Below are 269559 nucleotides of genomic sequence, written 5' to 3'. Positions count from 1 at the left end.
TATTTAAATAATGTTACTTATTAGTTATTGTGTTATCCTTTATGTTGATTTGTAAGGTGGAAAAATTGTGTTTGAAAACTTTGGCGGGCTGGTTCTCGACAGCTGAATTGGCGAGGTTGTGACCCGTATTCGTGCCAAAAATGAGCCCCTCACCAGATTCTCACCATTACTGGCTCTGTCGCCGCCTGATTCGCCGGACCCCCGCCTCAGCTTCTTGCCGCAAACAAAATGCTGCTGATTTTTTTTTAAAATGTATTTTATTCCAGACATATACAAAAGTACAAATACATACATCAACTTTTCAACCCCCCTCCCCCCTTCCATTCCACGACAAACAATTCCTCAAACATGGTCATGACAAGTCCCCACTGTGTCTCAAAGCCAGCCGCTGATCCCCTCAACTTGAACTTGATCTTTTCCCCTGGAGAAAGTCGTGCAGGCCTCCCAGCCAGGCCGCGACCCCCGGTGGTGATGTCGAGCGCCATTCCAACAAAATCCTTCACCAGGCAATAAGAGAGGCGAAGGTCACAACATCTGCCCTCCTCCCCTTCATAAGCTCCGGCATTTCCGATACCCCCAAAATCGCCACCATTGGGTCTGGCCCAGCTTCTACCCCCACAATCTTCGATAGCATCTTGAGCATTTCACCAACTTCTCACAGCCCCGGAACAAATGCACGTGATTTACTGGTCCACACTTCTTATATTCATCCTCCACCCCCTGGAAGAACCCACTCATCCTCGCCCGAGCCATATGCACCCTATGCACCACCTTAAATTGAATCAAACACATCCCCGCAAACAAGGAGGTCAAATTTACCCTACGCATCACCTCGCTCCACACTCCCCATCCTATCTCCCCCCAACTCCTCCTCCCACTTCTCCTCAATCCTCACCACCCGCGCTCCCCTATGCTTTCCCAGCTACCCGTATAAATCCCAATTCTACCCTCCCCTTCCATGTCCAGGAGTAGCAACCGATCCAACAGGGTATACTCCGGCAGCTTGGGACACCCTCTCCATTCCTTCCGTGCAAGGCCCTTCACTTTTCAGGACACCCTGAACTCGCTTCCCTCTGGTAACTCCACTCTCTCCCGCAGCTCTTCCAGACTGCAAATCTCTCCTCCAGATGTAGATCCCTCGCCCTCACCAGCCCCACCTCGTTCCACTTCCGATACATGATATCCATCTCCCCATGCTTAAACTCATGGTTCCCACACAATGGTGTCAGCACCGATGTCCCCTCCATCTTAAAGTGTCTCCTCAAATGGTTCCACACCCTGATCGTGGTCTACACCACCGGGCTCACCGTGTACCTCCCCGGTGCCAACGGAAGCGATGCTGCTGCAATAGCCCTCAAGTTGGACCCTCTACAGGATTCTTCCTCCATCCTAACCCACTCTAACCCCTCTCCTTCCCACCACCACCTCACCTTCTCCACATTCATCGCCCAGTAGTAATGCAGCAGGTTTGGTAGTGCCAGCTCCCCTTTCTGCCTCTGCCTCTGTAACCGGGCTCTATTCACCTGAGGTACCTTACCCGCCCATATAAACTCCGAACTCACTGCACCCAGTTTCCAGAAAAAGGCCTTCGGGATGAAGACCGGGAGGGTCTGGAATACAAACAGGAACCTTGGCAGAAATTTCAATTTAACCACCAGGACCCTCACCGCCAATATCAGGTGTAACGGAGGGCAACATGGTAGCACAGTGGGTAGCACAGTTGCTTCACAGCTCCAGTGTCCCAGGTTCGATTCCCGGCTTGCATCACTGTCTGTGCGGAGTCTGCACATTCTCCCTGTGTCTGTGTGGGTTTCCTCCGGGTGATCCGGTTTCCTCCCACACGTCCTGAAAGATGCACTGTTCGGTGAATTTGACGTTCTGAATTCTCCCTCAGTTTACCCGAACAGATGCTGAAGTGTGGCGACTAGGGGCTTTTCACAGTAACTTCATTGCAGTGTTAATGTAAGCCTACTCGTGACAATAAAAATTATCATTAACGTATCCCATCTCCTAAAGTACCCCCAACCTCCTCCACCAACTTTGTCAGGTTCCACTTGTGCATCGTCGACCACTCCCCCGTCACCTGAACCCCAGATACCTGAACCTGTCCCTGGCAACCCTAAATGGCAACGTCCCCAGATTGGCTCCCAGACCCGCTGCATTCAACGGAAACACCTCACTCTTTCTGACATTCAACTTATAACGCGAAAGGCCCTGGAGCTCTCTAATATGTCCATGATTCTCCTTATACTCTCCAAAGGGTCTAACATGAACAGCAGCAAGTCATCAGGACGGCATGGTGGCAGTGGTTAGCACTGCTGCCTCACAGCTCCAGAGTCCCAGGTTCAATTCTGACCTCAGGTGACTGTCTGTGCGGGGTTTGTACTTTCTTCCCGTGTCTGTGTGGGTTTCCTCCGGGTGCTCCGGTTTCCTCTCAAATCCAAAGATGTGCAGGTTAGGTGGATTGGCCATGAAGAATTGCCCCTTACTGTCCAAAAGGTTAGGTGGGGTTACTGTGTTACAGGGATAGGGTGGAGGCGTGGGCTTAAGATGGGTGCTCTTTCCAAGGGCTGGTGCACTCGATTGGCCGAATGGCCTCCTTCTGCACTGTAAATCTGTGCACAGCGACACCCGGTGTTCTCTACTCTCCCTCACAATCCCATGCCACTCTACTGACCCCCTAAGGACCATCGCCAAGAGCTCTATCGCCAGCGCGAACAACAACGGCAACAGCGGAAACCCATGCCTCATCTCATTTGTCCGTACACTTGCCACCGGGGCCACATACAACAGACGCATCCGCGCCACAAATTGTGTGTCAAACCGGAACCTTCCCAGAATCTCAAACAGGTACTGCCACTCCAACCGGTCCAAAGCCTTCTCCGTGTCCATAGAGACCACAACCTCCGGTACCCGTCCCTTCGACGGGGTCATGAGCACGTTTAATAGCCTTCTGATGTTTCTGGAAAGCTGCCTGCCCTTTACAAAACCCATTTGGTCCTCTGCGACCACCACCGGAACGCATCCTTCCATCCTCTCCGCTACTAACATAGCCAACACTTTCACATCCTTATTCAGTAGTGAAATGTGGCAAAATGACCCACACTCCAACAGATCCTACCCCTTCTTCGGGATTAGCGTGATTGATGCCTGGGTCAGTGTCTCCGGTAGCTACCCCTTCTCCAGCGCCTTGCTAAACATCTAAACATCTCCAACAAATGTGGTACCAACTCCATCGCAAACGCTTTATAGAATTCTGCCGGGTAGCTGTCATCCAGCTATGGGAATTCCAGCTCATCCAAAAAGTGCCCCATATCCCCTTCGTCACCACCTGGTTTGGCCCTATATAACTTCTCGTAATACTCCCTAAACGCCTCGTTAACCTTCCCCAGTTCTGACACGACCTCCCCCTTCCCTGTCCACACCCTCAGAATTTCCCTGGACGCAGCCTGCCTACGTAGCATGATGGGCTAGCATACAGCTCACCTTCGCTCTGTATTCATATTGCACCCCCTGTCCTCTGTAGCTGCACTGTTGTCAACCTGTCAACCTGCCCCTGTAACCTCTTTCCCTCCGCCAACCGCTTGCTGGGGGCACTCGAGTACTTCCTGTCCACCTCGACTATCTCATCCAACAACCGTCCATACTCTTCCCTCCTCCTGCTGTCCCTGTGCGCCGTGAACGAGATAGCCTCCCCTTGAACCACCGCCTTCAACACCTCCCAAAATGTGGCCGCCGATACCTCCCCATTCTGATTCAACTCCACATAGTCTCTGATCACCAACCGCACCTTCTCACAGAACCCCTTGTCCGCCAAAAGCCCTGAATCCAACCTCCATCCTGGCCTCTGCTCCTGCCTCGAGCTAAGTCTACCTCCAGCCAATGCCGCACATGGTCTGAGAGCACGATTCTCGTGTACCCCGTCCCCACCTCCCACAGCTGCACCGCTCGGCTCACTACGAAAAAGTAAATTCTGGAGTATACCTTGTACATGTGCGAGAAGAAGGGTTCCTCAACCTCCACGGAAACACAATTCCCACCCTTTCCATAAACCCTGCCAACTCCTTCGCCACCCTCAACCTTCCCATTGACTTAGGGCTCGGCCTGCACACCCTCGGTTCCAGAACTAAGTTAAAATCACCCCCTTATAATTAAGTGATGCGTGTCTAGGTCCAAAATCATTCCCAGCAACCCCTTCACAAACCCCACGTCGGCCCAATTTCACGCATGAACATTCACTAGCACCACCGGCGTCCCCTCCAACACCCTGCTCACTATCACAAACCTTCCACCATGGTCTCGCACTTCCTTGGCACAAAACCCGTCCTTTTATTCAGCAAGATGGCCACCCACCCTCGACTTTGAATCAAACCTCGAGTGGAATACCTGACCCACTCATCCCTTTCTCAACCTAACCTGATCCTTCACCTGCAGATGTGTCTCCTGCAGAAAGATCACCTTGCCTTCAAGCTCCTCAAATTTGCGAAGACCTGAAACCTCTTCACCAGCCCAATCAGTCCCCGTATTGTTATATTACTGGGTTCAGTAATATGTATCATTGCTGTATATTTGTATCGTTGCTGTATATCCAGAAGGTCCGATGGTGTGATCCTGAAGAAACCACGAGTCTTCAACTTAAAGTAAACTAATTTATTAAGTAACGATTAATTATAATTGAGTTTGACACTTTACAGAACTATCACTATTAATCAAGTAATTAAATATTGATGTGTTAACTGATTCACAACTATAAATACTAACTATGCTGTGATCTATCTATCATACACTACTGCTTACTCAACACTCCTGGGTTGAAAGAGACCAAGATCCTCTAGGAGCTGATACTTATACTGCGATCTAGTGTTGCCCTCTAGTGGTAATGTTACAGCTAGGTGTTATAATTAACCCTTTAGTTATATACACATATAAATATCATTACAGGTATGTTCCATGTTACGAACCTTACCGGAGGCTTACACCTCCACTCCCCTCTACCGTCCGCCATCCTTCCCTTCCAATTCTGCCTCCTTTGATTTTGCCCTGAACTGGACCCATCCAAGATGGCCCCCTTCTCTGCCCATGACCAAGCTCATTCTCCAACACAGCCACGTCTCATCTCCCCCTCCCTGCTCCCCTCCCCCCTGACCGCACTCCACCTCTCCCACCCCCACTTGGCCATCCCCCGCGGCCACCTCCCCCACAACACTTCCATTCACCAGCATTATGAAAAAAAAAGAAATGAAAATTGCTCCTTGTCACAAGTAGGCAACAAACGAAGTTACTGTGAAAAGCCCCTAGTCCCCACATTCCGGCGTCTGTTCGGGGAGGCTGGTACGGGAATTGAACCCGCGCTGCTGGCCTGCCTTGGTCTGCTTTAAAAGCCAGTTATTTAGCCCACTGTGCTAAACCTGCCCCGACCTGCTAACGTGGCAGCTCCTGCCCGAAGGCCCGAAGGAGGTACCTACGCGCCCACCCCTCTCCGCCCTTGCCTCTTGGGTCAGTGGAAGCGGCTCCCCATGGACCCCACCCTCCTCTACACAAACAAAGACAATTCCAAACCCACAGGTCGCCCCCTCCAAAACTAAAAACACCACAGTCTGCAGGGGGGGGAGGAGTGCTGCTGCCTCCTTACAAACATATTGCCCCTTAACAAACAATCACGATGACAAAATCACCCCACCCGAAAAAGCCCCCCACCCTCCGGCCTCACAATACCTGTATCTTCGGATCTCTGTTGTTCCAGCTCCTCCATCTCCCGTCAACATTTGGTTCTCCCCCAATTTATGGTCTCTGAAAAGCCATTGGCAGTTTCTGGGGTTTCAAAATAGTACTCCCGGCCATCAAAAGTCATCCACAGTTTTGGTAGTTACAATACCCCAAACCGAATCTGCCTTCAGTACAAAACTGCCTTGGCCTTGTTAAACCAGGCGCGCCACTTCACCAGCTCCGTTCTCATATCTTGATAGATTCGGACCCTGTTCCCCTCCCATTCGCAGTTCCGCTTCTTCCTGGCCCATTGCAGGATCTTTTCCTTCTCCACAAACTTATGGAGCCTAACAATCACTGCCCGCAGTGGCTCCCCCACTCTCGGCTTCTGCCTTAGGAACCTGTGCGCCCTGTCCACCTCTGGGGCCTTGACTAGCACCCCTTCCACCACCAGCCCTGCCAGCATCCTTGAGATGTATCTCGCGGCACTTGTACCTTCACACCCTCAGGCAGGCCAACGATACGCAGGTTCTGCCTTCTGGACCTGTTCTCCGGCTTTAATCATAGATATCATAGAATTTACAGTGCAGAAGGAGGCCATTTGGCCCATCGAGTCTGCACCGGCTCTTGGAAAGAGCACCCTACCTAAGCCCACACCCCCACCCTATCCCCATAACCCAGCAACCCCACCCAACACTAAGGGCAATTTTGGACACTAAGGGCAATTTATCATGGCCAATCCATCTAACCTGCACATCTTTGGACTGTGGGAGGAAACCGGAGCACCCGGAGGAAACCCACGCACACACGGGGAGATCGTGCAGACTCCGCACAGACAGTGACCCAAACCGGGAATCGAACCTAGGACCCTGGAGCTGTGAAGCAATTGTGCTAACCACTGTGCTGCCGTGCTGCTCTTCTACCTTTGCCCTTAGTGCCTTGCAAAGGTCCCCCAGGAGCCCACCTCTGCCTCCAAAGCCACCACACGCTCGTTGTGATCAGACATCACCTTCTCCGTCTCCCAGATCTGTGACCCGTGCCTCCAGGCACTTCTCAACTCTCTCCACCGATCCTTTCAGGGGTGGTTCATCTTCTTCGATGGCTTGCGACCGATCCTTGTGCATCTCCTTTCGCTGCTGATGGAACTCTTCTCTGATAAACTCCATCAACTGGTCCATCTGGGGTTTTCCAACTTGCGACAACCCATCCCCCTCTGTCAACTTTACAATTACTACTGCGCCACAGATCTCCTCCAATTCCTTGGGCAGGACTTTAACTTTTTCTTCTGGGTCTGGTAACCAGTAGACATGCTACTCATGGAGGGAACTTCTCCTCCACATCTTCAGTTACACTTTCCCGTCGAAATTACCCCGCTTTCGGGTAAAATGAGCTCAAACCAATGCCTTCGATCTGGAGCTGCCCTACGTGAGACCACTCACTCCGTGGCTGCTACCGAAAGTCCAGATGGAGCTTACTTTAAACATTCCCTCACCATTCATTCCCAGTTAATGCACAAACATGGTAGCGCATAGACCTGCTCCTCGCTTTGGGGATACCGACCTCATAAGGCTTCTCAATGCTGTGAACCCTGTTCCCCCTGGGAGTTGGAGGACCAGCAGCAGGGTCAGCAATACCGCCTGGGAGGCAGTGGCAGTGGCTTTCAGTGTGGGCAGTATGACCAGGAGGGCCAGTGTCCAATGTTAGGAGGAGACCAACGATCTCCACCAAGCTGCAAAGGTAAGTTGCCACCTCCCTCCTGGCATGAGTTCCGCCTGACACCCCTCAAATTCCCAACCCTCTCCACAAATCATCTCGCACCCTCTCCATACCTGATCTTCGTGCTTGAACCCTCTGGTACACCCACCAGCATAATCCCTTCATGTCCAGTTGTGGTGTCCACACATGCCACCTGCTATACCCATCAAGCGTGCAGTTCACAATGTCCTCTCTTTGTCCCCACAGGAGAAGATAGCCCATAATAAGCGAAACGGGGGGGAGCGGGGGGGAGGGGGGGATGCCAGACATCTGAGTCCTCACATCCTATGAGGAATGGGCCCTAGAGATCGCAGGGTTGACCAAGGAGAGAGTAGTCACCGACCGCGAGGTTGGCCTTGACTTCCGGTGGCGGTATGTAGGGGGAGAACATACACAAGGTAGCTTCTGCTAGGGTACTCGACTTTTAGTCCTTTTCACCCAATTTGTGGGGGTATATTTGTTTAAAAACCCACTTGATCAATGGAATAAGGTGACCACATTGGGGAAATGCCAGGAAGGACCAGGGGGAAGAAACCTGAAAGCAGAAGTTGGTCGACGGAATCGGAGGTTTCTCGGGGCTCGTTAGTGGAGAGAATGGTGGAGGCAGCTTCTGTGACTCCAGCCACTCCATTAACGGCAGAGTGGCTTACCGGCACCTTTGGTGGCAGAATCTGAGAAGCAAAGGCGGGTTTTTACATACATAGAACATACAGTGCAGAAGGAGGCCATTCGGCCCATTGAGTCTGCACCGACCCACTTAAGCCCTCACTTCCACCCGATCCCCATAACCCAATAACCCCTCCAAACCTTTTTTGGACACTAAGGGCAATTTAGCATGGCCATTCCACCTAACCTACACGTCTTTTGGACTGTGGTAGGAAACCGGAGCACCCGGAGGAAACCCACGCAGACATGGGGAGAACGTGCAGACTCCTCACAGACAGTGACCCAGCGGGGAATCGAACCTGGGACCCTGGCGCTGTGAAGACACAGTGCTATCCACTTGTGCTACCGTGCTGCCCACTACTAGGTTGTGTTGGGGGACCTCCGCTAGTCGATGGAAGAGGCCCTGGCTTCCATGCGGTTGGCGTTGGGGAGACCAACGAGATGGTAAAACCGCATGGCGCTGTAATACAAGGCATGGAGGTGGCACTTTCAGGGCATAGCAACCAGATAGTCTCTCCAGAAGCTGAGATATCTCTGATGGCTGAGGTGAATAAAGCACTGAAAGCCGAAGTGAATGATTTGGAGAGTCATTCCAGGAGGCAAAACATTTGGGTTGTGCGCTTGCCAGAGGGGATGGAAAGCCCAACTCACGCTGAATACTTTACGAAAATGTTTGGGAAGATAGTGGGGGCGGGTAGATTCACATCGCCTCCTGAACTGGTTTGAGCCCATAGGATACTCTGACAGAAGCCTCATCCCACAAACCACTGTGAGCAGTAATTGTGAAGTTTCACAGCTTCCAGTAAAAAAACGGATTCTTAGATAGGCAAAGGAGCATTGCGACTACACATGGGAAGGCCACACCATCAGGCTTTATCAAAATTCCGGGGAGCGGCGTTTAACAAGGCCAAAGCCGACCTGTATAAAAGTGGAGTCCGATTTGGAATGGTGTACCTGACACGGCTCAGAGTGAATTTTACGGGGAAAGAACATTTTTTCGATACGCCGGAGGCGGATTCTTTGGTAAAAAAGCATGTTGGGATGCGGGTTGATTGAGGTTTTTTGGATGTCGGGGGTGGGTATGTGGAAATGGGAAATTGTTGGGGTTCCTTGTTCATGTTTGCATTTCTTTGTTCTTGTGTGAGTTGAGTGTTTTGGAGAGCCCTGGGAGGGGGGTTTAATGTTATGAGAGGTTTTGCTCTACTTGCTGTAACTGTTATGAAAATATATAACTCCCTGTTGGAGTACTATGTTTTGAGGTTTTTTTACACTCCCTGACCCCCCCAAAACCTGTCCACCATCTACAAGGCACAAGTCAGGAATGTGATAAAATACTCACCCCTTGCCTGGATAGTGCTGCTCCAACAACACTTAAGAAGCTCCACACCATCCAGGACAAAGCAGCCCAATTGATTGGCACTCCTTCCACAAACATTCATAGTCTTCACCAGCAACACACAGTAGCAGCAGTGTGTACCAACTACAAGATGCACTGCAGGAGCTCCTGCCAAGGCTCCATGGACAGCACCTTCCAAACCCACCATCACTGCCATCTAGAAGGACAAGGGCGCCAGATACATGGGAACACCAACACTTGGAAGTTCCCCTCCAAGTTACTCACCATCCTGATTTGGAAATGCATCACTGTCACTGTGTCAAAATCCTGGAATTTGCTCCCTAATAGCAGAGTGGGTGTATCTACATCACATGGACTGCAGTGGTTCAAGAAGGCAGCTCACCACTACCTTCTGAAGGGCAATTAGGGATGGTGAACAAATGCTGGCCTAGCCAGTGAAGCCCACATCCCATAAAAATGAATTAAAAAAAACTACTTTCACCCCCTCATGAACTTGAACACTTCCATTAAATCTCCTCTTAGTCTAGGAAGACCAGATCCAACCTCTCCAACCTATCCTCATAACTGTAATTTCTCATCCCTGGAACCATTTTGGCAAATCTCTTCTGCACTCTCTCCAACATGTTCACATCCTCCCTATAGTACCAAGAACTGTACACAATATTCCAGCTGAGGCCTAACTAGTGTCTTGTATAAGTTCAGCATAACCTCCCTGCTCTTGTACTCTCTTCTCCTATAAATAAAGCTCAGAATACCATATGCTTTATGAACTGCTCTCTCCACCTGTCCTGCCACCTTCATGATCAATGCACATATAAAACCAGGTCCCTCTGCTCCTGCACCCCCAAGACTTTTACTCCTTATTTTATATTGTCTCTCCATGTTCTTCCTACCAAAATGCATCACCTCACACTTCTCCATATTGAGCTTCATCTACCATCTACCTGCCCACTTCACCAACTTGACTATGTCCTTTTGAAGGTCTACACTGACCTCTTCACAGTTTACAAAAGTCCCAAGTTTTGTCTAATCTGTAAACTTTGAAATTGCCCCTGCACACAAAGATATTGATCACTAGTATTATCAGGAAAAGCAAAGGCCCCAATACTATCCCTTGAGGAACGCCACTACAAACCTTCTTCCAGCCTGAAACATATCCATTGACCATCAATTACTCCCTGCTTCCTATTATTCAACCAATGTTGTATCCATGTTGCGACTGTCCCTGTTATTCTATGAGTTACAACCTTTCTCACAAATCTGTTGTGTGGCACGTATCAAACGCCTTCTGTAAGTCCATGTATGCCACATCATCAGTTATCCTTATTGTACCTTATGGTTACCGCCGCAAAAAACTCCAGCAAGTTAGTTAAACACGATTTCCTCTTTAGAAATTCATGCTGGCTCTTTCTAATCAACCCACATTTTTCCATCTGATGATTAATTCTATCCCAATAATCTCACCACTGATGTTAAATTGACAGGCCTATAATTTCTCGGGCTATCCTCACAATCTCCTCTGAACAAGGGCATAAATTTGCAATGTTACAGTCCTCTGGCATCTCCTCTGAGTCAAGAGGAGACTGGAAGATTATGGCCAGCGCCCTCACAATTTCCATTCTCACTTCCTTCAATATCCTCGGATGCATCTCATCTGGTCCCAGTGTCTTGTCAACTTTCAGTACCGACGGTCTATTCAACACTCCATCCTCATCAACTTTAAACACTTCTAGGGACAGAATTTCCTCATCTTTCACCATGTCCTAGGTAGTATCTACCCCACTGGTACAGATGGATGTAAAGTATTCATTTAATACCTCAGTCATGTCCTGCCTCCATGGGTAAATTCGCTTTTAGTTCGCAAATCACCCCACTCTTTTTACCACCAGTTTACAGTTTATACACCTACAGAAGACTTTGGGATTCCCCTTTTTGTTGGCTGCCAGGAATTGAACTGGACTAGCCATATCAATACTGTAGCTACAAGAGCAGGTCAAAGGCTAAGAATCCTGCAGCGAGTAACTCGCCTCCTAACTCCCCAAAGCCTGTCCACCATCTACAAGGCACAATTCAGGAGTGTAATAGAATACTCTTCACTTGCATGGATGAGTCGTGGTGCTGGAAACAGGCTGAGAAAACACTGGTTGACTGCAAGAGCATTCAACTGAACACATAAACTTATTATTGCTATCTGGACTTTGTGATTACCCACTCATGTTAACCATGCTATGAATATGGAACGATTTTCCAGATACAAGTGACCAACTTTGCAGCAGGATGAAGGACAGACAAAAGAAGCCATCAGACTCCATTAAGAGCTGTTGGCTGGTCAGACGAGGGTGTTTCAGAGGACAATGGGTCTTGATTGAATCATCCTGGATAACAGGAGTAATCTGTTTTACCCGTTAACGAGTTGGGCTCTGGAAGGGGCAATGGTCAGTTGTGGGCGTATGCCTATGACTCAATATTAGCATACCAGTATAAAGGAAGGAATATTGGAACAGAACGGCAGCAATAACCTGGGAGCCCCCAGGCACAACTATCGCATGAAGAAGGGAACCTGGTTTCAGAGCGCTGAGAAGAGATCCACATCGAGTGATTGTAGCCCGGCCAGTCTCTTTCACTAAGTGCGGGTAATACCTGGAGTTCAGCTGTGAGTCTGAGTTATCCTTCGTTGAGTGAGAGAATTGTGAATAATATTGTGTTAAACCATGGATCTGTTTTGTCCTTTGTTCATCTCACAAATAAGGGCACCTGGGTAAAACACTTGATTAATACACTGGTCGAAGCAACTGAGATTTTACAGATACTTTTTTAAAATTACTTTATCAGAGTTACAAAGCCAGAGCTCAGAGTGTGGAAAGGGGCAGACCCCTAATTCAGCTCCTTGCCTGCTCCAAAAACCAATTCAAATTGAATCCAATTCATGGTCCCCACAAGAAAGACATGCCAGATCGAGGCATGACACCTGACCTCACGCTCTTTACAGATACAACAAAGTCCAGCTCCAACAACACTCAAGAAGCTCAGCACCATCCAGGACAAAGCAGCCCGCTTGATTGGTACCCCTTCTACAAACATTCACTTCCTCGACCAGCGTTGAACAGTGGAATGCACCATCCATGAGACGCACTATGGGAACTAATCAAGATTCTTTCGGCAGAACCTCCCAGAACCATGACCATTAATAATAATATAATAATAATCGCTTATTGGCACAAGTAGGCTTCAGTGAAGTTACTGTGAAAAGCCCCTCGTCGCCACATTCTGGCGCCTGTTCGGGGAGACCGGTACAGGAATTGAACCCGCCCTGCTGGCCTTGTACTGCGAATGATATAGTGTAGATTTATTTGTTCTTAAGGGCAGCACGGTAGCATTGTGGATAACGCAATTGCTTCACAGCTCCCTGGTCCCAGGTTCGATTCCGGCTTGGGTCATTGTCTGTGCGGAGTCTGCACGTCCTCCCCGTGTCTGCGTGGGTTTCCTCCGGGTGCTCCGGTTTCCTTCCACAGTCCAAAGATGTGCGGGTTAGGTGAATTGGCCAATGATAAATTGCCCTTAATGTCCAAATTGCCCTTGGTGTTGGGTGGAGGTGTTGAGTTTGGGTATGGTGCTCTTTCCAAGAGCCGGTGCAGACTCAAAGGGCCGAATGGCCTCCTTCTGCACTGTAAATTCAATGATAATCTATGATTAATCTAGGACAAAGGTTCGGCACAACATCGTGGGCCGAAGGGCCTGTTCTGTGCTGTATTTTCTATGTTCTATGTTCAATGTTCTATGTACTGCATTACAAGTCAGCTGTTTAGCCCACTGTGCTAAACCACCTAGAAAGACAAGGGCAGCAGAGACATGGGAACACCATCACCTGGATATTCACTCACCATCCTGACTTGGAAATATATTGCTGTTCATTCACTGTCGAGGGGTCAAAATCCTGGAATTGCCTTCCCAATAGCACTGTGGGTGCACCTACACCTCAGGAACAACAGCGGTTCAAGAAGACAGCTTACCACCAACCTCTCAAGGGAAATTAGTGATGGGCAATAAATGCTGGCCTAACCAGCGATGCCCACACCCCGTAAATAAATTTTAAAAGTATTTTCTCGTAATCTCTCCTCTCTAATGTGCTTTTTGTATTTCAGCAGTCATGATGGACAACTGGATTAGCCTTCCACCTCAAGATCTGCTTTGACCACTTAAAACATGATTGGGTGCTGCTCTCACTTGCTAAAACTGCTCATGCTTCCAGGATTATAATGGATTATAAATATCACTCCTGACTTCTTTTCTCTATTGCAAAAAACAATCTTCTCCTGTACCCTCTGCAGTCCCCTGCAACAATAAATTTGAGGAGCTCGTGGACAGCTTTGTAACTAAGATTGAAACTATCCAATCCACTGCCTTTGCTGCTTCTCTCCCTTCCCTGAGCCCACTGGGTCAAACTTCCTCCAACTTTTCTCCCTGCCCTATGTCTGAACTCTCATCCTTCTCTAGTTTCTGTCCTATTTCCCCTCATGCCCTCTCTGAGCTCAGCTTGTCCATGACACCCAGTTTCTGCTCCCTTGACCCTATTCCTACTAAGCTTCTGACCATCCAACAACCTTTCTTGGCCCCAGGCCTGTTAGCTGGCATTGTTAAGCTCTCTCTCTTCAGCTACTTTTCCTCACTTCGGCGGCCCTATACCCCCCTCACTGTCTGCGGCCTCGCGATCCTTAAGGTCGACCAGCCTTCCCTGTTTGCGAATCTCACCCCGGATTGCAAACCCGTCGCCACCAGAAGCAGACGGTACAGTGCCCAGGACCGGACCTTTATTAGGTCGGAGGTCCAAAGGCTACTGAGGGAAGGAGTCATTGAAGCGAGCAACAGTCCCTGGAGAGCTCAAGTAGAGGTCGTAAAGACCGGGGAGAAACATCGGATGGTCATCGACTACAGTCAGACCATCAACAGGTTTATGCAGCTGGACGCGTACCCTCTCCCCCGTATAGCCGACCTGCTAAACAGGATCGTGCAATACAAGGTCTTCTCCACGGTGGATCTCAAGTCCGCCTACCACCAGCTACCCCTCTGTAATAGTGACCGCTAGTACACTGCTTTCGAAGCAGATGGGCGGCTCTATCAATTTTTAAGAGTTCCCTTTGGTGTCACTAATGGGGTCTCGGTCTTCCAGCGAGAGATGGACCGAATGGTTGACCGGTACGGCTTACGCGCAACGTTCTCGTATCTGGATAACGTCACCATCTGCGGCCATGACCAGCAGGACCACGACACCAACCTCCGCAAATTTCTCCAGACCGCGAAAATCCTTAACTTAACGTACAATAAGGATAAATGCGTGTTTAGCACTGACCGTCTAGGCATTCTAGGCTACGTAGTGCAAAATGGAGTTATAGGCCCCGACCCTGAGCGCATGCGCCCCCTTATGGAGTTCTCCTTCCCTCACTGCCCCAAGGCCCTGAAGCGCTGCCTCGGGTTTTTCAATTATTACGCACAGTGGGTCCCCAACTACGCAGACAAAGCTCGACCCCTAATCCAGTCCACAACCTTCCTCCTGTCAACGGAGGCCCGACAGGCCTTCAGCTGCATCAAAGCAGACATTGCAAAGGGTATGATGCGTGCCATTGACGAGTCCCTCCCCTTCCAGGTCGAGAGCGATGCGTCCGACGTAGCTCTGGCGGCCACCCTCAACCAAGCGGGCAGGCCTGTGGCCTTCTCCCGTACCCTCCATGCTTCCGAAATTTGCCATTCCTTGGTCGAAAAAGAGGCACAAGCCATAGTTGAAGCTATGTGAGACATTGGAGGCATTACCTGGCCGGCAGGAGATTCACTTTCCTCACGGACCAACGGTCGGTTGCTTTCATGTTCGATAATGCACAGCGGGGCAAGATTAAAAATGACAAGATCTTGCGGTGGAGGATAGAACTCTCCACCTTCAACTACGAGATCTTGTACCGTCCGGGGAAGCTAAACGAGCCTCCTGATGCCCTGTCCTGCGGCACTTGTGCCATTGCACAAGTGGACCGCCTCCGAGCCCTCCACGAGGACCTCTGCCACCCGGGGGTCACTCGTTTCTTCCACTTCATCAAGACCCACAACCTGCCCTACTCCATCGAGGAGGTCAGGACAGTCACCAGGGACTGCCAAATCTGCGCGGAGTGCAAACCGCACTTCTACCGGCCAGAGAGGGTGCACTTGATAAAGGCTTCCCGTCCCTTTGAACGCCTCAGCATGGATTTCAAAGGCCCCCTCCCCTCCACCGACCGCAACACGTATTTCCTGAACGTGATTGACGAGTACTCCCGGTTCCCATTCGCCATCCCCTGCCCAGACATGACCGCAACCACCGTCATCAAGGCCCTCCAGGGTATCTTTACATTGTTCAGTTTCCCCGCGTACATAAACAGTGAGTGACGAACTGCGTCAATTCCTGCTCAGCAGGGGCATTGCCTCAAGCAGGACGACCAGTTACAACCCCCGGGGAAACGGACAGGTGGAGAGGGAGAACGGAACGGTCTGGAAGACTGTTCTACTGGCCCTACGGTCCAGGAATCTCCCAGTCTCCCGCTGGCAAGAAATCCTCCCGGTGGCCCTCCACACCATCCGGTCGCTGCTCTGTACAACTACCAATCAGACACCTCATGAACGTCTCCTTGTTTTCCCCAGGAAGTCCTCCTCCGTGACCTCGCTCCCAACCTGGCTAGCGACACCCGGACCCATCCTGCTTCGGAAGCACATGCGGGCGCACAAGTCGGACCCGTTGGTCGAGAGGGTCCACCTGCTGCACGCTAACCTGCAGTACTCCTACGTGGCGTTCCCTAACGGCCGGCAAGATACGGTCTCCCTACGGGACCTGGTGCCCACCGGAACCCCACGTGCACCCGAACCATTACCCCCACCCCCAACCCCCCACAGCACCTCACTGGAGGATCAGTACTCCTGCCGCTCCTGCCTAGACCCGCCCACCCACCGGCACCCCTACAGGCACCCCCCCTCCCCGTGTCAACCGTTTGCCCCAACAGCGCCGCCTAGGGGTGACAAAGCTGCCAGGGAGGCCGAAACCACGCTCCCAGAGTCGCAACCATCTGGACCCCCACCAGAATCACCACCGAAGCCCAGACGATCCAGAAGGACGACCAGGCCACCCGATCGACTGATTGCTTCGCTGTGAACGAATACTTTGTAAATATTCGTCACCCTGTAAGGAGGTATCACGGTATCTCCATATCTGATCATACCATGTTAAAGGTGACTGTTACCACTGGCCACCACACCCGCCGGACTCTTTTTTAACAGGGGGTGAATGTGGTATTATCAGGTATTGCGGTACCTAAGAGGCTGATGACCATTGGTTAAACCTAGAAGTTTACCATTGGCTGTTGATACGTAGCTCCGCCCTGACAGGCAGAATATAAGAACCGGTGCCATCCCAGCAGCCTTCACTTTCTGTACCGAAGCTGCTGGGGAACAAGTTTTAGTCGATTAAAGCCTTCAGTTATGAAATCACTTCGTTTTGAGTGTAATTGTTTGTGCATCACAGGGAAGGGGGATAGACGAGCTACCGCTGAAGAGGGCGGAATGGAGCTTTTGGTACCTCGGGATCCAAGTAGCTAGTAGTTGGGGGGCCCTGCACAAGCTCAATTTGATGCCATTTGTGGAGATGGAGGAGGATTTTAAAAGATGGGATATGCTGCCTCTCTCACTAGCGGGTAGGGTGCAGTCGGTCAAAATGACGGTCCTCCCGAGGTTTCTCTTTGTGTTCCAGTGCCTTCCCATTATGATCCCCAAGGCCTTTTTTAAATGGGTAAGCAGGAGCATCATGGGATTTGTGTGGGGCAATAAGACCCTGAGGGTGAAGAGAGTGTTTCTGGACCGTAGCAGGGACGGGGGGGGGGGGAGGGGTGCGGGCGCTGCCGAATATGTGTGGCTATTATTGGGCAGCCAATGTGGCGATGATCCGTAAGTGGGTAATGGAGGGAGAGGGGGCGGCGTGGAAGAGGTTAGAGATGGCGTCCTGTGTGGGCACAAGCCTGAGGGCGCTGGTGACGGCACCGCTGCCGCTCTTGCCGACAAGGTACACCACGAGTCCGGTGGTGGTGGCGACGCTGAAGATCTGGGGGCAGTGGAGGCGACACAGAGGCGAGGTGGGAGCCTCGGTTTGGTCCCCGATTCGGGAAAATCATTGGTTTGTCCAGGGAAGGGTGGATGGGGGGTTTCGGAGCTGGCATCGGGCAGGGATTAGAAGAATGGGGGACCTGTTCGTCGATGAGACGTTTGCAAGCCTCGGGGCGCTGGAGGGGAAGATTGGGCTACCCCCGGGAAACGCTTTCAGGTACATGCAAGTGAGGGCGTTTGTGAGGTGGCAGGTGAGGGAATTCCCGCTGCTTCCGGCACGTGGGATTCAGGACAGGGTGTTTCGGGTGAATGGGTTGGAGAAGGCAAAGCTTCGGCGATTTACTAAGAGCTGAAGGAAGAGGAGGAGGCCTCGGTGGAGGAGTTAAAGGGCAAGTGGGAGGAGTAGCTTGGGGAGGAGATAGATGAGGGTCTGTGGGCTGATGCCCTGAGTAGGGTTAATTCTTCCTTCTCTTGCGCCAGGCTCAGCCTAATACAATTCAAAGTTACTCACAGAGCGCATATGACAGGGGCGAGATTGAGTGGGAGGTGCTTGGGGAGCCCGGCAAATCATGTCCATATGTTCTGGTCGTGTCTGGCGCTGGATGGGTTTTGGAGGGGTTTTGCGAGGACTATGTCCAAGGTGGTGAACGCCCGGGTCAAGCCGAGCTGGGGATTGGCATTATTTGGGGTATCGGACTAGCCGGGAGTGCAGGAGGCGAAAGATGCTGGTATTCTGGTCTTTGAGTCCCTGGTAGCCCGGCAGAGGATTTTGCTACTATGGAAAGATGCAAAGCCTCCGAGTGTGGAAGCTTGGATCAATGACATGGCAGGGTTCATCAAGCTGGAGAGGATAAAGTTTGCCTTACGAGGGTCTGTGCAAGGGTTCCTCAGGCGGTGGCAACTGTTCCTAGACTATCTCGCGGAGCGTTAGGAGGAGGTCAGCAGCAGCAGCAGCCCGTGGAGGGGGGTTCTTTTGGGGTAGCGTTTGGGTGAAGGTATTTTTTTTCCCCTATTTGTGCTCTCAAATGTTATATGAGGGGTTATTGTATATGGGGGAAATCCAATGTATAATTTCTGATTGTTGTGTTCTTGTATCTTTCTTTTTGTTGGGGAGGGGGGGGGTTGTTGAAAATGTGTTGAAAAATTTGAATAAATATATATTTTTTAAAAAGAAGGTGCAGAGCCTTCTGCTGGACTCTTCCAGCTGGATTTGCCAAAATCCCTGTGATGGATACAATTTGGTGAAGAAGCGTGCGTGTGCCATCTCACTCGTGAGTTCCTCCCACTTCGGGATGGGGTAGTTTTCCCGCATGATATTCTTATTGAGATCCTTGGGATCAATGCAGATACGCAGGTCCCCCGAAGGCTTCTTTACGCACACCATCGAGCTGACCCAGTCAGTCGGTTCGATATGATGCCTTTTTGCTGAAGATCCTTGAGCTGTGCCTTCAGGCACTCTCTCAGTGGAGCAGGGACACGTCGTGGTGCGCGGACCACTGGCTTGGCATCAGGTCGTAGCAGAATCTTGTATCGATACGGCTGAGTGCCCATCCCGTTGAACACATCTGGATACTGGGCGAGGATGTCGTCGATGCCGACCTGAAGATCCACATGGGAGGATTTGTGGTATAAACCCTTTGAATGAGGTTCAGCTGCTTGCAGGCATGCGCATCTAGTAGGGATGACCTGTCCGGCTTAACAATTTCAAAGCGTAACCGTGCTTGTGTGTGTCGGTTGGATACGTGCAGATGGCAGGATCCCAGTGCCATGATGGCATTACCGTTGTAATCCACGAACTTGCAGGCGGCTGGAAGGACCGTGGGGAGCTTCTTAATGCGTCTGAAGTCTGCCTGTGACAGGAGGTTGACAGAGGCACCTGTGTCCAGCTTGAACTGGATGGGGCAATGGTTGACCTTCATCACTGCTCGCCATTAATCTGGTGTGGCATATTCACACGTTGTAATAATGCCCACACGGTAGGCGTTGTCCAGACATTCATCATCTGGATCCGTTGCACTGCCGGAATCAGAATCCTGTAGGCGTTGTTGCACACTCCGGATGCGCCGTCGTCGGAATTGGGAGCGCTGGCTCCTGACTGGCGGTGCAGATCTGCACAGGGCTGCATAGTGGCCTGGCGTCCCGTAGTTTAAACAGCGTCTGCCTCTTGCAGGGCAGTGTTTCTTTAAATGGGTGGTGCCACAGTTCGAACACGTCATGACGTCGGCATCCTGACGCTCCGTGCGTCGTTGCGCATGCACAGTGTGGTTCTCAGACGTCTGCATCTGCGCAGTGCGGGTTTCGGCTGCTTCGTTATCCCGTTCGCATCGCGCATGCGTCGGGCCCCGGGAACAGCGCGCAAAATGCCGCTTTCATCAATGTTGAGGCACTGCATCCGTGGGCTGGCCTGCACACTCTCCGCCTCGTGGGTGGCTAGTTTATTATTTTCTGCCGTTTTGTACTGGGAATAGCGATTTTCAGCGTGCTGTTGCACTGTGCATGTTTCAATCGCGACTTGCAGGGTCATATGCTTGATCTTCAGTAACTGCTCTCTCAGAGGATCAGAGTGAACTCCAAAAACGATTTGGTCTCTGATCATGGAGTCAGTGATATCACCGAAGTTGCAGGATTGCGCTAGCAGTCTAAGGTTAGTTAAATATGAGTTGAAGGATTCGACTTTACCTTGCAATCGTTGCTGGAATATGTAGCGCTCGAAGATTTTGTTGGCGTCCACTTCACAGTGGCTGTCAAACTTGTCCAGGATGGTCTGAAACTTTGTCTTGTCCTGGTCTTCGGCGAAGTGAAAGGAGTTGAATATTTTCAAGGCGTGATCACCCTCTGTGGTGAGGAGAAGAGCTATCTTCCGTGCATCAGACGTACCATTGAGGTCTGATGCTTCGACGTAAAGCTGAAATTTCTGCTTGAATGTCCGCCACTTGGCACTAAGATTGCCGGAGGTCCTGAGCTGGTGAAGAGCCGGAATCTTTCCATTGTGCCGGTATACATTCGCTGGTCGTCACGGATCTTGCTGAGTTGAACTAACTAGATTGAACAGACTCCTGGTATCATGTTGTGTTATGTAATTTGGAATAACACAAGCTGCCACTTGATGCAGTTTTGAGTAAAAGATGCTCCAGACTTTGAAGTGAGTTCAATGAGTTTTATTGAACGATTAGCACAGTTCTCAATGAGTTCGACTCTCTGCTAATCTAAATGTAGTAACTCAGTCTAACTGAACCAGCCTTGCTCTAAGCCACGTGCTGGGGTGTGATGCTGAAGATACACCCTGTCTCACTCTGTAGATGTTGGTCTGTGGAAAGAGGCGGGGTGTGAGTGCCTCATCCCTTTTATAGTGAGATACCACCCCTGAGTGTCCTGACTGCTCATTGATCGTGTCCTATTCTATGTGTTCATTAGCTGCATGTTTGCATATCATGACAGTGGGGGCGGGGAGGGGGAAGAAGGGCCTTGAACTACATTTTGCCAGCTCTAAGAGTAAGTGTAAAACATGTTCCCCTGCTTTTTTTTGACAAAGCATCTGAAGACCTGGAGTGAAAACATGCCAATTTTCAGACAGAACTTGACACTTTGCCATTTTTAATGAAAATTCCACCCAAAGTGTGTCCTTGTTGTGACCTTAGAGCCTCGCATGCCTGCTGCTGGCCTAGAGGGGGAGAGGGGGAGCCGCTTTGCTCCTGGTGCTGCCCCAGGCTTCCCCACACTGCGTCCTGGTCATGGCCAGCCACCAGGCCTCTCCGCCACCTTGGGTCGGGTCAGACCTCGCCTGCACCTGCTGCCAACTGTCACTGACATCCCCAGCCTTTGGTTCTCATCCAATCAGAGTCTGATTTTGCTTTGTGTTTGCTGGTGATAGGCTCATTAGTTTGAGCCGATCAGCAGCAAATGCAAGGAGTAATTGGCCTCTGCTTTGATGCCCTGCTAACTGTCTGGCTATGTCGAAGTGCACTCCAGCTGAGCTGACTCTGAGTGTTCCAATACTGGGTCCAGCAGTACATCAGGTCAGCAGATGGTGGGACTACCCTGTTGGTTAGAGCCCTGTGCCTGGGCACAATGTGTTTCATTGTAAATCGTCCCCTGCACAGAGGTGGAGAACCTGGGGAGGAATCTCTAGAGAGCAGGATCTTGGTGCTGAAAAGATGCTGTGAATGTAGGACCGAATAGAGGTTTAAGAAAGAAACTTAATTAAACCAGACAGTGGGGTGGTTACAGAGCTAGAGGAGATTAGGAACTATTTTCTGATTCCACATTGCTAGGACTTCCAATTCCATAACATCCATTTGCATACCTACCGTAGTCCACCTGTCACTAATAGTTTGATACGTACTCTCATCATTTCCAAACTTAATGCTCTTCTTGCCAGCATCCCGTTTTCTAACCTCTACAAACCTATGAGGATATCCTATTCCAGTCATTAATCGCCACTACTCATATTGACTTCTGTAGCATAAAGATCTGGCACATAAAGGGTCAATGTCGGACTGAGCATAACACCATTCAAAAAGGCACATGACCCAAAGTTAGTGTGGTGTTGAGCAGTGGCATGTATAGGCCTAAGCAAGGAGACAGCTCCGAGCTTTCACCCTTTACTGTGTAAATTTATTCTAATAGTTATGATGCAGATGGCATAGTTTTGGATCAGCTCAAGTTAATAGGCAACTTCTGCTTTATATGACTAAAAACAGACAAACAGAATCTCTACAGACATAGACTTTGGCTGTCATCATGTAGTATCTCTTTTCCGATTATTCTGTCCCGCTAAGGAGAAGAACGTCATCATTAGTTGGCGCTCCATTTGTTCTTATGTAGAGATGATTGAAGGATGTGGCTATATGGTAAAGACTTAAAGTCACAAGGTTGGTTAAGTTGTTTTCATGGGAATTGCCTGAAGCAGAGCATGCAGTTTTGCTCCAACTTTCCGCATTATTAAATTTAATGGTAGTAAAAGTTGAAGTGATGTTCTTAATGTAACAACTTTTATCAAATGGCAGACAAACAGGGGTGATATTTTTAATGCCTCTGTTCATAAAAACACTCCGCAATATAATTGGAAATCTGTACTCTGGATGACTGATATAAAAGATACCATCTTAAAATAAATATTTTTGTGAGAAGGTCAAAATCTGTTCAATCCTCGCAGTATTGAAAATATTGGATTAATGTGAGAATATTGCATCTTCAATCCTCCAACTGTTGAAAAGATTATGACGGATTTAGAATCAGTTCTCATGATTTTCTGGAGAGCTTGCTCCTTATTTACTGCCAGAGGTTTGATGACAATATACTGTTAGTTTATGTCGCCCGTATCTCTATAGAATTGTAACAAGTTTAGAATCTGTCTTAGATTTCTGTTGGGTGTAGGGGTACTTACTGCTCACCTCTATAAATAATCTGAGCATCTTACATCGAGGCACTTGAGGTTGCCACAAAAGCCGAGTAGGATGATATGTCTTTTACTCATGCCTTCATGTACTATTCGCAAATCTTTTTAAAGGTTGACTGAGAGACGTTTGATAAAAAGAGGCCAGAAACAAATAATTAGCTGCTTTACTTCACAGACAGAAAGTGAACATGCAAAGCAAATTCCACAAATGTAATTCAGTCTCATTCAAATATACAGGAAAAAATAGTAAATTGGCACCTTGTTCCCACCAGGGGCTGATTTTACTTGTTTTTGGCATAACCTTTCATTCAGACTACCAAAGTGCAAAAACAGACTCTATTTTTAGTATATAAATCTTCAGCCAAAGCTCTGTTTCACAAGTTCCTTGATTAAAATTTTCCTGTCCATGCGCCCTATTTTCGTCTGTTAATTCTAGCTTTAAGAAGCAGAAGGCTGATGTGTTGGGTACTCTGCTACACAGACGAACCAACATGGTTGCGAATGGTACAACTCAGTTTTATTTCTAACATTTATTTACAGTGGTAAACTGGTTACTGAGGTTCGATCATAACCCTAGAATCTGTGGACCTATTCCTAATACTATCTTGTAGTGGCACTCAGCACATGGTGGATGTCTGAGTGGCTTGCTATGAGCTCTGTGCCCTGAGCTGTCTCCTGCTGGAATCTTCAGGAAGTGTCGTGTTCCCTGTTTTGTACTGTGCATGCTCTTGCCTGTGATTGGCTGTGGTGTTGTGTGTGTTGATTGGTCCGTTGATCTGTCCATCAGTATGTATGTATGTTTATGCTATGATGTTTACCTGAATATCATGACATCCCCCCCTTTTTTTACAAGAACATGTGCCTATGTGGTTATAAATAGAGATGTGTACTGAGTGCAGCTGAATGTGTGTGTGTGCAATATCTACAGCATGTACATGGGGCTAAACAATATACAAGGGGCGATGTCGGGTGCGACATAACAACGAGGTTGTACCATAAACAAAGAACGGGGAAATGTTGAATGATAAAACGAACTCCTGTAACGACAAGGAAGAACAGAAACATATTAACACAGTGGTATTATGAGTTCAATGTACAAACAGGCTCATAAGTCCAGTCTAGTAGGTGGGCGACAAATTCGGGTTGACTGCCTCAAGGGTGGGTCTGGATCCACAGGCTGAGGAATGGGCCTGGCCACGGGCGATGACGGAAGGGGCATGGTGGCAGGAAGCTCCACCAAGTCAAAATCAGGAACAACAGGAGGGCACAGTGTTGGTGTAAGTTCCCGTAGCGAGCGTGGAAGTAGGGGAAGAGCCCGGCGATTGCGCCTACAAATGGATCCATCAGGCATGCGAACCAGGAACGAACGGGGAGCCACGCGTCGGAGAACTTCGGCAGGTGCTGACCAGCCACCTTCTGGTAGGTGGATGCGGACGTCGTCTCCAGACGCCAGGGCGGGAAGATCAGTTGCCCGTGTGTCATATGCCACCTTCTGGCGAACGCGCTGCTGTTGCATTGTGTGTAGTACCAGAGCATGGTTGGTTGTGGGTACCAGAATGGATGGCACAGTGGTCCTGAGGGCACGGCCCATCAACAGCTGGCCGAGCGATAGGCCAGCAGGGCTAGGCAGAAATCTGATCCGGCAGCAGCAGCCTTGCAGAGGAGCCACTTGACGATGTGAACGCCCTTCTCCGCCTTTCCATTGGACTGGGGATGCAGAGGGCTGAACGTCACGTGTGTGAAGACATACGAAGCAGCAAAGGACGACCATTCCTGGCTGGCAAAACAGGGCCCATTGTCCGACATGACAGTAAGCGGAATGCCATGGCGAGCGAAGGTTTCTTTGCATGCCCTTATGACAGCGGACGATGTCAAATCGTGCAGGCGTATGACCTCTGGATAGTTGGAAAAGTAATCAATGACGATTACATAGTCCCTGCCAAGCGCGTGAAAAAGGTCCACACCCACCTTCGCCCAGGGGGACATCACCAGCTCATGGGGCTGAAGCGTCTCAGGAGGCTGCGCCGGTTGAAACCTTTGGCAGGTGGGGCAGTTGAGCACCATATTGGCAATGTCATCACTGATGCCCGGCCAGTATACCGCCTCTTGGGCCCTCCGTCTGCACTTCTCGACCCCCAGATGGCCTTCGTGTAGTTGGTCGACGACCAGCTTGTGCATGCTGTGCAGAATCACAATCCGGTCCAGTTTTAGAAGGACACCATCAATGATGGCCAAGTCGTCTCGGACATTGTAGAACTGCGGGCACTGCCCTTTGAGCCACCCTCCCGTCATGTGGCGCATCACACGTTGTAGAAGGGGGTCAGCCGCAGTTTCCCGGCGAATACGGGCCAGACTGGAGTCGTCAGCTGGCAGATTTGCCGGTGTGAAGGCGACCTGCGCTTCGACCTGACAATGAACCCCTCCGAATCGGGCGGTGTGCTCACTGCTCTGGATAGGGCATCCGCAATGATAAGGTCCTTTCCCGGGGTGTAGACCAGTTGGAAGTCATATCTCCTGAGTTGAAGTAGGATGCGCTGGAGGCGAGGGGTCATCTCGTTCAGGTCCTTATTAATGATGCTGACCAGGGGGCGATGGTCAGTCTCAATGGTAAACTGGGGGAGACCATACACGTAGTCATGGAACTTGTCTATTCCGGTCAGCAAACCCAGGCTCTCCTTTTCAATCTGCGCGTAGCGCTGCTCTGTGGGGGGTCATGGCCTGTGAGGCATAGGTGACCGGGGCCCATAATGCAGTGTCATCCCGCTGTAGGAGTACCGCCCCAATGCCGGACTGGCTGGCATCAGTCGAAATTTTAGTGTCACGAGATGTGTCGAAAAACGCCAATACCGGGGCGGTGGTGAGCTTAATTTTGAGCTCCTCCCATTCCTTCTGGTCTGTGGGCAGCCACTGGAACTCCGTGAACTCCTTGATGAGGTGGTGCAGAGCCGTTGTGTGGGAGACAAGGTTGGGAATGAACTTCCCCAGGAAGCTGACCATGCCTAGGAAGCGTAGCACTGCTTTCTTGTCTGCCGGCTGCGGCATGGCTGTAATGGCGCTGACCTTGTCTGCATCCGGACGGACCCCTGACCGGGAAATGTGGTCCCCCAGGAACTTCAGCTCGGTTTGGCCGAAAGAACACTTGGCTCGGTTGAGGCACAGGCCGTTTTCCCGTATGCGTGCAAAGACGCGCTGGAGACGATTGATGTGCTCCTATGGTGTGGTGGACCAGATGATGACGTCGTCCACGTAGACGCGCACCCCTTCGATGCCCTCCATCATCTGCTCCATGATCCTGTGAAAGACCTCGGATGCCGAGATGATGCCAAATGACATTCTGTTGCAGCAGAACCTGCCGAAAGAGGTGTTGAAGGTGCAGAGCTTTCGGCTGGACTGATCCAGTTGGATCTGCCAAAAACCCTTCGTGGCATCCAGTTTTGTGAAGATTTTAGCCCGGGCCATTTCGCTCGTGATCTCTTCCCGTTTGGGTATGGGGTAGTGTTCCCTCATTATATTGTTGTTGAGGTCTTTTGGATCAATGCAGATCCGGAGCTCGCCGGAGGGCTTCTTAACACATGGAGCTGACCCATGGCGTGGGCTCCGTGACCCGGGATAGCACCCCTTGGTCCTGGAGATCCTGCAGCTGCTGCTTGAGGCGGTCTTTGAGTGGCGCTGGGACCCTGCGAGGTGCGTGAATGACCGGGGTGGCGTCCGGTTTGAGCCGAATTCTGTAGGTGTAGGGTAGTGTTCCCGTACCCTCGAATGCCTCCTGGTTGTGGGCAAGGAGCGATTGGAGCTATGCCCTAAATTCTGCATCCGGGAAGTCAGATGTGCCTTCTGGAGACAGAGCGTGGACTCGTTGCACGAGGTGGAGAACATTGCATGCCTGTGCGCCTAGCAGGGAGTCCTTCGATGATCCAACTATCTTGAATGAGAGTGTGGCCATGTGTGTGTTGTGTGTCACCTGGAGCTGGCAGGATCCCATAGCCGGGATAACGTTCCCATCTTGCAATGGGATGGCCGAATTGATGGTCTGACCTTCATGGCGTAGAAGGCTGACCATGCTATGAGGTTGGCGGAGGCGCCAGTGTCCAGACGGAATGTTATCGGTGATCGGTTGACCGTTAGGGTGGCACACCATTCATCACCCGGATTGACAGTGTTCACTTGCAACGGCTGGTGGGTCCTGGCTGGAGACATCCGGTTCCCATCAATGACCGCAACACGGAAGGCGTCCCGGTCATCTGTGTCACTGGTCTGGATATCGTCTGGGCACGACTCGTAGTAAGGAGGCTGAATGGTCCGCATGTCCCTGCGAGGTTGTCGGAATTGGGGAACATTGGCAGGTTGAGCTGCTCGACAGCAGGCAGCGTCGTGGCCCATCTTGCCACAGCGGAGGCATTGTCGGTTTCTTGCGGGACATTGCCGCTTTAAATGTGCGGCTCCGCAGTTGCCGCACATCATGATGTCATGGCGTTCGTTGCGCCACCGCGCATGTGCAGTTCGGTCTTGCGTCGAGCGCGTCTGCGCATCACGTCCCTCTGTGTCGACGTCGTTTTTGGCGCGCACAAATGCGGGAGGCCTTGAAAAGCGTGCAAAATGGCCGCCCTCATCCGGGCCGCGGGCCGGGGGGAACTCGATCGCCTGGACGCGTCGGGCCGCGTAGGACCCCTGCCGTGCCGATTCTGAAATTGGGAGTAGCGGCGAGTCGCGTTTTCATGCAGGACACAGGCTTCGATTGCGGAGGCTAGGGTGAGGCCTTTTATTTTTAAGAGCTGCTGGCGTAGGGTGCCCGAGGTAACTCCAAAAACGATCTGGTCCCGAATCATGGAATCGGAGGTGGTGTCGTAACCGCGAGGATACGGAGATGCGTAAGGAAGGATTGAAAGGGCTCATCCTTACCCTGCAGGCGCTGCTGGAAGAGATACCTCTCGAAACTCTCGTTGATCTCGACGTTGAAGTGTTGGTCGAGTTTGAGAAGGACCGTCTTGTACTTGGTCTTGTTCTCACCTTCCGCGAACACCAGGGAGTTGTAGACATGGATGGCGTGTTGACCTGCCGTGGAGAGGAGGATGGCGATCTGTCTGGCGTCCGAAGCGCTCTCCTTTTCGTTGGCTTCCAGGAAGAATTGGAAGCGCTGTTTGAACAGCTTCCAATTAACGCCGAGGTTTCCAGCGACTTGTAGCGGCTGCGGTGTGCTGACGGTGTCCATGGCGCAAAATGGCAGATTTCGGAGGATCTGTAGGTAGGTCCCACAGTTACTCCTGGTACTATGATGTGTTGGGTACTCTGCTACACAGACGAACCAACACGGTTGCGAATGGTACAACTCAGTTTTATTTCTAACATTTATTTACAGTGGTAAACTGGTTACTGAGGTTCGATCATAACCCTTGAATCTGTGGACCTATTCCTAATACTATCTTGTAGTGGCACTCAGCACATGGTGGATGTCTGAGTGGCTTGTTGTGAGCTCTGTGCCCTGAGCTGTCTCCTGCTGGAATCTTCAGGAAGTGTCGTATTCTCTGTTTTGTACTGTGTATGCTCTTGCCTGTGATTGGCTGTGATGTTGTGTGTGTTGATTGGTCCGTTGATCTGTCCATCAGTATATATGTATGTTTGTGCTATGATGTTTACCTGAATATCATGACAAAGGCATTGTTTTCGGTACCTTCCAAGATAGGGATTTGGCAATAGGCCAGTCAATCAAACCCTCTTGTTGGAGTATATTTTTCACAGGCAGCATCTACCATGCCTGCTTAAATGGAAAAACTCCAATGTCTGAAGCCTATGGCCTTTCTTTTAAACCTGCACTACTTCATTTTGTTTTAAGTATATCTTGATGTCAAAATATTTTCCATAAACGGGAGGTGAGACTGCCCTTAACATCAAGGCATTTGACTGAGTGTGGAATCAGGGAGTCCTGGCAACATTGAAGTCAATGGGAATTGGGGGAAACTCTCCATGGCTTAGAGTCATACCTAGCACAAAGGAAGATGGTGGTTGTGGTGAACGTATTATAGTAACCATTCACCACTGTACTACATTGTATCATGCTGTTGCCCATGTGGGCTCCACCTATGGACCATTGTACTGTACTACATTGATTATATCATGTTGGTGCCCTTGTGAGCTCTGCCCCTGGCTCCACCCCCTTGAGGGGAGGTATCTAGGTCCTTTAGGAGGCTCTCAGTGCAGAGCAGTCACAGGCAGGCACTGTTCTCGTTGATTAAAGCCACTGTTCACTTCTGTCTCGTGTGAATTGATGGTCGCATCAGTGGTGGCTGTTGGAGGTCAATCATTTCAGTCCCAGGACATCCCTGCAATAATTCCTAGGCCTAACCATCTTCAGCTGTTTCACTAATGACTTCCCTTCCATCATAAATTCACAAGTGCAGATGTTTTCTGATGATTGGGCAATGTTTAATACCATTTGCGACTCCTTAGATACTGAAACAGTCCGTGTCCATATGCAGGAGGACCTGGACAGGGTTGGGATGATAAGTGGCAAATAACATTCATGCTACACAAATGCCAGGCAATGACCATCACCAAAAAGAGAAAATCTAACTATCTCTCCTTCAGATTCAACGACATTACTAATACTGAAACCCCCACTATCAAGAGCTTGGGGGTTACAAAAACTGAACTGGACTAGCCACATAAATACTATAGATACAAGAGCAGGTCAGAAGCTGGGAATTCTGAGGTGACTAACTCACCTCCTGACCCCCCAAAGCCTGTCCACCATCTACAAAGCACAAGTCAGGAGTGTGATGGAATACTCTCCACTTGCCTGGAAGAGTGCAGCTCCAGTAATAGTGAAGAAGTCCAAAATCATCCAACACAAAGCAGACTGCTTGATTAGCACCTCATCCACAAACTCGGACATTCACTCCCTTTACCACTAATGCACAGTGGCAGCAGCGTGCACTGTTGCAAGTACAGGGTAAGTGCAGGCAGTCCTCGACTTTACGATATTTAGGTTACGCTGAATGGCAGTTACAATGTTTATAAATTTCAATATTACAAATCCACGCCAGCACGTTCATATGTGTGCTTTGACACCCATCTGTATGACTGGACAGGTCGAACTGTCTTGTTTAAGTAAAAAATTAGTATTGTATCCTGTTAAATTTCTTTGGCACAACCGTTACGATTTTAATGCATTTATTTGCTTTTGTTGTGTTTAATATGCGTTCCGATTCGAAGACATTCAAAGTTGAATAGACAACTGACTGTAATCGATGGCTTCATTATATCCCCCACACTAACCAAGGAACTTGTGCGAAGACGTGCAGGCATCAACAGTCACCTCAGCGACTTGACAGGGTAAGAATTGAGAGCATTTAAGGCCACCGGGCTCCCGATGAGTGATTTCCAGCCTTGGTTCCCTCATTTAAAACATTTCTCCTATAGGTTCCGACTTAGGGGGCGTGATTCTCCGATCGCGGGACAGAGTGTCCGCGCCGTTGTGAACGTTTCACGACGGCGCTAAAACGGGCGTGGGCACTAGCGATTCTGTCCCCCACAGGGGGCCCGCACGGCGCTGGAGCGGTTCACTCCGCTCCAGTCTCGCTTCCTGGCACGCACTGGGGGTGGCGCCAACCCGCGCATGTGCGGTGGCCTTACGGCCCCGACGCAACACGGCATGTGGATTCTGGGGCTGGATGCACAACAAAGTAGGCCCGGGGGTGGAGAGGCCGGCCCGCCGATTGGCGGGCCCCAATCGCCAGCCAGACCCCATGGGAGGCCCCCACAGGGGACGGAGCCCCCCTTCCCTCCCCATAGGCCGCCCCCTGACCCTTCGCGCAGAGTTCCCGCTGGCAGCGACCAGGTGTGGACGGCGCCGGTGGGACTCTGCTTTTTCCGCGCGGCTGCTTGGTCCATCCGGGCCGGAGAATCAGCGGCTCGGCGTCGTACTTTCTGCCAATGTGGGGCTATCGTTGGGGACAGGGGGTAGTTGTGTGTGTGCTGGTGCTTGAGAGCTGGTGTTTTTTGTATCTTATAAATGCTTTTGGTGCAGACTCGATGGGCCGAATGACCTCCTTCTGCACTGCATGTTCTAAGTTCTATGTTGTTTATGCATGTTGCTGACTCTTTTGTATTGTTGAGTTGTCACTAAACTAAAATATATTATGGGATACCCATTGTTGATTGGTTCTATAATGCATTATGGAACACCCAATAGTCCCCAGCCAATAGTATTCAGGCAGGTTATAACACATGGAAATACCACCACCACCAGGTTCTGCTCTAAGTCATGCACCATCCTGATTTGGATTTCTTCACTGTTGCTAGATCGCAATCCTGGAAATTCCTTCCTGAAGCACCATGCGAGTATCCGCATCAGATGGACTGCAGCAGTTCAAGAAGACGGCTCATCGCCAGCTTCTCAGGGCAGTTTGGGATGGGTGACAAACACCGACCGAGTCAGGGACACCCACATCCTGTGAAAGAATTCTAAAAAATGATCAAACTCCTTAAATGTGAGAAGGCTGTACCTTCTGTGATATGTCCTGAGACCCTTGGCACATTTAAATTGGAGAGTCACTCTCGCCTGACGCCAGATTCCAGATCCCTTCATCATACAAATTGGTCTATTTACAAATGATCAGTTAGATTAAAACAACAACTATTTTGTTTGATGACGGCACATTGCTCAGTGGCTGAATGTGATCACTACAAGCCAGCAGTTGCAGACCATGACTTGCCATATCAACAGGCTCTATCTGCTCAAACAAAACATGTAACTTGTGGATTGGGCTGACAAGTAGCAAGTTACATTCACGTCACACAAGTGCCAGACAATGACCATCTCCTACAAGAGAGGATCAAAGCATTGCCCCTTGAAATTCCCCCGCAACCAACTTCCTGGTGGTTACAATTGATCAAAATCTGAACTGGACTAGCCATATTAATACTGGGGCTACCAGGGGAGGTTAAAGGTTAGGAATCCTACAGCGACTTCCCCAAGGCCTGTCCACCATGCACAAGTCAGGAGTGTAATGGATACTCTCCACTTGCATGGTTGAATGCAGCTACAACAGCACTCAAGAAGCTCGACACCATCCAGGACAAAGCAGCCCGCTTGATAGCTCCCCCTTCCATAAACATTCAAATCCTCCACCACTGATGAACAGTGGCAGCCCTGTGCACCATCTACAAAATGCACTGCAGTAACTCACCGAGGTTCCTTAGACAGCACTTTCCAAACCCACGACCATTACCAACTAGAAGGACAAGAGCAGCAGATACCTGGGAACCCCACCACCTGGAGGTTCCCCTCCAAGTCACTCTCCACCCTGATTTGGAAATATATCACCGCACCTTCACTGTCGCTGGGGCAAAATCCTGGAACTCCCTCCCTACAGCAGTGGACGTACCTATACCTCAGGGATTACAGCGGTTCAAGAAGGCAACTCACCACCACCTTCTGAAGGGCAACTAGGGTTGGGCAATAAATGCTGGTCTAACCAGCGATGCCCATATCCTGTAAATGAATTTTTAAAATTAAAACTATTTTAAAAATAGGGAGGGGTTGAATCGGAACGCTTATTAACTTTTCACTCGGGTGTCGTTCTTTCCAATTGGAATTCTATGTGATTGATGAGAAATGTGGATTACATCGACAAGAAATGAAACAGCTGACTGTTAACCACTGCGCCACCATGCCGCCCTAAAGTTTTGAATTCTATATGCAATTCCTGTGGCAACAGTATATCATAGAAATCATATCATAGAATATTCTGTGATAGAATATCATAGAATAAGAATATCACAGAATAAAACCCACACTTCTAACCTATCCCCGTAATCCAATAACCCCAACTACCCTTTTTGGACTCTAAGGGCAATTTATCATGGCCAATCCACCTAACTTGCACATCTTTGGACTGTGGGAGGAAACTGGAGCACCCGGAGGAAACCCATGCAGACACGGGGAGAATGTGCAGACTCCGCACAGACAGTGACCCAAGCCGGGAATAGAACCTGGGACCCTGGAACTGTGAAGCAACTGTGCTAGTGAGTATGCTACCATGCTGCCCCTAACAAGGAATGAACTTGGAATGATAATTTGTCATACCAAGGGAATGCTGCAATGGACATGTCATTTAGCTGTTGCCTTGTCTGGATCTGGCTTCTCACATCAGCTGTGAGTAAGTGACTCACTCACACAGGGAACCTGGCTGAACTTGAATCTGCATTTAGCAGATCTGAGCCCTAACTATATGGAACTAATTCTATCGTGGACTAAATAAAGACGTGCATCAAGTTCTTACATTGTATGACCCCAAACCAAGATTTCATCGATGATTATTTCACACGGTTGCTCCATGCACTGTTGTATGACCACACTGCCAGTGGACACCCGCATAGAGCACGCAGAGAAAACAGTATCTGCCTGCTGGAAACATGAATGTTGTGAATTTGGAGGATTCCCCATTCAACAGGATTTGCCAGAACCCACATTTTGCATCCAAGAAGCTGAAAACCGTGGCATTGGGCATGTCAGCTATAACCTGTTCAACCGTCTTCATAGGGTGATGAAGGCTTAAAGTGCCTTGTTTAGGTGGACTAGGTTGATGCAAATTCTGACCATAAAATCATTCTTTACCACAGCCATCATTGGTGAAACTCATTCTGTGGCCTCGTCTATGGGAATTATGATACCCAGTGTAGTCATCTGATGCAGCTCATGGACTACTTTCTGCTTCAAGGCTATTGATACTCTTCTCGGAGCACAACTGTTGGTGGTACAGAGTCATCTACCCTCATGGGGCTCATTGGGCTAAATCGCTGGCTCTTAAAGCAGACCAAGGCAGGCCAACAGCACGGTTCAATTCCCGTACCAGCCTCCCCGAACAGGCGCCAGAATGTGGCGACTAGGGGCTTTTCACAGTAACTTCATTGAAGCCGACTCGTGACAATAAGCGATTTTCATTTCATTTCATGTGGCATATTACAGGTAGCTTACCAATTATGTATCGGTTGAAAAGGTCTTTATATTCTCATTTCAGGGGCTTGGTGCTACAGGAGGTAATATCAGAGAGAAATACCCAGGAACACAAAATACTGGAAGAGACAGAATTAAAATTGATGTGGAGGAGGCATTGGATAGGCTGACTGCATTTAAAGTTGAGAAGATACCTAGCCTGGCTGAGGTGCATCCAAGGAAGTGCAAGTGGAAATTGGGAAGGCACTGGTCGTAATTAGCCAATCTGCCTTAGACTCAGTGGTGGTACCAGAGGATTGGTGAATTGCAAATACTACGCCCTCATTCAAAAAAGGGTGTAAGGATAAGCTTGGCAATTCCGTTTCACCTCTTGTGGCAGTGAAGCTTCAAGAAACAATTCAGGACAAAATTAGTCACTTGGGAAAATGTGGATTAATTAAGGACAGCCAACACTTTTCAAGGGCAAATTATGTTTAACTCACTAACTTGAGTATTTTGATGTAATAACAGAATCAGTGAGGGCAATGCTGTCGATGTGGCGTATGTTCCCCTCCGAAGGCTTTTTGATAAGCACCGCACCATGGTCTCTTCTTTAAGAAATTTAGAGTACCCAATTTTTTTCCCCCTAATTAAGCGGCAATTTAGCACGGCCAATCCACCTACCCTGCACATCTTTTTGTGTTATGGGAGCAGACAAGGGGAGAATGTGAAACTCCACACAGACAGTGACTCAGGGCTGGGAGTGAACCTGGGTCCTCGGCTCCATGAGGCAGCAGTGCTAACCACTATGCCACTGTGCTGCCCCACCCCACAGTCTTTTGATAAAAATTAGAAGTCATGGAATAAAAGGGACAATAACAATATAATTACAAAATTGGATGAGTGACAGGTAACAGAGGGCAGGGGTTAATGGTTGTTTCTCAGACTGGAGGAAGGTTTATAGTCGAGTTTCCCAGGGAGTCTTAAAGCCCTTGTTCCTCCTGATATATATTAATGACCTAGACCTTGGTGTACAGAGCACAATTTCATAATTTGTGGATGATGCAAACATTGGAAGTATTGTGAATCATTAAAAGGATAATGCAGAACTTGAAAAGGACATAGATGAATTGGTGGTGGGGCTGGACAAGTGGCAGATGAAACGTAATGCAGGGAAGTGTGAAGTGATTAATTTCAGTACAATGCAAGGGCACAACTTTTAAAGAGGGTGCTGGAGCAGATGGATCTGACTTTACGTACTCAACTCATTGTGGGTGGCAGGAGAAGTTGAAAGTGATTAATGAAGTATACTGTATCCTGGGCTGTATCAATTGGAGCACAGAATATTTAAGTATGGAAGTTATGTTAAACTTGTCTAACATATAACCACATGAATTAGTAACAGTAGGCCACTTGAGCTTGTCCACCATTTAATATGACCATGGCTGATATGATTCTAACCTCCCGCCTATCCCAGATAACCTTTCACCCCTTGTTTACCAAGAACCTATCTATCTACCTCTGCCTTTAAAACTTTCCATCGCCCTTTGAGGAGGTCCAAAGACTCACTGTCCTCAGAGAAAAAATTCTGATCTGTCTTAAATGGGCAACCCTGTATTTTTTATTTTTTAAATTTAGGGTACCCAATTCATTTTTTCCAATTAAGGGGCAATTTTAGCGTGGACAATCCACCTACCCTGCACATCTTTGGGTTGTGGGGGCAAAACCCATGCAAACACGGGGAGAATGTGCAAACTCCACATGGACAGTGACCCACAGATGGGATCTAACCTGGGATACTGAGGTGTAAGGCAGCAGTGCTAACCACTGCGCCACCGTGTTGCCTTGGCAACCCCTTATTTTTAAACAGTGACGCCCTCATTCTAGATTCTCCCCCAAGAGGAAATATCCTCTCCACATTGGCCCTCCAAAACGGCTCAGGATCTTGTACCTTAAAACGCTGGTTCAGCTTCAAATGGAGGACTGTGTCCAGTCCTGGGAACCACAGTTTAGGAAGGATGTGAAGGCATTAGAAAGAGTGCAGAAAACATTCACAAGAATGGTCCAAGGTATAATGAATTCCAGTTACATGGAGAAGTTGCAAACGTTCCTTGGAGAAGGAAGAGGGGAGATTTGATAGCTGTGCTCAAAATTATGAAGCGTTTGGACAGGTTAGATAGGAGAAATTATTCCCATTGGTGGGATAGATAGCCAGAGGGCACAGATTTAAGATAATTAGCAAAAACAGCAACAGCAGCCTGAAGAAAAATGTTTTTACACAGCAAGTGATTAGGATCTGGAATGCACTGCTTCGACCTTTAGTGGAGGCAGGTTCAATCAAAGCATTCAAGAGGGAATTGGATTATTACCTGAAAAGGAAGAATGTGCAGGACCAAGGGAAGACGGTGGGAAAGTGGCACTCTCCTTCAGCGAGCCAGCACAGAGACAGCAGGCCAAATAGCCTCGAGTGCCGTAACCAATCAGTTTCACACCACATTGTGCTTTTGTTCGATGAGCTATCAGAACATTTTAAAGTGTAACTATTTGACTATTGTTTCAACACACTTAAGTTCACCTCCTGGATTTGACTTGGGGAACATTCCTGATCTCTTGGCTACCTGGGCTGCCAGGGCAGGAATGACGAGTGAAAAGGAAAACAAAATGAGGGAATGAGGTGAAAACTCTGTATTTGTCAACTTTAGATACTGACTCTTGCTGGACTACGGGCTTCACAGGTGCCAACACTCTTCACAGACTTCTTACAAATAGTCATTTCACATCTTCAACAATAAATGTTTACACAACCTCAAAGCAGAGCTTGATCATGACACTTGACATCTATAATCATATTTACCATAATGTGGAGATGCCGGCGTTGGACTGGGGTGAGCACAGTACGAAGTCTTACAACACCAGGTTAAAGTCCAACAGGTTTGTTTCGATGTCACTAGCTTTCTGAGCGCTGCTCCTTCCTCAGGTGAATAAAGAGGTATGTTCCAGAAACATATATATAGACAAATTCAAAGATGCCAAACAATGCTTGGAATGCGACCATTAGCAGGTGATTAAATCTTTACAGATCCAGAGATGGGGTAACCCCAGGTTAAAGAGATGTGAATTGTATCAAGCCAGGACAGTTGGTAGGATTTCGCAGGCCAGATGGTGGGGGATGAATGTAATGCAACATGAATCCCAGGTCCCGGTTGAGGCCGCACTCATGTGTGCGGAACTTGGCTATAAGTTTCTGCTCGGCAATTCTGCGTTGTTGCGCAGAAGGCCGCCTTGGAGAACGCTTACCCAGAGATCAGAGGCTGAATGCCCTTGACTGCTGAAGTGTTCCCCGACTGGAAGGGAACATTCCTGCCTGGTGATTGTTGCGCGATGTCCGTTCATTCGTTGTCACAGCGTCTGCATGGTCTCGCCAATGTACCACGCTTCGGGACATCCTTTCCTGCAGCGTATGAGGTAGACAACGTTGGCCGAGTCGCACGAGTATGTACCGCGTACCTGGTGGGTGGTGTTCTCACGTGTAATAGTGGTATCCATGTCGATGATCTGGCACGTCTTGCAGAGATTGCCATGGCAGGGTTGTGTGGTGTCGTGGTCACTGTTCTGAAGACTGGGTAGTTTGCTGCAAACAATGGTTTGTTTGAGGTTGCGCGGTTGTTTGAAGGCAAGTAGTGGGGGTGTGGGGATGACCTTGGCAAGATGTTCATCGTCATCAATGACGTGTTGAAGGCTGTGAAGAGGATGACGTAGTTTCTCCGCTCCGGAGAAGTACTGGACGACGAAGGGTATTCTGTCGGTTGTGTCCCATGTTTGTCTTCTGAGGTCGGTGCGGTTTTTCGCTGTGGCGCGTTGGAACTGTCGATCGATGAGTCGAGTGCCATATCCCGTTCGTACGAGGGCATCTTTCAACGTCTGTAGATGTCTGTTACGCTCCTCCTCGTCTGAGCAGATCCTGTGTATACGGAGAGCTTGTACATAGGGGATGGCTCCTTTAATGTGTTTAGGGTGTTTGGCATCTTTGAATTTGTCTATATATATGTTTCTGGAACATACCTCTTCATTCACCTGAGGAAGGAGCAGCGCTCCGAAAGCTAGTGACATCGAAACAAACGTGTTGGACTTTAACCTGGTGTTGCAAGACTTCGTACTATGTTTACTATAGTCATTACATAGCAATCGGTCATAGAAACCCTGGTTTACTTTGTTATCTGTATCAGTATCATGCCACATTGTGAAATTGCTCAGTGAGCTGTCTTAACATTTGAGAGCACAGTTTATTATTGATTAAGGACTATCATTCTAACACAAGTTCAAATTCTTTAAACCTTCAACCACACTTTCATCTTTTTACAGACACCCTATACACTCATCCCTTTGATTAAATTTATGGTCATCTGTCCTGTGGCTTGGTGTCAAACTTTGCTCAATAATACTCCTGTAAAGTGCCTTGGGATGATACTATGTTAAAGGTGCTATATGAATGTAGTTTGTTGAATAGACAATACAGTATTTGTAGATGACTTTTTCCAAATAGAGTAAATAACTTAGATGCATGGTGAGGAATTTTAAAAGTATAAAGTTATCAAACAATTTCAATGATTCAAGAAATGAGTGTTTCTAATCTGATTTTAAGATACAATTCTGAATAATAAAGTTAGATTAAACCATAGGCAAGCACAAAAGGACGGAGGGGCATCAAGGTCAACTGGTGATATTTGTTGTCTCGTATTAGGCATGATCCCAGTAAAGAGTATGCTCCTTTTTTGGGCATCAGTCCGAGCAACATCATATACTTTCCCTTCTCAACAGCCAAGGTCATTAAGTTATTTTATGCTTGGAATTTCAAAGTGTTTTCATTAAAGAAAGTTCTGATGGGTATGTAAGCCTGTGTCAGTTTGATTCAATAATACCATTCTCACCAAAGTCAGAAGAATGTGGATTTGTACCTCACTGAAGACTGTAAACACCTAATCAAGGCTTGTAGACACGTTGACTACCAAGTAACTGTTATATAGTCGGAGATGCTATAATTTTGATTTATATTAAAATCTGCCTGTTAGCTAAACATTAAGATCAGGACATTTCTCCAGCATCCTGTTCAACATCCCTTCCCCAACCAATACCACCAAAAACAGATCAACTTGTTGCTCATGGGACTTACATGACTGCAAATTAATTGATTGATGATGAGATGGTTCAGAATGCTCTGAGGACTTGATAAGGTGCAACATAACTACAATTTCTTTTTCATGTGGTGTTGTCGGCGTTGCACTTTCAGCTACAGATTTGCCATGGTTCCCAGCTTTCCCTTAAAGTCCCCAGGTCCGGATGGGATCTATCCCAGGTTACTGAGGGAAGCGAGGGACGAAATAGCTGGGGCCTTAACAGATATCTTTGCAGCATCCTTGAGCACGGGTGAGGTCCCAGAGGACTGGAGAATTGCTAATGTTGTCCCTTTGTTTAAGAAGGGTAGCAGGGTTAATCCAGGGAATTATAGACCAGTGAGCTTGACGTCTGTGGTAGGCAAACTGTTGGAGAAGATACTGAGGGATAGGATCTATTCACATTTGGAAGAAAATAGACTTATCAGTGATAGGCAGCATGGTTTTGTGCAGGGAAGGTCATGTCTTACAAACCTAATAGAATTCTTTGAGGAAGTGACAACGTTAATTGATGAGGGAAGGGCTGTAGATGTCAAATACATGGACTTCAATAAGGCGTTTGATAAAGTTTCCCATGGCAGGTTGATGGAAAAAATGAAGTTGCATGGGGTTCAGGGTGTACTAGCTAGATGGATAAAGAACTGGCTGGGCAACAGGAGACAGAGAGTAGTGGTGGAAGGGAGTGTCTCAAAATGAAGAAGGGTGACTAGTGGTGTTCCACAGGGATCCGTGCTCGGACCACTGTTGTTTGTGATATACATAAATGATCTGGGCAAAGGTATAGGTGGTCTTATTAGCAAGTTTGCAGATGATACTAAGATTGGTGGAGTTGCAGATAGCGAGGACTGTCAGAGAATACACCAAAATAAAGATAGATTGGAGAGTTGGGCAGAGAAATGGCAGATGGAGTTCAATCCAGGCATTTTGGAAGATCCAATTCAAGAGCGGACTATATGGTCAATGGAAGAGTCCTGGGGAAAATTGATGTACAGAGAGATCTGGGAGTTCAGGTCCATTTACCCTGAAGTGGCAATGCAGGTCGATAAGAGTGGTCAAGAAGGCATACAGCATGCGTGCCTTCGTCGGACGGGGTATTGAGTACAAGAGTTGGCAGGTCATGTTACAGTTGTATAGGACTTTGGTTAGGCCACATTTGGAATACTGCATGCAGTTCTGGTCACCACATTGCCAGAAGGATGTGGATGCTTTAGAGAGGGTGCAGAGGAGGTTCACCAGGATGTTGCCTGGTATGGAGGGTGCTAGCTATGAAGAAAGGTTGAGTAGATTAGGATTGTTTTCGTTGGAAAGACAGAGGTTGAGAGGGGACCTGATTAAGGTCGACAAAATTATGAGATGTATGGACAGGGTGGATAGCAACAAGCTTTTTCCAAGAGTGGGGGTGTCAATTACAAGGGGTCACGATTTCAAGATGAGAGGGGGAAAGTTTAAGGGAGATGTGCGTGGAAAGTTTTTTTTACGCAGAGGGTGGTGGGTGCCTGGAATGCTTTGCCAGCGGAGGTGGTAGAGGCGGGCACGATAGCATAATTTAAGATGCATCTAGACAGATATATGAACGGGCATGGAACAGAGGAAAGTAGATCCTTGGAAAATAGGCAACAGGTTTAGAGAAAGGATCTGGATCGGTGCAGGCTGGGAGGGCCGAAGGGCCTGTTCCTGTACTGTAATTTCCTTTGTTCTAGTCCCTGCAAAGCTGAACCTACCAGGTCTTTATTTAAAACTTGTTTTTTGCAATACCTGTTGTGATATCTGCAAGACTGTATTCATTGTGAATTATACTTATATGACAACTTATTACTTATTATTATTAGAAGTGTGAGGCATAAATTACAATGTGTAAACAATTTTAGAGGACACCTTTCTGTAGATAACCCAGTGCTTTGGGTTGAACATACTTTTTATTAACATTGTAACACTCCTATTAACACATTAAACTTAAAATCTACACAATTATATTACAAATATAAATCTGCACACTATAACATTATTTCAAACAAATGGAGAAAATACTTTTCTTTAAAATTCAGCATTCTGTGGCATACTGTAAGATACTTGTCACGATCACATGTAGAGGAGTTTTCTCAGGAGCCGGAATGTATAACTTGGCATACTGAGAGTTGAAGGCACAAATACATGTGCAGTGCAGGTACAGTATTGTGCAAGAATGATTTTGTGATACCTTTATTAAACCAGGCACTGTTATTTCTCATATGGTATTTTTCTTCACAGATGGATTGTCAGGGAAGAGTAAGTCAAAGGCCAGATGCTTCCTTCTGCTCATTTCCTCCTGGCACCCAGCTGTAGATTGAACTTTACAAAGGCTTGCCTGAACTGTTCACCAGATAATCATGCAAAGAAGGCCAGCCTCCAAAACAGAATTAAATTTCAATTGAGGCAAAGAAAAAAAATAGAGAATGATTTATTATGAAGGATAACATGACTATTATCTGAATAAAGAAATATCTCTATAATGAGAAGCTTTCGGTCAGATGAAACCCCTGAAAATTACTGTTTAAAATTTTGTCGTACGGTTAAGTTTTCACAATTATAACTCTTTAGCTGCTTCACTAAACGTAGCAAAAATACTTATTATTGCCCTCAAATTTTTGTCTCTTACAGGGAGTACAAAGCAAAAAATTAAATCTGTCTTATTCCTTCTCTTATTCGGGTTACTTTTACCTTCATTTTACTGTTCCTCGCCTTTTCCCCTCAACCTAGCATGATTTCCATTCTTCTATAGAATTAGGGCCTATATTCCATTCCCATGGATCCGGGAGGACCTGGTATTATCTTAGGGCCTTCCTCACTGTAGCAAAATGGTCAGTTGGGTCACATGTAGTGCAATTAGGCGAAGCACACAGACCTAATTCTGTGCACCTCCAGTGTAGACGTTTACCTCCTTGCCAATATATCTCCCATCTCCCGAAAACATCGACTCTTAATGGGATAATGCTTCCACGGGCTCACTTGCCTGTGGGTACCTGACCCTTACGGCCATTCTTTATCTCTGCACGAAGATAACAGTTGACAGGTTTTTGGAGAGGGAGAGAAATCACAGCCAAACCCCAGTTTGTTCTCATCCAATGCCTTCCACATATGCTTCTAGCTAATTATCAGGAGTTGAAACCGTCTTTTCATTTCTACAACCGAGGGGATCTGATGGCACTGTAGCATTTTTACTGCAGACTAGGCAAGATCATCTGCTTCTGGCCAGGGATGGAATTTGAGGATCCTTTTGGTCTGTATGGATTGGCAGCTTTCAAGGTATACGCTATCGGGGTAAATTCCTGAACTGTACATATGCGTGGACTCAAAATCTATATTTTATTTCGCACAAGTTTTAAAGAACATTCAAAACCAACATTTTTACAGGAACAGTTTATTCCATCCAAAAAAAATCTACCTCACTTAGCTTCATGTTTCTACAACTGTTTCAACAATATGATTTGTAGGTTTAGGAGTTTGGACAACAATGATAATAATAAGAACAAAAACAGATGTAGATTTCTGAAGCATACCTTCCAAATATAGTACCACACAGTGCATAATGAAAAATTCCTAACATCAGGAAACTTTTTTTTAAACACTTTAACCTACAGATGGCCTATACAAAAAAGGTGCAATTTAATTTATTTCAGTCGAGGGCTACCTGGATGTCCATTGGCCAAGAACCCGCGCCCCCCCCTTTCGAAAACACTGACAAATGTGAAGATCATTAAATATACCATCACCAACTACTACAGTGCATCTGCATACAAACACTGTGCCCCAAGTAGCAGAACCATGTATTTGCGCTTGAAACATCAGGGGTGACATTCTCCGACCCCCCGCTGGGTCGGAGAATCGCCGGGGCTGGCGTGAATCCTGCCCCCGCCGGCTGCCGAAGTCTCCGGCACCGGAGATTCGGCGGGGGCGGGAATCGCACCGCGCCGGTTGGCGGGCCCCCCCGCGCGATTCTCCGGCCCGGATGGGCCGAAGTCCTGCCGCTAAAATGCCTGTCCCGCCGGCGTAGATTAAACTACCTACCTTACCGGCGGGACAAGGCGGCGCCGGCGGGCTCCGGGGTCCTGGGGGGGGGGGGGGGGGGAGGGGGGGGGGGGCGCGGGGCGATCTGGCCCCGGGGGGGTGCCCCCACGGTGGCCTGGCCCGCGATCGGGGTCCACCGATCCGCGGGCGGGCCTGTGCCGTGGGGGCACTCTTTCCCTTCCGCCTCCGCCACGGTCTCCACCATGGTGGAGGCAGAAGAGACTCCCCTCCACTGCGCATGCGTGGGAATGCCGTCAGCGGCCGCTGACGCTCCTGCGCATGCGCGGCCCGGAGATGTCATTTCCGCGCCAGCTGGCGGGGCACCAAAGGCCTTTTCCGCCAGCTGGTGGGGTGGAAATTTGTCCGGCGCCGACCTAGCCCCTTAAGGTTGGGGTTCGGCCCCCAAAGATGCAGAGCATTCCGCACCTTTGGGGTGGCGTGATGCCCGTCTGATTTGCGCCGTTTTGGGCGCCAGTTGGCGGACATCGCGCCGTTTCCGGAGAATCTCGCCCCAGGTGTTAGGGGAGGGGAGGGTGTGTGTGTCTGTGTGTTGGTGCGGGGTGGGGGGGGGGGCACGAGGGCTAGATATTCCTCACATGGTTGAAGAATAATGCAAGAATCAAACTAAATGTACCCCTTTTTGCCTTTTGCATTTGCAAGTGGAAAAGTAGCATGAGCAAAGACCCGGGAAGATTTTTACACCTACCCCTCCCAAACAGAAAATGGTGCTTTGGAATAGGTGAAGAAACTATGGTAAAAAACATTGTAAAAATGGAAGGATTCACATATAATCTGAAATATATTTAGAAACTGCTGCCAATTCCCCCAATGCTTCTTACCTTACTCTTTTCTCCCTACCCAACAGTCTGGTTAGTATTAATTCTCTACATAGAGAACAAGTTGAAATCAGTTTATGCATCAAACTGAATTTTTGGTAAGACATTTAAATCTATTAAACACATAATTCTGTTTTTTTGAGAGAAGGGGCGAAAGTTCCCAAAAGCATAAATGAAAAAAAGAAACATTACTCAGATAACTGACCATTGAAGAGGTGCCATATTAAATACTGTAAATATTTTTGCATAAGCTCTATAGGTTAAAGAGTTAAAACCAACCCTTTTCTATTTATTTCTTCCCAACACTGCAAAATATTTGTTTTTTTTGTGGCCCTGATCAGCTTACACATCAGAAGAACCACATAATTACAATAATTATTAATACAGGAAATGGAAGATATTTAAGGTAAATAAATCAAATCTTTCAAAATAGATGTTGATGCGGAGGACAATGAGTTAAATTTTGATAAACTGAGGGCAAAAGTGTCTATTAAATATTGTATGTTTACATTAAAGCAAGTTTCCTGTGCTTTTCAAAATCAAAATTTACAGAATGCCACAATTGGAAACTGCACTTTAAACAAATCCTTAATGTTTATTACAAAGCATGCGCATTAACACTGAACTGAAACTGAGATTTTGTTCCACTAGTTAGAGCCAGTTGCTAGATAAATAATCACTGAACTGCAATATAGATAATCTTGAAATTGATGTGCTAAACTCGTGGTGAATATTTTGGATTTCTTGGCATTTCTGTAAATGACTTTAACTCATAAGGTATCCCAGAATCCACTTCACTTGATTTTCGGGAAAACAGCAGCCTTATATCACTGTGCAAGTAGATTTTTCCAGACTTTGAACTTTGAAACCTGAACAATTAGATATAAAAGTAGAATGTGGTGAATATTTGGCTGCTAATATAACTGAACATTCAATTTAAAATCACACGACCTTCCAGAGGAAAATTCTCAAAATACAGTTTTAGTCAACACAAATCTGGTCAGGTTGACAATTGATGATAATCCCCTCATACCAAAGGGGAGGAATTATTTTCCAGCCCAACAGAATTTAACTCACTTCCATCATATACAGATGAACAAATCTAGCTTCCCTTTCTGTACTCATGCGGGGCAAGATTCTATAGGCATTAATAGATTGCTAGTACCTGATCCAAGTGAATATTTATCACACACAAGAACGAACAAGGAAAGTCATGGTGTCATTGCATCATGGAGCTATCACAGACGGGCCCAACTTGCCAGCACAACAAATTTGCAGCAGGGGTCAGTGATTAGTAGCAGGAATCTTGGGCAATATTTTGTTCCTTTCCAAGCCCAGGATGCCAGAACCAATTGTACTTCCTTCCAGGATGAAGCTGGCTAACTCACAGCAGTTAATGGTTTGAACCCAGGGCCCTGATTTACTACATTTCTTCTTAGGCAATCTATCTGGATCTAGGAAGACTTGCTTTCCACTCTGGTTTGTTCAATTCTGAAATGGCTGATGGTCCAATGCTTGATCTGCAGACTCGACTACACACACAAGGCGGGTGATGTGTTTGGAAGTTTGGTGCATTCCTGCCGTGACTGAGCTCCAAGTGGAGCAGCTTGCTTCGGGATTTAACCATTGGGGAGTTCTCAATTGTCAGGAACTCCTCTGATGACAAGACTGGGAATGGACGCTCATCTTGTACTATTTTGCAGATTGTTGGAAAAAAATGCTGCACATATATTTACTTTTCAGTTAATTTACTAAGTTGTGTGAGGATGGTTTTATATTCTAGACAAATACACATCATGTTTGTGCATAATACCCATTTTGGAGGAAGTGGGAGTGAGTCCCTTTGCAGGATGAATGCTACGTCGTTCGATACTTGAGCTTGATCCAGCTCAAGGTGGTGTTTAGAGCTCACCTCATCAAGGCCGGAAAGAGTCAATTTTTTTAGGAGGTTAAAGATAGGTGCAAGCGGTGCTCGAGAGGGCCCGCAAACCACACACAGATGTTCTGGTCCTGTCCTAAATCGGCGGGTTTTCTTCAGCACCATATGGGTTATCCTAAATGTTGATTTAGAGCCCTGTCCGTTAGTAGCCAGCTTTGGGGTGTCAGACCATCTGGAGTCGAGGACAGGTGTGGGGTCAGATGCCCTGGCATTCACCTCATTGATTGCTCGGCAGAGGATTCTGCTGAGTTGGAGACAGGCGATGCCACCTAGTGCCTTAGTGTGGCTAGGTGACTTGATGGAATTTCTGTACCTCGATAAGATCAAGTTCATGGTGAGGGGACCGATCGATTGGCTGTACTGCAGATGGCGGCCTTTCATATCGTACTTTAAGGAATTAGTCACGGTCAGCTGTTTGGGGAGGAGGAAGTGGGGTGTGGTTTTCTGTTGTATTTCAGTTAAGTGGGGGTATTGTTACTGTTGTCGGTTGGCATTTTATCTTTTGTTGATACATGTGTTGGTTTTGTTTTGTTCTGGTCCCTGGTTCAAAGACACTCCTTGTCTGACCAAGGGACCCGACATCAGGAAGAGGCACATTGGAAACGGCCCCATTGTCCTTGCTGTAAATCCCTCCCTCACCCAACCAACACCCTCTTCCTGGGGACCCCTGCCTGCCCACACTTAGCAGTCTCCTGAGGATCCATCTGTGTTTCTCTGGGTAGGTCCTAATAAAGTAACAACAGTGGCCACTGCACCCTAGGGCGCTGCAGCTCCAGGGGACTGGGTTTCCACACTGTTGGGTCCTTAATTCAATGGGAGGTCCTACACTGTCCAGGTAAATGCCTGGTTACCTGGTTATATCTCCTGTGCAATGGCAACGTGTTGACTTCCACTAGTAGGTGGATCTCATGCTGTCACCATATAGTCTGCCCACTGATTCTATGAAATTCAAAGAAAGCTTCAAATATATTAATGCTGGGGCGGCACGGTGGCGCAGTGGTTAGCACTGTTGCCTCACGGCGCTGAGGTCCCAGGTTCGATCCTGACTCCGGGTTACTGTCCGTGTGGAGTTTGCACATTCTCCCCATGTTTGCGTGGGTCTCACACCGACAACCAAAAGATGTGCAGGCTAGGTGGATTGGCCACGCTAAATTGCCTCTTAATTGGAAAAATAAAATAATTGGGTATTCTAAATGTATTTTAAAATATATATATTAATGCTTAGAAATTAAACAATGCAACATTACTGGTCTTAGAGAGAGGTGCACGTTATTTTCAGAATTTACATACCTCAAATGAATCAGATAACATAGTACTTTCTTCTTCACTTCTGAATTTTCCATATTTTCATGTGTCCCTTTATTTTCTTCCACTGGCACTAGAAATATTCTGTGTCTCAAAAGTGTAATGTGGTTTGGTGGCATGTCGCTAAAGTCATAAGTCACTAAAAACATCTTGACCACAGTTTTATTTGGGTTGAATAAGGTCTGCAAATAGACAGCAATTGTCACGGTATTAATTTAAAATCATCAAGTGAAGTGAAGAAATATAGCCTTTACGCAAGTCAGATTATTGTTTACAAAAGATCTCATTAACAGTAAAAATTCAGCACCACCTCTTCACTATCATATATACACGTGACGAGAGTATGTCTAGCTATCTCAACTTTTACCTCGGAGGCTGGGAGGGAATGTGCGAAAAGAAAAGCAGCATTTAGCATTTCAGAATCACATGGCAATTCATGACTGAGGTGTACAAAAAAAAAAGTCACAAGTTAAAATATAATCTAACAAACAATGAACATTACTTATGGTGTGGTCTGATAGAAAATTTACTTTTGTAATGAACGAATATTGTTAATAATCCCCTTTTCAGGTATTGTTCCCCACTTCCTTTTCAAATCTCCCAGTGACCTACTCCTCAAAAAAAAACCTTGACCCTTGTGTCCTTGCAAAATACTGTCCCATCTCCAAAATCTGTTTCCTCTCCAAAGTCCTTGAATGTATGTCGCCTCCCAAGTCCATGCCTATTCTGCCTACAATTCTATTTTTTAACCTTTTCAATCAGGTTTCTCCTCCTGCTACAGCACTGAAACATAGGGACAGTAGATTACATTTTAGCCCCTCGAGCCTCTTCCATCATTCAACGAAATCATGGCTGATTTGCCACCTAACTCTCATTTAAATGGTCCTTTTCAAATTACATCTGATGCAACTACGATCATGATAAATCATCATTTCTCCACCTGTTGGGAGCCTTCAAAATGACTGACATCATCCTCGTCCAATGCTTTTCCTGCATCATCCAGCTGGATCAAGCTACCCCCACCCGATTCTACTCCTGCTGTCCATGTCGTAGCTCACTTCACCTACACTAGCCCCCGGTCTGGCAAGAAAGTTTTAATATTTTCATCCTTGTTCTCAATTCTTTCCACGGCCTTGCCATGCCCCATTTCTATATCCTCTCCAGCCCTGCCATCTTCAAAAATCCCTGTCCTTCTCCAATTCTGACTTCTTGTGCTTTCCTGATTTTAGCGCTTCACTGTTAACCACTGTGACTCAGGTGCCTCAGCCCCAAAGTCTGGAATTCTTTCCCTAAATCTCTCCTCCTTGAAGATCAAGCTTTTGATCACCTCTTCTAATATGTCCTTAAGTAACTTGGTGTCAAGGTTTGGGATGGTTTTCTATGTTAAAGGTGCTACAAAGATGCAAGTTGTAGGTGTAGCACCAGCTAGTATAATGGAGATGTCGCTACCCATATGAAGCCCATGTACATCAGTTAAAAAAAATAAAAGCAATATGCGCCACAGTGAATTTTGGGAAATATATCATTACTGATCCACTTCATTAGAAGCATGAAATGGGTGGCGCAGTGGTTAGTACTGCTGCCTCACAGCACCGAGGACCCGGCTTCGATCCCGGTCCCATGTGGAGTTTGCACATTCTCCCCGTGTCTGCGTGGGTCTCACCCCTGTGGCCACCCGAGTTGGTCACTACCCGACTTAAAATGGCGAACCGCAAAGGCTGAAGGGAAATTCAGCCAACACAGGCAAAAACTAGCAGGTGCAAGTTTACTGTGTATTAAGACTCTGCAGAAACCCAGACAGCATAGATACAAGCAGCCATCTGCATAGTAATGTAGCAGCCATCTACATAGTAATGAGCGATCCCCGGGAACAATCGAAACATTTTAAGGTAAACAAGGCCAAGCCAGACTCCTTGGCGCCAGCAGGTGCCAACACAAAAGAGTTTTTAAAATTTTTAAAAAATATATTTATTAAAGTTTTTTAACACAATTTTTCTCCCTTACAAACAATAACCCCCTCCCCCCCCCCCCCCCCCGTAACAAAAAAAAACGAGAAATCACACAGAGCAAGATATATACATGGCAAAATGATATATTTACACAGCTTTGTACACTGGCCCTCACCTGTACGTGCCAGTTTCCCCAACCCTTCATGTTATCTCTTGCTCATCCGCCCTCCCAGGCAGTCCCCCCTCTCCCCCCCCCTCCCAGGACATCCCCAGCCACCCCCCCCCCAAGGTTGCTGCTGTTGCTGACCGACATCCTCTAACGCTCCGCGAGATAGTCGAGGAACGGTTGCCACCGCCTGTAAAACCCCTGCGCAGACCCTCTCAAGGCAAACTTAATCCTCTCCAACTTTATGAACCCAGCCATATCATTTATCCAGGCCTCCAGGCTGGAGGGCTTTGCCTCCTTCCACATTAGCAAGATCCTTCGCCGGGCTACTAGGGACGCAAAGGCCAGAATGCCGGCCTCTTTCGCCTCCTGCACTCCCGGTTCGTCCACTACTCCAAATATTGCTAGCCCCCAGCTTGGCTTGACCCGGACTTTCACCGCCTGAGATATTGCTCCCGCCACTCCTCTCCAGAACCCCTCCAGTGCCGGGCATGACCAAAACATATGGACATGGTTCGCCGGGCTCCCTGAGCACCTTCTACATCTGTCCTCTACCCCAACGAACCTACTCAACCTCACCTCCGTCAAGTGCGCTCTGTGGACCACCTTAAATTGTATCAGGCTGAGCCTGGCACACGAGGAGGAGGAATTAACCCTACCTAGGACATCAGCCCACAGACCTTCCTCGATCTCCTCCCCCAGCTCCTCCTCCCATTTACCCTTCAACTCTTCTACCAGCGCTTCCCCCTCTTCTTTCAACTCCTGGTGTATTTCCGACACCTTGCCCTCCCCGACCCATACACCCGAGATCACCCTATCATGAACTTCTTGTGCCGGGAGCAACGGGAATTCCCTCACCTGTCGCCTCACAAAAGCCCTCACCTGCATATATCTAAAGGCATTTCCCGGGGGTAACTCGAACGTCTCCTCCAGTGTCCCTAGGCTCGCAAACGTCCCGTCGATGAACAGGTCCCCCATTCTTCCAATCCCCGCCCGATGCCAGCTCTGGAACCCCCCGTCCATCTTCCCCGGGACAAACCGGTTGTTACCCCTGATCGGGGACCACACCGATGCTCCCATTGCACCCCGGTGCCGTCTCCACTGGCCCCAGATCCTTAGCGTTGCGGCCACCACCGGGCTCGTGGTATACTTTGTCGGCGAGAGCGGCAGCGGTGCCGTCACCAACCGCCCCCAGGCTCGTTCCTTTACAGGACGCCATCTCCATCCTCTTCCATGCCGCCCCCTCTCCCTCCATAACCCACTTGCGGATCATCATCACATTTGCTGCCCAGTAGTAGCTCCCCAGGTTTGGCAGCGCCAACCCTCCTCGGTCCCTACTGCGTTCCAGGAACCCTCTCCTTACTCTCGGGGTCTTATTCGCCCACACAAACCCCATAATACTCCTGCCTACTCTCTTAAAAAAGGCCTTAGTGATCACGATGGGAAGGCACTGAAACACAAACAGAAACCTCGGAAGGACCACCATTTTGACCGACTGCACTCTACCCGCCAGCGAGAGCGGTAACATGTCCCATATTTTGAAATCCTCCTCCATTTGCTCCACCAACCTCGTCAGATTCAGTTTATGTAGGGTCCCCAACTCCTGGCTATCTGGATCCCCAGATACCGAAAGCTCCCCTCCGCCCTCCTCAGCGGTAGGTACCCTATCCCTCTTTCTTGGTCCCCCACCTGTAATACAAAGAGCTCACTCTTCCCTACATTGAGCTTATAGCCCGAAAACTCCCCAAACCCCCTTAGAGTCTGCATGACCTCCACCATCCCCTCCATTGGATCCGCCACGTACAGCAACAGGTCATCCGCATATAGCGACACCCGATGCTCTTCTCCCCCTCGGACCACCCCCTTCCATTTATTAGACTCCCTCAATGACATGGCCAATGGTTCAATCGCCAATGCGAACAACAGGGGGCACCCCAGCCTCGTCCCTCGGTACAGTCGAAAGTACTCCGACCTCCGCCGGTTCGTCACTACACTTGCCATCGGGGCTCTGTAAAGGAGCTTAACCCAATTGATAAACCCTACCCCAAACCCAAACCTGCGCAGCACCTCCTAGAGGTACTCCCACTCTACTCGGTCAAAGGCCTTCTCCGCGTCCATAGCTGCCACTATCTCCGCCTCTCCCTCCTCCGATGGCATCATTATCACGTTTAAGAGCCTCCGCACATTGTGTTTAGTTGCCTGCCCTTTACAAATCCCGTCTGGTCCTCGTGGATTACCCCCAGGACACAGTCCTCGATCCTCGTGGCCAGCACTTTTGCCAGCAACTTTGCATCCACATTGAGGAGCGAGATCGGCCTGTACGATCCACATTGCAGTGGGTCCTTGTCCCGCTTTAGGATCAAAGAAATTGTCGCTTCCGACATTGTTGGGGGCAGGGTCCCCTCCTCTCTTGCCTCATTAAAGGTCCTCACCAGTAGCGGGGCCAACAGGTCTGCGTACTTCCTGTAGAACGCCACCGGGAATCCATCCGGTCCCGGGGCCTTCCCCGCCTGCATGCTCCCCAAACCCTTGCTCAGCTCCTCCAACCCAATTTGTGCCCCCAAACCAGCCACCTCTTGCTCCTCCACCCGCGGGAATCTCAGCTGATCTAGGAATCGTCTCATCCCCTCTTCCCCCGCTGGGGGCTGGGATCTGTACAGCTCTTCATAAAAGGCCTTGAATACCTCGTTTATTTTCGTCGCACTCCAAACCGTGGCTCCCCTTCCATCTTTGACTCCCCCTATTTCCCTCGCTGCCATCCTCTTACGGAGCTGGTGTGCCAGCATCCGACTAGCCTTTTCCCCATACCCGTAGGTTGCCCCCTGCGCTTTCCTCCACTGTGCCTCCGCCTTCCCTGTGGTCAACAGGTCAAACTCCGTCTGGAGCCGTCGTCTTTCCCCAAGTAATCTTTCCTCCGGGGCCTCTGCGTATCTCCTGTCTACTCTCAAAATCTCCCCCACTAACCTCTCCCTTTCCATACCCTCTGTCAACACAAAAGAGGTTAACAGACACTTAAAGACCGCCCAACGATCAGGGAACAGCTCCAGTATTGGAGAAATCGAACCAAGCGATTGGAACAAAGCCCAATCACTTGAAACCAGGTACGGGGTCTGCCCCGAAGGGCAGGAAGCCCCTGGGGACTATAAAGTAAAGCCCCAAAATTGCAGCACCACCTTAATACCCCTTGTTCCAAATTTCAAGAGAAGCATTCAGATAAGAAAGATGGCAATGCAACGCCTCATGAACCCTGAAGAATTTGTGGTCGCAGCGACCAGCAGTAGAGTAGGACAGTGTCCCGTTTGGGAAGAGGAAATCAGAAAGTACCTCAAAGGGAAAGGATGGCACCTTTGGAACCCAAAGATGTGCAAGGTAGGTGGATTGGCCATATTAAATTGCCCCTCAATTGGAAGGAAAAAGAATTGTGTACACCTAAAGAACAAAAATATGAACTAAATTTGGAAAAAAATATCAGTGGATTTTCTGCATGATTACTGAGAAGACAAAGAAAATAGGGACAGGAATAAGTCATTTTGCCCATCGAGCCTGGTCGGTGTACTAGGCTAGCAGGAAAACACTGGTCCAAACTGTACATGTGGTTAACTTGAGGTGTGCGAAGAAAGAAGAGAGACGGCGAGGCAAGGAGGAGAGAGGCAAAGGCTGCTCAGCTTTTGCAAAAAGTGAGGTTTGCGTCTCGACAGCAACAGCGAAGTGCCGAAAGCCACCATGAGGTGAGGTTAGTCGCCGAGGGGAGTAGAGGTTAGGTGAGCAGCTGACTCAGACCAGGGCCGAGGGCAGGCCAGCACGAGGTGAGGTTAGCCACCGAGCTGAGCAGGCGAGGCGAGCAGGTTTATGACTCGACCAAGGGAAGGCCAGCAGCGGTATAGCACACTGCCCCAAATCAAGCCTTAGCCACGAGGAGATGATGAGTAAGGCAAGAGGCTGCCTTGAAGATCCCAGGCAAGTGAGGTGAGTGAGAATGGGAGAGCGTGGAGGGATGGGGGAGCAGAGTGTGTGAGGAGGTTAGCCAGGATTGCAGACTTGCAGGGAGGGAGTGTGTGTGAGGGCCAGGTTGCATTTTGGAGGGAGGGCAAGTTTGTGATGGGGTTTGGGGTCCACGAGGGGGGAGAATTTGTGAGAGGAAAATGGGCAGAAGAGTAGAATGAGTGTCGTCAGAAATCCAGAATGCAGCTTCATAGTTAAAAGATGAATACAATTTTTGCAGAGCTTGAAATGAAGCTGATCATAATGTGGGATTGACTGTGCACATGCCTGCTCTTTCAGACACTTCATTAAAATCAAGATCTTTAGCGATGTGAAGCGACACCTTCAATTTGGCTGTCAAAAACATAGAAAATTGAAGGCGAGGCAAAAGGTCGAAGCTAGGCAAAATACAGTTTGTCATTTTACTTTAAAAAGTTTGAAGTTTTGAACAGTGCACAAACTGTGCATTCATCCTCATTCACCAAAAGCAGGGTGAATTATCGGATGACTCAGATTTGCTGATTTCTGGAGAAACATATCACCTAAAAAAGTTGAACACGAAGTGGAATCTGAAACAATGATGGAACTATAAGATATTGCTGATTCTTTTGTTGAAGTGAGGGAAGAAACCTACCCTGGAGACATTGCCTTATGGCCAAAATCTGTTCCACTGGGTATGGTAGAATATTTTGGGCGAAATAAACCAGACAAATTTGAGAAAGAGTTTGAGGTTGGAGGCTGAAAGCAGGGTTAGAAGTATTCATAAGTCCCATTTTCCAAGGGTGAAGAGAAATGGGATGACGGAAATTAGAAATAGTTTGATTTTTTTCGGTAACCTCTAAAACGGTCTACTGTTACGTTTGCAAATTATTCCCTGACCGTGAATGGCATGGTATGCATTGTGTCAATTGGAGTAGTTGCTCCTGCACAGGACTGGCTCATTCTATGCTGCACTGGCCTGTGCTGAAGCGATGCCATCGTTGATTTTTCCATCTCGTTGCTCATCAGCAAGTTCCATGCTTGCTCACCTCAAGACTCTCACATCACAATATTGACCATCTTTACTGTCATTCTGACAAGAGATAAGCTTGGATTTCAATTCAGCAATTATTCATATAGGCGTGTTTTCACAAGTTAAAAAGTAGTGATCAATTTGTGTATTTTTGTGGCTTCTCTTTGCGTCTGTGGGGCGAGGGTGGGTAGGGTTGGGAGGGCCTGAAATGAAGGTGAGCGTGGGACCCATTGACTGTAAATCCACCTCTGTCTGCATGCCTCCTTTCTGTGACTGGTGTAGAAGGATGCCCAAGTCCCTTTGTACATTAATATTTCCCAATTTATCACCATTTAAATAACACTCGGTCATTCACATTAATCCACGTTGCACTGCATCTGCCACGTATTTGCCCACTTACTCAACTTGTCTAAGCCTTGAAGCCACTTAACATCCTCTTCACCACTTACATTCCAACCTAGTTTCAGCAAACCTGGAAGTATCATTTTTGTTCCCTCATCCAAATCATTGCTATATATTTTAAATAGCTGGGGCCCCAAGTACTGTTCCCTCTGGGATCCCACTAATCACTACCTGCCACTGGAAAAAAAAACATTTATTCCTATGCTGTTTCCTGTCTTCTAATCTATTCTCAATCCATGCCAATATATTAGCCCCAATCCCATGCACTTTAATTTTATACACTAACCTCTTATGTGGGACTTTATCGAAAGCTTTCTGAAAATCCATATACGCTACATCCACTAGCTCTTCCTTAATTATTCTGCGAGTTACATCCTCAAAAAACTACAGCAGATTCGTGAAATATGATTTCCTTTTCATAAATGCTGTTTCCCAAAAAGGAAATGAATATATGTATTGAGAAAAATGATTTAAATAGTTTAGGAAATTCCAGCTCAATCCATTGAGGTAGTTCACACCTCTGAAAATATTAGACCAAATCTCCCGGTCTCCAGATAATCCAAAGGCTGGATGTATGACTGCAGATGTGCATCAGGACCCGAAGCCCTGACATACGAACAAACTTCCGATGGGCAATTCCCCTGCTCCCCGGGACCCGCCGAAAATTTCTCTGAGACTTTGGATAGATCCCCAGTAATTACCTGAATAGCTATCCAGAAAATGTTAGATTAAAATCTAGTTTAACATCTGGGTAATTCCACAATCAAACCCCCAATGATTCTCCAAATCCAACCATTAAACCTCCCGACCACCTGACTATTATTCCACCCCCGATTTGAGCAGACCTGCCTCCCGACCCAACTACCCCACCAGCCCGACCTGACTATCTTCCCACCCCCCCACAACTCAACTACCTCCTGGGGCGGCACAATGGTTTTAACACTGCTGCCTTACGGCACCAAGAACTCGGGTTCGATCCCAGCCCCGGGCCACTCTCCATGTGAGGTTTGCACATTCTCCCAGTGTCTGAGTGGCTTTCGCCCCAACAACCCAAAAATGTACAGGGTAGGTGGATTGGCCACACTAAATTGCCCTTAATTGGAAAAAATAATTGGGTACTCTAAATTTAAAAAAAACTCAACTACTTCCTCACTCATTGGCTCTGCCCCCTCACCTTCCATATTCATTCACCCATCGTACCCATTGACTTATCCATTAATATTCAGACTGGACCTTTAAACTTACCATACGCCAACTAGTGCTGAAAAATGGGGCATGTCTGGTCTTCCTCCAGCTCTACGCCGATGCAGCGGAGTTCCCTGACGGACTCTGTGCATTTCTGTGAAAGCCGGGCTCAGAAGGTTCCGGTAGAAATGTGCAGCAGCGTCGAGATGGGGGAATCTCCGATTACAGCACCAATCCAATGACTATTGCCACTGCTCAGAAGATCTGGGCCATTGCTATTTTAATGTACAACATCTGTCTGACAGGATGTCTATAGTTAAAGTAGCTTGAGGAAGTTTTCCCACATTGAGCCAGTCATCACAAAAAGGATAATAAACAACATTCCAGGGAAATTAACTGTAACAGAGTTAAAGTAAGAAAACAATATTACAAACAAAATGACACTGAAGAATGAAAAATCCCCAGGATATGATATGTTTCTCCCAGATTTTAAAGGAAGCTACTGAAAAAAATACTGATTCTTTAGCCATAATCGTCCAATGCGCTCTTGAATCAGCAAGCATCCCTTTGGAAAGGTAAATTTCAAAAATAACTCCATTATTAAAGAAAGGGGAGAGAGAAACCATGAAATGATAGGCCTGATTAGTCTAACAGCTGTTGTGGGGACGTTATTTAATTATACAGTTCAGGACAGTATGACTCAGCATTTTGAGAAATTTCAGACTAGAGAGAGCCAATGTGGGTTTATAAGGGATAGGATTTGTTTGATGAACCTAATTACATTATTTGAGGAAGTAATCAAAATAGTACAATGGAATGTCTATGAATGTATTGAAATTGATTTCCAGAAGGCATGAGACGCCGTTCCACACAAAAAACTGTAAGGGAAAAAGGGGAATGTACTCAAAATGGATTAAGTGACTATAGATGTCCCACAGGATCTGTGCTGGGCCTCAACTATTCATTGGAATAAAAGCCCCCCAAAAATGCGGATTCTGGAAATCTGAAATAAAATCAGAAAATTCTGGAAGAGTTAACGTTTTGAGTCTGTAATACTCTTCTTCTGAGCTAAACTGTTATTTCCTGTATTTGTTAATTATTTAAATAACGTGATAGAGAGCCATATGCTTGCCAATGACACAAAGATTACACAGCGAGCAAATTGGGATTCATCTAGGTCTCGTATGAAGGTTTAAACACTCAAACCCAACTATCAAGCTCATCAGCAGTCATGGCTTCAGCAAAGTAAAAAACATGTGGAAGATCAGTACAGTTTTTTGGCAGATTTGTTTCCTTACATAATGATTTCTGTGAACTTTACATCCAGTTTTAAAAGCACTTACTTAGATGTCTCAATTTTGAGGTTAAACTGATCACCTCACTGACCAAATTGAAATCAGTGTACATTTGTGAACACTGTAAAAAAAAAAAAATCAAAAACACAGATCTATCAGTTATTATGGTTTGATTTTTAGTAATTTTGTTTTATGTTTAAACCTCCCCTTAGAAGCAAAAACCTGTGCGTGGGGTTGCACTAGAATTAATGGCTGTTAACCCAGATATGGGCAGCACGGTAGCATAATCGTTAGCACAATTGCTTCACAGCTTGAGGGTCCCAGGTTCGATTCCCGGCTTGGGTCACTGTCTGTGCGGAGTCTGCACGTTCTCCCCGTGTGTGCGTGGGTTTCCTCCGGGTGCTCCGGTTTCCTCCCACATTCCAAAGATGTGCAGATTAGGTGGATTGGCCATGTTAAATTGCCCTTAGTGTCCAAAATTGCCCTTAGTGTTGGGTGGGGTTATCAGGTTACGGGGATAGGGTGGAGGTGTGGGCTTGGGTAGAGCCGGTGCAGACTCGATGGGCCGAATGGCCTCCTTCTGCACTGTAAATTCTATGATATGTTTGGATTGAAGAGCTAATCTATTGAGGTGAGTGAAGAAAATATCTGTTCCAATTATGTCAGAAACTACAGGGAAAATAGCACAACAGAAAAAGGTAGCCAAAGAAACACTGCAGTCAGCGTCAATAAGCACAGAATGAGACAGCACAAATTGGTATAATGTGATATTTAAACAGGAGAGTAGTTTAAGTACTTAAAGTTCCAAGACATAGACCGATATTCTACAATGCACTCATTGCCCTCACCAAAGAACAAGATGGAATTTCCCTTCCCCCATGAGCAAGGATTTGTTAAGTAAGAACATATGTATAGAACAAGGAATAATAAAACTATGTGGCAGAAGTGAGAATTCAAGAACGCAGTACTATTCCATAAGCACATCAAACTTTTAATCCAATAGGAATTTTGTAACTCACTATCAAGTAATGTGTGATTTTGTAAATAAATGATTTATCATTGAAACAATGTAAAATATCAAACAGAGGCTGGGGCTTTGTGCCAAAATCAGAGAACTGTCCCACAGATCAGTCAAGCAATAGAATCATATCTTTCAGCCCATCACCACTGCTGGATACACCCCCTTGGACAGAACCATCTGAGGTGGTGGTACAGCTGGGAGGGATGATCCCTTCAAGTTGCGAAGATACCCAAAAGTGCCCTCGCATGTTGTGCACAAGGGGGACTCCTTTAAAGTGCGTGTCCGGCTGTGCAAAGACATGTAAAAGTTTGGCACACTTAAGTAAGTTAGCCACACCCATTAGAGGGAATGTTGCATCGAATCCCTACAATGCAGAAGGCCATTTGGGGCAGCACGGTGGCACAGTGGTTAGCACTGCTACCTCATGGCACCGAGGACCTGGGTTCGATCCCGGCTCCGGGTCACTGTCCGTGTGGAGTTTGTACATTCTCCTTTGTCTGCGTGGATCTCACCCCCACAACCCAAAGATATGCAGGATGGTGGAAGGCTTGCTAAATTGCCCCTCAATTGGGAAAAAAATGAATCAGGTACTTTAAATTTGAAAAAAAGGAATCCATTCAGCCTATCGAATATGTACCAACCCTCTGAAAGAATACCCGACATAGGCCCACTCCCCTGCCCTATCCACATAACCTCGCACTTTGATCATGTCCAATACACCTAACTTACACATCTATGGACTGTGGGAAAAAGCTGGATCAGCTGGTGGAAACCCACTCTGACGAGAGAACAGGCAAACTCCAGTCACCCAAGACCAGAACTGAACCCGAGTTCTGGTGCTGTGAGGCAGCAATGCTAACCACAGTACCACCTTTGGTCCTAGGAGTCCCCCCCCGCGATTCTCCGGCCCGGATGGGCCGAAGTCCCGCCGCTAAAATGCCTGTCCCGCCGGCGTAGATTAAACCACCTACCTTATTGGCGGGACAAGGCGGCGCGGGCGGGCTCCGGGGTCCTGGGGGGGGCGCGGGGCGATCTGCCCCCGGGGGGTGCCCCCACTGGCCCATGATCGGGGCCCACCGATCCGCGGGCGGGCCTGTGCCGTGGGGGCACTCTTTCCCTTCCGCCTTCGCCACGGTCTCCACCATGGCGGAGACGGAAGAGACTCCATCCACTGCGCATGCGCGGGAATGCCGTCAGCGGTTGCTGACGCTCCCGCGCGTGCGCCGCCCGGAGATGTCATTTCCGCGCCAGCTGGCGGGGCACCAAAGGCCTTTTCCGCCGGCTGGCGGGGCGGAAATTCGTCCGGCGCGGGCCTAGTCCCTCAAGGTTGGGGCTCGGCCCCCAAAGATGTGGAGCATTCCGCACCTTTGGGGCGGCGCGATGCCCGACTGATTTGCGCCATTTTGGGCACCAGTCGGCGGCCATCACGTCGTTTCCGGAGAATTTTGCCCCAGGTGTCCCGTCCCTCAAATCCTGCTGCCCCCAAGTGCTCCCCAAACCCCTTGCCTCTCCATCAAAAACCTCATCTGCCCAGTCTCTCTGGGCCTCCTCACTTGTCCTCTCCACCATATGAACCCCAAACTTACCTGGTCCCGGACTCTAGGACTTAGAATCTGGAGACTGCTTGGAATTTCAGTCCTGGCTACAGCCGCCATTGGTGCTGCGGGGACTACAAGAACTGTTGGCAATCAGATTGGCAGACAACTCCAAGGCAGGACTTGGGCCTGAACAAGGGACGGAGGTTTCGTCTCCAGCCAATTAATTCTTCTCGGAACATGAACCAGCTACAGGGCAGTGAGTGTCAATGGGGATGCATTCCCTGCCAACTCTTTGGGGGCAGGGCAGGAAAACCCACCGTCTGAAAAATCCTGCCCCAAGTCTCTTTGGGTCTCCACTGTTTCTAACTTTACATCATTTAGAACATACTTTGTCGTATCTTTTTGTTGACCAAAGTCGATGACCTCCCATTTGCCTACATTGAAATCTATTTGCCTCAGTATTGCTTTGATTTGTAATTTTATGCTTCTACCTACAATTCTTAGAATGCCAACTGTCACCATCATCAGCAAACTTTGATATGTGGCTTTCTATCCCACCATTTATGTAGTTAATGAATACAATGCATATTTGAGGCCCCAATGTAGACTGTTGTTAGTCACCATGAGGCACATCCTGACAGTTAGAGTACCTGCCCATTATTCTTCCCCTTTCTCAGCCAATTTCCTAGCTAGGTTTGTAATTTGCCTTTAATTCGGGAGGTTTTACATACAACATAGAACATACAGTGCAGCAGGAGGCCATTTGGCCCATCGAGTTCTGTTTTAGTTAACCATCTCTTCTAAAGGACTTTATCAAATGCCTTGTGGAAGTCCATTTAAATAATATTCTGAGACATTCCCTTGTCCAATATGCAAGTCACTTTTTAAAAATTCAATCTGATTCATCAGGTACAAATCCACATTGTCCAGTTCCGATCAGCTTTAAATTTTCAAGATGTTCCAGTACATTATCCTTAATTATAGACTATAGTAATTTCCCGACAACAGATGATTTAAGCAAACTGGTGTAGAATTCCCTGGCTTCCCTCACACATCTTTACTAAAATGGTGGAATGATACACAGAGTTTTCCAATCCAAAGGATAGAGAGAACAGTGGAAGATTACAACTAGGGCATCTGCAATGTTCTCACCTACTTCCTTTAAAACCCTGGGATGGAAACCATTTGGTCCCGTGGATTAATAACTCTTTATTGCCATTCTCTTATCCATTAATGTTATTTTTTTGGTTAGTCTATGGTTGGAATTCTCCTGGAAAATTTCAAAGTGTTGTCCCCTGCAGGAAAAGCAGTGGCATTCCTGCCAGGTGGGTTGGTGTGATCCAGATTACAATCCACCCACACTTAGTCTTTTTTTTGGAGCTTGGAGAGATTTCAGCCACGAAAGAGAAGTGCAGGACCTAAAGGCACCAGCCAGGCTAGCTCTCCTGAGATTGGGGTGCTGTTTTTAAAGGCGCTCCGATCTCCAGACAAGCCGACAACCCCACCTCCTCTCTACTCGCCGGCAGAGATCTCCTTCCCCAACTCGCAGGCATCTGTGATCAAAGATCATTATTGCTGAGGACATTGCACTCTTCTTTTTTGGGGAATTTCTTTCTTCAATTCAGTTTCACCACAGCACACGCCAAGTTGACTGACAATGGAATTATTTTTTGTTTCAGTCAGTGGCCATGCAGTGAATGTCCAATGCAAGTTACCAGGACATTCAAACAACGAGAATTTGTCTCTCTAATATGGAATCTACACTCTCCCAAGTGGGGAGGGCAGAGATGCAGGTTGCCAAGAGCCAAGGCTGAGGGATTCCTCCCCAACTCTTTTCTTTAAGAGTATGCAGGGTTACTGTTGGAGTTTTTAAACTATTAAAATCACACTACTTACCAGTATAGAAAACTGATTGTGTGACTTGGAGGGGAATTTGAAGGTGAAGGTGCTCCCACGACACTGTTGCCCTTTTCTTTTCAGTCAGAGAGATCACGGGGTAAAGAGGTACTATCAAAGTAACCTTGATGAGTTGCTGCAGTGTATCCTGTAAATATTTTATACTCTAGTCAGTGTGAGCTGCTTGATTGCAGAGTGGATGGCTAGAACTCTATTTCACTGAACTGCTGTCACGGATGACGTCAAGTCTGTTCAGTTTTGTCCTAATTGCACCAATTCAGCCAATACTTCCTTTTTCCCTACAGTAAATCTAGTGGTGGAGATTTCAGTCCATGAAATTTTGCCAGATCATAGGAATGGTATAATTTTAATTAGGTCTTATTTCCCACAGGAATTGTAGCAACATAGCTCTATTATAAAGGGCGCTCTTATAGCGATAGTGGAAGGGGGTGGTTTTGCAGAGCATAGCAGCAAGAATTCTGCGCATTCCCCTCTTCGAGATATGCTTGGGTTTTATTGACATTGTAATCTCGATTATGACTTTTTTCCAGTCAATGTGTCGACAAACAATTCCCCAATAATGCAAATTAAGCATCCTGGGTCAGCAAATTGTCCAGAGGAACATAGGAGCAGGAATAGGCCATTCAGCCATTGAGCCTGCTCCACCATTCAGTACAATCATGACTGGTCATCCACTTCAAAGTCTTTTTCTCCACACTATCCCCATGTCACTTTGTGTCGTTTGCTTTTATAAACTTGCCAATCTCTGCTTTAAACATTCTCAATGACTGAGCTTTCACAGCCCTCTGGGGTAGCAAATTCCAAAGATGTGAGTAAAAAAGAACTCTCCTCACCTCGGTCCCAAGTGGCTTCCCCCCTCATTTTGAAATTGTGTTTCCTGGTTCTAGACTCCCCAACCAGGCAAAATATATTACTTGTATCTATCCTGCCTAGCCCTTTCAGTACTTTCCCAACAATACTGTTTGCCAGAATACTGCCCGCCAGTACTCTCAGAACATTTCCCCAGACTTTTGATAGGTTATTACTTCGTTATAACAATGACATAGAACAAGTAGAACTGTACTGTCTGGTTTTTTTTTTTAATGGAAAAGAGCTGTGTGTAGATAGGTAGATCAAAACTTTTATAACTATTACTGAATATAGATAGGTTAGTGGTGGTGGTGGTGGTGGGGATAGTGGGGGTGGGGGAAGAGAGAAAAGGGCAAAAGCAGCATGTGGATCCCATTTCACCCTGTTGGAGTGTGTGAAAAACAGAATTAAGTGTTACTATGAAGCCGCTGAAGAGATAGAAATAAGTGATTGATCATAGTTTAAAATGTAGTGTATAAAAAGCTGCTAGGTTTCTTTCTAAGGGGCTGGTTTAAGAGTGGGCTTAAGAGATGGCTTGTAATGCAGAATAATGCCAGCAGCACGGGTTCAATTCCCATACCAGCCTCCCCGAACAGGCGCCCGAATGTGGCGACTAGGGGCTTTTTCACAGTAACTTCATTGAAGCCTACTTGTGACAATAAGTGATTATTATTCTTATTCATTCCCCCCTGAAAGCTTAAAAGCTTGCTGGCATGTGATTTTAGACATTGGTAGCCCTCCAATACACCATCTAGGCAGCTTGATGTGGGAATCTGAACAGCATCTGTTCGTAAACTCATCAGCAATGGAATCTAAGGACTAATCCCATGTCCAGTTAATCAATGTCCAGTTTTCATCAGTATTTATTCAAAAGCAATCTGAATGTTTTTTCGGTTCCTGAGCAAAGAGAGGTGGGAACCAGCTGGGATAGCTCATATGCTCTGCTGGTTATCTCAATGCATTGTCTAATGGTGTTATCACTTTTGCAAGATTGGACAAACAAGGTGCTTTAGATTAGAAATTGAAGAGGGGCTTGTATACATGTGTATAGTCATTACTCTTAAGGGACAAAAAAAAGTTACAGAATTGCCAAACTCACCACTTGAATGGTTCCTGCTTTGGGGACATTGTAACCCTTCTTTCCCAAAGAATCCAGATTTATCACACCCTAAATTGAAAGGAAAACAGGTAAATAAATTAGTGAGGTGGAAACAGTCCACTTTCCCAGAGTGAATGTTCCTCTCTCTTGAGATGCCTCAGTTATTATTTATTTTGCGCTTTATCAACAGTCTGACTAATTGCATGGTGTTGACAGAGCAACAGTGGAGGCCCTTAATGAGGGCCGAGGTTGTGTGGGCAGGAATCTGTGCATTGATCAAATGCATATGGAATTATTCTGTGTCCAGAGTTAACAGGTTCAAAATAAAATATTTTACATTTTGAAACAACTTTTTTGTTTATTGTATATAAATGTATGATATTAAATGCATGGCACACAGCCAAGTGAAGTTGGTGGATCCAGCTAGGGAGAGGTTATCTGGCCGGTGTACAATATTATAGAAAGAAACTTCGGGCAAGATTTGAGCTCCTCCTGGCTTCATTACTTTTAACACATTTAGCATTTATGGTGGCAATCTGCAGCAGCCCCTTTAAAGACAGCTTATTAGGCTAAATGCAGACTTGGTTCTCCTGAATGCAGCTAGCACTGGCAGCTTCAAAGTAATTCAATATTGCAGGGGGGCCCTCAAACAAGCAATATTAATATACGCAAACGACCCAAAGCTTGGTTTATAATCAGGCCCTGAACATTTTGATTGTCTATACCAATGTTGAGGGCTAGATATTATCAGCTCATTATGAGCATACATTTCTAATATAATAATGTTAACAGTGGATAATTGCATATTAACCTAAAAATTAACAAAATAAGTCCAAAAAGTCAAAGTTTTTTTGAAAAAGCAATTACAAAAGAAGTGACAGAATTTTTCTGATTGTGACACTGTCGGTGATGTCATAGGTGACATCAAGATGCTACACTTTTAATAAAGAATGTATTTAATAGTGCGGAGCTGGTCAGAGGGGTTGATACCCAGTGGGTCAGAATGGAGGAGTGTTTGTGTAGGTGGTCAGAATTGAAGGGGCTAGCAACAGCGCCGCTCCAGATGGCCCGGGGAAATACTCAGGGAGTCCGGTAATAATAGCTTCATTGAGAATTTGGAGGCAATTTCGCCAATACTTCGGGTTGGGGGCAGGGTCAAGGGAAATGTCGATTCGGGGGAACCGCAGATTTGAGCCAGGGAAGTGGGACGGAATTTTTTGGTAATGGGAGGAGAAGGGGATTAAGACATTAAAAGATTTGTATCTTGGGGGTTGGTTTGCAGGATTGAAGGAGCTGGGAGCGAAGTATGGGCTGGAGCAGGGGAAAATGCTTAGATACATGCAGGTTCGAGATTTTGCCAGGAAGGAGATACAGAGCTTCCCAGTGGAGCCGGCCTCCACATTGCTGGAGGTGGTGCTGACAACAGGGAGACTGGAGAAGGGGGTAGTGTCGGTGGTTTACGGGGCTATTTTGGAAGAGGAGAAGGCACCAGTGGAACGGATCAAAGCAAAGTTGGAGGAAGAGTTGGGAGAGGGTATGGAGGAGGAGGGGTTCTGGTGTGAGATGCTCTGGAGAGTGATACAGCTCTGGGGCTGATACAGCTGAAGGTGGTATATAGAGCACACCTCACAAGGGCGAGGATGAGCCGGCTCTTTGAGGGGTTAGAAGATGGGTGTGAATGTTGCTGGGGGCTCCCGCAAATCACGTTCATATGTTTTGGTCCTGTCCAAAGCTGAAGGATTACTGGAAGGAGGTTTTTAGGGTAATCTCTAAAGTGGTGCACGTGACTATCGGGAAGTCATATTCGGGGTGTTGGACCGGTCGGGGTTGGAAACGGGTGCGGAGGCAGTTGTTGTAGCCTTCGCCTCGTTGATTGCCCAAAGGCGGATCCTGTTGGGATGGAGAGCAACCTCTCCACCCTGTGCCCTGGCGTGGCGAAGGGGCTGTTGGAATTATTGACTCTTGAGAAGGTTACGTTTGAACGGAGGGGAAGGATGGAGGGGTTCTACAATTCATGGGCATTATTCATTATGCACTTTCAAGAATTGGATATCATCGAACATTAGTTGGGGGGGGGGGGGCGGGTGAAGAGACTGTATGTGTTAATGGTGACAATGGGTCACCCCCTGATTCCCTTTTGTTATTTGTTTACGTTAACATGTGGGCAGTTGTTTTGGGGGTTGGTGGGAGGATGGGATTGTTGTTGTTGATATGGGGATTGACGGTGGGCACGATTCTCCACTCCCGCGTCAGTTGGGAGAATTGCCTGGGTCGCCAGATTTTCCCGCGACGCCGGTCCGACGCCCACCCGCGATTCACGGAAGCGGCCAGACCGGCACAATCACGTTTTGCGCGGCGCGGTACAGTGAATCATCCGAGACAGCCAAAATGGCGATTCACCGGTACCCCCGCGATTCTGCGGCCCGGATGGGCCGAGCGTCCTGCCCAAAACGGCGGGTTTCCTCCGGCGGCGTCCACACCTGGTCGCTGCTGGCGGGAACAGCGCGGGACCGCTTGTGGGGGGGGGGGGGGGGGCCTGCGGGGGGGATTCAAATGGGGCCTGGCCCGCGATCGATGCCCACCGATCGTCTGGCTGGCCTCTCTGAAGTAGGACCTCCTTTCTTCCGCAGCCCCGCAAGATCCGTCAGACATCTTCTTGCGGGGTGGACTCGGAGAGGATGGCAACCACGCATGCGCGAGTTGGCGCCGGCCAACCCGCGCATGCGCGGGTGACGCCAGTTATGCGGTGCCTGCCGCATCATGTATGCGGCGGCGCTTTTACGTGGCGCCAAGGCCTGGCCTGTGTAAATGACGCAGCGCCACTCCTAGCCCATTATCGGGCCCTGAATCGGTCGGGATAGGGGCCGTTTTGCGCTGTCGTGAACCTCGACGGCGTTCACGACGGCGCGAACACTCTGCCTCCATATATTTGTTACTGCTCATTGTTTATTGTTGGTGGGTGCAAATTTGGGAGAAAATGTGAAAAAGGAAGAGAAAAAAAAATTTTTTTTAAAAAAGAATGTATTTAGTAAAGCATGCAAGTTCATATCTGGGTAAGGGGATATAATTCATATAATTTGTTTAAAAGAATTAAAATGTTTGAAATCGGATAAAACCAGTACTTGTCCTCAATTTATTAGCTGGTATCAGAAAGAAAGATAGATTTTCATTTTATATAATATCTTTCCTAAGTGCTTTACAATGAAGTGTCTTTGAAGTGTAGTTACTGTTTAATTTAATTACCACAGCCAATGCGGACATAGCAGGATTCCACACACAGCAATTGAAGATCATGATCAGACAATTCGATTCAGTGAGGTTGATTGAGGATACGAAGGACACTTCTTTGAAATAATACCAAGGAATCTTTAACATCTACAGATTGGGGGGGGGGGGGGGGGGGCTTGGTTTAACATCTCCGATGAAAGACAGCCATTGGGATTTTCCAGCCGCATTGTTCCCGGTTCCGATCCTGTTGTTCTTAGTGAATAGCGGGAGGCACCAAAGGCTGGATTCTCCGCCGGCAGGATGCTTCGTTTTGGCGTGGGGCAGCCCCACAACGGGAAATCCCATTGACCGGCTGGCGTAACGGAGCATCCCGCCAGCGGGCTGAAACGGAAATGTAATGTGGCGGGGCGGAGAATCCAGCCCGGGTTTTGTGCTGGTCACTGTGCCTAGCATGATGCACTGGATCCTCTGCGCCCAACGCAATCTGGATCACGCGCAAGATCAGCATATTTAAATGAGCCATTAAACTCATTTAACTATGTGCAGCCCATTCGAGGCTGGCGTCTTCTGGTTCCTGGGATTCATCAGCCCCACTGGCGCAGCCCGAGGCCGGCACAAATCAGTACAGGTCTCCTAAAACGGAAACCAGGCATGATGGCCACTCCGCGGGAGCTCTGAGGCCATTGAAGCCCACAAGTGATCAGGGACAAAGCAGGGCACTGCAAACCAGGTACCAGACAGCGCCAACCAGGCACCCTGACAGCATCCACTGGCCCAGGTGCCAGAGGAAGTTCCCAGCACCAAGGGATGGGGTCTAAGGGGGAGAAATGCCCATGAAAGTGAGGCCTGAAGAGTGGTGGGTGCAAGATGTTTGGGGGGGGGGGGGTGTAAAGGATATATGAAGGGGGATGGGGACGAGATATGAAGGGGGGAGGAAGAGATATGTCTTTATAGCCCCCTCCAACCTCCTTTCAAGGGCATGGGTCCCCTCAGGCCCTGACCCTTGGCAGTGCCAACCTGGCAGTGCTCCTGCTGGCTTTGCAGTGCCAAGGTGCCATCCCAGCAGTGCCAAGCTGCTCACATTCCAGGGGAGGGCTAAGGAACCACCCTGCACTTTCCCTGACCACTCAGGGGCCTCTTTGGCCTGGTAGACTCCCCCGGGTGCCGTTCCACCTGGCCACGTTTCTGTGGACCAGTATTAAATGGTGCTTGGCTGGGGCCTCCTTGGGGAGGCCGGTAGATGCCGGGTGAGCTCACCTAAGTAGGTTTAAAAACCTACTTAAGTGTGCGCGGCTTGGTCATGCCCATTGTGGGATCTTGAGGCCTCGCGAGATCTGGATAGTTCTCGCGAGGCGTACTTGCTGCAGGGCATACTGGCTGCTGGGAAGTCTGCGGAAGGCTTCACCTCGCATCTACTGGGGGCTTGTAAGGGGCTGTGGGGGAGCACATGAAGAGGAGTCCCGAGGACGTCGAGTGTGACGCGGCCAGTAGATCGCACCCTTGGTCATTTTGTGGTAGAATCGCACCCACCACTTCTGACAGTGCAGAACTCCTTCAGTACAGTACTTCACTGGAATGCCAGTCTAGATCTTGATGCTCAATTCTCTAGAGTAGTGGTTCCAACCTTTGGTCCGCAGACCACCGGTGATCTGCAAGAGTAATGTAGCTAGTCGATGAAAAAAGCGTACCTTGTATGAATTATAATCGATATTACATTATCATTCTGAATGTAATTTGCTTCACAAATGTCTTGTGTAATATAATCTGCAATGTATTCGTGACAGCTGCGTTTTTAATATCTGTTGATGTACAATGTTTAAACGGCTGCCGTACATGGTCTGCAAAACCTTTGATGATGATCTGTGGCCAGCATAAAGGAAAAGATTGGGATCCGCTGCTCGAGAGTCGAACTTGAATGCACAACCTTCTAATTCAAAGTTAAGCGTGCTACCAACGGAGGCAAAGTGGACACCTAGGTCGCGTCCTCTGGCCACGCTGTGCTGGAAAAGCAGCTCCTCCCGGTGGAGCGAGGCCACTGAAAGCCGGGAGACCCTGCTCGCAACGCGTCGTGAAATTCAATGCAATCTTGCACGACGTTGCAAGGTGAATCCGCCCACAATGTGAATGCAGAATCACATTTTGGCAAATCTGTATATTAGAGTGAGGCAGGAAGCCTTACTCTTATGTGCAGATTTTGAGTATCTGAGGCTTTGGGATTCAACCCCTTTGCCTCGGGGACCTCAGACGAACGCCATTTGGTACTGGTTCATACAAATGGGGACCAGACTGAACGGCACTCCTGGGGGTCTCCAAAGGGACCGGAGGCCCCCAGCTGCATGCTCATTGGGCAGGGTGGTGCCCTTGCACTTGTGGTGCCACCTGGGTACCCTGGCACTGCCAGCTGGCAGGGGCACAGCCAGGGTGGCAGGATGACATTGCTAAGGTGCAAAGCTGACATTTTTGTGTGCTTGCGATCGGGCCACGGTTGCCCGGCATGGATATTGGGGGCCTTGGAGATGGCGTCCCGATCTCTCGCTACAATGGGGAGTTTCAGTGAGCGGAGCTCCCAATTGTAAAAAACGGCCGCAGCCGCGTGTTTCCGTACAGGCCTTTATTCAAAGTGAGTCGCGTTGAATAGACATGTATTTCTTGGTACTGCTCGTGCCGAGAAACACGCGGCTAAATGCACTCGCTCAGGGACTTTGTTCCCTTTTGGGAAGATCGCGTCTCTAATTTCAATCCGAACAGACACAAGGCATTCTCTTACCAGGAATGGTGACGGGGCACTGTGTTCAGAAATGTTATAGTAAGACACATCCACAGGTAGTGTTACATGCTGTGGGCAGTATGATCCACTTGCTCCAAGTTCAGCTGTAAAACCTTCAATTCTTCCTGATGGTGCAAATCTGCCTTTTAACAGGGATTCCTGAAATTAGATCAAAGGCATTAACACAAAAATGTAGTGTTATAATTCTTATATTATAAAGAACAAATGAGTTTCATTGCATCAAAATGCGTACATCTTTGCTTACTCCTGCAATGTAACGCAAGACACTGGAACAACTTGTAGTATTATAGCAATGGTAGGATTCATTGAGTGGAAGTAATAGCAATTATTCAACCTGTTAACTATACCACTTTTTACACTATATGCAGAAAAATTGAATGAATTGGACATTGCCTTCCTTTGGCAATTGCAAACGGACTCTGACCTCATTTTATACTGGGTCCATTTGAAGTAGTAAAATAACAGCAGGTAATCTTCACAGAGTATAAAACAACAGCAGTCAACTACTGAATCCAGTAGTTTTCACAGTGCTTCCCTGGGGGCTGGGCACCGGAAGGCTGCATAAAAATGAGAACTGCTTGGATATCGTGACCTTTGCACATGCGCTTTTGTACTTCAGTATTTTCAACATGCATCAGACACTTGAGAGATGAGACCAGAAAAAAATAATTGAACTGATTTATTTTACATTCCAGTACATCTTATACTTCGTACTCAGTCTCTGTAGCTACGGGGCTGCGGATTTTCCTTCATGCCACTCTACCTAATTCATTGAACTTGTTGTTCCAATCATGGGAAGGGTTTACTTCACGGTAAGGGTTTACTTCAAGGGAATACTGAACTTTTTAATTGTAGCACACCAACCGTTGGCCACCAGTTCAAAGGTTAGGTGGACTGGTCATGCTAAACTGCCCCTTCATGTTCAAAACGATAGATGGGGTAATGGGGATAGGGAAGGACTGTGGGCCTGGTAGCATACTCTTTCCGAGGGTCGGTGCAGACTCGATGGGCCGAATGGCCTCCTTGTGCACTGTAGGGATTCTACGACCACATCGTTCACTGGTGGTTATGCACATGTACCACCCACTGGTAGTCTGGATTGCCAGTATGCACTGAGGGCTTATTCACTGCATAGAGTGTTGCACAGGTAGGGGTATTTCTGTCCCATTCTGCTCTCTGGCTTTTCAGACACAAGCTGAAGTGTCAGGCTCTCATTGTGCTAAATGAATGGAGTGGGAGCAAACTAGAACCAAGAAAAGCGCTCATTTTCCCCATCCCAGCAGATGGATAAACCACATTTCTAGTTATGCCCTTGGTTAGTGATTACCAATTACGAAGGAGTTAACAAAACACGGAATAAATAAATCACTTTTTTTATGCCCAGCCTTGGATTGGCAGGGAAGTCATCTGATGGAACTCCGAGAACACATTCGCCAGAGTTGGAAACATTATGTAATTGTACCTCAAAATTTCCAAGCAAAGAACGGCTAATAGAAGGACTTGTGCTGCGTCTCGATGAAAACTTGCTGGATTCTCCTGTAAACGCACTCCGTAGATGTCTCCTGAAGAGTAAAATATAGGCATCGTTTGAAGGTGTTCTTACTACTTTGTCAAGTAACCAGGTTTTGTTTAGAAAGGTTTCTGCAATTAGTGTCGGAACAAATTCCTGTTAAATTAATAGAAATGGAAAAGGATATTTTTAAATTTTGATAGCTTTCCCATAGGAGTCACTGCTCTCATGCACTCTACAGGGATGGACTAGGTTTAGCTGGCTTCTGATCTGGCAGTGACTAACAAATATGGATAGACAGTTTTTGAAACTGAAAACCAAAAGGTCAAGCTTTAGCTATGTTCAGAAGGTGAAGCATTCAGGAAGAGGACTTTGTGATTTTGTTTAAGCGAAGCAAGATGACCCATTGATGTAGTGAAGCTTGATTCATATTATTAGTCAAGTTGTATTGATTGATGCAAATCAATCTGCCCATCATCATTACACTGTAATGTCAGTGAAATAAAGCAACTTAACAATGGATATCTGGCCATGTTTCACCAAGTGTTTGTTTGGTTCACCTTTGAAAAGTTGCAAAGGCAATCAGAGGGTGGGTGTTGTTGGTATGTCTGAAAAGCAAACATTCAGTTCAGATCACAGAGATACAATTGCCTCATGCCTGGTTTATGCTATTGCATAATTTGATATTGTGCAGGCACATCCTAAGCACCAACATATTTGAAGTATCTAAAACTACTATTGCTGCCAGAAATGTAAAGTAAGATCCTAAATTTGGAACAATTATGGATTACTTGCTCATTTTTTCAATTAGACTAGATACTGTTTCTTTGTGATTTTTTGTCAAGTTACTTTTATTCATGAGAAAAGGGAGACAACAGTGACATCTTGCACCATCCTGCACAATGGTAAGCACTGCTACCCAACAGCACCAAGGACCTGGGTTCAATTCCAGCCTCAGGTGACAGTGTGTGTGGAGTTTGCACTTTCTCCCTGTGTCTGCGTAGGTTTCCTCCGGGTGCTCCGGTTTCCTCCCACAGTCCAAAGATGTGCAGATTAGGTGGATTGGCCATGCTAAATTGTCCCCTAGTGTCCAAAAGGTTAGGTGGGTTACGGTAAAAGGGTCGGGACTTGGGCCTAGGTAGGGTACTTTTTCCAAGGGTCGGTGCAGACTCGATGGGCCGAATGGCCTCCTTCCGCACTATAGAGATTCTATGATTTTTGTCCTCAAAGCACTGTAGGATTTTTGGAATCCTTGACTGAATACGTTCTTCGAGCCTCTTTCTTTTTAAAGATAAACGCTGATGGAATTTGCACTGTGTGAAGATTTTTAGGCCTCAGGGGTTCTTGTCGTGACCCATTGTGGGAAAGGAACTCTTGCAGTTGACATATTTCAAAGCCTGGATTTTGACAGAAAGAAATCTCAGATCCAACATATCAGTACTTCATACTATTGTGCCTGAGGAAAGGGGTGGAGGGAAATGCTTACTCAATTGTACTAACACCGTGAAGTTACCAGAGAAATAATCTTGCATTTTTTAGATGGCGTGAGCAGCGTAGAAAAGAATCAGTCACTCTGGGAAAAGATGTCATCAGATGGCTATTGCTTAAGTTTTGAAGAATAGGAACTGCTCCGGCCTTTCCATACATGGTATGTTAGTGATAAAATAAAGACTTGGATTGGTGTAGCACCTTTCACGACCTCAGGATATTCCAGAGTGTGTTACAGTCAATAAAGCACTTCTAAAATGTAGTCACTCTTATAATATATGATACACAGCAGCCAATGTACACACAGACAGCTCCCACAAACAACAATATTTTAGTTGTCTGAAGGATAAATATTGGCTTGGACAGAGAAAGTACAGCCTTGCTTTTCTTTGAATAGTGCCATGGACCATCCACTTGAGAGAGAAGGAAACTTGGTTTAATACCTCCCCAAATGTAAACACCTTGGATAGCGCAGCACATCTTCAGTTGTCCAGAGCATTTGCTCAAATCCCTGGAGTGGGATTTGAATTCACAACCTTCTGACTCAGGAGCGAGGGTCAAGGCTGACGTAAATATACTTATACAACAAATTAATATGGTCAAAATAAAAATTATTAGCTCTTAATATAGCACAGGTACAATCGCTTCTGTAAAGGGGTAATTAAACTGTTTCCAGTTTAATCACTATTAGCAGATACAGACAAAGATAATATGCAGTCTACTTACGATTTCAGCCGTAATCCATTCTTTAACCTTCTGCCAGCATTGATGCAATCAGAAGAATTCTAGTGTAAAGAGAATGCAGACATTACGCCACAGCACTACGGGATACTTTGAAGTTGGATATCTTTTGTCCCTGGTTAGTCGTGCAGCAGATATTGCAAACTGTTGCTGAGTCGTTCCCTTCCAGGATTTTTATTTTGCCTACTCATACTTCCTGAACTGAATACCCTCTCCTCCAAATCACAACTGATTGTCAGAACTAAACGAATTGCTGTTCAACGATGAACTTGAAAAAATGCAATTGATGTTTCATGAACAATTCTCATCTAATAAAAGCTGTTCTTACTTTTGGAGTGATATGCTCCGGTTTTGATTCCAGAAAGGGGATTCCTAGTTAATTATATGTGCTGCCGTTAAAATTTTAAATATATCAATGAATATCATAGAAATGCTAAATGATTACTCCACAAATGCCCCAGATGTTCAACAACGTATTAAAAAATCCACTCTGCACATGATCATGGGCTAACACAGAAGATTTGTTTCAATATGCATTTCTGATTAAAGTATCATTCCGCCAGTGGTTTCAGCAGTATGCATGGGATAACTGAGCATTTATATAGGACTGCAGATCACATTATATGGTCTGAAATTTGTTTGCAAAATCTAGGACCAATGAGGAGCCTATCTGGAACACAGGAAGCAAAACACTCACTTTCCTTTTAGTGTTTCATTTTAAAATATATATACTTGGGTTTTATTATTTTCTAATCTTGGGTGGCACAGTGGTTCGCACTGCTGCCTCACAGCGCCAGGGACCCGGTTTAAATTCCGGCCTCGGGTGACTGTCTGCATGGAGTTTTCACATTCTCTCCGTGTCTGTGAGAGTTTCCTCCAGGTGCTTTGGGTTCTTCCCACAGTCCAAAGTTAGGTAGATTGGTCATGCTAAATTTCCCCTTTAGTCCAAAGATCTGCCGGTTAGGTGGGGTTTCGGAGTTACAGAGATCGGGCAGGAGAGTGGGCTGAGGTAGGGTGCTCTTTTGGAGGGCAGTGAAAACTTGACGGGGTAAATGGCCTCCTTCTGCACTGTAGGATTCTATGAATGCAATACTAATTTCTGAAAATTGGATAAAATACCTATTGGTGAGTTTGGAATATCGGAGAAGTTTCTCAATTACCTGATAAATTGTTGCATTTTGATCAAATCATTGTTAATTCTGAAATGAGTACTATACTTCTGGATACTGAAGGACGGGGCTTAAATGTACTAAAAACTTCTTGTTAATCAATTTAAAATCCTTATAGTTTAGATAACTGCCTTATTATAAAAATAGAATCACACAGTAGAGGTCCTTTCGCCCATCACGTCTGTACCAATAAAAAAACTACTCTAATTTACACTAACGCCAACTTCCCAGCACTTGGCCCATAGCCTTGAATATTATGACATTCTTTGCAAAACATCATCCAGATAAAGGGTCATCTAGACTCAAAACGGTAGCCCCTTCTTTCTCCAGTGAGTTCCAGATTCACACCACTCTCTGGGTGAAAATAAAATTCCCCCCAAATCTCCTGCCTTTCACCTTAAAATTATGCCCCCTCTTAATTGACCCTTCAACTAAGGAGTTCAGCTGGTAGGAGGAGAGATTGAATAAACTGGGATTGTTCTACCTAGAGAGGCTGAGGCTGAGGGGCGACCTGATAGAAGTTTATAAAATTATTAGGGATATAGATAGGGTGAACAGTTGGAGGCATTTTCCCAAGGCAGAAATGACAATTACAAGGGGGCACAAGTTCAAGGTGAGAGTGGATAGGTTCAGTGGAGATGTGCGGGGAAGTTTTTTTTTCTTTTTACACAGAGGGTGGTGGTGGTCTGGAATGCACTGCCAAATGAGGTGGTTGCGGCAGATACGTTAGCGACCTTCAAGACTTATCTGGATAGACACATGAACAGACAGGGTATAGAAGTATACAGGCAGTTGGTCTAGATAGGACACGTGATCAGCACAGGCTTGGAGGGCCGAAGGGCCTGTTCCTGTGCTGTTCTTGGTTCTATCCACCCTGTCCCTGCTCCTCAATCTTATACACTTCAATCAGGTCCCCTCTCAGTCTTCTCTGCTCCAAAGAAAACAATCTGAGATTATCCAGCCTCTCCATAGCAAAAATGCTCCATCCCAGGCATCATCCTGATGAACCTCCTCTGCGCCCTATCCAGTGCAATCACATCTTTCCCACAGTGCAGTTATCAGAACTGAACACAGTACTCTCGCTGTGGCCTAACCAAAGACTGTACAGCTCCAACATAATCTCCTTGCTCTAAAATTAATGCTCTCTGGTTAAAGTGGAAGGTTTTGAAAAGATGTTCTAAGGTAGGAATAAAGGAAATGAGGTTCTGTGGCTAAAGTTTCTACTACCCATGGGTACAGCCAATACAGGCAAAGGTTCTGCTACATTTCTGTGGAATGTGTGACCTGTTACATATGGGAAGTCATGGACCATACCAGCATCCCAGATGACCACATGTGCAGAAAGTGCTTCCAACTGCAGCAGTTGAGCTCCAGGTTTTGGAATTCGAGCGGTGGCTGGAGACTCTGTGACACTTCTGCAAGGCTGAGAGTTACGTGGGATAGCTTATTTAGAGAGGTGGTCACACCACAGCTCAAGGGACTAGAGGAAAGAGGGTGTAAAGGAAAAGGTGGTGTCGCATTATTAATTAAGGCGAGACTTTACCTTGGAAGGGTCTTCAAATGAGGCCTTGTGAGTCAAGCTTAGAAATAGAAATGGGGCAGTCACATTGCTGGGCGTTTACTACAAGCCCAAAACAATCAGCAGGCAATAGAGGAGCAGATATGTAGACAATTCATTGATGTGTGCAAAAATAATAATGGGGTAATTATATATCAGGGAATTTCAACTTCCCCAACATTAATTTGGATTGTCATAGTGTAAAGGGTGCAGAGGGAGGCGGATTTATTGAAATATATCCAGGAGAGCTTTCTATGTCAATGCGTAGAAGATCCAAAAAGGGAGTGCTAGATCTAATTCTGAGGAATGAAGCCAGACAGCTGTTCGTGGTGGCAGTGGAGGAGCAATATAATGAAAGCAATCACAACATAGTACAATTTAAGTTTATTATGGAAAAGTAAAAAGATGATCTGCAAAAATATTTTTGGATTGGGGGTGGGTAGTGGGGCAGATTTTATTAGAATAAGGCAGGATCTGATCAAAATAGACTGGGAACAACTTCTTGTGGGGAAATCTACATCAGAGATGTTTGAAAAGCAAATGGGAAGAGTACAGGGCCAACATGTTCCCTTTAGGATGGAATGTAGGAGCAACAAGCCCAGAGAACCCTTCATATCTGGGAATATTCAGGACTAGATAAAAAAAAAGAGACGCTTTTAGCAGGTACAAAGGGAGCAAATCTACAGAGGCCTTAGTGGAGTATAGAAAATGCAGGGGGGAGCTTAAGAAAGCAATTAGGAGAGCAAAGAGGGGGCATCAAAAAGTACTGTAAGTATATTAAGGGGAAGAGGATAACCAAGGGAAGAGTAGGGCGCATTAGGGACCAAGGGGGCAATCCGTGTGTGGAACCAGAGGACATTTGTTAGGATGTTAAACAAGTATTTCACATCTGTCTTCACCCAGGAGGAGGAGGAGGATGCAGGTGCAGAATTCTGAGAGAAAGACTGTGAGGTTCTTGAACAGTTTGACATTGGGTATGAGGTGGTATTGGAGGCTTTGGCAGGCTTGAAAGTGGACAAATCCCCAGGTCTGGATAAGTTGTATCCCAAGCTGCTGTGGGAGGCAAGGGAGGAAATTAGAGGAGCTCTGACCCCAATTTTTAATTACACTCTGGCCACAAGGGAGGTTGTTGCGGCAAGGTTATTGAGTTTTTGGCAAAGGGTGAATACAATGAATGGCTTTAGTCGTCCTAATTCAATTGTAGAAAATTATGGCTCATCTAGAACTTAACATTGGGCAGGCAGTAGGACAGCATAGAGATATTTATTAAGCCAAGGGAAACATGGATATACTAGAGCCAGGTGCTTCCAGTCATATGGAAAATCGCATCATGCCCATGAATAATGCTGCTGAGGAACAATATCCAAGTCAGGAAAAGGACGCAGCCAACTAATGAACTTGGAGTTATGCCAGAGATGACCATGTCAAGAGGTGATATTGCTTGAGATGTGCCAGCTGTATTAGCAAAGATGGGAAAGAACAATGCAAATGTTTCCTCCAGAAGTGGACCCCAGAGGAGACGGATGCCATGATCAACCACAGATCAACAGTATAATAATAATAACAATCGTTTATTGTCACAAGTAGGCTTCAATGAAGTTACTGTGAAAAGCCCCTAGTCGCTACATTCCGGCACCTGTTCTGGGAGGCCGGTACGGGAATTGAACCCGCGCTGCTGCCTTGTTCTGCATTACAAGCCAGCTGTTTAGCCCACTGTGCTAAACCAGCTCTAAGGGGGCCATTCGGCTTAACATGCCCATGTATGAAAAAAATGATCTAATTTAGGCCCAAAGTCCAGCTTTATCCTCACAAGCCTGAGAATACATAATCTCCAATTACCTTTTGAAATTTCTCATAAAATAGAGAAATATGGTTGCACAATCCTTTCAGGTAGTGCAAACAGAATCTGAACAACCCTCTGTATGGAAAGTAAATCTATGACCTGTGGTTATTGATCGACTTACCAGAGGAAACAGCCCTCAAAAGGCCCTCCAAATTTTCAATACGAGGAATACTAGGTATTGGATATTAGGAATCGCTCTAACATTTTTTTGCTCCAAGGAGAACAATTCCAATTTCTCCAGTCTCTCCATTTAACTCAAGTACCCCATCCTTAGTATCATCCTGGTAAACCTCTTTGGTACTCTTTCCAAGTCCTTGACACCCTTCCCAAAGTCTGATGCCAAGGATTGTATACAATACTCCATCTGAGATTAAACCAGGGATTTGTAAACATTTAGCATGATTTTATTATTTTTGTATTCAATGCCCCAGTTAAAAAGCCAAGTATCCCATACAAAACTACCCTTCAACTGGCCCTGTCACTTTCAAACATTTGTGAGTCTGCAAACCCAGAACCCTCATCTTTTACCACCTCTACATGTGAGCCTGAAGTTAACATGCGACGTGTGCGCACGGTAAGTGGGACCGGAAGAGGAAGCATTTCCCAATCCCACCCGAGAACAATTACCACTTAAGTGGCAGCCAGCATGAAATACGTCCTGTAGGGACAGTGGGGTTAGGTCCAATGTTGGCCTGGCACAAATTTAAAAGCGGCTTTCAGAGGCCGTTGAACACAACTGGCAAGGCAGAAGGTGGTCTGCACCATGGCCATGGCAGGGAGACACACCAGTTGGTAGGGACCTTCAGGTGGGCAGCAAGCTTCCCGTTTCTCTGCCGAGTGCCTGCATTCCCTTGTGGAGACAGTGACAACAAAGAGGGACATCCTCATGACAAAGAATGGAAGGAGGAGGCTTCCCCATCTCATCAAGACAACCTGGGCAGAGGTGGCAGCTGAGGTCAGCGGGCATGACATGGTCCAGGGCAAGTGGGTCCAGTGCCAGGAAAGACTCAACAATCTTCTGCACGTGGCAAAGCCGAGTTCTGACTGAGCATTGTTCAGTGTGGGGGGTACTGAGGAAATGTGTCCTCTGCCCATGTGTGTTAAGGCTGGAGGGACGAGCTGACGTCCTGAATCCATCAAAAGGGTTATGTGTGCAAAGGGGTGGGGAATGTCTACATGCCTTGCTGGGACACAGTTTGATATGGTGCTGGAGATGGAGGGTTGGGTATTCAATGGATCTCCGTTCTTACTTACAGGAGAAAGATGGCCATAACAACACAGAGATCTGCCATTGGTGGTGGGGCACCTAACCTGGCAATATTAACCAGCCATGCACTGGGAGCCCTGGAGATAGAATGCGAGGAGGAAGGAGCTCATCAGGTCATGGAGAGGCTGACGTCTCAGAGGAAGGCAAGAGCCCAGAGGGCAGACGCGAGACTGGCTGAAAAGAATGGATGGGTGTCCCATCCCTCATAAGGACTTCAGTAATGCATCAATCGCTGAGCCAGCGATGCTATTGTTATCAACTGCACTGGGCAGCATATCATGGAAATTGACTCTGGCCGATTGTTTTCATCTTTCAGGTGAGTCATCTACCAATGCCAGCAAGGAGACTAATAACCCTTCTTTGACACCAGGGCAGGCAACCATGGAAGATGCACCTTTGGAATATTCTCGCTCTGCACCAAGCACCAGCGCAGATACTGGTACATTGGTGGACAGAGCCCGTTGGCTCAGTTGGCAGTGCACAGTGGTGAGGGCAGATGATGGAGGCAGGATGTGCCCAGAGCGCTGGCAGTCAGAGGAGTGCTGGAGACCAGGAACATTATGAGCTGAGGCAGACGATGAACCTCTGGAGTCGTCAATCAGGTAGAAAATGCTGGATATCCAGTGGGATGTATGGGGTGATCTGGCGGTAATCCGTGAGGGTCTGCATGCCATGGTCTCAGTCTTGGACGAGTCCTTGCGGAGCATGAGCGCTGTGGTTGACCCTTGGATCAGTCTCTTTCATTCAGGGTCTTATAGCAAAGATAAATAATTGGCCATTTTGGTAATGGAATTAAACATGTAAGCTAATGGTGCAACCTGTGCAGTAGTGGGGATAGAGAAACTTCACACTCCTCCCATCTGGTCGTAAGAAACACAAAAGCATTGATTCTAACAAAGACTCATACTTCTCTAAACTGAAAGGCATCCATTCATCACCACAATCTGCTTCCTATTCCTTAGCCAATTATGTACCCAAGTCATCACTGTTCCGATGATACCATATGCTTCTATTCGTTAACCATGTCAAATACTTTGGAAAATATCAAAGGTGACTAGTGAGAATAATATGCTGAAGTCACTTGAATATGGTTGATCATTAAGGTAGTTTCTGCGCTGTGGTTGAGATGGAAGAGTATGGAGATGTGAGGATTCAAGCTCAGAGAATCTAACAATGCCTACAGTGCGGAAGGAGGCCATTTGGCCCATCAAATCTGCACTGACCCTCTGAAAGAGCACCCTACCTAGGCCCGTTCCCCCGCCCCATTCCTGTAACGTCACCTAGGGGCAATTTTACCATGGCCAATCCACCTACCCTTCACACCTTTGGACTGTGGGAGAAAATCGGAGCCCCCAGAGGAAACCCACGTAGACACAGGCAGAATGTGCAAACTCCACACAGACAGTCAGCCAAGGTCGGAATTGAACCCAGGTCTCTGGCGCTGAGGCCGCAGTGCTAAACACTGTGCCACCTCATGAAAACATGAAAAGCAGCACCTTAAATAGAGAAAACCATTAAAAAAAATTTATGGCAAAACATATAGAACGAAAACTTCAAGATGTTAGAAACATACATATGCATAGGAAATAGGAGACGACCATTTGGCCCTTCAAGCTTGTTCTGCCTTTCATTATGACCATCAAATTCAATATCCTGATTCCCCCCCCTTCCCTCCCATATCCCTTTAGCACCAGGAGCGATGTCGAATTCCTTCCTGAAATCTCACAACATTTTGGCTTCAACTACTTTCTGTAACAGTGGATTCCCCAAATTCACCTCTCTCTGGGTGAAGAAATTCCTCCTCACCTCACTCAGTCTTTATCTACAAATTACGACCCCTAGTTCTGGACTCCCTCACCATCGGGAACATTCTTTCTGGTGTTATGGTGTATTTATATAAAACATTAGTGAGATTACATTAGTGAGGGAGGAGATAGAAGTCTATCGATCTGGTCGATGTGGGTTGTGGGTTGGATTCTATGATGGCTTATGCGAGGAAACAATTTTAGATAAACTTAATGCAGTATAGTCAAAACAAATTCGTAATATTAAAAAGGGCTTTTGCAGACAGATGATCTGTCATAATACCGTCACAGATCTTTGACATTTTTGCCAATAAATTAGCTATGGGGGGGGAGGGGGTGGGGGAAAGAGGTTGGAAGCTGTTCAGATTCTATATTCTTCCCCAACATTACCGTTTTGCCACAGGATGCAATATGCTCAGTGTTGCAAGAAGAGAAACCTGAACAGTAATCCAGGTATGCTCCAAGTTTGTATTTCTTTAACACGGCAGAAGGAAGTATTCCTATTTGCCTTAACTGCAGCCATATCATTGAGAAGGTATTATTTGATTTGCAACATATTCATCAAAATACCTCCAGAGCTCATTCGAGCCTTCCGGGAATATGGATGCCTGAAGTCAGGACAACCCAGGTTTGCTGCCAAGGAACTTTTGTACCACTATATGGACCTTCACTCTACACTGGAACGCAGCTACGCTTTGGTGACATAAGTAACTCAGGCAACAACTATGGAGTTAATGTCTTGCACCAACCCCGGAGATGATCCACAGGCACCCATGTCATGAAATGTAAGAGGGAGTTGAGGCCTGAATTATCAGCAACGGGACTTTCTGACCCAGCTACGGCACATTTCCACTCGGCGGAGCGAGCCATTCAAATCCTGGTCGACTGGAAGATCCCATCAGCGTGAGGGGCTGGAAAATCCCTCCCCAAATTTTCATAAGGTAAAATTACATACCGTTAAAACAAGTATTGTCAACCAGGTACAAGACTTTGAAAAAACCCAATGCTGAAGGTAGACAACTTTGTACAGAAAGCAGTTTCCTAAACTTTTTCTTTGCATTAATTAATGAATTTGAGAAGCAAGGCTCCATTAGAAAACATAATAACTTGGCAAAGAATATGATCCAAGTGATATCACAGACCTTAGCTGTATCTCTTGAGGATGGAAGTAGATGATTCCAGAAAGGTGCTGCTTTGGCATCAGTACTTCTGCAAGAAATTGGGATGGAATTAACAAGCTGAATCCTACATTTCTTTGCAACAGGAGGGCTCTCATCCCCTGAGCACATCTCTTTCCCTGATGCATTTGTCGGCGATAGCAGCTTTCGTTTTACCGTACATCTGGCAGAGATTGTACTCGATTGTCCACAGGAGAAAGGTGTTTTCTCAGAGGAGAGCAGTCCAGTGCCGATAATAGGTTGGATCTCTTTCTCCGAGGATGGTGTTGTTGGTGTCAATTTATTTCCAGGTGAACCTGTCCCACCATCTTCTATCAAGACACTGTCATGGGAGCCTTTATGTTCAATAACGTGCAAACCACTGTGAGAAAAGTGTTGTGCGGAACCATGCATAACTGGGTCTCCATCATGGAAACTAATATCCCGTTGATCGGTACAGTCACCTGTCTTTTCTGCAGCATTTTCAGAAAGATTGCCATTATCAGTTCCACAATAAGATGCATTTAGACTTTCAGTCAATGCAGCAGAATTTTTGCAGTGCACATGGATTCTTTTCTGAGTGAGTTCAAGGTCTGGATGATGTTCAGTTGGACTTCTTTTAATACCCTGTTTGCAATTCCTCTGATCCAAGCTATTTGAAGAGTTAGATAGGTGAGAAAATATTGAAAGTTGATACACTTTTTGAAACCTAACCTCACTTTCATTGTATCCTGCCAAAACTCCTCTTTCAGAGATGACATCATTAGAGTCCAAGCGATAGTCGTTCGTTGGTGTACCTTGGAAGCTGCCATCTGCATGGCCTGTAGCCTGCCGAGGCACATCTTTAGATTGCTCTTTCTGAGAGGTCTCCAGATGCATGTGCCTCATGGACTGCTGTGTTTCACACCACAGAAATGTAGAAATCCAAGGGCAGAAAAATGTATCTGTGTTTTGCGAAGATGAGGAGTCTCCTTCATGAAGTTAAACCAAAGATGCTTTTCTGGATACTTCTGTGGCATAGCATCTAAAAAAAAAAGAAAGAAAATGACTCTTAATCATTGATAATAGCTCTTAATCAAAAGTTACTTACTTCGAAGTAACTCAATACATTAAATAATCTTGCATTCACAAAAATATAAAGCTCCAGTTTTTAAATAAAGTGTTTTTTTTTTTGCAGCAAAGCCTCCGTTTAAATTGTTTCAGATCTGCCAGTCTTAAGTCAACAAATATGATGACCTTCACATGTCAGTGATTACCAAACTGTAAGGCTTCCAACCCCAATTTTAAAAAAAATGTAGTTTGCCAAATTCTTAATTGAAAAAGAGAGATTTCTGCATTCTTATCTCCACTGCTTGTGTTTCACTTTTTCCTAACGGTTCCTTAATTTTGATACCGACAAAACTTATCACACTTGAAAACGTTAGAATCAAACTTTGAACAGAGTTTACAACTGACTGTCATGAGTACACACTTTCACCATGAAGGGACATACAACAATACCAGGGACCATTGCTGGCTCCACTTTTATTGCTGGTGCATATGCAACAAAAACAACTTATATTTAATAAAAATCTTTATTAGTGTCACAAATAGGCTGACATCAACACTGCAATGGAGTTACTGTGAAAATCTCCTAGTCGCCACACTACGTCGCCTGTTTGGGTACACAGAGGGAGAATTCAGAATGTCCAATTCACATAACAAGCACGTCATTCGGGACTTGTGGGAGGAAACCGGAGCACCGGAGGAAACCCACGCATATACGGGGAGAAGGTGTAGACTCTCCACAGACAGTGACCCATGCCGGGAATCAAACCCTGGTCCCTGGCGCTGACAGGCAACAGTGCTAATCACTGTGCATCTGTGCATCCTTTACATAGCACCTTTAATATAATAAAATATCCCAAGATGTTTCACAGGAGTAGAATCAGACAGAAATTAACAGGGCAATATAAGGAGACTGACAACCAACGGTTTAGTCAAAGGGGGGGCTTTTAAGGAGGATCTTAAAGGAGGAGAGGTGCGGAGGTTTAGGGAGGACTCACTGGAACTTAGGGTCTAGCCAGCTGAAAGCATAGCTGCCAAATAACCAGGTGGAAGAAGTTGGAGAGATAGACAAGCAGCCAGATATGGAGGAGTGTAGAGTTCTTGGAGGATTATATGGCTGGTTGCAGAACACATCCTATACATGCATGCCTAGAGATATAATAGGCACAGGTTGGCAATAGATCCCAAGAACAAGATTAACCACCCTACCAATTGAGGCACAGAATCACAGAATAATACAGTGCAGAAGAGGCACTTGGGTCAATTGAATCTGCACCAACAAATGAAAGATACTTGACCTACCTACCTAATCCCATTTGCCAGCACTTGGCCCATAGCCTTGAATGTTATAATGTGCCAAATGCTCATCCAGGTACTTTTTAAAGTATGTGAGGCAACCCGCCTCTACCACCCCCCCAGGCAGTGCATTCCAGACCATCACCATCCTCTGGGTAAAAATGTTTTCACTCCAGTCCCCCCTAAACCTCCTGCCCCTCACCTTGAACTTGTGTCCCCTCATAACTGACCCTTCAACTAAGGGGAACAGCTGCTCCTATTCCACGCTGCCCATGCCCCTCATAATTTTGTATAGCTCGATCAGGTTGCCCCTCAGTCTTCTCTGCTCCAACAAAAACAACCCAAGCCTATCCAACCTCCCTTAATAACTTAAATGTTCCATCCCGGGCAACATCCTGGTGAATCGCCTCTGCATCCCCTCCAGTGCAATCACATCCTTCCTGTAATGTGGTGACCACAATTGCACACAATACTCCATCTGTCCCCTCACCAAAGTTCTATACAACTCCAAGATGTCCTCCCTGCTTTTGTAATCTATGCCTTGATTGATAAAGGCAAGTGTCCCATATGCCTTTTTCACAACCCTATTAACCTGCCCTTCTACCTTCAGGGATCGATGGACAAACACACCAAGGTCCCTTTGTTCCTTGGAACTTCCCAGTGTCATGCCATTTATTAAATACTTCCTTGTCACATTACTCCTTCCAAAGTGCATCGCCACAGACTTTCAGGGTTAAATTCCATCAGCCGCTTTTCTGCCCATTTGATCATCCGGTCTATATCTTTCTGTAACCCAGGACACTCAACCTCACTGTTAACTACTTGGCCAATCTTTGCATCATCTGCAAACTTACAGATCCTATCCCTCCACATAGTCATCTATGTTGTTTATATAAATGACAAACAATAGGGGACCCAGCACATCCCTATGGTACGCCACTGGATACTGGCTTACAGTCACTAAAACAGCCATCTGTCATCACCTTCTGGCTTGTTGACATTGGCTTGTTGGATGATCTGAACTGGAATGGGAAGGACTCCAGTCTTGATTGAGGCTCCTACACTTCCAGGTTTCAATGACTAAGCAACCAATTCCACTATTCAACAACCATGCCTAAAATACTGCAGGCTGCCTTGACTCCGACTAAGTAACCCCCACCCATCTAAACAAAGGAACTGGTTCCAATTATTCATGCTGCACCACATGTCATTTACAAGTCAAAGAAAGCAGACAGACCCTCAATTTTTCTACCCTTTATTTTTTAAAGAGTAAAAAACAGGTCAATAAAAAGCAGCTTTCATCAGCTATTCCAGCTCACTTCAATTACACGTGGATGTGCATGGCTCACTGTCCTCTGTTCAAGTGCTTATAACAATACTACATTTAATCAATATGCATTGGTTGGGATTTGGTCATGTTCATTTTAAATACTGCTGCCAAATGGCCTTACAGCATGCCAACAGACCATGGCTTAGGGAGTAATTAATTTTATCTACTTGAATCATCCTGGGGAAATATTTAAAAAATAGTGGTACAAGACATACCCGATTGTACCTCTGGTTTTCAACTTCTGAATACATCTTTCCCAATACTGTACATTGCCCCAAATTTTGAGAAGTAGAAACAGAACTATCAACCTTCCCAATTAACACTATTTTTTTCATATTTGTTCAGGGAATATGGGCATCACTGGCTGGGCCATAATTTGTTCCCCTTCCCTAATTGCCCTTGAACTGAGTGGCTTGCTGGGCCATATCAGAGGGCAGTTAAGAGTAAACTACATTGCTGTAGGTCTGGAGTTAACATGCAGACCAAACCAGGTAAGGACCCATCAAATTCCCATCTGTCCTTTATTTCAGTTGTTAACAGCTTTGGGTTTGCGATGGATTGGATTATGTTCTTACTAACCTGAATGAGCAGTTTTTGTAATAATGCAGCATTCCAGAATTTCCCGCAACATACCACTTCAATATTTGGCAAATACTATCAGTGCATCAATTCAAATTAAAATTTAGCAGGCCAAGAGTAGAAATAAGCATTCTGCACCCCACCCCCAGCTGAGCCTGTTCTGCCATTCAATTAAATCATGTTGTTTACTAAGCCTGACAGAGATGGATCAGATATGGTCAGATTGTTCCAAAACAAGTCTAGTTAGGAAACAAGAAGACTCTTCAGTGGTTAAAAAAAAAATTAATATGCAATTTTGAACAAAACAAATCTTAAGTATAGGTCGGAACAATAATGGGGAAAGTGGATTGTGGAAGAAACCCAGTTACATAAACCATCAGTTTTAGGGGCAGGCAGGAAGCTGACACAGGAAGGTGGTGACAGCAGTTGCACTGTACATTTTAAAGTGCCTAAAATGCAGAAAAATGCATCACAAGGAAATAAGGTAAAAACTTAGTCAAGAAGATGGAGTTTTAGTAAGGTCTTGAAAGAGGAAGAAAAGTTGACATGGTGGAGAGATTTAGAACATAGAACATAGAAAAATACAGCACAGAACAGGCCCTTCGGCCCACGATGTTGTGCCGAACCTTTGTCCTAGATTAATCATAGATTATCATTGAATTTACAGTGCAGAAGGAGGCCATTCGGCCCTTTGAGTCTGCACCGGCTCTTGGAAAGAGCACCCTACCCAAACTCAACACTTCCACCCAACACCAAGGGCAATTTGGACATTAAGGGCAATTTATCATTGGCCAATTCACCTAACCCGCACATCTTTGGACTGTGGGAGGAAACCGGAGCACCCGAAGGAAACCCACGCAGACACGGGGAGGACGTGCAGACTCCGCACAGACAGTGACCCAAGCCGGAATCGAACCTGGGACCCTGGAACTGTGAAGCAATTGTGCTATCCACAATGCTACTGTGCTGCCCTTGAGAACAAATAAATCTACGCTATCATTTTACTGTAATCCATGTACCTATCCACTAGCTGCTTGAAGGTCCCTAATGTTTCCGACTCAACTACTTCCACAGGCAGTGCATTCCATGCCCCCACTACTCTCTGGGTAAAGAACTTACCTCTGATATCCCTCCTATATCTTCCACCTTTCACCTTAAATTTATGTCCCCTTGTAATGGTTTGTTCCACCCGGGAAAAAAGTCTCTGACTGTCTACTCTATCTATTCCCCTGATCATCTTATAAGCCTCTATCAAGTCGCCCCTCATCCTTCTCCGTTCTAATGAGAAAAGGCCTAGCACCCTCAACCCTTCCTCGTAAGACCTACTCTCCATTCCAGGCAACATCCTGGTAAATCTTCTTTGCACCTTTTCCAAAGCTTCCACATCCTTCCTAAAATGAGGCGACCAGAACTGTACGCAGTACTCCAAATGTGGCCTTACCAAAGTTTTATACAGCTGCATCATCACCTCACGGCTCTTAAATTCAATCCCTCTGTTAATGAACGCGAGCACACCATAGGCCTTCTTCACAGCTCTATCCACTTGAGTGGCAACTTTCAAAGATGTATGAACATAGACCCCAAGATCTCTCTGCTCCTCCACATTGCCAAGAACTCTACCGTTAACCCTGTATTCCGCATTCATATTTGTCCTTCCAAAATGGACAACCTCACACTTTTCAGGGTTAAACTCCATCTGCCACTTCTCAGCCCAGCTCTGCATCCTATCTATGTCTCTTTGCAGCCGACAACAGCCCTCCTTACTATCCACAACTCCACCAATCTTCGTATCGTCTGCAAATTTACTGACCCACCCTTCAACTCCCTCATCCAAGTCATTAATGAAAATCACAAACAGCAGAGGACCCAGAACTGATCCCTGCGGTACGCCACTGGTAACTGGGATCCAGGCTGAATATTTGCCATCCACCACCACTCTCTGACTTCTATCGGTTAGCCAGTTCGTTATCCAACTGGCCAAATTTCCCACTATCCCATGCCTCCTTACTTTCTGCATAAGCCTACCATGGGGAACTTTATCAAATGCCTTACTAAAATCCATGTACACTACATCCACTGCTTTACCTTCATCCACATGCTTGGTCACCTCCTCAAAGAATTCAATAAGATTTGTAAGGCAAGACCTACCCCTCACAAATCCGTGCTGACTATCCCTAATCAAGCAGTGCCTTTCCAGATGCTCAGAAATCCTATCCTTCAGTACCCTTTCCATTACTTTGCCTACCACCGAAGTAAGACTAACTGGCCTGTAATTCCCAGGGTTATCCCTAGTCCCTTTTTTGAACAGGGGCACGACATTCGCCACTTTCCAATCCCCTGGTACCACCCCTGTTGACAGTGAGGACGAAAAGATCATTGCCAACGGCTCTGCAATTTCATCTCTTGCTTCCCATAGAATCCTTGGATATATCCCGTCAGGCCCGGGGGACTTGTCTATCCTCAAGTTTTTCAAAATGCCCAACACATCTTCCTTCCTAACAAGTATTTCCTCGAGCTTACCAATCTGTTTCACACTGTCCTCTCCAACAATATCGCCCCTCTCATTTGTAAATACAGAAGAAAAGTACTCGTTCAAGACCTCTCCTATCTCTTCAGACTCAATACACAATCTCCCGCTACTGTCCTTGATCGGACCTACCCTCGCTCTAGTCATTCTCATATTTCTCACATATGTGTAAAACGCCTTGGGGTTTTCCTTGATCCTACCCGCCAAAAATTGTTCATGCCCTCTCTTAGCTCTCCTAATCCCTTTCTTCAGTTCCCTCCTGGCTATCTTGTATCCCTCCAATGCCCTGTCTGAACATTGTTTCCTCAGCCTTACATAAGTCACCTTTTTCCTCTTAACAAGACATTCGACCTCTCTTGTCAACCATGGTTCCCTCACTCGACCATCTCTTCCCTCCCTGACAGGGACATACATATCAAGGACACGTAGCACCTGTTCCTTGAACAAGTTCCACATTTCACTTGTGTCCTTCCCTGCCAGCCTATGTTCCCAACTTATGCACTTCAATTCTTGTCTGACAACATCGTATTTACCCTTCCCCCAATTGTAAACCTTGCCCTGTTGCACGTACCTATCCCTCTCCATTACTAAAGTGAAAGTCACAGAATTGTGGTCACTATCTCCAAAATGCTCCCCCACTAACAAATCTATCACTTGCCCTGGCTCATTACCCAGTACTAAATCCAATATTGCCCCTCCTCTGGTCGGACAATCTACATACTGTGTTAGAAAAGCTTCCTGGACACACTGCACAAACACCACCCCATCCAAACTATTTGATCTAAAGAGTTTCCACTCAATATTTGGGAAGTTAAAGTCACCCATGACTACTACCCTGTGAATTCTGCACCTTTCCAAAATCTGTTTCCCAATCTGTTCCTCCACATCTCTGCTACTATTGGGGGGCCTATAGAAAACTCCTAACAAGGTGACTGCTCCTTTCCTATTTCTGACTTCAACCCATACTACCTCAATAGGGTGATACTCCTCGAACTGCCTTTCTGCAGCTGTTATACTATCTCTAATTAATAATGCCACCCCCCCCACCTCTTTTACCACCCTCCCTAATCCTATTGAAACATCTATAACCAGGGACCTCCAACAACCATTTCTGCCCCTCTTCTATCCAAGTTTCCGTGATGGCCACCACATCGTAGTCCCAAGTACCGATCCATGCCTTAAGTTCACCCACCTTATTCCTGATGCTTCTTGCGTTGAAGTATACACACTTCAACCCATCTCCGTGCCTGCAAGTACTCTCCTTTGGCAGTGTTCCCTTCCCCACTGCCTCATTACACGCTTTGGCGTCCTGAATATCGGCTACCTTAGTTGTTGGACTACAAATCCGGTTCCCATTCCCCTGCCAAATTAGTTTAAACCCTCCCGAAGAGTACTAGAAAACCTCCCTCCCAGGATATTGGTGCCCCTCTGGTTCAGATGCAACCCGTCCTGCTTGTACAGGTCCCACCTTCCCCAGAATGCGCTCCAATTATCCAAATACCTGAAGCCCTCCCTCCTACACCATTCCTGCAGCCACGTGTTCAACTGCACTCTCTCCCTATTCCTAGCCTCACTATCACGTGGCACCGGCAACAAACCAGAGATGACAACTCTGTCTGTCCTGGCTTTTAACTTCCAGCCTAACTCCCTAAACTTGTTTATTACCTCCACACCCCTTTTCCTACCTATGTCGTTGGTACCAATGTGCACCACGACTTCTGGCTGCTCCCCCTCCCCCTTAAGGATCCTGAAGACACGATCCGAGACATCCCTGGCCCTGGCACCCGGGAGGCAACATACCTTCCGGGAGTCTCGCTCGCGACCACAGAATCTCCTATCTATTCCCCTAACCATTGAATCTCCTACAACTATTGCTTTTCTATTCTCCCCCCTTCCCTTCTGAGCCCCAGAGCCAGACTCAGTGCCAGAGACCTGGCCGCTAGGGCCTTCCCCCGGTAGGTCATCCCCCCCAACAGCATCCAAAACGGTATACTTGTTTTGAAGGGGAACGGCCACGAGGGATCCCTGCACTTTCTGCCTGTTTGTTTTTTTTCCCCCTGACTGTAACCCAGCTATTCTTGTCCTGTACCTTCGGTGTGGTTACCTCCTTGTAACTCTTCTTGATAAGTATGTACCGGTCAGGCAGGGAGGAAGGCGTCGAGCGAGGGAACCGTGGTTTACCAAGGAAGTGGAATCTCTTGTTAAGAGGAAGAAGGAGGCCTATGTGAAGATGAGGTGTGAAGTTTCAGTTGGGGCGATGGATAGTTACAAGGTAGCGAGGAAGGATCTAAAGAGAGAGCTAAGACGAGCAAGGAGGGGACATGAGAAGTATTTGGCAGGAAGGATCAAGGAAAACCCAAAAGCTTTCTATAGGTATGTCAGGAATAAGCGAATGACTAGGGAAAGAGTAGGGCCAGTCAAGGACAGGGATGGGAAGTTGTGTGTGGAGTCTCAAGAGATAGGCGAGATACTAAATGAATATTTTTCGTCAGTATTCACTCAGGAAAAAGATAATGTTGTGGAGGAGAATGCTGAGCCCCAGGCTAATAGAATAGATGGCATTGAGGTACGTAGGGAAGAGGTGTTGGCAATTCTGGACAGGCTGAAAATAGATAAGTCCCCGGGACCTGATGGGATTTATCCTAAGATTCTCTGGGAGGCCAGGGAAGAGATTGCTGGACCTTTGGCTTTGATTTTTATGTCATCATTGGCTACAGGAATAGTGCCAGAGGACTGGAGGACAGCAAATGTGGTCCCTTTGTTCAAAAAGGGGAGCAGAGACAACCCCGGCAACTATAGACCGGTGAGCCTCACGTCTGTAGTGGGTAAAGTCTTGGAGGGGATTATAAGAGACAAGATTTATAATCATCTAGATAGGAATAATATGATCAGGGATAGTCAGCATGGCTTTGTGAAGGGTAGGTCATGCCTCACAAACCTTATTGAGTTCTTTGAGAAGGTGACTGAACAGGTAGATGAGGGTAGAGCAGTTGATGTGTATATGGATTTCAGCAAAGCGTTTGATAAGGTTCCCCACGGTAGGCTATTGCAGAAAATACGGAGGCTGGGGATTGAGGGTGATTTAGAGATGTGGATCAGAAATTGGCTAGCTGAAAGAAGACAGAGGGTGGTGGTTGATGGGAAATGATCAGAATGGAGTACAGTCACAAGTGGAGTACCACAAGGATCTGTTCTGGGGCCGTTGCTGTTTGTCATTTTTATCAATGACCTAGAGGAAGGCGCAGAAGGGTGGGTGAGTAAATTTGCAGACGATACTAAAGTCGGTGGTGTTGTCGATAGTGTGGAAGGATGTAGCAGGTTACAGAGGGATATAGATAAGCTGCAGAGCTGGGCTGAGAGGTGGCAAATGGAATTTAATGTAGAGAAGTGTGAGGTGATTCACTTTGGAAGGAATAACAGGAATGCGGAATATTTGGCTAATGGTAAAGTTCTTGAAAGTGTGGATGAGCAGAGGGATCTAGGTGTCCATGTACATAGATCCCTGAAAGTTGCCACCCAGGTTGATAGGGTTGTGAAGAAGGCCTATGGAGTGTTGGCCTTTATTGGTAGAGGGATTGAGTTCCGGAGTCGGGAGGTCATGTTGCAGCTGTACAGAACTCTGGTACGGCCGCATTTGGAGTATTGCGTACAGTTCTGGTCACCGCATTATAGGAAGGACGTGGAGGCTTTGGAGCGGGTGCAGAGGAGATTTACCAGGATGTTGCCTGGTATGGAGGGAAAATCTTATGAGGAAAGGCTGATGGACTTGGTTGTTTTCGTTGGAGAGAAGAAGGTTAAGAGGAGACTTAATAGAGGCATACAAAATGATCAGGGGGTTGGATAGGGTGGACAGTGAGAGCCTTCTCCCGCGGATGGAAATGGCTGGCACGAGGGGACATAACTTTAAACTGAGGGGTAATAGATATAGGACAGAGGTCAGAGGTAGGTTCTTTACGCAAAGAGTAGTGAGGCCGTGGAATGCCCTACCTGCGACAGTAGTGAACTCGCCAACATTGAGGGCATTTAAAAGTTTATTGGATAAACATATGGATGATAATGGCATAGTGTAGGTTAGGTGGCTTTTGTTTCGGTGCAACATCGTGGGCCGAAGGGCCTGTACTGCGCTGTATTGTTCTATGTTCTATGTTCAATCACCCCCTCTGCCTCCCGGATGATCCAGAGTTCATCCAGCTTCAGCTCCAGTTCCCTAACACGGTCTTTCAGGAGCTGAAGTTGGGTGCACTTCTCGCAGGTATAGTCAGTGGGGACACCGGTGGTATCCCTCACCACCCACATCCTACAGGAGGAGCATGTAACTGGCCTAGCCTCAATCCCCTCTTACCTGACAGAATATAGCTGCCCTGTGGACTAACTAGATCTCCGCCCTCCGTCCCTGCTCCCAGTCAGCTACACTTTCTGTAAACTCCTGGCTCTCTTCGCACTCTTTGCGGAAATGTCGGAAACAAAATGAAAACCTTACTCCCTCCTCACCTAACTCCCTCGGTCACCAAACTCTTACTATAGCACTCAAAAAGCACCAAATTCAGCACTCCCTCGGTCACCAAACTCTTACTATAGCACTCAAAAAGCACCAAATTCAGCACTCAGTGCAAACAAAGCCTGCACTGTAGGGGATCACTTTTATACTGTGAATCTAGCCTCTGAAAACTGGCCTAATCCAATTAACTAATTAACAAGCTCCAGCTGCAAGTGCCTACAAATAGAAGCCTGTTTAAAGCTTATTGAAAATTCACCTTCTTCTAAACCAAACAGCAACTTTTAAGTTAATTAACTAAATAAAAGAAAGACTAAACTTTAGATAAAAATGAAGCCTTATACTCCCTCGGTCACCAAACTCTCACTATCGCACTCAAATGCACCAAATTCAGCACTCAGTTGGGGTTGGAATTCCACAGCCTGGGGCATGGGTAGAGTGTAGCTGCTAATGGAAGGCTCAAGATGGTTGGGTTAGAGGAACAGAAGTTTGGGGACATGGCAGGGTTGGAAGGGGTAACAGAAATGGGGAGGCCATGGAAGAATTTGAAAACAAAGGTGACATTTTTTAAGTTGAAGGACAGGAAGCGATGGTTAGGTAGGACAGAATTTGGGCAGGGGAGCATTGGACAAGCAGAAATCAAGGTTCCCATTGACCTCGAGCATCTTCTTTTGTGCATTCTCTCAAGCCAGATTATTCCCAATGTGATGCGGTGCCAAAAACATACACAACACTCATCAGATCAGTGTTTTGTACAAGCTATCTATCCTTTTCCAGCACTTGCACCCTATCCCCTGGTTGTCCCTACCAACTCTCCCACCCACACCTGTTTCTTTTGTTCAGCATCTAATGTCTGCATTTCTGTGAAGTGCCGAGGGACATTTTTCTATAGCAGGGTACTATTTAAATGAAAGTTGATGATGTTCTACTAAAACCACAGATCAATCTCCTGTAGATAGCCCCCCTTTATTTTGTACTTTTGGTGTGTAATCCTCGCCCAACTTCATTTAACATTTCTCTGCATTATCAAAATATTATTCAACCTGTCAATGTCCCTGTGCACCTTGTTCACTTGCTCCTTATTTATGATCCCTCTCAATGCGACATCTTGGATAGATTTGTTACCAGTCTATCCACCACAATTATTGATATATTATGGTAACGCTGATAGCAACAACAGAACTGATCCCAATTCATTTGGAATAATACAGAAAATGCTGGAAACGTTCAGTAGATCGGGGAGAAGCAACAAATGTTTCAGGTCGATGACCTTTTGTCAGAACAGTGGAGAGAACAGCGGTTTGCGGAATGCTGAATATTTGCTGAATATACACTTTAGGCTTTGCTCTACTCTGGTCCATCCCATGCATGAGGAAGAAATTACAGCTATCAGTTCAGTCTTGGCCCTGTAAATATTTGAATTCACGCTCCCTTGTCCAATTTCCACAATCGAGTTCAAGTAATTTTCTAGATTTACTGTTTCTAGTTTATTAACTCCCTTAGAATTTCTACAAGGTCACCTATTAATCACATGGAATTTCAAAGCAATTACAACATAAAAACAAGCCATTTGACTCAGTTGGTCTGTACTCCAATTAAGTCCCCTTCCACTCCAATTATCTCTTCCCACACGACACACATCGGATTACTCTCGTCTCCCTCATGTGTGCAAGCCTTCCTTTAATTGTGTCATTACTATCTGGTTCAATCACTCCAGCGGGTTCCACATTTCGATGTTCAAAAGTCCAGGTTTCGCCAGTTTTTCCAATTGACGTGAAGATCAGTCTTGTGGATGATTATTTTTATATTTTAGCCAATTAATTTTTTAAATCCAATTGAGGGGCAATTTCGCCTGTGCTGCACATCTTTGCGTTGTGGGGGTGAGACCCATGTAAACACGGGGAGAATGTGCAAACTCCTCACGGATAATGACCCAGAGCCGGGATTGAACCCGGGTCCTCAGCGCCGTGAGGCAGCAGTGCTAACCACTGTGCCACCGTGCCAATCTTGTGGATGTTAACTGAACTGCTTTCATCCTGGGCACTAAATTGTTTTGGATCCCAGTGCTTCCAACCCCATGTGCTTCCCTAGTTCGATTATATTCCCGTCTGCCATTCTTCTTCATATTTCATTCCATTAATCACCTCTTCTAGCATTTCTTCTCGCATTTCATTCATTTGCTCAATCAGAATATATCCTTTTGCAGTTTTCAGTTCATAATTCGTTGTGCCTCCTAGTTGGCCTTATGACCTAGGTGAATCAAATTCTGGCTCGGATACAATTAAGCGCAACGTGAGAACGTGAGAACATGTATTTTGTAACTCTGCTGAAATATGTAGAGATAGAAGGACATTTATAGTTGACTATCCAGCACTAAAGTTGGACTCAGTCTCCTGACTTCACTAAACTGAAGGACAATACCTTCAAAAACATGTCTCACAACTAATGGAAGTGGAAATGGGCATAAGCAGGCAATACAAATAGTCTTGTCCCGAGAGAGCGCAGAGCGAGGAGTACAGGAGTTACAGGGAATGGAAGTGCATGCCTTGGGGCGCAACTCTTTCCGCCCAAAAACGTCCCCCCGCACTCCTGCGGTACCTTGGGCGAGGCAACGATCGGACCGACGCCAGTGGCCATCGGACATTCCTCCCCGAAGGGAGCCTTCTCAAGAGCCAATGGATGAGGAGCCATGTCCGTGTCAGACTTGTAGGCGCCGACCCCGTCGCGGACGGCGGTCCTGGGGACGCCAGAGGCGCCGTCGTTCCGACCGAAACTGGGACCAGCCCAGAGGCCGTACCTTCCATGTGGATGAACCTGCGGCGACCACTCCTGAGGACGTGGAGACGTAGGACGACTGCCTGCAGCTGCATTGTGTGGCAGCTCCCCGTGTGGCCCCCATTAAGGTGACAGTACGGGTCAATGGCCACCCGCTGGAGATGGAGTTGGATACTGGCGCAGCGGTCTCCGTGATCGCCCAGAGGACATTCGACCGCATCAAGCAGGGTATACAGACCCTTACATTAACTGACTCACAGGCCAGGTTGGCCACCTACACGGGGGAACCACTGGACATTGCAGGAACTACAATGACCCCTGTTGTCTATCGACGTCAGGAGGGATGTTTCCTACTTATCGTAGTGCGTGGCCATGGGCCCAGCCTGTTGGGTCGGGACTGGTTGCGCCATTTGCGGTTGCAATGGCAGCACATCCTCCAAACAGTTTCTGGAGGGTTGACTGAGGTGCTGGGACGATACCCAGGAGGTATTCCAGCCTGGTTTGGGGAAAATAAAAGGGGCCGTAGCCCGTATCCAAGTTGAACCAGGAGCCACGCCGCGCTATTTCCGGGCGCGCCCAGTGCCTTACGCTTTGCTCGAGAAGGTAGAAGGGGAGCTCACTCGTTTGGAGAGTTTGGGTATTATCAGGCCCGTCCGTTTTGCTGACTGGGCAGCACCAATTGTACCAGTAATGAAGCCAGATGCCACAGTTCGCTTGTGTGGCGACTATAAACTTACAGTGAATACAGTTTCCCGACTCGACCGATACCCAATGCCTCGCATAGAGGATCTCTACGCGAAACTTGCAGGTGGACTCTCATTCACAAAATTAGATATGAGTCACGCCTACCTACAGTTGGAGCTAGACCCTGCCTCCCGAGCATATGTAACAATTAACACACACCAGGGCCTGTATGAATATACACGGTTGCCCTTTGGAGTATCCTCTGCCTGCGCAATTTTTCAACGTGTTATGGAGGGCATTTTGAGAGGTTTACCACGTGTGGCTGTCTACCTAGATGACGTGTTGATTACAGGGACGTCAGAGCAAGAGCATTTGGAAAATCTGGAGGCTGTCCTTAGACGCCTTTCGGAGGCTGGAGTCCGTTTACGTCACACAAAGTGCGTATTTCAGGCAAAAGAAGTAGTCTACCTAGGTTATCGGGTGGACAGCGAGGGTCTGCACCCCGTCGCAGAGAAGGTGCGTGCAATTCAACATGCCCCCACCCCGACTGACACTTCGCATCTTTGTTCTTTTCTCGGTCTCGTAAACTATTACGGGAAGTTCCTCCCTAATCTGGCAACTACGCTGGCCCCCTTACACCTGCTGCTAAAGAAAAATCACACCTGGGTTTGGGGTCAGCCGCAAGAAACCGCTTTCCGGCGGGTAAAGCAACAATTGTCGTCGTCTGGGTTACTAACCCACTATGATCCGGGAAAGCCTTTGCTCGTCACATGTGATGCATCCCTGTATGGTATTGGGGCTGTCCTGTCCCACAAGATGGAGAACGGGGCCGAGTGACCGATAGCTTTCGCCTCCCGCACATTGACTGCAGCGGAGAAAAAGTACGCGCAGATCGAGAAGGAGGGCCTGGCAGTGGTTTTCGCGGTGAAACGCTTCCACCAGTATGTGTACGGCTGCCATTTCACTATCGTGACTGATCATAAGCCCCTGCTGGGACTCTTCAGAGAGGATAAGCCAATACCGCCCATTGATTCTGCACGGATCTAGCGCTGGGCTTTGTTGCTTGCTGCATACGAGTATTCTCTGGAGCACAAACCAGGTACACAGATAGCAAATGCCGACGCACTGAGCCGATTGCCTTTATCGACCGGCCCTATGTCGACCCCCACGACCAGTGAGGTGGTTGCAACCCTAAATTTTATGGACACCTTGCCTGTCACGGCATCACAGATCCGTGAGTGGACCCAGACGGAGCCAGTCTTGTCAAAGGTTCGGCACATAGTCCTGTATGGTGGGCAGCATAGACAGCTCCCAGGCGAGTTGCGGGCATTTTCTTCCAAGCTGTCAGAGTTCAGCGTGGAAGACGGCATCCTCTTGTGGGGGACGCGTGTGATTGTCCCGGAAAAAGGCCAGGAGCTGATATTATCAGACTTGCACAATGGGCATCCGGGCGTGACGAAGATGAAAATGTTGGCCCGGAGTTATGTCTGGTGGCCAGGCCTCGACACCGACATTGAGAAGGTGGCCCAAAACTGCTCCATTTGCCAGGAGCATCAGAAGCTTCCGCCGGCCGCGCCCCTACATCACTGGGAATGGCCAGGGCGGCCTTGGGCACGCTTACATGCAGATTTCGCCGGCCATTTTCATGGATCCATGATCCTTCTACTAATTGACGCCCAGTCCAAATGGCTGGAGGTGCATAAGATGCGGGGGACAACATCCTGTGCAACAATTGAAAATATGCGTTTATCATTTAGTACGCATGGCCTCCCCGAGGTGCTGGTCACGGATAATGGCACTCCATTCACGAGTGAGGAGTTTGCTAGGTTTACAAAGATGAATGGCATCCGCCATATCCGCACTGCCCCTTACCACCCGGCTTCAAATGGGTTGGCAGAGCGTGCAGTGCAAACATTCAAAAGAGGCCTAAAGAAGCAGTCTTCCGGATCAATGGACACGAGACTGGCTCGCTTTTTATTTACGTACAGGACCACCCCCCATGCAGTGACTGGGGTAGCTCCCGCAGAGCTCCTAATGCGCCGAATGGTCTTCCCGGACATTGGCGCAAAAGTACGCCGCACACAAGAACGGCAGGGACAGGGATTGTCTCGGCATCGTCCGATTCGGCAGTTTGCGCCCGGTGACCCAGTATTCGTGCGGAATTTTGCTGGTGGTGCCCAATGGGTTCCTGGTGTAATCTTTCGCCAAACGGGCCCTATATCTTACCAAGTGCAAGCCCAGGGTCGTCTCCAGCGAAAACATGTAGACCACGTCCGGTCCAGAAAATCATCCCCTCAAAAGATTCCCCGCCCCCGGAGCTCATTTCAACAGCCGCAAAGACCAGAGACAAGGGAAGGTAGTCCTCAAAATCTTCCACTGGTGCCTCACTCGAAGCCTGCGCAGGTCGTTACGGGACCGAATGGAGATAGAGACGCTGACATGACGGAGGCAGCAGACTCTGACTCCGAGATGGAGACACAGGATACATCAGAGGGGGAATCCTCAGGTCCACAGGCCGTGGATGTACAACCGCGCCGTTCATCACGGAAGCGCCGGTCTCCGTCTCGTTACACGCCGCCTGACCCAGCGCCGCGTGCAAATGGCGTCCGGCCTGCGGCCAAACGAGTTTGACGCCTTCCTTCGCCAGGGTCTTCGGTGGATTCCTTGGACTTTGGGGGGGAGGGATGTTATAACCTGCCTACTTACAATTGGCTGGGGACTAATGACTATCCCACAATCCTATGGGAGTATGAACTTCCCCAATGAGGGGGGCGGAGAAACTCCTAGTATAAATAAGCTGGCCAGTTCAGGAACCAGCAGGAAGGAGAAGGTAGCAAGGGAAGTTACTGCTACTGTTATGTATATATTGTTATAGTAAATAAACGTTATTATTTTGTATCCTTAAAACTCGTGCTGGATTCTTCGTGGCCCTTACAAAAATTTCACAGCAATAAAACGTCTAACAATGGTAGCAGAGGATGGTTGCTGTGCAAATGTGAAGGTTTGAAAGATACAACTTTTCCTGATCAAACCAAGGAGTGAGTGAGAAGGGAAAAAAAAAAAGATACATGGCTGAACCGAGGATAAAGATGGCTGGATATGACTATCCTCCCTTATTTTCTGAAAGGGAATCGTACGACCAATGGAGAAGTGCTGTAGTTATGTGGACTAAAGTAACTGCTTTGGGAAAGAGAAAACAAGGTATGGCATTGGCTCTTTCTCTACCATATGGCAGTAAAATCCGAAACAAAGTGCTTTCTGAGCTGGAATTGGAAGAGTTAGACTCAGAAGAAGGTCTGGAGACTTTATTACTTTATATGGATAAGATTTATAAGAAAGATGACTTAAGTGCGTATGAAGCATGGTCGGATTTTGATAAGTTCCGGAAAATGGAGGATATCTCCATGGAAGACTATATAATGGAATTTGGCAGACTATATAAAAGGCTGCAGAAACACAATCTGGACTTTCCACAGTCTGTGTTGACCTTTAAACTACTTGACTGTGCTAGAGTAAGCAACATGGATAGGCTCCTGGTTTTGACAGGAGTTCAGTTTACTGATAAGGATACCTTATTCGAACAGTTGACAAAAGCTTTACAAAAGTTTCTGGGGAAACATTCGATTCCGATGGCTCTGATGACCCAAATAGGTCAGCCTGCAATAAGGCAGAATATGGAAGATACACTAGTAACAGGATGGCAAAATCGTATGGCTACGAACAGGGCTCAAGGCTATAGACGGAGACCAAGACAAGGAAATTAAGACGACAGAAACCCAGTTAGAACCTACAATAGGACGATGAACCCCAGAAATGCACAGGGCATGATAAATCGATGTTTTCGATGTGACTCTCAATACCATTATGCTTTCAACTGTCCAACTCGTTATGATAGAGTGTTTGAAGCGACACATGACACGGAAGAGTCAGAAGAGGAAAAAAAGTGACCAGAAAGAAGGCATTATCCTATTGACAAGCAGTTTTACAGCGGTAATGAGGGTGTTGGTTGCAGAATCCTTCAACTGTGCTGTATTGGACAGTAGCTGCACTGTGTGTGGAATTGACCGGTTAAAATGTTACCTGGACTCTTTGAATGCTGAAAATCGTAACAAGGTTAAGGAATTTGAAAGTTCCACAAGTTTCAGGTTTGGGGATGATTAAACTACTCTGAAGTCGCTGAAAAGAGTGGTGATCCCTTGCAATATTGCCGGAGTGAATCATTTCATTAGCACAGATCTTGTATCAAGTGAGATACCTTTGCTTCTGAGCAGACCATCGATGAAGAAAGCACGCATAAAACTGGATATGGAACAGGATACGGCAACAGTTTTTGGAAAAACGGTGGACTTACAATTTACACAGTCGGGACACTACTGTGTTCCATTACTGACAAATAATTTTTCAAGTAGAGTGGTTAAGTATGTGTTAATGGCAGTTGAAAATGGGACTTTAGCTGACAAAAATCTTGTGGCATTAAAACTGCATAGGCAATTTGCACATCTGTCTCCTCGGAGGCCAAAAAATGTATTAAAGGATGCAGGGTAAGGGATGACGACTATACTAAACTGATAGAACAGGTTAGTGTCCGCTGTGAAGTTTGTAGGAAGTACAGAAGGACACCAGCACGACCGATAGTAACCCTACCTTTGGCCAGGGATTTTAACGACATTGTGGCCATGGACCTTAAGATCTGGGATAAAGCAGATAATATATTTATTTTGCATTTTGTAGATTTAGCAACCAGATTTAGTCAATCAACGATTGTACGAAGCAAAGAAAAGAGAGTAATTCTGGATCAAATTGTGGAAAAATGGATAGGCACAGGAATGGGTCCACCGGCAAAATTCCTTACGGACAATTGGGGAGAATTTGCTAATGATGAGTTTAGGGATATGTGTGAAAACATGAATATCAGAGTTATGACTACGGCTGCAGAAAGCCCATTTAGTAATGGTGTCTGTGAAAGAAAACATGCTGTCATCGATGACATGCTTCGGAAAATTTTGGCAGATCGACCAAATTGCAGGCTAAATTCAGCTTTAGCATGGGCAGTACATGCAAAGAATTCATTGCAGATGGTTGGGGGCTATAGTCCTTATCAATTAGTGTTTGGTAGAAATCCTAAAATTCCATCCATTTTGGATGACCAGACTCCAGCTTGGGAGGGGACCACAATTAGCTCTGGTTTTGCTGAACATTTAAATGCATTACATAGCAGTAGAAAAGCTTTTTTGGAAGCAGAAGTCTCTGAAAGAATTCACAGTGCTTTAAGATATAACGTACGGCCATCAGATGCCGTTTTTCAGCAAGGAGGCATGGTATACTATAAGAGAGACAATTCTAATGAATGGAAAGGCCCAGGGAAGATCATAGGCATAGATGGCAAAACAATTATTTTGCAACATGGTAATCAAACTGTTTGGGTTCATTCATCAAGGATAATGGGTACAGATTACAAATTTTCAAATATAGACAGACATGATGAGGAACCAGAGTCATCTGGTACGCATGTGTTACAGAACTATGAAGACCAATCAACTGATATAGACAGGGTTTCTGTGGAGGAACACAACACTTCTGGTGAATTAAAACAGGCCATTTTCCCAAAAGGCCAACTGCCAAAAGTTGGTACAAAAGTGACATACTTGCCTGAAGGGTCTAGTCAATGGAAGGATGCAACTGTTATTAGCAGAGCAGGGAAGGCCACTGGAAAGTATAAACATTGGTTGAATGTATAGCATTCAGGGGAAGGAGTCAAGACAACGGATTAGGAAAACGAAGTTCAAAAGTGGAGGGCACAGAAACGCAGTGCCAGTTCAGATAGTACATCGGATAGTGAACAGGTCTGCAGGAAAAGGGCGAGAACTATTGAAAGGACATCCCACAGCAGAAGGGAAAGATCAAGCAGTAGCAGTACAGAACGAGATACCAGGCGGGAGAGGGGACGTAGTTTGTCAAGATCTCGGAACATGAGTAAGACTACGAATACTAATAGGAGTAGAAGCCCACATGCACGTGAGATTTTGGTGGCTTAAAATAAATTGGATGAAAAAGTTATTGAAGAAGCTAAACAGCAAGAATAGTTGGAGTGAATTTGGGGTATACACTGAAGTACCGGATAGGGGACAAAGAGCTCTATCCCACAGATGGATTTGCACGGAAAAGGTTCTTCCGGATGGAACTTATAAGGCAAAGGCCAGGCTTGTGGCAAGGGGATTTGAAGAAAACTTCGAAGATCAGGATTTAAGGGTAGATTCACCTACAGCAGGAAAGGTTATTTTAAAGATCTTCTTGGCTCTATTAGCCACAAAGGCATGGGAATGCAAATCTATAGATATAAAAGCTGCCTTTTTGCAGGGGCTCAGCTCCAGAGAGACATTTTTCACCGTCCTCCTAAAGAAGCAGCCAACACAGAAGGGGTGCTTTGGAAGTTGAACAAATGTGTATATGGATTAAATGATGCATCTAGAGTCTGGTATTTTTCGGTAAGGTCAGTTTTGTTAAAGTTAGGCTGTTGCCAGTTGAAAGCAGATCCTGCAATGCTTTACTGGCACTATAAAGGAAATCTTTCTGGCATTTTTATGATACATGTCGATTATTTTTTGTGGGGTGGGATTAGTGATTTTGAAGCTATTGTAATCTCTGGTTTGAGGAAAGAATTCAGGGTTGGAAGTCAGGCTTCCAGTGCATTTAAATATATTGGACTGGAAATTGGACAGATTAAGTTAGGGGCAACTTTACGTCAGCAATCTTATTTGGAAAGCATCACCCCAATAGCAATTAGTCATGGCCGAGTTTCACAAAAAGACGCAATGGTTTCAAAGATAGAAAAAGAGCAACTGCGAAGTTTAATTGGGCAACTGAGCTGGTTAGGTAGACAGACTAGACCAGACGTGAGCTTTGATGTCTTAGAGTTGAGTACAAAAATGAATGATCAAAATGAATGATCCCAAAGTGGAAGACATAATAAGAGCAAATAAAGCGTTGGCCAAACTAAAAATGCAAGAGTGTGTTTTGAAGTACCCGGTTTTAGGTGACCTTAAGCACTTGAAACTCATTGTTTATAGTGATGTGTCCTACGCAAATTTATGTGATGGGGTTTCAAGCGCAGGAGGTTTTATAATTTTCCTTTTGGGGAACAATGGTAAATGTTGCCCACTTGTGTGGGAAACAAAGAAAATAAGGAGAGTGGTAAAAAACACTTTGGCTGCTGAGACATTAAGCCTTGTAGAGGCGGTGGATAAGGCTTTTTATAGAAGTATGATATTGACAGAAATTTGGGGATTAGGGGATTTGGGTAATATACCTATTGACTGTCACATTGACAATAAATCCCTGTGGGAAAATGTGCACTCTACAAAAAGTGTGAATGGAAAGAGGTTACGGATAGACATCACAAGTTTGAAGCAGATGTTGGACAGAGGGGAAATAACAAAAATTAAATGGGTCGACAGGAGCTATCAACTGTCAGACTGTTTTACGAAAAGAGGGGCGAGTTCACAGAAACTTTTGGATATTGTTAATGAAGGGCGCTTGTTTCTGTGACAGTTTTAAAAAAAATTTCTCATCCAAACAAAAAAAAAAAGGGGGGGGACATGTGTGTGTTTTTGAGTTTCTTAAAATTTTGTTTTCATCGAATTATTTGTTTTCTCCAAGGAAGGGGAGACTGTTAAGTAATGGGTTAAGAGACATTGCAATTAATTGTCTCATTTATGTTAAGTATCCATTAATTGACACTGATATCTAAAGGGGCTTCAGGTGGCCTCTGTCAGGTGGTGTGTTGTTAAGAGTTTTGTGCAGAGGCTGTGGAAGCGGAATAAATGGTGTTTGGTGAAAAGGAAACAAGAACTTTAGACTCTTCATTTCACAGCAACTAAAACGTCTAACAGTGCCGAGGTGGAGATGGTTGACAGCTTCAAATTCCTTGGTGTGCCCATCACCAACAATCTGTCCTGGTTCACCTACGTCGACGCTACAACCAAGAAAGCACAACTTCCTCATTATACTTCCTCAGGAAACTAAGGAAATTCGGCATGTCCGCATTGATTCTTGCCAATTTTTACAGATGCACCATAGAAAGCATCCATCTGGCTGCATCACAGCCTGGAATGGCAACTGCTCGGCCCAGGACTGTAAGAAACTACAGAGAGTTGTGAACACCGCCCAGTCCATCACGCAAAACCGCTTCCCATCCACTGACTCTGCCTACACCTCCCGCTGCCTTGGGAAAGTGGGCAGCATAATCAAAGGCCCCTCCTACCTGGGTTATTCTCTCTTCCAACTTCTTTCCATCGGGCAGGAGATGCAATAGTCTGAGAACATGCACTAACAGGCTCAAAAACATATTCTTCCCCGCTGTTACCAGACTCCTGAATGACGCTCTTATGGACTGAACTGATCTCTTCACACATCCTCTCTACTGAGTGGTACTACACTCCGTATGCTTGTGTCTATGTATTTACATAGAGTATTTATGTATGTCCTATGTTTTTTTCATGTATGGACCGCTCTGTTTAGATAGTACACAGAACAATACTTGTCACTGTACTGCAGCACTTGGGAACAGACAGGGGATGGTGACATGCGTATACAAGGAGGCAAATGCAACTACCCAATTTTCACCCACAAAGTGAAAATCATTCCCACACGATCTTGAAAGTTTGCCCATTTTAAAAGAAGGTTTTAAGTGGTTTCTATGCAAACCTGGATCCATTTGAGTAGATTTATAAAAAAGGAGCGACAGCCACTAAAAGCTTTGATGCCCTCAGTAACTGGCTGAGCTAGATTGGAGGAGCATACAGGAAAAACATTAGACAGATATTAATGAATGTTCCTGAAGAACATTAGACAGATATTAATGAATGTTCCTGAAGAACATTTTCAAAGTCAAAAGCTAGTGAAGACTGCAACACCCAAATTCAATAATAGAATTTCCACAACATAAATACTAGAAAGATAAACACTTTTAAAAATTGTGGCAGATATCCAACATATTGTAGGAATTTGCAAGTTCTATTCTCAGTCTGGGCTGGCATCACAACAGAAGCTATTCTAACAGAAGGCTTCAGAGTCCCTGGATGAGGGAAAAGGCCAAGGTTCAAATTGCTGTTTTTTTTAAAGAGACATTGAGATATTACAGCATACAGGACACCAAAGGCTGAGCACAAGAGCCAAATTCCACCCGACATGAGGAACACCAGTTCACCAGCACTTCAGGACAGAGTGCATGGTATTGCATCAAGATTTGGGTATGTGCTTGAAGGTCTCACCGAGTATCAAGCTGGCAGGCCACAGCAAGGGACAGGGGCTCGAGAGGCCATGGCAGGAGGGCAATCTGATAGAGGTAAAGCAGGAGGTAAAACGTTGGTAGGGTCCTCTCTTGAGCTCAATGTGCCCAGAAGAAGGGGCCCAACACCCCCCTGCCTACCACCAACCCACACAGGGAAACCTGCCAGTTGGCCACTTGGCGTGGGCCTTTCCTGTGATGGGTTAAAACCCAGAGGTGGCAGGATGAGGCCCTTAAGTGGGTATTAAATGGTGGTGGCCCGAAACCACCCCCATACCGCTGGTATAATTATGGTTAGGACAGGAGCAGGCAGCCCAGCAAGCTGGGTTGAACAAGCTACCCACCACATTCCCAGTTCGAGAGTGTCAAATCCACCCCAAAGGTCTGGAAAAGGTCAAGGGATAAAACATCATATATCCAATCAGTAAATAATGGCTAAATGAAGGCATTGTTGGATTTTAAGCGCCTTTAGATTGTAGGGGAAAAGGAATTCTGGAAATAAAAATTAGTTAAAGGAGATTAATCTTCATTTCAACAGCCTGGGATTGAAGGAAGGCGGAGGATCACATAGGATGGTAAAATTGTGGTAAGGATTACCAGAAAAACATTGAGTGTGCCAGCTCAGATTTTATAATGCATTCCATAGCCAAATACTATGCAACATCATTTAAACTGAATGGCCATTTCAGATATCTACAGAAGGGTTGCAAAGAACCCATGGAACTTCCCAAGCATAAACAAGGAAAGAAAAATGAAATAAATGTGGGGTGACAGGAAGACTAGGAAATATATACAATGTGCATGTGTACCTGTACATGTGAATACACACATGAGCATAAATATTCAGAAAATTAGAAGTGCAACAATAAATCTGAAGTGATTTCGAAAACATCTTTTGATAGCCTGGATTATGGTATAACTTTACAACTCTTCACTCAACATATAGTTTGCAAAAGAACCTCGGTTTTCAACTTCTTTATAATCATAATTTCCACCTATTAATGACAAAATTATATTTTATAGAATCAAAAATATGTTTCTAATTCTAGAAGTGTTGCACAAAAATAATCGCTTTCAGAACGGAATTTGCAGCAAAACAAAAAAGAGCGTTACTTTATAGAATACAATTTAAACTATGCCCTCTGTTACATCTGTCCCTAGTTGATGGTGACATTCCATGAATAGATCTACTATGCTGTAATGTGCTGACTCACACCACAGAGATATTTGCTAATAACCATCTTGGTGCCAGATACAATTCCGTTTCTGGGTATTAGTTTCAAAACAAAGTTTTGAAATTTTCCCATAAATCTCACATTTCTCCTCTACACCACATTAGAAAAAAAAATCAAGTAAATGTCACAAAATAATCTGAGGTGAGGCATTTTTCTTTGAAGCAAACTATAGTAACTGTCCAGCTGTTTGGCATTATCAATTTATGGCGGTCTCCAAATAGGAGATTTAGATATACAAAACAAGGAACCAGAAAGAATAATGTGAACATAAGGGAACAAACATGGTGCTCATTTGTTTTTGGTAAAATTGAAACTATTATATATGCTGTCAATTTTTTCCTCATCATCAACATTAATAAGAGGTGAATCAGGGCTCTGCCCATTTTGAGTTTAAATACCTTTCAATTAGAGATTAAATTATTGCTCCACCCATAAATCAGTGAAATTCTCTAACATTGCTAGTCAATTTGTCAGCATCATCCCAGGTAACTGCTAGTCAATTTCTAATAAGATTAAAAGAAACAATTATCAGAGTTCCTCATCTCAGTCTTGTGGCAATGACAGGTCCTGCCTACAGAAAAGGGGAAGAGAAACTCACAGTCAGTTACAATACATCACAAAGTTAGCATATAACCAGGAGTAGTCCTTTCGCTTGTTCTCTCAGCAAAAAAAATAGAAGGGCAAAAGTAAGGAGGTGATTAGTATTCAAGACAGAGACCTTTCACAGTCACTAAAGATAATTAAGTACACCGTAGAATATTCATCCATCTACTATTCAAACTGTATTTGCTACTTTTGACAAAGTATTTATTCTGCTAAATTGTGATAATCAATATTCATTTTTTCCTACAATCTCTGATACCACTAAGGTTCTCCCATTTGTAGATATTTAGCTAATTTGTGAAGCAATTAAATAGAAAAGGGTAAAAGGATAAAAACAATTCAAAAGCTACAAAGGAAAAAAGTGAAGGAGTCAGAGAACGCTCGATGCAGCACAGGAATTTGCTAACAGGTCACTGAGGAATTAGCAAAGCAAGAGACCCAAAATAGCAATAGAACGTCAAAAATGTCCCACATCATGCAATCAGAATTTTGGATGAGCATCACAGATAGATTTTGAACAGCAGTCAATGAGTATTGGTGTAATTACTTAGTCAAAGTACTATTATGTCCTTCTTGTCAGAGCTATTTACTAGAAACTCAAAGAATTGCAAGGAGCAGTGGGGTTTGGCCATCTGATCACCTAAGGTCCAAAAAAGTCTAACCGTTGAAGAGCAAAATACTAAATTATATATTTTACTGTTATGGGTTAAACGGTTAATGTTTTGGGTCCTGATGGACTTCATTCAATGGTCTTAAAGAGGTGGCATATGAGGTAGGCGGTGTTAATTTTCCAAAATTTGCTGGATTCTGGAAAGATTACATCAGACCAGAAAGTAGCAAATATAACCTCTCTATTCAAGAAGAGAGGGAGGAAGAAAACAGGAAATTATAGACCAGGTTGCTTGATGTCGGTCATGTGAAGGTGTTATAATTCAGAATGTTATAGCTGGGTACAAAACCTCAGTAATCAGCTTTTCACTTGCACCTCTTTCAATCTGGTCTATTGCATTCGCTGCTCTCAATGTGGTCTCCTCTATATCGGAGAGACGAAACGCAGACTGGGTGATCACTTTGCTGAGCACCTTCGGTCTGTGCGCATTCACGACCCTGACCTTCCCGTTGCTTGCCATTTTAACACAAGACCCTGCTCCCATGCCCCCATGCCTGTCCTTGGCCTGCTGCAATGTTGCAGTGAAGCTCAACGCAAACTGGAGGAACAACATCTCATTTTCCGGTTAGGCACGCTACAACCTTCCAGTCTCAACATCGAATTCAACAACTTCAGCTGATTAGCTCTACCCACCTCGATCCATTTGATTTCATCCGATTTCATTTTAACTGTCTTTTACCATTTCTTTCTTTCTCGTCTTTCTTTATATATGTTCAATCCCCCCCATCTTATCCACCTTTCCTTACGCTTTCTCCCCTTTGCTTCCCCCTTCCCCTCCCCCCCATATCTCCATCTGTCACAGTTTACCCTCTGATGTTAGATTCTCTGCTGTTTGGCCTTTCACACCTTTTGTTCTCTCTGGGGACTGCCATTAGCACTCTTTCCCCTTGGTTTCTGTGGCTATTGGTGTTATATTACTTGGCTTAAGTAATGTATGTCGTTACTGATTGCAGATGACCTTGAAGAACACTCGAGTCTTTGAAGTAAATTAAATGAATTTATTAAGTAACGCTAAACTAATAAATGAGTTCGACACTCTACTGAACTAACTCTAGAAATAAAGTAATGAGGAATAACTGTACAAATTATATCCGAACTACACGTGGTGTCTAGGCTGTGACCTGACTCTGCTAGATGACTGCTATCTAATTACTCCTGCGTGGAAAGAGACCAAGAGCCTCTAGGAGCTCGGTTATATAGTGTGGTTTAGTGGTGCCCTCTAGTGTTAGTGTCACAGCTAAGTGTTGTGATTAACCCTTTAGTTACATGTCTGTCTACATATCATTACATTTCCCCCCCCCTTTTGTTTTTACATTTCTTGCTTGGTAACATGGAAAAATGGATCACAATATTAAAGGTAAGAACATGATATGTATGACTTATATACGCAGCAAATATAGGCAAACAAAATGTTCATAAGTTCAGTTTGTTAGGTTTCGTTCTCATTCTTGATGACTTTCTCAGGACATGAGGTGGAGAAGTCGATGTCTTGATAGTTGTCCGTGTATCACGACTAGTAGAGTTGTTGGTTATAGTGTCGCAAAATATCTCTTCATTAAACAAAACTTGAGGAAAAATTGGTTGTGGGCGTGTGATATTTTGAACTGCCCTTCGATTTCTGCGAATATTGTTGCCATCAGATGTTTTAAAAATGTAAGGTCTGGGTGCGGCTTTTCGAATGATGACAGGTGGAGCAGACGAACCTCCAACAGGTATTTTGCTTCTGACGGTATCTTCTGGAGATAGCAAGTCCAGAGTGGTTTGCATGTCTGTCATAGTAATGTTTCTGATCATTGCAAAGCTGTTGCATCGTCTTTATTGTCGAAAGGTGATCTGGATCGGATATTTGTAGAGCTGGAAGCGTTGTTCTCAGATCCCCATTCATCATAATCTGAGCTGGTGACATGCCAGTCGATAATGGAGTAGCACGATATGAGAGTGGTGCTAAGTGAATGTCGGATGCTGAATCTGAGGCATGTTGATTAGCTGTTTGACTATGTGTACCCCTCTTTCAAATTTGCCGTTGGACTGCAGATAGTGTGGACGAGAGTTGATGTGCTTAAAGTTGCAGTGTTTTGCAAACTCAATCCGGTCTTGACTGTGAAAGCATGATCCCAGTCAGTCATAACAGTATTAGGTATACCATGACGAGAGAAAAGTTTCCTTGCATGCTCTGATCGGTTTTGGAGGTGAGGTCTGACAGCTTCAATACCTCAGGGTAGTTTGAGTAATAGTCAATGAGGAGTACGTACTCATGACCATGAGAGTGGAATAGGTGAATGTCTACCTTGGACCAAGGAGAGGTTTCCATGTCATGTGGTTGAAGAGTCTCCTTACACTGCGCTGGTTGGAACTTCTGACAGGTCTCACATCCCAAAACCATGTCTGTGATGTCCTGATTGATGCCAGGCTAATAGACGGTTTGCCTAGCACTTAGTTTACATTTTTCTATTCTGATGTGCCCCTCGTGAATTTGACAAAGTACCATGGGCCTGAGGCGCAGTGGAATGACTATTCTATCAAGTCTCAGCAGTATACCATTAATTATTGTCAAGTCTGCTTGTACATTGTGGAATTGCGGACATTGCCCTTTCAGTCACCCATTGTTGAGGTTGTGAATGACTCGTTGCAGCAATGAATCTTTTCTTGTTTCTTCTCTAATGAGAATTAATTTTTCATCTGTTGCAGGAAGGTTGTCAGTGCACATTTGTACTTGAGATTCATGTGTTGAATTGTCTCTAATGGTTCACTTGAAGTGATTGAACAAGACAATGCATCTGCAATAATTAGATCTTTGCCAGGCGTATACAAGATTGAAATCATATCTCCGAAGTTTGAGTAGTATTCTTTGTAATCGAGGAGTCATGTCATTGACATTCTTTTGGATGATATGCACCAGCGGTCTGTGATACGTTTCAACGGTGAATGTTGGTAGGCCACAGACGTAATCATGGAATTTTAAGATACCAGTGAGGAGACCCAAGCATTCCTTTTCAATTTGATGGTACCGAGTTTCTGTCGGTGTCATCACACATGGTGCATAGGCTACTAGAACCCATGACGAGCTGTCGTTTTTCTGTAACAACACTGCTCCAATTCCGTCCCGACTTGCATCAGTCGAAATCTTGGTTTCACGATCTGGATCAAAGAACTCCAAGACGGGTGCAGTTGTGAGTTTCACTTTTAACTCCAACCACTCTTTTTGATGATCCGTCGTCCACTCAAACAAGGTTTATTTTTTGATTAAATTTCTTAGAGATGTTATGTGGTTGGCCAAATTTGGGATACATTTGCCTAAAAAATTCACCACTCCAAGGAAGCAAAGAACTGCTTTCTTGTCCTCAGTGACTCTCACTGCTTCAATGGCTTTTATTTTGTCCGGTCGTACACCATGTTCCGATATCTGGTCACCCAGGAACCTTTTAAAAAAAATTATTTTAAAAAATAAATTTAGAATACCCAAATAATTTTTCCAATTAAGGGGCAATTTTAGCGTGGCCAATCCATCTACCCATCACATCTTTGGGTTGTGGGGGCGAGACCCACGCAAACACGGGGAGAATGTGAAAATTCCACACGGACAGTGACCCAGAGCCGGGATCGAACCTGGGACCTCAGCGCCGTGAGGCTGCAGTGCTACCCACTGCACCACCGTGCTGCCCTTTCACCCAGGAACGTGAGCGTGGACGTCCAAAGCTGCATTTGGATTTGTTCAGCTGGAGGCCATGCTCATGTATGTGTTTGAAGACTTGCTGCAGTCTCGACACATGTTCCTTTGGAGTCGAAGACCAAATGATAATATCATCCACTTAGACACGAATGCTGTCTGTTCCCTCCATCATCTGTTCCATGATGCAGTGGAATATTTCAGATGCCGAGATGATTCCAAATGGCATTCTATTGTAACAAAATCTGTCAAAAGGTGTATTGAAGTTGCAGAGTTTTCTGCTGGATTCTTCTAATTGTATCTGCCAGAATCCTTGGGATGCATCTCGCTTGGTGAAGTTGTGCGCGTGTGCCATCCCGCTTGTGATCTCTTCTCTTTTTGGGATCAGGTAGTGTTCTCGCATGATGTTTCTGTTTAGATCCTTGGGGTCGATACAAATTCTTAAATCACCCAAAGAGTACTTGACGCACACCATCGAACTGACCCAGTCAGTCGATTCAGTGACTTTGGAGATGATGCCTTTCGTCTGCAGACTTGCGAGTTCTAATTTTAACCGTTCCCTCAGTGGAGCAGTAATTCTCCATGGTGGGTGAACTACTGGTTTTGCATCAGCACGCAGCAGAATTTTGTATTCAAATGGAAGTGTGCCCATTCCGCTGAAGACATCGGAGTATTGATCCGGTATTCCTTAAATTCTGCTCTGAAGAGCTTGATGAGACGACGTCAATGTGTAAATCCTTTGAATCAGGTTCAACTCTTTGCAGGCTTTCGCATCCAAGAGCAACGACTTGTCTGATCGGACAATCTCAAATCTCAGGTTCATCTCTATGTTTTTGTTGGACACTACTAAATGGCATGACCCCAACGACGAGATTGCATTGCCATTGTAATCTTGAAGTTTGCGGGCAGCTGAAAGGAGTTTGGGAGGTTGCTTGAGCTTCGAGAAGTCGAGCTTCAAAAGCAGGTTAGCCGAGGTACCTGTATCCAGTTTAAATTTAATAGGGCATCTATTTACACCTAACACTATGAACCGTTCAGCTTCGGAATCAATGGCATGGATTGATTTCATAAGTGATGTATTTTCTGTGGAGTTTTCAAATTTCTCAATTATTCCAACTTGGAATGTCTTGTCCAAGCAATCATATTCTGGATCCGTTGCACTATCTTGATCAGACTCATATGTTTTGAGTTGAACACTTCCAATGTTACTTTGCTTTAAATTTTTTTTTTGAGTTTTAAAGGGAGTGCAGATCTGCACTGTGTAGCATAGTGATCCAGTCTCCCACATTGGAGACATTGTAGGGCATTCTTTCTGGAAGTGGGCGGTTCTACACCTCGTGCATGACGTCCCATGCGCAGAATGGTTCTTGGCTGTCTCGCACTTTTTTGCGAAGTGCGCATGTGCGGGGCCCGAGGGCGCGTGCGCAAGATGGCTGCCGTCAGAAACGTGGATCCTCTTCATTTGCGACATTGCCTGGATACACTCGAGGATTTGGGCGCTACTTTCACAGAATTTATACTGCAAGTATTAATTTTTGGACTGTCGATGCACCAAACACATTTCAATAGCGATTTCATGGGTCAAACCTTTTTGCCGAAGTAATCTCTCTCTAAGGCGTTCATCAATTATTCTAAACACTATCTGGTCTTGAATCACGGAGTCATTTAGTGCAGCAAAATTGTAGGATTGAGCTCGAAGCCCAAGATCAGTGACAAAGCTATTAAAAGATTCCTCTTTCCCTTGCATCCTTTTTTTAAAGATGTAGCGCTCAAATATCTCATTTGTCTGTACTTTACAGTGGCTTTCAAATTTTTCAAGGATTGTGGCGGACTTTGTTTTATCTTGACCTTCTGTGTAGTTAAAAGAGTTGTAGATCTCTATTGCGTGTGGACCAGCCATAGATAGGAAAAGAGCTATTTTTCAAGCATCTGTTGCGTTTGTTAAGTCAGATGCTTCTAAATACAGTTGAAATTTTGCCTAAACAACCGCCAGTTAACATTAAGGTTACCGGTGATCCGGAGGTGACGAGGAGTTTGTGTTCTGTCCATCGTACGGGGAATCAGCGAAGATTTGATCCGAAGGTGATGCTTATGTTGCCGAATAGCTATCTAATTTTCTCTCTAAACTTACTAAATTTTACTAGGTAGATTCAGTAGACACTCTTGGTACAATGTTACATTACTTGGCTTAAGTAACATATGTTGTTACTTATTGCGGATGATCTTGAAGAACACTCGAGTCTTTGAAGTAAATTAAATGAATTTATTAAGTAATGATAAAACTAATAAATGAGTTCAACACTCTACTGAACTAACTCTAGAAATAAAGTAATGAAAAATAACTGTACAAACTGTATCTGAACTACACATGGTGGCTAGGCTGTGATCCGACTCTGCTAGACGGCTGCGATCTAACTACTCCTGCGTGGAAAGAGACCAAGAGCCTCTAGGAGCTCGGTTATATAGTGTGGTTTAGTGGTGCCTTCTAGTGTTAGTGTCACAGCTAAGTGTTGTGATTAACCCTTTAGTTACATGGCTGTCTGCATATCATTACAATTAGTACCCCGTTTCCCTGGGTTTCTGTGGCTATGACTCATCTTTAATTCTCACTCCACAGTATAAATATTTCCCACTTTCTCTGCCTTTTAGCTTTGAAAAAGGGTCACCTGGACTCGAAACGTTAGCTCTTTTCTCTCTCGACAGATGCTGCCAGACCTGCTGAGATTTTCCAGCATTTTCTCTTTGGTTTCAGTAATTGGAAAGGGCCAACATGGTTTTGTAAAAGGGAAATCATGTTTAACTAACTTATTGAAGTCCTTTGGAGGAGTAACATGCACTATGGATAAAGGGGAGACTGTCGACATACTGTATTTGGATTTCCAGGCTTTTGATAGGGTGCCACATCAAAGGTTATTGTGAAAAATAAAAGCTCATGGTGTAGGGGGCAACATATTAGTATGGATAGAAGATTGGCTAGCTGACAGAAAATAGAGTATGCTTAAATGGGTATTTTTCTGAGTGGTAGGATGTGATGAGAAGAGTTCCACGGGGGTCTGAGCTGGGGCCTCAACCTTTTACAATTTATATCAATGACTTAGATGAGGAGAGTGAAGGCAGATGACACAAAGATACGTAGAAAAGTGTGTTGTGAAGAGGGCATAAGGAGGTTAAAGACAAATATAGATAGGTTGAATGAGTGGGGAAAAATATGTCAGATGGAGTATAATGTGGGAAAATATGAAGTTGTTCATTTTGGCAGAAATAATTTTTTTTAAAGCAGAATATTTAAGGGAGAACTGCAGAATTCCAAAGTGCAGAGGAGGGATTCAGGTGTTCTAGTGCATGAGTCACAAAATTTTAGTCTGCAGGTACACAGCAGGTAATTAAGGAGGAGAGTGGAATGCTATTCTTTATTATAAGAGGAATTGAACATAAAAGTGAAGATTTTATGCTTCAGTTATACGGGTCTTTGACAAAACCACATTTCAATGCTGTGTGCAGCTTTGATCTCCTTATTTAAGGAAGGATGCAAATGTATTAGAGGTAGTTCAGATGAGGTTTCTGGGAATGAGCAGATTGTCTTATGAAGAAAGATTGGACAGACTGCACTCGTTTCGACTGGAATCTAGAAGACTAAGGGGTGACTTGATTGACATATGCAAGATCCTGTCTTGACAAGGTGCATGCGGAAAGGTAGTTTCCTCTTGTGGTTGAGTTCAGCATTAGGGGGAATTGTTTTAAAATTAGGGGTTACCCTTTAAAAATAGAGTAAGGAGGGCTGTGTAACTTTGATACTCCCTGCCTCAGGTGGCAGTGGAAGCGGGGTCATTGAAGATTTTTAAGGTGGAGGGAGATCCATTCTTTTTAGGCAAGGGAATCAAAGGTTATCAGGGTAGATGGGGATGTGGAACTTAAAATACAGAAGGGCAGAGGAGGCTTGAGGGCCGAATGCTCTACTTCTACTTCACATGTTCGCATGTCATTTATAAAAAGAGGAAGGCATTCAAAAATTAAACTTGGAAGGAAGGCTTTGATGACTGGATTAATCCAACATTAAAACAAAGCAAAAAATGTTTCCCAAAGACCAGAAATCCGAGATAATTGACGGAACATCAACATTTTGTAGACAAGACTATCCAGCAACTTGAAATTTGAGAGCAAGTGAAGTTGAAAACAATTTTGGTCTATTTTGGCCTCTCACCAACATAGAGAAAGAGGTTGTCCTGATTTTATATTCTCTGCATGGAAACATACTAGTATATTGCAAAGGGGTTTGCAATAAAAAGATAACTACAATACTGCATAACCTGACACATTGTCCAATTAATCAGTGCTGTGAAATTTACATTTAAATTGGAATTGGAATTTGTTTTCAGTAGACTAATTGATAACTTCTATTTCTGGAGCTCCATAGCCAAGATTATGATTGAGTGCCTTTTAACAGTGCTTGTGTAATTTCAGAGACGAACAAAAATGTAAAAGAAATCACAACTGAAACAAAGTTAAATTCCTCACCCTTGTATATGAACTGCAGCACATCTGGTGCCAATGGGCTGAAGCCCTTGAAACGTTTAGAACAAATTATGCTGAGTATAATATATTACAGTAACATTTCCTATAACCCCCACCAAAATGAAATCTAATACATTGAGGTGCAACAGCTTGTATTTACATAGGACATTCAACACAGTAAATGTCCCGATGCATTTTACATCAAGTGAAAAAAAGGCGCAGTGCATCTTTGGGAGAAATGATTGAAAAGATGGTCAAAAAGAAGTTTTGACCATATTTAATGGTTGGGCAGAAATGACAAGGTTGGGGTTTCAGGGAAACGAACTCTGAAGAGTGGCACTGAAGCAGCCAAAAGTTCAGCTGTTAAGTATTAAAGCGGAGAAAAGAGGACAGAGAAAATTGACAGCAGGCCAGAGCTGGAGAATCAAAAGATATGGGCTGACATTCGGGTCAGAGTAGATTGCAAAGGGACAATAAAAACAAACAGATGACAGGCAGGAAATGACCAGCTGGTCCATCAAGCTTGTCTCCATTTTGCCATGGCTCAGCAAAGCATGTTGAGTCCCAAACGCTGTCCACTCACCAATGTAGGGGTGAAAACTTGGATTACGAGTTCAGTGCAGTGCTGGGTAGAAAGTTGGTGAGAAGTTAGTAAGATCCGAGGCAAGAGGCACAACATTGGGGAAATAAAGCCTGAAGTCAAAAGCAGAATAAGGGTTTCAGTGGTGGTGTGATAGAAATGGTGGAGCCATTCCTTCTTTTCTTTCTTGTGATAATGTCAAATCTATTCTCTCATTGATCAACTGGAATTGGTAATCAGTGAAAACAATGGGCTTTAACATCCAGTGGCGTGGCAATGGAGTCGGATTGTCACTTTACACATAGTTACGTAACTGGAAGTCCAGCCATTCCCATCTCATCTGACCTTCCAACTCAGGCCAGGGGAGATGTGTGTAGTGCAGGAGATTCTCAGGGCATTCTGTTCAGGGCTGCAGCGTCGAAGGGAAGGAGGTCACACCCCCTTTATAATCGCACTGGCTGCAAAAAAGCAGGTTGATTTAAAAGGTCCAGTCACTGAGCAGCCAGGGAGATGGTCCATTTATAATGTAAGAGGGCAGGATGAGTCGATTGCTTTCAATTTTTCCAACTTTTTCTGCACATCTATCGATTTAGATCACGTTATTGCATGGTTCCCAGTGATGGTTCCCATCGGAAGTTTGAACTTCCCAAGCAATTGCCATGCAATCCTTTCCAGGGAACGCCTGGCAGCGGGGGTTCCAAAGCACATATTTAGATATATATTCAGATATATCCCCACAGAGTTCTGACGTTATGGGCCAATCAATGGTGTCAAAATGCCACTCAGTAGCCAGCTCATTTCAACAGCAACTTACACTAATATATACATTAACCTGATGAAGGAGCTGTGCTCCGAAAGCTAGTGATTTGAAACAAACCTGTTGGACTTTAACCTGGTGTTGTAGGACTTCTTACTGTACATTGATATAGCAACTGTAATGTAAGAAATGCCACAAGGTGCTTCACTGGAGCATTATGAAACAAAACAACACCAAACAAAAAAAGGAGCTATTAGGGGTGGGATTCTCCAGCCTCCCAGCTACGTGTTTCTCGGTGGCGGGAGGCAGCGCTCCTTTTGCTGGTGACGGGATTCTCTGCTCCCGCTGCTGCCAATGGGAATTCCCATTGAAGCCACCCCACGCTACCAGGATACCCACAGCTAGGGGTGCACTGCCAGCAGGACCAGAGAATGCCACCGCCGGTGAACGGCCAGAGAATTCTGGCCGAGGTCAGAAGACCTACAATTTGGTCAAAGAAGTGTCTTAGAGAAGGAAAGCTAGAGGTGTAGAGAGGCTTTTCTCGACCTTGGGGCCGAGGCAACTGAAGGCACTAACACTAATAGTGCAGCAATTTAAATCGGAGATGCATAAAAGGCCAGAATCAAAGGAGCACAGATTACTTGGAGAGTTGTGGGTCTGGAGGAGATTACAGAGATGGGGAGGGGTGAGGCCATGGGGGGGGGATTTGAAAACAAGGATGAGAATTTTAAAATCAAGACATTGCTTGACTGGGAGACAATGCAGGTCAGGGAGTATGTTGGAACAGTCAAGTCTACTAACAAAGGCAGGAATGAGCTGAGACAGGGAGAAGTCAGGCAATGCTACAGAGGTGGAAATAGGCAGCCTCAGGGATGGCACGAATATGAAATCAGAAGCTCATTTCGAGATCAAATGTGAGATCAAGGTTGCGAGCAGACTGACTTAATCTCAGACTGTTGCAAGGGAGAGGGACAAGAGTTAGTTGCTAGAGAATGAACATTGGAGCAGAAACCAAATACAATAGTTTTGATCTTCCAAATATTTAATTTGAAGAACTTTTTGTCCATCCAGTATTGAATGTCAGATAACAGTCTGATAATTTAGCAGTGGTGCAGAGGTTGAGAGAGGTGATTGAGCATTGGAGCTGGGTGCCACCAACATACATGTGAAAATGAATGTCATGTCTTCGGATGATGTTACTGAGGGGCAGCTTGTAGATGAGAAATAGGAAGGGGCCAATTATAGATTCTTTGGGGGCGGCAAAACTACTGATGCAGGGGCAGAAAGGGAAGCAATAGCAAATCGATTCCCTGGCTTTGAATGTTAGCTAGATAAGAATGATAATTTAGAAGAAGAGATTAGGATGTGACCAGGAAGAGAAGTCGCACACAGCTGGACAACATTGGAGAAATGTTAGAAGAGAATGGTACAGTCAGCAAAGGCTGCAGAAGAATGAGGAATGTATGTCAGACACACAAAATACGTCATTTTAGTATTGATAATTTTTTCATAGGCACATAGTCAACAGCATGCGCAGATATCATTATGGACTCACACAACTCTTGAACGTCAAATTAACACATACCGAAGATTTCATATCACCACATGCTACGCCACCTCCTCCCACAGTCACTGGGCTAGTAATCCAGAGACCCAGGGTAATGCTCTGGCGAATTGGGTTCAAATCGCACCAGGGCAGATGGTGAAATTGGAATTCAATAAAAATCTGGAATTTAAAGTCTAATGATGACCATAAAGCCATTATCAAAACCCATCTGGTTCATGAATGCCCTTTAGGGAAGGATATCGGTTCGCCATACCTGGTCTGGCCTACATGTGACTTCAGACCACAGCAATGTGGTTGACTCTGAAATGCCCTCAGGGATGGGCAAGAAATGCTGGCCCAGCTAGCGACACTCGCATGCCATAATGAATTTTTTTTAAAACTAAAGCTGGTCTTCGGAGCAATTTAGGACAAGGGAATGCTGCCAATAACCTAGCTGATTACGCACATAATATTTCCAGTCATTTTTACTGTAATTTTTTTATCAGTAGAATTATGTTTGGCCATATACTGTATTACTTATTGTGTGCACGATTTGCAAGTAAGCTGCTCAGTTAGCTGGCGAAACTTACCATTCCATTATTCTGATGACCTTCTCGTTCGGGTATAAGCTGCGTCACACGCCTTTCTTGGTATAAGAGATTCCAAATGATTTTCGTGTTTGCGTCAGCTATTCTGGCAAATCTTCCATCTTGACAACTGGAGATACGAACTGGTTGCAGAGTAACTTCCACCATCACTGGAGCATGTAATTTGCTTAAATAAGCACAACGTTTTTGTTCACTTCAGTCCCAGGACCTTGCAGCACTGGAAAAATACATTCATTTTTATTGCAGTGTTATTGTGGTTACAGTTTAATATGCAAAGTTACTGAGACATTTCTACAAAAAGATTAGAACTGGGAATTAAACATTGCAGGTTATAATATTCAGAAAAGGTAAAGGGGGGGGGGGAGAAAGAAAGAGATGGAGTAACTATGCTTATTAGGAATAACATAATGGCAATGGAAAAAGGGATCAGCATATAATCCATATGGATAGACATAAAAGATAATGAAGGATCAATCATACTAACAAATGTAGTCTACAGATAACCTAACAGTGGATCTGAGATGAAAGAAATAGGTAGATAAATTGAAAACATAAGAATGAAAATCATAGGGTATTTCAACTACCCTGATATTAATTGGACAGAAGAGCTAGATAAAAGGGATAAAGGAATGGAGTTCCAACAATGTGTAGAGGACTCGTTTCTAACCCAATATTTAAAAAAACTAACATGGAAAATTCGATCTGCTAACAGGAATGAACCAGAACAGATAAGGGAAGTACAGGAACATCTAGGCACCATGGCAGACTGGTACAGAAGGTGAAGTTGCACCGGATCAGATGGATACATGGCAAGATGGATACAGAACTGGCTCGGTCATAGAAGACAGAGGGTAGCAGTGGAAGGGTGCGTTGCTGAATGGAGGGCTGTGACTAGTGGCATTCCTCAGAGATCAGTGCTGGGAAGGTTGCTGTTTGCAATATATGTATAAATGATTTGGAGGAAAATGTAACTGGTTTGATTAGTAAGTTTGCCAACGACACAAAGGTTGGTGGAATTGCAGATAGCGATGAGGACCGTCAGAGGATACAGCAGGATATAAATCGGTTGAGACTTGGGCAGAGAGATGGCAGATGCAGCTTACTCCAGACAAATGGGAGATAATGCATTTTGGAAGGTTTAATACAGATGGGAAATATACAGTAAATGGCAGAACTTTTAAGAGTATTGATAGGCAGAGGGATCTGGGTGTACAGATACACAGGTCATGACAACGCAGGTGGAGAAGGGATGCTTGCCTTCATCGGCCGGGGCATTGAATCTAAAAATTGGCAAGTCATGTTGCAACTTTATAGAACGTTATTTAGGCCGCATTTGAAATATAGTGTTCAATTCTGGTTGCCACACTACCAGAAGGATGTGGAGGCTTTGGAGAGGGTAGAGAAAAGAGGATGTTGATTGGTATGGAGGGCATTAGCTATGAGGAGAGGTTGGCAAAACTTGGTTTGTTCCCATTGGAATGACAGGGGTTGAGGGGCAACCTGATAGAAGTCTACAAGACTATGAGGGACATGGACAGATGGATAGTCAGAAGCTTTTTCCCGCGGTGGAAGAGTCAATTACTAGTGGGCATAGATTTAAGGTACGAGGGTCAAGGTTTAAAGGAGATGTTTTTTTACACAGAAGGTGGGGGGGGGCCTGGAACGCGCTGCCGAGGGAGGTAGTGGAAGTAGATACCACAGTGTCTTTTAAGGACCGTCTTGACAAATACATGAATAGGATGGGAATAGAGGGATATGGCCCCTGGAAGGGTAGGGGGTTTAGTACAGACGGGCAGCATGGTTGGTGCAGGCCTGGAGGGCCGAAGGGCTATAATTTTCTTTGTTCTAGTGACCATAATATAATACGCATTAAAGTGATTATAGAGAAGGATGCAAGTATGGTGTAATCTAGGTTAATAGAATCGAAAAGCTGATTTCAAGGGGATGAGAATGGAAAATAAAATGGGCAAATATATATGTTGAACAATAATGGGAAACATTAAATAGAGTGTGTAAGAAAAATAAATTCTGCTAAAAAGAAAGAACAAACTAAACATTAGTGAGACGCCATGGTGAATAAAGACTTAATGGAAAAAAATGAAGGTTGGGAAGCAAAAATTAAGTACATAGATAGCAGGGGAGTGGGTCATAAGAGAGAATATGAAGAGAGCAAGAGAAAAGTCAAAAAATAATTAGGAAGGCGTGGAATTATGGACATCTTAATGGTGGTAGAAGAAAATAATGGATTCCCTAATAAAAATGACTAGAAGAACATCTACTTTTCACTGTACCTCAGTACACGTGCCAATAAATAAATTAAATCAAAAAAATCTAGAAATAATAATAATAATCTTTATTAGGGTCACAAGTAGGCTTACATTAACACTGCAATGAAGTTACTGTGAAAATCCCCTAGTCGCCACACTCTGGAGCTTGTTTGGATACACTGAGGGAGAACTCAGAATGTCCAATTCACCTAACAGCATGTCTTTCAGGACATGTGGGAGAAAACCAGTGCACCCGGAGGAAACCCACGCAGACACGGGGAGAATGTGCAGACTCCCCACAGACAGTGACCCAACCCGGAATCGAACCTGGGACCCTGGCTCTGTGATGCAACAGTGCTAACCACTGTGCTAATGTTCCTCCCGGAGAAATGTAATCATGAATAGTTAGCAAGGATTTAGAAGGGAAAATACTACTTCACCAAGATTATTAAACTTTTTGAAGGGCGAGCAGTAGACAATGGCAATGCAGTAGATGTAATTTATCTGGATTTTGAGAAAACAACCTTAATAGGGTGTCCCATAATAGATGAATGAATAAGGTCAGAAAATGCGGAGTCAGAGGACAAATGGTAGAATGGATTGACAGAAGGTAGACGAGATGTAAAGAGTAATTATTCAGAGTGGCAATAAGATTAGTGCTGGGATCACGGTGCTGTTCAAAATTTACAATTTGAACTTTGGAATTAAAAACAATTTCTAAATTTGCAGACAATGCCAAATTTGAGGATAGTAGTCAATACTGAGAAACTGTCAAAAATTATGAGGACATTACTAAACTGGCAAAATTGAAAAATATTTGGAAAATGCAGTTCAATACATAAATGAGAGGTGGTACATTTTGGTCGGAAGAATAGGGAGGTCAATTATTATTTGGACAGTGCAAGTCTAGTGGAACAAAAGGATCTCACAGAACAGTTGAGTGGGAGGGTGAGCTGTGAGGCGGATGCAGAGATGCTTCAGCATGATTTGGACAGGCTGAGTGAGTGGGCATATGCATGTCAGATGCAGTATATTGTGAATAAATGTGAGATTATCCACTTGGGTCGCAAAAATAGGAAGGCAGATTATTTGAATGGGTGTAAATTGAAAGAGATGGATACTCAACGAGACCTTGGTGTCCTCATGCATCAGTCATCCTCATTCATCAGTCGTTGAAACTAATCACATGGGAACAGCAGAAGGCAAATGGTATGTTGGCCATCATAGTGAGATGATTTGAGTATAGGATTAGGGATGTTTGACTGCAATTGTATTGGGCATTGGTGAGGCCTCACCTGTAGTACTGTGCAGTTTTGGTGTCCTTATCTGAGGGGGGCGGGGGGGGGATGTTCTTGCTATGGAGGGAATGCAGCAAAGGTTTACCAGGCTGATTCCAGGAATGGTGGGACTGTCATATGAGGAGCGACTAAATTGGAAAGGATTATTTTCATTGGCGTTTAGAAGAGTGAGAGGAGATCTCATAAAAACTTGCAAAATTCTAACAGGATTAGACAGAGTGGATTCAGAAAGAATGCTCCCGATGGCTGAGGCATCGAGAACTAGGAATCATAGTTTGAGGATAAGGGGTAAACCTTTTAGAACTGAGGTGAGGAAAGATTTCTTCACCCAGAGAGTGATGAATCTGTGGAATTCACTGCCACAGAAAATAGTTGAGGCCAAAACGTTGTGCAAATCAAGAAGGAATTTGATGTAGCTCGTAGGGCTAAAGGGATCAAGGAATATGGGGCGGGGGGGGGGGGAGGAGAGAAACGGTGGGATCAGGGTATTGATCTTGATGATCAGCCGTGATCATAATGAATGGTGGAGCAGGCTCGAAGTGCTGAATGGCCTCCTCCTGCTTCTATTTTCTATGTATGTTTCCATGTACACACACCAATCATGAAAGATGGGCCAAAAAGCAAACCAAGCACTCAAGCTTTATTTCTAGAGAATTGAAAAGTAGAGTCATTATGCTAAATATGTACTGAACCTTAGATCGACCACACTATGGGCCACATCAGAATTGCGTGCAGTTCTGGTCACTATACTATAGGATGGATGGAGAGGGTACAGACAAGATGTATAAGGATGATCCTTGAAATACTTGCGTATCCATATCAAGAAAGAATCGCTGTGATGGATCTCTTTTCTCTTGAAAAGAGGCCGAAGGGGCCTGACTCAATTGCTTCAGCAATTCTTGCTGATGTCAACTTAAAAGTAAAAAGTGTGTTGACAGCAAAACCCCCTTCCCCATTCTCACCAGAACACATGCTTGATGCTGGACTTCAACAGCCTCAGTTAGCAGGAATAAGAGTTACTTATTTTTGCAGAGACTGAGTTCACCATGGTCTCAGAAAATCAGAACTTAACTTTAGAACAGTAAGTAAAAGTGGCATTTCAAATGTTTAATGCCTAAGTGGTGTGGTGAATGAAAATATTATAGGCCAGATTCTCCATCCTGGGACACCTGGATCACTTTCCCCGATGGGACAGAGAATCGGGCATTGGGGCAAAATCAGGATCCGCACAGAGTGCCGACCCGATCGCAATGCTTCGACCTCCCCCTGGCGGCGGAAACGAGGTCCATGCCAGCAGCGCATGCAAATAAATCAAGTGGGTTGCAATGACCCATTTGCATCCATTTAGCAGGCCTGACGCCCTATTCCCCGGCCTCCCATGATTCTCTGGTCCCCACAGCCAGGAATCTCGTGGGCGTGGATCACTTGAGAACACTCGAGGCCCACCCGTCCCTCCAACAATGCACTGTCCAACCAGGCCTCCTCTACCAGAGATCAACACCCCCCCACCACCACCAATAGGGGACTGAACACCACCACCCCCCATCCCAAGCAGGGTCCCATCCCATATGAGGACCAACCACCCACCCCTCCAGGGACTCCTGTAATGGGGTGGGGACCCCCCCCCTCCAACAGTAATAGGGGGACCCCTGTAATAGGGGGACATTCCCCCCCCCTCCCCACTAGGGACCCCACCCCTCCCATAGGGAATAGGGAATTCCTCATACTCCAAGCTATGGATGAATTTGCATGGCAAGGAATATGGAATTGCTTACTGGGTTGTGTTCCCAGGGGGATCGTAAACCGGCTGCAATTCAGCTCGGCGGAGGACCATAGTCTCCCAAATAGGGAATCCCACCTTATCTGTTTTACCTCTTAAACAGCCTCCTCACCCTGGAATCTACAAGTCTTTAAATAAAGTATGATTGGGTAGTCTTAGCTCAAGTTTCTAACCAGCACACTGAAACAGATGGCCAGTTTGCCCTTACAAGCCATTAAGGCGAGTTATATCTTAAAATGGAAAGGTTATACCAGTTTGAGTACAGGAAATATTTAATATTTGAAATAATAGAATTCTGATCACATTATTCAAATGAATCTCAAAGAATCGCTCAATTAATTTCTATGGCATTAAATGACTTATGCAAAGGAAATGACACACCCTCACAATCACACAAACAACACATGAATTTATTTTAGTGGGTTAAATGATGATAGCGAGAGAACTTCATGCACTAGTTCAAATCGAACAAGAAGTTCACATCCATCCAAACAGACAAATAGTATTTCTGGTGACTGACTTATCCCAAGGACAGCATCCTAAAATGCACCACTCTCCCAGTGCTGCAGTGGTGAGCAAACCTGGATGATATGCTTACAAAACATGCAATACTTGTCCTTGGAATGCTTGACACTTGAAAAATTTAGAGCACAGGAAAATTGATTTCCAATTGTTGTGCAAAATATGCCAGCACGTTAGCACAGCACTGTTGTTTCACAGCTCCAGTGTCCCAGGTTCGATTCCCGGCTTGGGTCACTGTCTGTGCGGACTCTGTACGTTCTCCCAGCGTGTGCGTGGGTTTTCTCCGGGTGCTCCGGTTTCCTCCCACAGCCCAAAGATGTGCAGGTTAGATGGATTGGCCATGCTAAATTGTCCTGTCCAAAAAGGTTAGATGGGGTTACTGGGATAGGGTGGAGGTGTGGGCTTAAGTGGGGTGCTCTTTCCAAGGGCCTGTGCAGATTCGATGGGCCAAATGGCCTTTTTCTACACTGTAAATTCTATGAGAATAGAAAATTATTACATTTTATTTTCTCATATTTGCCGTGTTTGAAGAACACATCAATGCAAACTTATGCATAGGTTAATTTTGTTGTATGGCTGCAGCTTGAGTAGATGCTTGAATAAGAATGAAAATAGTTGCAGGCTTCATACCACTGTATTTATCAATTTTTAAAGATAAATATACAATTGCTTATTATGATGGATTGGTTAAAGTCCAACCAACCAAAATAAGTTAGGTGAGTAAAGGCCTCACTTCAATTTAATTTCTTACACCTTCTCTTGCTGTTATCAAAGTATCATTTGTCTGCATTTTGTGGAACATACTTGGTCAATCATGTGCTGGCATATTTGAAAAACAATGAAAATTCCAAAGACTATTCATGTAAAATCCTTGCTCACTTGATTTTCAAACATAATTGCTGCACTTTTTCCTCCAAGTGTCTTTTCAGCGACATTTTAAATTTGTAAAGCTTTACTTTGATACCTGGAGTGCATTCATTGAAGTGATTTGGGAGAGGTATAGGTAACTATCATGAGCATTATGAAGCAAATCTAAAGAAAGCTGTTTGAGATCATCCATTCTGGATTGAGAAAGGCAAATTGGAACACAGTGACAAACTAGGTTCTGTGGATGAGCAAAGGGATTTTTTGGTGTCCATATACACAAATCAACAAAAGCTAGCACATTGGTACAAAAAGTAATCAAGAAAGCTGGTGAAATGTTTGACCCAATCACAAGGGGGTTGGAATTCAAATATGAAAAAGTGATGTTTTTGTTTCACAGAGCCGTCAGATGCCAAGACAGGGAGCATCGAGTACAGTTTTGGCATCAAACGTCAGAAAGGGGACACCGTATATATTCACCAGAACGAAACTGGGGCTTAAGCAGTTAAATGATGAAGGCAGGAGGCATAAACTTGGCTTGTATTCACTGGAATTAGAAAGTTGGGTGATGATTTAAGTGAGGTATTTAACATGATAAAGGAATTCAATACAAGAGAAATTAACAATTTCGAACAAGAGAGCATAATACAGGAAAATGTGGTTGATAATAAGAAAGCTGTGGACTGCAGGAAGATACCAATGGACTGGTCAGGTGGGCAGAAAAGTGGCAATTGGAATTCAACCAACAGAACCAACTGGAGAAGTACAAGATTATGGGTGGGACTTACCAACCACCTTGCTGTGTGTTTTTACACAGGACAGGCAGCCCGCCAGAGGGATTTACCGAACCCCGCCATTGTCAACGGAATTTCCCGTTGACAGCACCCTCGTCGCCGGGAAACCAGTCCGCGGCACAGGACTGGAGTTTCCTGCTGGCAAATCCCACCCGCTATATAAACAAGGCAACGCACAATAAATGATAGGATATTGAGGAGGGAAAAAGAGCAGAGACACCTTGCCGTGCACATTCACAGAATCCTGACAGTGCAGGAGGCCATTCGGCCTATTGTGTCTGCACAGGCTCTCTGAAAGAGCATTCTATCTATAGTCCCATTCCCCTGCTTTATCCCTGTAACCTTGCCCATTCTTTCTTTTCGGATAGCAATCCAATTCCCATCTGGGAAGGGAATAAACTTATTCGCACAACACTTTTACTCCTTTTTCTAATTATTTTGAATCTGTGCCCTCGAGCTCCTGATGCTCTCGAGTGACAACAGTTTCTCACTATTTACACTGTTCACACCCATCAGGATCTCGAATACCTTGTTTCAAGTCTCCTCCCAGCCTTTGTCCCTCCATGGAAAACAGTCCCACCTCTCCAATCCATCCCCAGAGTGACAGTTGTTTATCCCTGGAATCATTCTTGTAAATCTTTTCTGTACTCTCTCTAATATTTTCACATTCTTCCTCAAGTATGGTGGCCAGAACTGGATGCAATACTCCAGATGAGGCCTAAACTGCGTCTTGTACAAGTCCAACATAACCTCCTTATTCTTGTATTCAATGCCCCTATTAATAAAGTCCAAGATATTATGTTTTATTAACTGGTCTCTCAACATGCCCTGCCATTTTCAATGACTTATGTACCTATACACAGGGGTCCTTCTGTTCCTACACTTCCAAAAGGATATTCAAAAGGGAGAAATTCTAAACAAGTTCAAGGCATTTCCAATCTTCATATCTCTACAAATTTTGAAATTATGCCTGAACCAACAGACCGCAATCTTCAGGATAGGCAACAGCATCTCCTCCACAATAGTCCTCAACACTGGGGCACCGCAAGGATGTGAGCTCAGTCCTCTACTGTACTCCCTGTGCACACATGACTGTGTGGCAAGATTTAACTCCAACTCAATATATAAATTTACAGATGATACAACTGTGGTGGGCCGTATCTCAAACAACGACAAATCAGACTACAGAAGGGAGATAGACCACTTGGCTGCATGGTGTACCGAAAACGACCTTTCTCCAAATGTCGGAAAGACCAAGGAACTGATCATCGACTTCAGGAAGCGTTGCACGACACCACCCCCCACTGTCTGCATCAATGGCTCCGAAGTAGAGATGGTCGATAGCTTTAAGTTTCTGGGGGACACCATCACCAACAATCTGTCCTGGTCCACTCACGTTGATGCAACAGTCAAGAAAGCCAAACACTGTCTCTAGTTCTTCCTATGGAAGCAAAAGAAATTCAGCATTATCTGCATCGACTCTCGCAAACTTCTACAGATGTGCCATTGAGAGCATCCTATCCGTCAGCATCACAGTTCGGTATGGCAACTGCTCGGCCCAAGATCGCAAGAAACTGCAGAGTGTGGCGAATTCAGCCGGGTCCCCCCGCCGGGTCGGAGAATCGCTGGCGGGGGGGGGGGGGGGGGGGGGGGGGGGGGGGGGGGGGGGGGGGGGGGGGCGGCGGCGTGAATTCCGCCCCCGCCGGCTTCTCCGGCACCGGAGATTCGACGGGGGCGGGAATCGCGCCGCGCTGGTCGTCGGGCCCCCCCCCGGCGATTCTCTGGCCCGCGATGGGCGGTCTATGCCTGTCCCGCCGGCGTAAATTGAACCAGGTCCCTTACCGGCAGGACCTGGCGGCGCAGGCGGGCTCCGGGGTCCGGGGGGGGGGGGGGGGAACGTGGGGCGATCTGGCCCCGGGGAGTGCCCCCACGGTGGCCTGGCCCGCGATCAGGGCCCACCGATCCACGGGCGGGCCTGTGCCATGGGGACACTCTTTTCCTACGCGCCGACCATCAGCCTCCGCCATGGCCGGCGCGTAGGTGACCCCCCCCCCCCACGCGCAGGGATGACGTCAGCAACTGCTGATGCTCCCGCGCATGCACGGTCTCACGCCGGCTGGCGGAGTCGCTTTGGCCCCGGCTGGCATGGCGCCAAGGGCCTTCCACGCCAGCTGGCAGGGCGCCAACCACTCCGGGGCGGCCCAAGCCCCTAAAGATGCGGAGGATTCCGCACCTTTGGGGCGGCCCGACGCCGGAGTGGTTCACGCCACTCCGTCCAGCCGGGACCCCCCGCCCCACCGGGTAGGGGAGAATCCCGCTCAAGATACCCATGTTTTAATTTGTGGCCTCAATTCATTTGCCATGTTCAGCAGACTCCTCGTATTAAAATAAACACTATCCAAGTTTGCGAAACTCCCTGGTCTAGACATTCTATGCCTTCCTGACTCACTTGATATCTCCTCTAATTTTGGCTGTGCATTTATCTATACCTGTTGAACCTTCCCTCAGGATCCCAGGTCCTTGCCAAGTTAGTTTAAACCCTCTCCAACAGCACTAGCAAACCTCCCTAGAGGGACACCGGTGCCATTTTGGTCTATTGGCTTCTCCGAAGCGTCAACTAATTCTGTGGTGAGGTCTTGGATCATCCTCTGCACTTTGTGGAATTGATGTTGGAGTGAGGCCCCGCTCAGCAGCCCCCGTGGAGGTTGGGCATGGTATAGCTGGCGGACAAGAGATTCTGTGAGCGTATATCCTCTGACATTGGGGAATATGTGGAGCTCAATATGAATGAGGTGGTTTCACCTTCCATGTTGTGCGAAGTTCTGAAGGCAGGGTTAGGGGAGAGATAATATCTTACAAGGCAAATATGTATAAATCTGGTAGGGTGGAGAGGCAGAGGCTGGTGTATTCCATTCTCGAGGTGGACTGCAGTACTCAATTGCTCCAATAATGAAGTTGCTGGCGAGTAGGAAGAAACTGTAGCCGGAGTTTGAGTTGCTCTTGAGGGGCAAGGCAGTGAACCAGCTGTGGCACTAGAGGGGAACCTTCTACGAATATGGGAAGGCGGCTAGTCGTGTTTTGGCACATCAGCTGAGGCAGTGGCTGTCTCCCAAGAGATAGTGCAGATAAGGGATTTGAGTGCCGGGTTGGTTTCTGCCCATAGAGTCATACATGCTTACAGCATAGAAACAGGCCCTTCCGCCCAGCTTGTCCATGCTGCCCAGTTTCTATCACTAAGCTAGTCTCACTTGCCCGCATTTAGCCCATATCCCTCAAAACCCACCCTGCCCATGTAACTGGACAAAATTGTACCCGCCTCTACCACTGCCTGGCAGCCTGTTCCAGATGCTCACCATCCTCTGTGTGAAGAAATTTCCCCTCTGGTCTCTTTTGTATCTCTCCCCTCAGGGAAGGTTAATGCGGCGTTTGAGGTCTTTTATCGAGAGCTATACAAGATACACTGCGAGTGTGTGTACGAACGGCCTGAGTTTGGGTTACTTTCAATTGAACAGGGATACATAGCAGGGTTGTCTATGGTCTCCTCTTTTGTTTGCTGGGCATGGCATTGAGATCATGCAGTGGGTCACTGGGCAGGAGGGGATGGGGGGGGGGGGGGGGGGGGGGGGCTTTCTTCTCGGGGTAGAAGCTGAATTTGGGCAAAAGTGAATACTTTCTGGTGAATCCCCCAGGGAGGGAAGGGAGCTGATCTGGAGAAGTTGCTGTTCCACCTGGCCATGGCTAGCTTCTGTTATCTGGGAATCCGGATGGCCCAAGATTGGGCCTTACTCCACAAACGTGCTAGTCTGGTGAATGGGGTCAAGGCCGACTTGCAAAGGTGGGGTGTCCTCCCTCTGTCCTTGGCGGATGGGGTGCAGACTGTCAGACTCCTATTCATTGACTACAGCTCCGCCTTCAACACCATAATCCCTGCCAAGCTCATATCCAAAACCTGGAACTTGGCTCCTCCCCCTGCAACTGAATATTCGACTTCCTGAACCATAGACCACATATAGTAAGGGTAAACAATAACACCTCCTCCACGATAGTTTCAATGTGTGAGGAAACCGGAGCACCCGGGGGAAACCCACGCAGACTCGGGGAGAAAGTGCAGACTCCACACATACAGTGGCCCAAGGAGGAATCAAACCTGGGACCCTGGAGCTGTGAAGCAACAGTGCTACCCACTGTGCTATTGTGCTGCCCACATCATCTTACGAAGCTGAAATCTAATTAACTCCCCAGGGAATCCCCATAATCAAAAATTCAAAATGAATGCCCTCCCGAGGTTTTTGTTTTTATTTCAGCGTCTCCCAGTTTTTCTCCCCAAATCTTTGTTTTGTTGGGTCACTAAAATGGCATCCTCCTTTATTTGGGCGGGCAAGACCCCACGGATTCATAGGACGTTACTAAAGAGAGAGGGGGATTTGGCATTACCGAATACTCTTATTATTGGGGGGGGGGGGGGGGGTGATTTAGGGATCCTACATAGGTTCTGATGGCCCTGGTCACTGCTCTGCTTCAGGTTTCCCCTGCAAAACTCACAAGGTAATGAAATGAAATGAAATGAAAATCGCTTATTGTCGGTAGCCACTTTAAGGATTTGGAGGTAGTTTAGGCAGCATTTTAGACTGGGCTCCATGTCAGTGTTGGCCTCTATTTGCAGGAACCATTTGTTTGTGCTGTCTGGCTTGGTTTTATTGTTCAGGGTTTGGGGGAGGGAGAGATTTGGGGACATGGGTATTGAAGGGAGGTTCGCCGGTATGGAGGAGTTGTTGGAGAAGTTCCAGCTCCCGAGAACTAATGTATTCAGGAGGTCCTTGCAGGTTCGCAACTTTTGGGTAAGAGGATTCCTTTGTTTCTCGTTGCCCTCGCTCTTTGACAGGGTCCTGTCTCTGGCCGAGTTGGGCAAGGAGAGGACTTCAGATATCTATGGCCAGATTCATAGATTCTCAACAGTGCAGGAAGCCATTCGGCCCATCATGTCTGCACCGACCCTCTGAAAGAGCACCCTATCCAGGCCCACGCCCCCAGTCCATCCCTGTAAACCAGTAACCCTACATAACCTTTTGGGCACATAAGCGGCAATTTAACAAGGCCAATCCACCTAAACTGCATATCTTTTGGACTGTGGGAGGAAACCGGAGCGCCCGGAAAAAACCCACACAGATACGGGGAGAACATACAAACTCCCCACAGACAGTCACCCGAGGCTGGAATTGACCCCGGGTCCTGACTCTGTGAGGCAGCAGTACTAACCACAGTGCCACCGTGCACCTGCCAGATCCTGCCAACGGAGCAGGCTTCATTGGAGGAAGTAAAGAGAAAGTGGGAGGGTAAACTCTGTCCAGTTTTTTATTTGAGGGGGGGGGGGGTGATGAGTGAGGCCCTTCATGGGGTCAACTCCACATCCTCCTGTGCTAGGGTCAGTTTGACCCAGTTCAAAGTGGTGCAGAGGGTGCGGGTGAGTGGTTTCCTCTTGGGGTGGCGGTTAGGTGGGATTTAAAAAAATATATTTTTATTTGCCATATTTTCATCATTTTCACCATGCAAAAGAGAAACAGAACTAAAACAACCCCAAAATAGATGGGATTGCTGTGCTCGGGGACCGGCCAATCATACTTGGTCTTGCCCTAAACCTGCACATTCCTGGGTCTCCTTTTTCAGCACCATGACTGGATTTTTAAAAAATGTGTTCATGAGATGTGGGCATCACTGGCTGGGCCAGCATTTATTGCCCATCCCAGAGGGCATTTAAGAGCCAACCATATTGCTGTGGATCTGGAGTCACATGTAGGCCAGACCAGGTAAGGACGACAGATTTCCTTCCTTAAAAGAACATTAGTGAACCAGATAGGTTTTTACAAAAATTGACAATGGGTTTATGGTCATCATTAGACTTTTAAGTGCAGGTTTGTTTTTATTGAATTCGAATTTCACCATCTGCCATGGTGGGATTTGAACCCGGAACCCCAGAGCACGACTCTGGGTCTCTGGATTACTAATCCAGCAACAATGGGGGGACACCATTAAGGGGTCGGTTGAAGGATTTTAATCGAGGTGGCAGTCTTTTTGGGCAGTGGTTAGCACTGCTAGTCACCAAGTCCAGGGTTCAATTCCAGCCTCAGGTGACTGTGTGGAGTTTGCACTTTCTCCCCGTGTCTGCATGGGTTTCCTCCGGGTGCTCCGGCTTCCTCCCACAGTCCAAAGATGTGCAGGTCAGGTGGATTGGCCATGCTAAATTGCCCCTTAGTGTCCAAAAGTTTAGGTTGGGTTATGGGGATAGGGTGGCGGCGTGGCCTTAAGTAGGGTGCTCTTTCCAAGAGCTGGTGCAGACTCGATGGGCCGAATGGCCTCCTTCTGCACTGTAAATTCTACTCTATTTTATGATTCATCTTTTTCAGGGAATTAGTCACTATCAGTTGGTGGGGGGGGGGGGGGACTGATTTGTAAGTTTTGTTTGTTTATGGGAGTGTGGGGTTGGGGATCGATGTATTTTTCATGGGTGTTTGTTATACATTATTGCTTTGTTTTACCCTGTCATAATTAAAACATTTCTGAATAAAAATAGTTTTAAAAAAATAAGTCCTCCTTCACAACAATCCAATCAGTACCTGGACTGGAACCTTGAATTGAACATTGGAGGCAAGAACATTTGAATCATTGAACAAGCAATTGGACTCTGCTACATCAGAGATTTTCTTGCCTTTCTGGGTGCATGAACAACCTTCCTGATACATAGCTACTGTGATCCAGGAATGGCAAGGAAAGAAGGCGCACATGAAAAAAAACTTGCAGTTTAGAACCCAAGATGATCACAAGAAATAGGAGCAAGAACAGGCCATTCATCCTTCGAGCCTGCTCCATGATTCTATATACTTCATCTCGATATTTGTTAATATCCCCCCCAAAAAAATCAATGATCCGTTTTGAATATACTGAAAGAATGAGGCTTGGTTAGCTTAGTTGGCTGGACGTCTGGTTCACGATGCGGAGTGACACCAACAATTCCCCTAGCAGCCGAGGCCCTGCCTTCTCAACCTTGCCCCTCATCTGAGGTGTGGTGACCCTCGGGTTAAATCACCACCAGTCAGCTCTCCAGACCAGCCTCTGGTCCACTGTGGTGACATTTACATTTACTCAACAAACTAATCACCCACAGCTGTGTGGACAGATAATCCCAAAGCTGCACAATGCTTTGAATGAAGAAAGTTCTCATTCTCAGTACTTAATTGGCAAATCCTTACTGAGGTCCCTAAGTTCTAGACTCCAAAGCTGGCCAAATATTGTCCCAGCATGTACCATATCAAACCTCGCAAGTTGTGTGTGTTTCAATGAGATCACCTTTCATTCTTCTAAATTCTAGAGAATATAGCCAAATAGGTTTCTTCTTCATTAGTTCACAGGGTGTGAAAGTCATTGGAAAGGCCAATGTTTATCCCTGTTCCTCACTCCCTTGGATAAGTGGTGAGATATCTTCCTGAATGCTTAGTGGCTTGCTAATCGATTTCAGAGGGCAGTTAAGAGTCAACCACATTACAGTGGATCTGGAGGCACAAGCCAGATCAGGTAAGGATGGGAGGTTTCCTTTCTGAAATGAAGATTAGAGAACTAGAGGAGTTTTATGACAATTCGCAAGTTTCATGTTCACCATGGTCCCCATATTTATTTAGAAAATTGAATTTAAATGTCCAGGCAGCCATGATAAAATTTGAAATCATGCGAGTGATCTTGCTGGAAGTGGGAAGCTCTGACATTAGAGAATTTTTCAGGAGTAGCAAAACTTCCTCAACAATCTTGGAAGGATGGGGCAATCAGAAGCCAGCAGGTAGAGGAAGAAGCAATTAAGGAAGTTGAACAGCCTTTCCATGCTGCCAGCCCAATCAAAGGACCAACAGCTCTGCAGTGCCAGAGAGAGGTGGCCATTGCTGAGGTAGTAAGGGAAACATGAGCCTCCATTTTGAGGGTTCTTGCAGGGGTGAAGCCAATCCTTCCAATGATGGCGTTGATACCACAGATAGCCTTTTCCACTGCCAGCCCTCTTTTTCATCATGGAGCCTCGAGAGTACCCCAATGCCCTCAGGAAGCCCCTATGAGGTTACCTACATACCGCTAGTGGTCTCTCATGCTAGTGGATCTGGAAAAATGGCCCTTAATTGGGCTTTCATTCAAATTTGGTGCTTGCCTCCAATCAGTTGCTGTTCCCACCACTTCCCCATCAATGTTGCTGTGCCAGGATGCAGCTCCCTGGCATTAGCGGTCCTCCTCCTAGCCCATCGTCCCAGGGTCAGTTAAGTTCAGCTCATGCCTCTGGATCATTTGTCAAATGTTTGGATTACTAGTCCAATCGTGTAACATTATATTACTGTACCCAGGTCCACTGCCTCCCCTTGTGGGTCAAACCCCTCATCCCGGCAAGCAGTCTAGTCAACTTTTATTGCACTCGCTCCAAGGCAAAAAGTTCCTTCCGGAGGTCAGGAGACCAAAACTATATACGGTACTCCAGCTGTGGATTCATCAAGACCCTACACAACTGTCGAATGATTTGTTCTCTAATTCCTTTGTAATAAAAGCTTTCCTAATTGCTTGCTGTGTCTGCTAATGAACTTATTTTGATTTGTGTCGAAGGCACTCCAATCCTTCTGAATACCAACTTTTCTCAGCATGTTACAATTGTGAGGCTTAAAAGATTTTTTTTGATGAATGCTATCTCTTTTATTATAGTTTGGGTTGCATCTTTGAATATAGGGTAGATGAAAGAGATTGCGAGGCGTATGCTGGAGCCTGTGTGACAATACAGCTTGGGTGATTTAATGGTTAGAGATCAGAGAAGAATTCAAGGTTGTTTTGTTGAGAGGAAGGTGCAAGGTATTTACACATGGGGACAAGGACAGCAGTTTTGAAGTCTACACGGAGTAGAACCCTTGTTTCCCAAAGTCAGAAAGGTATGACAGATATTAAGTTGTAAACAGTGTACTGTAAACTGTTTGTTTACTTCCAAGATTAAAAGAAATTAGGACCAATGATAATTAATTAGCTTTCTAGCTATGCAAGTAATGTATGCATTAAATAACATGTGCCCTGGGGATTAGGGTAGAAGAAGCCATTTAGAGGATTGGTCCTCCCTCTAAATCAAGGAATATCAGAGACAGACAGCATTTGCTGTTTTTCAACTAACTTACGAGGCAGAGAGCCAGATATAGAGCAAGCCAGGCTTGCACGCAAAGCAGAGAAAATGCTGCCTCAGTCATTCACTATGCAGAACGCTGGTGGCAGCTTGTGCACAGATTGAAGATCAAGCTCATGGGTGGGGGAGAGGGAGGGGAAGGAGGGAGACTCTGGATCAAAGCACTGAACAAGGCAAACTCCACCTACACATGCGCAGAACTAAGCCGAATGCAACAAAAAGTGGTGCTCGGAGCGCACCTAACCAGAACCTGCATGAACAGGTTCTTCCCGGAGGTGAACGGTGCCAGAGAGACCCAGCCAACCACACCCACATGTTTGAACCTGCCCCAGACTGGTTGGGGTTCTGGACAACCTTCTTTGAGGGAATATCCAGTGTTGTGGGGGTGAGGGTGAAGCCATGCCCAAAAGTGGCGGTCTTCAAGGTCTCAGACCAGCCAGAATTCTGAAGGAGGATGGGGGCCGACGCCCTAGCCTTTGCCTCCCTGATCGCCTGCCGAAGAATCCTGCGCCATCCTAAGCTGCAGACTGGCTGTCCGACCTGTCAGAAATCCTCCAACTGGAGAAAATAAAATTTACCAATCCATGGGTCGGAAGAGGGCTTCCACAAGAAGTGGAGGTCGTTCACCAACTTGTTGCAAGACCGTGCAGCATAGCCAGAAGCCAATAGAGCGGCGTTGGCCACAGGGGATGGGGGTGAAAGAAACAGGTAGACAGCCAGAACGTTCCAGGTCGAAACACGTCCGTATGTATACTCGTCTCACACCGTATGCGGCGGTGGCGGGGGGGGTCTCGTCCCACACCCAGAAGGAACTAGCAAACTTTGGCTTTTTCAATGACAACGGAATTATGTACCATAAAATATGAAAATCAATAAAAACATTTCATCAAATAAAGTTTGTGAGGAGTTAAAGGAGGCTGGAATATTTGCAAGTTTGGAGGTAAAGGAAGAAATCTACAGTGCAACCCTCTAAGTGGCAGGTAGTTCTGGAATTAACATTTACCCAGCTGGGAAATTAAGTAAGTAAACCATTGGAGCTGAGAGTAACTTGAACTGTTCCCTATAAGTACTGTAACAGAGAGTGTGCAAAAGTAGCAAGGAACCATTTATTTCTCAAGAGTATAAATTGCTAACAGAAGAAAGTAATGTTTAACTAATAGCATTTTATAATCATTTGATACAATAAAAGTTTTAAAAAGCAAAATCTCAACGTCATTCATTCAATGAATTTTTTTGTTTAGAAAATATTTTAATGAAGCATTTGTAATTTTCAGTTTGACATACTGACATTTCTAAAACAACCGTGCAGGCTGACGCACACACAACCCCCTAGAAGAACAACAAACAGTAAACCACGTCCCCCACTTCTCCCGCCCTGTCCCCAATCACCCGTATACTAAGTTCCCTGTCCAATTCTAACATCGCCATGCCTCCTGTTTTCTTCCCCGCCCCCCCCTCCCCTCCCCACTTTTACCTTTACCCCCTTACTGCTGATGTTCAATTTTCCTTGAAGAAATCGTGAACGGCTGCCAACTCCGGGCGAATTCCTGTACTGGTCCTCTCAGAGCGAACTTGATTTTCTCCAGACTGAGAAACCATTCGTTCAATTAATAATTGGGTGTTTGAATCTCTCCTTTTAAAAGTTTAAAAGAAAAGATTTAGAGGACCCAATTATTTTTTTCCCCCCGAATTAAGGGACAATTTAGCGTGACCAATTATCTAAGCTGCACATCTTTCGGTTGTGGGGGCGAAGCCCACGCAGACACGGGGATAAAGTGCAAACTCCACACGGACAGTGACCCGGAGGCGGGATCGAACCCGGGTCCTCAGCACTATGAGGCAACAGTGCTAACCGTTCCGCCACTGTGCTGCCCTTCCTTTTAAAAGTTAATGGTCTCCAGAGGTCGAAACAAGCCTTTCAACACTTAAAAAGCAATCCACTTTTATTTTTCCAACCAAAGTGGATAACTTCACACCTTGCCACATTAAATTCCATCTGCCATATTCTTGTCCATTCACGTTTCTTTGCCGCCTCTTTGCATTCTCTTCACATCTTACTTTGTACGGTCATTAAAATTGGAGACATTACACTCCGTTCCTTTATCTAGTCCTTGATGTAGTTTGTAAATAGGTGAGACCCAAGTTCTGATCTGTGCGGCACCCAATTTGATAATCCCTACCAACCCAAAAACAACCTGCATTCCACACTCCTTTTCTGTCTGTTAAGCAATCTTGAATCAATGCTGATATATGTTATCCATAATACCAATGGCCCAAATAACGTAGTTCATAGAAGGAGAGTTAATAGAATCCCTACAGTGCAGGAGGCCATTCAACCCATCGGATCTGCACCAACCCGCCAAAAGAACACCCTACCTCGTCCCACTCCCCGTCCTACCCCGGAGAACCCCAACTAACTTTGGATACAAAGGGGCAATTTAGGATGGCTAATCCACCTAAATTGCACGTCCTTGGGCTTTGTGAGGAAACCGGAGCACCAGGAGGAAACCCACACAGAGAACCTACAAACTCCACAGTGACCCAAGGTGGGAATTGAACCCGGGTACCTGGCACTGTGAGGCAGCAGTGCAAACCACTGTGCCATCTCATCTTGAGTGGCGCCTTATCGACAGCTTTTTGAGAAGCTAAATTCACTATATACAGCCACCAATTCCATTCACCTTCTGAAATCTGTTGCTATCTTCATCGTTTGCCACATTTCGAGGTTTTGTGTTATCTGAAAAGTTTGATGGCAAGGCCATGATTCGAATATTCCATGCATTGCTAGGTGTTCCATTATAAAAAGCATTTTCAAACCAAGATCCAGCAAAAATTTTATTAGGATTATGCTAGGACTGAAAGTTAATAGCATAACAAAAAGTGTGTCTTTTTCAATGGTACGGAAATGTTAAATGGGGAGTTTCTTTTAATATATTCGTTCATGGGATTGCGGGTGTCACTGGCATTTATTGCCCGTACCTAGTTGCCCTTGAGATGGTGGTGGTGAGCTGCCTTCTTGAACTGCTGCAGTCCATGTGTTTTAGGAACACCCACAGTCCTGTTAGGAAGTAGAGTTCCAGGATCTTGATCCAACGATATATTTCCAAATCAGAATAATGTGCTGTTTGGAAGTGATGGTGTTCCCATGCATTTGTTGCCCTTGTCCTTCTAGGTGGCAGACGTTGAAGAAGCTTTGGTGAGTTGCTGCACTGCATGCTGTACACACTGCGACTGTGATCAGTGGTTGAGGGAATGAATGTTGAAGGTCCTGGATAGTGTCAGACTTCCAAAATACTTAAAAGGATAAACAGGATGAATGCAGGTAAGATCTCTTGGTTGGAGTTTAAAACCAGGGCATAATTTCAAAATAAGGGGGATGCCACTTAGAACGGAGATGAAGAGAAATCACTTTACACAAAAGATTGTGAATCTTTAGAGTTCTCTACTCAACAGAGGACTTTGGAAGCTCTGTCATTGTGTATGTTTAAAGCAGAAATTGATAGATTTCATATTAACAATAATGTAAAGGGTTATGGGGATAGTGGGTGCAAAAGATACTGGAGTGCCTGATGCGCCATGATCATATTAAATGGCGGAGCAGGCTGAATGGCCTACTCCTGCCCTTATGTGTCTCGTCATAGAATTCCCAGCCTCTGAACGGTTCTTGAAGCCATGGTACTGATAGGGCGGCATGGTGGCACAGTGGTTAGCGCTGCTCCTTCACAGCGCCAGAGACTCGGGTTGATTCCGACCTCGGGTAACTGTCTGTGTGGAGTTTGTACATTCTTCCCGAGCCTGCGTGGGTTTCCTCCAGGTGCTCTGGTTTCCTCCCACAGTCCAAAGATGTGCAGGTTAGGTGGATTGGCCATGCTAGTATTTCCCCTTCATGTCCAAAGATGTGCGGATTGGGTGGGGTTGCGGGGATAGGGCAGGGGCATGGACCTGGGTGGAGTGCTCTTTCGGAGAGCTGGTGCAGACCCGATGGGTCAAATGGCCCCCTTCTGCAGTGTAGGGATTCTATGATTCTCTATGGCTAGTCCAGTTCAGTTTTTGATCAAAGGTAACCCCCCAGCGCGTTGACAGTGAGGGATTAAGCAATAGTAATGCCATTGAATGCCAAGGGGAGATGGTTAGATTCTCTTGTTGGAGATGGTCATTGCCTAGGGTGAATGTAACTTGTCACTTATCAGCCCAGGTCTCATTGGTTAAGGAGCAAAGTGATAATGATGTTTTAAAAAATAGAACTGACAGGGAATGCAGGAAATAGCTCTTGCCTCTAGTAGATGAACTTGGATCAAATGAACATAATCTTCAAATTCGAACCTCAGGAAAACAGGTCTGTTAAAGGATTGCGAAAATAAAAAAATATTCTGCCAAAGATCAAAGATTAAGGCATGGGGTAAAATTAAAGAAAAGGAAGAATTTTAGGCCAACAAAAAAATAAAATACTTCATGTGGCAAATAAAATGGCAGATTGAAGTTAGTGGCCAGGTGGATTCTGTTCCCATGTTACTTTACTGCTAAAATGGTGGGGGGAAAATCTCATACAGAAAAAGCTTATGGCACATAACTCTGTTAATTACAGAATAGCCTCCATCATCCAACTCCAAGATGACAGGTTGGTGAAGGGAGATTGGGAAAAAAAAATCATATTTCTTTCCATTCGCTCATTTCACTGACAATTTTACAGATTAGAATTGTCTGCCTAGTTTTCCAAAATATGCTATTTCACACTTTTCAAAGAATGCATTGAAATGCAAGTACAATCTGCAAATGTTCTCAATGTGTCGTGCTTTTTTCAAAGCATTAGAAACATAGCAAACACTGCAATACAAAGGAACAGTGTCTCCTTTGACCTAAATTAATATTAACCAGCAAACTCCTCACCCGTTTTCTGCCCCCTATAATCCTCAGGCTTTTTTTTTTTTTACAAGCCAAGTTAGCATCACCTATTTCTCTGCTTCCTATTTCTTTCAACCCTGGTTGTGATGTTCACCTCGATTTTCCAAGGTGAGAAAGTCAAAAATATTTAGGTTGTATATTAACATTGTTCAGTTACAACATTCAGCAGTACTTTATCTGTATTTCTTTTCAGTGTTAAAATTGGATTGTATTAAAATTGGACTGGGCTACTGCTGTTAAACTCAAGTTTAGATACCCACTGACATCATAATGAAGTCATGAAATCATACAGGACATAACTAGAGTGTGGAGATGGGAGACCATTCATGGAAAAGTATTTAGTTAAATACATTTAAATACATATTATTCCATGAATTAACTCATAATCGTACGTTCTAAAATGAAACCACACACAAGTGGATCAGACAAATACGAGGTCATCTACTTTGGACCCAAGAAAGTTAAATCTGAGTATTTTCTGAACGGTAAGCAATTAGTAATTAGATAGAAATGAAGAAACATAAATCCAAGTAAACAAATCCAGAAGGCAGACAGAAAAATAAATCAATGAAGCTAATGGAATTTTGGTCTTAATCTCAAGGAGGTGGGACTCCAAAGAGGGGGTTTTACTCCATGAAGGAGTACTGCATTCAGTTTCAGTCATGCCACATGAGGAAGGATCTATTAGCCCCAGAGGAGTTATAGCACAGGTTCACTGGAGTGATATCGGAGCTTCTAGGGTTAAATTAGGAGGACAGGTTACATAAACTTGGCTTGTATTTCTTTGAGTACAGAAAATGAGGGTTGATCTGGCTGAGTGTTTAAAATGTTAAAATTATCTGAGAGGAGTGAAGAATGGGGGCGAGGGGGGTGCATAATCTTACAATTAGAGTTACGGTATTCAGGAGCGAGATCAGGAACTACTTTTTCCATATAAAAAAAGGTTGTTGAAATCTGCAACTCCATCTTCCAAAATGATTTGGGTGTTAGCTTTCAGAGCTAAGATTGATAAATCGCAAAATCAAAGCAACAGCAACGGAGAGAAGTTCCATGCACACCCCTCAGGTTGCTTTTATCATTATTAAAATCTACTTTCAGAACCTTGAAAGGTTTCAGAGTAGTTCAGTGAGCTCCTCCTCTCATTTAAACATTTTCTTGTCCTAATGTTTTCTGGAAGGTGATGACTCATTCTAATTCACAATTGCTGTCAGCCCGCCAGTAATTTACCAAAAGTAGCCATTTATCAAATGACCAGAGGTAGCAAGCATCAGCTAGTTAATTATTTGCCTATTAGGGAAGATGTGGTGGAGGAAATCCCAGCAAGGCATATATTGCACTTCATTTTATTTTAAAATTCATTTTTACAGGATGTGGGTTTTTCGGACAATGCCACCATTTATTGCCCATCCCCAATTGCCCTGGAGAAGATGGTGGTGAGCTGCCACCTTGAATCACTGCGGTCCATGTGGTTTAGGTACACCTACTGTGCTGTTAGGGAGGGAGTTCCAGGATTTTTACCCAGTGAAAGAATGACGAGATATTTCCAATTCAGGATGGTGAGTGACTTGGAGGGGTACTTCCAGGTGGTGGTGATCCCATAGATCATAGAATCTCTACAATCTCTACAGTGCAGAAGGAGACCATTTGGCCATTAGGTCTGAACCGAACCCCTGAAAGAGCACCCTTTCCAGGCTCACGAACCCTCCCCATCTTCGTAACCCCAACTAACGTTTTGGACACTAAGAGGTAAATTTAGCATGGCCAATCCACCTAACCCGTACATCTTTGGACTGTGGGAAGAAACTGGAGCACCAGGGGAAACCCACGCAGACACAGGGATAACATGTAAACTCCACAGTCACCAGAGGTCAGAATCAAACGCGAGTCTCTGGTGCTGTGGGGCAGCAGTGCTAATCACTGTGTCACCATACCACCACGTGTCTGCTGCCCTTGTCATTGTAGATGGTAGTGGTCATAGGTTTGCAAGGTGCTGCCTAAGGAGCCTTGGTGAGTTCCTGCAGTGCATTTTGTAGATGGTACAAACTGCTGCTACTGTGCATCGGTGGTGAGGGAATGAATATTTGTGGAAGGGGTGCAAATCAAGCGGCTTGCTTTGTCCTGGATAGCATCATGTATCCTGGTAAAAGGAGAATATTCCATCACACCCTGACTTGCCTTTTGTAGATGGTGGACAGACTTTGGGGAGTCAGTTGGTAAGTTATTCGCCACAGAATTCTCAGCTTCTGACCTGCTCTTGTAGCCACAGTATTTACATGGCTAGCCCAGTTCAGTTTCTGGTCAATGGTAACTCCCAGGATGTTGATTGTGGGGAATTCAGTGATGGTAATGTCACGGAATGTCATAGGTGATGGCTTGATTCTCTCCTATTGGAGACCGTCATTGCCTGGCACTTTTGTGACGCCAATGTTATTGGTCACTTGTCAGTCCAAGCCTGGATATTGTCCAGGTCTTGCTGCATTTGTATGTGGACTGAGTCGCAAATGGTGCTTAACATTGCACAATCAGAAAACACCCCTCCATTTGATCTTACGTTGGAAGGAAGGTGCCAAGAAACTACCCGAGGAACTCCTGCAGTGATGTCCTGGAGCGGAGATGACTGACCTCTAAACATCACAACCATCTTCCTTCGTGCCAGGTATGACTCCAACCAGCGGAGAGTTTTCCTCCTGATTCCCATTGACTCCAATTCAACTAGGGCTCCTTGACGTCATACTCGATCAAATGATGCCTTGATATCAAGGGCAATCACTCTCATCTCACCTCTGGCATTCACCTCTTTTGTCCATGTTTGAATTAAGGCTGTAATAAGGTCAGGAGATGAGTGACCCTAGCGAAACCCAAGCTGAGCATCAGTGGGCAGACTATTGGCAAGTGCTGCTTGATAGCACTGTTGATGACTTGATTCGCCACTTTGCTGATGATGGAGTGTAGACTGATAAGGCAGTAATTGGCCCAGGTTGGATTTGTCCTGATTCTTGTGTACATGACACACTGGGGCAATTTTCCACATTGCTGGGTAGATGCCAGTGTTGTAGTTGTACTGGAACAGCTTGACTCAGGGTGTGGCAAGTTCAGGAGCAGAAGTACTATTGCCGGAATATTGGATTTGTTTTATTGTCACATGTGCCGAAGTACAGTGAAAAGTATTTTCTGCGACCGAGGGAACATACACAGTACGTACATAGTAGACAAAAAGAATAATCAACATTGACAAATGGTACATCGACAAACAGTGATTGGTTACAGTGTGGAACAAGGGGCCAAACAAAGCAAATCATGAGGAAAAGCAACACAGGGCGTTGTGAATAGTGTTCTTACAGGGAACAGATCAGTCTGAGGGGGAGTCGTTGAGGAGTTTTGTAACTGTGGGTAAGAAGCTGTTGCTATGTCTGGATGTGCGGGTCTGGAAGAAGGCAATCCCTGTGGGAGGGGTCTCCGATAATGCTGTCTGCCTTCCTGAGGCAGCGGGAGGTGTATACAGAATCAATGTGGGGGTGGCAAGCTTATGTGATGCATTTGGCCGAGTTCACCACACTCTGCAGTTTTTACGATTTTGGACCGAGCAATTGCCATACCAAGCTGTGATGCAGCTGGATAGGATGCTCTCTATCCAAATCTGTAGAAGTAAGCCGATGCAGATAGACCAAATTTCTTTCGCTTCCATAGGAAGTAGAGACGTTGTTGGGCTTTCTTGACTATTGCATCAACATGAGTGGACCAGGACAGACTGTTGGCGATGGTGACCCTCAGGAGCTTAAAGCTATCCCATTATCAGGACCCATAGCCTTCACAGTATCCAGTGCCTTCAGCCATGTCCTGATATCACGTGGAGTGAATCGTATTGGCTAAAGATTGACATATGTGATGTTGGGGACCTCTGGAAAAGACAGATGAATCATCCATTCCGCACTTCTGGCTGAAGATTAATGTGAATATCTCAGCCTCGTCTTTTTCATTGATGTAGTGGGCTCCCCCAAATTTGTGGAGTCTCCTCCTCCAAGGAGGTTTAATTGTCCACCACCATTCATACCTAGATATGGCAGGGCTGCAGAGTTCGATCTGATCCGTTAGATGTGGGATGGCTTAGCTCTATCACATACTGCTTATGTCATTTGGTATGTAGTAGTCCTGAGTTGTAGTTTCACCAGGTTGACACTGTTTCGGTATGCCTGGTGCTGCTCCTGGCATACCCTCCTGCACTCTTCATTGAACCAGGGTAAATGGTAGGGTGGGGAATATTCCAAGACATGAAGTTACAAATTGTGGCCAAGTGCAATTCGGCTGCTGATGGCCCACAGCGCCTCACAGATCCCTACAGTGCCTCTTAGTCGCTAGATCTGTTCTGAATCTATCCAATATAGCATAATTGTAGTACCACATAACACGATGGAGGTTACCCTCAATGTGAAGACAGGACTTCGTCTCCACAAGGATCTTGCAGTGGTCACCCCTGCAGATACTGTCATGGACAGATGCATCTGTGGCAGGCAGGTTGGTGAGGATGAGGTCAGGTATGTTTTTCCCTGTAGTTGGTTGCTTCACTACCTGTCGCAGACCCAGTCAGCAGCTATGTTCTTAGGACTTGGCCGGCTGGGTCAGTAAGATATTAAAGTCTCCCACACAGAGTACATTCTCCAAGGGTGAACATGGAAGAGCACGGATTCATCAGTTGACAGTGGATGGTACATGGCAATCTGCAGATTTCCTTGCCCATGTTTGATCTGAAGCCATGAGACTTCATGGGGTCCGGAGTAAGGAGAACTTTGAAGGATCAACAGGGCTGTGTTTTCCCTTGTTGTTCCCTGTGCCTGGGTTGATGCCAGGGAGTCAATCCGGTTTTTTTTCTATTTATTGGTTTTGATACAACTGAGTGGCTTGCTAGGCCATTTCAGAGGGCATCTGAGAGTCAACTACATCACTGTGGATCTGGAGTTACATGTAGGCCAGACCAGGTGAGGACTGCAGGTTTCCTTCTGTGAAGGATACTAGTGAACCAGCTGTGGTTTTTTTACGACAATCGGCAATTGTCTCATGGTCATCATTAGACTTTTAATTCCAGATATATATTGGATTCAATTTCCACCATCTTCCATGACGCGATTCCAACCTTGGTCCACAGAGTAACACTCTGGGTCTCTGGATCACCAGTCCAGTGGTAATACGACGCCACTACTGCACACTACTGCATATAAACTCTATGTGCATTTTCTAGGTTAAAAGGAATCATATCAAGGGCTATCTAGGAACCCCAGGCAATTTTATAAATGAACTTTTTTGCCTAAAATATGGGTGATGCTAGCAAGGCAGCACATTGCTAATTTCCTGTTGTCCCCAAGGACGTTAAAAGTGCTCAGTGTGAGAGAATAACCTTTAAGCCAGGCTGACTAAGAGAGGCAGGTCTCCATCCTTTGAGGAAATGTGTTTATCCTGATGTGAGTCAACGGTTATATCAATTTTTTCCCTCCCTACTTGGGGGATACGGAGGCAAACTGTACCCTCTCCAGGTATGATCACTTTGCAAACATAGGACTTAACTGAACTGTATCATTAGGAACCAAAATGTGAATAGCTTCCTTCATAAACTGTTTAGAAACATGAAAGATAACTCGGTGCACAATTTAACAAAGAATAAATGGCAGTGAAACGCACTACTCTATAATAACAAGAGTTTGAATGATATTGAACCATTACGGCAAACCTACACCAGTTTAACCTGTAATTTGAACCTGAGAGCTTATCACCGTTGATAATATTTTTTGAAAAAAGATATATTGTTTACCTTTTGAAAGCGCCCTTGCTCATATTTTCCATCAGCAGTCATTATGGCCGCATCATATTTTGTGCAACAGGAATAAGCGAAATTTTATAATAATATTATACTGGCCAAGGATACAATAGGGTCAGTTGGTGAAATACACCATTTTAGAAGCACAGAAACCCTTTTCTCTTTTGAAGGTGTTTAGTCATTTTGCAACTACGCCATAGGTAGTTTGATTGAAGGACAGAAGTGCAGCCTGCTCATCCATTATTTGCTAATGCAGTCAGTCCCTCAGCAGGCCAGTCTCACTATGACATCAGAAGTCAGAAATGATAACTCATTAGACTCCTGGCCTATCTTTTGATTAAATTGTTGTTTTTCCAGTGACTCTGCAGGCAATAGTGAAAACTGTTTAATGTCTCCAACTAGGTTTTAAAATCAAAACCTTTTTTGACTAACAATAAACAATACAAATTAACTTTTCAGAAAACATTTGATATTTATGAACATGTACCTGCCCAAGTGATGTTAATTGAACACATTTGAACATACCTGACAGATAGATCTTTCCTGAATCTTAAGGCAGTCTACTGATAACAAGGTATACTAATTCCAAGTCAAGCTGCTTGGAGTGTTAGATCCTATTTGGTCATTCCAACTACAGGACTGAATCAAGACCAGAGAGGATGGCATTGCAAATCCAATTGGTACAAACAATTACTTTCTTTTAAATGAAACATGCGCCATTTAGATCTAATTTTACTTCTGTTTCCTTAACTCAAAAATAGAGTACAAGCAATGTTAGATGTTGGCAAACTAGAATGTAGACATTGCCCCCTCAAGACATGTTTGGAAAAAATGTAAAAGAACGGTAGAAATAACTTAAGAAAATTACTAAGCCTAACAAAGCAAATCTCAAACATACTGGTGTTACATGGAAGAGGCCATTCCATAGGTCACACTTCGCTTCGCTCAGTCCGCAAGCACATCCCGAAGCTTCCTGTCACTTGCCATTTTGACTCAACATCTTACTCTCATGGCCACATGCCCATCCTTGGCCTGCTGCAATGCTCCAGTCATGCAAGTTGGAGCAGCAGCATCTCATCTTCCTATTCGGCACGATATGGCCTTCATGACTCAACCTTGAGTTCAACAACTTTAGACTGTGATCTTTCTCCTCCATCTTAACCCCCTTTTTGAATATCCCATATTTATTCTCTCAATGCAACTCCCTCTGCCTCATCAGGCCACCTGTCTCTTGTTCTCAATGTTGCTACATATTATTGCAATCTCTTGCTGCTACAGTTTAACATCTAACACATTTTCCTCTCTTCAGTTCTGATGAAGAGTCCAACGGACTTGAGGCTCTGTTTTCTCTTCCTACAGATGTTGACAGGCATGGTGAGTTTTTCCAGCATTCTCTGTTCTTGTTTCAGAATCCAGCATTTTCAATATTTTGCTTATTTCAATATTAAATATTCCATTGTTGCTATTTGTTTTTCTCTTTATTTGGCTGAATATGGCATCCAATATGGTCGCCTTCCTTAATTCTAATTACGTTTTGCTCTAGGGTCGCCAGGTATCTCTCGATACCGCCACAAGGTTCAAACCGAATACTGATCAAAGACTCAATACGCCAGTTAGTTAGTTCAAAGTCAAATGCTTATTTATTTACACACACAGTTAAATATAATCATGCACAAATATTACAGACTAAATTATCATTACTGCTAAAGCCTATACTTAGCTTCGGGCGCCCACTCAGTCAGAGGAACAATGGCCGTTGTTCGGTTCTGAGGCTGCTGGGGTGGAACTGGTACAGGATAACAGCTAAGGCCGTCTGTCTGGTAGCGTGCGTTGACCTTGGACTTACTTGTTCTGATGCAGCTTTGGCAGGTCTCCTTGGTGAGGGTCAGAGCCAAGAGAGGCGATTCTCTCTTGGGGGATCCTTCTTATACCCAAAAGGGGCTTCACGCGCTTTTGGGCGTGCCTTGAACTTGGCCCCAATTAATTGGGCCGTTTCTCAATCGTTCCTATAGATTTCCTCCAATAAAGGGGTGGGTGCCCTGATGGCTGGGCGTGTCCTAGGTGGCCGTTGACCTGCTTTGTTCTGGTCTCCTCTGGCGTCGGGGTGTCTGCCTTAGTATTGTTTACTTAAATATTGCTCTTTTGTCCCCGGAGATGGCCCATTAGTATGCTAATGGGTTTGCAGTTTTGGTCTTGTCTGGGAGCTGCGGCTCCAATCAACAGACAGACCCTGAACCTTCTTGTTTTCTCAGTATTCTCCATTTTCCCTGCAATCTTTGCAAAGTGTCCATTTTGTAATCGGGATGTGGCCATCCCAGATGGCTACACCATGACAAATACAAGATACAATTATGCTTATTACCTAATTATAACTAAAGTAATCAATCTAATATTACAATGATTTGACTAAATAGCACCAAAGACTTACTTAATAATGAAGTAGCAAGATTTAGATAGAGAAGAGAAAAAGGCGAAAAGGAGAGTGAAATAAAGAACACAAAAAATTATTCTACAAGATAGTAAAGCTATACTGGTCACAAGATCCTACTGTGGAACAAAATTCGAATAGTTACCATTTGACTGCATGCGACATTCAGAACAGCAAAACAAACAAAAAAGACTGACAGTATATCAGTTTATCACAAACACCACCATTAAAGAGTTCATAGACAGCTCTGCAGAACTAACCTTTGCATGAACATCATTTCTTCGTCATTTTCCCACTACCATAAATTGGGCAACTCACAATAATCTGTGTAACGTTCAGTTTTGTACAGCAATGTTCTCAAAAACACAGATTTTCAAGGAAAATGGTCTTCATTGCACCATCAGAACCTGTTGGCAAAAGAAATAATGTTTTATTAAGTACTGCGGATGCCAGAAATCTTGGCATACTAAAGAAATAGGTTCAATAAAATTATGTTTAAACTACATCCTCTCTTTGTGGGCCCAAAATAAGCATAATTTAACACAATTGTTACAAAACGCAAGGTATATTACAAACCATCCCACTCTGAGGAGCAAGAGGAAAGAGCAAAAACAGCAAATATTTGTTTGTATATTATGCAAATAAAACCTAATGTTTCTTGCCTGTTTGTTATATAGTATCTCTAGAACTTAATGGTTTTGGCTAACATATTTAGAGGAGGTGAAAATTAGACATTCTGGGAGCTGTTTAACAGCCTCATGCTCACAGCAGGCATGCAAATTGTATAGTGGATTGGAAGCACAAAAAAATTCCAATTTTGTGGCAATACCTTCAAGCTAAAATCTTGCACACTATTTCAGACTACTGTACCCGTAGCTTAGCTCATTTTTGGTTTTCTCCCCGGATCCCTTCACAACCTTCCCACAAGTCAGTTGGGGTGACATGTGGAATTCAGAACATGTTATACCCACAACTGTACCACAAACTGCCAAGGAAATAGCACCCGCCTGCAATTTCTGCCCCGCACATCACTGGTTAAATGCTGGCCCCAGAAAGGTGCAGGTTCCCACCCCCGCCGAATATCCGGTGCTGGAGAATTCGGCAACCGGCAGGGGCGGGATTCACGCCAGCCCCCGGCGATTCTCCGACCCGACGATTCTCCGACCCGGCGGAGGGTCGGAGAATCCCGCCCAGTATCTCACCTGAACATAACATAGAACATAGTGAAGAAGGACGCCATTCAGCCCATCGAGTCTGCACTGACCCACTTAAGCCCTCACTTCCACCCTATCCCCGTAACCCAATAATCCCTTCTAACCTTTTCGGTCACTAAGGGTAATTTACCATGGCCAATCCACCTAACCTGCACGTCTTTGGACTGTGGGAGGAAACCGGAGCACCCGGAGGAAACCCACGCACACACGGGGAGAACGTGCAGACTCCGCACAGACAGTGACCCAGCGGGGAATCGAACCTGGGACCTTGGCGCTGTGAAGCCACAGTGCTATCCACTTGAGCTACCATGCTGCCCTTAACTATCTCCTGACTCCCAAAACACTGTTCACATTCTACAAGTCACAAGTCAGAAGTGTGATGGAGTACTCCCTACTTGCCTGGATGAGCGCAGCTCCAAAACCACTCAAGGAGCTCAACACCATCCAGGACAAAGCAGACCATTTGATTGTCACCCTAAACGCCTTTAAATCTTCACTCCCTCCACCACTGATGCGACAGTGGCAGCACTGTGTATCATCGCCAAGATGCAGTACGGCAACTCACCAAGGCACCTTTGACAGCACATTCCAATCCCATGACCTTTACCACCTACAAGGAAACGGGTTTGGAAATACCAGTGCATTCAACTTCCCCTCCAAACCACACATCATCCTGACTGGGAAAGATATTGGTGCCAATAAAGGATGAGAATACTATGTTAGTGAGAGAGCATTTTAGACTGGAAAATCAAGATGCAGAATCCATTTGGGTGGAGCTAAGAAATAGCAAGGGGCAACAAACATTGGTGGGAGTTATTTATAAGCCACCAAACAATAGTAGTAAGATAAGGCAACGTAGAAAACAGAAAATTAGAGGTGCGTGTAACAAGGATAATACAGTAATCATGGGGGCTTCAATCTACATATAGATTGTGTCGACCTAATTAACTAATGCTGTGCAGGACAAATTCCTGCTCCTGGATTGTATACAAGGTGTTTTCCAGAATAGTTTGTTGAGAAACCAACTAGAGAAGGGGCTATTGTACACTGAGAAAGGGCTAATTAATAAACTCATTGCAAAGGTGCCCTTTGGGAAGAATTATCATACAATGCGTGACAAGATTTTACATTAAGTTGAAACCAATGTAGTTGAACCTGAAACTCGGATCTTGCAGCTAAACAAAAAGTAACTACAAAGGCATGAGGGGCAGGTTGACTGTGGTAGACTGGGAAACTATGTTAATAAATATAAAAATCGACAGGTAATGGCCAGTTATTAAATAAATAATCTATGGTTTGCATGCAAGTATTTGATCATGTTTGGAATAAAATATGATTAAAAAAAAATTGCATTCCTTTGAGGCACAAAGGTTTATCAGAAAAAATGATCCAACCACGGCTAACAAGAATTTGTATTTGATCAAAGGAGAAGGCTCATCAAGTTGCCAAAAAGATAGTAAGCACGAGAATTAGGAGCATTTGAGAATTCAGCAAAAGGGGACCAAGAAACTGATAAATAAAAGGAGAATAGAACAGGAGAGTAATCTAGTGAGCAACATAAAATCAGACTCGGAAAGCTTATTGAAGTATGTAAGATTAATAAAGACAACGGTGTGGCCATTACAGGAGAATTTATAACGGAAATAAGGAAACAACAGAAAACCTAAACAAATACTTTGCATCTGTCACCATGGAGGAAGATACAAAAAAACCTTCCAGATATACTCAAGAAAGAGGAACGGAAAGAAATTAGTGCAGCAAAATAGTATTGGAGAAATGGGACTCAAAGTTTACAAAATCCCCTGAAGCCGATTTTCTACATTCCAGAGTGCTGAAAGAGGTGGCTGAAGACAGTGGATGCATTGGTGGACATCTTTCAAAATTCTATAGATTCTAGAACCCTGGCTGGCGTGTGGCCCCCGATCGGTGCCCACCGATCGTCGGGCCGTCCTCTCTGAAGGCGGACCTCCTTTCTTCCGCAGCCCCGCAAGATCCGTCAGACATCTTCTTGCGGGGCGGACTCGGCGAGGACGGCAACCACGCATCGCCAACCCGCGCATACGTGGGTGACGCCAGTTATGCGGCGCCAGCCGCGTCATGTATGCGGCGCCGCCATGACCCGGCCCGTGTAAATGTCGCGGCGCCGCTCCTAGCCCATTATTGGGCCCTGAATCGGTCGGGATAGGGGCCGTTTCGCGCCATCGTGAACCTCGACGGTGTTCACGACGGCGCGAACACTCTGCCTCCATTTCGGAGAATCCCATCCCCTGTTTCTGCAGATTGGAAGGTAGCAAATGTAATCCCATTATTTAAGAAAGGAGATAGAAAAACAGGACCTACAGACCAGTTAACCTGACATCAGTGGGAGGGAAATACTACAATCTAGTATAAAATATGTGATAACTGGACACTTAGAAAATAATGGTAGGTTGGGTAAAGTTGGGAAACCAGTGGGTACGAGTTTGGTACAGATGGTCCTCGAAGCATGCTGAACCAAATTTTGATGTTTGCTCCCACAAGGGCCAGTTGTCTGCAGTGTTTTCCAAAGCAGGTATTCTGCAAGGCAGAAGTTTGTAATGCACTTAAAAAAAAGTGTGTCTCTGTGTCATTTAGACTGATCACCTTGACATTGTTTGCTCAGTTCCCTGTAGGAGGGTTTGCTTCAGAATTCTTAGTCATCCTTGTGGGGGACATGGCCTGCAATTCGAAGTTGAATTTTTGGCAGAGTGGTCTGGAACCAAGCATGATGCAAGACCTGATTTGTGATTTTGTCCTAACATTGAATTCTTATGACATACCTCAGAAAGATTTTCAGAAGACTTTGAATAAGTTTTTCATAGATTTCATAGAATTTACAGTGCAGAAGGAGGCCATTCGGCCCATCGAGTCTGCACCGGCTCTTGGAAAGAGCACCCAAGGTCAACACCTCCACCCTATCCCCATAACCCAGTAACCCCATCCAACACTAAGGGCAATTTTGGACACTAATGGCAATTTATCATGGCCAATCCACTTACCCTGCACATCTTTGGACTGTGGGAGGAAACCGGAGCACCCGGAGGAAACCCACGCAGACACGGGGAGGATGTGCAGACTCCGCACAGACAGTGACCCAAGCTGGAATCGAACCTGGGACCCTGGAGCTGTGAAGCAATTGTGCTATCCACAATGCTACCGTGCTGCCCAACACAAGTTCCCACACAAGAAGTTAATAAGCAAAATTAGAGCACATGGGATAGGGAGTAATACATTGGCATGGATTGAGAATTGGTTAACGAACAGAAAAGAGTAGGAATAAATGGGTCATTCTCAGGTTGGCAGGGTGGGCTCTGCAAGGATCAGTGCTTGGGTCCCAGCTATTCACAATCTATCAATGATTTGGTCATGGGGACCAAATGTAACATTTCCAAGTTTGCTGATAGTACAAAACTAGGTGGCAATGTGAGCTGTGAATGGAATGCAGAGGCTTTAAAAGGATTTAAACAGACTACATTGTGGGCAAGAACATGGCAGATGGAATATAATGTGAAAAGAGTAGAGCTACCCAATTTGACAGGGAAAAATATTTTATAAGTGGTGAGAGAATGTTCAAAGGGAACTGGGTGCCATTGCTCACGAGTCACTAAAAGTTAACATGTATGTGTAGCAAGCAATTAGGAAGGTAAATGGGATTTTGGCCTTATTACAAGAGGAATAGAGTACAGGAGCAAAGATGTCTTGCTGCAATTGTATAAGGACCTTCGTGAGGCTCCACCTGGAGTAGTGTACAGTTGTGGTCTCCTTGCTTAATGATGTACCTGTCACAGAGGAAGTGGAATGAGTGTGTTCAAGACAGAGTTCAATAGATTTCTGGGGAATAGAAGGGGTATGGGGACATGTGGAAAAATAGCAGTGAGGTAGAAGATCATCCATGGTCTAACTAAATGGCGAAGCAGGCTTGAGGTGTCAAATGTATCTGCACTACATGGACTGGCAGCTCACCGCTACCTTCTCAAGGACAGTTAGGGAAGGATAACAAATGCTGGTCTAGCCAGAAACATCCACATCCTATGAAAGTTTACAAAATAGCCAATTTTATCACCAGCTTTGCTCATTTGCTAACCTGCTCTGGAATGAGAAAGCAATGGGTTCAAGCTTCACTTCAGGAGTGTAACAGGAGTGCTATTTCATTGCAGCTGCTTCCTTTAAACCAAGGTACCACCTGCCTGTTCGGGTTAAGGTAATGGATGGATCCCACAGCACTGTTCCAAAGAGTAAAAGCAGCTTCTCTAATGTCATGCTCACATTGTTCCATCAATCCACAGCCCATAAGCAGATAATTATTCATCTCATTTGCTGCTTGTACAATCTTGCTGGACACAAAGTGACAGCTGCGTTTACCTACATTACAATAATTACTGCAAAACAAAATTAAACCATTGTTTGGGAAATGCTTTAGGATATTCTGAATAGTAAAGAAGCCACACAAATCATTTCTTTTTCTGAATTGTATTATTAGCAACTCCCCAAACGTCAGTTAAGCTTTAATTTTCAGTATTATTTAAACATTTCCAAGACCTGGAAGGTATTCCAAATTTTTTTTAAAAGTATTTAATAAAAAGCCCCCCAAAAATGATTCAAATGCCTTGAAGCACTTTTGGATGATAAGAGTGGTGGTAGATTCCTGTTATTCGAGTGCAGCAGGCTGTAAAGAAGGCTAATGGTATGTTGGCCTTCATTGCAAGAGGTTGAGTATAGAAGCAGGGATGTGTTGCTGCAATTGTACAGGGCCTTGGTGAGGCCACTTGGAGTAGTGTGTGCAGTTTTGGTCTCCTTCTCGGAGGGAGGATGTTCTTGCTCTCGAGGGAGTGCAGCGAAGGTTTACCAGACTGATTCCAGGGATGGCGGGACTGTCAATGAGGAGAGATTGACTAGGTTGGGATTGTTCTCGCTGGAGTTCAGAAGAATGAGGGGGGATCTCGTAGAGACTTATATAAAATTCTAACAGGATTAGACAGGGTAGATGTAGGGAAGATGTTACCAATGATGGGTGTGTCCAGTACCAGGGGTCACAGCCTGAGGGTCAGGCTAAACCATTTCAGACAGAGATAAGGAGACATTTCTTCACCCAAAGAGTGGTGAGCCTGTGGAATTCATTTCCACAGGAAGTAGTTGATGCTAAAACTTTGAATATATTCAAGAGGCGGCTGGATAAAGCACTTGGGGAGAATGGGATCAAAGGCTATTGGGAAAGAGCAGGATTTGGATGATCAGCCATGATCGTGAAAGTGAACATTTTCCCATGCAATTGCTGCCCTTGTCCTTCCATGTAATGGGGGTCACACACTTGGGATGTTGACAAATAGAAATCATGGCAAATTCCTGCAATGCAACTTGGAGAGTGTACCCCTGTACCTACTGTAACCGTGGTACATCGGTTGATAATATTTCAGCTACCAAAAAAAGTGCACAGCTTTATCCTAGATGGAGTTGAATTTTTTGAGGGAAGTTTTGTATTTAGTATCATCTAGGCAAGAGTATTCCAATACACTCCAGACTTTTGATTCAGCTGAGGTTCTGGCCAATAATGAACCCCCAGAATGCTGACAGTAGGGAACAAATACTATTGAATGTCAAATAGAGATGGTTAGATTGGCTTTTGGAGATGGTTAGATTGGCTTTTGGAGATGGTCATTACCTGGCACTTACATAGTAAAATGGGAAAGAAGAGCAGGAGTCAGCCATTCTATTTGGGCCCTTAAGGCAGCTCCACCATTAAATTAGATGGCTGATCTACCACAATGCCATTTCCCTCTCCCACCCCCATGTCCCTTGATGTCTTAAATATCTCGAAATCTATCTCCAATTTTGGTCTTGAATGTACTCAATAACTGAGCCTCCATAGCCCCCTGGGGGTAGAGAATTCCAAAGAATCACCACCTTTGGCGATAAGTAGTTTCTCTTCATCCTAAATGATCGGCTCCTTATCCTGAGACTGTGCCCCCGTGTTTTAGATTCTCCGACCACTGGAAATAATCTCTCAAGAGTCCATTCTATCAAGCCCCTTCGCCAGAGAACATAGGCCTCATCTCAGTCCTTATTCTGAGACTGTGACCCCTGTTTCTAGGTTCCCCAACCGGTGGAACCATTCTTCCTGCATCTACCCCGTGGAGCCCTGGAAGAATTTTGTATGTTTCAATGAGGCCACCTCTCATTCATCTAAATTTCTAGAGAATATAGGCCCACCCTCCTCAGAGGACAATCCCACCATTCCAGAAATCAGTCTGGTGAACATTTTATGGCAGGTAAATCTTTCATTCCATTAGGAGGTCAAAAGTGTGCACAATACACCAGGTGCGCTCTCAACAAGGCTCTATTCAATTGCAGGAAAACTTTTCTTCTGCACTCCAAACCTCTTACAATAAAGGCCAATTTTCCATTTGCCTTCCAAATTGCCTTCTGCACCGACATGTTAGCTTTCGGTGACTTACGAACAAGGACACCCTGGTTCCTTTGGAAATCAACACTTCCCAATCTCTCACCATTTAAGAAATACTTTGCATTTCTGTTCCTCCTACCAAACTTGATTACTTCACACGTTCTTCCATGCTTTATTATATCTACCACGTTTTTGCCCACCCACGTAGTCTGTCTAAATCCCTTTGAAGCCTCTTTGCATCCTCTTCACAACTCACACTGCCACCAAATTATGGATATAAATTGTGAATAGCTGGAACCCAAGTACTGAACTTGGTGAAACCCCACAAGTCAATGCCTGCCAACTTGTGAGGGTTGCTGGCAGAAGTTTTAGCCCATCCCCAATTACCCAAAGAAGGTGATGCCTTCTTGAACTGTGGCCCCATGTGGTGCAGCTACATCCATAGCGCTGACGAGGTGGTCCGGGGGGGGGGGGGGGGGGGTGTTTGTGGCGTGGGGTGCATGTTGGATTTATAGGATTTGGACCCAGCGATAATGAAAGAATAGTGATATTAGTTCCAAGTCGTAAGGGGAACCTACAGTTGGCGATATTCCCAGGCTTCATCTGCCCTTATTCTTTTGTCCTTCTACTTGATAGGGGTAGTGTTTGAAAGTACTGTTGAAGGAGCCTTATTGAGTTGCTGTGGTGCATCTTGTGGATGCACCAATGATGGAGGGGCTGTGTCGATTAGCCTCCGACAACCACAGCCTCTTTCTTTTATGCTCGGTATGATCCAACCAAGCGAGAGTTTCCCCCTGCATCCCATTGACTTCGATTTTGCTTGGACACCCGGTCAAATGCTGGCTTAACATCAAGAGCAGCCACTCTCGACTCACCCCTGGAGGTTAGCTCTTTTGTCCATGTTTGGACCAAGGCTATAATGAGGTCCGGAGCCGAGTGGCCCTGCCAGAACCCAAATTCAGCATCGGCTTGCATGCTACATGCCACTTATCACCCATTGCCTGGATGTTGTCCAGGCCTCACTACATGCAGGCACAGGATGTTTCATTATCTGAAGAAGTGCATCAGCATGCTCCACTACCTCAAGACACAGGAATTAATAATGGCTGGAGTCCATTGAGAATATGACTGAGTGATGCTTGGATTGCGCAGCTGTTAAAAAAAAATCATTGGTTTACCCCAAACCAATGATTCCAGCAGCAGACAGAAATATAACATGATTTACTACAGCGAAAGAATATAATTACAAAGTCAATACTTTACATTGTAATAGTCTCTCCGCCCGGACACCTCGACGCAGATCATAGGAGTTTACCCTAAAACACAATCCAAATTACAAGGGGGCCACAAAAAGGCATGCGTTAACATGGCTTAATACTAGGAAGATGACCAAATAACAAACTGGCCCAGAATTTGAGACTGTAATGATAGCAAAATTTCAGCATTTGTTCCCATGACTGTGTAAAACCGATAGTAACTTCTGGCATCCTCAGATGTGCAGTTAAATGCAGAAATCTGGAAGCTGTTGCGTATGCTATTCGGCTCTTCCACAGAGTGCACTATTGCAGTTATTGCAAGTGGAATCATTGGGAATCACTCATTTGGAATTTTTCTTGAACTTATTACTTACAAACTATTGTCATTGGACAAAATAGAAAATGTTATAGCTGAAAAGATGCTGAATGTCACTTGGGTTCAGGGTTACAGAACACAATCGTGAGGGAACACATTTTATTTCAGCACCATAAAATCAGATATATTTATGTTCCACATTAATATGTAAAATTCATAGTCAACATTCATTACCACAGATCACATTATTCATCATGCCATGAAGTCCCAAACAGCTCAAAATGTTACATCGAGTTCAACACACCTCACTTTACAGTTCTCAGCACTTGCAATCATTGATATCAACTAAAAAGCAATGACCACCATCTATTTGCATTATTAATTTCAATTTGGTTGGTTGCAGTGTCTCAAGTGCTTGAACTGTAACTTAAAGTTTAGCACAGAATCATAGAATTTACAGTGCAGAAGAAGGCCATTCAGCCCATTGTGTCTGCACCGGCTCTTGGAAAGACCACCCTACTTAATGCCACGCCTGCACCCTATCCCAGTAACCCCACCTAAACTTTTTGGACACTAAGGGTAGTTTAGCGTGCCCAAGGCACCTAACCTGCACATCTTTGGACTGTGGGAGGAAACCGGAGCACCCGGAGGAAAGCCACTCAGATACGGGAAGAACGTGCAGACGCCGCACAAACAGTGACCCAAGCCGGGAATCGAACCCAGGTCCCAGGCGTTGTGAAGCAACAGCGCTAACCACTGTGCTACCATGCCGCCATGCAGAACACACATTTTGCAATTTAGCATCATTTTGAATATATACTTATTTGCACCAGATTTCTGAATAATCTATTTTTTACCCAATTATTTTTTTCCAATGAAGGGGCAATTTGGTGTGGCCATTCCACCTATGCTACACATCTTTGGGTTGTGGGAGTGAGACTCAGGCAGACACGGGGAGAACGTGCAAACTCCACATGGACAGTGACCCAGACTGGGACCGAACCCTGGTCCTCGGAGCTGTGCGGCAGCAGTGCTAACCACTGCGCCACCCTGTCGCCCTTGATTTCTATACAATCAACTGGGAATTCTTTAAAAATATGCCGAGAGACCGTTTTTGGTTACTGAAATCGGGCACATGATTTGAAAGTAGTCACTGCAGGACAGTAAAGCTCTTGTCAGTGAACAGCTCTTGTGTCCAGTAAGCACAATAGTCAATTCCAGACTAAAACACACCAAGAATCCAGACTAGAATCTTATTTGCTTACTGTTCAGAAGAATCTAAAAATGAAAGACATCTAAAACATGCACTCCTACTGAAATTAATACTTCAACAATATAAAATTTGTTTAGGAGGGAATCGCCCCAGCTTTTATGCACCTAATTTTGGTTAGGTTCCAGTAACTAGAAGCAGCTCTTCAAAGGGCGTGTGCCTCCTGACATTTTGTAGCCAATTCATTGTGGTCCGTCTGTTGTGTGTTTTGGAAACATACCAGCAGCTGACATAACAAAAAAATTTTTTTTTTTTTTTAAAAATCGGACAATTAAGGCATGGCTGAAATGGGTCTTTTGTGTTCTTCGGACCAATTTGAAAGAAGTTATGCGGCAGTATAAAAAAGGTAAAGGCAATGACATATCCGATTTTAAGAGTTTTTTTGAGAGTGGGGGTAGAAAAAAGGATAGTTTATAAGTCTTGATATTCTAATCACAGGATAATATTATTTTGGATAAGGTTCACCTTGATGGCTTTTTAAAAATTATTTCACGGATTGTGAGCATTTATTGCCCATACTTAATTGCACAGCAGCACAGATTCATTGGCGAGCTCACGGAAAGACATTTTTTGTTTAAAAACTTGTAAAACATTTAATATTCAAAAGGACTAAAACATTTAACCTGAACTAAGGCACCTGTCTTTAAGATTATGCCCCATCTACTCCCACCCCATTCTCCTCCGTTGCAGCTGCAATCAGCTGAATCTTAGCATCATGTGGGACACAGCAGCTCAATGGCACTCGAAGAATAGCCATAAGTAGGTGAACTTTCCACAGAATGTCTGCTAATCAGCTTCTTCCACCGAAAATGGAGCAGCCCCACCTACCTTGCGTTTCACACTCTGATTACCTCCATAAGCATTTATTCCTTCCAAAACACTTTTTAAAAAACCATAGAATCGGCACTGACCCTCCAAAAGAGCTCTCTACCCTCACAAATAAAATATGACCTGCATAAACGAAATACCAGTGGGCTACCCCCGTCAATGGAACTGCAACCCAGCACATCAGCACACTTCTGGGTAAGGGAATTGATGCGACCATCAATTCACGTGGAGAAGTAAACCGTGGTTTTAATCAGCATAGAACTGAGCCTGCCTGTGACCAGTACAACACTGAAGGCAGCCCCGCAGGTCAGCAGCTCTTATACTTCCTGTAAAGGGGGTGGAGCCATGGGCGGAGCCCGTACATGCCCCAACATATCCCCTGTGGGTGAAGCCACACAATGGCCCATAGGTAGAGCCCACAGGGTTAATAACATAACGCAGTGCACTGGTGAATTATCAGTAATTATACATTCATCACATTCACCCCCTGTTTAAAAATGAAGTCCGTCGGGGGTGACGGGCTCATAGATTCAGTCGGTCCGGTGCCCGGATCGTACGTTGCGACCGCCGAAGTACTGGTGTTGCAGCCGCTTCGGGTGGCTGTGGAAGTGGGTCCAGAGTGGGCACAGGCGTGGACTCCGGGAGCGGTTCTTCCGGAGCTTCATTCCGGTGCGGCGGGTGGGAGGGAGCGCGGGAACAATATAGGGGTGGGGGCACTGAACATGGGAGTTTGGACGGGACATAGTGTGGGGGATGCAGTAGTGGGAGTGGTGTTGGAGCCTGCGGGCGCTAGGTCCCGGAGGGAGACGGTATCTTGCCGGCCATCGGGGTGTTCGACGTACGCATAGTGTGGGTTGGAGTGCAGGAGCTGGACCCTCTCTACCAGGGGGTCGGTCTTATGGCTCCGAACATGTTTTCGGAGGAGGATTGCACCCGGTGTCATCAACCAGGGAGGAAGCGAGGCCCCTGAGGTAGCTCCCCTAGGGAAAACAAATAAACGGTCATGAGGAGTCTGGTTTGTGGCCGTGCAAAGGAAGGCCCTAATAGAGTGGAGTGCATCGGGGAGGACCTCCTGCCAGTGAGAAACTGGGAGATTCCTGGACCGCAGGGTCAGTAGGACGGTCTTCCAGACCGTTGAGTTCTCCCTCTCCATCTGCCCGTTTTCCCTGGGGTTATAACTGGTAGTCCTGCTCGAGGCGATGCCCTTACTGAGCAGGTACTGACGCAGTTTGTCGCTTATGAACGACAAGCCCCTGTCGCTGTGGACATAACTGGGGAAACCAAACAGGGTGAAGACACTATGCAGGGCTTTAATGACAGTGGGGGTGGTCATATCAGGGCAGGGGATGGAAAACGGGAAGCGGGAGAACTCACCTATGATGTTAAGGAAGTACGTGTTGCGGTTATTGGAGGGGAGGGGCCCTTTGAAATCGATACAGAGACGTTCAAAGGCAGGTTGGCCTTATCCGGTCGATAGAAGTGCTGTTTACACTCCGCACAGATTTGGCAGTCTCTAGTTATAGCTCTGACCTCCTCGGTGGAGTAGGGCAGGTTGCGGGCCTTGATGTAATGGGCGAGCCGGGTGACCCCCGGGTGACAGAGGTCATCGTGGATAGCACGTAGTCGGTCATGTTGCGCACTGGCGCATGTGCCACGGGATAGGGCATCTGGGGGCTCGTTGAGCTTCCCAGGACGATGCACTATATCGTAGTTATAGGTGGAGAGTTCGATTCTCCACCTCAAGATGTTATCATTCTTGATCTTGCCCCGCTGCGTATTGTCAAACATGAAGACAACCAATCGTTGGTTGGTGACGAGGGTAAACCTCCTACCAGCGAGGTAGTGCCTCCAGTGCCGCACGGCTTCCACAATGGCTTGGGCTTTTTCGACCGAGGTGTGTCGAATTTCGGAGGGTGCGTGAAAAAAACGCTACCGGTCTGCCTGCTTGGTTGAGGGTGGCGGCGAGAGCGACCTCTGAGGCGTCGCTCTCCACCTGGAAGGGGACGGACTCGTCCACCGCGCGCATCGCAGCTTTGGCAATGTCCGCCTTGATGCAGTTGAAGGCCTGGCGGGCCTCGGCTGCCAGTGGAAAGTGGGTGGCCTTAAATAGTGGGCGGGCTTTGTCCGCTTACTGGGGGACCCACTGGGCGTAATAGGAGAAAAATCCAAGGCACCTCTTCAGGGCCTTGGGACAGTGAGGGAGAGGGAGTTGTAGGAGGGGGCGCATACGGTCAGGGTCGGGCCCTAGGGTCCCGTTTTTCACGACGTAGCCGAGGATGGCTAGCCTGGTTGTGCGGAAAACGCCTTGTTGTAGGTGAGGTTGAGGTTTTGGGCGGTTTGGAGAAATCGGTAGAGGTTGGCGTCGTGGTCCTGCTGATCATGGCCGCAGATGGTGACATTGTCCAAGTACGGAAACGTGGCCCGCAGCCCGTACTGGTCCACCATTCGGTCCATCGCTCGTTGGAGCACCGAAACCCCGTTCGTGACGCCAAAGGGGACCTGGAGGAAATGGAAAAGGCGGCAGTCTGCATCAAACGCCGTGTAGTGGCAGTCCTCCGGGCGGATTGGGAGCTGGTGGTATGCAGACTTCAGATCCACCGTGGAAAACACGCGGTAGTGCGCGATCTGATTAACCATGTCTGCAATCCGGGGAAGCGGGTACGCATCGAGTTGGGTAAACCGGTTAATGGTCTGGCTGTAATCAACCACCATCCGGAACTTTTCCCCGGTCTTGACGACCACCACCTGAGCTCTCCAAGGGCTATTGCTGGCCTCTATGACCCCCTCCCGCAAGAGACGCTGGACCTCGGACCTAATGAATGTCCTGTCCTGCATGCTATACCGCCTGCTTCTGGTGGCTACTGGCTTGCAATCGGCGATGAGGTTTGCGAAGGGTGGGGGGGGGGGTCGATTTTTAGGGTCGTGAGGCTGCATATGGTGAGCGGGGGCAAGACCCCCCCGAACCTAAGAGTTAGGCTGCTGACGTTGCACTGGAAGTCGAGTCCCAAAAGGAGAGGAGCGCAGAGGTCTGGGAGCACATATAGTTTGAAAATTAGCGTACTCAGCGCCCTGTATCGCTAGGGTTGCAGTCGTGCATCCTTGGATTTGCACTGAGTGCGACTCAGAGGCGAGGGATAAGGTCCGGGTGAATGAAGCTGTCTGTGCTCCCAGAGTCGAAAAGGCAAGGCGTCTCGTGCCCGTTAACCCGGACGGCCATCATGGAGCTCCGGAGGTGCTTGGGTCGCGACTGGTCCAGGGTGACCACGCTGAGGCGTGGGTAGCTGGCGGCGTGATCGGAGGTGCTGTGTCGGCCCCGCGATGGCTGTCCGTGTAGGTCGTACGCGTCGAGCGGCGTAGCAGATGGCGGCCAAGATGGCGGCCCCCGTTGGTCGAGTGTGGCGGGCGGTGAGGAAGATGGCGTCCAAGATGGCGGCCCCCATGGATCGCATGTGGCCGGCCGCGTGCGGGAGGATGGCCAAGATGGCGGCCCCCATGAGTCGCACATGTTATGCGGAGGCGGCAGACACACTGCCACATAGCGGGGTCTGCGGGCCTGTGAGTCTGTGGATCGGGTCTGTGAGTTCGAGTTCTTAGACCTGGCCAGGCAGACCTTGGCGAAGTGTCCTTTTCGCCCGCAGCTGCTGCAGTTCGCGTTGCGGGCCGGGCAGTGCAGTCGGGGGTGTTGGGACTGGCCGCAAAAGTAGCAGGGTAGCCCCCCATGAGGGCGGGCGGCCGCACGGCACAGGCCTGGGGTAGTCTCAGGTCGGGGGCCCACGAGGGGGTCGCGTGATCGGCCGGGAACGCAGTAAGGCTCTGAAAAGCGGCCTCCAGAGAGATAGCCAGTTTTACCGTGTCGTCCAGGTCCTGGGCCCCTTTTTCGAGCAGGCGCCGTCTCACATAGTTCGATCGGACCCCCGCCATGTAAACGTCTCGGACGGCGAGCTCCATGTGCTGAGTGGCCGTAACGGCCTGGTAGTTACAGTTGCGCGCGAGGGCTTTGAGGTCGCGTAGGTAATCATCTAGCGACTCCCCGGGGTGCTGGCGGCGAGTGGTGAAGACGTGTCGCGCGTATACCTCGTTCACAGGCCGCACATAGAGGCGTTCGAGTAGTGCGAGGGCCTCTGTATAGGAAGCGGCTTCGTCTAGCTGGACAGAAATGCGAATACTCACCCGTGCATGGTGGAGGCTCAGCTTCTGTTCGTCAGTGACGGATGGCGTGGACGACACGGTGAGATTGGCTTCGATGCTTCAAGGCCTATGTGAAAAAATTTATTTAGCCTCCGTGGCCTGTGGATCGAGTTCCAATCTGTCAGGTTTGAGGGCTGATTCCATCGTAGTATTTTAAGCTGATTAACTTGATGCGACCATCAATTCACTCGAAGACACGTGGAGAAGTAAACCGTGGTTTTAATCAGCTTAGAACTGAGCCTGCCTGTGACCGGTACAACACTGAAGGCAGCCCCGCAGGTCAGCAGCTCTTATAATTCCTGTAAAGGGGGTGGAGCCATGGGTGGAGCCCATACATGCCCCAACATATCACCTGTGGGTGAAGCCACACAATGGCCCATAGGTAGAGCCCACAGGGTTAATAACATAACGCAGTGCACTGGTGATTTATAGTAATTATACATTCAACACAGGAATAATACAAAAAAACATTTGAGAAATGGGTGGGAGGTGGAAAAAATGATAACCCTGAAAAGGAAAGAGCATTCTTATAACTCAAATTTAAACCCTTCATCATGAAAGGACTTTTTAAAAATGTGTTACATTTACTTAATGATCTTCCCTAAATCTTGATTTCATTTTCAGGTTTTTCAGCATTTGCAGTAATACAGAATATGAACTGATGAAGTGGAAGAGCCGAGTTTCAAGAGTATTACAAAACTAGAGATTCAGAGGAAGTGAACAAACTATGAGTTTCATTCTCTCAGGCTTTTTTTCTTTATTCGTTCATGTGGGCATCGCTGGCTGGCTAGCATTGATTGGTCATCTGAGAGTCAACCACATTTATGAGCATCTGTAGTCACATATAGGCCAGAACAGGAAAAGATGACAGACATCACTTCCCTAAAGGACATTAGTGAACCAGATGGGGTTTTTATGACAACTGACAAGGGCTTTATGGCTGTCATCTGCCCTGGTGGGGTTCGAACCCAGGGCCCCAGAGTATTCCCCTGGATTATTAATCCACTGAAATGCCACTACACAACTGCCTCTCCTTACTCTCAGTTTAGGATGTCTGCACAACCTGGCATTTTTTGTCTAACTGGAGTGTTTACTGCCCTACATGGATCACACAGGTATCAATTTTTAATACAGGTATCATGTCACAAAGTCTTATAAACACAGAAACGTCAAGGAAATACACTGGACTGGCTCGAGTTAATTGTCTTACTTTCCTTCTAACTTACTTGTGAAAAGTTGATGAATTCAAAATAAGCAGAATGTGCTTTTTATTAAAAGAAAACACTAATTAATGTGTGTCTTCCTCTCTGAAATTTGCACTCACAGTATCCATTTCACAAAGGCAGGCATTGTAAATCGAAGTAATTACCGGAGCCCTCCAATGGACCACAAAAACGTGTACTACCACTTAAACAAACATCCTCAAAGAATTTCCTTTCAAGACTAATGAACAATTGTGCAATTACAATGCATTTCCTGTAGCATCAAAAAAAAAACTAAAGTATCATTGGTCCTGGAAATGGACAGAAATAATCAAAAGGAGGATCTGAAAAACAGTTAACACACTCACAAGCACTCAGACACAGTGTGCATGGGTTAATTTATCCAATATCACAGGATGCCCCTGGAAACGCGTATTACGATATTTGGTCCTGTAGGTAGCACTTTGCTGAATGATCACTTTAATATTTCATGCATTCAAATTGAGAAAGCCCTTAGGTAACATGCAAGTATGAACACCTACCAGCTTTTAAATATCATTCGTGCACATTTATCAATTAGGACAACCATTTGAGATCCTGCAAAATAACTAAAATAGCCCGCAACAAAAAACACAATTGCCAAGTTCAATAATTAAACATTTGTAAATATATTGCATGGAAGCAGCATATTGTAAATTTAGCAGCTCTTGGAATTATCAGTAACGAACTGTCAACATTCCAAACAACTCCAAACACATGACAAATTACCCACTGCTTTGCCTCACATAAATACCATAATCCAACAGCGCTCACCCAGTTAACTTTCCTATAGAATATTCTATTCCACTGACTGCTATCATAACCGCACAGTGCCTGCCAGGAAAGCAACATAAAGCTCTATAACCTTACTTAAATGCAGTTTGTGGCCGTCACAGACAGACTTTGAGCAGTATAATCAGTTATTGGCGACCCTTTGTGATTCTCACCCTTTCCTAGCGACAGTGAAAGAACGTTGACATACACCGCCTTGTTCGTGCTGGAAGCTTTCACTTCATTCCTACCAGCTGACTGAACAAGCTCATTCGTCAGCTCTGGCCTTTCAGCAGAGCACACAGCTGATTGGGGGAATCCTGCCTGCTATGATTGGCAATTTACACAGAAAATTCCTCTTTGTTGCCTTGCAGTGTCATGGTAGGTCACTGACAGAACAGAAAGCTCTAACATTAATCAGGCAAGAAAGAAGACAATACATTCATATGCAACTTTTAGTGTGCCATTTTAAAAACTTATTGCCCACAGTAGACCCATAACAAATTAGAAGCTGAAAGAACAGAGCTCCAACAGAAGCACCGTTAATTTCGATAGATTTTAAAAATCAGCCATTTCTCTTTTTTAGTCTATTTTTAAACAATATCAGAAATGTTCAATTTTTTTCAGTGAAACAAACCCAAGTTGAAGGGTAATTGTAGAACCGGGAGTAAAAATGCATTATCGTGCAAACTTGTATCAAAACCTTCAGTTTTCGTGAAGAAAATTACACTTCTCAATATGCCCCACATTGTACATGGGAATCTTGAGATACTTATCAAGCAACCCTCCTCGTTTTAAAAGCAAAGCGAAAAAAAGGTAGAGCATAAAATAATCAAAGAAATTATTGCAAGTATTTCCAGAATTGCTTTGATGAGCAGAAAGAATGCAAAATATCTATTTTGAAACAAATGACTGTGGCCATTTAACATAGACTTGTAAACAGACAGTAAAATATTCTAAACCAGAGTTATTACTCAAACATTCACGGCATGACAATGCTTCCCAGCAACATTTATTGCTCTTCATTTAATCATTCATTAATGGGACACGGGTGTCACTGCCCAAGGCCAGCATTTGTTGCCCATTCAAATTTCCCTCAAGAAAGTGGTGCCGAGTCATCCTCTTCAAATGATGCAGTCTACGTGGTGAGTGCTGTTAGGACCTATAACATAAGACATAGCTACATGGCCTACTCCTGTTCCAATGAGATTATGTTCAGCCACTTAAAAGATCATTAGCTAATCCTCAGCTATAGCGTCACTTGATCAGCAACAACCCCGAAGCTTCGTTTGGAACCCACCAGGTTCAATCAGCTCCAGAATGCGACACTAACTTGGTCCAAAAATGGACAAAAGAACTGAATTATAGAGGTTAGATAAGAATGACTGCCCTTAACATTAAAGCAACATTTGACCAAATGTGGCAGCAAGGAGCTCCAACAAAACTGAAGTCAGTGGGAATTAGGGAAAGCTCTCCATTGGTTGGAGTCATGCCTAGCACAAAGGAATATGGTTGTGGTTGTTGGAGGCCAACCATTTCAGCCCCAGGACATCACTAAAGGTGTTCCTCAGCATAGTGTCCAAAGCCCAAAAATATTTAGGTACATCATCAATGACCTTCCCTCCAACAGAAGGTCAGAAGAAGGGACATTTACAAATGACTGCACAATGTTCAGTTCCTTTTGCAACTCCTCAGATACTGAAGCAGTCTGTGCCCCATACAGCAAGGCCTGAATAATATTCAGGCTTGGGCTAACAAGTGGCAACTTTATATTGATGCCACATAAGTGGCAGGCAATGATCATCTCGAATCGAACCATCGCCCCTTAACATACAACAGCTCGCCAAGTCTGCCACCATCAACATCCTGGGACAAAAAGTTTAACTGGATCAATCACGTAAATACTGTGGCTACAGTAGCAGAACAGAGGCTGGGAATTCTGTGGCAAGTAACTCAGCTCCTGGCTTTCCAAACCTTGCCCACCATCTAGGAGGCACAAACTAAGTGTGCAATGGAATGCTTTCCACTTGCCTGAGCTGGGAATTCTGTGGCACGTAACTCAGCTCCTGGCTTTCCAAACCTTGCCCACCATCTAGGAGGCACAAACTAAGTGTGCAATGGAATGCTTTCCACTTGCCTGGACTGGAGATGTTTGACACCAAACAAGATAAAGCAGCCCAATTGATCAGCACCCCATCCACCACTAAATATTCACTTCTTCAATCAGTGCTGCACAGTGACAGCAGCGTGTATCATCTATGAGATGCTTGTCACAGGGGAAACATTAGAAGCTCTTATTAAAGACATTGTATCAGGTCACCTCGATAAATTCAAGGTACTCGGGCAAAGCCAACATTGTTTTGTGAAAGGGAAATCATGTTTAACTAATTAATTGAAGTTCTTTGAAGAAGTGGCAGTGCTGTGGATAAAAGGGAACCAGTGGATGTACTGGACTTGGACTTCCTGAAGATATGTGCTGAAGTGTCACATCAAAAATTATTGCAGGAAATAAGGTTCATGGTATGGGGGGGGGGGTAACATATTAAAATGGATAGAATATTTGGGGAGCTAACAGGAAGCAGATTAGGCATAAATGGGTTACTTTCTGGTTGGTAATATGCAACGAGTGGGATCAGTACTCGGGCCTCAACGTTTTACAATTTATTTAAATGACTTGAATGAAGGGATTGAAGGTATGGTTGCTAAACTTGCTGATGACACAAAGATAGGGAGGAAATTAAAGAGAAAATGCTGGAAAATCTCACCAAGTCTGGCAGCATCTGTAGGGAGAGAAAAGAGCTAACGTTTCGAGTCCGATGACTCTTTGTCAAAGCTAACAGACAGAGAAAGTGGGAAATATTTATACTGTGGAGTGAGAATGAAAGAGGAGTCATAGCCACAGAAACCAAGGGAAACCGGGTGCTAATGGCCACAGAAACCAAGGGGAAAGAGTGCTACTGGCAGTCCCCAGAGAGGCCAAGGCTTGAAGTTAAACCACGAGCTGGAAGCAGGGTTTGATGTGGATAAAGTGCCTCAAGAAATAGGCCCGAGTGTGAGCCTCGAATTGAAGGCTCAGTCTGATAAGAATTCAAATGACTCTCCAGAAGGCCTGCTGCCTGTAAGTACTGTACTGAATGAATGACTCTGCAAGAAGAACATCACCAGCTGTAAACCAGCGGCTTTGATCAACCAGTGAACTGTGAGGAATGTCTGCTACAGAACCACCATTGGAAGCAAAGACTATCTTTTGACCTTCGTCCTTATTATTTTCTCCCCCCTTTCCCCTTCTGTGTTTGTCTGTCTTGTACATGTGGGTAGAGGGTGGGACAGTTAAAGGGGGTAGTAGGTTGGCTTGTTATTCACTTGCATTTTCATAGTTATCCTAGTTATAAATAAATAGTAATTGTGTTTCAACTTACAAACCTGGTGACTGTAATTATTGGGGAAACAAGGGCCAAATATTTCAGGAATTTTTATAAGAATATAAGTTAATTCACTTTTTTGTGACTCCGAGGCACATGAGTCTGGAATTGACTGTGCACTTGCCCAGGGTGGTGCAACACAGAGTGGATGTGAAGAGGATCTTTCCTCTTGTGGGAGAATGTGGAACTAAGGGTCACTATATAAAAGTAAGGGGTAGCCCAGTTAAAACACAGAGATCGGGAGAATTATTTGTCCCTCAGAGGGGCGAGAGTCTTTGGAACTCTCTTCTACAAAAGACAGTGGAAGCAGAGTCTTAGAATATTTTAAGGTAGATAGATTATTCATAAGGGGGTGAAAGGCCATCGGAAGTAAACAGGGATGAAGAGTTAAGGTTACGATAAGATCAGCCATGATCTTATTGAATGGCGGAGCAGGCTAAAGTGGTCTACTCCTGCACCTAATTCATATGTTCCTCATATTTGGTGAACTGCAATAACTCATCAAGGCTGCTTCGATAGTATCTTCCAAAATCATGACCTGTGTCATCTGGCAGAACAAGGATAGCATACACATGTGAACACCACCATTTGCAAAATCTCTTCCAACTCACACATCATCTGGATGAGAAGTATAATCGCCACGCCTTCACTGTTGCTGGTAATATTCTGGAAATCCCTCTCCAGCAGAACTGTGGATGTAGCTACATCATGTGAAGTTTCAACAAGACAGCTCGCCATCACCTGCTCAAAGGCTATTTGTGATGAGCAATAAATGCTGGCCTTGCCAGTGATGCTCACATCCCAAGGATGGAAAAAATGATGCTCCTTCTGGCATCCCTTTGCACAGCTGCAATTGTTTCTTTAATCATTACAATCCCTCCTCCCCACTCCCATCTCTAACATTCTTGTTGGATGGCCTGATTTATATTACAAGAAAACATATAGCTAAAACTATAAACGATTAACTGTGAGTCAATTCTTTGAAGAGGTAACCAGTACAGTCGACAAGGGGGGGGCCAGTCGATGTGGTATATTTGGACTTTCAGAAGGCATTTGACAAAGTCCCACATAAGAGATTATTGTGCAAAATTAAAGCGCATGGGATTGGGGGAAATGTATTGAGGTGGATAGAAAACTGGTTGGCAGAGAGGAAACAAAGAGTAGGGATTAATGGGTCCTTTTCAAATTGGCAGTCAGTAACCAGTAGGGTACCACAGGGATTGTTGCTGGGACCTCAGCTGTTCACAATATATATTAATGATTTGGATGAGGGAACAAAATGTAACATCTCAGTTTGCAGATGATGCTAAATTAGGTGGGAGGGTGAATTGTGATGAGGATGCAGGTATCCTACAGCAAGTTCTGGACAGGTTGGGCGAGTGGGCAAACCAATGGCAGATGCAGTATAATTTGGATAAATGTCAGGTTATTCATTTTGGAAGCAAAAAAAGGAAGGCAGATTACTACCTGAAGAGTTGTAAATTGGGAGAGGGGAGTGTGCAGCGGGACCTGGGTGTCCTAGTGCACCATTCGCTGAAGGTAAGCATGCAGGTGCAGTAGGTGGTAAAGAAGGCTAATGGTATGTTGGCCTTCATTGCGAGAGGTTTCGAGTATAGAAGCAGGGATGTGTTGCTGCAATTGTACAGGGCCTTGGTGAGGCCACTTGGAGTATTGTGTGTAGTTTTGGTCTCCTTCTCGGAGGAAGGATGTTCTTGCTCTCGAGGGAGTGCAGCGAATGTTTACCAGACTGATTCCAGGGATGGCGGGACTGTCATATGAGGAGAGATTGACTAGGTTGGGATTGTTCTCGCTGGAGTTCAGAAGAATGAGAGGGGATCTCAGAGACTTATAAAATTCTAACAGGACTAGACAGGGTAGATGTTACCAATGATGGGTGTGTCCAGTACCAGGGGTCACAGCCTGAGGGTCAGGCTAAACCATTTCAGACAGAGATAAGGAGACATTTCTTCACCCAAAGAGTGGTGAGCCTGTGAAATTCATTACCACAGGAAGTAGTTGATGCTAAAACTTTGAATATATTCAAGAGGCGGCTGGATATAGCACTTGGGGAGAATGGGATCAAAGGCTATGGGGAGAAAGTAGGATTACGCTATTGAGTCGGATGGTCAGCCATGATCGTGATGAATGGCGGAGCAGGCTCGAAGGGCCAAAAGGCTCCTCATGCTTCTATCTTCTATGTATCGATGTAAATATATACAAACATCAGTGAATAACAGTATGAACATGCACAAGCCACTATCTCTCTCCCAGCTCCCGAGTCAGTTTGATCTCACCTGACTCTAACATTCACTTATATGCTAATGAGACTCCAGTGGTCAATCAGTGAATCACAACACAACCATGATATCTCTACACCACCCATCAATCCTTCTTATCTCAATGGAAAGCCCGTTAACCTGGAATGTTGAATTCTTGCCTTCTTTATGGTCATTAGAAAAACCATGGCTTAATATTATACTTCCAAGTGTATATCAGAGCTATCAACTCATCGGTCAGAATCAGTAGACCCCTTGCACTGAAGCATATAATGTGCAGCACTGCCAAACTCCTTTGTTGCCTATTTTGTAGCCTTGTTTCCTCTGGCTTCCTCATTTGCTTACAAATTTCTGGTGTTATGAATTTCCAGCCTTCTGAATTTACATCCTCCTGACAAACGAGTTGAAACTCTCCCCAGAAGCAATAGTGAACCTTAATAAACTTTGCAGCAATGATACGGGTCCCTGGCCCCATCAAGGGGCAACCTATCCAATTTGTATAGATCTCAGGTATCCGAGAACAATGCCATTGCTCCAGGAATGTAAAGCCCTCTCGCCTGTACTCTCTCCAGCGCATATTTCATCTACACTACCTTCATCCTTCTGTACTCACCAGCACGTAGCACCACAAGGTCCCCAATATTAATTTACTTCCTTGCTGCAGGGTTTCATTTCTTTCTCTACCTAGGTCACTGGCACCTGTGGACTCTGCCTTTGACTGTTCACCCTCATGTCAGAAAGTTCTACAGCCACACAGTAATCTTGACCGTGGCATCAAGGAAACAACACACCATCACTAAATGCCCTTCAGCAGGTGGCAGTGAGCTCCCTTCTTGAACCACTATAGTCTATGATGAAGGTACACCCAGAATGCCATTAGAAAGGTAGTTTCTGGATTTTGACCTAGCAAAAGTGAAGAAACAGCTATTCCAGGCCATGATGGTATGAGGCTTGGAAGGAACTTGCAGCTAGAAGTGTTCCAATACATTTGCTGCCCTTGTTTTTCTAGGCGGTTGAGTCAGGAGTTTGGAAGGTGCTGTAGATTGAGGCTTAGCCAGATGCTGCAATACATCTTGCAGATTGTACACATGACTGCCACTGAGGAGTAAATGTTTAAGATGATGAATGAGGTGCCAATCGAGACTGTGGCTTCCTGAAGAGTGTTGAGCTTCAAGTATTGTCAGAACTGCGATCATCCAGGCAAGCAAGAGTATTCCACCGCACTCCTGACTTGTGTTTTGTAGATAATGGACAGGTTTTGTGGAATCATGAGGTGCGTTACTCATCACAGAATTGCCAGTCTCTGACCTGCTCTTGTAACCTCAGTATTTATATTGCTGGATTCCAGTTAAATTTCAGGATGTTGATGGTGGGGATTCAGAGCATGCTGTTGGTAATCAAGGTTTAGGATCCTGTTGTTGTAGATGGCCATTGCCTAACATTTATGGCACAAAGATTACTTGCCAGTTGTCAAGCCGAGCCCAAATACTATCCAGGGTCTTGCATGCTTGTAGGCAAGGACCATTTCAATATCGGAGGAGTTGAAAAAGGTACTGAGCATTAATACCCCCCACTTCTGACATCATAATGGTCATTAATGAAGCAGCTGAAGATGTTTGGACTTGGGCCATTACCTTAGCAAACTCAGCCCCAACACATTGTTGCAAGAGTTCATTAAGGTAGAGATGATTGGCTTCCAGCAACAGTAATCATCTTCATTGCTGGGTATGACCCCAACCAGTGGAGAGTATTTCTGCTGATTCCCAATTCCATCAGTTTTGCTTTGGCTCTTTTATGCCACGGCCAATCAAATGCTGCCTTGTTGTCACTCACACCTTTCCCCTGGAATGAAGTTCTGTTGTTCATGTTTAGACCGGGGTTTAAATGAAGTCTGGAGTCAAGTGGCCCTGACAGAAATCAAAGTGAACAGTGAGGTTATTGTAAGCAAGCGCTGCTTCAAGCAGTGCCAATTGCATGTTCAATCTCTTTACAAGATTGAGGGTAACCTGATTTTTGTAGGGAGGAGGGGGAAGAGAAATTGGATGTGGCTGCTTTTTGTGGATAGGACATACATGGGCAATTTTGCAGTGTAGATGCCGGTGTTGTAGCTGTACTGGAACAGCTTGGCCAGGAGCACCAGTAGTTCTGGAGCACAAGTCTACAATATTAATGGTGGGATGTTGTCAGGACCCAGAGCTTTTGCTGTATCCACTGCATTCAACCATTCCTTGATATCATGTTGAGTGATTCAAATTGGCTTAAGACTGGCACCAGTGATAATAAGGGCCTCAGGAAGGGGCCAAGATGAATCATCTACTCAGCATTTCTGGTTGGAAATGCTTTGGCACTGAGATGCTGGGACCCTCCTCCTCCTGTTAGGTGTTTAACTGTCCACAACCACTCACTGTGGGATATCACAGGACAGCACAGCTTTGATCCGATCCCATGACGTGGCATAATTTAGTTCCAAGCATAGCATGTTGCTTCTGATGTTTAGCGTGCATGCATGCAATCCTGTACCTTATTTTCATTGCACCTTGGCATGCTCTCCTGCACTCCTCATTGAATTAGGGTTGATGGTAATGGTAGAGTGCACTATAAATGAGCCCATGGTGTCACAGGTTGTGGCTGAATACAGTTTTACTGCTGCTGATTACCACATCAGTTTTGAATCCGTTCCAATTAGTATGGTGATAGTGCAACACAACACTGTGGAAGTTATTCCTACCAATACTGTCAGGGGTAGATGCAACTGTGACAGATAGATTGGCGAAGGCAAAGTCAAGTAAGGTTTTCCCTTCTGTTGACTCTCTCATCACCTGCTGCAGGCTAAATCTGGAGGCTTGTTCGGTAGTGGGGCCACCAAAGCCACTACGGTGATGGACACCCACAGCACATTCTGTGCCCTTGCTAACTTCACTGCGTCTTCCAAATCTTGTTTAACATGATTCATCAGCTGAGGGAGGACAGTTGAAATTCAGCAGGAGGTTTTTCCTTGCCCCATGGGGTCGTCAATGTTGAGGACTCTCAGAACCACTCCCTCCTGATGGTATACCATTGTGCTGCCCCTCTGGGGGGACTGTCCTGTTAGTGGGACAGGGATGGTGCTGGAGGAGTTGGCTTAAGGTGTGATTCTTTGAGCAGGACTATGTCAGGCTGTTACTTGTTTCATCGGTGTGACTGCCTACCCAATTTTGGCACAAGCTCCAAGATGTTAACGAGGAGGACTTTGCAGTGGCGACTGAGCAAGGTGTGTATTTGTCACTTCCCATTTCGCAAATGATGCCAGGTAGATTGTTGAGTTTTATTCTTCCCCAGGCTTTCCTGGACCAGTTTGATATAACTGAGTGGCTTGCACGGCCATTTCAGAGGCAGTTAAATGTCAAGCACATTACTCTGGATCTGGAGTCACATGTAGGCCGGACTCGGCAAGGACATTTGTGAATCAGCTGAGTTTTTACAACAATCACATTAACTTTGTGTTTCATGTACAAAAACAGTCAAATCCCTCAGAATACCGACCTTTAATAACTTCTTGCCACTGAAAAAATATTCAGGTTTTCTATTCTTTCCATCCTTCTTATCAAAGTGAATAACTTTATATTTCCCCACATTATACTCCATCTACCACTTTCTTGCCCACAGATTTAAATTATCGACATCTGTTTGTAGACTCTGTCCTCATTACAGCTTAATTTCTGGCCTAGCTTTGCATCATTGGCAAACTTGGCTACATGATCTCATCTATGTCATTAATATCGACAGTAAATAGCAGAGGTCCTAGCATTGATCCTTGGGGCACCACATTAGGCATGGCCCAACTACTTCAAAATGCCATTTTTATCCTTGCTCTCTGCTTCCTGTCCTTCAGCTAATCTTCTATCCCTGCTGATACATTACTTCCAAGACCACAAGTTCTTATCTTCTGCATTAACCTTTTGTGTGGCACTTTATCAAATGCATTTTGGTAATCCAGGTATACTATATATCCTCTGGTTCCTTTCACTCTGTTGATTACATCCTCAAACAGCTACTAGATTGTCTGACACGATTTCCAATTCATAATACCATGTAAATATCATGCTTATATGATAGGTGGGCCATGCCAAGGTTATTGAGCAGCACAGTTAGAACGGTCTAGAACTACTGTTTAGTTGTTTTAATTCTGCAGTTAGCGGTCTATATAATGTAAGTGTTTGCTGCAATTCCATTTAAATACACGTGACAATAAGCCTGATGCTATGTGACATCAAAAAGAGTACCAAAGAAAGGTTTCAAATTGACCTCATTATGGTTTTAGTCATATAGGTGATAGGCCTAAATTAGAATGTCAATTAGTAAACATTTTATTTATTTAAAAAATAAATAAATTTAGAGTACCCAATTCTTTTGTTTTCCAATTATGGGGCAATTTAGCATGGCCAATTCACCTACCCCGCACATCTTTTTGGGTTGTGGGGGTGAGACACACGCAGACAGAGAGAAAATGTGCAAACTCCACAAAGACAGTGACCAGTACCGGGATCGAACCTGAGACCTCGGCGCCGTGAGACAGCAGTGCTAACCACTGTGCCACCCCAATTAGTGAACATTTTAGGTACATTACAAAGTACGTCAAAATTACTTTAGAACAACAGCTTTAATTTTATTTAGAGTGTTTTGAACTGGCTGCAAAATCTCAGATGGACAGTTAACACAAATGGTGTTGGGAATAGGAGAATCTGTGCTTTCTCCCCCATAGTTGCAATATACTAAGGTGAAATTATCAGAAACAGCATTCTTTAACACCAAATGTTCCTGTGGTTTTGTTTATGGAGAAAAACAAGCTTTCCTCCAACATTGTGCTGAGAAATTTTGCTTTATAAAAGTAACTAGCCTAGTTTCACAAAGCTTATAACTAAATGAAGTCCTCTTATGATCACTTTCAATACCTTTTCGAAAAAATATAATGAATAGTCAGTGTGGGTTTCAAAAGCAAAAATATTGCTTGAAGAACTGCATTGAATTCTTTGAAGAGGTAACAAGAGTATATAAGACAACACAGGAGGTGCAATTGATCTAGATTTACACTAGGCTTTTGATACAATACCTGGACTAGACTAATAACTAAGGTTAAAGCATGCGGAATCAGGGGACAAATTGCAGAATGGATAGCTAGCTGGCTACAAGACAGAAAGCAGAGAGTGACCGTAAAGGGTAGACTTTCAGAGTGCTGGAAAGTGAGATGCCACAAGGATCAGAGTTGTTGTTCACAATTTATACGGATGATGTAAACGTTGGAATTAAAAAACACAATTTCCTAATCTGCAGATAACACCACATTTTGTGACGGGCGGGGGGGTGGTGGTGGTGGTGGTGGGGAGAAGATAGTCAATATGCGGGAGGACTGCAAGGAATAACAAAATGACATTTTGAAAACACTTGCAAAATTGGTATATACCGGTAATTGGCAAATTAATTTCAGCACACTACATTTTGTAAGATAAAAAGTAGGCCGTATATTAGTTGGAAAATAAGAATCTAAATGGAGTAGAGGAGCTGAAGAGTACAAATATATAAATTAAAGTTGTGCCACAGATGAATAAGGTCAGAAAGAAAGCAAACCAAGCTCTAGGACTATGGGCCAAGTGCTGGCAAATGGGATTAGGATTGGAAGATCAAGTGGCTTTCATGCGGCGGTGCAGACTCGATGGGCCAAAGGGCCTCTTCGGCACTGTATGTTTCTGTAATTCTGTGTGATTTATCTCTGGAGGAATAGAGTTGCAAGGTGGATAACTTTGGTAAAAGCACACTTGGAGTAGCATGTATAGTTCTGGTTGTCGTATTCGGGTGTTCGGGGACAAAAAGGTTAACTTGAGGGACTGCAGAAACGGTACCGCCCGCATGATATTCAAGAGTCACCTGACGAGGAGTCCAGTAAGAGAAAGCTCATGGCCTAGGATTACCTGTACGTTGTGTACATCTGTAAATAATTTGTTTATACAATAAACCAGCTATTGTTCAAAACATACCTATGTCTCCACAGCCATTCCCAAGCCAATCACAACCAACATTCAACACAGTGATGGCAGTGAATGCACCCCAAAATCTCCAAAAATCAACATCAAAAAATATTTGCATGTCTGAGCTCAGACAAAAAGCTCAAAGAAGATGCGTTGGCTGAAAGGCAGAGAAGAAATGAACTTTTCCGCTCACTAAGGGCTACACCATGGTGGTCCATCAAAAAGCAACAGCACAGTTAAAGAACCTGGCAATAATAATAATCTTTATTAGTGTCACAAATAGGTTTACATTAACACTGCAATTAAGTTACCGTGACAATCCCCAAATCGCCACATTCCAGTGCCTGTTCGGGTACACAGAGGGAGAATTCATAATTTCCAATTCACCTAACAAGAATGTCTTTCGGGACTTGTGGGAGGAAACCGGAGCGCCCGGAGGAAACTCACGCAGACACGGGGAGAACGTGCAGACTCCACACAGACAATGAACCAAGCCGGGAATCGAATCTGGGATGCTGGCGCTGTGAAGAAACAAAAAGCGGCTGCTCAAAATTATTCCCCAACAGGAGGAAAGCAGTGAACTGGCCTGAACAATTACTTCCAGTGTTTAGTTTCAAACTCCGGGGAAGATTAGGAACGATTGCCAAAGAGGGTCAGTGACCAGACCACACACCAGTAAAAGCTTGGTCAGTGTGGGGAACTGCAACAATCGTTTAAAAAGTCCAGGCAAACATTCTAAGAAATTAAAATAGCTACGGATTCTAAATTCACCTTGCCAGACCAACCGTGGAAGGGTCAGATCAGACACAGAATTAGACACGATGGAGAAAGAGATTTTTAAGATTCAGAATTGCATCCGGATTAATAATAAATCAGGGGCTGAACAAGTCAATACATTACTATATTCTATTGGAGCAATTGCTGATGATTGCGGTAGCAAGACAAGGTATTAATGAAACCGAGAAATTCGGATCGGTCTTAAAGGCTTTTGATAATTATCTTAACATATGGAGTAACAAGATTGAAAGAGCAAAGTTTAATAAAAGAGTCCAGAAACCCGGTAAATTAGCAGGTGCCTTTATCAACAACCTGTATCAACCAGCTGAAGGTTGTGAATATGCTGGTCTTAAATCTGAGCTGATACGAGACTGCAGTCCCTGTAACAGATGACACCCTTTCTGATCGATTGCAATCAAGATTTAATTTTGGAGGTGGTGGTACAGATGGTCATACAATCAGAGGTTCATCAGCAAAATAGAGCCATACTAAGACGGGAAGGCAAACAATTGTTTAATAAGCTGTACCATCATTGGGAGGTGTTCTGAACCAAAGAATGCCAAAGACACTCCGGAGCACAAAAGACTTATGGAACAAAAGCTCAAGAAGCTGATAAACTGCACTGGCACTGTGACACCAAAAATCCCCACAGATAAAAACAGTGTCATGCAAGCATTGTTGAGGGCTTACAGTGTAAAAAGGCTGGGACACTTTTGAATTACGAGAAAATCTTTGCACACAAGGTCATCAATGAAATAAGAGGAGTCTCGCCAAAAAGAGGAAAAACAATGCTTTCTAGGCAAGATCAAAGATCCAAGATCGAATTTCTGGAACGCAGACATTCATGTCAATGGATACATCAGTAATTTCAAATCAGATACAGGAGCAAATGTAACAGTCCTGTCTGATAAAGAATTTGGGTTAGCAAACCTATGGCAGAGGACAACTAAACACCGTTATATAGTCCAGAAGGGATCTAACTACCAGTAACTTGGCATGTTACAAGCAACGCCCCACTACAAGAGCAAACAGATACCAAAAACATTATATGTTATTTGCAATTAGGAATTTTCTCTTCTGAACTGAAACGCCTGTGTCGATTTCAAATTCGTTAAAACAGCGGAAGACACCAATGAAATGACAGTCATCAATTATGCCAAACTGGAGCCAACAAACCATCCAGCTACTCTTGATGACCTTGACTGGGACATAGTGCTGATTTTTCAACACTCTTCACGGAGGTCAATAATCCCACTTTTTTCCAAGGCGGTACCCAAGAGACGGAAAAGAAGCTTGTTTTTCCTGAGGTGGTACAGAACCAACTGGACCAACGAATACCTGAGTACGGCCATGACCCTTTGTGACTTGATGTGTTGGCAGGGAGGGTGGAAAACAAAACTCAGGTAATGGAGTATGCTGGTACAGTGCCTCATTCATCGGACAGTGGTGACCCCTTGGCAAGTGCATCCACACCTATCCAACCACCAAAAGTGCTAGTCCAGGGTGCAAGCTGTCAAACAAGTCCAGAATTGAACCAGGCAATGTCCAACTCTTTCCCTTCGGAGAACATTGACTTTCTCACCACACCGTGCTTTCTGGAATTTGAGGGACAGCAAAATGTTGCACAAGCAGCTTCCTCACAGCTTCCTGTATTGCCTACACAATTACCTCCAGAGGCAGCAAACTAGGATCCCGCAAAACTTCACAAACCAGAGGCTACAATGAGTCATCGCTCTGGAGGTAAAGAATGGAGGATGAAACCGTCAAAAGGAACCAAGGTCATCTCAACAAACAAGGATAGGTAACACAGTAATGAAAGGGATAAACCCACAAAATCCAGCCATAAAAGAAAAATATTGGATCGAGAGGGTTAAACAGCAAGGAGAGGAAGATTATCATAGAATTTACAGTGCAGAAGGAGGCCATTTGGCCCACCGAGTCTGCACCGGCTCTTGGAAAGAGCACCCTACCCAAGGTCAACACCTCCACCCTATCCCCATAACCCAGTAACCCCACCCAACTCTAAGGGCAATTTTGGACACTAAGGGCAATCCAGGGTAGAGGGGTCAATTACTAGGGGGCATAGGTTTAAGGTGAGAGGGGCAAGGTTTAGAGTAGATCTACGAGGCAAGTTTTTTTACGCAGAGGGTAGTGGGTGCCTGGAACTCGCTACCGGAGGAGGTGGTGGAAGCAGGGACGATAGTGACATTTAAGGGGCATCTTGACAAATACATGAATAGGATGGGAATAGAGGGATATGGACCCAGGAAGTGTAGAAGATTGTAGTTTAGTCGGGCAGCATGGTCGGCACGGGCTTGGAGGGCCGAAGGGCCTGTTCCTGTGCTGTACATTTCTTTGTTGTTTTTTGTGTTTGTTTATCATGGCCAATCCACCTAACTTGCACATCTTTGGACTGTGGGAGGAAACCGGAGCACCCGGAGGAAACCCACGCACACACAGGGAAGGTGTGCAGACTCCGCACAGACAGCGATCCAAGTCGGAATCGAACCTGGGACCCTGGAGCTGTGAAGCAATTGTGTTATCCACAATGCTACCGTGCTGCCCATCAGTTAAGGTAAAACCTTAAACAACTGGCCTTGCACTATGTATTCATCCTTCTCAGAGCTTCCTCCCACAACCCAGCCTCCATCCGCCCCCTCCCCCCCCCCCCCCCCCCAACCCAGCCTCCATTTCCCCCCCCCCCCACACGCACACAGATCCTCCTCCCATTTCCAATTGACTTCTCCTATCGGGGCTCACGCCCAGTCCATTAACTCCTTGTAAATCCCAGACACATTGCCCTCCCCCACTCCCTCTTTCGACACCACCTTATCCTGTAATCCCGGGGGGTCAGATTGGGAAAAGACGGCACCTGCTTCCTCACATATTCGCGTACCTGTGAGTATTGGAACCCATTCCCACTGGACAGCTCGTATTCCTCCTTCAATTCCAATATCTGTCTGATAAAGAAAAGTTTGGGATGGTTTGTGTAGTTCCTCATCCCTTTGGCACAAGACTCTTGATTACAATATTTGGAGTGGCCAGCTCCTGTTTGTGTTCATGGACATAGAATCATAGAGAGTTTACAGCACCGAGAGGCCACTCGGCCGTTAGTGTTTGGGCCGGCCGAAAAACGAGCCACCCAGCCTAGTCCCACTTTCCGGTATTTGGTCCGTAGCCTAAATGAAATGAGAGTTCCTGCTTCTACTACCTGTCCAGACAGTGAGTTCCAGACCGCTACAGCCCTCTGAGTGAAAAGAGTAATCTCACCCTCTAATCTCTCGACCAATCTATGCCCTCCTAGTCACTGACCTCTCTGCTAAATTAAATCGGCCCTTCCCATCCACTCTGTCCAGGCCCTTCACAATTTTTATGTAATGTTTTGCAATTGTGTCATCAACAGCTGCTTTAGCAATATTCTAGGTTGGAGGAGACAGAAATATTACTGAAAACAAGCATAACTCTGAACAGACGGGTGGGAGCTGGTGGTTTATTGGAGTTGGGATTTTTTGGGTGAGCGGAATATAGCAAGACTATTGATCTTGGAACGTCACATTTAGAAAACTTTTTCAGAGTAATAACAACTTGTACACCCCCGTCATTGGCAGGTGAGCTGGAGCACCTTTGAAGTTGAAGTGGGGGGAGGGGCAGAGGAGTTCCTCTTAATGCCATGATTTTTATTGGGAACACAGAGGTCATTGTAGGTAATTATAAACTTTGTTTTTCTTTTTAGCGTACCCAATTTTTTTCCAATTAAGGGGCAATTCAGCATGCCCAATTCACCTACCCTGCACATCTTTGGATTGTGGGGGTGAGACCCACGCAGACACGGAGAGAATGTGCAAACTCCACACGGACAGTGACCCGGGGCTGGAATCAAACCCGATCCTTGATGCCGTGAGGCAGCAGTGCTAACCACTGTGGATAATAATCTTTATTAGTGTCACAAGTAGGCTTACATTAACACTGAGATAAAGTTAGTGCGAAAATCCCCTTGTCTCCACACTCCAGCGCCCGTTAAACTGAGGGAGAATTCAGAATGTCCAAATACACCTAACAAGCACATCTTTCGAGACTTGTGGGAGGAAAACGGTGCACCCGAAGGAAACCCATGCAGCACGAGGAGAACATGCAGACTCCGCACAGACAGCGATCCAAGCTGGGAATCGAACCTGGGACCCTGGCGCTGTGAAGCAACAGTGCGAACCAAGTCTAGATCCAGATAAGAAAACCTACCATTATACATTTGAGAAGACCAGATGTACCGAGTCAAACTGACAATGCACCAGATATTGCAACATTTACCGAAGACCAACCAAGTTAAGACCATAAGACCTAGGAGCAGAATTAGGCCACTCGGCACATAGAGTCTGCTCCGCCATTCAATCATGGCTGATATTTTTCTCATCCCCAATCTCCTGTCTTCTCCCATAACCCCTGATCCCTTTATTGATCAAAAACCTATCAATCTCGGTCTTAAAGACACTCAGTGATTTGGCCTCCATAGCCTTCTATGTCAAAGAGTTCCACAGATTCACCACCCTCTGGCTGAAGAAATACCTCCTCATCTCTGTTTTAAAGGATCGTCCCTTTAGTCTGAGATTGTGCCCCGGCTTCTAGTTTTTCCTACAAGTGGAAACATCCTCTCCACGTCCACTCTATCCAGGCCACGCAGTATCCTGCAAGTTTCAATAAGATCCCTCCTCATACTTCTAAACTCCAACGAGTACAGATCCAGAGTCCTCCACCGTTCCTCATACAACAAGCTCTTCATTCCAGGTATCATTGTTGTGAACCTCCTCTGGACCCTTTCCAAGGCCAGCACACCCTTCCTTCGATATGGGGTCCAAAACTGCTCACAAAATCCAAATGGGGTATGACCAGAGCCTTATATTGCCTCAGAAATACATCCCTGGTCTTGTATTCTAGCTCTCTCGACATGAATGATAACATTGCATTTGCCTTCCTAACTGCCAACTGAACCCGCACGTTAACCTTAAGAGAATCGTGAACAAGGAGTCCCAAGTCTCTTTGTGCTTCTGATTTCCTAAGCATCTTCCCATTTAGAAAATAGTATATGCCTCCATTTCTTTTTCCAAAGTGCATAACCTCACACTTTTCCACATTGTATTCCATCTACCACTTCTTTGCCCACTCTCCCAGCCTGTCGAAGTCCTTCTGAAGCCTGCCTGCTTCCTCAATACTACCTGTCCCTCTACAGATCTTTGTATCATCTGCAAACTGAGCAACCGTGCCTTCAGTTCCTTCCTCCAGATCATTAATGTATATTGTGAAAAGTTGTGGTCCCAGCACCGACCCCTGAGGTACACCACTAGTCATCGGCTGCCATCCTGAAAAAGACCCCCCTTTATCCCCATTCTCTGCCTTCTGCCAGTCAGCCAATCCTCTATCTATGCCAGGATCTTACCCTTAACACCATGGGCTCTTAACTTATTTAACAATCTCTTATGAGGCACCTTGTCAAAGGCTTTCTGGAAATCTAAATAAATCACATCCACTGGTTCTCCTTTGTCTAACTTCCTTGTTACTTCCTCAAAGAACTCTAACAGAGTTAAAGCAAAGTCCAAGGACACAATCAGGGAGTGTCACAAAACCTCCGGGCTGATTGAAACTACAAAGTCAGAGACTTGTGGGGGAGATGGGTAATAGGTAAATATAAATGTAAAATATATTTGGACAAAAACTTTGGGAGAGGTGTAATATTAGGGTGTTCAGGGCTGAAAGGGTTATTGTGTGGGACTGAGGAAACAGAACCACCCACATGACTCATTCGAGAAGCAGAAAGCTCATGCCTTAGACTGAGTAATATTTGTAGTCTTGTTCATCTGTAAATAGTTGTGTTCCTACAAGAAACCAGTTGATGTTCAGCCACAACCAACAGACAACACTGGTCACCATATTATGGAAAGGAGGGGACTACATTTGCAAGGGTTATACTGGAAATGGGAGATTATACTAGTCAGAGAAGGATTAACAGGGCGGATCCTTTTTCTCTTGGAGAAGGCTGAGGTAACCTGGTAGAGATCTTGAAAATTATCAAGGATTTTGAATATAGTAGACACAAAAGCATGGATTTCCACTTGGGGAAAGTAGAAACCATCAATAAAACAATCACTCAGATATCAAGTAGGAAATTCAGAAGAAACCACTTTACACCAGAGTGATGAGAATGTGGAACTCACCACCACAGGGAGTGGTTGAAGGAAACAGGATAAACGCATTTAAGGGAAAGTTAGGTAAGCATATGAGGGTTATGCTGATAGAGTTAATTCAGGAAGGAAGAATGGGAGGAGATTAGAGTGAAGCATAAAAGCCAACATGGACTCTTTGGGTCAAATGGCCCATTTTGTGCAATTCTATGCAGAAATAAATATGGTTTTAAAAGACAGTTGGTCCAGTTTTATGTTCTGTTGATTGAAATGAAAAAGCTCATTCTACTGATTTTTCTTCCAAAAGATATGGCTGGTTGTTTTCCATATGTTATTTTGTACTGAATTGAAAACACATGCTAGAGCTGTTAAATATCAGATAAGGATGTTTCACGAACCCATTGCAATAAAAGCGGTCAACGATTTAATATACAGGTATTAAATTGTCATTTTGGAATAAGACAGCAGACAGACTACATTTTATATGACTGAAATGAAATATTCCTCCAAAAAAGTACAAATGAGTGAATAACTTTTGAGGCCATAAGGAAAATCAGCTGAATAAAATTCATTGGAAATGGTTGGTATTGTTAACTAATTCCACAGTCAATCACAGAACTCAGGAGTGACTTAGAGGACGATATTCTCAGGAGATACTATATGCATAATCAGTTGCACATTCAAGCAAATCCAGAAAGAGACGATGGAGATTGAAAGTAAACGATTTAGAGTGGCAATCACAAGGGCAGTGGAAAATCGTCATTAAGTCATTACAGCACAGGAGGAGGCCATTCGGCCCGTGGAATCCTTGCAGGTTTTCTGTGGTGGAATCCAATCAGTCCCATACCCCTCTCCATCCACATAGCCCCACAAGTTTGTTTCCTTCAAATACCAATCCAATTTCCTTTAGATATCATTCATTGCCAGTGCAGAACCCAAACGGGAGACAACAGGAACACACGGTAAGGTAGAAATGAACGACTGATTTATTACAGAGATAACGGGAGAACGTGAAGTCTCCGCACAGACAGAGACCCAAGCCAGGAACCGAACCTGGTTCCCTGCCACTGTGAAGTATAGACATAGAACATACAGTGCAGAAGAAGGCCATTCGGCCCATCGAGTCTGCACCAATCCACTTAAGCCCTCACTTCCATCCCATCCCCGTAATCCAATAACCTCTCCTAACCTTTTTTGGTCACTAAGGGCAATTTATCATGGCCAATCCACATAACCTGCACGTCTGTGGACTGTGGGAGGAAACCGGAGCACCCGGAGGAAACCCACGCAGACACAGGGAGAACGTGCAGACTCCGCACAGACAGTGACCCAGCAGGGAATCGAACTTGGGACCCTGGCGCTGTGAAGCCACAGTGCTAGCCACTTGTGCTACCGTGTCACCACTCCTTAATTAACTCAAACTTCTCCAGTGCCAACCAATCTTATCTATTATTATTGTTTCTAAAACCTTACTGCTGCTAAACTGAATAGCCAATAGTTACTCGGAATATTCTTACACGGTGGGTCAAAATGTGGCAGATGGAATTTAACGTGGATAAGTGAAGTCATCCATTTTGGTCGGAAAAATGGAAAGACAACGTATTATCTAAATGGGAAAAGACTTTGGGGTGCTCCGGTGCAGAGGGATCTGGGTGTCCTCGTGCATCAGTCACAGAAAACAAGCATGCAGGTACAGCAAATAAAAGAAAGTGAACGCAATTTTGACATTTATAGCTAAAGAAATAGCGTGTAAAAGATAAGATGTTTTTGTAATTGCGTACGGTATTGGGGAGATCGCACTTGAGAGTATTGTGCACAGTTTTGGTCCCCTTATTTGAGGAAAGAAGTAGTGGCATTGGAGGCAGTTCAGGGAAGGTTCACTCAATTGATTCCAGAGATGAGGGGTCTGTCTTATGAATGAAGAGAGATTGAGCAGTTTTAGAGTTTAGAAGAATAAGGGGAGCCTGTTGGCCCCGCTACTAGTGAGGACCTTTAACGAGGCAAGAGAGGAGGGGACCCTGCCCCCGACAATGTCAGAGGCGACAATTTCCTTGATTCTTAAGCAAGACAAGGACCCACTGCAATGTGGATCGTACAGGCCGATTTCGCTCCTCAATGTGGACGCTAACTTATTGGCAAAAGTGCTGGCCACGAGGATTGAGGACTGTGTCCTGGGGGTAATCCACGAGGACCAGACGGGATTTGTAAAGGGCAGGCAACTAAACACAATGTGCGGCGGCTCTTAAACGTGATAATGATGCCATCGGAGGAGGGAGAGGCGGAGATAGTGGCAGCTATGGACGCGGAAAAGACCTTTGACCGAGTAGAGTGGGAGTACCTCTGGGAGGTGTTGCGTAGGTTTGGGTTCGGGGGAGGGTTTATCAGCTGGGTTAAGCTCCTTTACAGAGCCCCGGTGGCGAGTGTGGTGACGAACCGGCGGAGGTCGGAGTACTTTCGACTGTACCGAGGGACGAGGCAGGGGTGCCCCCTGTCTCCCCTGTTGTTTGCATTGGCGATCGAACCCTTGGCCATATCACTGAGGGAGTCCAATAAATGGAGGGGGGGGGGTGGTCCGAGGGGGAGAAGAGTATCGGGTGTCGCGATACGAAGATGACCTGTTGCTGTACGTGGCGGATCCAATGGAGGGGATGGTGGAGGTCATGCAGACTCTGAGGGAGTTTGGGGAGTTCTCGGGCTATAAGCTCAATGTAGGGAAGAGTGAGCTTTTTGTATTACAGGCAGGGGACCAAGAAAGAGAGATAGGAAACCTACCGCTGAGGAGGGCGGTGGGGAGTTTTCGGTATCTGGGGATCCAGATAGCCAGGAGTTGGGGGGCCCTACATCAACTGAATCTGACGAGGTTGGTGGACCAAATGGAGGAGGACTTCAAAAGATGGGACGTGTTGCCGCTCTCGCTGGCGGGTAGAGTGCAGTCGGTCAAAATGGTGGTCCTTCCGAGGTTTTTGTTTGTGTTTCAGTGCCTTCCCATCGTGATCACCAAGGGCTTTTTCAAGAGAGTAGGTAGGAGTATTATGGGGTTTGTGTGGGCGAATAAGACCCCGAGGGTAAGGAGAGGGTTCCTGGAACGCAGTAGGGACCGAGGAGGGTTGGTGCTGCCAAACCTAGGGAGCTACTACTGGGCAGCAAATGTGGCGATGATCTGCAAGTGGGTTATGGAGGGAGAGGGGGCGGCATGGAAGAGGATGGAGATGGCGTCCTGTAAAGGAATGAGCTTGGGGGTGTTGGTGACGGCACCGCTGCCGTTCTCGCCATCAAAGTGTACCACGAGCCCGGTGGTGGCGGCAACGTTAAGGATCTGGGGACAGTGGAGACGGCACAGGGTGCAGTGGGAGCCTCGGTGTGGTCCCCGATCAGGGGTAACCACCGGTTTGTCCCGGGGCAGATGGACGGGGGGTTCCAGGGCTGGCATCGGGCGGGGATTAGAAGAATGGGGGACTGTTCATTGACGGGACATTTGCGAGCCTAGGGGCACTGGAGGAGAAGTTTGAGTTACCCCCGGGAAATGCATTTAGATATATGCAGGTGAGGGCTTTTGTGAGGCAACAGGTCAGGGAATTCCCGTTGCTCCTGGCACAAGAAATTCAAGACAGGGTGATCTCGGGTGTATGGGTCGGGGAGGGCAAGGTTTCGGCAATACACCAAGAGATGAAAGAAGAGGGGGAAGCGCTAGCAGAAGAGTTGAAGGGTAAATGGGAGGAGGAGATAGAGGAAGGTTTGTGGGCTGATGCCCTGGGTAGGGTCAATTCCTCCTCCTCATGTGCCAGGCTCAGCCTGATACAATTTAAGGTGGTTCACAGAGCGCACTTGACGGGGGCGAGGTTGAGTAGGTTCTTTGGGGTAGAGGACAGATGTGGAAAGTGCTCAGGGAGCCCGGCGAACCATGTCCATATGTTTTGGTCATGCCCGGCACTGGAGGGATTCTGGAGAGGAGTGGCGGGAGCAATATCTCAGGTGGTGAAAGTCCGGGTCAAGCCAAGCTGGGGGCTGGCAATATTTGGAGTAGTGGACGAGCCGGGAGTGCAGAAGGCGAAAGAGGTCGGCATTCTGGCCTTTGCGTCCCTAGTAGCCCGGCGAAGGATCTTGCTAATGTGGAAGGAGGCGAAGCCCCCTAGCCTGGAGGCCTGGATAAACAACATGGCTGGGTTCATATAGCTGGAGAGGATTAAGTTTGCCTTGAGAGGGTCTGCGCGGGGGTTCTACAGGTGGTGACAACCGTTCCTAGACTACCTCGCGAAGCGTTAGAGGAAGGTCGGTCAGCAGCAGCAGCAACCCTGGGGGAGTGGGGGGAGGGGGATTGCTTGGGGGGATGGATGAGCAGGAGATAACATGAAGAGTGGGGGAAACTGGCACGTGCGGGTGAGAGCCAGTGTATAAAGCTATGTAAATATAACATTTTGCCATGTATATATCTTGCTCAGTGCGATTTCGTGTTATTTTGTTACGGGGTGGGGGGGGGGGGGTTATTGTTTGTAAGGGGAAAAAATTGTGTTGTTAAAAAACTTTAATAAATAGTTTTTTTTTTTAAAAGAAGGGGAGATCAAATAGAGGTATACAAGTTGATAAACGGTATGGATAAAGTAGAAATGGAGCAGATGCTTTCTCTTTTTAAAAAAAAAAATTTAGAGTACCCAATTATTTTTTTCCCAATTAAGGGGCAATTTAGCATGACCAATCCACCTAACTTGCACATCTTTTGGGTTGTGGGGGTGAAACCAAGAAGACACGGGGAGAATGTGCAAACTCCACATGGACAGTACAGATGCTTCCTCTTGTGGGCATTCTAGAATGAGAGGTCATCGGGTATCAAATTTAAACAGAGATGAGGAGAAACTATTTCTCCAAAAGGGTCTGAATCTGTGGAATTCGCTACCCCAGAGTGCGGTGGCTGCTGGGACAGTGAGTAAATTTTAGCATTTTTAATTAGTTATGGGTTGAAGGGTGACCGAGAACGGGCAGGACGGTGGAGTTGAGGCCACGATGATATCAGCCATGATCATATAGAACGGTGGAGCAGACTAGAGAGGGTAAATTGCCGACTCCTGCTCCTCGCTCTTATGTTCTAAGAAATAACTATTCGGTCTAATTCCACCTTCCAGCTCTTGGTCTGTAGCCCTGTTGGTAACAGCACCTCAAACACAAATCTGGTGTTCTTGATTAATAAGAGGATTTCTTGATTAATAAGGTGCGGGGGGGGGGGGGGGGGGGTGTTATGTGGATAAGGCAGGAGAATGGGGATAAGGAACATATCAACCATGATTGAATGGTGGGGCAGATTCAAATGGGCCAAATGGCCCAGTTCTGCTCCTATATCTTATGGTCTACACTCTTTATTAAACACACAGTGGCGTAGTGGTTAGCACTGTCGCATCACAGCATCAGAGACCCGGGTGCAACTGATCTCGGTGGTTTCCTCCATGTTCTCTGGTTTCCTCCCAGTCGAGATATGCAGGTTAGGCGGACTGCTCATGCTAAATTGCCAGTTTTCAAAGGTTAGGTGGGGTTGCGGGATGAGGTGGGGGATTGGTTGTGGGTGGGGTGCTCTTTTGGAGGGTCAGTGCAAACTCGATGGGCCAAATGGCCTAATTCTGCACTGTAGGGATTCTATGGTTCGTTAAGTATGTCACATTCCCCATTCTCAAATTCCATCAGATCAGTCGTAATCTAATTGAATGGCGGAGCAGATTCGATGGCCTGAATAGTCTACTTCTGCTCCTCCGCCTTTTGATCTTAAAGTTCGCCAATATCAACATTCTATTCTTCTTGCCAAATTCAGGTGATTTCCCTGTAGATTTGCTCCTTTATCTCCAAGAATGTGGTCATACCTTTTATGCTTCTCGACGTTAACCAAATGGATTCTACCCTTGCCCCCTTAATAACATCCTCCTTTCCAACAGTACAATGTCTTCCCTAATCAGTCCTGCAACTCCACCTCCATTTTCTCCTTCACTATCTTTTCTGAACCCTTTATATCAGTGGTTTCCAAATTGTGGGTCATGATCCCAATTGGAGTCACAAAATCATTAAATCTTCCCTTCCAGGCAACATCACAGTAATCTTCCCTTCCAGCAGTGGGAAGTAACTACTCAAGACAAACTACTGTTGTTGCACACTTGACTACGACGGTTCTGATTGGAATGCTGTGACAAAACTGAGTCTACGGAACTATGTAGAACGTTTCTAGGAGCAGCTTCTTTTAATCAGCAGCGACGGAGGCAAATGTGGATTTTGCGACCGATGACAGCCCCCACACCCAAGGCCCGGGATTTTCATATTCATTTTATATGTTTATCTATAGTTAGTGAACTTAAATTGTATACGAGGACTATGTCAGATTATATCAGATCAGCCGCTACGACACGACAGGTTCCCACCGGTGCAGTCCACCCCTGGTCGCTGCCGGCGGGAACCCTGCGTGAACGCAGAGGGGGGCGGCTTGTTGGGGGGGGGGGGGGGGGGGCGCTCCTTCACCGGGGTGGCCTCCAATGGGGTCTGGCCCGCGATCGGGGCCCACCAATCGGCAGGCCAGCCTCTCTCTTTCTCCCCCCCCCCCCCCCCCCCCCCGGGCCTACCTCCTTCCGCGCACGGCCCCAGAACACCGGCTCCATGCTGGTGAGGGGCCGGCGTGCGTAAGAAGTTCCCCGCGCATTCGCAGGATGGCGCGGCCCAACTGCGCATGCGCAGGATTGGGTTGCCCCAACTGCACATGCGCAGGTTGGCGCGGCGCCCATTTGGGGCCGCGTAAGGACGCTGGAGCGGCGTGAACTGCTCCAGCACCGTGCTGGTGCCCCAATATCGGAGAATCGCCCCCATGGTACTTCCTTCTCTGGTAGCATTGAACTCATTTCTTCCTGCACCTTATTCCTCTTTCTGAGTCCTGTTTGCTGGCACCTATTCCCCTGCCAATTTAGTTTAAAACAGCACAAGCAGCATCAAAAATAATTATTTAATCTCATCATATATCAGAAATTCTTCACTGGTACTATGTGATTCTCAAATCTGGTATTGGTTAGTGCAACATTTTCTTTTCAAATTACTGTGAAATCAACTCCTATTGCCTCACTGCTTTTCATCAGTATTCAAGTTGTGTGCAAAACAAGAATCTAGACACTAGAACATTTAAATGTCACTTTGTACTCTGTGAATGCAAGTAAATTGATTTCAAGAGTCTGTCAATTTCCACCAAATGCATCTTCCCATGAATGTGGCAACGTACGAGGGAAATTCATAGCACACCGTGTACTTTCAGACATTAACCCATGAGGCATGTTCAAGTGCCTACAAAAGCGATAGCATTGCGTTATCTGACCCACCAGTACACACTGTGGTATCAGGAAATTAAAGACATTAACATCTGCCAAGTTAACATTTGCTCCGAAAATGTGTACTTGTACTCGATCTTTAAATTTAGAAAGGTATTTCTGCCACTGCAATAAATGCTGGGACTTGTTCACAGCTGTTTGTTTCATTCAACACAAACTAATGGTTTCGCTGCAACAACCAGACCATAGCATCGTCTGCCACAGATAGATGAACCACAGAAACTTTGTTTGAGCAAAGTTATTTATGAAATTACCCAAATTAAAAATCCTCAATTTTCCTGCAGTGTGTTTGTGGTAGAAAATATATTTAGACAATGTTTCCAGGATTGTGTATTTACGTTCTATTTGCATTTATGCACAGGAGGTTGGAATTGCTCGAAATAATTTAGTCAAATTTAACCTCATCATTCCACAAATTTTATTACAAGTATTAAATTATTTTCAAATAGATAACAGACTAGTGGTTTTAGTGCCACTGTAGGACAAAACTACTAGCCCAAGGTTTCCACCCCACCACGGTACCAAAACTGTTCTTATCAAAGTCACAAATGACAACCTGCATAACTTTGATAAAGTTATACTATACCTCCTCATCCTGCTTGCAGCCTTGACCACACCATCATCCTCCATAAATGCGTGTTAGACACAGTTATTAATGCTTAGGAGTCAAGGCAAGTGGGTGGAGTTAAATTATAGATCAGCTATGATCTAACTGAATGGCAGAATAGGCTCAAGGGCCAAACAGACTAATACTGGTCCAATGTAGATCCAACATCTTGACATCAGTGTGGAAAAAGCACAAAGGACGCTACTGCTCTGTTCATCATCTGCATCCCAGAAATGATTATTTCCATTGCGGCATGCTGAATCTGACCTTCTGAATCCCATGTGTAATGCAGGCATCTGTTTCATTATGGCACCACTCCAATTGGAGGTGATGGAGCAAATCCAGATAGTTGATTTCCCCATTCCACTCAGGGCACCGTCTGTCATATGATGCACGAGACAAGTGAGTGGTATGCATATTCATTTGAAAACTGCACCCCTAGGATATCTGAATTGCAAAAATAGGAAGCAGGACCAGTTGTTATATTGGCCTCCCATCCTGCAGTCAATCACTTTAGGCTGTACAGACTTAAGGGCTCCTCGTCTTCAGCGGACATGAAGAAGCGAGCCTCAGGCTGTAAATGAAGTCACCAAGCAGATGCATGTAGTCAATAAATAGGATTATGCCCAATGATGGAACTCTCTCATAACAACAGTAATTAACCAAAGAGAGAAATAATTGCACATATACTGACAGAAAAGAGTGAAGCCAAACTAAGGCAGTACCGTGTAGATACACTGCACAGGAGACACAGCAGAGGAGGATGGGAGTGGTCTGCTTTGTAAAACACCATCAAGGAATGAATCCATGCCAGGGTCAGAGTCACAGGATGTTGCTGATTGCGCTAACTAGGGCAGTAGAGATACTATGGATAGGCCAGAAACCAAAAAGGATTAATGATATGAGCACAAAGTGGAGTTACATCATCCATTCAGGAGCTATGGATGCCATTGGTGGGGCCAGCATTTATTGCCCATCCCTAACTGCCCTTGGAAAGGATGTGGTGAATGGTTTTCTTGGATACGTCGCAGCGGCTTGCCAGGCAATTTCATAAAGACATTACTGGAGTCATTTTTATAGGCCAGACAAGTTTAGGATTTGAATTAGATAGGCGAGGAAGAATAAAGGAACAAATTATGTAAGCATAGAACTAGGTTAAATATCAGGAGATTTTCCTTTTCGCTGCAGATCAACAATTGTTGGCACAAATTGCAAACTCATGCAAGTGTGCATTCGCTGCAAATGTTTAGAAGGGAGCTGAATTATTTCGTGATTAAGGTTGGTAGCCTTGCTTACGAAAGCTACATGGGATGCTGGGTTAAATGCTCGTGGTCACTGTGGTTTCCTGGAACTTGTTTTGATCACCGTCAAGAGCGGATGTTGTTTGCCAGAAAGATTTCCCAGAATTCTTTCCCTCTCCAAATTGGTCCCAGGTTTTAAAAAACTTGTTGGGCCTCGAAGTTACAAGGCGGTCAGGGTGCTTGGGACAGACTCAATAGGGCACATGCATTTCCTCTGTCCATGAGTTTGTAGTAGTATCTGCTATGCCAAACAGTATTAATATTTTACATTTCACCATGAAAGCTATACTGAAAGCGAGCATGTGAACTGATGTATAAAACAAAGGAGAAAGAATCACTCCACAGAAGAGAAGAGAAAACAGAACAATTTTCTTCATAGCCACCTTTTAGCCAGACAATTCTCTAAAAGTCCTCACGTTATTCAATCCATTCGATAAACAAAACATACACATTCATACTCTAAATAGCCACAAGGCACCATGTATATTAATCCTAATAATATACTTGTTTCTAATTCCCCATTCAAACTAACAGTCTTTGCATGTTGATATCATGTTGAACTGAAATCATGACATCAACATATTTCTGCTATTTAACAAAATCTCTTCTCAATTCTTTTAAAAGATAAGTCATCTCAAATTTAGCTTGTTCATCACCAAACTGAGTCAAATATATCTTGTATAACTTCAGTTAATTGGAGTCACAGAAGTCAAATACTCCAATTTGTTGTTCAATCGTGCCTTCAGAAGTGATTACCTTAGCCATGGATACCTGTCCTCAGTAACCTTAAAGATAGCATTGATGCATATGACCTCTGTGGACTTCCTCCCTCTCATTATGATTTCAGTTTGTTGCATTTGCATACAAAACAGGAAGTAATCGCAGAGTACTACAGTGCAGACGAGGCCCTTCGGCCCATCGAGTCTGCACCGACACATGGGAGGCCCTGACCTGGCCACCTAATCCTATTTGCCAGCACTTGTAATGTCATATTCAATCTAATCAAGTTACTAGAATTTATATTTCAACCTGACTTCAACAATTTAGAGAATACTGCAAACTGTGGAGACGACGATAAAACAAATTTTAAGGAGACATGTAATTTAATGTGGATAAGTGCAAGGAGTCAGGGTGTTTAGTTCATTTTGTGAGGGGTAAAAAAAAAAAGGAATGTGACTGTACACTCAGCACAAAAATACCAAAGGATATGGATGCAGACAGACACTATGCACTTGGATCCCTAGAAGTGCAAGTGCAGACAGATAAACATGTCATTAGAAAGTTGGGTTGCATAAACAGGGGCATAAAGGGTATAGAAGTAATGTTAAATTTGTCGAGAGCATTGGTTTGGCCACATCACAGTTGCACGCATGGTGTATTGAAATATCTATGTTCTTTATTTGCACTTCCAGAAGGTGCTCAATTTAGTTAGTCCCTTATAAGAGACTGTTGCCTGAAGTTTAAACTCATGGAATTGAAGGCAAATTATTGTCCTGCTTTGGAGATTGGTGAAATGGCACGACGGAGTAGAATAGTTACAGTGGCAAATTCTTTAATTGTGACTTGTGGAGCCCACAGGATCTATGTTGGGGCCTTAACTACTCACTGCACTTCTAAAGGAGAGGGCAGAGAGCCATATCTCCAAGTTTGCCAATGGAACAAAGATAATTGGCACTGTAAGCAGTGTAGATGGAAGTACAGCATCACAAAGGAATATTGACAGATTTAATGAATGGACAAAACAATGGAAAATGGATTTCAATATAGACAAATATGAAGTCATTCATTTTGGACCTAAAACAGATAGAAAAAAAAAAGGTTACTTCTAAATGGTGAAAAACTAGAAACAGCGGGGGTCCAAAGAGCTCAGTGTACATATGCCATGCACAGGTACAATGGCAATAACTAAAAAGCTAATGGGATACTTGACTTTGTATCAAGAGAACTAGAGCATGAAGGATCAGAGTTCATGCTTCAGCCATGCAAAGCCCAGGTTAGACCACACCAGGAATATTATGTTCAGTTCTGGATATAAAATCTCAAAACTTGACCTTGGAGCCCAAGCACCATTCCAGTAAATCTATGCTGCACTGTCTCCGAGGGTTAAATTATGAGGATATCTTACACAACTCTGATTGTATTTCCTGGAATTTAAAAGATTAAGGAGTGATTTGATTGAAGATTAAGGCATCAAGTGGAATGGAGAGTGTAGATATGGATTCAAGACTCTAGAACGAGGGGGACTAGTCTATAAATTAGAGTCAGGCCTTTTAGGAATGAAGTTAGAAAACGATTCTATGTTCAAAAGGTTAGAGGAGTTTGGAACTATTCTGCAAATGGCAGAAGATGCTCAGTCAATTATTAATTTTATATCTGGGATTGATAATACCAAGGCTTTTTCCAAGGGTGGAAGTGTAAATTGCAAGGGGGCACAGGTTCAAGGCGAGAGGGGGAAAATTTAAAGGGCGATGTGCGGGTTAAGTTTTTCACACAGAGTGGTGAGTGTCTAAAACGCACTGCCAGAAGATGTGGTGGAAGCAGGTACATTGGTAACATTCAGAGGCATCTGGATGGGTAATAATAATAATAGCTTATTGTCACAAGTAGGCTTCAATGAAGTTACTATGAAAAGCCCCCAGTCGCCACATTCCGGCTCCTGTTCGGGGAGGCCAGTACAGGAATTGAACCCGCGCTGCTGGTCTCGTTCTGCATTACAAGCCAGCTGTCTTAGCCCACTGTGCTAAACCAGCCCCTCATGTCCCCAGGGTACACGAATAGAGAGGAAATAGAGGGATACAGACAGAGTAAGGGCAGAAGGTGTTTTTTTAAGTTCAGGCATCATGATCGGCACAAGCTTGGAGGGCTAAAGGGCATCTTCCTGTGCTGTACTTTTCTTTGTACCATTGGTTAACAAAAATTTGAGGCACAGTCTGCTCTATGGAGTAAGGTTACAGCTCAGCCACGATTTAATTAAATGGTAGAGTAGGCTGGGAAGATAAAATGGCTCTCTCCTGCTCCAATGACAATATTTTGTACTAGAGCTATCAAAGTCCAGGATGATGTCAAGATTGATAAATGATGGTTATGATATTAGACTTGAATCGAGGGGTTGCAGTAGGGTGAATACACCAAGGCAATCCACTGATGGATCAGTCAATGACAAGGGATCAAGTGGTCAACAAACAGAGGGATCGCTAAGCCAGAGACACAGCGAGATAGCTGTTCCTCCATCTACTTATTTTGGCTGGGCCTAGCAAAGAACTAAATACGAAAGCAAGTCAATGTAGATTCTGAAAATCTGAAATAAAAACAGAAATTTCGAAAGTACTCAGCAAGCCTTGTAGCAGCTTTGGCAAGAAAAACAGTCAGCATTTCAAGTCGATTATCTTTCCGATGCTGTTAGTATTTCTTGCATTTCTTTTTAAGCAAACAAATATAATGAGCCATAGAAATTTCCGGTGTAGAAGCAGGTCAATTAGTTTAAGTGAACACTGCCTATAACAGGAATAAAAATTCAAACTCGTGTGAGTTGTGAAGTATTTGAAACCATCTGGAAATTATGAAATGCAGCGATCAGAAGTAAGATTACCATGAATAAAGATTTTGAAATATATGAGACGTACAGTAGAGCAAAAAGCATTTCTCTTCACCAATGAAGAACTTACAAATTTTACTCATTGTTAGTTCAAATAACAATAAAGAATAAATAAGCATGCCATTGCTCATTACGAAACTCTTCATTTAAAATCGCAGAACTTGTGGTGTGAAATTTCCAGGTCAGTTATGGCCGTCATTTCCAGCATCTGATTTTGACATCACACAATACAATCTCTTTCCTGGAGATTTCATGTGAAGAGCTGCCCTGTTGTTAGTACATAGTACAAATCAAATGCTGAAATCAGCAAGCTCTGTTGAGCAACAGCTGGGAACTTGTAGGTTAAAACATTTTAAAATAGGTCACAAACATTCAAGTGCTGCACTGCATCCACAGCACTTTTAACATACATTTTTCCTGATCTTTTCAAACTGTCCCATCAATTTTTAAAATTGGAGTACCCAATTCTTTTTTTTCGAATTATGGGGCAATTTAGCATGGCCAATCCACCTAGCCTGCACATCTTTGGGTTGTGGGGGTGAGATGCACGCAAACATGGGGAGAATGTGCAAACTCCACACGGACAGTGACCCAGGGCCAGGATCGAACCCAGCTCCTATCAAACTGTCCTCTCATGGTGATGATGTGACACGAGTGTTATATCCTGATAGCAAAGGCAAATCCACATGGAAGAAAAATTTGAGTCATCAACGGAGGAACTCCTAGCTTTGAGAGAAATTTCATATTGCCTTGCTTAGAAGTAGAATATTTGGTGTATACTGCCAAGAACAATATGAACGCTCATGGTGCTTTGTCTGTCTCTTTAGTGTAATCAATGGGCGCACATAGCCCCGAGAGTGGGAGCTCAGCTCGCTTCTCGGCCTTTTGGCTAAGATGAGCGTGAAGTCCAAGTGTAATGCCTGGATCTGGTATGTCTCTCTTGTGGGGACCATGAATTGGTTCAATTTGAATTGGTTTTTGGAGCAGGCAAGGAGCTGGATTAGGGGTTTGTCCCAGTCCACAGTGGGCAGCACGGTAGCACAGTGGTTAGCACAGTTTCTTCACAGCTCCAGTGTCCCAGGGTCTATTCCCGGCTTGGGTCACTGTCTGTGCGGAGTCTGCACGTTCTCCCAGTGTCTTCGTGGGTTTCCTCCGGGTGCTCCGGTTTCCTCCCACAGTCCAAAGATGTGCCGGTTAGGTGGACTGACCATGCTAAATTGCCCTTAAGTGTCCAAAAAGGTCAGGTGGAGTTACTGGGTACGGGGATGGGGTGGAGGTGTGGGCTAAGTGGGGTGCTCTTTCCAAGGACCAGTACAGACTCGATGGGCCAAATGGCCTCCTTCTGCACTGTAAATTCTATTATCCTATAACTCCTATTGTAGCAAGAGATCAGGCCCATTTTTAAATAGCGACCCGATCGCCGAGGCTCCCAAAACAATCCCCGAGCTCCCCCCAGCTCAAACACAATATGGGACAGTTTCGGCACCCCCCCCCCCCGACCCAAAAGACACCAAGCAACCCCAGCCCAGTCATGCTCACTCAAAAAAATGCCAGTTTGGCACCTTGGAACTACCAGGATACCCAGGTGGCACCAGCAATGCCAGGGCACCACCCTGCCCAAAGGGCATGCAGCTGTGGGCCTCCAATCCCCTTAGGAGACCTCCATGAGTGCAGTTCCATCTGGTCCCTGTTTGTGGAGACCAGTGCTGAACGGCACTCGCCCGAGGTCTCTGAGGCAAAGGGGCTGAATCCCAAAGCCTCAGGTAACTCGGGAATCTGCACCTCAGAGTGAGACTTACTGCCTTGCTCGAATTTGCAGGATTTACATCGCAATGCCTCACGAGATTGCGCTGAATCCCGCGAGGCATTGTTAGCCGGGCAGATCTTGGGAGAGGATGCTCCCAGCTTTTGATGGCCATGCTGCTCTGTGGTGAGTTGCTTTTCTGGCGCAGCGTGGCCATTGGATTGCACTCAATATCCTCAGCTGAAGAAGTGGAGAACCTCAAAATGCTGATGGGCAGAGAAAAATCTGTGAGCTGGTAGATAAAAACCAGAAGAAAAATACAAAAAAAGTCAAACAGTCAATCCATTCTTTTTGTCCCAGGTTTCTCCTATTTGGAGAGCTTAAACAACAGCAACATTACTCGGAGTGATAGATATGATATATTACTTCATGGGGCCGCTTGTTACAATGTTGGATAAATCACAATGTAGTCCATTAAAGTGTAGGACTGTTCAAAAGCATTATCATGGTGTTCCTTTTGCCATGAAACTATAAATTAATGACCTGGATTATTATTAATAGTTTAACTCTGTAGTTAAATTTTCAAACAGAGGATGATGAGAACGATGACGAGGAAGGTCTTCTTTGTTCCCAATAGCCTGTAAGAACTGCATACAATAGGCATGTAGGTGGAAGGGAAGGGGAATTATACAGGAAGATAGAGTTGGGAGTTTGGAAAAAGGGTTATTATAGAAGAGAATGCTGGGATCTGATACAATCAAGAGTCAATGCGTGTTTAAGAGCACACTGTTGGGGGTACCAGTGTCTGCTGGCAGTGGGAGATGGGTGTCATGATATGACAATATGCGAAGAGAAGGAGGAAGAAAGTGGAATGCCATTCTGGGTGTAGGAGGAGTAGAATCCAGCATCTGCAGTATTTTGCTTTTATTTAAGGGGTCCTGATGTCTTCGAACTGGAAAGAAAGTGCGAGCTTTAGTAAGGTCAGATAAAGTATACAGCAACCTCATGGTGTGGGAACCGTGGTGAGAATTTCAGAGGGTTGTTGATGAAAAACAGGTTGGCAATAAGAGGGGAAGGTAGCAGGATGGAGTCAGGAAGGGGGACATGTGGTCAGGGTGGGAATGGCGGGGTGGGACAATTGATCCATTTATGGCTCAGGAAATTTGGAAAAACAGTGACCAGATTGCTTGCCCGCCCCCCTCCCCACCTCAACACACATCTTCCGGACCTAAATTATAAATCTGGTGTTAGTAGTCTCAGCTGCAATCACATCAGGAGGATGAGATTTCTCACAAGTGTGCTACCAACAGTAAGTGGAGAATCCTATATTTTTTAATATAAATGGTGCTGACAATATTAAGGAAATTTAGACAGCAGTGGATTTTAAAAACAGGTTTCCCACCCTGTGGGAACATTTTTTAACAATTTCTCATTCTTGACAATTGAAGCTCTTTCCACCTTTGCAATCCAACTCAACATTGTATTGAGCTCCAAGCCTCGTAATCACTCCAAGCCTCATAATCAGGGTGCTAAAATTTGCTCCTTGGAGACAGCCACAAATTGAAGGGCACCAGAGGCGTTTTTGAAAGATTACCCTCTCAATATTAATTGAAGGGCTAGGCAGGGTGAGGAGAAAAGACTGTAATGCAGGGAGCTTTAGGTCATTTTGTGAATCAATGGATGGAAAGATGTTGTGCAGTGAGAAAGGCATGGTAGCACAGTGGTTAGCACTGTTGCTTCACAGCGCCAGGGTCACAAGTTTGATTCCCGGCTTGGGTCTCTGTCTGTGCAGAGTCTGCACGTTCGCCCCGTGTCTGCGAGGGTTTCCTCCGGGTGCTCCGGTTTCCCCCCACAACTCCCCAAAGACGTGCTGGTAAGTGAATTGGACATCCTGAATTCTCCCTCAGTGTACCCGAACAGGCGGCGGGTTGTGGCAACTAGGGGATTTTCACAGTCACTTCATTGTTAATGTAAGCCTACTTGTGACAATAATAAAGATTATTATTCAGTACCAGCCATGAGAAGTAGCAAGGAGTAAGAAGCAGACAGTGGGAGAGCTCAAAAGGTAAGTGGCCCAGAAGAATACAGTGCCACCAATCTTGGATCCATAGCTGCAAGGTTTCAGGACGCATATAAGCAACAGTGCCAGTCACATTTCTCAGTTTTAAATGTTAGATATCTTTCTCGGGTTCAACTGGTCGCTTCTCTGACTGGATTGCATGTTACCTACACTCTGGAATACACCGATATGCCCAACATTTAAGTAAACAATAGCAAGACCCAGATATCTGAACAGAGACGCCCTCACCTACACTGGGTATTGGAATGCAGCGCATGACTCTCCTCAAAAGGCATAATGAATATGCATATTTAACTTACAGGCAGGGGAATTTTAATTTTCTCCACCCAGCAAACAGACAGACAGAAAATGATTTAAAATCAAAGTAGAACACATTGTTTGTTTACTGCCTCTCGGTCTGCCTGACTTCGACAGGAGCCTCATGAATACATCCACGTTAGGTCCAATGATCGACATAGGACACAAAGCACTTTTAATGGCCTACTTGAAAAAATGTCCACAATGGAGGTTCTACTTGGTAAAACCGAGTAGGCAAGATGTGTAGGCATTTACTGGATAATATAAAAATTATTTGTGGGGTCAAAAAGAGCAAGTGCACTCCTTCATGCCCCACCAAAATCGTTTTGGCAGTTCAAGTCCCAGGCTTGTCCCCATACTTTCTGCAGAAGCCTCCTGAATATCCCCAACCCATCACAACTTATGACAGCTCCAAAATGCCCAGTAGTTGCTGGCCAGAATCAACCTGCTACCACGTGCAGCCTGTTTCTGACAGGCGGTTTATCACAATGCTGTAAATGATTCATGGCCATTAAAATGGTCAGGTCTTCTCACAGCACCTTGCAAGTGGCAGGCATACATGCTCCACCAGCTAACCATCAACAGTGAACAGTGCATAAAACAAGTGAAAAACTGCTCATCTTGTTCAATCAAGAATATTTATTTTTTTAAAAAGTATAAACACATGTCGCAGAATACCACAGTGCAGAAGAGGCCCTTCGGCCCATCGAGTCTGCACCGACACATGAAAGGGCCTGATCTGCCCACCTAATCCCACTTGCCAGCACTTGGCCCATAGCCTTGAATGTTATGACATGCCAAGTACTTATTCAGGTACTTTTTAAACAATGTGAGGCAGCCCACCTCTACCAGGCACTGCATTCCAGACCGTCACCACTCTGGATAAAAACGTTTTTCTACAAATCCCCCCTAATTTTCCTACCCCTCACAAAATCCCCCCTAAATTTCCTAGCCCTCACATTGAACTGGTGTCCCCTCGTAACTGACCCTTCAACTAAGGGAAACAGCTGCTCACTATCCACTCTGTCCATGCCCTTCAATCTTGTACCCCTCATTCTTCTCTGCTCCAGAAAAAACAACCCAAGCCTATCTCACCTCTCTTATAACTTAAATGTTCCATCCCAGGCAACATTCTGATGAATCGCCTCTGCAACCCCTCCAGTGCAATCACATCCTTCCTATAATGTGACAACCAGAATTGCACACAGTGGCCTCACCAAAGTTCTATACTGCTCCATCATGACCTACTGTTTTTGTAATCAATGCCTCGATTGATAAAAGCGAATATCTCTTATGGCTTTTTCGCAACCCTATTAACCTACCCTAAATATCTTTACCCCATGCACCTACATTCCTGGCACTGTAGGTGGTAGAGATCATTGTTTTAGAATGATGTGGAGATGCCGGCGTTGGACTGGGGTGAGCACAGTAAGAAGTCTTACAACAACAGGTTAAAGTCCAACAGGTTTGTTTCGATGTAACTAGCTTTCGGAGCACTGCTCCTTACTCACCTGAGGAAGGAGCAGCGCTCCGAAAGCTAGTGACATCGAAACAAACCTGTTGGACTTTAACCTGGTGTTGTAAGACTTCTTATTGTTTTGGAAGACATGGTTAAAGGAGTCTTTTATGGTACACCTTTTGCCACTGTGGGCCAGTGGTGGAGGGAGTGAATGTTAAAAGGTAGTAGGTGGGTTGCTAATTAAGCAAGTTGCTTTGTCTTTATGGTGCCAAGTTTGCCCAAGGGTTGTTGAAGCTGTATTCGCCCAGGCAAGAGGAGTGTATTGCATCACACTCCTGACTTGTGCCTTGTCGATCGTGGGCAGACTTTGGGGAATGGTCATTGTCTGTCTCTTGAGACAGGAAGGTCACTTGCCACTTCTAAGCCCAAGCCAGAAGGTTGTTCAGGTCTTGCTACATTTGGGCACAGACTGATGACAGACAAGTGAGTCAGCAAGTGCATTAATAGGAAAAGACATGTTACAAAATAAGTATGCAGAACTGTAGAGCTAACAATATTATTTGTATTGAAGTTAATGTATAGTGCAAAAATGGCAGCAAATCAGAATTGGAAAAATAGTAAATGTACAACTCAAAAAAATACAAAACAGCTGGAAAACTACCAAGACACAATATTCTTTTTAAAGCTCCCAATCTTGAATGGCTAATCATGGAAACCTAGAAGTCAAAAATGACAAATTAACTTCATTTGTAGTTACCCCCTCCCACTATAACTGACATTTCCAGGGCAGAATTTTCCTCATCCTATCTGGGGAGGTCAGAAGCAGGATTTGAACAGACTGCCCTGACTACAATTCCTATTTCTGGATAGGGAGTAATTCATTAAACAGATCGAGCTTCAGATGGGATCTCTACCAGCGAGAGAGAACTCGCCAATGTCAACAACAGAAATTCAAGTCGTGTTGAAGCAGGAAACCCAGTGCAACACTGGTTCCAGCAAGGCCACAAAAGAAGAATCAATTACTTTTCAGGTCAAGTGAGACCAGAAACTAGAGAAGAGGGAGAAATGTCCATTACTGCACACGCTCTTCAAATTAAGGACATTATTGTAGTTTCTGTTACTGTCCCTAGAACGATGGTCCCTCTCACTGTTGTCTCTAGGGCCGGCAGTGGCAGGAAAATTATGATGCAGACCTCCAGCATGATCTGCTATATTTTCTGATTTCATTTACTTTTAAAGGTCTCAGACAGTCTCAGATTCCTGGCTTTTAATTGAATATTTGCCCCCAAATCAGTTGATGCGAGTTACCAGCCACATCGCTGCAATCTAAGAATGTGTGGTTTACAGAGTTTTCCCAACATTCATCAGCACGATCTCCCTCGGTTTTCCCAGCAAGTTTCATCTTCTCGTTCTGAGACTGCATTTCTATATTTGCCGTGGGGAGCACTAAACCCAGATACAATTTCACATTCCAATCATTACCAAATGTTTAATTGAGAAATAATTTAAGTCACAAAGAGATGCAGACACAGTGAGCAAGAGCATAATTAAAGAGAAAAAATACATTTAATCAGGTAATTGGGGAATTATGTTTTTCTGAAACTTATCATTCAAACATCATTTGTGAGGTTCTTAAAAAATGAATTTTGAGGAGTTCTTAGTCAAACAAACCAACCCAATGACATCACCAGTATTTTCATCTCAATTTCAGGAGCTAGCCAGTATTATCCAGTTGTAAACATTCTAACAATTCAACAGCTAATATAGCTGTAACTAATGTAGTCCGCAACTGCAAGATTGATGCACGTTTTGAACTTAAAACTATGGCAGTAAAGAATAAAACTTATAGCCCAGAATCAAAATTCATGCTTGCCCCAAAGTCTAGGATGGGCCAGGGTAGATTGACTCAGTTTCTCTTGCAAGTCTATTCCTTGCATGGTCACAGAATCTGTCCCATTACCACCACCTCTTTTCTTTACCTGCCTTCCTGGTCCCTCATAACACCCCCCGGATACTGAAAGACTCCAGACATCAGTGGACCTGATTACCCTCTCCCCTGAATACTGCTGGTTCTCAGCCCAGAATAAATCCTGTGCCCTCATAACCTTCAGTACTTCCGCCAAGTAATGTTCAACGTGGAAGAGCACAGATTCATCAGCAGTATGTTTCTTTGCCCATTTCTGGCTTCAAGATACTTCATGGACTCTAGAGTCAATGTTGAAGACACCAAAAATGTCACTCACCCTTCAATCCAGTGGGTCAGTCCCGCATCTGGGACAAGGGATGCAGAGAGATGTTGGTGGAGGAAGCTGGGACATTGCCTTATGAGCATGATTCGATGTGCATGACTAGTCAGGATCTTGTTTGACTAGTCTGTCACAGAGCTCTCCGAACTTTCACAACAGTCTCCAGTGTCAGCAAGACCGTTGCAAGGTTGACTGCGCTGTGTTCCTTTGTTGTGTCCTCATTCAATGACGAGGCTGCAGTTTTGACTCTTGTTCTTCTTTCGGAGTGGTTTGGTGCAATTGAGTAGATTGCTAGGCCACTTCAGATGACAGTTAATACTCAATTCTGTTGGTGTGGGACGAGAATCAGTTGTAGGCCAGACCAGATCTGGAGTCACATACGGACCAGATCTGGTCAGGATGGCAAATGGTTTTCCTTAAAAAGGATGACAGTGAACTTGATGGATTTTTATAACAATCTTGTAGCTTCATGGGCACCATTACGGATACTACTTTTTGACTCCAAATTTATTGTTAGTTAAATCGATATTAAATTCCCCACAGGATTTGAATGTGTCTCGCTGGGTGACTATTAACATATCTATTCTCCCATGCCAACTGTCTCTACAATCTTCGCTGCCTTCATGTTGCCATTTCTGCCTTTCTTTCCCTCCCCTTCAGTGTTTTGCTTTTCTTTACTGTCCTTAACTCCTTCTCGGAGCTGGAATTCTTCTGCTGTTCGCTGCCTGCTGTACTCTTTGGTCTTTAATTCTTCGGCAGCGCACCCCCACCCGTGGGTTTCCCGGTGATGTGGGGAGACTTCAATGGGAATTCCCAGTGACAGCAGCTGGGTAAGTGATTCCCACCACCAGCAAACAATACACCGTCTCCTGCTGCCGGCAAACATGCGGCTGGAAGGCCATTTCTTTTGGGTGGGAAGAGAAGGGTGGAAAGATGTTTGTGGGGAAAGGACAACTGTATTTCTGGTGGTAATGTCAAGAAAAATATAGTCCTCAAGAACCTCATTTGCAACTGCACATGCTTCCCTCAAACCCCCTTGGCCCACTTTCATCCTTTACCCTTTCATTTTCTATCACCTGCCTACGTTGTTCATAGACTACAGCTCCGCCTTCAACACCATTATCCCGACAAGACTGATAACCAAACTCTGCAACTTTGGACTTGACCCCTCCCTGTGCAGCTGATCCTTGACTTCCTCACCAACAGACCGCAATCTGTCAGGATAGGTAACAACACCTCCCCAACAATAGTCCTCAACACTGGGTTCCCGCAAGGATGTGTGCTCAGTCCTCTACTGTACTCCCTATACATACACTACTGTGTGGCAAGATTCAATTCTAATTTAATCTATAAATTTGCAAATGATACGACTGTGGTGGGTTGGATCTCAAACAACGACGAATCAGACTACAGAAGGGAGATAAATCACTTGGTTGCATGGTGTACCGAAAACAACCTATCACTAAATGTTAGAAAGACCAAGGAACTGACCATCGACTTCAGGAAGCGTAGTACGACCCACCCCCATCTACATCAATGGCTCCGAAGTGGAAATGGTCGATAGCTTTAAGTTCCTGGGGGTCACCATCACCAACAGTTTGTCCTAGTCCACTTACGTTGATGCAACAGTCAAGAAAGCCCAACAACGTCTCTACTTCCTAAGGAAGCTAAAGAAATTTGGCATGTTTGCATCGACTCTCACAAACTTCTACAGATGTGCCATAGAGAACATCCTATCCAGCTGCATTTCAGCTTGGTTTGGCAACTGCTCGGCCCAAGATCTCAAGAAACTGCAGAGTGTGGTGAACTCAGCCCAACGCATCACACATGCTTGCCCCCCTCCCATTGATTCGCTCTACACCTCCTGCTGCCTCAGGAAGGTAGACAGCATTGTCAGAGAACCCTCACACCCAGGCTTTGCCCTTTTCCAAACCCTTCCATCAGGAGATACAGAAGTCTGAAGACCTGCACATCCAGACACAGGAACAGCTTCTTCCTCACAGCTACTAGAGTCCTCAATGACTCTCCCTTGGACTGATCTGTTCCCTGTAAGAACACTATTCACGACGACCTATGCTGTTCTTGTTTGGCCCTTGTTCCTCACTGTAACCATTCACTATTTGTTGATGTACCATTTGTCAATGTCCTCTGTCGATTATTCTTTTGTCTACTATGTACGTACTGTGTACGTTCCCTTTTGGCCGCAGAAAAACACTTTTCACTGTACTTCGGTACAGGTGACAATAAATATCAATCAATCAATCAGGGTTGCTGGGAGAGGTGAGTGCATATTTAAAAGAGCTTGTTTGCAGGTCGAGTGGCAGTTGGAGAATCCAGTTCCTGGAGCAGGCCACAGATTGCAGGGTTGCTGGGAGAGGTGAGTGCATATTTAAAAGAGCTTGTTTGCAGGTCGAGTGGCAGTTGGAGAATCCAGTTCCTGGAGCAGGCCTATTGGCTCATTGGAAATCAGGCAGGGTACAAAAGGTGTGGCAGGAGTGCCTTTAGACACGGAGTGCTGATTGGAACAGAGTGCATCAGAGTTTAGGTGAGTGACTGAGTGCTGATTGGAACAGAGTGCATCAGAGTTTAGGTGAGTGACTGAGTGCTGATTGGAACAGAGTGCATCTGAGTTTAGGTGAGTGACTGAGTGCTGATTGGAACAGAGTGCATCCGAGTTTAGGTGAGTGACTGAGTGCTGATTGGAACAGAGTGCATCTGAGTTTAGGTGAGTGACTGAGTTCGGGTGAGTGGTGAGAGAGGGCTGTGTTTTTGTTGGTGTTTGGGTTTATTCTTGAGGTTCTATAAAAAAAAATGTTTTAATTATTTAAATTAATTAACTAGTTGAATATGGCTGGACAGGTGATGTGCTGTTGCTGTATGATGGTGGAACCTGTGGATCCCATTGAGACCGTCAGTGACCACATCTGCAGCAAGTGTTGGCTGCTCGAGGAACTTCGGCTCAGAATTGATGAGCTGGAGACCGAGCTGCACACACTGCGGCACATCAGGGAGGGGGAAAATTACCTGGATGCTTTGTTTCAGGAGGTAGTCACACCCGGTAGAATAAGTACTGATAATTCGGACAGTGGTCAGGGACAGAGTGGTGTGACTGCAAGGGAGGCAGGTAGGGGGATCCTGAGTTTAGGAGTTGAGGAGCCTCAGTCCTTGACCTTGTCCAACAGGTATGAGGTACTTGCTCCCTGTGTGGATGAGGAAGAGGGCTGTAGGGAGGATGCGTTGACTGACCTCTGCACCGTGGTACAGGAAGCCATTCAAGAGGGGGAGCAAAAAGACAAGTGGTAGTTGTAGGGGATTCAATAAATGGGGGGATTGATGGCATCCTTTGTAAGCCAGATCGTGAGTCCCGCATGGTATGTTGCCTGCCCGGTGCCAGGGTGAGGGACATCTCTGATCGGCTTGAAAGGATTTTGGAGAGGGAGGGGGAGGATCCAGTTGTTGTGGTCCACGTTGGGGCTAACAACATAGGTAAGACTAGCAAAGAGGACCTGTTTGGGGATTATCAAACACTAGGGACTAAATTAAAGAATAGGTCCTCCAGGGTTATAATCTCTGGATTACTACCCGAGCCACGTGCCAATTGGCATAGGGTTGAGAAAATTAGGGAAGTTAACACGTGGCTGAAGGAGTGGTGCGGGAAAGAGGGATTCCATTTCATGGGGCATTGGCATCAGTACAGGGGCAGGAGAGACCTGTACCGTTGAAACGGTCTTCATCTGAACCATTCTGGGACCAGTGTTCTAGCGAATAGGATAAATAGGTTGGTCACAAGGACTTTAAACTAGCAAGTTGGGGGGAAGGGAAGGGTAAAGCTATGGACAGTATAATGGTTAATGGAGAGCAAGGCAGCAGGTTACGTGACAGGTTATTATGTAGAGATACGGGTTCAAAGACAAGGAAAATTAGGAGAAAGGGCAAGAGGAAAAATAATTTGCGAAAAGTTACTGATCAAGGTGTTAGGATTCATAACAAAGACATAAAAAACAGCATAAGTGTACTTTACCTGAATGCTCGTAGTATACGGATTAAGGTGAATGAGTTGATGGCGCAAATCATCGTGAATGACTATGATTTAGTGGCCATTACTGAAACATGGTTAAAGGATGGTCATGACTGGGAGTTAAATATCCAAGGGTATCAAACTATACGAAAGGATAGAATGGACGGTAAGGGCGGTGGTGTAGCTTTGTTGTTTAAGGATGGCATCCGGGCAATAGTAAGGGATGATATTGGTGCTGTGGAGGACAAGGTTGAATCAATTTGGGTGGAAATCAGGAATAGTAAGGCGAAAAGGACACTGATAGGAGTAGTCTATAGGCCACCAAATAGTAACAGGATGGTCGGGCAGGCAATAAGCAAAGAAATAACGGATGCATGTAGAAATGGTACAGCGGTTATCATGGGGGATTTTAATCTACATGTCGACTGGTTTAACCAGGTTGGTAAAGGCAGCCTTGAGGAGTTTATAGAATGTGTCCGGGATAATTTCCTGGAACAGTATGTAATGGAACCTATAAGGGAACAAGCGGTCCCAGATCTGGTCCTGTGTAATGAGGCAGGACTGATTAATGATCTCATAGTTCGGGATCCTCTTGGAAGGAGCAACCACAATATGGTGGAATTTAAAATACAGTTGGAGGATGACAAGGTAAAATCAAACACTAGTGTTTTGTGCTTAAACAAAGGCGATTACAATGGGATGAGAGAAGAAATAGCTAAGGTAGATTGGGACCAAAGACTTCATGGTGAAGCAGTTGAGGAACAGTGGCGAACCTTCCGAGCGATCTTTCACAGTGTTCAGAAAAGGTTCATACCGACAAAAAAGAAAGACGGTAGAAAGGGGAAAAATCGACCGTGGATATCTAAGGAGGCGAGGGAGAGTATCAAATTGAAGGAAAAAACATACAAAGTGGCAAAAATTAGTGGGAGACTAGAGGACTGGGAAGTCTTTAGGGGACAACAGAAAGCAACTAAAAAAGCTATAAAGAGTAAGGTAGACTATGAAAGTAAACTGGCTCAGAACATGAAAGCAGATAGTAAAAGCTTCTACAAATATGTAAGACAAAAAAGGTTTGGCTAAGGTAAATATTGGTCCTTTGGAAGATGAGAAGGGAGATTTAATAATAGGAGACGGGAAAATGGCTGAGGAGCTGAACAGGTTTTTTGCGTCAGTCTTCACAGTGGAAGACACAAATAACATGCCAGTGACTGATGGAAATGAGGCGATGACAGGTGAGGACCTTGAGATGATTGTAATCACTAAGGAGGCAGTATTGGGCAAGCTAATGGGGCTAAAGGTAGATAAGTTTCCTGGCCCTGATGGGATGCATCCCAGAGTGTGAAAAGAGATGGCTAGGGAAATTGTAAATGCACTAATGATAATTTATCAAAATTCACTAAACTCTGGGGTGGTCCCAGAGGATTGGAAAGTAGCAAACGTGACACCACTGTTTAAAAAAGGAGGTCGGCAGAAAGCAGGTAATTACAGGCCGGTAAGCTTCATTTCGGTTGTAGGGAAAATGCTGGAATCTATCATTAAGGAGGAAATAGCGGGGCACCTGGAGGGAAATTGTCCCATTGGGCAGACGCAGCATGGGTTCACAAAGGGTAGGTCGTGTCTGACTAATTTGGTAGAATTTTTTGAGGACGTTACCAGTGCAGTAGATAACAGGGAGCCAATGGATGTGGTATATCTGGATTTCCAGAAAGCTTTTGACAAGATGCCACACAAAAGGTTGCTGCATAAACTAAAGATGCATGGCATTGAGGGTAAAGTGGTAGCATGGGTAGAGGATTGGTTAACTAACAGGAAGCAGAGAGTGGGGATAAATGTGTGTTTCTCTGGTTGGCAACCTGTAACTAGTGGGGTCCCTCAAGGATCAGTGTTGGGCCTGCAGTTGTTCACAATTTACACAGATGATTTGGAGTTGGGGACCAAGTGCAATGTGTCAAAGTTTGCAGACGACACTAAGATGAGTGGTAAAGCAAAACGTGCAGAGGATACCGGAAGTCTGCAGAAGGATTTGGATAGGTTAGGTGAATGGGCTAGGGTCTGGCAGATGGGATTCAATGTTGCCAAGTGTGAGGCTATCCATTTTGGGAGGAATAACAGCAGAATGGATTATTATTTAAACGGTAAGATGTTAAAACATGCTGCTGTGCAGAGGGATCTGGGTGTGCTGGTGCACGAGTCGCAAAAAGTTGGTGTGCAGGTGCAACAGGTGATTAAGGAGGCTAATCGAGTTTTGTCTTTCATTGTTAGAGGGATGGAGTTCAAGACTCGGGAGGTTATGCTGCAATTGTATAGGGTGTTGGTGAGGCCACATCTGGAGTATTGCGTTCAGTTTTGGTCTCCTTACCTGAGAAAGGACGTACTGGCACTGGAGGGAGTGCAGAGGAGATTCACTAGGTTGATCCCAGAGTTGAGGGGATTAGGTTATGACGAGAGGTTGAGTAGACTGGGACTGTACTCATTGGAGTTTAGAAGGATGCGGGGGGATCTTATTGAAACATATAAAATTATGAAGGGAATAGATAGGATAGATGCGGGCAGGTTGTTTCCACTGGTCGGGGAAAGCAGAACTAGGGGGCATAGCCTCAAAATAAGGGGAAGTAGATTTAAGACCGAGTTTAGGAGGAACTTCTTCACCCAAAGGGTTGTGAATCTCTGGAATTCCTTGCCCAGTGAAGCAGTTGAGGCTCCTTCTTTAAACGTTTTTAAGAAAAAGATAGATACCTTTCTAAAGAATAAAGGGATTCGGGGATATGGTGTACGGGCCGGAGAGTGGAGCTGAGTCCACAAAGATCAGCCATGATCTCATTAAATGGCGGAGCAAGCTCGAGGGGCCAGATGGCCTACTCCTGTTCCTAGTTATTATGTTCTTATGTGCAATAATTCTTCCCCTCGGAATTACCTTAGCCTTCTGGTTGTTCTGCAATCACCCGCACAATCCTCCAGTTACTCTCTCTCACTGGGGTGGGTGTCAAAAGGCCCCTCATCTTCAACCTGTAACCGCTCAAAATCACAAAAATATAGTGCAGAAGAGGCCGTTCAGCACATCAAGTCTGCACCAACACATAAAAAACACCTGATCTACCTCTCTAATCCCATACAGAATCACAGAAAAATACAGTGAAGTGTCCACTCCTGCCCCCGTCCCCCAGCATTAATCTCTCTCCGATTCTTTACCCCCCAAAACCTTGAATTTGATTTCAAATGTCAACTTTTGAATAAAAATTAGTAAAAATTATGCTGCCTTCCTTACTCTTTTCTGCTCCCACATTTCAGCTGTTAAGTTAAAACCTGTCTGAATGGTGTAAATGATTGCCAAGTTATATTTATGTAGGATCCTGAACATAATCAAACGACCCAAGACACTTCACAGGGGCATCGCGAAACAAAGTATGGCATTGCAACACATAAAGGGATATTAGGTCAGATGGCCAAAAACGTGGTCAAAGAGGGAGGATATGAGGCGTGCCTTAAAGGAGGAATGATGTGGAGATGCCGGCGTTGGACTGGGGTGAGCACAGTACGAAGTCTTACAACACCAGGTTAAAGTCCAACAGGTTTGTTTCGATGTCACTAGCTTTCGGAGCGCTGCTCCTTCCTCAGGTGAATGAAGAGGTCTGTTCCAGAAACACATATATAGACAAATTCAAAGATGCCAAACAATGCTAGAAATGCGAGCATTAGCAGGTGATTAAATCTTTACAGATCCAGAGATGGGGTAACCCCAGGTTAAAGAGATGTGAATTGTATCAAGCCAGGACAGTTGGTAGGATTTCGCAGGCCAGATGGTGGGGGATGAATGTAATGCAACATGAATCCCAGGTCCCGGTTGAGGCCGCACTCATGTGTGCGGAACTTGGCTATAAGTTTCTGCTCGGCAATTCTGCGTTGTCGCGCAGAAGGCCGCCTTGGAGAACGCTTACCCGGAGATCAGAGGCTGAATGCCCTTGACTGCTGAAGTGTTCCCCGACTGGAAGGGAACATTCCTGCCTGGTGATTGTTGCGCGATGTCCGTTCATTCGTTGTCGCAGCGTCTGCATGGTCTCGCCAATGTACCACGCTTCAGGACATCCTTTCCTGCAGCGTATGAGGTAGACAACGTTGGCCGAGTCGCACGAGTATGTACCGCGTACCTGGTGGGTGGTGTTCTCACGTGTAATAGTGGGATACCTCCTTAAAGGAGGAAAGGGAGGTCAAGAGATAGAGAGGTGTAGAGAAGGCATTCAAGAGCTTGGGCCGAGGCACCTAAAGGCATAACCACCAATGCTGGAACAAGTCAAATTGGGGATGCAAACAAAGTCAGAATTAGAGAAATGCCTGATACCTCAGTGGGTTGTGGGGCTGGAGGAGCTTTGCGGGGTAGGGAGAGATTTGAAAACAAACGAGAATTTTAAAATCAAGATGTTGCTTGACCAGGAGCCAGTGAGCACAGGGAAGATAGGGGAATGAATGGGGCTTTCTTAGAGTTAAAACCAGGTCAGCGGGGTTTCAAAGGACCTCAGGTTTATGGAGGGTAGGTTGTGGGAGACCAGCCAAGAGTATTCTAGAATAAAAACAGAAAGTGCTGGAAAAATGCAGCCAAAACTCCAAAGGATCAGAATGGACTCACCACAGTTGCTGGCTGAGATTTTTCAGCACTTTCCGTTATTATTTCAGATCTCCAGCATTTTGGTTTTATTTTAGTGAATTGGAATAGTCGAATCTGGAGGCACCAAAGGCATGAATTGAGGACTTCAGCAGCAGCAGAGACAGGGACAAGGTCGAGTAGCAGTAGGGAGGTGGAAATAGGCGGTTTTAGTAAATGGTACAAATATGACATCGAAAACGTGTCTCAGGATCAAACATAACACCAAGGTAGACTGGCTTAATTACAGACTGTTTCCAGGGTGAGGGATGGATTTAGCAGTTCAAGGATTGAGTTGGTGGCACTGTAGCACAATGGTTAGCACTGATGCTTCACAGAGCCAAGGTCCCAGGTTCGATTCCTGTCTTGGGTCACTGTCTGTGCGGAGACTGCACATTCTCCCCGTACCTGCGTGGGTTTCCTCCGGGTGCCCCGGTTTCCTCCCACAAGCCCCGAAGACGCGCTTGTTAGGTGAATTGAACATTCTGAATTCTCCCTCTGTGTACCCGAACAGGCGCCGGAATGTGGCGACTAGGGGATTTTCACAGTAAAAGAACATAAGAACATAAGAACTAGGAGCAGGAGTAGGCCATCTGGCCCCTCGAGCCTGCTCCACCATTCAATGAGATCATGGCTGATCTTTTGTGGACTCAACTCCACTTTCCGGCCCGAACACCATAACCCTTAATCCCTTTATTCTTCAAAAAAACTATCTATCTTTATCTTAAAAACATTTAATGAAGGAGCCTCTACTGCTTCACTGGGCAAGGAATTGCAGTGTTAATGTAAGCCGACTTGTGACAATAATAAAGATTATTATTCTTCTGAGTGGGAACTGAAAACAATGGTTTTAGTCATCCCAATGTTTCACTGGAAGAAGCTTTGGCTCCTTCACTTCTGGTTCAAGTAAGCAGTCTGATGATTTAGCAACAGTGGATGACTCAATAGATGTGATGAGGTGGAGTTGGATGTCGTCAGAAAACTAAAATTGTGCCTTCAAATGATGTCACTGAGGGGCACCACACAAATAATAAATTAGAGGGGGCCAAGGATGGATCCTTGGGGACACCATAAGTAATGGTGCAGGAGCAAAAGCCATTGCAAGTGATTATCTGACTACAATTAGACGGATACAAATGAAACCAGGTGACAGCAGTACCACCCAGCTGGGCACGAGTGGAGAAATTTTGATGGTGGATGGTGTGATCCAGTGTCAAAGGCTACATACAGGTAGAGAAGGACAAGTAGGGAAGGTTTAACTTTATTGCAGTCACACAGCATGTCATCTGTGACTTTGGTAAGTGCGGTTTCAGGACTATAGCAGGGGCAGAAACTAGATTGGAGTGATTCAAACATAAGAATCCTGGGAGAGATAGGAACAGATTTGAAAAGTGACAACACTCAAGGGCCTCTGAGGAAAGAGGGGTTGGAAATGGGATTGTAGTTTAAGGACAGTGGGGCCAAGGGTTCAACGCCAGAAGAGAGCGAACTGTTTACCTATCAGCCTACATGGGGTTCAGGACAGGAGAGTTGGCTGCTCACCAATTTAGTGGGAATAAGATTGAGGGAACATAAGATGCACAGATGCACGCCATGGACAAGTTGAGCTCAGGGAAAGCGTTGGGTGGGAGGGGAGGGAGAAACAGTAAAAGAGAGAAAAAGGATAAGAAAAATGTACGTTCATGGCTCGGGCAGCAGGGAGCATCAAAGGAAATTTAGAAAGCAGAACATAGGAGTGCGGCTGTGGCATCTGATAGGATTAGGATTGCCTCTACCTTAACGACAAAGAAGTCCATGATCTCCTTGCACTTGAACTTTTCTATTAGCAAACACAAGAGGAGATTATAGAATCATAGAATTTACAGTGCAGAAGGAGGTCATTCGGCCCTTCGAGTCGGCACCGGCCCTTGTAAAGAGCACTCTACATAAGCCCACACCTCCACCCTATCCCCATAACCCAGCAACCCCACCCAACACTAAGGGCAATTTTGGACACTAAGGGCAATTTAGCATGGCCAATCCATCTAACCTGCACATCTTTGGGCTGTGGGAAGAAAACGGAGAACCCAGAGGAAACCCATGCAAACGCAAGGGGAGCGTGCTTACTCAGCACAGACAGTGACGCAAGCCGGGAATAGAACCTGGGACCTTGGAGCTGTGAAGCGACAGTGCTAACCACCCCAAATTAGCTTCAAATTTACTTTTGTGTGGTTGATAGCCAAAGTAACATTATAGGAAGACGAATGAACTTCCCTTCCCCCAAACAATTTAAGGTTTGTGAAATGCAAAACAAAAAGCTGGAACAGGTGTGTCCTCAGAACTGCCTTGGTTTTCTTTATTCATTCATGGATGTGGGCTTCACTGTGGGATCAGCATTTATTGCTGATGCCCAATTGCCCTTGAGAAGATAATGGTGAGCTGACTTCTTGAACCCCTGCAGTCCGTGATTTAGGTCACCCAGTGTTGTTATAATAATAATTTTTATTGTCACAAGTAGGCTTACATTAACACTGCAATGAAGTTAGTGTGAAAATCCCCTAGTCACCATATTCTAGCACCTGTTCGGGTACACAGAGGGAGAATTCAGAATGACCTCATTACCTAACAGCACATCTTTCCGGACTTGTGGGAGGAAACTGGAGCACCTGGAGTAAACGCATGCAGGTTAGGGAGGTGTTCCAGGATTTTGACCAGCAACAGTGAAGGAACAGTGATATATTTCCAAATCAGAATAGTGAGTGGCTTGGAGTGGAACTTCCAAGTGGCAGTGTTCCCAGCTGCCTGCTGCCATTGTCATACTATATGGTAGCGGTTGTGGCTTTGCAAGGTGCTGCCCAAGCAGCCTTGGTAAACTCCTGCTGTGCAACTTGCAAATGGTACACATTGTTGTCACTGTTCGTTGGTGGTGGAGTGGTGAAGCTGCTTTGTCCTGGAGCTTCTTGAGTATTATTGGAGATGCACTCATCCAGGAAAGTAGAGAGTATTCCATTAAATTCCTGACTTGTAGAGGATGGACAGGCTTGGAGGAGCCAGTGTGAGTTACTCGTTGCAGGATTCCGGGCCTCAGGCCTCCTCTTGCAGCCCCAGCCACAGAATTTATATGGCTTGCCCAGTTCTGTTTCTTGTCAATAGTTAGCCCCAGGATTTTGATAAGTGGGGGATTCAGCAATAGTAATGCCAATGAATGTCATGGGGAGATGGTTAGATCCTCTCTTGTTGGTGATGGTCATTGCCTTGCACTTGTATGGCACAAAAGCCTGCATATTGGCTAGGTCCTGCTGCATTTGGACATGGACTGCTTCAGTGTCTGAGGAGCTGCAATTTGTGCTGAAAATTGTGCAAATATCCCCACTTTTGACCTTATGATGAAAGGAAGGTAATTGGTGAAGCAGCTGCAAATGGTTAGGCCTGGGCCACGATCCTGAGGAACTCCTGCAATGATGTCCTGGAACTGAGGCGATTAACCTCCAACAACCACAACCGTCTTCCATTGTGTAAGGGATGACTCCAATCAGCAGAGAATTCGCATCCCCTTCCTCCCCCGATTCCCTTTGGCTCCAGTTTTGCTCGGGCCACACTCGATCAAATATTGCCTTGATGTCAAGGGTAGTGATCCTCACCTCCCGATGTAACAAAACAAAAATCAGTGTACATTTTACTGCAAAAATGGTCTTGAAATACGGTCTTTGGTGTTTCTAAATTATTGGACAGAAAAGTTGCTCGACAGAATTCTTGGGAATTCTAGAAAATTATTCAATCAATAGAAATGATTGAACAATACTGATGCATCATGGGGAAAATCATGGGAAACCACGCAGGCACACTCAGACTGCCAGGGTCCAGTTTAGTTGGGAGTTAAAGCCACAACAAATATACCAAGTCTAGGCCCAGGATTTTGCAAGTGATCATGGCCTTCAAACAAATTTGATGAAGGAAAGCATTGTGGGTATATTGAAACATGTTGTTGTGAGGTATCAATATTTGATATTTCTAATACTGATTCAATCCTTACTTTGGAGTTAGCAATTTAAATTTTGAGGGGAAAAGTGGTGAATGGCATTTATATTCCAGAAACTTTGAGTAAACTGAGGGAACCCGATGGCTAACTTATGCCATCATAATTATGAGTTTACGTAGCCATTTTCCATTAGAAACATGTAGTAACGTTTAATGGAAAAATTACAAAATATATGTCAACTGAAACTCAAGTGCTGCAAGCAGGAAGTATGCACAAGTACTAGATTGTATTAGAGAGGATAGAAATATTGAATATTGTGGCACAGTAGGGCCCTATCAAAACAGCATTTATGTCACACTGATTTCTGTTCCAGACATCCAGCCTACGCAGCCTAATGGCACAAAAGACCCGAGGTTCAGCCTCCTTCTGATACTTACAGCCAGCAGTTGTATGAAGAATCAGCAAAGTGCTAGAGTGAAATCCCAATTTCAATCTGACTTCAGGAGATAAGCAAAATTACAAACCTAAGAAGTTGTCCTCTCAACAGCAGGGCACACAATAGAAGAAGTCCTTTCATGTTCTACAATTCCTATTGCAATATATTTATATCTTTAAAGTAGGATATAATGTTTACATTTGAGCTGCTGCGGTGGAAGGGAAAAGGGGCAATTGCACTCTTTCTTCCCACACGTCCCAAAATGAACTGCTGGGCGGGAGGAGAAAAAGATTGCATTTCTATTGTTTCCCAACCAGGTCTAATTAATCAGTTGAATTAATTGTAAAATTACTGCTCATAAACATGAACTTGGATTTTCTATTAAAATTATTTCAAATATTTCAAGGAGCAGACAATTCAATGTCAGCTTCAGCAATAACTTATTTAAAATTCTGTACATCATCCCTACCTTTACGACATTTTGGCTATTCTCAATCACTCCACTAATACGTAGAATTCAAATTATTTTTGAACATCCACATCTGTAATCAATCAAATCCATATTTCTATTGTTATATCTTCACCCTCATCACTTTTGAGAATTGAGTGAAGTATTGGAAGGATTTGCAAGTTGATCAACCGCCTGACAAGAGGCAACATGGATGACCTTCTATTGGCACAACCATAATTATACCAACAAATAAGATAAGTAATTAGTCCTATACAGCATAAAGCTTTTGTGGGCTCCTACAACTAATATAATGAGGGACCAACCAGAAACTCTCCACTGTGGGTGTCAAGCCAGATTTCAGATTTGGCCACCTGGTCTTTATTTGCCAGTACATTGCACCTTTTCACTCAAAAGGGAAAGTGCTGCAACTCAGCCAAAGGCTGGTTCCACATTTTCCGGAATTTATTCTCTTCCAGCTTCATTAACTAACTGGAATGTTTCAATAAACCAATTGTTCCACAACTACTTTTGAACACTGTGTTCTAAACAAAAAACATTTCAGTTTTCTCATATAGTATTGGCTTAAGAATATCATAAGATTATTTGCAGAATTATATTCTCTCTCCAGAATTATATTCTTTTTAAAAAAAATGTTTTATTACGGCATTTATAATTTTATCAATTTTAACCACAAGGTATCAAAAAGCAAGATGAACAACACCGCCCCCCCCCAACCAACAACAAAACCCAGCCAGAATGGCTTACATAAACAACTCCCCAATCCCAATTTCCCATTAATCTTCCCCACCTTAGCCAATCCCCCATGCCTCCCTCCCTCCCCCTCCCCGCCTCACACTACCCAGCCCTTCCTCCCACTTTCGCTACACCTCCCATATCGGGACCCCTCCCACTCCATCAGCTCCTTATAAATCTCCGATACCTTCCCCTCCCGTTTTCAACACCACCTTATCCTGTAGCCCCTGGGGCTGCAGGTGCAGGAGAGTCAAAACCTGCCTCCGCACAAATTCTCTCACCTGTGGGTAACAGAACCCATTCTCACCAGGCAGCTCAAACTCCTCCTCCAATTCTTCCAAACACGGAAATCCCCCATCTATAAACAAATCCTCAAACCGCTTGATTCCCGCCCGCTGCCACCCCCGACACCCCCCATCCAACCCCTGCGGAGCAAACTGGTGGTTGCCACATATCGGTGGCCACACCGACGCCCCCTCCAGCCCCAAGTACCGCCGCCACTGTGCCCACATCCTCATGGCTGCCACTACTACTGGGCTTGTGGGGTACCTGGCCGGCGTGAATGGCAACTGACCCCTCCCCCACTACCTGACCATCGCTATGTTTACCGCCCAATAATAATTTCTAAAGTTTGGAAGGGCCAGTGCGCATCCCCCCCCCCCCCCCCCCCCACTTCTCCAAGGGGATAAAAATTGGAAGGCTCTGGAAAACAAATAGGAACCTCAGGAGTCCCGTCATCTTCATCATCTGCACCCTCCCCAATGACAACAGGAGCACATCCAACCTTCTAAAGTCCCCCTTTATCTGCTTCACCAACCGAGCCAGATTCAGTTTGTACAGCTGCTCTCACTCCCGTGCCACCTGGATGCCCAAATACCTAAAGTTCCCCCCCCTCCCCACCACCCTGAACGGCATCACCCCCGATCTCTTCTCCTGCCCCCTCACCTGGATTTGAAAGACTTCGCTTTTACCCATATTCAATTTATAGCCCAAAAACCATCCAAATTCCTCTAAGATCCCTATAATTCCTCCAATACCCCCCCCCCCCAAAACAGGTTCAAAATACAGATCGTCCGCGTATAGCGAGACGCTGTGCTCCATCCCCCCTACTATCTCCTGCCAGTCCTTCGGCACTCTCAGCGCCATCCTCAACTGCTCTATAGCCAAGGCACAAAGCAGTGGGGAGAGTGGACACCCGGCCTTATCCATCAGTGCAGCCGGAAATAATCCGAGCTCACACGGTTCGTCCGCACACTCGCCATCGGTGTCTGATACAGCAACCAGACCCTGTTCACAAAACCCTGCCCCAACCAAAAGTGCCCCAGGACCTCCCACAAATAGTCCCACTCCACCTGATCGAAGGCCGTCTCCACGTCCATGGCGACCACCACCTCCACCTCTCGTCCCTCGGAGGGCATCGTTATGACATTTAATATCCTCCTGATATTTGCCGCCAGATGCCTCCCCTTAACGAACCCCGTCTGGTCCTCCCCATCACCTCTGGGGCACAATCCTCGATTCTAGAGGCCAAGATCTTGGCGAGTAACTTGGCATTCACATTTAACAGGGAGATTGGCCTTTACGACACACGTTGCTCCGGATCCTTTTCAGAATTATATTCTTATACCATCTAAATGATAAATACCAAGTATCTACAAGAACCACGTTACAATTTGTGCACCATACTCTCCTTACATGACTTTTCCTTTCAGTACTTCGAAATTGCAGTACTGTTCATGTGGTATTGTCCTCTATAACATGGATTTAATATCGAAGAGCTTTCAGAGCATCTAAAAAAAAAATCTACTTTTGCAAGATCATATTGAATAGTCTCCCAATTGAGAGAAATTAGGGTTGGATTATACATACAGACAAACCTGGTTGCTATGGCTTGTCAGGGGACTTAAAAAAACAAGTTTGGCTCATCGCTTCTGCACCGATTCTCCGAAAGAGCACCCCACCCATGCACACAACCCCGCCCTAACCCGTAACTCCACCAAAGCTGCACATTTGGGGGCAATTTAGCATGGCATATCTACCTAACCTGCACATCTTTGGACTGTGAAAGGAAACTGGACCATCCGGAGGAAACCCACACAGACACGGGGAGAATGTGCAAACTCACACAGTCATCCAAGGCCGGAATCGAACCAGAGGACTACCCATTGTGGCACCCCTTGAACTCAACTATCAGTCCAGCAAATACCATAAAAGTTAGAAAACTTGGAAAACAATTCAGGAGATAACATTACATACCCCCATATCGATTGAAAGGATAAATTAAATTCGGGGATGTTCCTCAATGGAGCAAATACATACAAGTCCGATTTTTAAAAAAGAAAATAATATTGTGGTGAAATATCACAGAACTGAAACATTAAAAGTTTGTTTCTCTCTCCACGGATACTCAGACCCGAGTATTTCTAGCATTTGATCTTTCAGATTTCCACATCCCCCACCCAGTATTTTGCTTTTGACAATATTTCTGCACTTCGTTGGGCAGTTTTTATGTCACATTATTTCAGTGATTTGGTGCTGAAAAGCAAACGTGCCTTGGAAAGTAGGCCCAATAAACTGAAATCCAGAACTCAGTGGGTTAACCAGCGGATGCCAGTACTTTTCATAAACCCTTTATAAGGACGTCCGTTCCTATGGTCACCCGGGGGATCCAGTCTCTTCCCTGATATTCAGAAGAAAAACAAAACCCGTTAAATGCAGCTCACAGGAACACCCGTGTTTGCAATTGTCTGCTCAAAAACATCATCTGACAAGTTCTCCGGAGTCACTCTCCCCCCCCCCCACCCCCCACCCGCTTATTATTAATGCATCGACTGACACACAAGTTGACAGATTAAAAACTGTCACTGATACGAACCACCCTTCACGTTGCCAACATCACAGGCGTTGTGCACGGATATTTCCCTGTCAATGGTTTATAAATGTCTCTGTTCATTCCTGGAGCCACTTCTCCCCCACCCCCCTCGACCATCACCTCAAAAACCCATTGAATTGCACCGAGAAAGGGGGCCAATCGCCGGAATTTAAACTAGATCCAACCCTGCAAGTTTCCCCATGGCCACAAATCAACACAAAGACCGGTTCCAACATTTCTTCCCCGGCCAATCGCTCCACTGAATACCTCCAGGACAAGAGGCGGCGAGCTGACAGACAAAAAGCCCCACGGTTCATACCTCCAGCGAGCAGCAGCAGCACTCAATGCTCACAGCTGATCTGTTGCGGCAAGTCGGGAGTTTAACTCCTTCCTGAAACTAACCACCAACAGTCGGTTCGAGCAGCTGGAAAAACAAGGCAAAGACGAACACCCGCCCCTGCCCGCCTCTCCTCCCCACCCGGCACTAAACTGAGCTCCCCGACACCAATCCGCACCCCCCTCCCCCCTTACCTCTCACCCAAACACTCTGCTCCTCAAGTGCCTTCCACTTCGATACAACAAACCCAGCTCAGAACGCCGCTTGACCCTCACTGGCTTCCGTACACATTGCATTCCTTCCGGCCTGTTGTCAGGCGACAGCGCTTCGCTCACCCGCCCCGCCCCCTTCCAAGCTGGAAGGTGATTGGACGCCGAGGTCCCTGTTTTGCATTTCCACGCGGGATGAATCGGGACGTCGGTCGAGCGCGGCGTCCGCTCGTGGCGCGTCAATCACCCTACGTCACAGATCGGCCGGACCCGGTGCACGTGCTCGGCCTCGGGGTGTTGCTGCTGAAGCGCGTCGCGGGGAGGCCGGGCCGGGGGGCGGGTGCGGAGCCGCTGACAGCGGGCCCGGGGGAGGAAGGGAGGGGGCAATCAGAACACTTTAACCCCCTGCTGGCCAATGCTGATGTGGTGCTGGCCCGCCCATCGCTTGACACCTTCACCACCCCGTGTCGGGAGGGCGGTTAATTTGATCCCTGTGCGGGAGGTGAAGTGGACCGGGTGCCTTCGAGCACATGCTGTGTGCAGTGTCCGTTCTCAAGGAACATGTAAATAGCACCTTTCACAATCACTGAGCACCCCACAGTACAGCCAATAAAGTACTGTTGAAGCACAGGTAATCCTGTAACGTAGACAAACTGGCAGCCAGTGTGCTCACAGCAATGGCAAGGTAATCTTTTTCAGTAATGTTGCTTGCAGGATAAAGTCAAGGCATTGGTGATAAACCCCAGTACAATTTCAAAATTTGTGGGTGACACAAAACTTGAACTGTGTGGAGGATAGTGGTAGAACTTGAAGGCAACATGGCAGATGAGGTTTGACACGGAGAAATGTAAAGTGATTCATTTTGGTTTGAAGAACATGGGGAGATGGTATAACATAGATGTACAATTCTAAAGGAGCTGATACAATGTTGAGGAAAGATATTCGTGCAGATGATGTGGAATCTGGGTGGAGTTAAGAAATATCAAGGGGCAAAAAACATTCATGGGGTGGTATACAGACTACCAAACTGCAGTGGTAATGTTGGGAGCAGCATTAGACAAAAAATCAGAGATGCATGTGATGAAGGAAAATCTGTGATTATGGGGGACTTTAATCTGAATATAGATTGAGTGACTCGAATTAGTCACAGTACAATAGAAGAGGAATTTCTATAGTGTACACGGTATGGTTTTCTGGCCAGTATGTTGAGGAACCAACAAGGGAACAGGCCATCTTGGACTGGGTGTTGTGCAATGAGAAAGGATTAGTTGGCAATCTAGTTGTAAGAGAACCCTTGGGAATGAGTGACCATAATTTGGTAGAATTCTTTATCAAGGTGAACAGTGAGTTAGTTGATTCTCAAGGTCGTGAACCTCAATAAAGGTAACTGAAGGTATGAGGCATGAGCTGGCAATGACGGACTGGGAAACATTACTGAAAGGAAGGACAGTGGACAGGCAATGTCAGGCATTAAAGGAATGAATAGGTGAACTCCAAAAGTTATTCATTCCTATTTGGCGCAAGAGTAGACAGGGAACTGTGGCCAAACTATGGCTTACAAGGGAAATTAGAGATAGTATTCGATTCAAAGAAGAGACATAGAAATTAGCAAGAAAAAAATAATAGACCTGAGGATTGGGAACAGTTTAAAATGCAGCAAAGGCAAACCAAGGGATTGATTAAGATGGGGAAAATACAATTTGAAAGTAAACTAGCGGGGAACATAAAAACTGACTATAAAGGTTTCTATAGGTGTGTGAAGAGAAAAAGATGAATAAAAACAAATATAAGCTCCTGACAGTCAGAAATGGGGGAATTCAGAACAGGGAACAAAGAAATAACTGAGGAACTAAATTCGTACTTTGCTTCTGATTTCGCAAAAGAAGACATGAATAATGTACCGGAAGTTCTGAGAAGTACAAGTTTTAGTGAGGCGCTGAAGGAAGTTAGCATTAGTAAAGAAATAGTTTTGGGGAAATTAATGGGACTGAAGGTGGACAAATCTCTAGGTCCTGATAATCTGCATCCCAGAGTACTTAAGGAAGTGTCCCTAGAAATAGTCGGTCCATGTTTTATTTTTTAAAAATATTTTTATTCTCCTTTTCCGCATTTTCTCCCAAATTTACACCCATCAACAATGAACAATAATCAGTAACAAATATGTCAATCCTCATATCAATAACAACGATCCCATCCTCCCACCAAACCCCAAACATTAGCCCCCATGTTCACACAAACAAATGACAAACAGGAATTAGTGATAACCCATAGTCACCATTAACACATACAGACCCCCTCCCCCCAACCCTCCCACCCACACGCCCCAACTAATGTTCAATGTTATCCAGTTCTTGAAAGTGCATAATGAATAATGCCCATGAATTGTAGAACCCCTCCATCCTTCCCCTCAGTTCAAACTTAACCTTCTCAAGAGTTAAGAATTCCAACAGGACCCCCCGCCACGCCAGGGCACAGGGTGGAGAGGTTGCTCTCCAACCTATCAGGATCCGCCTTCGGGCGATCAACAGGCGAAGGCTATGATATCTGCCTCCGCACCCTTTTCCAACCCTGGCTGGTCCGACACCCCGAATATGGCCTCCCGGGGGCCCGGGTCCAGTTTCACGTGAACCACTTTAGAAATTACCCTAAAAACCTCCTTCCAGTAATCCTCTAGCTTTGGACAGGACCAAAACATATGAACGTAATTAGCGCGCCCCCCCCCCCCCCCCCCCGGCAACATTGACACACATCTTCAACTCCCCCCCCCCCCCCCCCCCCCCCCCCCCCCCGGCAACATTGACACACATCTTCAACTCCTTCAAAGAATCGGCTCATCCTCGCCCTCGTGAGATGTGCTCTGTATACCACCTTCAGCTGTATCAGCCCCAACCTCGCGCACGAGGTGGAGGCATTCACTCTCCGGAGCACCTCACACCAGAACCCCTCCTCCATATCATCTCCCAACTCTTCCTCCCACTTTGCTTTGATCCCTTCCAGTGGTGCCTTCTACTCTTCCAAAATAGCTTTGTAAACCGCTGACACTACCCCTTCTCCAGTCCCCCTGTCGTCAGCACCTCCTCCAGCAATGTGGATGCCGGCTCCACCGGGAAGCTCTGTATCTCCTTTCTGGCAAAATCTCGAACCTGCATGTATCTAAACATAAATAGTAGGTCCATTTGTGGTCATTTTGGAATGGTACCTACAGATGATTGGAGGGTAGCAAATGGATGCCCACTATTCAAAAAGGGAGGTGGAGAGAATACATAGAATCATAGAATTTACAGGGCAGAAGGAGGCCATTCAGCCCATCGAGGGAGCTATAGACCAGTGAGTCTAACATCGGTAGTAGGGAAGTTGCTGGAGTCCATGATCAAGGATTTCACAATACAGCATTTGGAAAGCAGTGGTGTAATCAGACAAAGTTAGCATTTACAAAAGGAAAATCATGTTTGACAAATCTACTAGAATTCTTTGAAGATGCAACTAGTAGAGTTGACCAGGGAGAACCGGTGGATGTGGTTTATTTAGACTTTCAGAAGACTTTCGACAAGGTATCACAAAGCAGATTAATATCTAAAGTTAAAGCATGTTGGGATTATGGGTAGCGTCTCGAGATGGATAAAAAGCTAGTTAGCAGACAGGAACCAAAAAGTTGAAATAAATGGATCTTTTTCTGATTGACAGGCAATGAGTAGTGGGGTAACACAGGGATCTGTGCTAGGATCCCAACTGTTCACATTATATATTAATGATTTGGATGAGGGAACTAAAATTTGTAGATGATACAAAGTTGGATGGACGGGTGAGCTGTGAGGAAGATACAGAGATGCTTCAGCAGGATTTGGACAGGCTGAGTGAGTGGGCAGGTGCAGTATAATGTGGATAAATGTGAGGGAACCCGCTTCAGTAGCAAAAATAGGAGGGCAGATTATTGTTTGAATGGATGTAAGTTGAGAGGTACAGCAAGCAGTAAAGGAGATAAATGGTATGATGGCCTTCCTAGAGAGAGGATTTGAGTATAGGGATAGGTATGGCTTACTGCAATTGCATAAGGCATTGGTGAGGCGACACCTGGAGTATTGTGTGCAGTTTTCATGTCCTTATCTGAGGAAGGATGTTCTTGCTTTGGAGGGAGTGCAGCAAAGGTTTACCAGGCTGATTCCTGGGATGGCAGGACTGTCAAATGAGGAGAAACTCAAGCACATTCATTGGAGTTTTTTATTCATTTACAGGATCTGGGCATCGCTGATTGGGCCATCATTTATTGCCCATCCTTAGTTAACTTTCAGAAGGTGGTGATGAGTTGCCTTGAACCGCAGCAGTCTTTCATATGTAAGTACACCCACTATGCTGTTTGGGAGGGAGTTCCAGGATTTTGCCCCAGCGACAATGAAGGAACGGCGATATATTTCCAAGTTGGGGTGGGGGTGACATGGAGGGGAACGTCCAGGTGGTGGGCTTCCCAGCTATCTGCTGCTCTTGTCTTTCTAGATGATAGTGGTCGTGGGTTTGGAAGACGCTGTCTTAGGAACTTTGGTGAGTTACTACAGTGCCATCTCATAGATGATACACAAGGCTGCCACTGTTCGTCGGTGGTGGAGGGCTTGAATGTTTGTAGAAGAAGGAGCAATCAAGTGGGCTGCTTTGTCCTGGATGGTGTCAGGCTTCTTGAGTGTTGTTGGAGCTGCACTCAACCAGGCAAGTGGAGAGTATCCAATACACTCCTGACTTGTGCCTTGTAGATGGTAGACAGGCTTTCGGGGGTCAGGAAGTCAGTTACTCGCCATAGGATTCCTAGCCTATGACCTGCCCTGGTAGCCACAGTATTAATGTGGCTAGTCCAGTTCTGTTTCTGATCAATGGTAAACCCAAGGATATTGATTGTGGAGGATTCAGCGATGGTAATGCCATTGAATGTCAAGGTCCGATGGTTATATCCTCTTTCGTAGGCGATGGTTATTACCTGGCACTTGTGTGGCGCGAATGTAACTTGCCACTTGTCAGCCCAAGCCTGGATATTGTTGCTCAAATGCTGTCTTGATGTCAAGGGCAGTCACTCTCACCTCACCTCTGGCATTCAGCTCTCGTCCATGATTGAACCAAGGCTGTAATGCGGTCAGGAGCTGAGTGACCCCAGCGAAACCCAAACTAAGCGTCCATGAGTAGGTTATTGCTGAGTAAGTACCGCTTGAGAGCACTGTTGATGACTCCTTCCATCACTTTGCTGATGATGGAGAGTAGACCGATAGGGTGATAATTAAGTGGGTTGTATTTGTACTCTTTCTTGTGTGCAGGACACACGTGGGCAATTTTTCACCTTGCCGGGTTGATGCCAGTGTTGTAGTTGTACTGGAACAGCTTGGCTACGGGTGCGGCGAGTTCTGAAGCACAAGTCTTCGGTACTATTGCCAGAATATTATCATGATCCATAGCCTTTGCAGTATCCAGTGCCTTCATCCGTTTCTTGATATCACGTGGAGTGAATCGTATTGGCTGAAGACTGACATCTATGATGCTGGAGACCTCTGGAGGAGACTGAGATGGATCATCCACTCGGCACTTCTGGCTGAAGATTGTTACGAGTGCTTCAGCCTTGTCTTTTGCACATATGTGCTGGGCTCTTCCATTATTGAGGATGGGGATATTTGTGGAGTCTCCTCCTCCAGTGAGTTGTTTAATAGTCCCCCATCATTCATGGCTGGATTTGACAGCCATGGACTGCAGAGCTTAGATCTGATGCGTTGGTTGTGGAATCGCTTAGCTCTGTCTATTACTGACTGCTTATGCTGTTTGGCACACAAATCGTCCTGTGCTGTAGCTTCACCAGGGTGACACATAATTTCTTGGTATGCCTGATGTTGCTCCTGCCATGCTCTCCTGCACTCTTCATTGAACCAGGAGCCTATTTAGCACGGCGGTAGTGCCACACAACACGATGTAGAGTGTCTTCAATGTGAAGACGGGACTTTGCTCCACATGGACTGTGCGGTGGTCACTCCTCCCGATACTGTCATGGACAGATGCACCTGCAGCAGGCAGATTGGTGAGGATGAGGTCAAGTGTATTTTTCTCTTTTTTTGGTTCTCTCACCACCTGCTGCAGTTCCAGCATAGCAGCTATATCCTTTAGGGCCCGGCCAGTTTGGTCTGTGGTGATATGACCGAGCCACTCTTGGTGATGGACATTGAAGTCCCCCACCGAGAGCATATTATGCGCCCTTGCCACCCTCAGTGCTTCCTCCAAGTGGTGTTCACCATGGAGGAGAACTGATTCATCAGCTGTTGGTGGCCGGTACGTGGTAGTCAGCAGGAGGTTTCCTTGACCCTGTTTAACCTGAAGCCATGAGACTTCATGGGGTCCAGAGTCGATGTTGAGGACTCCTGGGGCAACTCCCTCCCGACTGTATACCGCTGCTTGGTCTGTCCTGCCGGTGAGACAGGACATACCAGGAATAGTGATAATGATGTCTGGGACATTGTCTGTAAGATGTGATTCAGTGTGTATGACTATGACAGGCTGTTGCTTAACTAGTCTGTGAGACAGCTCTCCCAACTTTGGCACAAGCCCCCAGATGTTAGGAAGGAGGGCTTTGCAGGGTCAACAGGGCTGGGTTTGCCGTTGTCGTTTCCGATGCCTGGTGTTGTGTAGTCCGTCCAGTTTCATTTATTTTTTGTGTTTTTGTAGCGGTTGAATACAACTGAGTGGCTTGCTCGGCCATTTCAGATGATATTTAAGAGTCAACCACATTGCTGAGGGTCTGGAGCCACATGTAGACCAGACCAGGTAAGAATGGCAGATTTCCTTCCCTAAAGGACATTAGTGAACGTTTAGAAGAGTGAGAGGGGATCTCATAGAAACATACAGGATTAGACAGGGTAGATTCAGAAAGAATGTTCCTGATGGTGGGAAAATCAAGAACTAGGAGGTCACAGTTTGAGGATAAGGGGTGAACCTTTTAGGACTGAGGTGAGGAGAAATTTCTTCACCCAGAGAGTGGTAAATCTGCGTAATTCGCTACCACAGAATATAGTGGCCAAAATGTTGTGTAATTTCAAGAAGGAGTTAGATGTAGCTCTTGGGGCGTAAGGGATCAAGAGATATGAAGGTAAGGCAGGATCAGGGTATTGAACTTGATGATCAGCTGTGACCATAATGAATGGCGGGGGAGGCTCAAAGGGCAGAATGGCCGCCTTCTATTTTCTATGTTTCGAGAAGCAGAGGGACCTGGGTATATATGCGCATATGTCACTGAAGGTAACAGGACAGGTTGTGAGCATGGTTAATAAAGCATACAGTGTCCTGGACTTTATTACTGTTGGCATAGAGTACAAGAGCTAGGAGGTTACGTTGAACTTGTAAAGGACAATGGTTTGGCCTCAGCTGAGTATTGCATCCATTTCTGGGAAACACACTTTAGGAAGGATGTGAAGACATTGGCGAGAATGTAGAAAAGATTCATGAGAATGGTTGCAGGGTTGAGGAACTTCAGATATGAAGGAAGATGAAGAAGTTTTTACAAATTCATTCATGGGGTGTGTGCGTTCTGGTTGGACCAGCATTTATTGCTCTTCCCTAAGTGTCCTTGAGAAGGTGATGCTGCCGGATGGCTTTCCGGTGGAATTTTTAAAGACATTTTCAGAGATATTGAGCTCACTGCTGCTGAGGACATTTAATGAGGCTGGAGAGAAGGGAATCCTCTCCCCTACAATGTTGCAGGCCTCGATCTCACTCATTCTTAAACGGGAGAAGGACCCTGAACAGTGTGGGTCTTACAGGCCAATCTCGTTACTGAACGTGGATGCCAAGCTATTGGCTAAGATCTTGGCCACAAGGATAGAGGATTGTGTCCCGGGGGTGATAGGGGAAGACCAGACTGGGTTTGTTAAGGGCAGGCAACTTAATGCCAATGTGCGGAGGCTTTTAAATATTGTGATGATGCCCTTGGAAGGGGAGGAAGCAGAGGTTGTGGCAGCGATGGATGCAGAGAAAGCTTTCGATCGGGTGGAGTGGGAGTACCTGTGGGAGGCGCGCGGTAGGTTTGGGTTTGGTGAGGACTTTATTCGGTGGGTGCGATTGCTGTACCAGGCGCCTGTGGCAAGCGTGCGCATGAACCGTCTTAGGTCGGGGTATTTTAAACTGCACCGGCGTACGAGGCAAGGGTGTCCCCTGTCCCCATTATTATTTGCTCTAGCCATTGAGCCGCTGGCCATGGCGTTGAGAACTTCAAGGAACTGGCAGGGGCTGGTCCGGGGGAGGGGTTGGGGGAGGGGAGGGGGGTGGAGCACCAGGTCTCGCTGTACGTGGATGATCTCCTGTATATTTCGGACCCACTGGTGGGGATGGGGGAGGTCATGCGGCTCTTGAGGGAATTTGGCAGTTTTTCGGGGTATAAACTGAACGTGGGGAAGAGCGAGTTGTTTATGATCCAGGCTAAAGGGCAGGAGAAGAGACTGAGTGAGCTGCCGTTGAAGAGGGTAGAGAAAAGCTTTCGCTACCTGGGAATACAGGTGGCTCGGAAGTGGGATTCTTTGCATAAGCTTAATTTGACCCGGCTGGTGAAACAAATGGAAGGGGACTTTAAAAGATGGGTAATGCTCCCGCTGTCACTGGCGGGGAGGGTACAGATCATGAAAATGACGGTCCTCCCCAGATTTCTATTTGTATTTCAGTGACTTCCCATCTTCATCCCTAAGGCCTTTTTGAAGCGGGTGAATAAGATCATCTCGGTATTTGTGTGGGCGAATAAGACCCCGCGAGTGAAGAGAGTGCTGCTGGAACGCAGTCGGGGGGAGGGGAAATTGATGCTTGATCAATAACTCCAGAAGCGAGATTGGAGACAATTGAAGGCTTTATTACACTAGATGTTTCCCCCAGCAGCGCGGGTACAGAAGGCAGCTGCTGGGGAGACACAGGCTCTTATACTCCGCCTTACTGGGCGGAACCAGCAGGCAGGCTTAACCAATGAAAACAGTACTTCCTACAACAATGGTCTTACATCATTACAGGGTACCGTAATACCTCTAATACAGACTACCACATTCACCCCCTGTTAAAAAAAAGAATCCGGTGGGGGTGGTATCCTTGCATTACACAGTGGTAGAGGTTATGGTTATGGAGGTACCCGGTATACATCAGGACAGTGGTTTTGCCTCGTTACATCGCAACTATTTACAAAATTAATTTGCAGTTCAGAATGAAGCAATTAGTCGATCAGGGGCCCTGGTCATCCTCTGCGATCGTCATATCTTCGGTGGTGATGCAGGCGCCGGCTCGAGCATCTGTGGCTCCGGGAGCATGGCTTCAGCTTCTTCGGCAGCTTCATCACCCCTAGACGGGACCAGTGGGACGACCGATCCACCTGGGAATGGGGTGGCTGTGGGGTGCGTCGGTGGGAGGGAGGGTGGGACTGGTGGTGGGGGTGTGTGTGGGGATCCAGTGGACGCCTGGTCCCGTAGGGAGACCGTATCCTGTCGGCCGTCGGGGTACACCACGTAGGCGTACTGAGGGTTAGCGTGGAGGAGATGGACCCTCTCGACCAATGGGTCCGACTTGTGCGCCCGCACGTGTTTGCGGAGCAGGATGGGTCCAGGAGCTGCCAGCCAGGTTGGGAGTGAGGTCCCGGAGGAGCACTTTCTAGGAAAGATAAGGAGACGTTCGTGAGGTGTTTGGTTGGTCGTGGATGGAGTGGAGGGCATCCGGGAGGACATCCTGCCAGCGGGAGACTGGGAGATTCCTGGAGCGTAGGGCCAGTAGGACGATCTTCGTGGCCTTTGCGATGACCGCTTTGATGTGGCTGAAGACCTGGCGGGCCTCTGTCGACAGGGGAGAAACCGTGGATTGGATTAGTGGACGGGCCTTGTCCGCATAGTTGGGGACCCACTGGGCATAATAAGAGAAAAATCCCAGGCAGCGTTTCAGGGCCTTGGAGCAGTGAGGGAGGGGGAACTCCATGAGGGGGCGCATGCGTTCAGGGTCTGGGCCTATAACTCCATCATGCACTACGTAGCAGAGGAGGGCTAGACAGTTGGTGCTGAACACACATTTATCCTTGTTGTATGTGAGATTAAGGATTTTTGCGGTATGGAGGAATTTTCGGAGGTTGGTGTCGTGGTCCTGCTGGTCCTGGCCGCAGATGGTGACATTATCGAGGTACGGAAACGTGGCCCGCAAACCGTACTGGTCAACCATTCGGTCCATCTCTTGTTGGAAGACCGAGACTCCATTAGTGGCACCGAAGGGAACCCTTAGGAAGTGGTAGAGCCGCCCATCTGCTTCGAAAGCAGTGTATTTGCGGTCGCTAGGGCGGATGGGGAGCTGCTGGTAGGCGGACTTTAGATCCACCGTGGAAAAGACCTTGCATTGTACGATCCTGTTGACCAGATCGGATATGCGGGGGAGAAGGTACGCGTCAAGATGCGTATGCCTGTTGATGGTCTGGCTATAATCGATGACCATCCTATGCTTCTCCCCGGTCTTTACAACCACTACTTGAGCTCTCCAGGGGCTGTTGCTAGCCTCAATGACACCTTCCCTCAGTAATCGCTGGACCTCCGACCTAATAAAGGTCCGGTCCTGGGCACTGTACCGTCTGCTTCTGGTGGCGACGGGTTTGCAGTCCGGGGTGAGGTTCGCAAACAGGGAAGGCGGATCGACCTTGAGGGTTGCGAGGCTGCAGAAAGTGAGGGGGGGTAGAGGGCTGCCGAATTTAAAGGTTAAGCTTTGGAGGTTGCATTGAAAATCTAACCCAAGGAGTGTGGCAGCGCAGAGGTGGGGAAGGACGTAGAGCCGATAATTTTTAAACTCCCTTCCCTGGACCGTGAGGTTCGCTATGCAGAACCCCTTGATCTCCACAGAATGAGACCCGGAGGCCAGGGAGATTTTTTGGTTAACTGGGTGAAAGGGGACAGAACAGCGCCTTACCGTGTTGGGGTGTATGAAGCTATCCGTGCTCCCAGAGTCAATCAGACAGGATGTTTCATGCCCATTGATGAGCACGGTCGTCGTTGCAGTAGAGAGTGTTCAGGGCCAAGACTGGTCCAGGGTCACCGAGGCTAGTCGTGGCAAAGTTGGATGTTCTCCTCGGGCGGTGTGTGGTCACCCGAGTCGGGGTCCAGAGAGTCCAGCCAAGGTGGCGGCGCCCATTGGTCACACATGGCTGGACCACAGGGAGGGGTCGGCATGGGAACGGTTGGAGGTGGCGTCATGTAAAGGCACCAGTTTGAGAGCGCTGGTAATGGCACCTCTGCCGTTCCCGCTGGCCCGTTACTCCACAAGTCCGGTGGTGGTGGTTGCATTGAAGATCTGGGGGCAGTGGAGGAGGCACAAGATGGCGGTGCCCATCCATCACACGTGGTGTCCGAGAGACAAGATGGCGGCGCCCTTAGGCCACACGTGGCCCTGAAGGAGGAAAATGGTGGCGCCCGCTGGCCGCACGTGGCCCGTGGAGAGGGTTGTGGTGGCGGTCCCGATTCGCCTCCGGAGACCCCAGCGACCGCCCGGGCCTGGCATACCGCCACAAAGTGGCCCTTTTTGCTGCATCCTTTGCAAAGGGATGAGCGGGCCGGACAGCGCTGCCGGGGTGCTTGGCTTGCCCGCAAAAATATCAGCACTGCCCCCCCGGGGTTGCCTGGCAGTCTCGCAGCACAAGCTTGTGGGGAATTGGGGGATGCATCGGAGTCGGTCACGGGGAGGTTCCACGCTGCCCAAGGGGCTGCCGCGCGGTCGGGGACATAAGCGCGGGCGTTTTGGGAGGCCACATCCAGGGAGCTAGCAAGGGCCCGTGCCTCCTTGAGGCTGAGTGTCTCTTTCTCCAGCAATTGCTAGCGGATTTGGGAGGACAGCATACCTGCAACAAATGCGTCCTGGATCAAAAGTTCTGTGTGGTCGCTGGCCGAAACTTGCGGGCAGTTACAGTTCCTCCCCAACACCAGGAGCGCACAGGAGAACTCCTCCAGCGATTCCCCAGGGATTTGTTGCCTCGTCGCTAGTAGATGTCAGACGTAGACCTGGTTTACAAGGTGAATATAGTGTCCTTTCAGCAGATTCATTGCGGCCTCGAAATCGTCCTCGATGAGAGTGTAGATCTCTGGGTTCACCCTCGAGTGCAGAACTTGCATTTTCTGGTCCTCCGTGGGTGTAATTGTGGCCATCCTGAGATATCCATTGAAACATGCCAGCCAATGCTTGAAGGTTGCCGCTGAGTTTGCCGCGTGGGGGCTGAGTTGCAGACACTCCTGCTTGATTCGGAGCTCCATTCTTTAAAATCAAGTGTAATAAATCGATGCTTGATCAATAACTCCAGAAGCGAGATTGGAGACAATTGAAGGCTTTATTACACTAGATGTTTCCCCCAGCAGCGTGGGTACAGAAGGCAGCTGCTGGGGAGACACGGGCTCTTATACTCTGCCTTACTGGGTGGAACCAGCAGGCAGGCTTAACCAATGAAAACAGCGCGTCCTAACCAATGGTCTTACAGCATTACAGGGTACCGTAATACCTCTAATACCGACTGCCACACTGGTGTTGCCGAACTTTTGCAACTACGACTGGGCGGCCAACATAGCCAGGATTAGAAAGTGGGTATTGGGGGAGGGGTCGGCATGGGAACGGTTGGAGGTGGCGTCATGTAAAGGCACCAGTTTGAGAGCGCTGGTAATGGCACCTCTGCCGTTCCCGCTGGCCCGTTACTCCACAAGTCCGGTGGTGGTGGTTGCACTGAAGATCTGGGGGCAGTGGAGGAGACACAAGAGGGTGGAAGGCGCGTCGGTCTGGACCCCGATATGTAATAACCACAGGTTTCTACCGGGCAGGATGGACGGCGGGTTACAGAGCTGGCAGAGGCCAGGTATCAAAAAGATGGGTGACCTGTTTATAAATGGGAGCTTTCCCAGCCTGCAGGCGCTGGAGGACAAATTTAAACTGCCGCCAGGGAACGGCTTTAGATATTTACAAGTGCGGGCCTTCCTGAGAAAACAGGTGCTGGCCTTCCCGCTTCTGCTGCCACGGGGGATACAGGATAGAATAGTTTCTGGTACCTGAGTGGGCGAGGGGAAGGTGTCGGACATCTACCAGGAACTGCTGGAAGCGGAAGAAACCCCGGTGGAGGAACTTAAGGGTAAAGGGAGGAGGAGTTAGAAGGGGAGTTAGAGCCGGGTCTGTGGGCAGAGGCCCTCAAGTAGGGTCAATTCCTCCTCATCATGTGCTAGGCTCAGTTTAATCCAGTTTAAGGTGGCCCACCGGGCACACATGACGGTGGTGAGGATCAGTAAGTTTTTCGGGGTAGAAGACAGATGTGCGAGGTGTGCGGGAAGCCCAGCAAACCCTGTCCATATGTTTTGGGCATGCCCGAAGCTTGGAGGGTTCTGGCAGGGGTTTCCCAAAAGGCAATGTCCACGGTGCTAGGTACGCGGGTGGTACCGAGTCCAGAGGTGGCGATCTTTGGAGTGTCAGAAGATGCGGGAGATCAGGGAGTGAAAGAGGCCGACGTTCTAGCCTTTGCCTCCCTGGTAGCCCGGAGACGGATCCTTTTAATGTGGAGGGACTCGAAGCCCCCGAGTGTAGAGACCTGGGTTAGTGACATGGCTGGGTTTCTCAGCCTCGAGAAAATAAAGTTTGCCTTAAGAGGATCAATGCTAGGGTTCTCCCGGAGGTGGCAGTCATTCGTCGACTTGGAGAAATTAAAAATGTTGGCAGTAGCTGCTTTCCGAGGTGGGGGAGGTGGTAAGTGTCGTTTTATGTTATTTCATGTGGTCTGTGAAGATAGAGCCGATTGGGGAAATAGAACATAGAACATTACAGCGCAGTTCAGGCCCTTCGGCCCTCGATGTTGCGCCGACCTGTGAAACCACTCTAAAGCCCATCTACACTATTCCCTTATCGTCCATATGTCTATTCAATGACCATTTGAATGCCCTTAGTGTTTGCGAGTCCACTACTGTTGCAGGCAGGGCATTCCACGCCCTTACTACTCTCTGAGTAAAGAACCTACCTCTGACATCTGTCTTATATCTATCTCCCCTCAATTTAAAGCTATGTCCCCTCGTGCTAGACATCACCATCCGAGGAAAAAGGCTCTCACTGTCCACCCTATCCAATCCTCTCATCATCTTGTATGCCTCAATTAAGACACCTCTTAACCTTCTTCTCTAACAAAAACAGCCTTAAGTCCCTCAGCCTTTCCTCATAAGATCTTCCCTCCATACCAGGCAACATTCTGGTAAATCTCCTCTTCACCCTTTCCAATGCTTCCACATCCTTCCTATAACGCGGCGACCAGAATTGCACGCAATACTCCAAATGCGGCCGCACCAGAATTTTGTACAGCTGCAACATGACCTCATGGCTCCGAAGCTCAATCCCTCTACCAATAAAAGCTAACACACCGTATGCCTTCTTATTATTTTTAAAAAAAAATATATTTTATTGAAATTTTTTTCCCTGAGCAACATTTTTCCTGCTTACAAAACAAGCGAAACGATAACAGTAACAAAACAGAAATTTTTTAACTTTTTAACAATAATAATGATAATAATAATATACAAGTAACAAAACCTCGTACTCTATTGACCTATACTCAACTGAGCCTCCTCCCCCTCCCCCCTGGGTTGCTACTGCTGGTCATCCGTCTTCCCTCTTACGTTCCCCTCGGTAGTCGAGAAATGGCTGCCACCGCCTGGTGAACCCTTGAGCCGATCCTCTCAGGGCAAACTTTATCTGCTCCAGTTTAATAAACCCCGCCATATCGTTTACCCAGGCCTCCAGTCCGGGGGGGTTTCGCCTCCTTCCACATGAGTAGGATCCTGCGCCGGGCTACGAGGGACGCAAAGGCCACGACATCGGCCTCTTTCGCCTCCTGCACTCCCGGCTCTTCCGCAACTCCAAATAGAGCTAACCCCCAGCCTGGTTTGACCCGGGCCTTCACCACCTGCAAAATCTCCCGTCACTCCCTTCCAATACCCTTCCAGTGCCGGGCACGCCCAAAACATATGTGCGTGGTTTGCCGGGCTCCCGCCACACCTCCCACATTTGTCCTCCACTCCAAAGAACCTGCTCAATCTTGCCCCCGTTATGTGTGCTCTATGTAGCACCTTAAATTGAATCAGGCTAAGCCTGGCGCATGAGGAAGAGGAATTTACCCTGCTTAGGGCATCAGCCCACATACCCTCCTCTATCTCCTCCCCTAATTCTTCTTCCCACTTTCTTTTTAGTTCGCCCACCGACTCCTCCCCCTCTTCCCTCATCTCACTATAAATCTCTGACACCTTGCCCTCTCCGACCCACACCCCTGAAAGCACCCTGTCCTGTATCCCCTGTGTCGGGAGCCGTGGAAATTCCCTCACCTGTTGTCTAGTAAACGCCCTCACCTGCATATATCTCAAGAAATTCCCCCGGGGTAACTTATACTTTTCCTCCAGTGCTCCCAAGCTCGCAAAAGTCCCATCTATGAATAAATCTCCCACCTTCCTAATTCCCAACTGGTACCAGCTTTGAAATCCTCCATCCATTCTTCCTGGGGCGAACCTATGGTTGTTCCTGATAGGGGACCCCACCAGGGCTCCCCGCACCCCTCTCTGTCGCCTCCACTGTCCCCATATGTTCAGTGTTGCCGCCACCACCGGGTTCGTGGTGTACTTTTTCGGTGAGAACGGTAGCGGCGCCGCCACCAGCGCCTCTAGACTCGTCCCTTTACAGGACCTTCTCTCCAGCCTTTTCCACGCCGCTCCTTCACCCTCCATCATCCATCTACGTATCATTGCCACATTGGCGGCCCAATAATAATCTCCCAAGTTCGGTAGTGCCAGTCCTCCTCTGTCCCTACTGCGCTGAAGGAACCCCCTCCTTACTCTCGGAACTTTCCCTGCCCACACAAAGCTCGTAATGCTCCTATCTATTTTATTTAAAAAGGTCCTGGTGATTAAAATAGGGAGACATTGAAATACAAATAAGAACCTCGGGAGGACCATCATCTTAATTGCTTGCACCCTGCCCGCCAGCGATAAAGGCTGCATGTCCCACCTCTTAAAGTCCTCCTCCATTTGTTCTACCAGCCGTGTCAGATTAAGTCTGTGCAAGGTTCCCCAGCTCCTAGCGATCTGAATCCCCAAGTATCGGAAGTTTCTTTCCACTTTCCTTAGCGGTAAGTCTTCTATCTCTCTACTCTGGTCCCCTGGATGTATCACATATAATTCACTCTTCCCCATGTTTAACCTATACCCCGAAAATTCCCCGAACCTCCTCAAGATTCGCATAACCTCTATCATCCCCCCCCCCCGCTGGGTCCGACACGTATAGCAATAGGTCATCCGCGTATAACGAGACTCGGTGTTCTTCTCCCCCTCTAGTCACCCCTCTCCATTTCCTGGAGTCTCTCAGCGCCATGGCCAGAGGTTCAATTGCCAGCGCAAACAACAATGGAGACAGCGGGCATCCCTGTCTTGTTCCCCTATATAATCGGAAATACTCCGATCTATGTCGACCTGTAACTACGCTTGCCGTCGGTGCCCCATAAAGTAGTCTAACCCAGCGAATAAATCCGTTCCCAAACCCAAACCTCCTTAACACTTCCCATAAATACTCCCACTCCACCCTATCAAATGCCTTCTCTGCGTCCATTGCTGCCACTATCTCTGCCTCCCCCTCCACTGAGGGCATCATTATCACCCCTAATAGCCGTCGCACGTTAACATTCAATTGTCTCCCTTTTACGAACCCTGTCTGGTCTTGGTGCACCACCCCTGGGACACAGTCCTCTATCCTCGATGCCAGCACCTTTGCTAGCAGTTTGGCGTCCACGTTCAATAGTGAAATAGGTCTATAGGACCCACACTGCATCGGATCTTTGTCCCTCTTCAAAATTAGCGATATCGTCGCCTCCGACATTGTCGGGGGTAGTGTCCCCCCTTCCCTGGCCTCATTGAACGTCCTCGTCAACAACGGGGCCAACAAGTCCACATATTTTCTGTAGAATTCCACCGGGAACCCGTCCGGCCCCGGGGCCTTCCCTGCTTGCATGCTTCCCAGTCCCTTAATAACCTCATCCACCTCAATCGGCGCCCCCAGGCCTGCCACCGCCTGCTCCTCCACTTTCGGGAACCTCAACTGGTCCAGGAACTGCCGCATCCCCTCCTCTCCCTCTGGGGGCTGAGACCTATACAGTTCTTCATAAAAGGTCTTAAACACCTCATTTATCTTTCCTGCCCTTCGCACAGTGTCTCCACTTTCATCCCTAATTCCTACTATCTCCCTCGCTGCTGCCCTCTTTCGCAGTTGGTGCGCCAACAGGCGACTAGCCTTTTCCCCATATTAATACCTCCTCCCCTGTGCCTTCCTCCACAGTACCTCCGCCTTTCTGGTGGTCAGAAGGTCAAACTCGGTCTGGAGTCGTCTCCTCTCCCTGTGGAGCTCCTCCTCCGGGGTCTCTGCAAATTCCCTGTCCACCCTTAAAATCTCCCCCAGTAATCTATCCCTTTCCTTGGCCTCTGTTTTCCTTTTGTGGGCCCCAATAGAAATCAGCTCTCCTCTGACCACCGCTTTTAGTGCTTCCCAGACCACTCCCACAGGGACCTCGCCGTCGTCATTGACCTCCAGGTATCTCTCGATACACCCCCTCACTCTTGCACACACTCCCTCATCCGCCATCAGTCCCACATCTAATCGCCAGAGTGTTCTCTGCTCCCTGTCCTCTCCTACTTCCAGGTCCACCCAATGTGGGGCATGATCCGAAACCGCTATGGCTGAGTATTCAGCTTCTTCCACCCTAGAGAGCAACGACCTTCCTAAAACAAAAAAATCTATCTGGGAGTACACTTTATGGACGTGGGAGAAGAAGGAATACTCCCTAGCCCTGGGTCTAAGAAATCGCCATGGATCCACTCCCCCCATTTGGTCCATAAACCCCTTAAGTACCTTGGCCGCTGCCGGCCTTCTTCCAGTCCTTGAGCTGGATCTATCTAGCCCCGGGTCCAGCACCGTATTGAAGTCCCCTCCTAAAATCAAATTTCCTGCCTCCAGGTCCGGAATACGCCCCAGCATCCGTCTCATGAACCCCGCATCGTCCCAATTTGGGGCATACACATTAACCAACACGACCTCCATTCCCTCCAGCCTACCACTCACCATTACATATTTACCTCCACTATCTGCTACGATGTTCTTTGCTTCAAATGCTACCCATTTCCCCACCAAAATGGCCACCCCTCTGTTCTTTGCGTCCAGTCCTGAGTGGAACACCTGTCCCACCCATCCTTTCCTTAGCCTAACTTGGTCCGCCACCTTTAGGTGCGTCTCTTGGAGCATAACCACGTCTGCCCTTAGTCCTTTCAAATGCGCGAGCGCTCGGGCCCTTTTTATCGGTCCATTCAGGCCTCTCACGTTCCACGTGATCAGCCTCACTGGGGGGCTACCTGCCCCCCTCCCGTGTCGACTAGCCATTACCTTCTCTAGGCCAGTCCCATATCCCGCCTCCGCGCTCCCGCTCGCTCCCCCAGCGTCGCATTCCGCCCCCGACCACCCTCTCTTTAGCCATTTCCTTTTGGATTTCCGCAGCAGCAACCCAGTTGTCCCCGTCCGTCCCCCCTCGCTAGATCCCTATCTAGCTTGATTGCTCCCCCCATATCACTTCCGTAAGTCAGCTGACTTCAACTGACCCCAGCTACTCCTGCTCGCTCCTCGGCCCCCCCGGTGTGAGGGAACTCCCATCCGCCTTGCGCCTGTTTTCCCGCCTTATTTTTTCTGGCGCGGGAACATCCCTTTACCTGACCCGCCTCTTTTGGCGCAGCTCCCTTTCCCCCCCCCCCTCTCCTTCCCCATTCTCTGACTATGTCCCGCCTCTCCCCCCCTCACCGGCGCCCACATTTCCCCACTGTCCCCCCCCTTCCCTGTTTACTTCTCGATTAACTTTCACCATCCCATTAACAAAAACAATAATAACAACAATAACAGTTCCCTGCAGCATCAGTCCCTCAGTTCCGGTCCAGTTTCTCTTCATTGATGAAGGACCATGCTTCCTCCGCCGTCTCGAAATAATAGTGTCTCTCCTGATGCGTGACCCATAGTCTTGCCGGCTGCAGCATCCCAAACTTCACCTTCCTTTTGTGCAAAACCTCTTTGGCTCGGTTGAAGCTCGCCCTCCTTCTCGCCACCTCCGCACTCCAATCCTGGTAGATCCTTACCACCGCATTCTCCCATCTGCTACTCCGCACCTTTTTAGCCCATCTCAGGACCTCTTCTCTGTCCTTAAGGCGGTAGAATCGCACGATTATCGCCCTCGGTGGTTCTCCCGCTTTTGGTCTTCTCGCCGGGATCCGATTTGCCCACTCCACCTCCATGGGGCCCGCAGGGGCCTCAGCACCCATCAGTGAGCTCAGCATCTTACTTGCGTACGCTCCACAGTCCACTCCTTCCACACCCTCCGGGAGACCTAGTATCCTAAGGTTCTTCCTTCGCGCTCCATTTTCAAGGGCCTCAATCCTATCAGCACACTTTTTATGAAGTGCCTCGTGCGTCTGAGTCTTCACCGCCAGGCCCAGGACCTCGTCCTCAATACCTGATACCTTCTGCTCCACCACGCGAAGTTCAGTCTCCTGGGTCTTTAAAGTCTCCTTAAGCCCCTCAATTGCCTGTAACAACGGGGTCATTACCTCCTTCTTCAGCACCGTCTCACCATCTCGTCCTGCTCAGGCCCCCATGTCACCTGTGGTTTCTCCGCCGCCATTTTGTTCCACTCCCTCTGACCTTCTGGCTGCAGATTCTTCGGGCTGCAGCCGCCGCCGCCGGTTTTTCCCTCCGTCGTTCGGGGGGGACTCCCTTCCCTCGCGCCTCGCACCGGGTTTTACGGCCGTTCAAGTCCCCGTTGGGGCTCTTAAAAGAGCCCGAAGTTCCGTCGGAGCTGGAGCCGCCGAAACGTGCGGCTAGCTCATCCCTGCCACAACCGGAAGTCCCGTACGCCTTCTTAACAACCCTCTCAATCTGGGTGGCAACTTTCAGGGATCTATGTACATGGACACCGAGATCTCTCTGCTCGTCCACACTGCCAAGAATCTTACCAATAACCCAGTACTCTGTCTTCCTGTTATTCCTTCCAAAATGAATCACCTCACATTTTTCTGCATTAAACTCCATTTGCCACCTCTCAGCCCAGCGCTGCAGCTTATCTATGTCCCTCTGTAACTTGTAATATCCTTCCGCACTGTCCACAACTCCACTGACTTTAGTGTCATCTGCAAATTTACTCACCCATCCTTCTACGCCCTCCTCCAGGTCATTTATAAAAATGACAAACAGCAGTGGCCCCAAAACAGATCCTTGTGGTACACCACTAGTAACTGGATTCCAGTCTGAACACTTCCCATCAACCACCACCCTTTGTCTTCTTCCAGCTAGCCAATTTCTGATCCAAACTGCTAAATCTCCCTGAATCCCATGCCTCCGTATTTTCTGCAGTAGCCTACCGCGGGGAACCTTATCAAACGCTTTACTGAAATCCATATACACCACATCAACTGCTTTACCCTCATCCACCTGTTTGGTCACCTTCTCAAAGAACTCAATAAGGTTTGTGAGGCACAACCTACCCTTCACAAAACCGTGTTGACTATCTCTAATCAAATTATTCCTTTCCAGATGATTATACACCCTATCTCTTATAAACCTTTCCAAGATTTTTCCCACAACAGCAGTAAGGCTTACTGGTCTATAGTTACCGGGGTTGTCTCTACTCCCCTTCTTGAACAAGGGGACAACATTTGCTATCCTCCAGTCTTCTGGCACTATTCCTGTAGACAAAGATGACTTAAAGATCAAAGCCAAAGGCTCAGCAATCTCCTCCCGAGCTTCCCAGAGAATCCTAGGATAGATCCCATCCGGCCCAGGGGACTTATCTATTTTCACACTTTCCAGAATTGCTAACACCTCCTCCTTATGAACCTCAAGCCCTTCTAGTCTAGTAGCCCGAATCTCAGTATTCTCCTCGACAACATTGTCTTTTTCCTGTGTGAATACTGACGAAAAATATTCATTTAGCACCTCTCCTATCTCCTTGGACTCCAAGCACAACTTCCCACTACTGTCCTTGACTGGCCCTACTCTTACCCTAGTCATTCTTTTATTCCTGACATATCTATAGAAAGCTTTAGGGTTATCCTTGATCCTACCTGCCAAAGAAGTCTCATGTCCCCTCCTGGCTCTTCTTAGCTCTCTCTTTAGGTCCTTCCTAGCTAACTTGTAACTCTCGAGCGCCCTAACTGAACCTTCATTTCTCATCTTTACATAAGCCTCCTTCTTCCTCTTGACAAGTGTTTCGACTGCCTCAGTAAACCACTGATCCCTTGCTCGACCACTTCCTCCCTGCCTGACAGGTACATACTTATTAAGGACACGCAGTAACTGTTCCTTGAACAAGCTCCACATTTCCATTGTGCCCATCCCCTGCAGTTTTCCTCTCCATCCGATGCATCCTAAGTCTTGCCTCATCGCATCATAATTGCCTTTCCCCCAGATATAACTCTTGCTCTGCGGTATATACCTATCCCTTTCCATTACTAAAGTAAACGTATGCCCAGCGCTGGAGGAATTTTGGAAGGGCGTAGCGAGGACGGTGTCGAGGGTGGTAGGATCCAGGGACAAACCGGGCTGGGGGCTCGCAATATTTGGGGTGGAAGAGGAGCCGGGAGTGCAGGAGGCGAAAGAGGCCGGAATTCTGGCCTTTGCGTCCCTGGTAGCCCGGCGAAGGATTCTCCTTCAGTGGAAAGATACGAGGCCCCCAAGCGTGGAATCCTGGATCAGCGATATGGCAGGGTTCATTAAATTGGAGAGGGTGAAAATCACCTTGAGAGGGTCGGTACAAGGGTTCTTTAGGCGGTGGCAACCGTTCTTAGACTTTCTGGCAGAACGCTAGACATTGGTCAATGGCAGCAGCAACTCGGGGGGTGGGTTTACTTTATTTTTGTTTATGTTATTTACACTGGAAGGGTCTGAGGGGGTGTATACACCTGTTGTCTTAAGTCGGGGTGTTAATGTTAATTTATTATTCAGGTACGGGAGGGAGGGGTTTGGAGGGTTGCTTTTTTAGATTGCGTTTTGTACTTAACCCTGTTGGGTTCTTTTTTCTTTCTCATTTTGTTATTGATATTTTATGAAAACCTTTAATAAAAATTATTTTAAAAAAAAAACTAAAGTAAACATAATCGAATTGTGGTCACTATCACCAAAATGCTCACCTACCTCCAAATCTAACACCTGTCCTGGTTCATTACCCAGTACCAAATCCAATATGGCCTCGCCTCTCGTTGGCCTATCTACATACTGTGTCAGGAAATCCTCCTGCACACATTGGACAAAAATGGACCCATCTAAAGTACTCGAGCTATAGCATTTCCAGTCAATATTTGGAAAGTTAAAGTCCCCCATAACAATTACCCTGTTGCTTTCGCTCCTATCCAGAATCATCTTTGCAATCCTTTCCTCGACATCTCTGGAACTTTTCGGAGGCCTATAGAAAACCCCTAACAGGGTGACCTCTCCTTTTCTGTTTCTAACCTCAGCCCATACTACCTCAGTAGACGAGTCCTCATCAAAATTCCTTTCTGCCACGGTAATATTGTCCTTCACTAACAATGCCACCCCTCCCCCTATTTTACCACCTTCCCTGAGCTTACTGAAATATCTAAACCCTGGTACCTGCAACAACCATTCCTGTCCCTGCTCTATCCATGGCTCCGAAATGGCCACAACATCAAAGTCCCAGGTACCAACCCATGCCGCAAATTCACCCACCTTATTCCGGATGCTCCTGGGATTGAAGAAGACACACTTTAAACCACCTTCCTGCCTGCCGGTACACACCTGCAACTTTGAAACCTTACTCATGACCTCACTACTCTCAACCTCCTGTATACTGGAGCTACAATTCAGGTTCCCAAGCCCCTGCTGAACTAGTTCAAACCCACCCGAAGAGCATTAGCAAATTTCCCCTCCAGGGTATTGGTACCCCTCAGGCCCAGGTGTAGACCATCCCGTTTGTAGAGGTCCCACCGACCCCAGAATGAGCCCCAATTATCCAGAAATCTAAAACCCTCCCTCCTGCACCATCCCTGTAGCCACGTGTTCAACTCCTTTCTTTCCCTATTCCTCGTCTCGCCCAACACGTGGCACGGGTAACAACCCAGAGATAATAACTCTGTTTGTCCTAGCTCTAAGTTTCCACCCTAGCTCCCTGAATTCCTGACTTATATCCCTATCCCTTTTCCTACCTATGTCATTGGTACCTATGTGGACCACGACTTGGGGCTGCTCCCCCTCCCCCTTAAGGATCCCGAAAACACGATCTGAGACATCATGCACCCTGGCACCTGGGAGGCAACACACCAACCGCGAGTCTCTCTCGTTCCCACAGAATCTCCTATCTACCCCCCTAACTATGGAGTCTCCAATGACTAATGCTCTACTCCTCTCCCCCTTCCCTTCTGAGCAACAGGGACAGACTCTGTGCCAGAGACCTGTACCCCATGGCTTACCCCTGGTAAGTCCCCCCCCCCCCCGCAACAGTATCCAAAGCGGTATACTACTTACTAAGGGGAACGACCATAGGGGATCCCTGTACTGACTGCTTCCTCCCAGCCCCTCTCACCGTCACCCATCTATCTTTATTCTTTGGAGTAACTACATCCCTTAAGCTTCTATCTATGACCACCTCTGCCTCCCGAATGATCCGAAGTTCATCCAGCTCCAGCTCCAGTTCCCTAATGCGGTTTCTGAAGAGCTGGAGATGGGTGCACTTCCCACAGATGAAATCAGCAGGGACACTGACGGCGTCCCTCACCTCAAACATTCTTCAGGAGGAACATTGCACTGCCTTCCCTGCCATCCACTCTGGATAAAAAAGAGAAAAAGAAAGAAAGAGCTTACCTGTTATTCACTCCCCTTCTCAGCAAGATTTTTATTTTTTCACCATGTTTGCTGTTCTTTTTCTGTTATTGTTATAAAATTTTACAAATACTTCAATAAAAATATATTTTTTAAAAGAGATGCTGAGCTGCCCCCTCGAATCGCTGCAGTCCATGAGGACTGTTTCCCTTGGAGAAGAGAAGACTGAGAGAAGATTTGATAGAGGCATTCAAAATGTGGGCGTTCAAAATGAGGGATCTGGACTGAGTAGATAGGGAGAAACTTTTACCTCCTTATCCGCCCCCCAGCCTCCACTTTGCTGACCCCTCAATCCTCCTTGAAGAAATTAATGAACGGTTTCAACCTCTGGGTGAACCTCTACCGACCCCCGCGGAGCGAACTTGACTTTTTCCAACCTCAGGAATTCTGCCAGGTTGCTCCCCCACGCCCCTGCCTTCAGCTGCACTGGGTTGCACCAACACAGCAAAATCCGTACCCGGGCTAACATGGGGCAAAGGCCAATACATCAGCCTCTCTCCCCCCCTGGACTCTCGCGTCTTTCGACACACCAAATATCACCACCTCTAGACTCGGGGCCACCCCCATACCCAGAACCTCGGACATCACGTCCGAGTAGCCTGCCAGAACCCCCTCAGTCTTGGACACGCCAAGAACACGTGAACATGATATACAGGCTCCCCTGCGCACCGCGCACACCTGTCTCCCACCACCACAAAGAACCCACTCATCCTCACCGCCGTCATGTGGACCTAAGCACCACTTTAAACTGGATGAGGCTTCACCTCGCACACAACGAGGACGCGTTCAACCTTCACAAGGCCTCTGCCCACGTCTCAGCCCGCAGCCCCCCTCCCAGCTCCTCCTCCCACTTGCGCTTGATATCCTCCACTGGAGCACCCCTCCTCTCCATCAATTCCTTGTATACATCCGACACCCTCCCCACCCCTATTTCGTCCTCTGACAACAGCTTATCCTGGAACACCAGAGGCAGCAGTGGAAGGATGGCATCTCTCTCCTCACGGAATCCCTCACCTGCAGGTACCATAAGCCATTTCCTGTGGGCAACTCATACAATTCCTCCAGCCCCATGAATTTGCCCCCTATAAATAAGTTCCTAAAATACTCGATCCCCATCTTCTGCCAGCCCCCGGAACCTCACATCGAGCCCTGCCGGCGCAAATCTATGGTTGTCGCGTAACGGCGCCCACAACGACATACTCTCCAGCCCAAAATGTTGCCTACGCTGACTCCACACCCTTAATGTCAACACCACCACTGTGCTCACAGAGTATCCGACCGGCGAGGACGGAAGAGGTGCCAACAACAGGGCCCCCAAACCCGTCCCCATACACGACGCTGCCTCCATCCGCTCCCAAACTAATCTCTCCTCCATTTCCCATTTTCTCACCATCGTGATATTTGCCGTCCAGCAGTAATTTATAATGCCAGCGCATCGCCCTGTCCCCACTCCAAGAACACTGGGCAGCATGGCAGCATAGTGGTTAGCACAGTTGCTTCACAGCTCCAGGGTCCCAGGTTCAATTCCCTGCTGGGTCACTGTCTGTGCGGAGTCTGCAAATTCTCCCCGTGTCTGCGTGGATTTCCTCCGGGTGCTCTGGTTTCCTCCCACAGTCCAAAAATGTGTGGGTTAGGTGGATTGGCCATGCTAAATTGCCCTTAGTGTCCCAAACAAATGTTAAGTGGGGGTTACTGGGTTACGGGGATAGGGTATATACATGGGTTTCAGTAGGATGCTCTTTGTAAGGGCCGGTGCAGACTCGATGGGCCGAATGGCCTCTTTCTGCACTGTAAATCCTATGATTCTATGATCCACCTCACCCACCCACACAAACCCCTAAACTATCCCATTAACCTTCCTAAAAAAGGACTTGGGGACAAAGATAGAGAGGTTTGGACACATACAAGACCTGGGCAACACCGTCATTTTAACCATCTGCATGCGCCCAGCCAGTGACAGCGGCAACATATCCCACCTCTTAAAATCCACCTTCATTCTCTCTATCAATTGTGCCAAGTTCAATCTATGTAACTGTACTCAGCTCCGTTCCCACTGGATTCCAAAATACCTAAATCCCGATCCACCACTCTGAACAGAAACTCCCCAAACCTCCTCTTTTGCCCTCTGGCATTGATCGGGAACACTTCGCTCTTACCCATGTTCAATTTATACCCCGAAAACCAACCAAATTCCCCCAAAATTTCCATAAATCCTCTGATGCTGCCCAACGGACCCAAGATATATAATCACAAATCATCCGTCTACTACAAAACCCCAAGCTCGGAATTCCCCACGCTCAATCCCTTTCCAATCCCTGAGTGTCCTAAGCGCCATTGCCAATGGCTCTATCACCAAGGCGAAAAGCAACAAGGAGAGCGGCCACCCCTGTCTCATCCGATGATTGCAGCCCATAGTAACCCAAACTCTACCGGTTCGTCCAAACGGTCGCCACTGGCACCCTGTACAGGAATCGGACCCAATCCACAAACTCCTGCCCGAACCCGAACCGCCCCGCACCTCCAACAAGTACGCCCACTCCACCCGATCAAAATCCTTCTCCGCGTCCGTCACCACCACTACCTCTACCTCCTGCCTCTCCGAGGGCATCATAATTACATGAAGTAGCCTCAGCACATTTGGCAATAACTGCCACCCCTTCACAAATCACATCTGGCCCTACCCTACCACCCCAGGCACACAGTCCTCAATCCATGATGCTAGCACCTTTGCCAACAGCTTAGCATTAATGTTCGACAGTGATATCGCGCGGTATGACCCACACTGCTCTGGATCCTTGTCCTTCTTTAAAATCAGGGAGACGGAAGTCTGTGACAGTGTAGGGGAGAGTTCCTCCCTTTCCCTCGCCTGTTGTACGTCTCACCAGCAGCAGCCCCAGTTCCACCCCAAACCTTTTATAAAACTCTACTGGGAACCCATCCGGGCCCGGGGCCTTCCCTGCCTGCATCACACCCATGCCACCCATCACCTCCCTCAGCCCAATCGGGGCCCCCAGCCATTGAACTCTCTCCCCTTCCACCTTGGGGAACTACAACCCATCCAGGAACCAGCGTATCCTCTCCTCCCTCATTGGGGGCCCTGACTCATACAGCCTCCTATAGGAGGCTTCAAATGCCACATGCACCCGTCTGGGTCTGTCACCACCTTACCCCTCTCGTCCCTTATCCTACCAATCTCCCTCACTGCTGCCTGCTTCCTCAACTGGTGGGCCAGCATCCTCCTCGCCTTCTCCCCATACTCGTCGACTGCCCCTCTGGCCCTCCGCAGCTGCCTTCACCGTGGACACTAACCCAAACTCCATCTGGAGCCTCTGTCTCTCCCTTAACAACCCCTTCTCTGATACCAGAGTACCTCCAATCCACCCTCAAAATATCCTCCTGCATCCTCTCCCTCTCCTCACGCTCCACTCTCTCCCTGTGTGCCCAAATCAAAATAAATTCTCCCCGTAACACAGTAACCCCACCCAACCTTTTTGGAGACTAAGGGCAATTTTAGCATTGCCAGTCCACCTAACCTGCACATCTTTGGACGGAGGAAACCGGAGCACCCGGAGGAAACCCACGCAGACACAGGGAGAACGCACAGACCTCTGGCCTCTTGTGCATCTCCAATTTTAATTGCTCCACCATTGATTTCAGTTGCCTAGGCCCTAAGTTCTGGCATGCGCTCCCTACACTTCTTTGTCTCTCTACCTTGCTTTCCTCCTTTTTAAGTCACTCCCTAAAACCTGCTTCTTTGACTAAGCTTTCGGTCATCTGACCTAATATCCCCGTAAGTGTCCTGCTTTGCTTTATAATGCTTCCATGGAGCACCTTGGGACATTTCATTATATTAGAGGTGCTATAAAAAATAGAAGTTTTTAAAAAAATGTATTAAAGTTTTTTAACACAATTTTTCTCCGTTACAAACAATAACCACCCCCCCCCCCCCCCCCCACCCCCCCGTAACAAAAAAAAAGAGAAACCGCGCAGAGCAAGATATATACATGGCAAAATGATGTATTTACACAGCTTTGTACACTGGCCCTCACTCGTACGTGCCAGTGTCCCCAACCCTTCATGTTATCTCTTGCTCATCCCCCCCCTCCCAGGACGTCCCCCCCCCCCCCCAAGGTTGCTGCTGCTGCTGACCGACCTTCCTCTAACGCTCCGCAAGATAGTCTAGGAACGGTTGCCACCGCCTGTAAAACCCCTGCGCAGACCCTCTCAAGGCGAACTTAGTCCTCTCCAACTTTATGAACCCAGCCATATCATTTCTCCAGGCTGGGGGGCTTCGCCTCCTTCCACATTAGCAAGATCCTTCGCCGGGCTACGAGGGCGCAAAGGCCAGAATGCCGGCCTCTTTCGCCTCCTGCACTCCCGGTTCGTCCACTACTCCAAATATTGCTAGCCCCCAGCTTGGCTTGACCCGGACTTTCACCACCTGAGATATTGCTCCCGCCACTCCTCTCCAGAACCCCTCCAGTGCCGGGCATGACCAAACCATATGGACATGGTTCTCCGGGCTCCCTGAGCGCCTTCCACATCTATCCTCTACCCCAAAGAACCTACTCAACCTCGCCCCAGTCAAGTGCGCTCTGTGGACCACCTTAAATTGTATCAGGCTGAGCCTGGCACACGAGGAGGAGGAATTAACCCTACCTAGGGCATCAGCCCACAGACCTTCCTCGATCTCCTCCCCCAGCTCCTCCTCCCATTTACCCTTCAACTCTTCTACCAGCGCTTCCCCCTCTTCTTTCAACTCCTGGTGTATTTCCGACACCTTGCCCTCCCCGACCCATACACCCGAGATCACCCTATCTTGAACTTCTTGTGCTGGGAGCAACGGGAATTCCCTCACCTGTCGCCTCACAAAAGCCCTCACCTGCATATATCTAAAGGCATTTCCCGGGGGTAACTCGAACGTCTCCTCCAGTGCCCCTAGGCTCGCAAACATCCCGTCGATGAACAGGTCCCCCATTCTTCCAATACCCGCCCGATGCCAGCTCTGGAACCCCCCGTCCATCTTCCCCGGGACAAACCGGTGGTTACCCCTGATCGGGGACCACACCGATGCTCCCATTGCACCCCGGTGCCGTCTCCACTGGCCCCAGATCCTTAGCGTTGCGGCCACCACCGGACTCGTGGTATACTTTGTCGGCGAGAGCGGCAGCGGTGCCATCACCAACGCCCCCAGGCTCGTTCCTTTACAGGACACCATCTCCATCCTCTTCCATGCCGCCCGCTCTCCCTCCATAACCCACTTGCAGATCATCGCCACATTTGCTGCCCAGTAGTAGCTCCCCAGGTTTGACAGCACCAACCCTCCTCGGTCCCTACTGCGTTCCAGGAACCCTCTCCTTACTCTCGGGGTCTTATTCGCCCACACAAACCCCATAATACTCCTGCCTACTCTCTTAAAAAAGGCCTTAGTGATCACGATGGGAAGGCACTGAAACACAAACAGAAACCTTGGAAGGACCACCATTTTGACCGACTGCACTCTACCCACCAGCGAGAGCGGTAACATGTCACATCTTTTGAAATCCTCCTCCATTTGCTCCACCAACCTCGTCAGATTCAGTTTATGTAGGGTCCCCCAACTCCTGGCTATCTGGATCCCCAGATACCGAAAGCTCCCCTCCGCCCTCCTCAGCGGTAGGTCCCCTATCCCTCTTTCTTGGTCCCCCGCCTGTAATACAAAGAGCTCACTCTTCCCTACATTGAGCTTATAGCCCGAAAACTCCCCAAACTCCCTTAGAGTCTGCATGACCTCCACCATCCCCTCCATTGGATCCGCCACGTACAGCAACAGGTCATCCGCATATAGCAACACCCGATGCTCTTCTCCCCCTCGGACCACCCCCTTCCATTTATTAGACTCCCTCAATGACATGGCCAATGGTTCGATCGCCAATGCGAACGACAGGGGGCACCCCTGCCTCGTCCCTCGGTACAGTCGAAAGTACTCCGACCTCCGCCGGTTCGTCACTACACTTGCCATCGGGGCTCTGTAAAGGAGCTCAACCCAATTGATAAACCCTACCCCGAACCCAAACCTGCGCAGCACCTCCCAGAGGTACTCCCACTCTACTCGGTCAAAGGCCTTCTCCGCGTCCATAGCTGCCACTATCTCCGCCTCTCCCTCCTCTGATGGCATCATTATCACGTTTAAGAGCCGCCGCACATTGGTGTTTAGTTGCCTGCCCTTTACAAATCCCGTCTGGTCCTCGTGGATTACCCCCGGGACACAGTCCTCGATCCTCGTGGCCAGCACTTTTGCCAGCAACTTTTCATCCACATTGAGGAGTGAGATCGGCCTGTACGATCCACATTGCAGTGGGTCCTTGTCCCGCTTTAGGATCAAATAAATTGTCGCTTCCGACATTGTCGGGGGCAGAGTCCCCTCCTCTCTTGCCTCATTAAAGGTCCTCACCAGTGGCGGGGCCAACAGGTCTGCGTACTTCCTGTAGAACTCCACCGGGAATCCATCCGGTCCCGGGGCCTTCCCCGCCTGCATGCTCCCCAAACCCTTGCTCAGCTCCTCCAACCCAATTGGTGCCCCAAACCAGCCACCTCTTGCTCCTCCACCCTCGGGAATCTTAGCTGATCTAGGAATCGTCTCATCCCCTCTTCCCCCGCTGGGGGCTGGGATCTGTACAGCTCTTCATAAAAGGCCTTGAAAACCTTGTTTATTTTCGTCGCACTCCGAACCGTGGCTCCCCTTCCATCTTTGACTCCCCCTATTTCCCTCGCTGCCATCCTCTTACGGTGCTGGTGTGCCAGCATCCGACTAGCCTTTTCCCCATACTCGTAGGTCGCCCCCTGCGCTTTCCTCCACTGTGTCTCCGCCTTCCCTGTGGTCAACAGGTCAAACTCCGTCTGGAGCCGTCGTCTTTCCCCAAGTAATCTTTCCTCCGGGGCCTCTGCGTATCTCCTGTCCACTCTCAAAATCTCCCCCACTAACCTCTCCCTTTCCATACCCTCTGTCTTCTCCCTATGAGCCCTAATGGAAATTAGCTCTCCCCTGATCACCGCCTTCAACGCCTCCCATACCACCCCCACCCGCACCTCCCCGTTGTTGTTGGCCTCCAAGTACTTTTCGATACACCCCCTCACCTTCCCACACACCACCTCGTCCGCCAGCAGTCCCACATCCAGCCGCCACAACGGGCGTTGGTCCCTCTCCTCTCCCAGCTCCAGTTCCACCCAGTGTGGGGCATGGTCCGAAACGGTTATAGCCGAATACTCCGTCCCCTCCACCCTCGGGATGAGCGCCCTACCCAGAACAAAGAAATCTATCCGGGAGTAGGCTTTGTGTACATGGGAGAAGAAAGAAAATTCCCTGGCCTGCGGCCTTGCAAACCGCCATGGGTCCACTCCCCCCATCTGAACCATGCGAGGTCTTGCACTTTGGAAAAAAGAATAGAGGCATGGACTATTTTCTAAACGGTGACAAAATTCATAATGCTGAAGTGCAAAGGGACTTGGGAGTCCTAGTCCAGGATTCTCTAAAGGTAAACTTGCAGGTTGAGTCCGTAATTAAGAAAGCAAATGCAATGTTGTCATTCATCTCAAGAGGCTTGGAATATAAAAGCAGGGATGTACTTCTGAAGCTTTATAAAGCATTAGTTAGGCCCCATTTAGAATACTGTGAGCAATTTTGGGCCCCACACCTCAGGAAGGACATACTGGCACTGGAGTGGGTCCAGCGGAGATTCACACGGATGATCCCAGGAATGGTAGGCCTAACATACGATGAACGTCTGAGGATCCTGGGATTATATTCATTGGAGTTTAGGAGGTTGAGGGGAGATCTAATAGAAACTTACAAGATAATGAATGGCTTAGATAGGGTGGATGTAGGGAAGTTGTTTCCATTAGCAGGGGAGACTAGGACCCGGGGGCACAGCCTTAGAATAAAAGGGAGTCACTTTAGAACAGAGATGAGGAGAAATTTCTTCAGCCAAAGAGTGGTGGGTCTGTGGAATTCATTGCCACAGAGGGCGGTGGAGGCCGGGACGTTGAGTGTCTTTAAGACAGAAGTTGATAAATTCTTGATTTCTCGAGGAATTAAGGGCTATGGAGAGAGAGCGGGTAAATGGAGTTGAAATCAGCCATGATTGAATGGTGGAGTGGACTCGATGGGCCGAATGGCCTTACTTCCGCTCCTAGGTCTTATGGTCTTATAAACCCCCTAAGTACCTTGGCTGCCGCCGGCCTCTTTACAGTCCTTGATTTGGAGCGGTCTAGTGCTGGATCCAACGCTGTATTGAAGTCCCCTCCCATTATCAGGCCTCCCAGGTCCGGAATGCACCCCAACATGCGCTTCATGAATCCTGCATCATCCCAGTTCGGGGCGTATACGTTTACCAACACCACCCACATCCCTTGCAGCCGACCGCTCACCATTACATATCACCCTCCATTGTCCGCTGCAATAGTCTTGGCCTCAAATGACACCCGCTTTCCCACCAAGATTGCCACCCCTCTATTCTTCGCATCCAGTCCCGAGTGGAACACCTGTCCTACCCATCCCTGACCTGGTCCGCCACCTTCAGGTGTGTCTCTTGGAGCATGGCCACGTCCGCCTTCAGTCCCTTTAAGTGCGCGAACACTCGAGCCCTCTTCACCGGCCCATTCAGGCCCCTCACATTCCACGTTATCAGCCGGATTGGAGGGGCTCTCACTCCCCCACCCCCCCCCCCTACGCCCCGCCGACTAGCCATCTCCTTTGCTGGGCCAGTCCCGTGTCCACGCCTCCCTCACCCTCCAGTCCCCCAGAGGGGGGGTCCCCGTCCCGACCACCTCTTCTGTGTCCCATTCCCTTTCGGCCAGTGCAGCAGCAACCCTTTTTACCCCCCATCCCCCTTCCCCTCCCCCCGCTAGACCCCTGTCTAGCTTTTTTGCTCCCCCATGTCACTCCCGTAAGTCAGCTGACGCCTGCTGACCCCGGCTTCCCCCGCTGTCCCATTGACCTCCCCGCGTGGGAGTCTCCCAATCCACATGCATTCCTTCGTTCCCCTTCCCTCCTTTCCTCCCGCGTGCGGGAAAACACCTAGCGCTTTCCAAAGCCCGCTACGCCCCCTCTGGCGCAGCTCCTGTCGCGGCCTTGTCTCTCTCCCCCAGCCCATGTAACATTTCCTGCGCGTGATTGACCCCCTATATACAACAACCATCACACATCAAACCTCAAACATCCCCCCTACCCTCACAAACCCTCAGTTAGAGTCCAACTTTTCGGCTTGTACCAAGGTCCACGCCTCTTCAGGCGTTTCAAAGTAACAGTGTTGGCCCTTGTATGTGACCCACAGTCGCGCTGGCTGCAGCATTCCGAATTTCACTTCTTTCCGGTACAACGCCGCTTTGGCCCGGTTGAAACCCGCTCTCCGCTTTGCAACCTCCGTGGTCCAGTCCGGGTATATTCGGATCTCTGCATTGTCTCACTTACTGCTCCGCTCCTTCTTGGCCCATTTCAGGACCCACTCTCTGACGGTTAACTGGTGGAACCTCACCACCATCGCCCTTGGCGGCTCATTTGCCTGGGGCTTCTTCGCCAGCACCCGATGTGCCCCGTCCAACTCCAGCGGCCTCGAAGAGGCCTTCGTGCCCATCATCGCCTAGAGCATCGTGCTCACGTATGCCCCGGCATCAGCCCCCTCCACTCCCTCAGGGAGACCCAGGATTTGCAGATTCTTTCTCCTCGACCTGTTCTCCAGGTCTTCGAGTCTTCCCACCCACCTCTTGTGTAGCGCCTCGTTCTGCTCCACTCTCACCGCCAGGCCCACGAGCTCATCCTCGTTCTGACTGACTCTTTTCTGTACCTCCTGGATCTTAGCTTCGTGGATCTTCTGGGTGATCCCGAGTCCTTCAATTGCCGAAAGCATAGGCGCCAACATCTCCTTGCGCATCTCCTCGCGCTGCTCCTCGAAGCAGCGCTTGATGAACTCCTGCAGCTCCCCTTTGTCCCTGGCCGCCGCCATTTTGCTTTCTTTCCCTCGCTTCTCCCGTTGCTCCAGTGCCGCTCCTTTGTCCGTTACACTTCTGGTCCATTTAAAAAGTCTATGGAAACTCCTGAAAAAGGTCTGAGAGTCAGTTCCAGACGGGAGCTGCCGAATGCGCGACCTACTCCTCCATGGCCGCCACCGGAAGCCTCGTCCCTGCTTCTTCAATGGCCTTGGTAGATCTTTTCACAGTTGTTCCCTCTGCTGCTAGAATTCACCTTTGATAGAGTCAAGTCAGATTGCAGCTTTAAGCTTGCCCTTCCCCCGCCTGCATGCTGGAAGAGGCTTTTGTCTAAACATGCAGACAAAGCCAAATCTTTTACTGTTTCTGCCGGGTCTGGTAGCCAAAAGACATAACATTCCTGGGGGACACTGTCAGGGGAATGCCGCAGTCTTCTTGCCACACCGGGAAATGTCAAACAAATGCCGTGGGGGCCCTGTAAAAGAGCCCAAAAGTCCGTTCCAAGCGGGAGCTACCGAATATGCGACCTTGCTCTGCATAGCCGCACCCGGAAGTCTAAAAAATAGAAGTTGAGATTAATTTCCGATTGAAGGTATACAGAGGTCATGATTTAGTCCCTGTTTGTTTGTCTGTCCTCAAACAATATAGCTCAAATTCAAATGGACAGATTTCAATTAAATCTGCTACACAGATATGGAATGATACAAGGAAGAAATGATTCATTTTGGCAAATGATCCAGATCCAGATCCAGACCCAATAATTTTTTTAAAGGATCCATTAACATTTAGTAACATTTTTTGTGGCACCTAATTAAAATCCAAATACACTGGTCTGAATTTCAAAACAATGGAGTGGGATCTGCAGCTTAGACAAATTGCCACTGGAGTCGCAATTCTGGAATTCAAACCCCCCAATCCGGCAGCCACCATTTTCACTGCGGTGGGGAAATGGGGGTGAGTTGTAGATTGCACATCATGGAGGCAGCTAAACATGTAAACCTGCAGCTTGTGGTGATATGCATCACAGTAATACAAGGGGTTAATGTAAATACACTACAACTATGTAAACACTAGAGGGAGCACCGGAGATGTCATGATATGCAAACATGCAGCTAATGAACACTTAGAATAGGACACAACCAATGAGCAGTCAATTCACCCAGAGGTGGCATTACCACAAGGAAGCATTACATGACTCATATAAAAGGACAGGGCACACATGCTCTGTCTCTTTCCACAGACCCACAACTAGAGAGTACATCAGGGTTGATCAGAAGCATCACACCAAGCACGTGGCTTAGAGCAGACTGGTTTAGTTAGACTGAGTTACTACAGTTAGATTAGCAGTAGAATCAAACTCATTTAAGAACTGTGTTAATAGTTCAATAAACATATTGAACTCATTACAAAATCTGGACCTTCATTTGTCAAAGCATACATCAAGGAAGCAGCTTATGCTACACGAAGAAGCATAATACAACACAGCTGACTTTGAACAGATCCAATTTTTGTTTGCAGGATGTCCAAATTATGTCTTTTGGGCTTTACACTTTCCAAGAGAATATCTAAACTTACTGGAGTTCTTTAGAGTGGGAGAGAACCCTTATGAATAGGTTCAGAGACACTTTGAGAGAGGTCACGTGCCCTTTGTGATTGTTAAAACAAGACATGAATGTGCGTGATAAGTGGATAAACTCATTGGGCGCAATTCTCCCCTGCCACTGCCAGTAGGATCAGTGCTGGGTGGGGCAGAGTTCTGTGGGAGGCCCAAAATTCAGTTTCACATTGGCATGAATTTACAGTGGGATCTTCCAATAGTGCCCGTCATGGCAGGTGGGAAATCCTGCTGCATGATGGTGCGAAACAGATTTGCATCCCTTTAATGGTATCCAAATGAAGGCCCAACCAGAATCTTCCCGATTCTCAGTAACACCAGTGGGAAAACATGCCGGTCCAGAACACGTCTGGACCAGCGTGGTGTGCAAAAGTATGGATTCACTTGAAGAAGGCTTGGGGCTGCCCTCGGTGTTTGGGATGGAAGGCGCCAGCTATCCTGGACCTCGGGGCACCACAGCAATGGGTGGGGGAAATGGCTGTCAGGTGGATCTTCCAGCTTCAGTGTCTTCGAGGAGGTCCATCTTTTTTCTTCAGGAGGTCCATATTCTTTCTTCAAAGGTTCATCTGTGATGTCAGTGCCTTTGGAACTGGGTATGCAGGCACGATGCTGTCAAACCCAAATCAACATAGAATATGATGCAAACCCCCTCAGATCTGCAGTGAGAACCCCCCCCCCCCACCACCCCCCCCCACCCCCCCCACCCCCCACCCCACCCCCCCACCAACCCCCCCCACCCCACCCCACCCCACCACCACCGCACCCCACCCCACCACCACCCCACCCCTACCCCACCCCACCACCACCCCACCCACCCCCACCCCACCCCACCCCACCACCACCGCACCCCATCCCACCACCACCCCCACCCCAACCCCTGCCCCAACAGTACTTGCTTGATCCTGCTCCGGAGCTATTGGCAAGTAGGAAAAAGGTTACAGACCCGGTTCAAGTTACTCTCTACTAGCAGGGCGGTGAGTCAGTCACAATGGTCCAGGGGCACTTTTTATGAGTACGGGAAGAAGGCCAGCCGTCTTCTGGCTCACCACCTCAAATGTCAAGTGGCCTCCCACGAGATCATTTAAATGCCCGTTTCCACCCATCCTCAGGTAAATGTGGCTTTTTAAGCCTTTTATTGCGATCTTTATAGATCAGAGCCCCGGCAGATAAATCGGTCATGGCCGACTTTCTGGACAGTCCACCCATCCCAACAGACGAGGTGGATAAGAGCAGTGTGTTAGACTTCCTTTTACGCCCCAACAAGATTTAAAAATGTCTGGGGCTGATGCAGCCTGGCAAGTCCCCTTGCCCGAATAGCTTTCTGATTGAATTTTACAAGAGGTTCTCAGAACAGCTTGTACCTTTATTATTGGACATGTTCAATGATTCTCTATCCTGGGTCGTTGCTTCCTACCTTCACTCAAGCCTCTAGTTCCTTGCTCCTTAAGAGGGACAACGACCTGACAGAGTGTGATTCATTCCATCCTATCTCACTTCTGAATGGGGACGTTGAACTGCTTGTTAAGGTGTTCACACTTCGGCTGGAGCCTTGCCTCCCAAATATAATTTCAAGAATCAAACAGGCTTCGTGAAAGGCCAACAATTGTCGGCCAATGTCTGTCGCCTGTTAAATGTCATCCTTACCCCCTCCCAAGTGCCCACACGAACATGATGTGATCGTATCTCATGATGCTGAAAAGGCTTTTATTTTTCTTTGTTCCTGGGATGTGAGCGTCACTGGCTGGGCCAGCATTTGTTGCCCATCCCTAATTACCCTTAAACTAAGTGGCTTGCTGGGCCATTTCAGAGGGGGACAATTCAGAGTCAACCGCATCGCTGTGTGGAGTCACATGTAGGCCAGACCGGGTAAGGACGGGAGATTTCCTTCCCTGAAGGACATTAGTGAACCAGATGGGTTTTTACCACAATCGACAGTGGTCATCATTATACTTTCAAGTTCAGATTTTTAGTGAATTCAAATTTCGCCATCTGCCACGGTGGGATTCGAACCTGGGTCCCCAGAGCATTACCCTGTGTCTCTGGATTATTAGTCTAGTAACAATACGACTACACCACCGTCTCCCCTATTTGATAGGAGTGGAACGGGCGTATGTATTTGAGATTTTCAGGAGATTTGGATTTGGTCATAAATTTGCTTCCTGAATTCGCCGGTTATATAATGCCCTTATTGCCAGTGTTCGCACAAACGCTTTGAACTCTATATAGCATTGAGGGGTATGAGCCGAGATGGGGTGGAGCATCGGGTATCTCTGTCTGCAAATGACGTACATTTTTATATTACAGTCCCCGCCCCCTTCATTGATGGCATAATGAAGCTGCATAACACCTTTGACTCCTTTTCTGGTTATAAATTTAATTCAGGCAAGTGTGAATGCTTCCCGGTTAACCCTCCTGGGAGGCGAGCCTAATTGAGGATGTTACCTTTCTGCCTCTCTAATACAAGCTTTCTGTACCTTGGGGTTGAGGTGGCCCACACCCGGGCCTCACTTCATGAGTTGAATTCCACAAGCCTGATTAATAGTGTCAAAATGAATTTGCAAAGGTGGAACAACCTTCCTCAATTTTTGGCGAGTAGGATTCAAACTATTAAAATGAACGGCCTCCGAGGTTTTTCTTTTTCTTTCAATGTCTTCACATTTTTCTGCCCAAATCCTTTTTTATCAAGGTTAACAAATTGATATCTTATTTTATTTGGGCAGGTAGGAATCCCAGAATTCGTAGCGTCTGCTTCAAAGGGATAGACAGTCGGCAGGCTTGGTCCTCCCCAATTTATTGTTTTATTACTGGTCCGCTAACATTCAATGATTTGTTGTGGATCAGTGATCCCGATTCGATTTGGGGACAAATGGAGGCCTGATCCTGCACCACTTCTACTCTCCTTACCATACTCACTGCACCGTTGCCCTTTTCCGCTGTTAGATTCTCATCGATTCCAGTGCTGGTCTCCTCTCGTAGAATTTGGAAACAGTTTAGAAAACATTTTAAGCTGCTTTTCCTGTCTTCATTGAATACACTATTTTTAACAATCATGTTTTTCCATCCATCTAGTTTGGAAGCCTACACTTATATCTTGGAAAGTGAAGAATCTAGAACATTTTGGGAGTCTGCTCATGGAGGGGAGGTTTGCTAGTTTTCGGAAGTTAACTGATAAATATCAGCGACACAACTCCAGCCTTTTTTGGTATTTTCAAGATTGCAACTTCTCAAGGTGGCACCTCAGAAGGGGCCAGCAGTTGGGGAGGGTTGGGCCTTCCACCTTGTTGTATTATTACTGAGCAGTGAACACGGAGAAGGTGCGGAGCTGGAGTAGGGAGGCGGAGGCTTTATGGGTGAAGATGATGGCAGGTTCTTGCAGGGGGCCGGGGTTGTGGCTGCTGGCAACGGCACGGCTTCCTTTTACCCCTGGGGAAGTATTGGGAAGTCTTGTGGTGGTTGCCAAGTTGAAGATTTGGAGGCAATTTCGGCAGCACTTTAGATTGGGAGCAGGGTCGAGACTTTTATGATTCTATGATTCTATGATGACGATCTGGGGGAATCATGGATTTGAGTCGGGGAGGAGGGGTGCGAGGTTTCGGGGATGGGAAAAGAGAGGGGTGAAGGAGATGAAGGATTTGTTTTTGGAGAGGCAGTTTGCAAGCTTGGAGGGGTTGAGGGGGAAGTTTGGGTTTCCGCATGAGGAGTATTCAGTAAATGCAGGTGCGGGACTTTGCTAGAAAGGGTTTTTCGACCTTTCAGATAACGCCTGCCTCCTAGTTGTTGGAGGAGGTGCTGTCGGTAATGGGGTTGGAGGATGGGATCGTTTGCCGATATATGGGAGGATTTTGAGAGAGGATAAGGTGTCGATGGAGGGGGTTTAGGCCAAGTGGAGGAGGAGTTGGGGATTGTGCTGGAGGAAGGACTGAGGTGTGAGATGCTGCAGAGGGTGAATGCCTCAACCTCATGCACGAGGATAGGGTTGATACAGTTGAATGTGGTGCACAGGGTGCATTTGATGAAGTCAAGGACGAACCGACTGTTTGAAGGGGCAGAGGATACTTACGAACGATGTGGAAGGGGCCCGGCTAATCATGTGCACATGTTCTGGTCCTGCCCGAAGTTGGAGAAATTGTGGGGGTCATTCTTCAGCAACATGTTGGCGATCCTGCATGTGGATTTGGAGCCAGTCCCCTGGGGAACATATTCAGGGCATCGGACCTGTGGAGTTGTGGACTGGAGCCGGGCAGAAGTTTTAGCCTTCACCTCCTGATTGCTCCCAGGCGGGTTCTATTGGGGTGGAGGCCAGCTTCTCCAGCTTGTGCCATGGCATGGGGATCTAATGGAGTTCTTACATCCCGAGAAGGTGAAATTTGTCCTGAGGGGGGGCAAATGAGGGGTTCCACAAGAGATGGGGTTTGTTTATTTTGCATTTTGGAGAGCTAGCTTTCATCAACTATTGTGGGGTGGGTCGATGTTGGTGCAGTGTTTATTGTATTTGCGGGTCTAATATTTTTCTTTTGTTTTGTAAAATGTTAAATGCTAAAAATTTGAATTAAAATACATTTTGAAAAAAGATCGCAACTTCTTACGTAAGGCTTTTCTTTCCTTTCCTTTGGCGCCAACCTCTTCCTTTATTAAGAGGATTCTGACCCTGGCTTGGCCTGGCAAAGCGTCTATTTCAGACTTTTTTTGGCCATATTTTTTCATTGGATTCAACTTCGCTAAGCGGTGTGAGGGTGAAATGGGAAAGTGAATTAGGCCTTATACTTACTCGTGGGATTCGGAGTGAGGCCCTTCACAGGGTCAACTCCACATCATCATGTGCTCGATTAAGACTAATTCAGTTTAAGATGTTACATAGGAGGCATTTGGCTCGGGCAAGGATGAATGGATTTTTCCAAAATGTTGAGGATAGGTGCGATTGCTGTTCTCTTGGCCCGGCTAGCCACACATATATGTTCTGGTTCTTTTTTAGTATCATGCAGATTTAGACCCATGGCCACTGGTGGTCATATTTGGGGTCTCAGATTCGCCGGTGATTCAGTCGGGGATAGAGGTGGATGTTTTGCCTTTGCCTCGTTGGTAGCCTGGAGGTGAATATTGCTTGGTTGGAGGTCTCCCACTCCGCCACTGCCTCTACTTGGTTGGGTGACTTAATGTCATTCCTACACTTGGAGAAAGTCAAATTCACCCTCCCTAAAATGGCAACCATTTACTTCCTTTTTAAAGGGTTTAGTCAGTTGTTGGAGGGGTTAGGTTAATTTTAATATTTAAGTGAATTATGTGTTGTGTTTTGTTTTACTTTCATATTTGTTTGTGACTTTTTGTATTCTTTTGCTCTGGTTTGTGTTGAGTATTGTGAAACGATTCTCATAAACATATATATTTTTAAAAGAGCCCTTTCTCTTCCCTGGTGTTCATTTGTGCAGTTTCTATTGGAGCTAGTGTCAGTACAGATAGGCAGCATCAGCTTCCTTCTAATGAGTGCAGCTCCCTTTAAGGGAGGCAAGCTGCCATTATGAGGAACAGGCTAGCTGCACCATATGCTATCAGCATATGCTGCTAGGCCTTGTGCTGAACCCTTAGCCAGACAGCAGCATGGAGCCTGCTTGGGCCAACAAAACAATCACTTAATTGAGGAGGCAGCACAGATGTGAGCTGCTCATGCCTCCCAACCCCTGCACCCGAAAACAGGACTGATGGAATTTTTAGTCCATATTGTTTGTCTGTCAAGCCAATCCATGAATGTGAGAAATAAACATGTTTTTGTGTAATTAAGTAATGTTGTTTTTTATTCATGTATGGGATGTGGGCATCACTGGCTAGACCAGCATTTATTGCCCATCTCTAGTAGCCTTTCAAAAGGCTTGCTTCTTGAACCGCTGCAGTCCCTGATGTGTAGATGCACTCACAGTGCCGTTAGGGAGGGAGTTCCTGGATTTTGACCCAGTGACAGTTCAGAAACGGTGATATATTTCCAAATCAGGATGGTGATGTGGTGATATGCCTGTAAGCAGTATCATAGATGGACGGTGTGACCTCCAACCAGCAGGTGGTGGTGCCACCATGCGGTTTCAAGACCGTGGTCCCAGGGGCTCCCATATAAAGGCCATCATCAGATTACAGGCGGAACGGTAGCACAGTGGTTAGCACTGTTGCTTCACAGCACCAGGGTCCCAGGTTCGATTCCCGGCTTGGGTCACTATCTGTGCGGAGTCTGCACATTCTCCCTGTGTCTGTGTGGGTTTTCTCCGGGTGCTCAGTAACTTCATTGCAGTGTTAATGTAAGCCTACTTGTGACAATAAAGATTATTATTATTATTAGATGGTTGTCGAAGATGGTAGTGAGACATACAGATGAACAGTCATCCTAGGTGTTGTTCCAGAGGTGCACAAAGAAACTCCATGATAACATGCTCTGTAACAGATCGCTGTCTTACCACGCGTGATTCAATAAAGATCCTGGTTTGGACACCTTTTCTTTGAGAAGGTGACTGAACAGGTAGACGAGGATAGAGCAGTTGATGTGGTGTATATGGATTTCAGTAAAGCATTTGATAAGGTTCCCCACGGTAGGCTATTGCAGAAAATACGGAGGCTGGGGATTGAGGGTGATTTAGAGATGTGGATCAGAAATTGGCTAGCTGAAAGAAGACAGAGGGTGGTGGTTGATGGGAAATGTTCAGAATGGAGTTCAGTTACAAGTGGCGTACCACAAGGATCTGTTCTGGGGCCGATGCTGTTTGTCATTTTTATCAATGACCTAGAGGAGGGCGCAGAAGGGTGGGTGAGTAAATTTGCAGACGACACTAAAGTCGGTGGTGTTGTCGACAGTGTGGAAGGATGTAGCAGGTTACAGAGGGACATAGATAAGCTGCAGAGCTGGGCTGAGAGGTGGTAAATGGAGTTTAATGTAGAGAAGTGTGAGGTGATTCACTTTGGAAGGAATAACAGGAATGCGGAATATTTGGCTAATGGTAAAGTTCTTGGAAGTGTGGATGAGCAGAGGGATCTAGGTGTCCATGTACATAGATCCCTGAAAGTTGCCACCCAGGTTGATAGGGTTGTGAAGAAGGCCTATGGAGTGTTGGCCTTTATTGGTAGACGGATTGAGTTCCGGAGTCATGAGGTCATGTTGCAGCTGTACAAAACTCTGGTACGGCCGCATTTGGAGTATTGCGTACAGTTCTGGTCACCGCATTATAGGAAGGACGTGGAGGCTTTGGAGCGGGTGCAGAGGAGATTTACCAGGATGTTGCCTGGTATGGAGGGAAAATCTTATGAGGAAAGGCTGATGGACTTGAGGTTGTTTTCGTTAGAGAGAAGAAGGTTAAGAGGAGACTTAATAGAGGCATACAAAATGATCAGGGGGTTAGATAGGGTGGACAGTGAGAGCCTTCTCCCGCGGATGGAAATGGCTGGCACGAGGGGACATAGCTTTAAACTGAGGGGTAATAGATAGAGGTCAGAGGTAGGTTCTTTACACAAAGAATGGTGGGGCCGTGGAATGCCCTACCTGCAACAGTAGTGAACTCACCAACATTGAGGGCATTTAAAAGTTTATTGGATAAGCATATGGATGATAATGGCATAGTGTAGGTTAGATGGCTTTTGTTTCGGTACAACATCGTGGGCCGAAGGGCCTGTACTGCGCTGTATCGTTCTATATTCTATGTTCTAAGTCTACGTTTAGTGGATTCCTTTGCAAGGTATAGAAGACCAAACACAACAGGTGAGTGACTTGGAGGTGAATCGCCAGGTGGTGGTTGTAGTAGGGCAAATCCAGGGTGTGAAAGTGACACCAGGGAAAGAATGTATGGAAATGGTTAAAATGGCAGTGTCCACACTCAACTGTGGATAGACACAACCAATTACCATATCTCAGATAGCAAACACAGTTACACCCCAGGTGAGATCTTTCCGAGGCTCAGGCCCCACAATGTTTAGAAGAGCCATTGTGCCTCTGAAAGCTAATCATATATCAGGGAGGTGGGATAATTACCACACCATCAAAATCTGCTTGTTGAACACGTCGCTTTTGTATTGTAAAACAGGCAGACAAGAGATGCTCAAAATTGATTAAAGAAAAGCATATAGGACAATGGATCCATATAATGTGATCAGAACACAATTGTAACCAATTCAAACTATCAGTCTTGATGACCTAATGTAATGTGACATTCTGTACCACAAAGAAAGGTAAAACAAATGTGTAAAAACTTTGTTTTAGCAGAGCAGCTCGGAAGCAGCTGGAGTTTACAGCTCTGAGTTCAGCTCTGCCTCATGCATGTTGAATAAATCAGTTTTGTTGAAGTTCAAAACGGTCTCAAGGACTCCGTTTGTTTATTCCCTCCTACAGTGGTGTTCGCAGGTATCTGCTGCCCTTGTCCTTCTAGTGGCCGTGAGTTTGGAAGGTGCTGCCTAAAGAACCTTGGTGACTTTCTGCAGTGCATCTTGTGGGTGCACGGCTGCCACTGTTCGTTGGTGATGGAGGGATTGAATGTTTGTGGATAGGGTAGCAATCAAGCAGAATGCTTTGTCCTGGATGGTGGCAAGAGTCCTGAGTGCTGTTGGATCTGCTAATTGAATTCACTAAATCTGATTATGACCATTGCTCTGTACCTTTACTGACTGTGAAATAAAGCAGCTGAACAATGTGTATCTGGCCTTGTCTTATCAAGCATTTTAAAACCTTTGAAAAGATTGCAGAAGTGCATGTGACGATAAATATGAAGGACATAAATATCTGGTTAAGATCACATTGTTCCACTTCTGGGTTTGCGTCATGATTAGATATTTGGCAGTGCAAATATTCCCCCAAACATAATTCACTGAAACCACGGTGAGTTGACTTTACTGGCCGTGATGACCGGATTGTTTTATTTTTGTGTGATATTTTCTATATTTTTGTATCGAGGAGCAGGAGAGGAGCGCAGCTCATACGAGGTACACCTGCAACCCAGGGTTTATAGGCAGAGTCCCCGTTTCCTTTATGTATCAAAGCAGAGGTGCTTCAGAAGGATCCAATGGTTATGACAGATGGTGGCAAACATCTATAGCCTTGAAGAAGGCCTGCTCCCTGCTGGTCTCTGTCAAAGTAACTACCGCTCTCAACCTTCTTACTTCCAGATCCTTCCAGAACTCTGTTAGAGAAATAATCACGGTCTCCTAGTTGGTGGTCTGCAGTCATATAGTACAGGTGACTGATGGGTTGTTTGCTAAGGTTGGCAGTTGTGCAAACTTTGTCTGCAATTATACCAGACAGAATGGGCAGCACGGTAGCATAGTGGTTAGCACAGTTGCTTCACAGCTCCAGGGTCCCAGGTTCGATTCCCGGCTGGGTCACTG

General features: G+C 46.4%; 1 protein-coding gene and 2 long non-coding RNA genes across 12 annotated transcripts; 2 read left to right on the top strand and 1 right to left on the bottom strand.

Moving 5' to 3' along the window:
* Window positions 1-30192: 30192 nt before the first annotated feature.
* On the top strand, window positions 30193-41584 carry LOC140409053 (uncharacterized). Its single transcript, XR_011940269.1, has 2 exons — window positions 30193-30320; window positions 41343-41584. It is a non-coding gene; the product is annotated as an uncharacterized lncRNA (long non-coding RNA).
* A 2966-nt stretch (window positions 41585-44550) lies between these two features.
* atosb (atos homolog b) lies at window positions 44551-224827 on the bottom strand. 10 transcript variants are annotated; one of them, XM_072497105.1, is made up of 10 exons: window positions 224703-224827; window positions 150490-150636; window positions 120367-120601; window positions 82173-83211; window positions 73374-73432; window positions 71112-71211; window positions 69629-69787; window positions 63634-63702; window positions 47205-47401; window positions 44551-44844 (listed from the first exon to the last, which is right to left on the bottom strand). In XM_072497105.1, the coding sequence occupies exons 4-10, from the start codon at window positions 83073-83075 to the stop codon at window positions 44691-44693; spliced, it is 1641 nt and encodes a 546-aa protein (XP_072353206.1). In that variant the 5' UTR covers window positions 83076-83211; window positions 120367-120601; window positions 150490-150636; window positions 224703-224827; the 3' UTR covers window positions 44551-44690. The 10 variants fall into 10 exon arrangements, with proteins under 10 accessions (XP_072353206.1, XP_072353209.1, XP_072353210.1 ...); XM_072497108.1 differs by having other exon boundaries at window positions 224710-224823; XM_072497109.1 differs by lacking the exon at window positions 224703-224827 and adding an exon at window positions 224491-224577.
* A 357-nt stretch (window positions 224828-225184) lies between these two features.
* LOC140409056 (uncharacterized) lies at window positions 225185-268868 on the top strand. Its single transcript, XR_011940270.1, has 3 exons — window positions 225185-225402; window positions 228950-229049; window positions 268571-268868. It is a non-coding gene; the product is annotated as an uncharacterized lncRNA (long non-coding RNA).
* Window positions 268869-269559: the final 691 nt, after the last annotated feature.

The sequence above is a fragment of the Scyliorhinus torazame genome, chromosome 3 (genome assembly GCF_047496885.1).
Source record: "Scyliorhinus torazame isolate Kashiwa2021f chromosome 3, sScyTor2.1, whole genome shotgun sequence".
Lineage (NCBI taxonomy): Eukaryota > Metazoa > Chordata > Chondrichthyes > Carcharhiniformes > Scyliorhinidae > Scyliorhinus > Scyliorhinus torazame.
This window is presented reverse-complemented; position numbering and strand designations above follow the sequence as displayed.

Excerpts from the sequence above, each read along its gene's own strand:
- atosb (XM_072497105.1), bottom strand. The coding sequence starts at position 83,075 with ATGAGGCACATGCATCTGGAGACCTCTCAGAAAGAGCAATCTAAAGAT. Across the intron at positions 73,433-82,172 it reads CCTCAAGAGATACAGCTAAG|AATTCTTCTGATTGCATCAA; the intron begins GTCTGTGATATC and ends TCTTTACACTAG. Across the intron at positions 44,845-47,204 it reads TGTTATCTGATTCATTTGAG|GTTTCAAAGTTCAAAGTCTG; the intron begins GTATGTAAATTC and ends CTAATTGTTCAG.